This window comes from Artemia sp. Qi Xiang Cuo, chromosome 15 (assembly GCF_049724085.1).
Source record: "Artemia sp. Qi Xiang Cuo chromosome 15, ASM4972408v1, whole genome shotgun sequence".
NCBI lineage: Eukaryota > Metazoa > Arthropoda > Branchiopoda > Anostraca > Artemiidae > Artemia > Artemia sp. Qi Xiang Cuo.
The window spans coordinates 38,441,861-38,650,352 of record NC_142808.1 but is presented as its reverse complement, the minus strand read 5'-3'; the positions used below and the strand labels follow the sequence as shown (position 1 = coordinate 38,650,352).

The window sequence follows — 208,492 nt, the reverse complement described above, 5'->3', positions numbered from 1 at the left end:
ACAAAACTTGAAGCATATTTTTTTGTTTTCGCATTTTCCTGTAAGATTTAAGCGGTGTCACATTGTCATTTTGAATTATAGCGGTTAAAATGTAAAGACAAAATGAGGAACTTAATGCTTGTTTGGTTATGCTATCATCTGCAAATATGGAACTTATTTAACGTTTTACGTAGCGTAAACACGACAGCTAATCGTACAGTTTTAAAATAGGAACTTAACAAATAAAAGTTCAAATAGGGACAAGTCCTTTTACTAGAGATTGAAAAATAGATGCAAAATATTCTGGATATTTCGACGACATACATCAGTGATCATCATCAGCAGACAAACTCAGCAGATATCCAGGATGTTTGTATCTGTTGTGCACTGTCTGATAAATGAACTTGTCCCTATTTGAACTTTTATTTGTTCGTCATAGAAAGGCAGTGTGGTCTTCAAAAAAACACCTACGTCGTAAATAAGAACTGAGAAGAAAACAGACGGATAAAGAAGCGTAACCGAAACGTAAACGTATCTCAGCTCACGGAAAGGGAATAATATTCAGTCCCAGCACTGGGAGTAGTGGTGGAAACTCTCTCTTGGTGCCCCTTAGAGTAGTGGGCACAAATAGTGGTTTACATCAGTTACCATCCAGCCACATGCTATCCTCCCTAATGTCTGACAAGTAATGGTAAGCAAGCAATGGGTGTCAAAATTATACCCGAGGGGTTCAACTCCCCTTGGACCGATGAAGCACAGACAATGTCACGAGAAACGATGCCTTGAGAAGCAATCTGAGGTGGTACCGGTACCGGTCCCACCAGTACTGGTTCGGAGGATGAAATGGCACTTGCCACTAATGGGTGGCGAGTGGTTGGTGACTTCTCCCTCTCTTTTGAGGAACGAGTTTTGTCTGTCCAAGCCATTCCGAAGCTGACGTTTAAGGTCCTCAGAATGGGGGGGGAGAAACAATGGTGTACATCTTCACTCCACCAACGAAGGCTCTTCTAAATAGGGAAGAAAAAAGAGATAGAGAAGCCCTATCTCAAAATACCAAGCCTGATGGGGCATAAACAGACCAGGGGCTATAGGCTGCTATATTGATTTATACTTTTTCTTTAGAGGGAGGGGGTTGTGAAAGCATTGGACCTTTGTGGCTTCAGTCTCATCTCAGTCTTGTGGAGTCCACTTACAGGGAACTAATACTAATAATAATAATACTCATAGAACTAGTTAGTGTAATTACGTTATTTTAATTCTTTTCAATAGAACTATTTATTAACTTACTTTAGTCGTTGTGCAAACACCAGTATGTCGAATGGACTTTTTTCTCTTGTCAGGTCTATCTACAACTTTCGAATTTGGTCACACGAAAAGATTAGTCTCCAAACACTGAATTATAAACAAGGCGTCCACTTAGGGGTCCCATCTAGGGAAGGGCTGCAGGGGGCATGGCTACTAAATATCAAACTTTGTAAAATGTCATTAAAAACAAGGATTATTTACAGAGAACGGTCTGAAAACAGTCCCCCCCCCCACTTGGAAGATTGTTAGCTATAAAATACAAATATAAATCTATATTACTGCTCAACTCCAAACACAAAAGACAACCCAGACATACTTTTTTTTATAAACAAATATATGGACGTGGTAAGATGTGAACCTGCTGGGCTATGAACCTCCTTAAAGAAATTGAAAACAGAACATAAAATAATTGCTAAAAAAATAAAAGAATAAGAAGAATTAGCATGAAATGTAATATAAAACAGGTTTCATTGCAGTCCCGACTCTCCAGGGAAAACCCCTGCCATCCTAGGTAAAACGGTCATGCCGACGTTCGGACATTAGTTCTCGTTTTTACTCAAAGTGTTTAACCCGAAATATGTGACCTGAAACGCCTATCAGACCTATTAAATAAGAGTATTCAAAGAACAACAAAAATATCAATTATACATTAAAGGAGGCCCAAGAGAGACAATCATTTTGATCAAAAGCTTCCGTCAGTCGATTGACTCAAGCATGATTGACCATCTAAGAACCTATTTGACACTTGAGTCAAGCGTTGACGTAGATTCGTAGAAAGTTTGAATGACTCAATCATTTTGACCAAAAGCAGAGTCTTAGATTAGCTTCGGTCGAGATTGAAGGGTTGATTGAAGGGTCTATTGAAGATCGATTGAAGCACACGTCAATGGATTGACAGAAACTTTTAGTCAAAATGATTGACAGCCTAGGGCCTCCTTAAGAACAACAGTAAGGACTACTGCATTTAGAAATATTAATAATAATAATGAAAAAAACACATTTTGCTTAAAATTTTTCAAAACTTGCTAAATAAAACTAAAAAGGATATTTACAGCACAATTTTAGATTTTCAGGCTTGGCGTTCACACTGTCTTAACCATAAAAGAAGGAGTTTGCGATTGTGAGTCCCTCCCTGACTTCGAAAATAAACAAAGATAAACATACTTTTGGACGAATGAAGAAGCTAAAAAAGACGTCAGTATTTTCTATTTAGGTTCCTAGTAATAATCCCGAATAATGCCCAAAAATTACCTTATGAGCCTATATTCTATAAGGAAATTACCTCTTATTGCCTTCCTCTTTGTACCTTTCTTCTTCTCTTTGGTCTTCTTTTACAGTTTAAAATATGGTGCCTCTTCAGTGTGAAATCTCCCCCCCCCCTTCATTATTTATCACTGATAAATTAACTGATGTTTTATTGTTAACATAAAATTAGAATTCGGCTCGCTAGCCCTAGTCTTGTTAAATCTTAGCGACGATCCAGGGGTGAATAGTAGTACCCGTCTTTGCGGAAACTCTGGAGATTTCGGAAAAGTTCCAGGAACAAGAGCTACTGATAAGACTGCCGCCTGGTTACCAGAAGTGCAAACATTTAGTGCAGTTAGTGCAGACATTCACCACTATATTGGTACCGAAACCCAATAGGAATACCACCTACTGCGATTCCCGCTCCTGGAGTTTTCACGAAATTCCCAGAGTTTCCGCAAAGACGGGTACTTATATTCACCACTGGATCGGCGCTAAGATCCGAATCATCATTTCAAATTAGTAATGAAAAAGCAATTACTAAACGTGAATTACTACTGTGTTTATATGTATGTGGTATGACTTCATACTCTTACACATAAAGTACTATCAATTTTTCAGTGTTGTCTCTCAATTGTTTGATATATTCTTTTTTATTATATTAGAAAATTAAGTTAATGTGATTGATTTGAAAAAGCAACATATTTGATGGGAAATGTTTCACGAAAAGCATCAAGACAATTTAAAAGACAAAATCAAGCAAACGGAAAACACAGAAAAAAATTATATTCGAGTTCGCCTATTTTATAAGATAATTCTCTACGCTTCCTCCATTTACTCTTGAAAAAAAGACAAAGCAATGCACTGAACGATCACAGACAAATTTAATACACAACCTAAAAGAGAGACGACAAACGAAAGTACTCATACTATATAAAATAAAAGAAAAAGAAGAAATAGAAAAAATCCAGATAAACTACTAAAATTTAGTTCTTTACGAGTTTAAGGCCTTTCTATTTGAACATAGATTTACTCAACTTGCCTATTGTGCAAGCATTCTACCTTGGATATTAGAAACATAATACCACAAGAGGGTGGGGATCACTTAATCCTTCCCTCCCACCTTTAAAAGAGCAGAAGAGTACAAGGTTGTTTAGCATCTGAAAAGATATCATCCTCGGCCTTTTGAAACATTTTGACGGCACCCCCCCCTTTCCTTCCGGAAGAAATTCAGAAAGCAGCCATAATTGAAAGAGATATAAATCAGCTACTAAAGAGAAGAAATTGACAATCCAACCTAATAAACAATCACATCTAGATAAGGCACTTAAAAATTTTCATTTTACTAGGCACTTAAGATGATAAATCATCCAATTTTTGAAGAATGACCGCTAAAAGTTTTCTGACATTCTGTAATTCTTTATAGTTAGTTTCAATGGCCTCCATAATTTTCGAATTCTCAACAGACAATCTTGTAATTGACTCTTCTAATGCACTTTTTTCTGTCTGACCTTCGGTGTCTATCCAAGTGCCTGACTTCAGTTCCTAAGAAAGGGTAAGTCATATTTTATGTTATTACCATGATTATATACGACATTATATAATATAAAATTGCGTGCAACATTTCATTTAGCTACTCACAGTTACTGTACACAGTTCTGACTCCCTAGGGGAGTGGAGGTAGAAGATTATTCAGAAAAGGCTAAAAGTTGGTTAAGTCCCTGTTAGAGCAACTACTTGTTCATCCCCCCTCGGCTATGGTTCTCTTGACCAATCTCATGAGGTAATCCTCCTTCTGAACATAGTCATGAAATTCTAAGATTAGATTTCATCACAATTAAAGTAATTTTCAATCCAAGGAATCAGCCCTATACTTAAAAAAAGTGAATCACATACACTCAAGATAGTACTTGCGAGTGCTAAACTAATGATATATAAATGGAGAATTTTAACTGAAAATTTCTTTTAAGATAGAGTAAGTGAGTATAATCTACGTAGGAAGTGAGGTTAGTACTTGGTCTGGCTCGGAATGAGGAGTTAAGTAGGGTTGCGTGCTATTCCCATTAATATCGAGTATTCTGGCAGATTCCACATTACATAGCACGATAAATGCTTTGGGAGGATATGTTACCGATTGGGAAGTTAAAAACCTTTTTAGTAAAGGGATTCGAGTTTTTAGGATAAAAATGTTTGCAAAATGGATGACTCTTCAGAAGTTTTGAGGGTTCAGGGTGAAAGAATAGATTCGAAAATTAATGTCAAGAAAAAGTCACAATGACTAGGAATACATGGATGAAGAGATGATGTTAGGTAACAAGGGAATCGATCAAGTTTATAGTTTGACAAACCTAGGTAGTAGTGTAGTACTATTAGAAAATTAGATTTAATGAAGATTTAGTGAAGGCGTAAAAAGGAGAAAAGCCAAGGCGCAAGGTGGTTGAAACAAGTTTGGAATAATAAGTCTTCAATGATGAATGAAAACGTATAATGTAAAAACATTCTATAATAAAAAATAGGTTAAGAAGGCTAAGCCACGTTTTATGGATGAAGTATAGGTTGCTAAGATTGTGCCCTTTGACCGTACATCTGGGACAAAACAAAAAGCAAGTCTTCCAGGAAAGAAGAGAAAAGAGGTCATACGGGGAGAGCTAAAGAAAATCAAAGTTTTGTGGAAAGGAGTACTTGTTAATTATTCAGAACACACTCAAGAATTTGGATCTGTAGATCTGTAAAAACCGGTTTCGTATTTCATAGCCACAAGACTTAGTTAGTTTGACAGAATGCATTGAACTGCTACAATTTGGGCCAGGCTATATATTTGCATACTAGGAAGGAGGGGGGGAAGTAAAGTATTTGGAAGTTAGAAAACAATTCTTACTTTTTATTATGCAGAATAATTGTAGCTATCACAGTTTGCATGCATACCCGCTATACTTTACCCCCCCCCTCCCTAACGTGCAAATGTATAGCCCAAATTATATAAGTTCAATGCATTCTGTCACCCGTCACTTGTCTTCGTGGCTATGAAACTGCTTTTCTCATACATTTAGACAGGGCTTCCACTATCCCCAAATTTTCGGGGATTTCCAATCCCCGATTTCCAAATGGTATAAGATTCTTACATTCACATAATTCGTGGTCAAGTATCTTGACAAAATTAGCCAAGAATTATACTTAAAGTTGTTTAACGGAATGCTCAGTTAGATTCTGGATTTTGAAATTGAACTTCTAAAGAAAAAGAATTGTTTTGAAAACCGAATCATAAGTTTAAATTTGGTTTTCTTTTGCTGTTGTCGGTTTTGGACATACTGTATTAATGTTTAATACTTAATAGTTGACCGCATAATACATTGAAGAAATTGATCTTTTTGCCAGGAATTCTTACCATTTCAATTTTTGTTTCATTCGGTGTGTAAAATTTAAGTTCTTTTGTTTTCATCTGAAAATTGTATTTGCCCTACCACCCTTTATCCTCAAACGTATTCACCCAGCACTCCCCTCACAATTATTATTCTGGTCCCTTCACCCGTGTAATATTTTCAGTGACGTAATATTTTAAACTGCAGTTTTAGGAACCTTTTACGGTCTTGCAAACTTATTAGTTAGGCAAAGGAAAATTTTACGGAAAATATATTCTGCTCAAATTCGGGATAGCCAAGTAAATTTGTTTAAATATCTAAGGCCTACCTTTACAACTTCTAATGCTTTAACAATTAATAACCCTGTATGAAGGCTAATTCTGAAATAAAATATTTTTTAAAAGAAAATGTGGTATAATTTATTTCTTCCGCCCTAAATACGATCTTTTTACCATAAAAAAATCACAACTCCCTACCCCTCCTAATGAGGCAAAATTTAGCTACAGACTATATAAAAGGTCAGGGAATAGAGGATTCAAACGGATGTAATCCCAAAAATATTAGCCATAAAAACAATTACGATAAAGCTTAAAGTAAAAATTTGGGTATTAGGCTCATATTGTTTTCTTGTCAAGTTTTAAATATTTTCAGACTTATTTATCACGAACAGTTGGTTAATAATGCCAAATAATATTAGTGCGAAGTAAAAGAAATAGTATATTTTATAGGATTTGTAGCCTACAGCAGTAGAGTAAGGGGTTATACTTTGCGTGCGCCCCTAGGAATCTCCATGTTATTTGCGGCCTTTACGTTCCTTGGTGCCTTTCCAGAGCATGTACTTATGGATCTGGTTTGGTGGGTATAATCTGGTTTGGTGGGTATATTCTGGTTTGGTGGGTACAGTCTGGTTTGGTGGGTATAGTCTGGTTTGATGGGTATAGTCTGGTTTGGTGGGTATAGTCTGGTTTGGTTTTTCAAAGAGAGTGAGTATGTTATTTGCTTGCGTGTATAGGAATTCCCATGTTATTTTCTTGCATGTATAGGAATTCCCTTGTTATTTGCTTGCACGTATAGGAATTCCCATGTTATTTGCTTGCGTGTATAGGAATTCCCATGTTATTTGCTTGCATGTATAGGAATTCCCATGTTATTTGCTTGCGTGTATAGGAATTTCCATGTTATTTGCTTGCATGTATAGGAATTCCCATGTTATTTGCCTGCGTGTATAGGAATTCCCATGTTATTTGCTTGCATGTATAGGAATTCCCATGTTATTTGCTTGCATGTATAGGAATTCCCATGTTATTTGCTTGCGTGTATAGGAATTCCCATGTTATTTGCTTGCTTGTATAGGAATTCCCTTGTTATTGGCGTGCGTGTTTAGGAATGCCCATGTGATTAGCTTGCATGTATAGGAATTCCCTTGTTATTTGCTTGCATGTATAGGAATTCCCATGTTATTTGCTTGCTTGTATAGGAATTCCCTTGTTATTTGCTTGCATGTATAGGAATTCCGATGTTATTTGCTTGCGTGTATAGGAATTCCCATGTTATTTGCTTTCATGTATAGTAATTCCCTTGTTATTTGCTTGCATGTATAGGAATTCCCATGTTATTTGCTTGCTTGTATAGGAATTCCGTTCTTATTTGCTTCCGTGTATAGGAATTCCCATGTTATTTGCTTGCGTGTATAGGAATTCCCATGTTATTTGCTTGGGTGTATAGGAATTCCCTTGTTATTTGCTTGCATGTATAGGAATTTCCATGTTATTTGCTTGCGTGTATAGGAAGTCCCTTGTTATCTGCTTGCATGTATAGGAATTGCCATGTTATTTGCTTGCGTGTATAGGAATTCCCATGTTATTTGCTTGCATGTATAGGAATTCCCATGTTATTTGCTTGCGTGTATAGGAATTTCCATGTTATTTGCTTGCATGTATAGGAACTCCCATGTTATTTGCTTGCGTGTATAGGAATTCCCACGTTATTTTGCTTGCGTGTATAGGAATTCCCATGTTATTTGCTTGCGTGTATAGGAATTCCCATGTTATTTGATTGCGTGTATAGGAATTTCCACGTTATTTGCTTGCGTGTATAGGAATTCCCATGCTATGTGCGTATATGTATAGGAAGTTCAATGTTATTTTAAGGGCTTATATCCTCTACAATGCTATTCAAAAATTTTTTGTCCCTTTTCTATGCTAATCCAGGAGCTTATTATCCTTCCTCTGCTATTATAAGGGATTTTCCGTTCTTTTTTTCTTTACTTGGTACCCATTAAAAAAAAAAATTTGTGTTAAATAAGTAGTTCTTGTATCTTTTAAAAGAGCTTTACGGGGTTTGAGAGACTCAATTGCCTGATTCCGTGTGGTTTTTCTTTACTTTGTGCCCATTAAAAAAAAAATTTTTGTGTTAAATAATTAGTTCTTGTATATTTTAAAATAGATTTACGGTGTGTGAGACACTATGTTGCCTGATTCCGTTTGGTTTTTCTTTACTTAGTGCTCATTAAAAACGAAATTTTTGTGTTAAATAAGTAGTTCTTGTATCTTTTAAAAGAGCTTTACGGGGTTTGAGAGACTCGGTTGTCTGATTCCGTGTGGTTTTTCTTTACTTGGTGCCCATTAAAAACTAAATTTTTGTGTTAAATAAGTAGTTCTTGTATCTGTTAAAAGAGCTTTAAGGGGTATGAGAGTCTCGGTTGTCTGATTCCGAGTGGTTTTTCTTTAATTGTTGCCCATTAAAAACAAAATTTTAGTAACACATTCTACACTGTGGGCAGTGTAAAAAAACAAATCCACTTGATATCCTTTGAAAACATCATTATATAATTTTTTTTTTTGTACGTATCTTAAAATGACAAAATATGCTTACGGCTCTAACAATTGGGCTCTATTATTGGTCAGAGACACGATGTGGCTTTCCCACTTGTATTCTATTTCCGGTTATCGACTCTACCTAGTCTATTGCATGTATTAAATCAGTATTTTTTACGCAGTGGAACGATAAACACATAAGTCATATCTTAAAAAAAAGTGAAGATGGAGTATTTTAATCAAGTGTGTTCACATAACAAGGTTATTGTAGCATTGAATGCCAACAAGGAGAAGTATTTAAACTATGAAACAAGTACAAGTGGTAGCACTATTGGAAATGTATGCACGCATTGTCATGACAGTAAGGAATTAAATTTCTTTGGAATACCGAAAAAATTCAACTCTTATGTTGGTGGTTATGCGATATTGAGATCTCCAGAGATGATTGTACTCAAAGAGAATGTCAACATAAAAATAATCGTTGATGATAGAGGACAACTCCTTGCTACTGTTGCAGGTAACACATTACCTACTGATATATCCAATCGTCATCTTTCGGGTATTAGCATTCAACGGAAGATCAATAAAAGAAAGACCTACTCTTCTGCTAATAACGTAAACCATATCCTGTCTTCATGTCGAAACGGTTACTTGTGCAAAAATAATGTGATAATAGACAGTGAAATTGCCAGAAAAATAAAAAGGGCATTGGCAGAAAATATCACAATGAACTATAAACATGAATCGATGAAAAAAAAAGCACCAACAAACGTTACTGCTATTGATTAAACAGTCAATGAACCAAATAATATCAAAGACGAAAAGCATATTGAGCCTGTTGATGAGACACCAGTAAAAACTGTGTATGACTCAAAATGGAATAATGATTATTCTACTGATTACCAACTAAGAGAAGACAATAGCTACAATATCAAGAGAGAACATGATGAACTACTTTATGGAACAGATTCAAAATGTCCAAAGTTAATCATTGATATTAATAATGTATCATAATATATTTTTGTATTAATATTCTACATAGCATTATTTCATTAAAAATAGTACATTGTTATGTGTTCATTATTTTTAGAGTAAGCTAAGCTAGCATATCAAATGTTTAGAATCTCTATTAAAACATTGGAGATGTAAGAAAAGGAATTTGCATACATCTATTGTCAGACACATGGGATAACATTGACAAAATCTAGGTAACAGAATGAATAAATTCATTATCAACATCCTTTATCGGATATGTTGGATAAAATTGATAAAATATAAGTGTCGGAGTGAATAAATTTTTTTTATAAACATACATTGTCAGATACATCAAATAAAATTGACAAAATATAAATTTCAGAATAAATAAATGCTTTAACAGCATCCTTTATCGGATATGTCGGATAAAATTGACATAATCTAAGTATCAGAGTGACTATATTCTATATCAACATCCTTTTCTCAGATACATAGGATAAAATTGAAAAATTCTAAGTGTTAGAGTGAATAAATGTTTTTTTTATCAACATCCTTTGGCAGATACATCGGATAAAATTGACAAAATCTAAATTTCAGCATGAATAAATTCATTATCAACATCCTTTTGTCGGATATGTCGGATAAAATTGACAAAATCTAAGTATCAGAGTGAATATTTTTTTTAACAACATCTTTTGCCAGATACATCGAATAAAATTGATAAAATATAAGTGCCAGAGTGAATAATTTTTTTTACCATCAACATCCTTTGTCAGATACATCAAATAAATTGACAAAATCTAAATTTCAGAATAAATAAATGCTTTAACAACATCCTTTATCGGATATGTCGGATAAAATTGACAAAATCTAAGTGTCAGAGTGAATAAATTCTATATCAACATCCTTTTCTCGGATACATAGGATAAAATTGACAAAATCTGAATTTCAGAATGAATAAATTGATTATCAACATCCTTTGTCGGATATGTCGGATAAAATTGACAAAATCTAAATTTCAGAATGAATAAATGCTACAACAATATCCTTAATCGGATATGTCGGATAAAATTGACAAAATCTAAGTATCAAAGTGACTAAATTCTATATCAACATCCTTTTCTCACATATAGGATAAAATTGACAAATTCTAAGTGTCATTGTGAAAACATTTTTTTATCAACATCCTTTTGTCAGATACATCAAATAAAATTGACAAAATCTAAATTTCAGAGTGAATAAATTTATTATCAACATCCTTTATCGGATATGTCGGATAAAATTGACAATATATAAGTGTCAGAGTGAATAAATTTTTTTTTATCAACATCCTTTGTCAGATACATCAAGTAAAATTGACAAAATCTAAATTTCAGAATGAATAAATGCTTTTAACAACATCCTTTATCGGATATGACGGATAAAATTGACATAATCTAAGTATCTGAGTGACTAAATTCTATATCAACATCCTTTTCTCAGATACATAGGATAAAATTGACAAATTCTAAGTGTTAGAGTGAATAAATTTTTTTATCAACATCCTTTGGCAGATACATCGGATAAAATTGACAAAATATGAATTTCAGAATGAATAAATTAATTTTCAAAATCCTTTGTCAGATATGTCGGATAAAATTAACAAAATCAAAATATCAGAATAAATAAATGCTATACCAACATCCTTTATCGGTTATGTTGGATAAAATTGACAAAATCTAAGTATCAGAGTGAATAAAATTTTTTTTATCAGCATCCTTTGACAGATACATTGGATAAAATTGAAAAAATCTAAATATCAGAATGAATAAATTCATTACCAACATCCTTTGTCGGATATGTCGGATAAAATTGACAAAATCTAAATTTCAGAATGAATAAATGCTATAACAATATCCTTTGCCAGATACATCGAATAAAATTGATAAAATATACGTGCGCGCACGTAACCTCGTCTAAATTAACCTTAAAAAATGAAATAAAGCTATGTCGACTTTGCATGTCTCTCTCACTATGTATGCGCCGTCGCGGTGTACACTCCATGTCTTTCTTGTCAATTTTATCAAATATAGCTGACAAATGATGTTGATAATGCATTTAAAGGATGTTGATAAAGCATTTATTTACTCTGATATTTAGATTTTGTAGATTTTATCCCATGTATCCAAGAAAATGATATTGATATGGAATTTAATCACTCTGATACATAGATTTTATCAATTTTATCCGACATATCCGATAAAGGATGTTGATAATGAATTTATTCATTCTGACACTTAAATTTTGTCAATATTATCCGATATAACTGGCAAAAGAATGTTGATAAAATAAAAATATTCACTCTAACACTTAGATTTTGTTAATTTTAATCTATGTATCCGAGACAAGGATGTTGATGTAGAATTTAATCTCACTGGTACTTAGATTTTGTCAATTTTAACCAACGAATCCGATGAAGGATGTTGTTAAAGCATTTATTCATTCTGATATTTAAATTTTGTCAATTCTTATTCGATGCATCTGACAAAGGATGTTGATAAAAAAAAAATTATTCACTTTGTCACTTAGATTCTGTCAATTTTTGTCGATGTATCTGGCAAAGGATGTTGATAAAAAAATTATTCACTCTGATACTTAGATTTTGTCAATATTATCCGACATATTCGACAAAAGATGTTGATAATTAATTTATTCACTCTGATACTTAGATATTGTCAATTTTATCCTATTTATCTGGCAAAGGATGTTGATAAAAAAATTTATTCACTCTAACACTTAGAATTTGTCAATTTTATCCTATGTATCCGAGAAAAGGATGTTGATATAGAATTTAGTCACTCTGATACTTAGATTTTGTCAATTTTATCCGACATATCCGATATAGGATATTGTTATAGCATTTATTCATTCTGAAATTTAGATTTTGTCTGTTTTATCCGACATATGCGACAAAGGATGTTGATTATGAATTTATTCATTCTGAAATTCAGATTTTGTCAATTTTATCCTGTGTATCCGAAAAAAGGATGTTGATAAAAAAAAATTATTCCCCCTGACACTTAGATTCAGTCAATTTTATCCTATGTATCCGAGAAAAGGATGTTGATATAGAATTTAGTCACTCTGATAGTTAGATTTTGTCAATTATATTCAACAAATCCGATGAAGGATTTTGTTAAAACATTTATTCATTCTGATATTTAAATTTTGTCAATTTTTATCCGACATATTCGTTAAAGGATATTGTTATAGCATTTATTCATTCTGAAAATTAGATTTTGTCAATTTTATCCAACATATCCGACAAAGGATGTTGATAATGAATTTATTCACTCTGATACTTAGATTTTGTCAGTTTTATCCTATGTATCTGGCAAAGAATGTTGAAAAAAAAAATTTATTCACTCTAACACTTAGAATTTGTCAATTTTATCCTATGTAACCGAGAAAAGGATGTTGATATAGAATTTAGTCACTTTGATACTTAGATTTTGTCAATTTTATCCGACATATCCCGATAATGAATATTGTTATAGCATTTATTCATTCTGAAATTTAGATTTTGTCAATTTTATCCGACATATCCGACAAAGGATGTTGATAATGAATTTATTCATTCTGAAATTCAGATTTCGTCAATTTTTTCCTATGTGTCCGAGAAAAGGATGTTGATAAAAAAAAATTTATTCCCTATAACACTTAGATTTTGTCAATTTTATCCTATGTATCCGAGAAAAGGTTGTTGATATAGAATTTAGTCACTCTGATACATAGATTTTTTCAATTTTATCTGACATATCCGATAAAGGATGTTGTTAAAGCATTTATTTATCCTAAAATTTATATTTTTTCCAATTTATTTGATGTATCTGACAAAGGATGTTGATAAAAAAAAATTATTCACTCTGGCACTTATATTTTATCAATTTTATTCGATGTATCTGGCAAAGGATGTTGTAAAAAAAAAATATTCACTGTGATACTTAGTTTTTGTCAATTTTATCTGACATATCTGACAAAGGATGTTGATAATGAATTTATTCATTCTGAAATTTAGATTTTGTCAATTTTATCTGTTGTATCTGCCAAAGGATGTTGATAAAAAAAAATAGTCACTCTAACACTTAGAATTTGTCAATTTTATCCTATGTATCCGAGAAAAGGATGCTGATATAGAATTTAGTCACTCTGATACTTAGATTTTGTCAACTTTATCCGACATATCCGATAAGTCTCCGAGAAAAGGATGTTGATAAAAAAAAATGTATTCACTCTGTCACTTACATTTTGTCTATTTTATCCGACATATCCGATAAAGGATGTTGTTAAAGCATTTATTTATATTGAAATTTAGATTTTGTCAATTTTATTTGATGTATCTGACAAAGGATGTTGATAATAAAAAAAATTATTCACTCTGGCACTTATATTTTATCAATTTTATTCGATGTATCTGGCAAAGGATATTGTTATAGCATTTATTCATTCTGAAATTTAGATTTTGTCAATTTTATCCGACATATCCGACAAAGGATGTTGGTAATGAATTCATTCATTTTGAAATTTAGATTTTGTCAATTTTATCCGATGTATCTGCCAAAGGATGTTTATAAAAAAAAAATTTATTCACTCTTACAGTTAGATTTTGTCAATTTTATCCGACACATCCGATAAAGGATGTTGTTAAAGAAGTTACTTATTCTGAAATTTAAATTTTGTCAATTTTATCCAACATATCAGACAAAGGATGTTGATAATGAATTTATTCATTCTGAAATTTAGATTTTATCAATTTTATTCGATGTATCTGCCAAAGGATGTTGATAAAAAAAATTATTCACTCTAACACTTAGAATTTGTCAATTTTATCCTATGTATCTGAAAAAAAGGATGTTGATATAGAATTTAGTCACTCTGATACTTAGATTATGTCAATTTTATCCGTCATATTCGATAAAGGATGTTGTTAAAAGCATTTATTCATTCTGAAATTTAGATTTTGTCAATTTTATTTGATGTATCTGACAAAGGATGTTGATAAAAAAAAATTATTCACTCCGACACTTATATTTCGTCAATTTTATCCGACATATCCAATAAAGGATGTTGATAATGAATTTATTCACTCTGAAATTTAGATTTTGTCAATTTTATTTGATGTATCTGACAAAAGGATGTTGATAAAAAAATGTATTCACACTGACACTTAGAATTTGTAAATTTTATCCTATGTGTCTGAGAAAAGAATGTTGATATAGAATTTAGTCACTTTGATACTTAGATTTTGTCAATTTTATCCGACATATCCGATTAAGGATATTGTTATAGCATTTATTCATTCTGAAATTTAGATTTTGTCAATTTTATTCGATGTATCTGCCAAAGGATGTTGATAAAAAAAATTATTCACTCTAACACTTAGAATTTGTCAATTTTATCCTATGTATCTGAAAAAAAGGATGTTGATATAGAATTTAGTCACTCTGATACTTAGATTATGTCAATTTTATCCGACATATTCGATAAAGGATGTTGTTAAAAGCATTTATTCATTCTGAAATTTAGATTTTGTCAATTTTATTTGATGTATCTGACAAAGGATGTTGATAAAAAAAAATTATTCACTCTGACACTTATATTTCGTCAATTTTATCCGACATATCCAATAAAGGATGTTGATAATGAATTTATTCACTCTGAAATTTAGATTTTGTCAATTTTATTTGATGTATCTGACAAAAGGATGTTGATAAAAAAATGTATTCACACTGACACTTAGAATTTGTAAATTTTATCCTATGTGTCTGAGAAAAGGATGTTGATATAGAATTTAGTCACTTTGATACTTAGATTTTGTCAATTTTACCCGACATATCCGATTAAGGATATTGTTATAGCATTTATTCATTCTAAAATTTAGATTTTGTCAATTTTATCTGACATATCCGACAAAGGATGTTGATAATGAATTTATTCATTCTGAAATTTAGATTTTGTCAATTTTATCCTATGTATCCGAGAAAAGGATGTTGATAAAAAAAATTTATTCCCTCTGACACTTAGATTTTGTCAATTTTATCCGACATTTCCGATATAGGATGCTTTTAAACCATTTATTTATTCTGAAATTTAGATTTTTTCCATTTTATTTTATATATTTCACAAAAGATTATTATAGTAAAAAAAATATTCCCACCTGCACATATATTTTATCAAGTTTATTTGATATATATGGAAAGGAATGGTGTTAAAAAAAAATATTCACTCTGATACATATATTTTGTCAATTTTATCTTACACATTAGACAAAGGATGTTGATAATGAATTTATTCTTTCTGAAATTTAGATTTTGTCAATTTTATCCGATGTATCTGCCAAAGGATGTTGATAAAAAAAAATTATTCACTCTAAGACATAGAATTTGACAATTTTATCCTATGTATCTGAGAAAAGGATGTTGATATAGAATTTAGTCACTCTGATACTTAGATTATGTCAATTTTATCCGATTTATTTGATAAAGAATGTTGTTAAAGCATTTATTTATTATTAAAATTAGATTTTGTCAATTTTATTTGATGTGTCTGACAATGGATTTTTATAAAAAAAATTTCTTCACTCAGACATTTATATTTTATAAATTTTATCTAACATATACGATAAGGGATGTTGATAATGAATTTATTCATTCTGTAACCTAGATTTTTTCAATACTATACCATGTGTCTGACAATAGATGTATGCAAATTCCTTTTCTTACATCTCAAATTTTTTAATAGAGATTCTAAACGTTTGATATGCTAGCCTAGCTTAATATTAAAATAATGAACACATAACAATGTAATATTTTTAATGAAATAATGATATGTAGAATATTAATACAAAAATATATTATGATACATTATTAATATCAATGATTAACTTTGGACATTTTGAATCTGTTCCATAAAGTAGTTCACCATGTTCTCTCTTGATATTGTAGCTATTGTCTTGTCTTAGTTCGTAATCAGTAGAATAATCATTATTCCATTTTGAGTCATAAACAGTTTTTACTGGTGTCTCATCAACAGGCTCAATATGCTTTTCGTCTTTGATATTATTTGGTTCATTGACTGTTTAATCAATAGCAGTAACGTTTGCTGGTGCTTTGTTTTTCATCGATTCATGTTTATATTCCATAGTGATATTTTCAGACAATGCCCTTTTTATTTTTCTGGCAATTTCACTGTCTATTATCACATTATTTTTACACAGGTAACAGTTTCGGCACGTAGACAAGATATGGTTTACGATATTAGTAGAAGAGTAGGCCTTTCTTTTTTTGACCTTTCGTTGAATGCTAATACCCCAAAGCTGACGATTGGATGTATCAGTAGGTAATGTGTTAACTGCAACAGTAGCAAGCAGTTGTCCTATATCATCAACGATTATTTTTATGTTGGCATTCTCTTTTAGTGCGATCATCTCTGGAGATCTCAATCTCGCATAACCACCATCATAAGAGTTGAATTTTTTCGGTATTCCAAAGAAATTTAATTCCTTACTGTTATGACAATGCATGCATACATTTCCAATAGTGCTACCACTTGTACTTGTTTCATAGTTCAAATACATGTCCTTGTCTGCATTCAATACTACAATAACCTTGTAATGTGAACACACTTTATTAAAACGCTCCATCTTCACTTTTTTTTAAGATATGACTTATGTGTTTATCGTTCCACTGCGTAAAAAATACTGATTTAATACATGCAATAGACTAGGTAGTGTCGATAACCGGACATAGAATACCAGTGGGAAAGCCACCTCGTGTCTCTGACCAATCATAGAGCACAATTGTTAGAGCCGTAAGCATATTTTGTCATTTTAAGATACGTACAAAAAAAAAAAAAATTTTATGTAATGATTTCTTCAAATAATATCAAGAGGATTTGTTTTTACACTGCTCACAGTGTAGAATGTGTTAGTAAAATTTTGTTTTTAATGGGCACCAAGTAAATAAAAACCACACGGAATCAGGCAACAGAGTCTCTCAAACCCATTAAATCTATTTTAACAGTTACAAAAACTACTTAAAGTAAACAAACTTAACGTTTCGACTAGACACCAAGTAAAGAAAAACCACACGGAATCAGGAAACCGAGTTTCTCAAGCCTTATATTGCTCCTTTAAAAGATGCACAAACTGCTTATATGAAACAAAACAATCGTCATTAATGAGCACTAAGTAAAGAAAAACCAAACGGAATCAGGCAACAGAGTGTCTCAAACCCCGTAAAGCTCTTTTAAAAGATACAAGAACTACTTATTTAACACAAAAATTGTGTTTTTAATGGGCACCAAGTAAAGAAAAACCACACGGAATCAGGCAATCGAGTCTCTCAAACCCCGTAAAGCTCTTTTAAAAGATATAAGAACTACTTATTTAACACAAAAATTTTGTTTTTAATGGGTACCAAGAAAAGAAAAACCACACGGAAATGCCCTTACAATAGCATAGGAAGGAACATAAGCTCCTGGAATAGCATAGGAAGGGGACATAAACTCTTATAATAGCATGGGAGGGGACATAAGCCCTTAAAATAGCATGGGAATTCCTATACACGCAAGCAAATAACATGGGAATTCCTATACACGCAAGCAAATAACGTGGGAATTCCTATACACGCAATCAAACAACATGGGAATTCCTATACACGCAAGCAAATAACCTGGGTATTCCTATACAAGCCAGGAAAATAACGTTGCAATTCCTATAAACGCACGCAAATAACAATGGATTTCCTATACAAGCAAGCATATAACTAGGGATTTCCTATACATGCAAGCAAATAACATGGGAATTCCTATACACGCAAGCAAATAACTTGGGAATTCCTATACATGCAAGCAAATAACATATCAATTCATATACATGAACGCAAATAAAAAGGGAAATCATATAGACGCAAGCAAATAACGTGGGAATTCCTATACATGCAAGCAAATAACAAGGGAATTCATATACACGCAAGCAAATAACATTGTAATTCCTATACATGCACTCATATCACATGGGAAATCCTATACGTGCAAGCAAATAACATGGGAATTACTATAAACGCAAGCAAATAACTTGGGAATTCCTATACATGCAAGCAAATAACAAGGGAATTCCTATACATGCAAGCAAATAACATAGGAATTCCTATACACGCAAGCAAATAACAAGGGAATTCCTATACACGCAAGCAAATAACATGGGAATTCCTATACACGCAAGCAAATAACATGGGAATTCCTATACATGCAAGCAAATAACATGGGAATTCCTATACACGCAAGCAAATAACATTTGAATTCCTATACATGCAAGCGAATAACAAGAGAATTCCTATACACGCAAGCAAATAACATTGGAATTCCTATACACGCAAGCAAATAACATGGGAATTCCTATACATGCAAGCAAATAACATGGGAATTCCTATACACGCAAGCAAATAACATGGGAATTCCTATACTTGCAAGCAAATAACAAGGGAATTCCTATACATGCAAGAAAATAACAAGGGAATTCCTATACATGCAAGCATATAACATACTCACTCTCTTTGAAAAACCAAACCAGACTATACCCACCAAACCAGACTATACCCATCAAACCAGACTATACCCACCAAACCAGACTATACCCACCAAACCAGAATATACCCACCAAACCAGATTATACCCACCAAACCAGATCCATAAGTACATGCTCTGGAAAGGCACCAAGGAACGTAAAGGCCGCAAATAACATGGAGATTCCTAGGGGCGCACGCAAAGTAGTGTATAACCCCTTACTCTACTTACAGCTATCATGTCCAGGCATTAGATGGGCTGATATAAAAATGAGACTGCAATATGTATTATATTTGGAATATGGATGGTCACAGGGTTGGTGGGAGGGTTGGGGGTTAATCGGTTACTATATAGTAATTATGAGGTAACCAAAAGAAATAAAAGCATAGTAGAAACAAACAATGAAAAACATGTATGTTCGGAGAGGTATTTTCCACACAGAGGTGGGTATTTTCCGAGGGTATTTTTCGCGGGGGATATTTTTCGCGGGGGATATTTTCCGCAGGGGTACTTTCCATGGGGAGTATTTTCAGCAGGGGAGCATTTTCTGCGGGGTATATTTTTTTGAGGAGGGGGGGGGGTCCGTTTTTCCGTGGGAGGATTTTTTCTGAGGGGTGGGGGGGTAAACACCAAAGTCATTAGAAGCAGCATGAAAAACCAATAATGTCTCAATTGCCGTATAAATTCCCTTTTTAATTTAAGTTTAAATTTACTTGTTTAGTTTAGTTCTTGTTTGTTTCAAGTTTTAATATTACCCCGTACTTATAGGTTGAATTTGCCTATTTAATTTACTTAACTAGAAGCCGCAAACAATATTTGTTTTTGTTTTTAAATATTATAATGAATTTCTGAGATGAATGACTTAATACAGAGTTGCTACTGGTATTTACAGTTCACATGTCTTCACTATTTTTCTTTTCTTTTTTTTTTTGAAAGCAATTTTGAAGTTTTTGCCGCAATATCAGCAATAAATGTTTTCAGCTATGGGTTCCAATCCCGGGCTCTGGCTCTAAAACCTATTATGTAAAAGGCTTGATTTACTACGCAGATACAAGCCCTACTTGAGCCTGTAAAAGAAGCTCAAACCAATTTTGGCTCCCAAATTTTCGCGAAGAAATTCTATTTTGTTTTTCCCCCCGAAAAATCCCCGAAACTTGAAGACTTGTCCCCGAAAACTCCCCGAATTTTTAAGACTTGTCCCCGAATTTTAATTTTCGAGAGTGGAAGCCCTGCATTTAGATCACATTCTTAAGTGTCTTCTGAATAATTAACAAGTACATGGAAAGGTTCAAAGAGTCAGATTTTGAGCAGATTGAAGTGAAGAATGAGCATCTTGGGTATCTTGGTCCTACAATAAGTTGTTAGTAGTAGAAGAAGTATCATCAGTTTAGCTATATGCTAGAAAAAACAACTCCAGCACATTCACAGAATATGGCATGTTTATAGAGGCTATAGTCCTCCCCGCCCCGATGAAAAAAAAACCGTCATATATTTACAATTCCTGTAAATAAGAAAATTGTTTGAACTCAGTTTTCTCTCTATTTACTATCCATACGATACGATAGCACACGAAACGATACGAATTTATTATGCCAAATAACATGAAATAAATGGGGGAAGAGTCCAAGCTTCATAACCAGAGGTAGCCTGGTTCAATCCCTCACGCCGCAAGTAAAACAAGAGTAGAAAGGCCTCAATTGATCGTGACAGGGCTCCTTATATGGGCATAGCCTCCCTAGGGGAAATGGATTTCTGAGAAATTGATTGCGTAATCAAAGTGTTTCAATGACCTAAATTTCCAAAGGTGTTGATGTTGTTGTTGTTGTAATTGCACGCTCTCAGCGAATGTTATGAGTTTCCAGGAAACAGTTAGATCACGTGTTTCCTTCTCAGCCAATCAGAGGGCTCGCAAACATATTAGCGGCGGAGGGAATATAAGGAAAGGATTTTTGCTATAGTTTTATTAGTCTGTGAATAGAATTCAAAGGAGTGAGAACAGTTTTGACTTTACTCATTTGGATATATATTTGTGATGTCGATGAGTGGAATGTTTACCCTATTAGAAGTTGATAGTGGAGTTGATGATAATAATACAAGAGCACCTAACATTGCGGTGGAAATCATGAAAGGATCACGTCTTTGTCTGGAATGGGATGCAGTATATGCAAGATATGTGATATCCTTGAGCAAATTTAAAATGGAGGATCAATTATGTTTCCCCGAAAACTCCCCGAATTTTTAAGACTTGTCCCCGAATTTTAATTTTCGAGAGTGGAAGCCCTGCATTTAGATCACATTCTTAAGTGTCTTCTGAATAATTAACAAGTACATGGAAAGGTTCAAAGAGTCAGATTTTGAGCAGATTGAAGTGAAGAATGAGCATCTTGGGTATCTTGGTCCTACAATAAGTTGTTAGTAGTAGAAGAAGTATCATCAGTTTAGCTATATGCTAGAAAAAACAACTCCAGCACATTCACAGAATATGGCACGTTTATAGAGGCTATAGTCCTCCCCGCCCCGATGAAAAAAAAAACCGTCATATATTTACAATTCCTGTAAATAAGAAAATTTTTTGAACCCAGTTTTCTCTCTATTTACTATCCATACGATACGATAGCACACGATACGATACGAATTTATTATGCCAAATAACATGAAATAAATGGGGGAAGAGTCCAAGCTTCATAACCAGAGGTAGCCTGGTTCAATCCCTCACGCCGCAAGTAAAACAAGAGTAGAAAGGCCTCAATTGATCGTGACAGGGCTCCTTATATGGGCATAGCCTCCCTAGGGGAAATGGATTTCTGAGAAATTGATTGCGTAATCAAAGTGTGTCAATGACCTAAATTTCCAAAGGTGTTGATGTTGTTGTTGTTGTAATTGCACGCTCTCAGCGAATGTTATGAGTTTCCAGGAAACAGTTAGATCACGTGTTTCCTTCTCAGCCAATCAGAGGGCTCGCAAACATATTAGCGGCGGAGGGAATATAAGGAAAGGATTTTTGCTATAGTTTTATTAGTCTGTGAATAGAATTCAAGGAGTGAGAACAGTTTGACTTTACTCATTTGGATATATATTTGTGATGGCGATGAGTGGAATGTTTACCCTATTAGAAGTTGATAGTGGAGTTGATGATAATAATACAAGAGCACCTAACATTGCGGTGGAAATCACGAAAGGATCACGTCTTTGTCTGGAATGGGATGCAGTATATGAAAGATATGTGATATCCTTGAGCAAATTTAAAATGGAGGATCAATTATGTTTCGCCGCTAAAGTTGATATAGCCCATGTGAATAGACTTCAATGTGCTTTAAGTGCATTAGTGAAGCATATCAAAGACAATAAACTCTATTGCTAATAAATTGCACTTGCTCTGTATTATTGATGTTGTTCTAATTATTCAATAGAATTGTTTCGAAATCGAAAATGTTCTCTTTCTTTTCTGGTCAGGTCTAACGAATCAGGGTGTCAATGACCTAAATTTCCAAAGGTGTCGATGTTGTTATTGTTGTTGTAAGTACACGCTCTCAGCGAATGTCAAGGTCGATGTTGTTGTTGTTGTTGTAAGTGCACGCTCTCAGCGAATGTTATGAGTTTCCAGAAAGAGAAAACAGCATTTGTTGTTGTTTTGGACATGTACATGCTCGAGGTAAATGTCATGATGTCAGGAAACAGCATTTGTTGTTGCTGTTGTTGACTCGTGTCCCTCACCCCTGCTGTCACCAACAACTTTTTTTAACATCAAATATGGGCATAGCCTCCCTAGGGAGAACACGTGGTTAATGGGGATCAATGACCTAAATTTCAGAAGGTGTTGATGTTGTTGTTGTTGTAAGTGCACGCTCTCAGCGAATGTCAAGGTCGATGTTATTGTTGTTGTAAGTGCACGCTCTCAGCGAATGTTATGAGTTTCCAGAAATAGAAAACAGCATTTGTTGTTGTTTTAGACATGTACATGCTCGAGGTAAATGTTATGATGTCAGGAAACAGCATTTGTTGTTGTTGTTGTTGTTGCTCGAGGCAAATGTTATGAGTTTCCAGGAAACAGTTACATCACGTGTCTCCTTCTCAGCCAATCAGAGGGCTTGCTTACATATTAGCGGCGGAGGGAATATGAGGAAAGGATTTTTGCTATAGTTTATTAGTCTGTGAATAGAATTCACTAAGTTTTTAGTTAGCAGTGTAATAGCATGAGTGAACAAGCTGAGTTAGAAATATCCTTTTATTGCAACTGTTCTATTTGTAAAGGACATTTTCATGATTTTGAACATTCTCATGAACCTACTGCATGTTTAGACAGCATAGAGGCAGAGACAGATGAGAAGAATCTGGAGGAAACAAGAAGAAAAATTATATGTGACATGGAGAGAAATTTATACCAGTTGCAAGTATGTTCACATAAAAGAAGGATTGATATGATGGACAAGGAAGATAAAAAGAATAGACGGAAAAAAGTGGACTGTCTCTATAGTGTAAAAGACAGCAGTAAAAACCTAATGAAAAACGTATATAAAGCAAGATATAACTCTGGATATTATGATGATTATGTTCTAAGAGAAGAGAAAAAGTTGTCCTTTAAGAGACAACATAAGAGGTCATTCTATGAAAAGAATTTTAAACAACGGAAACCGGGGTGGAAGAGTTCTCATATATGATTTAACGTTAAATCTAATTATTAATATGTATAATGAGTTTTATATTGTAATCATACAATAAATTTGTTTGTATTATTTTAATTTTCATATACTAGATATATATAGAGAGTGAGGATACCATCAGAGACTTCTGAATATGAATAGTTCAGTTTAATTAGATCACTCCATAGAGTATTATCAGTCCACAACCAAGTTTTCAATCAAAGATAACAAAAAATAATTCATTCTTTCTAATATTTATTTTCATGAATTATCAATATTCACAATGCTTTTTAAATAAACTATATCTGGTTCAATTATCTGAATATCTATGTCACCATCCTCCACTACCACTATATCTACCAGAGGAGGTGGTATACATTCAATTTCAACCTCCGGTTCATCATTTATTGATATATCAATCAATAGGGAGAGTCTGTATTCAAATAAATCGCCGCGTACTCCTATTGTAGGCAAACTAGGAGCCAACCGCTCGTCGTCCTCTATGCAAAGACGACCTGAAGGCCCCCGCCGTACCAGATCTTTCGATGTATGCGACAGACCATCTTCCGTATAATTTACTTCTAGCACGTCATCAGTACCTTCGACAGTTGTAGTATTACAAAGAAGGACCTCCTCATCAAGTGAGAGATCCCAACCAAGCCATACATCCTAAAAGATTGATAACACTATGATCAAAAACTAGAGTTTCCTGCGGTAAACCCCCAGTCCCCAAAGGTCCCCCAGGCTCCCAAAGGACCACCCAGCCCTCAAGGGCCCTCCGGATCCCCAAACGCCCTCCCCAGGTCTCCAAAGAGCCCCATCCCCATTTTGTTAATACTTTTTTGTGCATTTGAGACACAGAAGGGTCCCCACATTTCAAAGGGCTTTATTATATTTTTTCAGAACAAGTTTTTTTCTTAATGTCCTTCATAAACCAATTTTACAACTTGAAGTAGTTATCTTTTCCCCCACAACTTTACTATAAGGCTTTTTGAAGTACCCAATATCATGCAATACTTTTCAAAGGCATTTCAGAACAAGTTTGTTTCTTAAGGTCCTTCCTAAACCCATTTTACAAGTTGAAGTACTTATCTTTTCCCCACAACTTTACGACTCTTTTGCACACCCAAACATCAAGCAATACTTTCCAAAAGGCTTTATTATATCTTTTCAGTACAAGTTCTTTTCTTAATAACCTTCTTAAACCAATTTTACAAATTCTACATTTTTCCTTAGTAGAAGAAACAGCTATATCATAGTTGTGAATATTTTCTCGGGACATAAGCAGTTCTATTTAAATTTTAAATTTTATCTCTGAAGTTAAGAAAAGTTAGTACTATTCTAAATTTTCTCAATAAAAAAGGAATTAGTTATTAATAAATTCAATTTTTTCTAAATAATGTAAAAATTTTTAATTTCTGATAAAATTTTTATCAAATAGAGGAAAAAATTTTAACTACTGTTCATAATTTTTCACGGAAGATAAAAAAGTTCAAGTTCTCTTCTGAATTTTACCTAAGAACACACTTCAATTGTAATTTCTACAGAGAAAATAAAAATCTTCCACTTAAGCTTTGAGCTCACCAAAGAAATAAAGAAATTTAGATTTCTATTCTAAATTTTTCCGTAGTAGATAAAAAAGGCTAAAGCATACTTGTGAATGTTTTCCCGGAGGATACGAAGCTCTAGTTTAATTTTTAATATTCTCAACAAAGTGAAGAAAATTTCAACTTCTATTCTGAATTTTTTCAATTAAAAAGAAATTAGTTATTGATCATTTCCATTTTTCCAAATAATATAAATATTTTCCAACTTCAAAATGGGCAAACACAAACAAACTCAAACACACACACACACACAAACTTACACACACACACACACACACACACACACACACACACAAACAAACACACACAAACACACAAAAAAAAAAAAAAACTTACTCACACACACAAAAACTTACACGCACACAAAAACTTACACACGCACACAAAAACTTACACACACACAAAAAAAACTTACACAAAAAACTTACACACACACAAAAACTTACACACACAAAAACTTACACACGCAAAAAAAACTTTCACACACACACACACAAATTTACACACACAAAAACTTACACAGACAAAAAAACTTACACACAAAAAAAATTACAAACATACAAAAACTTACACCCAAACACAAAAACTTACACAAACACACACACACAAAAAAACTCACAAACACAAAAAAACTTAAAAACACAAACACAAACATACACACACACACAAAAACTTACATACACAAACGAGAACATACACACACATTTAAAAAATTACACACACACACAAAAACTTACACACACACAAAACTCACGCAGGCACAAAAAAACTAACACACACAAAAACTTACACACACACACACACACACACACACATAAAAACTTACACACACACACAATTACACACACACACACAAACACAAAAACTTACACACACACACACACACACACAAATTTACACACACACACACAATTAGACAAAAATTACGATATTTATACGCAGTTACAACCAAATACAGATAAGTATCTTAAAAGGCGAGGTATTTTTCTTGCGAGAACACAAAAAATCATTAAGTGGTATTAATGAAAATAATGATAATCAACCGAAAACCGTCAACGAGAACACCGATTAACCATCACCAAAGTGTCACAATGCCGTCAGTGTGTCAAAGCCCCTCGGAAAATAGGGGGGTAATGGTCAACTGCGAAGATATTTAGCCTACAGAAAAAAATTGCCCATTTTTCCTTTATTAGCCACGCAATTAGACTAAGAATTATGATATTTATGCACAGTTTCAACTAACTACGGCTAAGTATGTTAAAAGCAAACCATTTTCTTGAGAGAACACAAAAATCAGAACACACACATGCACAAACCTACACACACACAAAAACTTACAAACACACAAAAACTTACACACACACAAAAATTTACACACACACAAAAACTTACACACACACACAAAAACTAACACACACACACAAAAACTTACCCACACACACAAAAACTCACACACACACACACACACACACACACACAAAACTTACACACACAAAAACTTACACACACATAAAAACTTACACACAAAAATAAAATTACACACAACCAAAAATTTAAACACACACACAATTAGACAAAAATTACGATATTTTTGCACAGTTTCAACTAACTACGGCTAAGTATCTTAAAAGGCGAAGTATTTTTCTTGCGAGAACACTAGACATCATTAAGGGGTATTAATGAAAATGATGATAATCAACCGAAAACCGTCAACGAGAACACCGATTAACCATCACCAAAGTGTCAAAATACCGTCAGTATGTCAACACCCCTCGGAAAATAGGGGGTAAAGGTCAACTGCGAAGATATTTAGCCTAAGAAACTAGAATATGACATTACAACCCTTCGCTAATAACTAGTGAAAACCAAGAACTCAAACGCAGATGAACTACTGTTCGCTATTTGTTACATTCCAATTACTGTTGCAACATGATAACTTAATAATAATTTCTAATTTTAACAATTCCTTGTATACATCCTTCAAACATAATAAACTCAGACTTGGAGAGATTTGAGATTGAACACTAAATTAAACAAATGAAAGAATTCACATTTTAGAGTCAAAAAGTGCGCACAGAAAAAAAGCAAATATAATAGTCGTTTAAAATCTCCCCCCCCCCCACCCAAACTCAACAAGTTCTGGGGGAATGTATTTTTAAGGTTTTATTCTATGCGACCGATCATACATTGCCAGGTGTGAGGAGTCGTTCACATTTAATTGAGAATCAAAGCTAAAAATATGTGCCAAGAGCGAGAAGTTTTAGTGTAGGTTCTTACTTCCAACTGAAAACATATTTTTAATTTGATGTTTTACCATTTTTTCAAATCTTACCATAAATATCCGTTTGAATAGACCCTCACTTATCAGTTTAACACGATTCGAGTACCGGTTCGATTCGAACAGCAAACATTCTTTCTAATCTTTAGACTTTTCAAGCATAATAAACTTGATTACGGTATGTAATTTGTAGGACCGGTGGTCTTTTCCTTCAAAAACTTTCTCGTACAGCTAACCGTTGATGTGAAACTATAAAACTAATTCATTTTAAATATTTGCAATTGGAATAAAAAGCAAATTCTGTGTGGACGTACTAGCTACCACAAACACAGAAGGGCTGAATTCACATTCTAGAGACAAAAAGTGCACACAAAAAAAAGCAAATATAATAGCAATTTAAAATCTCCCCCTCCCCAAACTCAAAAATTTCAGGGGGGGGGGCATATCTTCATTGTAGTTTTTATATTTTCTTTAGAAAACGCATCGAAAAGCCATATCAAGAGCTAAATTTGTGAGTTTTTTTTTTCACTGACAATCCCCTTTTTTTGCCAAGCCTTAACCTCACTAATTGAAAGATATGAATAATAATCAAGGAACCTAGTTCATCATATTTTACATATTTTTGGATGGAAAACACACTGAAAAGACATATTATTTGAACTTACATCAAACGTTGGAGGGCATATATTTGAAGAACCTTCCATTATTTTCAATCTTGTTCTATATTTCAGCCTATACTGACTTTTAAACCTTTAAAAACCATGAATTATACTAACCTAAATGTTATTTATTTACGAAATCGTGAAAACTGATTATTTTAGAACAATAATTACCTTTATATATATCACTTAACACTCACTGGAATTACCACTTATCACTCACGGGGAAAGGATTCAAAACAATACTTCTTACATCACATAGTCTAATTGCGTCAAACGAGGCCTCTTCAATGCAGATTAATTAATTGTTACGCCCGATTTTGCTTTGGACATAAGAAAGCGTAGATGGGAGTGAAAATTTTTGTAAAACTATCAAAGATCGATCAACTCTGTGATTTCACAGTTATTGTGTAATCAGAAAGAAAAAAGAAGAATAATCGATAAAAGATATTTTAAAATATGCCCCAAAATCAGAGCTATTACAACTTAAATGACGCGAGGGGAGGGGGGGGGGAATCAGGTTTGAAGACTATCATGGATGTATAATTTTTATATTATCTAGGTACTCATAGAAGGAGTCATCACAGAAACTTTAAAAAGGGTTCATTTGATTGATAATTAAAGTGGCTAGCACCCAATTCACAGGAGGGGGTGTGAAAACTATGGTTTTTAACTTTGATATGCAAGACTAGAAAGAAAAGTTCTTAGGTGTGGGGTTGCCCCCCGCCTCAACCCTCGCTGTTGAAATCCCCCCCCCCAACTCAACTTTTCTAGAAAGAAAAGTTCTTAAGTGTGGGGCTGCCCCCCACCTCGACCCTCGCTCTTGAAATCCCCCCCAACTCAACTTTTCCAGAGGATTTCAAAATCCCCCCCTCCAAACTCAAAAATTTCTAGGAACGCATTTTCATCATATTTAAATATTTACCTACGTACGCATCACTTAAGTTAGATTAGATTAGGTGAGAGACAGGCAAAAAGTTAGGTGTATGGTTAGGTTAGGTTAGATTATGTTAGGTTAGGTTAATTTAGGGAGACAGGCAAAAAGTTAGGTGTATGATTAGGTTAGGTTAGATTAAGTTAGGTTAGGTTAAGTTAGGTTAGGTTAAGTTAGGTTAGGCTAGGTTAGCCTACGTACCTGCGCGTACGTAGGCTAACCTAGCCTAACCTAACTTAACCTAACCTAACTTAATCTAACCTAACCTAATCATACACCTAACTTTTTGCCTGTCTCCCTAAATTAACCTAACCTAACATAATCTAACCTAACCTAACCTAACCATACACCTAACTTTTTGCCTGTCTCTCACCTAATCTAATCTAACCTAAGTGATGCGTACGTGGGTAAATATTTAAATATGATGAAAATACGTTCCTAGAAATTTTTGAGTTTTGAGGGGGGGGATTTTGAAATCCTCTGGAAAAGTTGAGTTGGGGGGAGGGATTTCAAGAGCGAGGGTTGAGGCGGGGGGCAGCCCCACACCTAAGAACTTTTCCTTCTAGAAAAGTTGAGTTGGGGGGGGGATTTCAAGAGCGAGGGTTGAGGCGGGGGGCAACCCCACACCTAAGAACTTTTCTTTCTAGTCTTGCATATCAAAGTTAAAAACCATAGTTTTCACACCCCCTCCTGTGAATTGGGTGCTAGCCACTTTAATTACCAATCAAATGAGCCCTTTTCAAAGTTTCTGTGATGACTCCTTCTGTGAGTACTTAGATAATATAAAAATGATACATCCAGGCTATTCTTACAACCTGATTCCCCCCCCCCTCCCCTCGCGTCATTTAAGTTGTAATAGCTCTGATATTGTATCATATTTCAAAATATCTTTTATCAATGATTCTTCTTATTTCTTTCTGATTACACAAGAACTGTGAAATCACAGAGTTGATCAATCTTTGATAGTTTTACAGAAATTTTCACTCCCATCGACGCTTTCTTATGTCCAAAACAAAATCGGGCGTAACAATTAATTAATCTGCATTGAAGATGCCTCGTTTGACGCAATTAGACTATGTGATGTAAGAAGTATTGTTTTGAATCCTTTCCCCGTGAGTGATAACTGGCAATTCCAGTGAGTGTTAAGTGATATATAGAAAGGTAATTATTGTTCTAAAATCATCAGTTTGCATGATTTTGTAAATAAATAACGGTTAGGTTAGTATATTTCAGGGTTTTGAAAGGTTTAAAAGTCAGTATAGGCTGAAATATAGAACAAGATAGAAAATAATGGAAGGTTCTTCAAATGTATGCCCTCCAAGGTTTGATGTAAGTTCAAATAATATGTCTTTTCAGTGTGTTTTCCATCCAAAAATATGTAAAATATGATGAACTATGTTCCATGATTATAATTCATATCTTTCAATTAGGGAGGTTAAGGCTTGGCAAAAAAAGGGGATTGTCAGTGAAAAAAAAAACACAAATTTAGCTCTTGATATGGCTTTTCGATGCGTTTTCTAAATAAAATAAACAAAATACAATGAAAATATGCCCCCCCCCCCTGAAATTTTTTAGTTTGGGGAGGGGGAGATTTTAAATTGCTATTATATTTGCTTTTTTTTGTGTGCACTTTTTGTCTCTAAAATGTGAATTCAGCCCTTCTGTGTTTGTGGTAGCTAGTACGTCCACACAGAATTTGCTTTTTATTCCAATTGCAAATATTTAAAATGAATTAGTTTTATAGTTTTACATCAACGGTTAGCTGTACAAGAAATTTTTTGAAGGAAAAGACCACCGGTCCTACAAATTACATACCGTAATCAAGTTTATTATGCTTGAAAAGTCTGAAGATTAGAAAGAATGTTTGCTGTTCGAATCGAACCGGTACTCGAATCGTGTTAAACTGATAAGTGAGGGTCTATTCAAACGGATATTTATGGCATGATTTGAAAAAATGGTAAAAAATAAAATTAAAAATATTTTTTCATTTGGAAGTAAGAAGCAACACTAAAACTTCTCGCTATTTGCGAATATGTTTAACTTTTATTCCCAATCCAATTTCAACGACTCCTCACTCCTGAAAAGGTAAGATCGTTCACTTAGAATAAAACCTTGAAAATACGTTCCCCCAGAAATTTTGAGTTTGGGTGGGGGGGGGGAGATTTTAAACGACTATTATATTTGCTTTTTTTCTGTGCGCACTTTTTAACTCTAAAATGTGAATTCTTTCATTTGTTTAATTTAGTGTTCAATCTCAAATCTCTCCAAGGCTGAGTTTATTATGTTTGAAGGATGTATGCGAGGAATTGTTAAAATTAGAAATGATTATCAAGTTATCATGTTGCAACAGTACTTGCAATGTAGTAAATAGCGAACAGTAGTTCATCTGCGTTTGAGTTCTTGGTTTTCACTAGTTATTAGCGAAGGGTTGTAATGTCATATTCTAGTTTCTTAGGCTAAATATCTTCGCAGTTGACCTTTACCCCCTATTTTCCGAGGGGTGTTGGCACACTGACGGCATTATGACACTTTGGTGATGGTTAATCGGTGTTCTCGTTGACAGTTTTCGGTTGATTATCATCATTTTCATTAATAACACTTAATGATTTTTTGTGTTCTCGAAAGAAAAATAACTCGCCTTTTAAGATACTTAGCCGTAGTTACTTGAAACTGTGCATAAATATCGTAATTTTTGTCTATTTGTGTGTGTGTGTGTAAATTTTTTTGTGTGTGTAATTTTTTGTGTGTGTGTAAGTTTTTATGTGTGTGTAAGTTTTTGTGTGTGTAAGTTTTTTGTGTGTGTGTGTGGGTAAGTTTTTGTGTGTGTGTAAGTTTTTGTGTGTGTGGGTAAGTTTTTCTGTGTGTGTAATTTTTTGTGTGTGTGTAAGTTTTTGTGTGTGTGTAAGTTTTTGTGTGTGTTTAAGTTTTTTTGTGTGTGTAAGTATGTGTGTGTGTGTGTGTGTGAGTGTGTGTGTGTAAGTTTTTGTGTGTGTGTGTGTCAGTTTTTGTGTGTGTGTAAGTTTTTTTGTGTGTAAGTGTAAGTTTTTGTGTGTGTGTGTAAGTTTTTGTGTGTGTGTAAGTTTTGGCGTGTGTGTAAGTTTTTGTGTGTGTGTGTAAGTTTTTGTGTGTGTGTAAGTTTTTGTGTGTGTGTGTTTTTTTTTGTGTGTGTTTGTTAGTTTTAGTGTGTGTGTGTGTGTATGTTTTTGTGTGTGTAAGTTTTTGTGTGTGTGTGTGTTAGTTTTTGTGTGTGTGTGTAAGTTTTGGCGTGTGTGTGTAAGTTTTTGGGTTTTTTGTTTAAGTTTTTGTGTGTGTGTGTAAGTTTTTGTGTGTGTGTGTGAGTTTTTTTTGTGTATGCGTGTGTGTGTAAGTTTTTGTGTTTGGGTGTAAGTTTTTGTGTGTGTGTAATTTTTTTTGTGTGTGTAAGTTTTTTTGTCTGTGTAAGTTTTTGTGTGTGTAAATTTTTTTGTGTGTGTGTGCAAGTTTTTTTTTGCGTGTGTAAGTTTTTTTGTGTGTAAGTTTTTGTGTGTGTGTTAGTTTTTTTGTGTAATTTTTTTGTGTGTGTGTGTAAGTTTTTTTGTGAGTGTGTAATTTTTTGTGTGTGTGTAAGTTTTTGTGTGTGTGTGTTAGTTTTTTTTGTGTGTGTGTGTGTGTGTGTGTGTAAGTTTTTGTGTGTGTGTGTGTTTAAGTTTGTGTGTGTGTGCCCATTTTGAAGTTGGAAAATATTTATATTATTTGGAAAAATGGAAATGATCAATAACTAATTTATTTTTCATTGAAAAAATTCAGAATAGAAGTTGGACTTTTCTTCACTTCGTTGAGAAAATTAAAAATTGAAGTAGAACTTTTTATCTTCTGGGAAAATATTCACAAATATGCTATAGCTTTTTCTATCTACTACGGAAAAATTTAGAATAGAACTTTAAATTTCTTTATGTCTTTGGTGAACTTAAAACTGAAGTGGAAGATTTTTATTTTCTCTGGAGAAATTACAATTGGAGTGTGTTCTTTGTTAAAATTCAGAAGAGAACTTGAACTTTTCTATCTTCCGTGAAAAATTAGGAACAGTATTTAAATTTTTTTCATCTCTTTGAGAAAAATTTGATCCGAAGTGAAAAAATTTTTATATTATTTGGAAAAAATAGAATTGATTAATAACTAATTTCTTTTTCATTGAGAAAATTTAGAAGAGAACTTTAACTTTTCTTAACTTCATTGATAAAATTTAAAATTGAAATAGAATTGCTTATCTTCCGAGAAAATATTCGCAACTATGATATAGCTTTTTCTTTTACTAAAGAAACATTTAGAATTTGTAAAATTTGTTTAAGAAGGATATTAAGAAAATAACTTTTATTGAAAAGATATGATAAAGCCTTTTGGATAGTATTGCTTGATGCGTGGATGTGCAAAAAAGTGGTAAAGTAAAGTTGGAAGGAAAAGATAACTAATTCAACATGTAAAATTGGTTTCGTTAAGATCTTAAGAAAAAAACTTGTTCTGAAATGTCATTGAAAAGTACTGTTTGTTATTGGGTAATTCAAAAAGCCTTATAGTAAAGTTGTGGGGAAAAAGATAACTACTTCAAGTTGTAAAATTGGTTTATGAAGGACATTAAGAAAAAAACTTGTTCTGAAAAAATATAATAAAGCCCTTTGAAATGTGGGGACCCTTCTGTGTCTCAAATGCACAAAAAAGTATTTAAAAAATGGGGATGGGGCTCTTTGGGGACCCGGGGAGGGCGTTTGGGGATCTGGAGGGCCCTTGAGGGCTGGGTGGTCCTTTGGGAGCCTGGGGGACCTTTGGGGACTGGGGGTTTACCGCAGGAAACTCTAGTTTTTGATCATAGTGTTATCAATCTTTTAGGATGTATGGCTTGGTTGGGATCTCTCACTTGATGAGGAGGTCCTTCTTTGTAATACTACAACCGTCGAAGGTACTGATGACGTGCTAGAAGTAAATTATACGGAAGATGGTCTGTCGCATACATCGGAAGATCTGGTACGGCGGGGGCCTTCAGGTCGTCTTTGCATAGAGGACGACGAGCGGTTGGCTCCTAGTTTGCCTACAATAGGAGTACGCGGCGATTTATTTGAATACAGACCCACCCCATTGATTGATATATCAATAAATGATGAACCGGAGGTTGAAATTGAATGTATACCACCTCCTCTGGTAGATATAGCAGTAGTGGAGGATGGTGACATAGATATTCAGATAATTGAACCAGATATAGTTTATTTAAAAAGCATTGTGAATATTGATATTTCATGAGAATAAATATTAGAAAGAATGAATTATTTTTTGTTATCTTTGATAGAAAACTTGGTTGTGGACTGATAATACTCTATGGAGTGATCTAATTAAAATGAACTATTCATATTCAGAAGTCTCTGATGGTATCCTCACTCTATATATATCTAGTATATGAAAATTAAAATAATACGAACAAATTTTTTGTATGATTACAACATAAAACTCATTATACATATTAATAATTAGATTTAACGTTAAATCATATATGAGAACTCTTTCACCACGGTTTCCGTTGTTTAAAATTCTTTTCATAGAATGACCTCTTATGTTGTCTCTTAAAGGACCACTTTTTCTCTTTTCTTAGAACATAATCATCATAATAATCCGAGTTATATCTTGCTTTATATACATTTTTCATTGGGTTTTCACTGCTGTCTTTTACACTATAGAGAAAGCCCTCTTTTACCAGTCTCTTCTTTTGATCTTCCTCTTCTATCATATCAACCCTTCTTTTATGTGAACATACTTGCAACCGATATAAATTTCTCTCCATGTCACATATAATTTTTCTTCTCGTTTCTTCCAAATTCTTCTCATCTGTCTCTGCCTCTATGCTGTCTAAACATGCAGTAGGTTCATGAGAATGTTCAAAATCATGAAAATGTCTTTTACAAATAGAACAGTTGCAATAAAAGGATATTTCTAACTCAGCTTGTTCATTCATGCTATTACACTGCTAACTAAAAACTTAGTGAATTCTATTCACAGACTAATAAACTATAGCAAAAATCCTTTCCTCATATTCCCTCCGCCGCTAATATGTAAGCAAGCCCTCTGATTGGCTGAGAAGGAAACACGTGATGTAACTGTTTCCTGGAAACTCATAACATTTGCCTCGAGCAACAACAACAACAACAACAAATGCTGTTTCCTGACATCATAACATTTACCTCGAGCATGTACATGTCCAAAACAACAACAAATGCTGTTTTCTATTTCTGGAAACTCATAACATTCGCTGAGAGCGTGCACTTACAACAACAATAACATCGACCTTGACATTCGCTGAGAGCGTGCAATTACATCAACAACAACATCAACACCTTTGGAAATTTAGGTCATTGATCCCATTAACCACGTGTTCTCCCTAGGGAGGCTATGCCCATATTTGATGTTAAAAAAAGTTGTTGGAGACAGCAAGGGTGAGGGACACGAGTCAACAACAGCAACAACAAATGCTGTTTCCTGACATCATGACATTTACCTCGAGCATGTACATGTCCAAAACAACAACAAATGATTTTTTCTATTTCTGGAAACTCATAACATTCGCTGAGAGCGTGCACTTACAACAACAATAACAACATTGACCTTGACATTCGCTGAGAGCGTGTACTTACAACAACAATAACAACATCGACACCTTTGGAAATTTAGGTCATTGACACCCTGATTCGTTAGCCCTGACCAGAAAAGAAAGAGAACATTTTTGATTCCGAGACAATTTTATTGATTAATTAGAACAACATCAATAACAAAGAGCAATTGCAATTTATTAATAATAGTTTATTGTCTTCGATAAGTTTCACCAATGCACTTAAAGCGTTTTAAAGTCTATTCAGATGGGCAATATTAACTTTTGCGGCGAAACATAATTGATCCTCCATTTTGAATATACTCAAGGATATCACATATCTTGCATATACTGCATCCCTTTCCAGACAAAGCCGTGATCCTTTCATGATTTCCACCGCAATGTTAGATGCTCTCGTACTATTATCATCAACTCCACTATCAACTTCTAAGAGGGTAAACATTCCACTCATCGCCATCACAAATATATATCCAAATGAGTAAAGTCAAACTGTTCTCACTCTTTGAATCCTATTCACAGACTAATAAAACTATAGCAAAAATCCTTTCCTTATATTCCCTCCGCCGCTAATATGTTTGCGAGCCCTCTGATTGGCTGAGAAGGAAACACGTGATCTAACTGTTTCCTGGAAACTCATAACATTCGCTGAGAGCGTGCAATTACAACAACAACAACATCAACACCTTTGGAAATTTAGGTCATTGAAACACTTTGATTACGCAATCAATTTCTCAGAAATCCATTTCCCCTAGGGAGGCTATGCCCATATAAGGAGCCCTGTCACGATCAATTGAGGCCTTTCTACTAACACGTAGTTTGCACATTTTCAAATAATTTTTAGTTTAAAATAATTGCAATTAACATCGCTAATAGTGATTTTTTCCCTTTTGTTTAAAAGGGCTGTTGTTAATCTATTCCTTGCAACAAACAACAACAGTTGGTCGTTAAGTTTTTACGTATTTTTTTCTTTAAATTCTCTCTCACTATTTCTCCTATTTAACTTAAAGTAAATACCTACATCACATACCCACAATGGTCAGCAATGAATCAACTTTTTCCATTGTGAGTACTTGCCTTTTTTTCGATATGATTTATGTAATTACCGTTGATTACGGAAATAAAATAGTAGCATTAGACAGGTCAAAAGTCTTCGTAAAAACTTTTAAAATGCGATTTGTTTACGAAAAAACATCAAGGTTATAAGACAAAATTAGAGCACATACGAAGAATTTCTCTTTTTCTCTTTGTTACGACTTTCTGGTGTCTATGTCTAGGAATATGGTGCTACAAACCTCAAAATATAAGGGAAATTTAAAAGGCTACAATAAAAAGAAACATGAATAAATTTTACAATATAAGGATTGCTTGGTAAGATTACGGTACAACAAACAATACGATATAAGGGAAATTTGATGTGCTTGAAAGCAGGCTTGTTTAGCATATACGCCCTTTGATGCATAATTTCAAAACAGTGTTACACTTGTGCTCCCCGGGCCTTGCACCTTCGTACTTATATGACGCCTCTGCTGCCAGTCCCACACAAAAAGAAAATCATAACTGTTCTCAAGCAGAATAAATTCTGTTTAAGGTTTTTTTTTATAACATACAATGGTTCCAAAATAATAATGTAACATTTTCAAAATAATGCAAAAAGAAGGCAATTTATTTTTCTTCAAAATTACGATAAAAGATAAACCACCTTCTGTTTTTAAAAGTAAATTGAGAAGGTATTTATTGTGAAAAGGATCCCAGTATTTATTTACTTAATTTTACTATTATTGTAACGACTAGTACATTGTTGTAGAATGGTTGATGAGATTTTTGTAGTAGTTTGTATTTTTCGTTATGTATTTTATTAAACTATAGCGTTATTTTAGTTCTGTTTTTTTTTCTTTTTATTACTTGTTAAAAACTGCCAGTAGCCGTCCCGTCACACGTGCTTTTATGCATACTTTTATGGGCCAGCTATAAGTAGTTTAGTTGTTGTGTTTTTTGTTTCTAATAAACTGTGCTTCACTTGACTTTTAAACATGTGGTGTACCTACTGATAACGTAAATTTTCCCATCTATAAGGTTTCTTTTCTTACGCATATGTACGTTTCTTATCTTTGCTGCATTTTTCTGATTGGGTAATTTCCCATTGCTTAAGGTTGATTTACCAATAGGAAACTGGAAACAATAAATGAAGTAAATCGACTGGAACAGGATTTCAAATGTAGTTTAAAAGAATCTAGGCCTTATCATACTCTATAAAACCGTATAAAGATTTTATCCGGAAAAAAGCATTTTGAATCCTCTCGGTCGCCTGTGCATTCCCATGATACTCTTTCCAATTTAATTATATCTTCTGTAACCCCAGCCAAACACTCTGATGAAACTATTATCAAATGAACTGAAATATTTATCAGGTTCTGAAACAGTATTGAACATAAATGCACGAAATTATGAATAGGAAATGCAAAAGGCATCATGTTTGTAAATCAGACGTCAAGTTCCCAATGGACTCCCCTATTATGATGCCTTTTCACTACGCCGTATAAACTTTCATACTAGCACATAGAGTCGTATCCAGCATATTCTTTTAGGGGGGGGGGGACAAAAAACGTTAAAAAACATATCAAAATTTGTTTATATTCATTTTTATTACGTTTTTACGTGTCGGACAAAAATTCTGACCGTTACTTAGGCAGTGCCACTCACCGACTCGAAAATAAAATAGTCAAATCTAAAAAGAAATCTAATCTAATATACATGTAATTTTATTTTACGTCAGTTTATGTCATGTTATGGAAAAGTCAGCATCCGAACAATGGAATTCCCAGACGATCGATTAATAAAGTTGAAAATAAATTAAAAAGCTTTCGAAAGCTTTTCAATACAAGCCAGTCTGCTGTAGGAACAATAAGATCATCATCCTCATATCTTGATACTCAATTTTCATTCCACATCTTCAATATTTGAATATAGTTAGCTTATGATGATTGTGATGAGTTTAATCAATAATCTTTATGGTTTCGTTGATTTTTACGATAATCTAAAGTGACTGGAAATTTCAAGTATAAAAGATTATGTTTAACGTAAGGTAGCTTGACCACTTAGCATAGAAAATTACGTACGTGATGTGGAAGGCGCTTTATGCTGAAGACACACATGGAAAGAGGAAACAGCAGAGGTAGATATGTCTAAGAGAAAATGTTTCGATCTTTGGGTATTGATAAGTTTCCTGAAGGAGGTTCCCTTCAACTTTCTCCATCTGTGTAGAAGCAACCATAAAGAATAGGAATTGGTGCATTTATCAGGCTAAGTACATACCAGGGAACAGGAGGAAAGGAAAAGGTTTCTAATACAAACCCTCTGTGCAAACCCAGCTAAAACTAAGTAGAATACAAAGTAGACAAAATACGTCAAAATACAAAGTAGACAATAAACGTTCAGTAGAGTGCAAATGATGTTCTGGTCTTTAGGAGGCATAGGGGAGTTATCCCTACTTATGTTTGTGTTAGTTTCTTCTCGTTTTAAGTTTGAATTGATTATTTATTGTAATTTCTGCTATTGTAATATCCTCTTATTGTAGTTTATTTTCTTATATATTGAGAGTGATTATGTTCGTGTTACCACTGAACTACTATTTGACTTTATTTCTGCTTGCATTACGTTAATGTAGCTCTTTACGTTTCTTTGAAAAACTTCTTTTATGTGAAACGCTTTTTTGAATTAATAAAATAAAAATCTGACCTATTGAAGAAAACTGCAATGAGACAGAGAAAAGACTGAAACAAGGAATAACCATTGAAAATAAATGAAAAACAAACAAATGAAAAACGATTCAAAAATTAGAAGGAGTGTTAGTTGCTTCTGTTCGTATTAAATTATCACAAATTGGACTCATAAAAATAACCATCTCTGTTTAAAGAGATATCTATACGGATGCATTTTAAATTTCAATCGCCTCGCTAAAAGATTATGGTAAACCATTTACTGTGGAAACTAAAATTGGCTCGTCAAAACGACTTAAATGATCTGCGTATTTAAAAGCATGGAAAGCCACAGGAGAGTTAAAATTGTCCTTTTTACTTTTAGACTTTTAGAGATTTATTTGTTGACAGCTTGTGTTCGTGTAGCCTCTCCCAGCTGTTGACGGTTTCTACCAATGTCAAATTCCCCACAATAATACGGTACTCTATGTAGGTCACTACCAAGAATAGGATCAGTTCTATTTTTCTTATAATATTATCCTAGGAATAATACTTAAGTAAATTTAAGTGATGACGCTGATTAATAAAAAAGATTAAGAAGGTGAAATTTACCATTTAGATTTTTCGACTCTAAAGTCTAAATACAAATTCTTAATAGAGACATTAATATATATATACCTGGTCTTCTTCTTCAAAAAATATATATACTTTCCTTTTCTTGAAATTTAATGTTTTTCAATTACATTTCTTAATGGAAATATTATTTATTCTTAGGTCCAATGGTAGAAATAGTTACTATTCAAAACTTGCTTCTTATTCTTCCTTTTCTACCCTCAATCATTTCTCTTTTTTTGTCTTTTGTAAGGGGATGAAAATCAATTACTCATTAGTAACTTTATCCATCCCCTAAAAGTCAGTTGACCTGTCCAATTGCATTTTAAACATTGAGATCCTTGTGAACATTTTCCCCTTCCTTGTTGCTAAGTTCACTAATAGACCCTAATATTTAATTTTGAAATTATAGGTACTGTTTTTTAACGCATATAATTAGCACGAGTAATTTTCTTCTTACCCCTTTAAACAATCTGTAAATATTTGGAAATATTTCCGGAGAAACATAAAATAAAAGCTTACAAACTTTTTATAAACATATAAAAATAATATTCATAAACACAGAATATCAGACTTTCAGGATAATGAACGATATAGATGCACAAAGGGTTGATCCTTATGAGGATATTCTTTCCACAGGGGAAGGGGGTGCATTTTGGGACCATTATGACTTTTTTGACAATCGACGGGTCTTTTGGACTTTTAAAGAAAAATAGTACAGACACAAATACTCTTATATTTGGCTTATGCATGTTTATCCACTCACCATCATCTTATATGATTAATTTCGTTGATTATGTATTTTTCTCGGGTGTCGTTTTTTTTATTTTTACTCCGCCATTATTTCATAGCTACAAAAACAAGTCACGGATGCTACAATGCACTGAACTTATACAGACTGCATTAGGCTTATATAATTTTGGCTATATATTTGCAAATTAGAAGGGGGGGGGGTAGGTTAGCTTACATTAGGTTAGGTTAAGTTTCCATAATTTTGTTACTAAAGTATTATTTTATCATCATGTATTGTTATTTTTCATTAGGATTAACCATACTTCACTTCTTGGTTATGTTTCCAATAACCGACAAGTACCCAAACTTGTTTTAATGTAATCAGTTTTGACGTGAAACTTATTTTTTAAGTTTCATACCTCCATCCCCTTACATGATAAGGGTCTATCGGCCTACATGAAAGGGCCCCAAAAACAGTCTGCACAGAGAGTCAACAACCATAGGGTCGACTGTGCACAGAAAACACATACAAGTAAACGATAGATAAGAACCTTTGCTTGAGCTGAAATGACTTCCGTTTGTTTCTCCAGAGTATCTCCAATTCGTCCGAATGCATCATTAATTGTGTCCGTAATTTGCGAAATTTCATATTTATTCATAGCATATTTCTCTTCTTCATGTAGGCTTGTAACATCGACCTAAAAGAATGAGCACTAATTTATCACGTTTGTCTCATTCGCAAGGAAATTTTCCAGAATGGTAAATTGAGGGATGAAAAAAAATAATCAATAACAAAAATCCTCAGCTAGTTTTGAAAGAACAATACATTTAGCATCTTAGAGCTACGTTTAGTATGACATTCCTTGAGTTTAGGCAATTTATATAGTTAAAATTTGGAACGATTCCAAAGGGAGGGATTAAATAATAAAAATCCTGAGGAAAATACAATTTCAATGTTAGAAAGTGTAGTCTGCACGGAATGGTTTACAACACAGGAGGCTACTTCCTAATTAATTGGTAATTTAATTCTTTTTCGCATAAGCGTCTTTAAATTAATAGTTGTTAGAGCTAGCGAAAAGTTCTGCTTGTTAAGAAATGGCAGCTTTTTTTTTAATCCACAGTGTTAGTGACAACACAGAGAAGGTGATGAATGTCTATTCTTTTTTTTTACAGTCTTTAAATTATGACAACTTTTCACGCTATTGAAAAGTTTTGCTTTTTTTCACCAGATGTGTCACTATATTTAAGAAAAATTTACAAAAAAAAACAAAGCCAGAGAACAACCCTACCTATGGGCTAACAATATACCTCAAACATTAAATAACTTTGTACTAAAACAAAAATCCAACAAAATTGTAATTAAATTACAAAAGAAATCCCTCAAATGTCCATGGAAAATAATTTGGTCGTGCTCATACACACTTACAGATGGTAAATGACTCCAATAACTAGGCAAGACTTGCATAGCAGACAATTGTGACCAGGGCGTTTCACTCCGTGGCCGCCGAAATACTTTTGTATTTCTTGTATTGTAACTGTGAAGGTCCAAGTCAGTTAAAAACATACCTTTAAGACATTCTGGGGCAAGGTGATTAATAACGTCAAGTATCCACATCGATCGATAAAAAAAAAATATACCTTTGAAAGGAAGAATATTCAGTTTTCAATACACTTTTCTCACTGAATCTCTTTGTCAATATTCGGCTAAAATCCTAATGGCAGTATTCTGTAAAACTCAAGTGAGTTTTAAATGTGATTGAAAAGTTAAAAACCATACAGAACAACAATATAAGAGGTAACGATGGACAAGTAAAAAATACAAAAGCCTAAGGATGATTTTTGGACAAATATACTTTAATTCCCTATAATTTCGACACTACAGGAAATTTAGATGTTATGATATAAAAAAATAACTGCCTGATCTAACATAACGTCTAAATGCCTAGTCGATTGCACTCTCTGGATAACTGAATTTCCAAATTTCGCCTTATCTACCCAAGGGTAAAACATATTAAAACGAGAAAACATTAAAGTTTATTTTGAGCTTGTTGCACCTAGCCCACTTTTCAATCAAACTTGTCATGCTTTTAAAGCATCTGTTATTGCTTGAAAGGCAATGACAGTTTTTGATCAGCAGCAGCAGTTATACTAGAAATGGTAGTATGTCTGGATAGGTATGCAACACAGATCACTTACTATCTCATTAACAAATACACACACTTTTTCAATTGTGACACACAACTACGACAGTTACTTAAAAGTGATTTCTGTCAATTAGTGTCGGTTAGTAAAACAATCACAATGAAAAAGATGGCCACAGGTTTTAATGATCCGTATGATTCATGAGACATCATGAACTAATCAGCAGTGACAGTTAAAGTAGAACTGTAGTATGTTCCGATGGGTATACACCACAGTGAGTACCTTTTAAGTAGTTACATCATCAAATTCGGCATATCAGAGAACCCTACTGTAGAAGGTTTTCCACCTGTCTACGGAAATCTGAAATTTTCTACTTTGTGCCAGAAGAAAGATCACGGCTGCATATTTATTTGTTGTTGTTTTTTCCCAAGGGTAACCGTGTCGAACCAGTGGTCCTAGAATATCGGTAGATGGTTCTTTCGAACGGACATAAGAAATCCATAGTTCTAGTTTTCTCGTTTTTAAAATGATCTAAGTTTTAAAAGTTTTTAGTTTTAAAGTTTAGGTCTTAAAGTTTCTTTTTTAATTTAAAAAGTTTTAGTTTTAAAGTTTAAGTTTTAAGTGTTTTTTTTTTAGTTTCAAACTAATAGTTTAGAAAATATTTTGGTTTTAAGGTTTTAGTTTTAAAGTTTTAGTTTGAAGTTTTAGTCACCAAGATTTTTGGTTTTAAAGTTTAGGTCTTATTTTTTTTTTATTTAAAATTTTTAGTTTTAAAAGTTTTCACAGAGGAAACCAAGTAGTACAGCCCGCCTTTTTCGGAATATTATTTTTCTCTTAGGTTTCTCAATGTTGTTTTGTTTTCGTAGTTACTAGCTGATCGTAGGCAAAACAAGTTTGAGTCTATTTTAGATGTCACGAACCGAGACAACAACTGTTGTTTGCACAGACTTTGCCTTCATTGAGGTGCCCTTGCTTTTCTAATTACCTTAGTTGAAAGTCTAAACCAACCCGAAGAAGCAAAATTTGTTGGCCCAGTTTCAAGTGCCTCATTTAAATGCAACCAATCTTCAAACATACTTATTTTTAGTGAGGTCTATCTGGCCCTGTCTATATACCTTTTAATTTACAACCCTATCAAATACGGGAAATGGGCCAATTTTCGGGCCCTACAAACCGAAAAAGCCATGGAGAGACCAAGTTTTATGCTCCATTTTTGCCTATCTCCAATCTTTTAGTAATTTGATTAGGAATGATCAAGAACATTCAAGTAACTGGACTGATTAAAAGTATTACAACTCCTTGCTTATTAAAAATAAAGAAGTTTGAGTCCATCTTCGAGAGAAAAAATTTCAGTTTTTCTGTATATAAGGGTTCCCTTGACTCAGTAGCTTACTTATGAAAGTTCCAAGCGGCCAAAAAAAATGTTGGTCCTTCTTCGGGCGAACCAATATTTCGGAGACAAAAAGCTTTTATTGCTCGTATCTCTTTCCCGAACATAATATTTGGATTGGAGGGCAAGGGGAATTCACATCTTCGTGTTGGAGGAAGGGGAAGGGGATAGACATTTATTAGATCTTCTGACTATTCTGAAATAAAACGGAAATCTCAAACTTTTCAACAGATGTCTTTCGGGTGTTAAGGGGGCCAACAGGTACCAGAAGAGGGCATGAGAGGGGAGCTGCGTGCCCTCCAATGACTTTCGACTCTTGAATAGGACACTAGAACTTACAACTTCCAGTCGAGTGAGCCCCAGCCAAATTTTTTACTACGATCCCTTCCAAATGAAGATGGTAAAAAATAGCCTAATACACTGAAAGCGTATGGGTCTTTACGTATGCAGCACTATGCCTCTGAGCGCATGAAAACCTGAATTTAAAACCCCAAAATCAAGCTAAAATCAATTGGATCAATTGATTATTATGTTGAACAATGAGACAGGCCTAATCCAGAACATTTGTAAAAAAAAAAAAAAAAAAGACGCTTCGTGTTTACGCTTGTGGGTTGCAATACAAACTGGTACAACATTGCATCTGAATTTCAAATACAAAACAATACAAATTTCAAAAATGAAAGTTTAGGCCAAACATTCTCCTTTCTCTTTCCTTCCCCTTTATGGGGTACATACATGCAATGTTTGTTTGACAATGGGAGTCGACATTGGTCAGTAGATGGCGCTGCATTTATCTTCAGGGAAACTAAGACTTGGTTTCAGGTTCTAGCAGAATGAAGAAAACGATGAAGTTTTGTGGATACAGTTTGTAAACTCTTTGTTTTCATTTAACAAAAGAAGTTCCCTTTTTGGAAGCCCAGTCGTCAGGCATACAACCTTTTTTTTAACAAAAGTGATTGTCTTTTTTGAGCTGGGACCCACTATGTATTTCTCACCGGCTCAAAAGTTTCTCTCGTTAACCGTCTTCGAGATTCACAAAAGCCTTTGCTTTATATAAAGCACTAAAACTTACAATTTACATGATTACGGTTTTCTACTTTTAGTTTGAAAGATCACGCCCAAAAAATAACTCCCTAATGATCATTGCCGTAAAAGCATGTATGGAAACTCTAATAGAAAACGGCAGCATTTTGGATGTTTGCCCATATTGAAATTCTCCAATTTACGACAAATTACTAGCGGATTTAATGCTTCCTAGAAAACTTAGATCATTAATCACTTAAACTTTCAGTACAAAAATGGAAAATCGACTCTCGATTACTATATTGGAGATGAGTTCAGTAGGATAAAAAGCCATAAATTAAAGGGGCCGACTCCTAACTTATTTAACCCATTAAGTATTTTTAAACAGTATTTAGCATTGATTAAACATATTTAAAAGTTATTTATCGATAATTTTTAATCACTGTTTCACTTTTAATTACTATTTAATCACAACTGACTAAAATCATTCACACTTCTTAGAATGCTACTCAAGGTCAAGACGTAATTCTGCTCTCTGAGAGAAATAGTTTTTTGTTGAATGTTAGAACTAAAGTGTGTCACTGAACAATATAGCTCATTCTGGTGTAGAGTACTGTAAAAACAGTGATTTTAGTCAAGAGTATTTAATGACAACTTATCAGAAAGAGATAAAATGGAATCAAATACAAAACTTTAAAAAATTATTCCAATGAAAAAAGACAAAGGTGTTATGAGGTAATCCTGTGACTGACTTCCCACCATTAGTTCGACCAAAAAACTGCAGTCCGTCCGAAAGAAATTTACCTGAATTAAAGGCCTCCCGAAAAAATAGGCAAAAGAGGTAGAAATGGTTTATTGTATTATTTGTCTTTAGCATAATTTTAAACGAAGCAACTTAGATGCTTCATAGTAGCCTAGCCTAATGTGAAGAAGTTCAGGCAATTTATGTCTAAAAAAAACAACTAATCTTGCTATTTTATTACATCCGCTTTTTATGTTATTAACATAATTTCTTGATTAAGCTGCGAAGTAATTGTGTAGCCCTTTCCTACATCAGATAATTTACCAGCTGAGGAAAATCAAACGTTTTCCTTCCATAATTTCTTTCTACATCAGTAACCTAAAAACAACTTCAATCAATATTTATTGATTAACGAACAGCCAGAAAAATTTACAATGAGCTGTAGCCACTCGAGAGAATTTGGTTTGACAGTGGTGACGAGCCTCTGGCATGCCAAGGACCCCCCCCCCCCACTTACTTCCAATAGTTCGATTATAAAATTCATTATATGGATGGTGCTTAAATTAAAAAGCTCCCTGCCCTCAGAAACCTGCTAAGCCACTGTATACAAAAATTTTGAAAGATTTAATCAAATTTCAACAGAAAAAAAGAATTAAACTTGTTTTCTTATTTTTATTTTATTTTCTACTGATGACAGCTATTAAATAGCAGAATCAATGCAGTGACGTTGACTTTGAAAAGAGAGACGCTTCCCACGTATTATTATTACTATTTTTTGAATAATAGAAGTATCCATAGTTGTTGTTTTTTCAATTTGTCCTTGTTATTTTTTTTACGGAAAAAAAAAATCAAATTCTTATCCAAAAATAAAAATTAGCATGTCGATGATTTTATGGAAGATCACAAAGGTTGTTTTTACAAGATGTGCCATAATTTGTAAAGATTGGATATACTATTATTTCAGACAATAGGCAATATCGATAGTATGTAGAAACCACTAATTCAAAAACAATCACGTGATTTTATACAATGAATTGTAAGCGTCTTCGGACAGAAAACAGCATAACTTGACATGTCAGTATAGTTTCAATAATCCCAAGAAACTATTAAGTTTATTTTTCAATTTTTTATGCCTTAAATCTGAAGGCAAGCGCGCATTTCTCATTACAGTCATTATTACAGAAGCAACGCACTAGCAGTGCCTCAGTAAGATGCCCATGTGCCTTCTATGTTTGTTTTTTTTGCGGCTGCTTCGTATGTTAGGCGGGGCGTAGAAACTTGAGAATAGGCTTTTTCGATAAGAAACTGAAAATTTTTAGCGTCTTTTTTATGGGCTTAAAGTGATTGTGCTCCTCTTCCGTGCTCTTTTTGCCCCTTAGCTCCCCCATAGTGGTGAATCAAAATACAGAGGTAGCCGTTTCGTTCAGAATAATCGAAAACTCTAATGAATATCCTTCTGGGTCAAACGTGACCCCCACAGCCCCATAGGCAATGGCCCTAAATTAAGCGAATTGCCTAGTGTTCACTCATAGCTTTTAGTAGAAAAGGCAGGTTAGTCTTGATTACCCGATTAGCTTGGAACTCTTAAGGATCATTCGCTAAGCCGAGATTTACCGCAGTTTCCCAAAGATATACTCGCAAAACGACACGTGTTCCTGAGTATACGAGAGGACGACTTTAAAACATACTATTTGTAATATCTCGGGAATGCCTTGGGGGATTGAGTTGGAAACTTCAAGGGATGCCACGGAGAAAGGGAGGACGTATACCGTGAATTTTGACTTGAAGTAAGGGACTGAGGTAAATCAAAAGATACTATATGCATCTAGGTTATCAAAATAGTATATCTGCGGTATCTTGGGATCAACATGGGAGATGGAGTTGAAACTTTCAGGTATCGTTGGAGGAAGTAAGGGTATGGGGACTTCATGTTCTGTATTGAGAGGAGAGGGGCTAAAATTTTTGTCTCCAATTCATCGAAGACGTTTTTGCACGGAGATGGGGGGCACGTTTATGGAGAGAGGGGGGCACGTATACCGTAAATTATGACTTGGCGTAGGGGACTGAGGTAAATCAAAAGATACTAAATGCATCTAGGTTATCAAAATGGTATATCTGCAGTATCTTGGCATCAACTTGGGAGATGGAGTTGAAACTTGCAGGTATCGTTGGAGAAATGAAGGGTATGGGGACTTCATATTCTGCATTGGTAGGAAATAGGGGGTAAAATTTTTGTCTCCAATTCCTCAAATACGTTTTTGTACGATTAAACAGCAAGGTTAACTATCAAAATACCGTATCTGCAATATCTCGGAGGGAATCAAGTTGAAACGTTCAGGAAGTAGTGAGGAGTGTTGGGTGACAAGTGGACCTTAAATATTGATTTGTTACGACCGAACTCAATGATCCCCTAACATTCTTTGTTCTACTAAAGCCAGTGAAGTGAATCAGAAGACGGTATATGTGCCCATATTACCAAATAGCGTATCAGCAATGCCTTAGCAACGGATTGGGGAATCTATTCGAGACTTTCACGAAATGTAGAGAAGCCAAATAAACTTTGCTAAAAATAGATTACTGGCAATATCTCAAGAACTTAGGGATCGAGTTGTAAATTTGAGAGTTTCAGGGTGGGGCCAAGGAGCCTTCAGAGTTTTGCTTAGAGGAGGTGTAAGAGGGTTAGAAATACCTATCAAAATAGCTTATCTGCAATATCTTAAGAAGGGCCTGGGAGATTAGAGTTCAGGTTTTTTTTTTCCTGCTGATCCGTTTGAAAATTACAGAGTATGATGACAAGGAATGCAAAAGGACAAATTTACTGATATGATTTCGTTAGAAATAGCAAAATCAGAGGCTGGAGGTCATGTACTAATCAATGTATTGGCGTCAGGCGGCTTAATGCTGAAAAGCGTTTGTAGCAGCAGTCATGGTAATATTGGCAAAATACAATACAAGTAAAATCAAAACTAAACTAAAATTCAGATTTTTCAATTAACTAACTATGCTCAATGTTTTAGCCATTTTCCATTGCGTTTATATTTTCTGAAAAGAAATTTTTATTCTTTTTAGTGGCTTAAAATATCAGACATGAGCAGAGGAGAACCAATACTATTTTAAGAGGCATGGTTATTTTGTTTCCCTTTTTAACATATGCCTAGATATTAATGCGATTGATTTATGAAGATATGCCAAGGACTTGTACCAATGAAATTAAATTACGATTGAATTTTACCACTGAACTAATAGAAAATAATCTGTCTTTTACCCTATGGACCGTTCAAAAGAAGTCTTTTAAAAATATTCTGATGCCAAATCTCTGATGTATTCTCTATCTACCGGCAATCTAAAGTATCAGAACTTTCAACACAAAGTAAACAAAAAACGAAGAAAAAGACCGAATGTTCAAATAATAACAAAAACAAATACGTCTTTAAGTGGAGCAGAAATTCTGTTATACAATTTCAAAATTAAATTGATCATGCTAACAGCATGATATATGTTTATTTTGGGAAAAGGATTCCAGTTACTGGTAATAATCCCCAATAAGAAGTGAAATTCGATTAGAAGTATCGAAGTTTTTGGTGAGAAAACATGCCTTCATCTCTCAACTTTAAGAAAAAGCTATACATTACCACTACTATTATACAAAAAAAAAAAAAAAAAAAAAACCTTGCTTGCAACAAAATATACTATGTTTGGAGTAGAGCATTGATTCTACGGCACGGTTGGATTCAGATGGTTCAAGGAAGCCCGCGAGTAATCAAGTGGTCTGAAGTCCTAACATGGCATAGCATTCCCTGATATTACTACAGGTTTTGTCGTACACAATTGTGTTGCTTTTTTTGTCTAAGCCTCCTACCCCAAAGTTTGATTATAACATAGGAAGAGAATACCTTAGTATTGGGTAATTAGAAGCCTATGTGTACCAACTTACAACATCGCTCATTACTTCCATTGAAAAGAGTGAAACGGAAAAAAAAACCTGCATGCACATCAAGCAGGAGCTTTTTTATCGTTTTTTTATCTAATTGGGCTTTTTTTAAAGAAGATAAAAAACTCAGGTCCCACTAAAATCGGGTCATCTTTACCCAGGCCTGTAGGCCTACTCCTCGGGATCTAAAATGGAGATACAGGTTTGCCAATTTTGGGACCCTAACGAGGGGTTACTCTTTCTCAGAAATAATGTACCCCAGGTGGCGCGTGACAATTGTGGTGGAACTGCGTCAAGCGTTTTAGGGAATGTACCAAGCGTGGCAGAACTGTGCTAAACGTGGCGCTCCAAGATGTACACCATATGGCAAGAAGTCAGAATCCCCTCGGACCCAAAGGCATCTATAGTTGGAGTAGCAACTTGCTAATACCACCACCCTGGGAAATCCGAATAAATGGATTTCAGTTCTGACACTCTTTAAAATTGGGTTTTGTGGGATGGGGCAAAATTGTTCCCTGTATTTTTCCTCTTTCAAAACGTTTTTCCTCTGTGTTTCATGTCTGTCTCTTCGGGAGTTACGGAAAAGAGGTATAACATTAACAGGTATTTGTTTGCTGTTTTCCTCGATCTATATTAATAACTTATGTTTTCCAGGCAAAACAGTTTCTTCCAGCAATCCTATCGCTTCTCGTTAAATGTACTATCATGTTATTTACATTACTTCGGGTATTTTCTTTAACACCGAAATTAGCATTAGGCATACCCGATTTTAGATAGGCCTAACTTTAAATTTCTCGGGTAACGAAATTAGCAAGTTACTGCTGTCTTTAGCAGGGCTTCTACTATCCCCGAATTTTTGGGGATTTCCCCGAAAATCTATATGTCTCCCCGAATCCCCGAAATTTCCCCAAAAAACAACCAATCACGGTGTCACCCCTCAAGGTCGTACCCAGGAATTTTTTTGGAGGGGGTTTTACTCAAAGATTTTGTTTTATGGGGGGGGAGGGGTAACACAAAAACCTCAAAAAACTCATACAAAATTTATTTATATCCATTTTTGTTACGTTTTACGAGTAAAAAACATTTCGGGAGGGGTTCAAACCCCCCTAACCATCCCTTTGGGTACGGCTTTGTCACCCCTAGTGACCATCCCTAGCAAACATTACTTTACGTACCAAAATTTTTCCCTACTCTCTTGTTGGTTAATTTCCGTCTCCTGTGTTACTTTGCATAAGAACCAGACCGATACAATTTAAGTATAGACGGTTCATCATATTTTCACAAAACTATCCTTTTCCTGCATTTAGATTAAACCATTTCGAATGCTGTATTCCAAATACTATTAAGATTCATACATTTATGTCATTCGTGGTCAAGACAATCTTGACAAAATTAGACAAGAATTTTACTTAAAGTTGTTGAACGCTCGGTTGGATATTGGGTTTTGAAATTGAACTTCTAAAGAGAGAGAATTGTTTTGAAAGCCGAATCATACGCCTAAGTTTAAATTTTGTTTTCTTTTGCTATTTTTGATTTTGGACATACTGTATTAATGTTTAATACTTAATGATTGAAGACATAATATATTGAAGGAATTGACCTTTTTGCCACGAATTCTTACCATTTAAATTTTTTCTTTCATTCGGTGTGTAAAATTTAAGTTCTTTTCTCTTTTATCTGAGAATTGTATTTGTCAGTAGGCTACTCCCCTCACAATTATTATTCTGGTCCCTTCACCCGTGTAATATTTTCAGTGGGCGTAAGTATTTCAAACTGCTGTTTTAGGATCTTTTTACAGTCTTGCAAAGCTGTTAGTTAGGCGAAAGAAATTGTACACAAAATATGTTCTGCTCAACTTCGGGATAGCCAAGTAAACTTGCTTAAATGTCTAGGCCTACCTTTACAACTTCTAATGCTTGAACAATTTTAGTAACCCTGTATGAAGGCTAATTCTGAGATAAAAACAAAACAATTTAAAGAAATTGTGGTATAATTTATTTTATCGGGAAAACTGTCCCTAAATATCATATTCTTACCATAAAAAATGCACTACCCCCTCCCCCTCCTAATGAGGCAAAATTTAGCTATAGACTATGTACAAGGTCGGGGAATAGGGGATTTAAACAGAAGTGACCCCAAAAATATTATTCATAAGAAAATTTCCATTACAGCTTAAAGTACGAATTTGATTATTAGACTCATATTGTTTTCTTGTCAAGTTTTATATTACTCTCGGACTTATTTACCACGAACTGTTGGTTAATAATGCCAAATAATGTTAGTGTGAAAAAAAAGAATAGGTAACTTTTATATGATTTGCAGCTTATATCTATCATGTCCAGGCATTAGCTGGGTTGATATGAAAATGAGACTTCAATAATTACGATGTTTTAAATTGGGTGGCCGCAGGGTTGGTGGGAGGGGTGGGGGGTTAATTGGTGACTATATAGTAATTATGAGGTAACAAAACAAAGTAAAGCATAGCAGAAACAAACAATGAAAAACATACATGTATCGAGGGGTATTTTCCGCCGGGGGGGGGGGGTATTTTCCGCGGGGGCACTTTCCGCGGAGGGTATTTTCCGTGGGGGTACTTTCTGCGGGGGTATTTTCAGCTGGAAAGATTTTTTTAGGGGTATTTTTGTGAGGGGGAGGAGTACTTTCAGGTTTTTTCCGCGGGGGGACGTTCTGGCGGATGAACACCCATTACATTAGAATCAGCAAGACAAAAATAATGTGTAAATTGTAGTCAAAATTCCATTTTAATTTAAGTCTAAATTTACCTGTTTAATTTAATTTTTGTTTATTTTAAGTTTTAATGTTGCCCTATTCTTATAGGTAGAATTTTGTCTATTTAAGTTACATATCTAGAAACCGCAAACAGCATTTGTTTTTAAATATTATTAAGCCTAGTATTATAGTAGGCTCGATTTACTACGTGAATCCAAGCCCTACTTAAGCCTGAAACCGAAGCTAAAACTAATTTTGGCTTCTGAATTTTTGTGACGAATTCCATTTTGTTTTTTCCACGGAAATTCCCCGATTCTTGAAGACTTGAGAGTGGAAGCCCTGGCCTTTAGGTCCATAGAGAGTGGATCTAGGTACCAAACCACCCCTTTATTTATTTATCTATTTTTTGTTAGTTTGGCAATTTTGTAGTTTATTTCTATTTTTTCGATTGAAATTACAAAAAAAATGTAATTTTAAAAATCTAGGGGAGGGGATAATATCCCTCCCCCACATTTTTTTGGGAGGGGGGATTTTCCCCTCCAATCGGCATACCTAGTGAGAATCATAAAGAAGGGAGAAGATGAGAAATTTTTTATCACTTTTCTTTTTATGACCATATGCCTACTGTTTTCGTCCACTCTCATTTTCCTAAGAAAAATATTACTTTTTTTTATAAATCCAGTGAAGCAATTCCAAGACAAAAGGAAAAAGAATTCTTTCCCCTTCCATCCCCGAAGGAAAAAGAAAGTGTCAGGGTAAGCACATCCGTTAATTTCCAGGATGACTGTCCTTTCTAACCATTACGAAGAACAAGAGATATTAGTTTTGAAGTTAATAAAGCAGATGAACAGACATATCCATCCGTAAATTAATATACACAAGACAATGAAAAGGAACATTAAAACCAGATACAAAAAAGTGTTGTGACATTAAACATGATCTTGTACAAAACGGAATATATGGTGAAGCTGCTTGGTAAATGTCAGATAGTCTGTTGGCTATAATTATTCATGGGATTTGATATAAATTTATTAAGGAGAACTCACAAAAACTTTAAATAAAGAGATAGCTCAACATTGCTGCAACTCTAAAAGGATAAAGAAGGGCATGGTGAAAACCAAAAAAAAAATTATACTAATAATAAATCCAAGATGAACTGACACTCATCTATATATTAATATAAATTAACACCAGACATAGAAATAGAGAGAGAGAGAGAGAGAGAGAGAGAGAGAGAGGGGAGGGGGAGAGGGAGGCAGAGAGGGACAAGCACATGATCACTGAAAGTTAGAGAAGGGTTAATTTGATCATAGATTTTGAGTTCTACTGCCCTTTTTAGGTAGGTAAAACGATCGACAGGCAGCCCCACAGAAATTTCAAAATAACCAACGGCCAGTAATTTCGAAGGCTAAGCGAAGATCTTCAATCTGATTGATCAAAAACTGCAAAGCAAGGCACCAGTGTCTCCCCTAATACCCAGTTTCGCAAATGTGGACATGACGCACTTCTTTTTACGCACGATCATTTGGGGACACTTTGGGCAATGGGGCATATCCTCTGTCTCCACCCCTTTCGATCAACAGTACATATGCTGTTCCTCTGATTATCTCCGGTAAAGAGTGCATACCCTCCTTTTCATGTTCTCTTTGGTCAATGGTGCAAACACTGTCTCCCTCCAACCCTGCTAAACAGAGCGTGCTTTCCGTTTCCAACGTACTTTATTGAGGAGTGCCACTCCATTTCTGAGCCCGCCCCCCTTGATCAACAGTACCAACTGGACGCCTGGTCTCTGACCCTTTTTGGCCTGGGATAACAGTACAACCGCCTTAAACTAAAACGAATTAAAGTTTCCACCAAAGCTGGCACTTGAGCATATTAGAGCTTGTTGATTATAATTTCAAACAAATTATGTAGATATTAATTCCATGTTTGGTTTGACCAAACATGCTTATTGAAAATCAGGTGCTAATATGATAGATGTAGGTGGAAAAATAGCGTTGAGTTAGGAAAAAGCGATAGGTCTCCTATATTATTTTTTCCCCGTGCGTCATCATACCGAACGGATGGTCGTACAATTTCGGTATAAATGGAACCATACCTCCATAAAGTAAATGACATGGGAGCAAAATGTGAGCAAAGAGCGCCCACTAAATTCTTTCGGAAGAGCCCTAGAAGGTTTTGAGAAACATGTCAAAATGTGCACAAGGTCTAATAGCCGGCCCTGGGAGCAGTACATGATTTTAATTTGATTAGTGTTTAACCGTTTCTCCTCTACTAAAGACAGAGTTTCCAAATAAGAAAATATATTCATTGATAAAAAAAATGCCAAATATAAAAACCAAATGAAAGAGAGAGAGCTTCTTTAAAGCATAGTCTCGTTTTCATGCCCTGAATAGGAGAGATAAGGATGATAAGAGCTTTGAAGAGAGGACCATAAAAGCTAGGAAGCAATTTACGAGAAGATCCATAATTTCAGTGCATCCATAAACCATATTAGGAACTTGCTAATTAATACCACCTCAACTTTAAGACACGAAAGGAACCTTCCTTGTAATTCCTAAGTAATTTTCTTAGAAAAGATTCCCAATGGAAAATGATCTAAGGTGGAAAATTGAAATTTTAGCGCCGTCACTTTAAGCCAAAGGCTTTGCTAATGACAAAAAGAAGGTACTTTTGTTCAAGGCAAAACTTCCAGGAAGGATCCTCAACTACCGAGGAAGCAGACAAAGCCATTTACGACATAGGATGATGAACTAGGGACAAGCCTACCCTGAGAAAGTTTATCAGTGGGTTTGAATTTTTTTTTTTTACCAAAGATTCAAACATCTTGATAAAAATTAATAGCTTCTCAAAAACGACTGAATCGATTATCCATCTCAGAATTTTCATTTGACGAAATTTACGCCTTATCGAGCCAAAGTTTTAGTTTTGCCATATAAAACGGTCAAAAATGGTATTTCACTACAGCGCAATCTCTTTCGCCACTTAGAAAGCACGTAGATGAATATATAAGCTTTTAAATAAGTCCTTATGCACAATTCTACGATCATCCACCATATATAATAGCCCCTGAGAGAAAAAAGAAAATATATCAAGTCACCCTATGCTAAAATGATTCAAAATGTCACCCGATGCTCGGGTTCCGAAAGGAACCCGAGGTTCCTTTCGGATAGACCCCGGCACCGCGCCGGCGGATCGACCCAACGCCGCCGACGAGAGGCCCGGTCGAATGCCGCCGGCGTGCCGCAGGCACGCCGCCACCGGCCGAGGCGGCGGCGTTCGGTCGACTTTAAATTATTTTTACGGCAATTCTTTATTGTGTCAACCGCAAAGTCGGAGCTTTTCCTTCTCGTGTGGTTTAGTATTTCGATTTTCCTGATTAGAAATCCCCAAAAGAAAAAATTAATGATATCCAAAAGAGCAGCCAAAAGCGATAAAAAAGCAGCAGTTCAGCTTTAGCCTACATTACATATATTCTATAAAAAAGCCAAAAAAACCTTAAAATGTATTTTTTTTTAAATTGTAATTAAAAACCAGTTTTTAATACAAGAAGGCTTCTTAGGAATCCAAAAGAGCAAAAAAAAAACAATCAATGTCAAAGTCGCCCATGTCAACTGTTTTAAAGGTGACAAAACAGATATAGGCAAAGGGCATTATGAAAAAATTAAGCTTCTAAGTTCAAAGTTTTTACCCAGATAACTGACGAATTTTGTGATACGGTATTCGAAGTTTTATATGCAGTAATGCTCGATGAAAAAAGCTACTAATTTTGATAATTATTTATGTTAAGAATACATAGCTAATAGATACTTCAACTACTCGTATTATGCAAGGGTTCTGAAACGACACAGCCATTACGTTTTTACCAGATTTCTACTTCTCTTGATGAATAACGAAGAAGAACAGTTTCCAGCCAGCGACTTGTGAATTTTTGAATTCATGAATAGGCTCGAATCTGTTGTAAATTGAGGCTGTGATTTGAGAAAGACTGACGAAAACATTAATGTTTGCGGTCAACATTGATCGCACCGGTGGCGCGCCACCAACATCTTACCGGCGGCGCACCGCCGGCGTCTTACCGGCGGCGCGGCGCGGCGTGCTGTTTTTTGCCCCGCCGCCGCCGGTCTTCCCTCATCGGCGCGGCGCCGGGGTCTACTTTCGGATGACACCTGATGCGCCCGATGCTAAGATGACAAAAAATTCTTTTTTGTTCATTTTTAGTTGGAGACTGTGCACCTTTGGTGGAGGCTTTTTAGTCACGGCTATTCCAAAGGTACATTTTATTTTGCTTTACTTCATTTTTTCGAGGAGGGATTAGTCTTTTTGTAAAAATTTTAAAAATTTGCTTCCATGTTTAAAAATTACAAATAACTTGAATGTAAATAATCCATTATGCTTTTTCTACAAACATTGCTTTTGTATTTACAAATTAAAAATAACCCGAAAATAAATAATAAATAGGCCTAGCCTACTGCTTTCGAACCAGCATTATTTTCAAAGTTTTCTGTATTTTTTTCTTTAAAAAAATCTTTTCGATTTTTTGGTTAGCCTACTCGGGTCGAGATTTTTTTTCCTTAAAAGAAAAAAAAATCTTTTCAATTTTTCGGCTAGGCCTACTTCGGGTCGAGAATCGCTATTTACTAGGTAGAAATCTTCAAATTAAGTTAGTTCTAGTTTCCAGTCACAGCAATTTTAACAAACGGAAACGTAGTACATTATTCAAGGTTCTACCCGCTTTTCTAGGAAATTAAAGTCATTCTATTTCAAACGTAGACTACGGAGAGCATGGAAATATTTGGAAATGCAAATATTCAAATCCAGAATATGATGAAAGACAATCGCCTCAAATTTAAACCAGCTGTTAAGAGAGAAAATTGCTTCTCATTCCTTGTTTAACGAAGCATGGAAAGATACAAAAAATAAAAATAAAATGTTTCTGTTTGAGGAAATTTTTTCACAGGCTCAAGTTTTTCTTTCCAACCAGAAACAAATTCTCAAGAGTAGATGTTTGAAGCGTAAAACAGCCAGTAGTATTTATACTTTTTTTTTACATAAAAATCTGTCATTTCACGCATGGGGAGATGCGTTGAACTAAAGGAATGTGTACTTTTATTCACAATGTCTTTACCAGAGGTAAGGGCACAGTACAGGTAGCAAGGAGAGACCGCATACCATTCTCCCTCACGTCAGACAACGGTAGTCAGTACACATCAACTGAATTCCAAAAATGTACAAAGGATTAGGGAACCCAACATCAGACCTCAAGCCCCCACTTCGCACAATCGAACTGGCCTGTGGAAAAAACACTCCAGACGTGCAAGCAAATTATGAAAAAGGCGGGCGAAATGCGAAACGACCCTTATCTAAGACTTCTCGAATACAGAAATAATCCAGTAGATGGATTCGCTACTCTTCACAGTTGTTGATGAGCCGTCAGCTGCGATCCCTCATCCCGTGTGCACCCAAGCAACTGGTCATGGAGGTCGTACCTATATCTAATGTCATCCAGCACCACCAGGCGCGACAGAAGACGTACAATGTCCAGCAAGCAAAGCCTCTGAGACCACTCCATTCGGGCGACACATTACACTATAAAAACATCCTGATGGTATCCAGGAGAGCGCCCGAGTGGTTAGCTAGGCAGATGCCCCCAGACCATACTATCTCTTGCCCAAAACGGGCATAGCAGTAAAAAGAACTAAGGTGCATGTCAGACAACCTCATTATCCACACTGAACCAAAGTACTGAACCCCCCGAGAATGGGGAACTTGCGAACATCCCGATTCCCTATAATCACGACTAACCCATCGCAGTATAATCACGACGAACCTACCGTCCTACAAACGCCACCCAGACCTTGTCCAAATGTAACGCGAGCAGACAGGGCAGTGAAGCCTGTATAATCACTTGCCTCTCAATTACTTGGAGTATCTGTCTTGGCTTTTCTCTGTCTAAAATTACCCAGCGTCTTGATTCAACCTATGCAACCTATTGCAAAATACTTGATAACTTCAATTCCTGTATAATCCCTATAATCACGACTAACCCATCGCAGTATAATCACGACGAACCTACCGTCCTACAAACGCCACCCAGACCTTGTCCAAATGTAACGCGAGCAGAAAGGGCAGTGAACCTTTGATAGTGCTAGGCCGAGGGCGAGCTAGAAGAATATATACCAACAGTGTTTTCTGAAGAGGCGAAAACGTAAGCCTAGCACCGTTTGTCCCTAAAGTGTTATTCTTTAAATTGAAGTTGATTTGCTCTTTTATTTATTTTCTTTTTTTATGTTTCCTCCTGTGTGTGTAGGGGTGAAAAGAGGTGCAAGACGAGTACCACCTCTTTAAAAGTATTGTCCAAAAAGAAAGTGAAGATTGCCAACTGAAGTTTAGGAGAAGGAGGATGTAGTAATATGTGATGATACTTTGCTTGCTTGCTTTTGTTTATTTGCTTGTTTCACTTCTGCTTATGTGCTTTATTTATAGGTGTCTGTGTTTAATAAAGAGCAATCTCAAAAATATAACAATCATTCTCTGTGCGAATAAGATAAAAACTGTGGGGGGGGGGATAGGGGACCTAGAATGGGTTTCATGTGCTTCATTGAAAAATTTGGCATCTATTGGTTATATGGTAGAAAACGACGGAAATTTTTTACAATACTTGATTAAAACAATGTCTGATGACAGGACAAGCAAAAATACTTTTGAAATGCAAAAAAAAAAAAAAAAAAAAAAAAAAAAAAAAAAAAAATACCACTTTGGTCGATGACCAAAAAGCAACGACACTTCTTGTGATGCCACTTTGATAGTGGCAAACAAATGTGTGGCATAAAAAAAAGATAATGCTGGATGGGGAAGGGGGGAGGGGGAGAGTACAGTTCAACTTTATTTAATATATCCATAACAGCCTTATTACTTGAGCACGATTCTTGTGGATTATTGACTTCAGAGGTTATAGTTATATGCTGTCCTGATCCAGGGATTGTTGAATGTGCGGTTCGCAGCTATTTTTAATTCTTAAAATATGTTCCTTCGCCAAAATATACTCTAGCTTACGTCTTTGTTGCAATCTCTGTGGATTCAATCATCCATGGGTGCCATTTTTGCGTTTATCGTGGGGAAAATTGGCGATTATTTACATAACACGAAAATGATGGCAGTTCTTGATATGACCGATTAAAACAATGCCATTTCGCCTGATGAAAAAAAAAAAAGAAACAATAAGGCTTTGTGATGACAATGACAATTTTTCCGATGACAACAAAAACGAAGACAGTTTCAACAATGACAGAAAAGAATATGTGGTTTTGTCCAATAACTGAGAAAAAACCATGAAACTCTTTGCAATTACAAAAAAAAACATTTTGTACTTATGTACTATCTGTAACACACGCGCCATATTATATAGGGAAGATGCTCAAGAAACTAGTCAAGCAGGTTTCTTTCAATAGACAATTGGATTGGAAACCGTGGTTTGTCATTGCGTTTACAATATTCAAACTATTTATCTTAGGTTTAGGGGGGGGGCAAGGTACCTAGGTTGGATTAGGTTAGGTTACATATTTAATATATGCCATGGTTTACAACCCACCCCCTTCCCCTTATGTGCAAATATATAGCCGAAATTTGTTTCTAAACTATTATATTTGCATCCTATTTTGTTTTATTTAATTAGCATTAACCAAACTTCACTTTTCGCGTGTGTTACACATAGTACATAAGTACCACACTATTCATCCGGCGAAAGAAAAAAAAGTAGTGGCACTTTTAGCAATGGTCGAAATATCGGCGACAGGAGAAGCGATGGCAAAATGTCATAGAATTCGCTTATATTCAATAGCTAAGATATATGTATTGGCTTGTATTTCCTTCATATACTTTTTCAATCCAGTAGAAAAGGTTTTTGGCCCAAGTTCTAAAGTCACTTAATTTATTAGTAAATCGTTGACATTTGCCATCTCCTTCATCTTCCTTATATAAGGTAATAACGTTCATCTTTTGTTTCTTGGATTCAGAGACAATAAAATTATTACTCTAATGAAATGTAACCCTAAGGGGAACAGAAAACAGAGTAGTTAAACAAAGTGCATTAAATTTCCTGACATTATATGAATGTGCGAAGGGTCTGAACGAGACCCTTGCGTCTAATTTCCTGACCTTATCTAATATTGACTTATTGTAGCTTCAAGAAAGAGCACAATCAAGGCATAATAAATAGTTTTGAGAAAGATTTTTTACTTTTGTATACACCTTTCAGGACAAATTCCAGATTGTAGGATAAATTGAAATAAAACCTTTTGACAACTAAAACAAATTGACAAAATGTCGCAAAAAAGAAATCGTACTTTCTTTCAAGAGCGAGTTGGACATCAAATCGGCGAGAAAGACAAACAAAGGTGAATTATGTTGAAAATATAAGGAATTTTTATTTAAAATATCAAATAGTGAGAATTGTGGAAAAATTATAAATCAAAATCTCTTTGTTCCTTGTTTTTTCTTAGTATTTAGAATTCACTCACTAGTCGAGCGTCAAATATTTGTGAATGCTATACTTTTTGCTCTTTTGATTATTTTTAAGAGTCAAAATGCTTCTGCTAGCTTTTAATTTTGGCAAATCAAGTACATTCTATTTTTCAAACAGTAACGAACAAAATAAAATTTGAGGAACAAGGAATTAACTCTTTGGCGTCGTAAGCAACAGTTCTAAACATGTAACCAATCCATGGACCAATTCAATCAATAAATCAATTTAGTGTAAATTAACACTTCAATAAACCAGACATCACTTTCTTTGAGTGTTTTTACTGTTTTTCATCGAACATTCTCTGCCTCTGAGAACACTCTCTCGAGTCGGGAAAACATTACAACTGATATAAAGCCACCATGTTTCATCTATCGGTGTGCAGTAAAATATTATTTATCTTTAAACTAGGCTTTAGTATTCATGATTTTTTTTTTACTTTTATTTTGGGAAGTTCTTCATTGCTAAGGGCAAACTCTCAAGCTCAAGGGTAAGCTCAAATCGTATAAAAACAATGAATTTCCGAACTCTCGTATTCGACATGTTTCTGCTAGTTTTTCAGTATTTTTGCAAATAAAGTATATTATATTCTATCCTTCTAATTATCTTGAATATGAAAGGACGTTAGAAGAAAAATTAATTCTTTTGGAATTAATCCTTAAATAACGAATCCAAATTGTAATCCCAAACTTCTCTGCCTATGAGCACAATCTTTCAAATCATGAAAAGAAACAAATGAAACCATTAATGGTCGCAAACTGTAAGTAAACAGCAAATTGTTCTAATAGTAGCATAAACTCTAAAGATTGGAGTTTTCATAACAATACATCAGAGGCAATACTGTAGCGTTGCCTATAGTAAAGGCCATACGGCTCCAATGTTTTATTATTATTATTTTTTTTTCCCCAGAGGCACTTCATATGGAAGGAGTCGTCTTAGAAACTTCAAAGGGTGCTCAATCAACTTGAAATTGAAAGCTCTAGTGCCCTTTGTAATAGTCTAAAGTGATTGGAGGGCAACTAGCCCCCCCCCCACGCCCATCATTTCGCAAAACGTCTCCAATCAAAATTTTGATAAAACAAGTTTGTTCAGCATAGTTGTTTTGCCCATAGAAAATATGTTTTTGAAGAAGACGCTCCCCCAGAACCCTCAGGGCAAGGGTTTTAAGTTATGCCATGGGGCATATAAGGTTTTTAAAGAAGGTGTTGTCGTAGAAACTTCCAAACAGGATCATTTGATTGGAAATTAAAGGGCTAGTGCCCTTTTTAATAGTCGAAAGTGATTGGAGTGCAACTAGCCCCCCCCCCAGACGCCCATCATTTCCACAAACACATCCAATCAAAATTTTGAGATAGCCATTTTGTTCAGCGTAGTTGATTTCCTAGTAGAAAATATATTTTTGAGGAGGACACTCCCCCACAACCCTCAGGGCAAGGGTTTTAAGTTATGCCCTGGGGGCACATTAGGTTTTTTATAGAAGGCGTTGTCGTAGAAACTTCAAAACAGGCTCAATCGATTGGAAATTAAAGGGCTAGTGCCCTTTTTAATAGTCGAAAGTGATTGGAGTGCAACTAGCCCCCCCCCCACGCCCATCATTTCACCAAACACATCCAATAAAAATTTGAGATAGCCATTTTGTTCAGCGTAGTTGATTTCCAGAGAGAAAATATTTTTTTGAGAAGGACACTCCCCCACGACCTTCAGGGCACGGGTTTTAAGTTATGCCCTGGGGGCTTATAAGGTTTTTATACAAGACGCTGTCGTAGAAACTTCAAAAAAGGCTCATTCGATTGGAAATTCAAAGGGATAGTGCCCTTTTTAATAGTCGAAAGTGATTGAAGGGCACCTAGCCCCCCCCCACGCCCATTATTCCCCAACACACAAACAATAAAATTTGTATGATAGCTAGTTTGTTCTGCGTAGTTGATTTTCACATAGAAAACATGTTTTTGAGAATAGCAATCCCCCACAGCCCACAGGGCAAGGGTTGGAAATTAAGCCTAGGGGTCATATAAGGTTTTTCTAGAAGGTGTTGCTGTAGAAACCTCAAAAAAGGTTCATTCGATTGTAAATTCAAAGGGCTAGTGCCCTTTTTAATAGTCGAAAGTGATTGGAGGGAACTAGCCCCCACGCCCATCATTCCCCCAAAGAGCATAGTTGATTTCCAGATAGAAACAGTTTTTGAGGAGAACACTCCCCCACAACCCTTAGGGCAAGGATTTTAAGTTATGCCCTGGGGGCATATAAGGTTTTTGTAGAACGCGTTGTCGTAGACACTTCAAAAAAGGCTCATTCGATTGAAAATTCAAAGGGCTAGTGCCCTTTTTAATAGTCAAAGTGATTGGAGGGCAACTAGCCCCCCCCCCACACCCATCATTCCCCCCCACACATCCAATCAAAATTTTGATATAGCCATTGTGCTCTGCATAGTTGATTTTTAGATAACGAAATATGTTTTTGACCAGGATTCTCCCCAATATCACATACGTCAAGGTTTTCAAGTTGTGCCCTGGGGGCACATAAGATATTTGTAGAATGCATTGTCATAGAAACTTCAAAAAAGACTCTATCGATTGGAAATTCAAAGTGACAGTGCCCTTTTTAATAATCGAACGTGATCGGAGGGCAACAAGCCCCCCCCCACGCCCATCATTCCCCCAAACACATCCAATCAAAATTTTGAGATTGCCATTTTGTTCAGCGTAGTTGATTTTCAGATAGAAAATATGTTTTGGAGGAGGACACTCCCCCACAACTCCCCAGGCAAGGATTTTAAGTTATACCCTGGGGGCAAATAAGGTTTTTATAGAAGGCGATGTCGTAGAAACTTCAAAAAACGCTCATTTGATTGGAAATTCAAAGGGCTAGTGCCCTTTTTAATAGTCAAAAGTGATTTGAGGGCAACTATCCCCCCCTCTCATGCCCACCTTTTCCCCAAACACATCCAACCAAAATTTTGAGACAGCCATTTTATTAAACGCAGTTTTAAGTTCTGGAAATTAGGTTTTTGAGGATGACACTTCCCCCACAGTCCTCAGGGCAAGGGTTGTACTTTAAGGAGTTTCCGAATCCTTTATATTATTTTTTATGGAAGGGATACTCGTATAAACTTTAGAGAGGGCTCATTTGATTGGAACTTGAAATTTCTTGTTCACTTGTTAAGAGTCAAAAGAGATTGGAGGGAAAGTAGCCACCCTCTCCCTACTCCACGCCCTAAATGCATCAGATAAAAATGTTGTTAAAAATAGTTGAAAGGTTAAGTAACAAAACTCTGGCGTCGACAAAACCCCCCAGGGCCCGGGGGCAGGAAGGGATTCTCGTATAAACTTCAGAGAGGGCTCATTTGATGGGAAATTGGAAGTTCTAGTCCAGCTCTTACGAGTCAAAATCGATCGAAGGGCAAATACCGCCCCCACGCCCTTTTTCCCCCACCCTTCCTTTGAACTAATTCTGTTTATACCTGAAGGCCCAATGAGAGCTAGAATGTTTTGGTATTAACACACACCTATTAGACATCTGCTCTCCTCCCTAACAAGGAAAGAAACAGAGAGTGTAAGGCAGTGGCGGAGCCAGGGGAGGAGCAAGTGGGGCGCCCCCTCGTAACGTAGTCTAAAGTAATGTTATTTACTTAATTAACGCAAGATTGCGTTAATTAAACTTGCTCCTAACGCAAGTTTATCGAATCAACCTATTTTGCCCCCCCCCTAAAAAATCCTAGATCCGCCCCTGGTGTAAGGTCACTTTAAATTTTAACTTTTAATTCAATAAACCCCGTTCCAAAGTTTATGCAACAACCTCTTCCACATAAAGTGCCCCTTGGAAAATAAATAAGTATCATTTCATTGAACCCTTACGGTTTTTAGCTCAGGTAACGCTATAGCATTGCTTCTGACCTAAAAAGTTGAGTAGAAATTTCAGCTTCCATTTTTATGAATATCCGAAATTATCTGAGGGTAATATGTTTGGGGAGCATATTCCACAGCTGGGAAATTTCTGCTGTGTGGAATTTAATGCGGAGGAATTATCAGCAGGAAAAGAAAATTGTTCTTTGAGGGGGGAGGAATTTCCCAGGGGTGGGTTTTCCAAATGTGAATTATTCAGGGAGGGGACGACTAAACCCATTCGATAATATTCTAAATTTTACATCCGAAAGTAACGGGAATAAAGAATCAACGGAAATGTCAGAGATAGCACTTCAGGTTCCTTTAGACGATTTTGTTCGTGTCTTTTGAAAATTAAATAAAAAAACAAGTTTTTTAAACTGAAAGTAAGAAGCGACATTAAAACTTAAACCGAACAGAGATTATTATGTACCTGAATGCGGCTGTGTCCTCCTCAACGCCTCGCTAATTATGATAAATTTTTTTATTTTTTTAAAAAATAAAGTTGTGAGACAGAGTCAAACTTTTGCGTAAAGAGCGAGGCGTTGAGGAGGGAACGGCCCCTTTCATATACAAAATAGTTTCTGTTCGTTTTAAGTTTTAATGTCGCTCCTTACTTTCAGTTTAAAAAACTTGTTTTTTTTATTTAATTTCTGATCGTTTTTTAGTTAATGCAGCTTTTATTTTGGCTCGCCGTCATTGAATAAGTAAACAAAATTTGCATAAAAATTTTACTTTTCTTTTGCTAAATGGCTGTCTCTAAATTTGGTTCTGACGTAATTTACAAATTAACTTACGTAACGAACTTCTATAGTCGTATATTTTTCTTCTGGAAAAAAAATACAAAGTTGCAGATTTTTGCAGATATGAGCTTGAAACCTATGTTATAGGGTTTTCTGATACGTTAAATCTGACAGTGATTTTCATTATATTTTTTTCACTTTTAGGGGATGTTTCCCCCCTCTTTAAAAAATCAGGTAAGTTTTCTCATGCTCGTAGCATTTGATGAGTAATAATAAACTTAACAAAATTTATATATTTAGAATCAGCATTATCAGCCCATTCTTTTGATATATTTATTTACATCAAAGTTTCGTTTTTAAAAGTTTCGCTTACTATTGAGCCGTATCGCTTGTTTTTTTTTATTGTTTTTTTTTTATTACGTTTATGTTATTACTTATATTATGGGGTTATCCTCTTAGTTAATAACACGCTCTTTACGTTAACAGTTAAAAAAGATTTTAATTCACACACCCCTGAATCACAAAGGCCGTTTAATTAGAATAGATAGCTTTTTTGAAAGCACTAAAAAAAACTGTAGCCTAAAGAGCGAGGTATTGACTTGGGGGAGAAACCCCTCATATAAGTAATAATTTCTGTTCATTTTAAGTTCTAATGTTGCTTCTTACTTTCAGTTGAAAAAACTTGTTTTTTTTACTTTAATTTCTGATCGTTTTTTAAATAATGCTTGGTAATCCGGCGCCCCCTTCATAGAAATGTCCCTTACCCCAAAGAAACATCCTCCACGGAAAGATTATCCGAAGTAACCCCCTCCTCAAGCCCCCCTCCCCCCCCCACCAAAAAAAATTCTTCCTGAAAATGTCTGTATACTTCCCAATAACCAATACAATATGCAAGCAATGGGCAAAGTTCATAACTTGCAGCCCTTCCCCTGGGAACTGTGGGGGATTAAGTCATCGTAAAAGACATATTTATCAGATTTTCGACTAGGATAAACACAATGGCTGTCTCAAAATTTTAATTGGATGACTTTGAGAAAAAAATGAGAGTGGGAGGGGGCCTAGTTGCCCTCCATTTTTTTTGGTCACTTAAAAAGGGCACTAGAACTTTTAATTTCCGTTCTAATGAGCCCTCTTGCGATATTCTAGGACCACTGGGTCAATACGATTACCCCTGGGAAAAAAAAACAACAAAAATATAAACAAATAAACACGCACCCGTGATCTTTCTTCTGGAAAAAAAAGCAAAGTTCCACATTTTTGTAGATAGGAGCTCGAAACCTCTTCAGTAGAGTTCTCTGATACGCTGAATATGATAATGTGAATTTCAATAAGGTTCTATGACTTTTAGGGGTCTTTCCCCCTTTTTTCTAAAATCAGCCAAATTTTCTCAGGCGCGTAACCTTTGATGAGTAAGATTAAACTTGATAAAACTTATATATTTGAAATCAAAATTAAAATCTGATTCTTTTGATGTATCTATTGGTACCAAAATTCCGGTTTTTAGAGTTTCGGTTACCATTGAGCCGGGTCGCTCCTTACTTACAGTTCGTTACCACGAACTGTTTGAAAGACATTTTCAAAAGATAGATTAATTTCATTTGTTTTACTTTCTCTGTGGCTGCTCAATTATGCATGTGAGGGGGGAGACTTCCTCCCGCCACTATCTCCGCTAAGGTTTCAGTTTTTATCTAAAGCCTTAAAAATGAACGTAATGCGATAAAAATATAACTCAAAATAAAATATATAGAATAAGATATGCACATAACACGCGAAAATTAATCAAAAGTGTATATTATGAATTTAGGGTTGCCCAACTGATGACCCGGGGAGCTCACCATTCTAAGTCATTGAAACAATTTCTGCTATAGCAGGGAGTATAAAACATTTTTGAGTATTTTAACGTATTCCACAACTCAAACTGTTCAACATTCTACAATTCAATGTGTTTGTGTAATCTCCTAAATTGGGAACGGAGGAGATAAGTGAAGTCCCGCCCCGTATTGGATGAGTCTCCAACCTCACCCTCCCCCTCTCCTACTGTCTACGCTAGTTTTCTTCCTTCTGCCAACTACGCCGCCCCCACTCCAAAGACTTTAATAAGGTAAATTTTTGCATGGGAAGAACACATAGTAAATCTATTATAATTATCCAATTATAAGGTTGAAATACATACTCTGTGATAGATGCAAAATTGCTTTGGCACACACAATCCTATTAAGGTCAATTCCAAACAGTCGTGATCCCTTTGTGTCAGCAAGTGAAATGGTCAAAACACCCTTATTGGAGCTATTTTTTCAATCCATTCATTGTTGCCAATTCGCTGTCCACAAGTTATGCAAGCTGTCTATTGTTCATATATAAGGTTTTTATCAAAGCGTTAATCGTATAGACTTTAAAAAAAGCCTCATTCGATTTAAATTGAAAGTTCTAGATCCGTTTTTTAAAGTGAAGAATAATCGGACAGTCAGCAACCCCCCCCCCCTGCAATAAAAAAATTGAAACTTTTTGCAATCAACAACGAACAAAAATTAATTAAAAAAAAAACTATCCGAAAAATAAGTTTTTCAAAGAAAAGTAAAGGCCATTTTAAAATTAAGCTCAGGAGATATGAATACCAGTTAAAATTCAAACTCAAAACGATCATAAATTAATATTAAAGAATAAATTAAACCCAAAACGAACAGAAATTAAATAAACAATCATAGCAAAAAACATAAAAAAAGTAATAATATAAATGAATAAATAGATTTTAAAGCGAGTAATGCTTAGATTGAATATGAAAATCAAGCTTAAAATGAAAAAAAATAGCTTGCTATTAAAGTACAAATGACACTTAAAACGAACAAAAATTAAATAAACAATCAATGCGAACAAACATACAATATATATTAATGTAAATGAATAAATAAATCTTAAAACGAGTGAAACTTAAATTGAATATGCAAATCAAGTTTGAATCGAATAAAAATAACTATTAACAAGAGTTTGGGTATCGCCTCACTGCAGAAGCCTAAAACCTACTGCGTCATTGGCGCTTTACTGAAAACGAATATTATTACAAATGTTTTTTTTGTACTTAATATTGAAAATAAATATTAAAATTACAGTAAAACTTTGAACTGATGAGCTTTCAGCAAATAATATCATTATACATCAAAGATTCAGTTTAATTTACTAGTTCTTTCCAAGATTGGTCAAGACAAATATAGTTTCACTACAAACAAAATTTGGATACTGCCCCCTCCTTTAACTGCAAAAACCTAAAGCCTTCTGCGTCATTGGTGCTTCACTGAAAACGAATTACTCGTATATTACAAATTTATTATTTTCCAGTTCTTACAGCACTGAAAATGAAAATAAAAATTACAGTGAAAATAAATCTTGAACTGATGGATCTTTCAACAAATAATATCATTATATATCTAATATTCAATTTGATTTTGTTTATACTTTCCAAGACTGTTCAAGACTCATAAAGTTTTCAGTAAGACTTATAAAAATTATGTATAAAGTTCATCACAGTTTTAATAAAACCTACTGATTGTATCGTGAGAAAACTCACTGGGCTTTAGGTTTCAAATACCCGTTGTTTCAGGGCAAACGGTTGTTTTCAGGGCAGAGAGGTCAGCTCATTAGCCAATTATGCAGGTAAATTAATATGGCATATCGCATTCAACTTTTCGCTGACTAGGGTTATAATTTAGACCCATTTATGCTTTATTAATAAATATTTCATGTTCATGTTCATGACACAATAACGCTAAGTTGATGTAATGTAGCTTTAATAGTTTGCTAAGCAATCAAAGCCATTAAAAAAAAAGATTGAAAAAGCCAAAACAATACAATTCTCATAAATTGGGGCCAAGCTTTCGCTAGTCTTACTACTGACCATTCTTCTTAGACCACGGAAAAGTTCTCAATAGCCAAGGAAAAAAAAATGTTAATCAACTGATACAATCAAACTAAAATGAAAAAAAAAATTGTACGACTCTAAGCATTGAATGCTATCACTAGCATAGAAACAAACGGTAAAAAAAACATTTATCAAAGAATTGAGGTCCAACATTTATAATTATCATCTTTCCGTAGCTAAAGACTAACTTTATATAAGCTGAGGACAAAACATTTTATGACGACTTTCTGCTGTTTTAATGGAATATTCTAAGTAGCAAAGACCAAAAAAGTTTCTCAAATTCTCCAATCATAATACTGTTCAAACAACTTTTATACTTTACTAAGCATTTAAAGCAAGTTTCAATCTCCTATCAGCAAAAATGTGGAATTTTGTATTTTTTGCCAGAAGAATAATTCACGGATGTGTGTTTATTTGTTTGTTTTTTCCTCAGGGATGATCGTATCGATCCAGTGGTCCTAGAATATAGGGAGATGGTTCATTCGAACGGAAATTAAAAGTTCTAGAATAAAAGCTCCCGCTCATTTTTTTTCTCGAAGTCACCTGATCAAAATTTTAAGAGAGCCATTTTGTTCAGCATAGTCAAAATTTAACAAATATGCCTTTGAGGATGATTTCATCACTCACAGTTCCCGGAAGAAGGGCTGCAAGTTATGAACTTTGCCCATTGTTTACATATAGCATTGGTTATTGGGAAGTATACAGACATTTTCAGTAGGGATTTTTTCAGGTGGGAGAGGGTCGGAGGAGGGGTTGTGGGAGGATCTTTCCATGGAGGAAGGGACATTTCTTTGAAGGGGGCACCAGATTTCCCAGCATTATTTAAAAGACGATCAGAAATTAAATAAAAAAAAACTAGTTTTTTCAACTGAAAGTAAGGAGCAACATTAAAACTTAAAAAGAACAGAAACTATTACGTATATGAGGGTGTTCACCCTATAGTCAATACTTCGATCTTTACGCTAAAGTTTTTTTTTAGTACTTTCAAAAGAGCTATCTATTCTAATTAAACGGCCTTTATGATTCAGGGGTTGTGATTGGAAGAGAATTCGAACTTTACCGTAAAGAGTGAGGTATTGACTAGGTGGTGAACCCCCTTAAATACGTAATTTGTTCTGTTAATTTTAAGTTTTAATGTTGCTCCTTACTTTCAGTTGAAAAAACTTGTTTTTTTAATTAATTTATTACGAGAATCTTTTGTTTCTTTGGATAGTTTCTACTTTTGATTCGGAAGGCTCTGTATAAGCAGGTAAGTAAACAGACCTCATCTTCAAATTGAAGCTAGACTAAAATCTAAGAGTTTCTTAAGATGTGCAACGGTTGGCCGGAAGCAATAACTTATCCAAGATTTTTTCGGGGGGAGGGGATTACAACAAAAAAAATAATAATAACACATCAAAATGTGTTTATATTCGTTTTTGTTACGTTTTTACGAGTCGGACAAACATTTCGAGGAGCGCAAAACCCCCTTACAACCCCCCTGGATATGGCCTTGGCCTTCAGTTTCTTGGAAAAAAGTCTAGTGGTGAAAATGTCCAGGGTTTTTGGATATTTAACTGTATACTTAAGTATTGCATAGTGCTCTTAAGTGCGTTTAATTTAGGATTAAAAAAATGGTTTCTAAAGAAGTATTTAATATTATATGGCAAAAATATTTCCTTTTTTTGGTATTAATCCCTATTTTTAGGGGATCTTCAGCTAATCAGCCTTGCTTTTGAAAGGGTCATATGTAGAAAATTATCAAGTCAGGTATCAATGCATAAACCCAGGCTTTCTCTGTTTACTATCTAGGAATATTCCTGACTGCAGAATACCCCACATTTCAAAACAGCTGCATGCCATATATAGTCTAATCTTGTTAACAAGTTAAGTAATATAGCACAAATAATAATAAATTCAGTCGAGCATGTAGGCAATGATCAAATACAAACTTTCAATATTAGAATCTGAAAACAGCCGTTGTTGATGGAATAAAGCAAATTTACTCAGCTTTAAATTGGCTAGCAAATATAAACTAAACATCATTAGAAGGAAGTACGTAGCTTCCGAATGTTGAATTTAAATGAAATGTTTGTAAGAGGAATAGATATCTTAAAAGAGAAATCCATTTTGTGAATTTACCGAAAATCCTTCGATTAAATAATAAAGTCATAATTTCTTGGAGCAAAATTATTTTCTCTGTTATTCAAAACGAACTTTTTTAGTCCAAAAGTGCCTATTTGTAGACAATACTGTAGCACCAAACTAGTGCATAAACTTGAAAAACAAATCAAGATTTTGATAGAAAAAAAATCTAATGAAAAAAGAAAAAAAATAGCATACAGGCCAATGGTACGCGAAGCACAACTACCGATCTCCGGAATCTCTGCCTTTGGCCGGGAATACTATCGTGGCTGGAGGCAAACATCCCATGATTCCCGAGTTTTCCCCTCAGATTCCTCCAGGAGCTCATTTGCAGATGGGTTGACTCTGGTTGAGCTTGCAGAGTCAAACTGCTGACCCCCGTTAAAGCCAAATAATCAGGAACATAACTCCAACACCTGCCCCGAAGGACATAACAGAAATAAACAGCAGAAGTAAAACTACTTGAAACGGAAGTTATGACATCTATTGTCAACCGAGACAATTCATTGGCATAGATGCATTGACAATACCCTATTATATGTGATTCTATTCATTTATCAACAAACAAAAAAACATTTACAATGTACACGATAAACAAATCCATCATCTTAGCTATTCTTATGGGTCGCCCAATAACCTGACTCCAAGTTAACCTAAAGAGCAGTCCAGTGCACAAAAAAAAAGAAAAAAAAAAATAAAAATGGGAAATCATCCAAAATAACAAGCTACATGACTTATCAGTGTTTTTTTTTTTTTTTTGTTTTTTTTTATTCAGTCCATTTTCACTGCTGAGCCAATCAAATAATAGTAGAGTATGGACGTATGGTAACAACCTATACCATACGTCCTCAAATACCACTATCAAAAATATTACAATTTATAACCACTTGATTGAAAAGCTTAGAATTGAAAGCTTTCACAATAATACAACCAGAACCGTGGCTTCTTATCCTACAGCTACTATAATTCTGGGTATCTAATCTAAGTGATAAAAAGTGTAAAGATAAGGAGCCATGGAAAGAAAATTAGTTCCAAAAATCAGGTGTGCTTTTGTTCATCAAACTCTTATTCAATTCCATAATAAAAATGTGAAAGCTAAGCACGGTAGACTTGATGGATACTAATATGGTTCTTTTACTTCTTTTTTCTGGGATTTACTCGTGATGGGGTAAAAATATTACGTCATGTATTGACCTAATTTTGATTTGGGTTTCTAAATTTTACTTAGTCATTTAAAGCGCTTAGTTCCCCTCTTTTAATCCCTTTCCCGTGATTTTTTGCAGCGTAAGCTACAAGCTTTCTTAATCACTACTCATTGTTGCAGGAATTACGAATTAACACTTCCATTCAGAATCACTTACCACATCCCTTGGAAGCCGCCAGGATAGGATGTAAAAAACACTTCTAAGATGTGTTTCAATCACTATCGCTTTCACAGTGGAACTACTTAGCAAAGAAAAATCTCATAGAATCGGGATGTAATCCTAACATAGCGGAATTTTATGAGAAGCCTTCACCAAATGAGCTTTTGTTTCGAGACAATAAAAAATCACTAAAGAGAAAATAATATTTTTATTTGCATTCAGAAATATTTGCATATTCAAAGGACAAGCTACTTTCATTCTTAAGGTTATAACCTTTAATTAATCCTGTTAATACAAGAGGTTAAATGAGCCATTGCCAAAATGGCTGTTGAAGAGGTGGACGACAGATAAATAAATTAGCTGTCGACAAGCCAAACTCTGTAATAATCTTTTTTTAAATCTTTGTGTTAAATTACTTGATTTTAAGTGTTTCCTTGTCATCAAGATTTAGTGAAACTTGAATTTGGAGGCAGAAGAACATATATAGGCGCCAAATAATATTATTTAAATCAATCACCACACTTCTTTTCTTTATATATGTAAAATATTTATATATGTGACATTTAATCTAATATGTGACATTTCTCCATGGTGGCACGACTTCAATCTCAATGGAAATAAGACAAGGTTCAACCATTTTGCCCACGGAAAGTATTAAATATATTTTTGCAACTTTGTAGCTAAGAAGCATTAACATTTCCAAAAAACACAAAACGATGTAGAAAAAACAAAGCGTGGAAGGTACATCCGAAAATACCTTCAAATAGTGCAGTTAAAAGGTTTAGGACTAACGGTACAGAATTGGTTAGCAAATTTTTAACAGACTTTTATCCTCTATATTTTATATCAAAACATTTTGCTGACTCTCCTTCGCCCTCCCCCTCTCCATCCCTATTAAGTAATATTTTAAGAATAACTAGGGCTAGGCTAGGATTATCTACAGATTATAGGCTAGTAGAAAATGTACCTTATTGTGCCCTTTCTGGCAAAAGTGGTTCTTATACCTTCAGCCCAATGCAAAGCAAAAGTGTGTGTCGGGTGGGAGGGGGGTGGGGGGGGGGGTTAAACAAGGATTTATTTCTTGGGGGGGGGCACAAAAAAAAACTTTAAAAATTAATCAAAAATTTGTTTATATTCATTTTTGTTATGTTTTACGAGTCAGAAAACATTTCGGGGGGAGGGGGGGGATTCAAACCCCAAACCCCCTTCCCTGGATATGGCCTTGCGGTCGGGAAAACTTTATTTAAAAAAAAAAAAAATTACCTCAGGATCAGAATGAAGACGCCGTTGTCGCTGAAGACTTGCCTTTGAACTGCACACAGGGACAGCATTTACCCTAAGCTTATCTTCGTATTTTAAAGATAGTGGTGATCTCTGATAATTTTCTCGAGTGTCAAATTTATGAGGACAAGTCGAAGATTGAAGCATGGTTGGCGCATAAGGAACAGAGGTTGAGCTAATAACAGATGACGAGCCGAGTCTCCTAGTTGAACTGGGGGACCCAACCTTTGTTGGGACAAAGGTCTCACTTTCTACATTTAGAACATCGCTCTTTTTAAAGGTATTTTGGTTGGCTACGATTGAAGGTGTAGGTCCAAATGCGGTGCTTCGGACAGGAATATCACAAAATGAAGTTCTGTTTTTGTGCTTATTACTTTCTATAATAACTTGCGTGTCCTTGCAAATTTCCGACGGTGAAATGGGAGAATTGATATTCATTTCAGTCGGTTCACTACCAACATTTTGACTATCTTGAAATTGGTTTTCAGCAGGGTTGTCAACAGTAGAGCTAAATACAGAATAAAAGCTAGAAATAGAATGGTGCCCCTCACCTTCACTAGAATTCTCGTCATTGATTACAGAAGCAAAAGGAGAAGTTGAGGAAACACCGACATTTACGCTTTTGTCTACAAAACAATCACTGTCTAAGTGAGCAGCCTTTGGTGTGATGGAACCACTCAAATCCTGTATCATAATGTTTTTGTGAAGACTGTTCAACGACAAGAGCGATGGTATTTGGTCCTGTGTTTGCATCTGACTAAAATCTGGACATTGTATTTCACGGAATTTTTCTGAAAGTTTGTTCAATTTTTCTCCATTTTCTAATCCTAAAAAACTTGATTCATAATCACTTGTATCGATTGAGAACGAAGAAATAGTCTCAATTGACGAGCAGCTGTCATCTTTATCTTGTGTTTTAGTTGAATCATAGGGAGACGAGAGAGTATTGTCTACAGGTGAATTCCTATCAACTTTTCTATTCAATTTAAGGGACTCAATTGAAGGCTCGTCCTTAACTCTTTTTGCTACATTTAGGTCACTCTGCGTTTCTTTTTCAAGATTGCTGCGTTCACTTCCAAGCACTTCAGAATCACAGATCGGAGACACGAAACCTTTACGGCCTGATTTTCGAAGTATGACACTGTCATTATCGGAACTAAATTTTGACGTGTTGTTGAAGCAATCTTCATCTTTGCTAGAAGCAATTTCGGAGCGAGAACCATGACGATTTTTAGGCTTTGGAGTTGATGTTGAAGAGAAGCGACGTAAATTACCATTGACATCTTGAAAACGACTGAAAGCAAACGGCGCATCCTAAAAAAGAAAGCAAGGGGAATTAAAAATAAGGTAATGACCCTGTTACCAGCATAGTGCGTTTTGATCTACACTCTTACCAACGTCCTTTGTATACAAAAAACGTAATGATCAAAAGAAAAGTACTAATGAATCGTGGATATATGTCTAGCTAGTTTGGGAGGTTAAGTCCATAGATAATAGAAAAGATTGGTTTTACATGATTTTTAGCCTATTGCTTTACAGGATTTTAGCCTGATTTTTAGCCTCTGTCCCCCCCCCTCACCCAAACTAGGCACCACTGAAAGATTAAAGTCAAAAAAAGAATTAACATTGCTTATTTTCTTACTATAACGTACTGAGCTTATGGCGAAAACAATATCCAGGCTTTTGGCGGTTACTTTTGTGTTTGAATACCCCGAACGCGTTTCAGTGCACTTAGCCAACTTGGATTTCAAACTACTACCAAGTGTTGATTGTCTAAGATCGTTTTGTCTCTATTTGGTTTTAGTGTCTCTTTTTGCCTAATTTCTGGGAGTGTCCTAATGATTTGGACTCTATAAAAAAAAAAAAAAAAAAAAAAACTACTACTGACTTAAAAGATTTGGCTTTTCGATAGCTCATTACAGCAATTATTCCTAAGTAGAATCTACAGTGATGACAGTGGTCGAATATGGCTCTGAAGCAAGGGCGCTCCGAAAAGCGGATGAAGATTTGCTAGATGTTGTCCAGAGAAATGGCCTAGCCTACGGATTGTTCTGGGTACCCGACTTACTAACCGTATTTCAAACAGTAGGCTGTACGAAAAGTGTGGTTCACTCCTGCTTTCTTGGGCTATAATGAGAGAAGGGTTGAGATGGCTAGGGCCCGTTCTGCGGATGAAGGATGACAGATTGCCAAAGATTGTCCTATTCGGCCAACCATCTAGGGCTAAACGGAAAGCAGATCATCCGCAGTTGGGATGGGAGGATGTCATAAAGAAGATTTAAAGGGAATGGGAACTTCCTGGGAGGGTGTAAAGAGGGAGGCTTTGACTAGATTGGGATGGAGGAGCACGCGTAACTGTGTTGGCCTCAGGCGGTTTGGTGCTGCGGTGAGTGTGTGCCGTTTATGTGCCGCTTAGATAGTTTCTAAGCTCTCCACAAGTGTTTGCTATGGAAACAAATCATCAATGTCTGTATTTACACCTATTTTACACTCTATAAATGGTACTATTTTTCAAAAAGAATTATCCATTTTTTTTCATCTCGTGTTTCCATTCTCCTGGGATTTTCATCCCTCCTGGACTCTCCCACTCCATTCAAAGCAACGTCATATTACAATTTTTGTCTCCATTTTTACATATTTGCAGAAGAATCGTTAAATGTAGCCGCAGGTTGATCGATTTCGTGCAAGATACTAAAAAGTAATGCTTAGTAAGTAAGGTTATTTTTACATTATTCCCTTTGGCCAGTCTGTAGGGAGCCAAAGAAGAATGTTTCAGAACAATACCAATTGAGTAAAGGTGGTTGATGACCAAATATTTAATATCTGAACAGATTAATATAAAACATTAATATAAAAAAAAGATTAAGGATAAAGATACTGAAAAGCCTCTGCTGGCGCGTAGGGCGTCGAATCGATGATTCAACTGCTCGAAAAAAAAAAATATGAAATGATGATAAAAAAAAATATAGGAATAGGCGAGAAGGTAAATAGTCACAGGGTGGATAACAACAGTGGTGGCAATCAACTAGACCAGTAGTTCTCCAACTGTGGTACGCGTACCCCTTGAGGGTACGCAGCCGGTCAACAAAAAAATAAAACAACGCTTTAACTCCAGGACTGGCAATTTTATTTATACTTTGGCTATAGTTTACTTAATAGCGGTAACTGAGAAGGTGTACCTATAATGTTTTGTGGGTAAAAAGGGGTATAGTGTTTAAATAAATTTGAGAACCACACTGAACAAGACAATAGAAAAAAAAAATATAGGAATAGGCGAGAAGGTAAATAGTCACAGGGTGGATAACAACAGTGGTGGCAATCAACTAGACCAGTAGTTCTCCAACTGTGGTACGCGTACCCCTTGAGGGTACGCAGCCGGTCAACAAAAAAATAAAACAACCCTTTAACTCCAGGACTGGCAATTTTATTTATACTTTGGCTATAGTTTACTTAATAGCGGTAACTGAGAAGGTGTACCTATAATGTTTTGTGGGTAAAAAGGGGTATAGTGTTTAAATAAATTTGAGAACCACACTGAACAAGACAATAGAAAAAAAAAATATAGGAATAGGCGAGAAGGTAAATAGTCACAGGGTGGATAACAACAGTGGTGGCAATCAACTAGACCAGTAGTTCTCCAACTGTGGTACGCGTACCCCTTGAGGGTACGCAGCCGGTCAACAAAAAAATAAAACAACCCTTTAACTCCAGGACTGGCAATTTTATTTATACTTTGGCTATAGTTTACTTAATAGCGGTAACTGAGAAGGTGTACCTATAATGTTTTGTGGGTAAAAAGGGGTATAGTGTTTAAATAAATTTGAGAACCACACTGAACAAGACAATAGAAAAAAACTTGTCCTAAAGAACAGGTTTTGGCAGCTTTGGACACCTTAGGAAACCTTTCCTGCTGACAAAAGAAGAGGCGAAAGAAGCTCGACAAAACATATACTGTTTGTAGGCTTTAATTAGCATCTATGATGACGACGGTTCTCTGGTAAGATACTCTTTTTGGTTAACCTTCAACTTATTTGATTGCCGGCTCACCTCAAAAGTGGAGTGAAACGGTCTTCATTAAACTTAAGCCTCAAGTAGAGGGGGCGAGTTTACGAGCTAACTCGCCGGCTTGTAAAAAGCCGACGAGTACGCTTGTAGACAAGTACACATAAAACCTCTAGTTCCTGCTTGCTCAGCGGCCAACTAGCTGTCGTGTAGAAACCTTGTGTTGCCGTCTCTGCTCTAATGCTATTAGCAACTAGTGGACAAGCTAATGGGAGTTTATGTAGCTAGTTTACAAGCTAGCTCACTCAAAAGCCGGTAAGCAAAATTACTTATTTTCTTGTGTATTTAAGAATGCATATAAAGATGCGTGGCACCCACTTAAAGTTGTTTCGTATTGGCATATCCTAGGACTGAACCTTCGGAGAACTAGAAAGCTGCTTTATAATCTATTATTCTACTATCTATTTATTATGCTATTTATTTATTATATATATTACTATATGCTATTTATTATATTCTTATTATGCTATTGTTATTATCTATTATGTTTTATTATCTATCATTCTGCTTTATTAATAATCTATAAAATCTACATAGCGTGAAAAGACAGATTGTTTGCATTGAAAAGAATTCCTTTTTTGATGCATCCTTAATTATGAACATGCTTGCTCTTTCTTACTTGGTATTAAATAAAAAAAAAACAAGTTTTTTTTTAACTGAAAGTAAGGAACGACTTTAAAACTTAAAACGAACAGAAATTATCCCGTATATGAAAGGGGCTGTCCCCTCCTCAATACCTCGCTCTTTGCGCTAAAGTTTCTTATTGCTTAAAAAAAAATAGAGTTGTGAGAAAGTCAAACTTTAGCGTAAAGAGCGAGGCGTTGAGGAGGGGACAGCCCCTTTCATATACGGGATAATTTCTGGTCGTTTTAAGTTTTAACGTCGTTCCTTACTTTCAGTTAAAAAAAACTTATTTTTTTGATTTAATTTTTGAACGTTTTTGAATTAATGTAGGTTTTGGTTTTGGCTCACCGTACACGAATAATAAAAAAAAATTGCATATTAATTTTACTTTTATTTGGTTAAATGGCTTTCTCGAAACTTGTATAATTTTATTTACGAACGTTTTTATTAGTAATAAATATACGTAACTTACGAATTAACTTACGTAACGAACTTCTATATTTATAGATTATTAGTACGTATATTTGGGGGATCATCCTTAGTTAATACCTTGCTCTTTAAGCTAAAGTTCGAATTTTGTCCCAATTCTTTAAAAATGACCGCTTAATCAAAAAGGCCGTTAATTAGAATAAATAGCTCTTATGAAAGTACTATAAAATCTTTGGCTTAAAGAGCGAGGTATTGACTAGGGGGTGAACCCAATCATATGCGTAATATTTTCTGTTCGTTTTAAGTTTTGATGTTGCTGCTTACTTTCAGTTGAAAAACTTGTTGTTTTTTTTTAATTTCTGATCTTTTTCTTTAATAATGATGGGAAATCCGGCGCCCCCTTCATAGCAATGTCCCTCCCCCCAGGAAAACTTCCTGCAGGGAAAGATCCTCCCATATAGCTCCCGACCCATCCCCCACCCCACTCCCACCAACCAGAAAAAATCCCCCCTGAAAACGTCTGTATACTTCCCAATAACCAATACTATATGTTAATATTGGGTAAAGTTCATAGCTTTCAGCCCTCTTCCCGGGAACTTCGGGGGATTAAGTCATCCTAAAAGACATATTTATAATATTCTCGACCATGCTGAACAAAATGGCGATCTCAAAATTTTGATCGGGTGACTTCGGGGAAAAAATTAGCGTGGGAGGGGCCCTAGTTGCTCTCCATTTTTATGGTCACTTAAAAAGGACACTAAAACTTTTAATTTACGGTCCAATGAGCCCTCCCACGATATTCTAGGATCACTGGGTCGATACGATCACCCCTGGGAGAAAAAAACAAATAAAAAAAAAAACGCATCCGTGATCTGTCTTCTGGCAAAAATACAAAATTCCACATTTTTGTAGATAGGTGCTTGAAACCTCTACAGTAGGGTTCTCTTATACGCTGAATATGATGGTGTGATTTTCATTAAGGTTCTATAACTTTTAGGGGATCTTTCCTCCTTTTTTCTAAAATCAGCCAAATTTTCTCAGGCGCGTAACTTTTGATAGGTAAGACTTGATGAAACTTTCATATTTGAAATCAGCATTAAAATCTGATTCTTTTGATGTATCTATTGGTATCAAAATTCCGTTTTTTAGAGTTTCGGTTACCATTGAGCCGGGTCGCTCCTTACTTACAGTTCGTTACATCCATCTGTTTGAAACCAAGGCTTTGAAGCTTTAAAAACAGCACATTTAAAGTAGCTATACCAACTTTTAACCAAAACAGGTAGATAGAATGTAAAACTAAGAAATTAGGACCACCACCTCAAACGTTATTCCTTAAATTTATTTCTTTCTGTAAAGAAAAATTATAATTTCTTTTTTTTAATTTTGCCTGCATGTTAACAAAAGCCGTGCGTAATTTACCTTGGATTTGCAAGATTCCAACTCGTTTTCGGAAAAGTAAGACAATTTGATTCATTAAAAACTTTGGCACTTCGCACTTGGGTTTCTAGAAATTTAGCATAGAGAGGTAAAAGATGTTATTCTAGTTTCCTTCCTCAATTTTAGATTTCTACTTAAAAAGAGGGGAAAAAAGGTCCCCTTCTTTATTCTGCTAGCACCAGATTGCCGAAGATTCGGGTTCCATCAGTAATAGTGACAAAGTAAACATTTTCCCATGTTAATTTTTTGGGTTTTGAAAGGCAAAATAAATATGAGTTATATTTTATAGTTATGCATTGAATTATACACGCTACATCTATACAGACTATATTTTTATAATAACTTTCTAGAATTTATACGCTTTAAAGTTTGATAAAAGAGCTCATAAGAATATGTGAGGCTTTGGTGGGGTCGCCAAGAGATAAGGATAAAAAACTTAAAATTCACAAGTACTAAAACAAGTAAAAACTTAATAAATAAAAAAACGGATTTAAATTTTTTTTAAATGAGTAGTCCGAGAAGTTTTTTTTTAAGATATTTGAATTAGTCATTTAAAAATGGAGATGAAAAATCTTATGTAATTGTTAAGTGTATTTTCTGTATAAAATGCTTTAAAGACAGGGTTTATTATTTGGGGCATCTGAGATTTTTTGTGTACTTGGGAGGTTTTTTTTTGGAGGGGGGGGGGGGTCAAGAGAATATATGGTTAATAAAGGTATTTTGCAGTCATTGAAATGTATTTTTATCAGGTTTTTGTCAATTTTTGTTTCACCGTGGAAAGGGTGCACTGTGACGGATGGGCACCCTAAAAATACAGCTGCACAGTTTTTTTTTCCTTATTGTTAGTTAGTTGTAGATTAATCCAAAATTGTTATTATTTAGGTATTAAAAGCTCAAACGTTATGATTAATTGATAAAGTAAAGACTTTTATTATTATTTCTTTTTTAATGTAAAATGTACATAAATGAAGTTGATGGTTCTGTATTCTAAAGATGAAGGTACTATTGAGAGGAGAGGAGGCAGGATTAAAAAAAAAGAAATAAAAAAGGGTTTGACAAGGCCGTACCCAGGATTTGTTTTTTGGAGGGGGTTTTAATCAAACAAAAATTTGGGGAGGGGGTTTACACAAAAAAAAAAAACTGAAAAAACGCATAAAAAATTTGTTAATGTCCATTTTTGTTACATTTTTATGAGTCAGACAAAAATTTTTTTTTTCGGGGGGGGGGGGAGGGGGCGGGGATTCGAACCCCCTACCCCCTGGATACAGCCTTGGGATTTGAGATAGATAAGAATATATTTTATCGGTGGAGAGATAGCCCAGGAACCATAAGTGACAAATCAAAGAAAGATACGATGGCTTGTATGTTTCCCATTGAATATTCTGCCCCTTAAACCGACTGTTATATTAAGACCACTACTAAATTCTTATGCTTAGAATTTATATGCCAAGGAAGTTTACTCGCCATTGCAATTAGAAACAATAGTTTTCTTGCAATTGCATTGCAAGAAAACAATACTTTAAATCTTTTCGTTTTTTAAGACTTTATAGTTTGGCCTGCTATTTGTATGCTGGAAAAAAAATTTCAGCAATTTTTGAACAGCATACACCCTTTTAAAAATCTGGACACAAATAGGATGCTGACCCACCCCTGTACATCGCCTTTTTGACGGCCAAGCATGTGGCTGTATAAGGGGTTTCGTAATGCCAAGCATATTTTGGCTACTCAGAATGTAGTATATTTCGCAGCTTGTAAGTGTTATACCTACATCTTGAGTGATGGAAACTCAAGCTGGTTTTGCAACATATATTTGTTAATATATGAGTGGCAGTGCCACCTAAATTTGGGGTCTAATCCCCCACAAAGAAAACTATACTATCACTACAGCCCTTAGCGTATTTATGATGGGTCGAGAATTCATTAAAATATTGCTGAGGAAGTAAATTTACGATTATAGAAATATAAGCACAGTCAGTCTGATGCTGGTTGACATTAGAATCTCTTTTTCATGTCTTCGACTTTGGTATAGCTTTAAATTGAGCTTTTACAATCATTATTTTTATTTCTATTCGACTTGAAATCGATTCTAGGGCACACCTTTAACCTCAGATGGCACTGGATCAAAATTTCGAAATAGTATTTTGTTCAGAATGGTCTAAAGGTGCAATAAATATGTTTCCGGGGACAAAATAAGCCCAGCCGCCTCTACGACAAGCCTTAAGTTATGCAAACTGTCCACCAAAAATGTGGCAAAAGTAAGGCCAGTAAAGGGGCCAGTCGGGCCCCTTAGCGGGGCCCGACAAAGAGCTAAAAAAAAGGACAAAAGATTTTTTTTTTCTTCGTGGACAGCTTGAAACTTACAGCCGTAAGTTTCTGGACCAAGTAACTTTCTGACCCTAATATACAACGTAAAAAAGTAAAAAATACTGGCTCTCTAAATATGGGACTCAAAAAAGGGCCAAAAACTTGTTTTCCAGTGAACAGCTTGAAACTTCATATTTTTCTTAGATTGGATTGAAACTTCTTAGGATCTTTGTCAAGGCTAAATGGACCACATATTTTTGTGTGGAGAGCTTATGGTGTACGAAGACCCAGGAATTGGCAATAAACCTTGTTATCACTAATCAATTTTAAATCTTGTAGCCGTGATTACCCAGGCCAAGAGGAGCCAAGTATAAAAAAAAATAATTTGAGCGCAGGATACCCATCAAAAATGGGACCAAAAAGCACAAAAAAATTCTTACCAGCTGAAAACTTATATCATGAGGCCCTTGGGAGAAGAGGATCTAAAAAAAATAAAATAAAAAAAAAGCCCAAAAAGGAGCCCAATTTTTTTCCAAGCAGCTTGAAAATTGCACCCTCAAGTTTCTGGGTCAAGAAGACCCTAATTAAAAAAAAATTAGACTCGAGGTATTACCCCCTAGATATGGGTAAAAAACTTTTTTCAAGCCGGGTATATCAAAACGCATTATGTGTTGCCAGTATCGCACTTCGTGTTGTTCACCATGCATCAAAATGACGCACCTGCAATACCACAGGAATGGCTTGGAAAATTAAGCTGAAACCTTTCAGGGAATGCTAGAGATTTTAAGCGGGCGTCAAATTTTTAATTGGAAGAGGGGGAGAGAAGGAACATAAAATTTCTTGCCACTAAACCCAGCTAAAAGATTTTGCAATGTATATAAAAGTTAGAAATTTTTTGTCGATTTTTGTTAATTAAACTTTATGTGGATTGAATTTTGCAAGGTTAAATTTAGCTTGGGTTGAGCTGTTCTCAATCGAGTTTTCCAAGGTAAAAATCTGCGCGTGTTTAATTTTTCATGGATAGGTTTTGCGTAGATTTAGTTCTGCTGGGTTGACTTCTGTCAGGGGTGACTTTCTAAGAGTTGAATTTTGTACGAGTTTAAGATGATTATTTTATGCGCAACCATGGATTTAATTAAAGACATCTGAAAAAAGCTATTAACTTACCTTAAAAAAGCGAGTTCAAAACCATTAAAAATAAAATAAAAACATAATTGCAAGCATACTTGTCAGCCATGAGAGCCACAAGAAAGCAATTAAGATAGAATTAAGCACATTTTAGTACAAAATTATTCGACCGGGACAGAGCCAAATCAATCTGAGTATGGTCAATTCAAGGGATATTAAAGTTTTGTATAAAAATTGATGGCTTTCTTTGGCTATTAGATCTGTGTGAAAGGATTAGGCCCAAAATCCTGAATCAAAAAATGAAAGTATGTCTTTGAATAATTTACAAGAATGCTGAGTTGTTTCAAGACAGAGAGTATTTCACATAATTTCATTGAAGCAAAAGCAAAGTTCACAGCTTGTCATTTTAACTTTGCTATCTAAATCTAGAATAAAGACGAGGTAAAATATTAAATGAGGGGTGTGTAATGAGCTTTATAGGAGGAAAAATGTTCAGCTTTGATCAATGAGTTATATTGATATCTCCTACTTATCTACAATTTGACATCAAAGCGGAGTTTTGACGAGATCTTTATTAATCCACGAACGATGAACTTGTATTTTCATTTCAAAGCATTTTGACTTTTAGTTATTTTCCCATTAGTTATATTTTCTTGTCTTTATTGGCAAAAACCTTGACGGTCTCAATTAACCATTTTTTCCAATTAATTAAAAAAAAGTACAGTAAAAAAAACTAAAAAGAGCATAATTTAGAACTAAAAACGAGCAGAAAATAGTATCTAGAAAATGTTAAAAGAAGAAGGAATTACTATGAATAAAAAAAAGAAACCTAGAACCAACAGAAATTACAATTTTTGATGAAAATATATTAAAAATGAGTAAAATCTTCAACGAGACAGTGTAAAAAAAAATGACAAAAAAATAACTATAAAAGTCCGGCAGGTTTATGAATAAGAATTTGGGAATTACAAAGATTGCTACCAATCACTGGAAGCCATCCACTTATGAAGCCTCTTAAAATCACTTATCCCCTCCTTGCATACTGTTACGAACACTGTTGGAGCATATATTGAGCTCCAAATTTTATTTGAATCGCCAGATTCTGCACAAATATTTCTTATTTTGTTTAGTCCTTTATGAATCCATCAATCCAGCCATATCTTTAAGAATGGTTACTTGAGTTGATGATTTTTCTTGTACTTCTCCACTTGGTGAAAACCTTGTCATACCAGTAAGTAGTAGTATAGCTATAACGATAAGTAGCGGGCAGTCCCCCATATAGCTATAACGATAAGTAGCTGGCAGTCCCCCCATATAGCTATAACGATAAGTAGCGGGCAGTCCCCCCATATAGCTATAACGATAAGTAGCGGGCAGTCCCCCCATATAGCTATAACGATAGAGAGCGGGCAGTCCCGCCATATAGCTATAATGCTTTCCGAGCAGAGAGGTAGCCAATGTAGCTATAATGCTTCCGAGCAGAGAGGTAGCCAATGTAGCTATAATGCTTCCGAGCAGAGAGGTAGCCAATGTAGCTATAATGCTTCCGAGTAGTGTCTCCCCATATAGCTTTAATATCTCCGAGCAGAGTGTCTCCCCATATAGCTTTAATATCTAGGAGCAGAGTGTCTTCCCATATAGCTATTACAGTTTCAAGCGGTCAGTACTCCCGCCATACAAGCAGACAGTAGTTTTTTTTGTATGGATGTTTTATTGCATGAATATATGGATTTTTAACTTAATAGTTTTTTTTATTGATGTCATTTTATTGTACTCGAATGATGATATTTTTCTTTTCCAATGATACGATTTTTTACATTGTAAGTATCTTCCCATTGATTTTTATGAAACTTGTATTTGATGTAGGAATCGTACGTGAGACCCTTGATTTCCTAAGGTAAAAGAACGACACGTTAATCGACTGAACCAACAAGCCATTGAACATATTATGATTTTAGAAATACATCCAATGTATTGTTTCTGGGACACTGCCCAGCTGATGTGAAGTGTCACAATATCGTAACAGGCTTATACCATTAAACTGGAACAAGTTCAAGCACATTCGATTTATCAATTGGATTTTTGATAGGTGTTAAAAGTGACCTGTTTCGGGGCATTTTTATGGCATCATCGTAAGAATATGCATACCACGATGATTTGAGTTGCATAATAGACAAACAATTTCTTCTGATACTTGGGCCCCAAGTCCTACCCCTATCCCTCAAACCTATCCCTCCACCCTCCCTCCAACCCCTCCCCCTCCTCCCTCCCACCCTCCCCCCAACTTTTTTTCTGAGTTTTTTTTAACTTTTTTTTAACTTTTTTTTTACATCTCTAAAAAAAATCAGAAAAATAGTATGACACTTTTAATTTAAATTTCTAAAGCTTATTCTTGTGTACAATGTTAATCAGCACTGATGGTTCACTTTCAGGATTTTTTTCATGAAAAACGAACTATTTTTTTTCTAACAGTTTTTTTTTAACCTTTTTTTTCTGACATAGCATTGCTAAGGATGTCAGATGCATTTTGACAATAAGTAACGCTGTTTCTCAAAAGTAAAAGCTAAGTTCCTCAAAATGTTTTAACATTGCTAAGTATATCAGATGTATTGTAACTCTATCCATCGTTCTTTCTCTCGACTAAATGATAATCTCCTCAAGATGATTTAACCCTGATAAGGATATCAAATGCATTTTGTCCACATCCATCCTTGTTTCTCAAAACTAAAAGCTAAGTTCCTCAAAATGATCTAACGTTCCTTAGGATATCATATGCATTTTGACCCTATGTATCCTTATTTCTCTTGGCTAAATGATATGTTCCTTAAAATGATCTAACATTACATAAGATATCAGATGTATTTCGACCATATACATCCTTGTTTTTCACAACTAATAGCTAAGTTCGTAAAAATAATCTAACATTGCTAAGGATATCAAATGCATTTGACCCTATGCATCCTTTGTTCTCTCAACTAAATGATAAGTTCCTAAAAATAATCTAATATTGCTAAGGATATCAGAAGCATTTTTTCCACATCCATCCTTGTTTATCAAAACTAAAAGCTAAGTTCATCAATATGATCTAATATTGCTAATGATATCACATTTATTTTGACCCTAACACACACACACACACACACACACAAACACACACACACACAAACACACAAAAACACACACAAAAAAAAACTAACAAAAACACACACACACGCAAACACACACACACAAAAACACACACACACAAACACACACACAAACAAATACACAAACACAAAAAAAAAAACAAACAAAAACACACAAACACACAAACACAAAAACACACAAACACACACACAAACACACACACACACAAACACAAACAAACACACACACACACAAACAAACACACACACACACAAACACACAAAGAATCACAAACACAAAAACAAATACAAACAAACACAAAAACCCAAAAAAAAAAAAAAAAACAAGAAAAAAAAAACAAACACAAACACACAAACACACACACACACAAACAAATACACACACACACATAAACACACACACACACACAAACACACACACACAAACACAAAAACACAAACACACCAAGGCACACACAAGCAAACAAACACACACAAACACAAACACACAAACACAAAAACACAAACACACAAACACACATACACAAACACACACATACAAACAAACACAAAAACACACACACATAAACACACACACACAAACACACACAAACATACAAGCACACACACACACACGCACACACAAACACACACGCAAACACAAACACACATACACAAACACACACACAAACACAAAAACTTAAACACTAAACAAAAAAAAAACCCACAAACATACACACAAACAAAAAAACACAAAAACAAACACACATACACACACAAACACAAACACACAAACACACAAACACAAACAAACACACACACACATAAACACACACACAAACAAAAAAAAACAAAAACAAACAAACAAACAAAAACACACACACACACACACACACACACACACAAACACACACACACACACACACAAATACACACAAACAAAGACACACACACACAAACACACAAATACAGACACACAAATAGGTCACTTTTAACACCTATCAAAAATCCAATTGATAAATTGAATGTGCTTGAACTTGTTCCAGTTCAATGGAATGAACTTGTTACGATATTGTGACGCTTGACATCAGTTGGGCAATGTCCCAGAAACAATACATTGGATGTATTTCTAAAATCATAATATGTTCAATGGCTTGTTGGTTCAGTCGATTAACGTGTCGTTGTTCCAGTCACGGGTCTCACGTTCGATTCCTACATCAAACACAAATTTCATAAAAATCAATGGGAAGATACTTAGAATGTAAAAAACAGTATCATTGGAAAAGAAAAATATCATCATTAGAGTACTAATTAGAGTACTAAAAAAAAAACTACTGTCTGCTTGTATGGCGGGAGTACTGACCGCTTGAAACACATTGGCTACCTCTCTGCTCGGAAGCATTATAGCTACATTGGCTACCTCTCTGCTCGGCAGCATTATAGCTACATTGGCTACCTCTCTGCTCGGAAGCATTATAGCTATATGGTGGGACTGCCCGCTCTCTATCGTTATAGCTATATGGGGGGACTACCCGCTACTTATCGTTATAGCTATATGGGGGGCCTGCCCGCTACTTATCGTTATAGCTATATGGGGGGACTGCCCGCTACTTATCGTTATAGCTATACTACTCCAGTAGTCATCCCAGGACGCCTTCTTTCAAATCTACGAGCACTTGGACGATGTCGGCAAAACTACCATCCAATCCTCCACCAAACACTACAAAGCCGGACCTAGGTGCTAGTACACCCACTGTTCCATGCCCACTAAGAATTTCGGCACCGATTAGTCTCATAAATAGCAAATAATCATTCACGACAGGTTCAGAAACATATTCAGGATCATAAGGTACAATTGGTCCCCGTCTAAGTACGGCTTCTTTAATGATGTGCAAGAAAAAGTAGAATTAATTAATGACATTTTCAATGGGACCACCGAGCTGAACAACGCGATCCATTGATTCAAGACATACATTGGAAGGGACTTGGATCGTATAGCTAAATTTTTCCTGAAGTTCTTCGATCTTAAAGCCTCCTTGGTCAATAACAGCAACAACGTGCGACTGCGGAACTTGAAGACGGATGTCAGCCTCACCAGGTTCGAAATTAAAATTATCCTTTCGTTGACGACAACGACTATCACTTGCATGATGGTCAACAATTCCTTTGAATACGTCATTCACAAAAGTAACCATGCTGTCTTTGTCACCATTAACGGAAGGAGTCGTTCTAAACCGGAGCAATTAGAAACAGAGACATCTGCACTGTACTCATTGCTAAGATGATTAACTTTATGGCCTGCTTTACCAATGATTGATCAAGAAGCCTTATTAGGGATAGCAATACGCGCTTCTGTATGTCCAACTCAACGCGATTTATTTGAGTTTTTTTCAGCCCGCTCAGCGTTGGTTCGCTTTAAACCTGAATATTCTGTACGTTGCATGTTTTATCCAATTCAGCTAAGAAGTCAGTAGTAATGATTACAGGCTTCAAACAGAAGCAATTCAGGCCTAAAAAGTTTTTTTTCTTACTTTTTACTGTCTTATTAAAATATTTTACCCGTTTTCTATATATTTCCATTACAGTTGTAAAGAGAAAGGCAGTGGGGTCTAAGAAATTATCGACGAACATAAATTACAATGAACAATAACGGCAAATGTGAAACAAATATATGTAATCACAAATAAGGGTAGTGCGGCTAACCCTTCAACTCCCCAAAAGTCGAGAGTCAATTGTGCTTTACTGAAATCTAAATAGATGGCGCGTCAACGGACATGCTGACGACGTCAGAAAGACTGACTTCGACCCTGTCAAAGCCGGTTGGAAGCGACCTCGCGGCCGACCGAAGAAACGATTGTCTGACAGCCTGTCCGAGTTCCTGACAATGGCAGATATCAGGTTGAGTGATGTGCAAACGCTTGCCATGGACCGAAGTGGATGGAGGAGGCAGACGTCACTCTCTACGCCGAGCAGCGCCCGGCAGGAGACATAAGTCAAGTAAGTCAAGTCGTTTTTCATAGAGCTTCCAGAATGGATCAAAAATTCTGCTTGGCTTACATTAGAGCTAGCTGGATTTCATCATCAGTAAAATCTCATCGTGAATGTGGTATTAGCGAATGTCTATTTGTATCACACCGTTCGCGATAGTAACGGTGAATAAAAAGAGTCTTGTGTCAATAGATACTGAAAATCTAAAAATCTTGATTTTGATTGCAATACATCAACAGAAGGCGAAACCTACAACTTGCACTTCAAACCAATCAGCAAAGCCACTACTTTGTATGAACTTTTTGAATATTCCGGGGTTTTTACCCCTTCGGCTGTATGTATGAAGCTACTCCCAGAGGCAAATTTTTTAGACCTTTCAACAGTTCTGATTAAAATAGTATCTAAAAATTTTGTCCGATGCCATGCTAAAATGTGAGAGAGCCCACAGACATATGACCGTTGAATGGATGGTTGCCTCTGATCTGTTTTGGTACTTAAAAAAGGCATTAGAAGTCAAAATTTGCGATCAAATATACCCTTCATCAACTTTCTACAACCAAGCGTTCCATACCATTTTCCCTGGGGAAAATAGCACATGGAAGATACGTTAGTTTTTACACGGCTATCTGTATTGCGTTGACTGCGATAAAAATCATAGAAAACAGATTTACGGTACAGAAAGCAGCAGGGGCTTTCACTTCACTAATCATCTGTTGCAACCGCAACGCTTTGATTAATTTTCATCTTTATCATCTGTGTTATTCATACCGAAAACTACCTTTTTCTTAATACATAATAACTTTGAACAACATCGATAGCCATTTTTCTAAATCGCCGGTAACTTTAGAGGGCGTAATTCAGAATGCGTTATATGACTAGTTTTTCAGTATGTGATTTATGTTTTGACGCCTCGTGTTGGTTAAACTCTTCCTGCCCATTTTTCCACATTAAATTTGATTAGACGCTTTCTAATATTTCCAAAACGTTTCATTTCTCCTTTCGTCCGGCCTTGAGTTACAAATTCCAAACGCTATACTAAAACAAGGACCACCTAAAGAGGTTTGAAAAATGGGGGAGAAGCTTTAGATCTTATGGTCAGAATGAACCTCCCCCCCCCAAAAAAAAATCGAAGAAAGTGATGTTTTTTGTTAAAAGAGCTTAACATGATATAATTCTAACATAAATGTTTTGACTTGTAGTAAGTGATCACTAGAATTAGTGTTAGTAGTTCATACTTAGTTACATGGTTTTGTAGATTAGCCTCATATACATAATTATACTAAGCAAAAAGTTTGGATTTTTTCTGCATTTGGAACAACGACATGTGAATTTTGGCCGTTTTATGCCGATTCCGAAAGAGGATTTAGATTTTGTTTTTTCATAATATATCACTTTTGCAAAAAAAAATTAAGTGTTATTGAGAATTGGATAATATTAGCTCTGAATGGATGATGGTGAACTATTGGGTGAGGCAGCTTTTAATACGTTGATTTTTAAGTTATTAGCGATACAATTTCTTATACTAATTTTCAAATAGGCTTACTGACTCAGACAAACGTTTTTCAACTATGAAAAAACACCCCGGGCCTTGGCTATTCTACTTTTAGCATTTTCACTGCACCCAACATCTTTACTAATAATACTACGTAGGTAAATGATGCTGTCCACTTTATTAGTTATCCAACTTGTTATCTCTACTACTCTTTTTGTTATACAAAATCACCCTTTCATCTTCACAAGAATATCCTCTCTATTATTCAGAAGAACATGAAGGTTCTTCAAAAAAGCTTTTAGGAGCCTGTCAGCATTCTTGTTGATAAACAATTTTTCCCCAGTTAAGCCGAATTTTCCTTGAATTTTTTAGAAGGCCAATTAGACCAGCTAAAAGTAAGTTTGAAATTTTTCCCATTGTTGTCTTTTTACAATGACATCTTAGCTGTTCAGTTTCTTATTCTCCTGTAGCAACAATATTAAATTCAACAGTATATTTAACAACGTATTATTTAACCAAATCATGTTTAACAATTACAAAATCATATTTGACATAAGAGTATACAATATAATAGTAATCTTACCGTATATAATTGGTAAGTGCCCCTATCACCTTGGCAAACGCTGTGATAGCACAATGGATTACTGTTCTGCTTGGTAATTTGGTAAATAAAGCCAATCTTCCTCTGGAATACTTTATAACTAAAGTCCAGGTGGTTTTTGACTATCACAAGGAACTAGACTCTGTTTTGAGCCACGGCCGGGGGATCGAGTTTAATCTATCATGAAGATTCTTTAGGGGGGGGGGGTTGGATAAGACGATATAATTATTATTTGGCTGAAGGAGGCAAAATAATTTGCCACTGATCTTCACCAAACAGTACATGCGACAGTCTATATTTTTTCTTCTTTTCAATCTCTGTTGTCCGCCAGCTTTTTTTGGCTTGCCAATAACAACATATTTAACAATATGCCTAGCATACTTGTTTAATTTCCTGAAACAAGGAATCAATTTCCCAAAAACCTTAAATTAGGTTGTTTTTTAATTAAGGTATTACGTCGAAAATGCTTCTTGACCAATCAAGTATATAAATTTAAATACAACAGCATTTCTTTGCAATTAGAACACGAAAGAGATTTTGTCACCTTCAGTAGAGTCAACTTACATTTAGGCAATATTAAAGAAGAAAATTTACAACTCAAGACTTTGTATGTGGCCAGTTATTGAACTCGCTCAGACAAATTTAGTGAATGAACCGGAAGTAATTATTTTATTCTGTATAAATATGTTAGCTTTAATGTTAATGCATTTGTATATCTGCTGATGACGATCGCTGTATATGTGGTCGATATATCCAGACTTCTGTGCCTGTTTTCACAATCTAATAAACGGACTTATTCCCTTTTTCAACGTTTATTGTTCATAAATAAAAGAAATTACCAATTTTTAACACAGGAGTGCAAAAATGGAGAATCGGAGGTATGTTTTATCTTGATGTGCGACTGGCTAAAACCTTTTCAATATCGGTATCTGTGCCAAGAGAATCACACAATTTTGTTAGGGAGGGGGTCCGAAGAAGGGCCAAAACCTGTTGTCCCTGACCAGTTAGAAACTCAAAGCCGAAGTTTTTGAGACAAGTAAAACTTAAGTTACTAAAAATTGTTTCGGGGCATAGACCCCGCAAAAAAATGGAGTGGAAAAAAGGATATTTTTCTAATTCTCGGATCTAAGTGGATCCAAAACCACAAAGAAAGTAGAAAAAAGTATTGATTCCCATTAAACGGAGGCCGACAAACAGCCAAAAAGACTTTTTTTCTTAAGCGACTAAAAATTTAAACCAAAAGTCCCTAAGCCTAAAGAACCCTATAGTGCAAACATTTTCTTTTGAGGGGGCACAGGCTACCCAAAATGGCTAATTTTCGCTATCGTCTTGAAAAATATATCCTTAAGTCCTTGGGGACGGGGACCCAAACGTACAGAGAACAATTGAAAAAGGGCCCCCGGAAAATGGGGCGCCAAAAAAGGCAAGAAATCTTTCTTTAGTTGAGGACCAGACCCCTCAAAAATGGGATTCAAAAATGGTCGAAGGAAATTTTGAAGCGAGAACAGCACTAAAGATTCATGAAATGGCAAAAAAAAAAAATGTCTCTGATCAATATGAAACTTGCAGCCGTAATTCTCTGAGTCAAGGGGTACCTAATGTAAAAAATTAACTTTGGGCACGGTGTCCCAAAACTAGATCCTGAAGGGGCCCAAATCTTTTCTCCGATTCACTCAAAACTTTACGCTTAAGTTCTTGGGTAGAGGACCCAATCCACAAAAAAAAGACATATAAAAATATTGGTTCCTCCGAAAAAGAGCCAAAAAATTTTCTTCTCAAAACGACTTGACACTTACACCCGTAACATACTGGGCCAAGGGAACCCTCATGCAAAAAAACATTTAGGCTGGGGGCACAGACTCAAAACAGGGCTCAAAAAGTGTCTTCTTTTTTCCTCTTTTTTGGATTGGATTGACTGACTTTTGATGTTTGAAACTCTCTCCCCTTCGGTAAAGAAGACTTAAAACCGTATGGCCCTGGTCAAGCGGACCCTAATATTCAAAAGAAATTTAGTTTAGAGGCACCGACTCCCTTAAAAATTCGGCCCAATTAAGGGCCAATTTTTTTGTATGGGCTTGAAAGTTTCAAGGTTCACTACCATGGCTTTGGAGACCACACATTTTTGTTTGGAGGGGAAAGGGTGCAAGGGCCAACTGACAACCCTGTTTTCCCCATACAGTTTTAGCTTCCAGCCACCAGTCCCCAGGTCAATAAGGGATACAACTACCACAAATCAGTATCAATAAATAAATGAAACCCAAAACAAACAGAAATTAATATAAATAACAGAGTCAAACTCAAAACGGGCAGAAATTAATATGAATAGGGTTCTAAACCCCAAGCTTTCTAAAAGCCAGAATATAATTTGCACTTTAATGAAAAAAATTCAAATGAATTTACTGAAAAAAATGTGCATTGTCAGTTTAATATACATATGCTGATATTTATTCCTTAAAATCTTCAAACCCCCTATGCTTTCTGAAAGCCAGAATATTATTTGTTATGTACTGAAAAAAATTCTTTTAAATGTTATCACTTTTATAACTTTAAGAAATCAAAAATAATTAAGATTTTAAGGAATTAATATCAGCATATGTATATTAAACTGGCAATGCACATTTTTTTCAGTAAATTCATTTGAATTTTTTTTCAAATGAATTTGAAAAAATAATAAACTAAGCACGCTTGGTTGATTGGTTCAACTCGTTTTTCATTTGGTTTTCCAAAAGTTTTCATTTTTTCTTAAATGCCCCATATCTTCTTTTTTCACTTGTAAAATAGTTCAAAACTGAATATAATGCCATCATTTTTTTTCAAGCCCATAGAAGTATAAATAAAAGCTTCATATACAACAGTTCTTCAATAAACTTTATAAAATTAATCAAAACTGTTTCATGTTCACTTTCCCCTAAAATTTACAGCACGTAAGATATAACCTTTTTAGGGGAGAACCCTTCAGAGGAATAGACTCATCACAAAGAAGGAACAAAAATTATTTCATAATGGTCCATCCACGAAACATTTTCTCCCTAAAAAGTTTAATGGAAAAACCTTAAAATGCACAGAAATCCATAGTTTTGACTAACAACTCCCTTTTTAAAGTAAGACCCCTCCCCAGCCCCCCCCCCCCCGCTACACTCACACACCAATAAATGGCAGCTGAGGTTATTCATATCATAAGGATATATATATATATATATATATATATATATATATATATATATATATATATATATATATATATATATATATATATATATATATATATATATATATATATATATATGTTTATATGTAAGTTAAGCATTTTCGTCAATGGTAATAAAATGCAACGTCTCCCATTTCAACTATTTCTACCAGTGAGAGAAGATAATTTTATATCTTGTGACAAAACTAGAAGCTTTTAAGAATATTGATACGATACGCGGAAAGAATAGAAGCAATCGAAAGAGTGTTCAGAGTTTAAGAATAAAGGCTATAAAACTGTTTGACATTAATGTGTTGGAACATCTTATAAATTACCATAGCTGAGTTATTCTATACCTATTCTTCCTTCTTGTTTCAATTATATTTTTCCTTGAAGTAAATCTAGGAGAGAAGTTTTCTAGGTTTTTTGCTGTTTCATGTGGAGTTCCTCAGGGCTTTGCTTGGACCCCTGTTGTATTTAGTGTATTTCGATAGTAAGCGGTTCTACATTCCTGGTGCGTCTATGACATCTTTCGCTGACAATACAGCACTTGTTGTGGCAGCGAAGACCCTTGAAGAATTGGTCCAGAAATCACACAGAACTCTGCAAGGGCTGAGTGAATTGGTAGATACAAGCTTACTTAGCACTGACACGGGGTAGAGTAATTATATTATATTCAATTTGGCCTTTATATATCTAAATATCTCCAGTGCAACCGGAATAAATGGTTCTGTATTTAAGTGGGATGAGGAGGTGTAATATGTAGGATTCTTTCTTGATCAGAGCCTTAGCTGGAGACGACAAGCTGATGTGGCTGCGTGTAAGGTATCGCGTGGTCTTGGGATTTTAAGACGTTTTAAAATTTTTTTACCTTCTCATATTTTATTTCTTTTATATTACTCTTTGATTGCGTCGTATATAAATTATAGATGTATGATTTGGGCTAGTAATTTTACGTACAATTTGAAACGAGTGCAGATTCAGCAAAATAAAGGAGTGTGGTTAATTGGCAAGTACAGTACAGGAATTTTAAGTACAGAGTCGATTTTTAGGAAACATAGGATTTTAAATTTTGCTCAAATTAGAGATTTTCAAATTGGTAATTTTGTGTTTCAAGTTTAAATGGTTTTGCACCTGATATTTTTAATAATTTTTTTGTTTTAATTCATTTTATCACAGATATCCTACGAGAAATGCTGAAGACCTGGTAAGTGAAACAAGAAGTATGATTCGTTCTAGCCATGTGGCAAAGCACTCGGGTCCGGTGGTCCAGACTCAATTCGGGAAGCGGAAAGTGTGCCGTAATTTAAAAACCAGTTAAAGAAACATCTCCTTGCGGGCAGTTGGTAAGTGTGGGACTGGATTGCGAGAGAGGACAATTAAAGTGTTTTTTTTTTTTTGCTGTTAATGATTTTTTTTTATTGTTCTGTAATTATTATTTATATCTCTATTTTTTTTTCTTTATTTGTGTTTATTTCAGTGATGATTTGGTTACTTGTATAATTTAGAAATTGTGTACTGGTTACGTTTTTCAAGCATATTTGCGCTTCGTTTATAACCAGTCGTTAAGCCGGCATGAATTATATTTAAATGAATCCTAATCCTTGTATTATTAAAATTACAATTTAAATTCTATAGCTTATATATGCCGTTCGCAGACCTAGACAACAGGATCTGGTCTTAGTATTAATATTGTTTAAGTCTATCATGGAATCCCTTACACTATCTAATGTTTTGTGGCTGAATTTAAAACTTTAAAACAACTGGTTTAGATTAGTGAATTGTTTTTATGTTTTTTTTTTCTTCTTTTGTTACTTACCACCTGCTCTATAGATAGTACTTTTTTTTATCTATTGTCCATTCTTTAAACTATATAATTAAACATGGATTATCTTGTTTTTATACTATTTTACTGATTATGAAAAAGTTAGCACCAAATTAGTGCCCGGAACAGAAGCTACTTTTTTAAAATAAAAATTATCGATGTATAGAAATACACCGATAAAACTTTTTGGTAAAAAATGCTTTTATCTTTGGCTCAGAGTAAAGCCAAAGTAAAAAAAACAGAAAGACAAATAAATACAACCAATATTTTCATTTGTGTTTACACTTCTAACTTTATAATTTGGAAGGATAACGCTAGATGGCATTTATTTTTCCTGTTCTCAGAGACAAACTTGAGTTCCCTCTTGTAAAATTGTCATACGCATTTACCACAAAAAAAAGTATACATAAAAAATGAACATTCATCTTGCAAATTTAAGTATTTCCTCCAGATAGCAAAATTCATTTTTATCTCATCATCCTATGTTTGTTTTTATGCCTGTTACCAAGAAAACAGAATCATTAGAAGCAGAAAAAAACACAAAAGGATAAATATTCAGTTCAAAATTCAAGATTCCCTCCGAAAACAGTGAATCCTAAGTCTACCGAAATTGAAGAACAAGGAAATAAGCCAAAAGAGCCAGAAAGAGAAAACAATAATTTTTAGCTTACAAACTCGGGTCGTTCATCCAAAAATGACGAATCCCAACTTTGTCTCATAAAACTATGTCTATTTGAATTCTTTAGCGTACACGAGTTCCGGCGCTCTTCTTTCAGGCAATCTAACATCTTGTTGACAATGATGGAGTGTCTCCTGTTTGATGGCCCTGCAATTAAAAGTGATATAGACTATATCCGATAGTCAAATACATCAGATAAAATTGATCGATGGAACATATTGAGCCAAAAACCGAATTATGTCGGATTTTTAAAAAAGCTAATATTAAAATAATATTTTATTTACTTCATGAAGTAGACAAATTCATCTGCAGTAAAAAAAAAAGAAAAAAAAACAGAAAAAAAAACAGCTAATATAGTGCTAGCAACTATACAATTAGGAATTGTGTGGTTCTAATAATGTTCTTTAAGGTTATATGGAGAACTAAAAGACTTACACATCAATTAGTTTCTTTATTTAGTCAGTTTCTTTATTTATTAAATTAATCAAATTGTTGGATTTTTGATTTGATGGATTGATGATGGGAGGCACCCAATGATTTCTTATTTATGTTTTGTCGTTTTTGTTCTGTTTTTGGTGTTTATTTGTCGTCACCTTTCATAAGTATATTTATATTTAGGCCTAGTGCATGGGCACACATAGGCTGAATTTTAGGGGGGGGGGGGCTTACCTGATCTAATCGGCACTTCCAGTGCTGTATAACTGAAATCTCAAGACAAAATATCATAGGCAGCGGGATAGCGCTGCCTAAGTAAAGAGCCATGTGGGCATAATATATTGTTTTTTTTTTAAGACCAGGGCAGTTCTTATAGAGAAAAATGTTATAGGACCTTCAAAAGAGCTTATGGAGGGCAGCCAGCTACCCCTTCCCCACGTCAATCACTTCCCCAAACACATCCAATCAAAATTTTGAGATAGCCATTTTGATAAGCGTAGTTTAAAGGCCCGGAAATTGGAGAAGGACAACCCCCTCCCCCAACCCTCAGAGCAAGGGTTGTAAGTTATCCCCTGTGGGGATATAAGGTTTTTTACTAGAAAGGGTGGTCGTATAAACCTCAGGGGGGAGGCTTATTTGATTGGTCATCAGAAGTTCTATTGGCCTTTTTAACAGTCAAAAGTGATTGGAGGTCCTCCAGTCCCCCCCACCCCTGTACACCAATCATTTCCACAAACACATTCAATCATAATTTTTGAGATAGTCATTTTGTTCAGTGTATTTGGAAGGTCCATAAATTATGCCTTTGAAAATACCCCCCCCCCATACAGCCCTCAGGTCAACGGTTGTAAGTTACGCCTTGGGGGCATATAAGGTTTTTATAGAAATGGTGGTCGTATAAACTTCAAAGAGAACTCATTGGATTGGTAATCAGAAGTTATAGTGCTCTTTTAAGAGTCAAAGTGATCAGAAGGCAAATACACCCCCCCCCCCCCGAAAACACACACGTGGTATTTTCCCGAAAAACATCTCATAGAAAATTTAAGATGGCCATTTGTTGTCATAAAAACCTCGAAAAGGGTTCAGTTGGTTGGTAATTGAAAGGGCTAGTGCCTTCTTTAATAGTCAAAAGTGATTGGAGGGCAACCATCCCCCCACGCCCACCAATTCCCCAAACACTTCCAGTCAAAATTTTAAGATATTTATTTTGTTTGACGTAGTTTAAAAGTCCAAAAAATATATCTTTGTGGATGAGAACCCCCTCATAGTCCGCAGGGCACGAGTTGTAAGATATGCCCCGACGGCATATAAGCTTTTTATGGAAACGGTGGTCGTATGAACTTCGGAGGGGGCTCATTAGACTGGAAATTAGAAGTTGAAGAGCCATTTTTAAGAGTCAAATTTATCAGAGGGCAGCTAGACCCCCCTCCCACGTTATATTTTCCCCCCGTGCATCTGATAGAAATTTTAAGATAGCCATTTGTTCAAAAATAGTCTAAAGATCTCTTAACACGGCTTTTGGGGTTGACATAACCCCCCAGAGCATGAGGATAAGGGTTTCAAGTTATGCCCCAGGGGGATGTAGGGTTTTTATGAGGAGGTGGTCTTTTGAACTTTAGAGGAGGCTCATTTGATTGGAAATGCATAGTTCTAGTTCCATTTTAAGAGTCAAGCGTGACGGAGAGAAAATACCCCCCCCCCCTCCGCTTTTCCTGATATCCTCTTTTCCCCGAACACATTCGATCGAAATTGTGAGACCGCCATTTTGTAGCCGATAGCCCAAAAAGAATACATCAATCTCTTCAGTAATCAAATATAAGAAATATTTAAGGCGGATTTTGGACTAAATCAGAACGAACTATGAGCACGTAAATTTTCAAAAAAGGTGACAAGGCAATATCTCAAGAACAACTTATTAAGTTAGATTAAGTTATTAAGTTAGATCTTAAAGAGTATGTTGTGGGGGATTTTGAACTAGCAAGGAGGCACTATGTGTATACTTTTAGTACTGCAACTACAGTTACTGTAACTAATGACGCTAATAAACGAAAAAACTGTATACATACAGGTTTTCAAAAAGATATATAAGCAATATTATAGGCAGCACCACTCTATAATAGCTACAAATATCATTGAAACATTTAAAGAAGCTAATTCGATTCAAAATTAAAAGTTCTATGGTCTCAAGCCGATTCATTTCCCAAACACATCTAGTCAAAATTTTGAGACAACTATTTTGTTCGACATAGTAGAACGGTCCAGCAACTATGTCCTTAGAGATATTGGGCATGTCAAACTCCACAATTATGCCAAACTATGGATTCTTATAGAAAAAAATGAAAAGATATAAAATATTTTTTTTTCATGAAAATAACTTTGTCAATAAAAAACAAACAGAAATTCACCTAAAAACACTTTTTAAACAAGACAAGCTTTTCAAAGAAAAGTAAAGAGCTCCATTAAGCCAAAAATTGGCAGAAATGGAGTCAAGTAATCATCCAAGCGTAAAATTACCACAAATCACTATCAACAAATAAATGTAACTCAAAATGAACAGAAATTAGAATAAATAGCCGAGTCAAACCCGAACGAGCAAAAATTAACATTAGTAGGGCTGATAACACCCATACCTTCTCAAGACCAGAGCATAATTTGTGCTTTACTGAAAACAAAATATGTATAAATGTTTTCACTTTTTTTTACTCACTTTTTTTTACCCATTTTTTATTTTAAGGAATAAATATCAGTATAGGTATATTAAACTGACAATCCATGGTCTTTTTTTCAGTAAAGCCTAAGTTATGTTCTGGTCTTGAGAAGGCAAGGGGGTTGTCAGCCCTTCTAATGTCAATTTTTGCTTGTTTTGAGTTTGACTCTGCTATTTATTATAATTTCTGTTCGTTTTGAGTTTCATTTAATTGTTGATAGTGATTTGTGGAAGTTTTACGCTTGTAAGATTATTTGACTTTATTTAAGCCCATTTTTGGCTTAATAGAGTTCTTTACTTTTCTTTGAAAACTTATTCCGTGGAAAGTATTTTAAATCGATACAAATATATGACACCGTCATTCAGCCAGGGGGGGCTGGTGCCCCCCTTGCCCCCCCCCCCTTATGGGTGCCCATAAGGGTAAAATATATTGAAAACCATTATATTGAACACCCATAAAATATATTGAATACCATTTTGAATAAATCGATGATTTATTTTTAGGAAAACACCTAATATTTTTCAGTACAGAACGGGCACAACAACAAATCCGCATGGACTTGCTCAAATTGGCGTTTGAGTAATTTTTTTAAGCCTTATTGTAAGGGTGTTCATAAGTGTTTCACGCTAAAACCAGTAAAAAACATAAAGGGAAGAATTAACAATTTTTTCAAGTGAAAGAACTAAATGTGCCTTTCAGAAACCAAATTTAACCTGTTTTTGGGTTAAATATTATTTTGTAGGTTTTAGAGCCATGATTGACTCACAACAATGTATACTTCCAGGGATGTTCGGAAAGAATAAGGGTTAATACCAAATTATGATAAACAAATCTTTGCCATCGAACAGTGAACAATTTTTTCGAGAGCCAATTTGACCAAGTCCATGCTAAGATACACTTAGGAACAGTATTTACACTCAGGTACATTTTTTTGCACTTTTGAGGTAGTTCTTAAAGACTTTTTGCTAAGCTGTTTTCAAGGGAAGGAAAAGCAGAACAGTGTAAGTTCAATCACTTCTTGATCTTCTTAATCTACATTGCACTGTTGATCCTTCCTTTAGAAAATCTAGCAAACAGCTTTTGGCAATTATCTAAGACGTTGCCAAAACGTCAGATACGAGTTTTAGACGTGAAAGCAACATTAAGTAAACATCATAAATCCAGAGCATTTCCTTCGCCAAATGATTAACGGATTAAGATCAGAATGAGCAATGAACCTTCTTTGGAATTTCCTCCATTTCTAGTTTTAAGATGTTTGTGAACTTAGTCAAATTGGGTTCAGAGCAATTAAAATAATCGTAATAACAACTATTTATTACCCTCTTTCATCAAAAAGCTGAAACTTACAACTAGGTGAAACTTTGTTATTTTGATGTTCAATAAAAGAAAGGGTTGAAGAGAAAAACAAAGAATACTGTCCTACACTTCCGCCTAAAAAGCATACTTTAATCCAATTGGTTTATTTTAATGACGTATTTTAACCAGCCAATCACACTATTCCTTATTTTTGGAGACACAAAACCTAAGTAGCTTTTTTTAAAACCTAACTGATTTTATAAACCAAATTAAGCTGAGAACTCCCATCAAATAAATTTTCTTCAGACGAAGGTTTAACCTGATTGATCACAACATGATAGGCTCTTCTTCCCAAATAAACTTTCTTTTTCTCTGTGCTTCAAGTTTCAACAACAGACGAAGATGTATTATTTTCCCGTAGCTGATGGTAAAAAAGTGTGCTTTAATTTAGTTAGTTTACATCTATTTCGGATTTTCGAAAGCCAGCCGCACTATTCCTTATTTATGAAAGGAAAAACAGCCCCACCTTTTTATAGTTGATTGATGTTAAAACCTCACGTGTGAAATTTTGAGCAAGTAAAATGAATGAAAAGTTAAATTCTGCCTTATTGGTTCTACTGCGTGAAAAATTAAGCCAGTAAAGGAACGAAAGCTGTTTGAGTCACAAAAGTTTTTACATGTACTGAGTCTCTCTATTTCCCAGTGGTATAATGCTTGGATATTTTTTTTTCCAGTAGAGCTATAATATAGTTTTCCAACTTGAAGCTTATAACACCTGACAAAATTCAATAAAGTTTATTTTCTTACATTCTTCCTCAATATTGGAACATAATTTCTAACATCAAATTTTCATTAAAATTATTTAGTCACTTGAATATGAAGAATGTTAATTAGATCTTTAGCATTCCAGCTATCATACTTTAAACTATACGTCCATTTTACTAAAATGTTTTTGTCCAAGGTGTTATATTAACTTGTTCATATCTGTATGAGAATATGGAAGCAGATTCTTCTTCATTAAACTCCAACTTTTCAATTAATTATCGGCTAAATTTTTTCATAGCTCCAAAACTCCTTTAACTTCTTTTTTTCCCCTCAAACAAAAAGACATTATTTGCTTTTTGCCCCGAGCACAATAAATAAAAACTTTCCACAATTTGCCGGCGAAGAGAATAAGGTCCAGCCTTTCCAATAGAAAGGTAATCTACCAGCAACATTATTCGTCCAAACTTTGCGATCCGTATAAAGTAAATAACTATGACCTTAGATGATAAGACATCGTCGAGGGGTCAACCACTTTTCTGGTGTGCGTCAAGAGTGCTAAGCGAATTGAATAATTCCGCCACGCATGGTGCAGTCCCTGCAATGGCTTTGCACAGTTCTGACAAGCCTGGCACACATTTACCACCTTTGCCACGCGCAAATCGGTGTACGTGATTTCTAAACATCAGCGGCCCCTCGGAGATCGTCTAAGATTTAAAGACAGCTTTAAAGTTACAGTTGAATAATAAACGGTGAAAAATTATAAAATCATTTATAATCTGAAACAAAGAAAACACATAACGCCAAAAATTACAGCGAAAGTTTATTTAGAGTAACTGTTTGTGAGTCTGTAACAAACAGTAATATTAGTAAAAAAAAAAAAATGTAAACAGTGCATACAAAACCTGTACCAAAAAAGGAAAAAGTATATGTTTCAACGTAATTCTTTTCCGCAACTATTTTCTTAACTTTATTTTACTTGTCCATTCGATCATCACAACATAATATCTTGTATTTGTTGTTTTACTTTCACCAGTTCAAGCCTCTGACTGAAAATACAAACTATGCTGGGGATACCAAGTAAGGGCGAGGGATCTGAAATTCCTGCCGTCAGGACATCTATCAAAAAAGACTTTCTATTTCAACCGAACAAGGTAGAAAAAGAGGGTAAGTGTCCAAGCCAGGGGCGCAATTTTCGATAAGGCAGGAGGGGGGGATTGCCCCTGTTAGACATTCGTTCCCCCCCCCCGCAGATGAAACATAGTTACTTCAAACATCTTGTAAAAACTAAGATAAGCCTGCATAATTCAAGCATCTACGGAAACGGGTCACTTTTCTTTACTATATCTTTACCTTTATCTAACTATATGGCTCATTTTTCAGTTTTCACTGTCGTTTTCACTTGATTTGGGATAATGGGCTCCAACTTTGCCCCCCCCCCCCCCGGATTTTCAGGAAATAATTTCTGAGACCACATTGACTAATCATGACAAAACGAAAAAACAATAAAGAAGAGAGAAACGGGGATAAAACGAGCCAGTGAAAAACGTAGACTATAATGCGAATATTGTGGTCAAGAACTCCGCTTGACCGTCCTCAGTGCACGATAATAAAATAACATAAATTATGAAAATCCAAGGATAATGTAAAAAATAAAACCTTAAAACAAAATGAACCTAAAATTTGACAATCCTTTAAATGTAACGGTGAAAGGGTAACTGAATAAAAATACAATACTGAATGGCAATTCATTTTTTTAATGTATACAGAGCATTTCTAAAAGCTAAACGCTTCCCAGGTAAGACACCATCACAGATTAAGTTAGGTTGCTAAATATGATATTTATTTATTTTTTTTTTTTTTACTTAAATAAAAACGATCAGAATTAAGTAATTCAGTATAAATGGAGCTTAAATAGGTTCTCTAGTGTCTCTATTTAGAGCTACCTTTCGGTGAATGTGCTCCTTTTTTTGTTTATCTCAACTGCCTCCCTGAAAACTTGCATGAGACCTTTAACGGGGGCAATAATAAAGGTGTTGTCAAATAAAATGAAATTGTGTGGATTGTCATACATACGTTGAGCCAAGGCTGAATCAAAAGTCTGAGGCCTTTGGCGTAGCTCCATAGCTTTGTCTATCCATGACCTATGTTCCAAGAGCCTCTTCTTCAATTGCTGCTGGGTTTTTCCATAATAAAAACAGCCGCAAGAACAGGGAGCCCTATAAAAACCACTGCCCTAAATGAGGCTCGTTTCATCTTTGCCGCTGTTGTTTCTAACCTTCAGTTCAACCTTAGAACTAGAAGATAATCATAAACTGTCTTACGTCTTAATCTTCAATAAATCTCTCAGCCTTCAATATTCGATTTATAGAAAGCCTACATATAATGATAGGTATTTACATTTCTCTTCCAACCACCCTCTTTGCGTAAAAAGAGGAGTAGTTATGTGTTTAGTAGATCGTGTAAGCAAAATATGTTCAAAAGCTCATATAATCCATGAATTGAATTACCTGAAGATAATTCACATTTTGTTTTGCAATGGATATCCCATCAAGTTACTGGAATCCATCACAGAAAAAAGACAAAAAAAAGGCAGAAAAGGATTTATCATCTCCACAGTATCCAACAGATATCATCCCTTTTGTGGGTGATAAGAAAGTCTTTACTGTTTTAGCCTATTTTCCCAAATTAAGTGAAAAACTGCAAAAAATTGAAAAAAAATAACATAACTTAAAAGTTACGTTCAAAAATTCGAATAAAATTCAGAGCTATTCTAACAGCGGCAAAGATAAAACGAGTCCCATTTTGGGCTTGGTGTTTATAGGGTTCCCTGTTCTTGTGGCTGTTTCTATGTTGGAAGAACCCCAGCAATTGAGGGGAGAGGTTGCTGGAATACAGGTGCTCAATAGACAAAGCTATTCAATCCCCACTATTTGATTTTATTTGACAACATTTCCATTATTGCCCCCGTTAAAGTTCTCATGCAAGTTTTCAGAGGCAGTTGAGATAAAAAAAAAGCACATTTACCGAAAGGTGGCTATCAATAGAGACACTGGAAAAACCTATTTAAGCCCAATTTATATGAAACTTATTAATTCTGATCTTTTTTATTTAATTTACAAAATCATATTTTGCAACCTAACCTGATCTGTGATGGTGTCTTACCTGGGAAGCGTTTGGTTTTTAAAAAATGTTCTGTATAAACTAAAAAATTGAATTGCCATTCAGTACTGTATTTTTATTCAGTTACCCTTTCATCATTACACTGAAAGGGTCGTCAAATTTAATTATTGCGTTTGTTTTAAGGTTCAATTTTTTATATTATCCTTGGATTTTTATTTTATTATCGTGCACTGAGGACGGTAAAGCGAAGTTCTTGACCAAAATATTCGCATTATAGTCTACGTTTTTCACTGGCTCGTTTTATCCTCGTTTCATTCTTCTTTATTGTTTTTTCGTTTTGATTTTGAGGAAATTACACCATTGATCCTAGATGAGATATTCGGGTGTATTGGCCCAGTACATACCGGGAGTTGAGGGGGGGGGGGAGTCCTAAATTCTTGCTATAATGATACCTACCAGGACATTTTGTCAGATTTTAATCAAATTTTGATTAAAAAATAAAAGAGCTAGTGCCCTACTTAGGATATTTCAGGGCTAGAACATATTCTCCCTCTTAGGAACGGAGAACACGGTGTCTATTATTGTAATCACGGCAAATACTAGAATGGCTGTCACATTTAAGCAAAATTTGGTCCAAAATGAGAGTTAATCTTCAAACTTCTGCCTTTTCTGGTCCAGGACCGAACTTGGGAGCTGAATGGAGGGGGGCTCCAAAATTGCTGTCTTCTGGATATCTACCCAAAAGAATATGTCGCATCTCAACAAAACTTGATGAGAGGTGACAATTCTTGTCCTTAGTATAATTGGTCTATAAGAATTATCCTTCTTAACACTAACTTTCAAACATTTTCTTGAACTCTGGACTCTCAAAAACTCCACAAATTCCTTCGTTTTGCAAATACTTTTATTTAGGACACTCAAATCATGTGCGTCATGAAAGTCTATGAGAGTTTTATCTTCACACATGATATTATGTTTATGACTATACATGGCTATGGTTCCTCATTCAGGTCAAACATATAGGAAACCAAAATAAAAAAGTTTAAACACATATATCCGTAAAAATAGCCTTCGGCGCATACATTTAATCGCTGCTTCGTATACAACAACTTGTTTCTGGAGTTGTCTAATTGTTCAAAAACGCGAAAAAAGAACTTTCATTATATAATTTAGTATATATAGTCGCAAGTGCTGCTCTGCAAGTGTGGCCCATTTGGTCATATGTTGACGCAATACTCTATTGGGCGAAAAAACATATTTCTTTAAAACTAATCTCTCTAGCGATCAAACACTAAATCGATCAGATTTTTACAAAGAATCGATCACCCCTTTTGTGATATCAATGTGTGTTTTGTTTATAAAATGACCAGTGCACAGAATGTTCAGAGCCACATTAGTGAGTCTTGTAGGTATAATTATACATAATACTTGGCAAAAGAGCCCACTTCACAGAATCTTTCACAGAAACATTTTGGTTTCCTGTATATCGAGACAACATGCATAGCTCGTGGCATAGACAGTAGTAACCATCTATTGAATTCTACGACGCCCCCGTACCAAACAGGTTTTTCTGGTAGAACCTTATACTTCTACGACGCCCCCGTACCAAACAGGTTTTTCTGGTAGAACCTTATACTTTACTGACTCCCCCGTATCAAACAGGTTTTTCTAGTAGTCCTATTCTACAGGTCATTACACCTTTGCCAAGAGGAACGAGCATAACTTGATTGGTGATTAGGATTTGAATAAAAGGAATAGTTTTCTTTACAATTCATATTAGTAAGAGAATTGAATTCAAAGAGAATAGTTTTTATTTGCAAGCCTATTGTTATTGCAAAAGGGTTACCTAATTTACTTCTTAGTGTTAAATGACAGATTTCCAAATACGATCATTTTGAAAAGCAGACAAAAAAAATTGGACACTATAATCAGAATTATTTGATTAACATTTAAAAAGGGTAATGAGATATGTGATCTGTATAATACACGGTAACCCTTCTCAGAATTGATAAGAGGCAAGATCAAAAAAGGGGTAATTAGTGATTGGAAAATTTTTTAATGCTTTTACAATCGGAGATGTTTGTTTAACATTTGCAAAAAAGGGGTAATGGAATTTGCGAATTGGAGGAGATGTCGTGAGTATGTACGGTATAATACACAGGTGATGTTTTGGAGGGTTACCAAATTGGTGATTAAGACAGGCTTTGTCTAATTCTAGCCGGAAACTCAGAATTCATAGGAGGCAAGATAAAAAAAAAGGGGTAATTAGTGATTAGATAGCTTTTTAACGTGAAATATCTTAATAAAATGTTTTTGGAGAAATTATTTAAAAGTTATAGTTTTATTTTTTTAATTTATTTTATAGATATTAGCAAAACGTCTAGCATAAAGAGCGAGGTACTTCGGAGAGGGCAGCTCGTTTCATATTCGGGGTAATTAGCATTCATCTTAGTTTTTAATGATGTTCCTTTTTTGTTATTGCGAAAGGGTTACCAAATTGATGATTAAGACGGGCTTTGTCTAATTCTAGCCGGAAGCTCAAAATTGATAGGAGTCAAGATCAAAAAAGGGGTAATTAGTGATTGGATAACTTTTTAACGTGAAATCTCATAATAAAATATTTTTGGATAAATTATTTAAAAGGTCTTGTTTATTTTTTTTTAATGTATTTTACAGCTATTAGCAAAACGTCTATAATAAAGAGCACGGTATTTCGGAGAGGGCAGCTCACTTCATATACGGGATAATTTGCTTTCATCTTAGTTTTTAATGATGTTCCTTTTTTGTTATTGCGAAAGGGTTACCAAATTAGTGAGTAAGACGGGCTTTGTCTAATTCTAGCCGGAAACTCAGAATTGATAGGAGGCAAGATAAAAAAAGGGTAATTAGTGATTGGATAACTTTTTAACGTGAAATCTCTGAATAAAATATTTTTGGAGAAATTATTTAAAATGTATAGTTTATTTTTTTTAATGTTTTTTATAGCTATTAGCAAAACGTCTATCATAAAGAGCAAGGTATTTCGGAGAGGGCAGCTCACTTCATATAAGGGGTAATTTGCATTCATCTTAGTTTTTAATGATGTTCCTTTTTTGTTATTGCGAAAGGGTTACCAAATTGGTGATTAAGACCGGCTTTGTCTAATTCTAGCCGGAAACTCAGAATTGATAGGAGGCAAGATAAAAAAAAGGGGTAATTAGTGATTAAATAACTTTTTAACGTGAAATCTCTGAATAAAATATTTTTGGAGAAATTATTTAAAAGGTATAGTTTTTTTTTTTTAATGTATTTTATAGCTATTAGCAAAACGTCTAGCATAAAGAGCGAGGTATTTCGGAGAGGGCAGCTCACTTCATATACGGGGTAATTAGCATTCATGTTAGTTTTTAATGATGTTCCTTTTTTGTTATTGGTAAAGGGTTACCAAATTGGAGATAAAGATGGGCTTTGTCTAGATCTAGCCGGAAACTCAAAATTGATAGTAGGCAATATAAAAAAAGGGGTAGTTAGTGATTACATAACTTTTTAACGTGAAATCTCTGAATAAAATATTTTTGGAGAATTTATTTAAAAGGTATAGTTTATTTTTTTTAATGTATTTTATAGCTATTAGCAAAACGTCTACCATAAAGAGCAAGGTATTTCGGAGAGGGCAGCTCGCTTCATATACTGGATAATTTGCTTTCATCTTAGTTTTTAATGATGTTCCTTTTTTGTTATTGCGAAAGGTTTACCAAATTGGTGATTAAGACGGGCTTTGTCTAATTCTAGCCGGAAACTCAGAATTGATAGGAGGCAAGATAAAAAAAAGGGGTAATTAGTGATTGGATAACTTTTTAACGTGAAATCTCTTAATAAAATATTTTTTGAGAAATTATTTAAAAGGTATAGTTTATTTTTTTTTAATGTATTTTATAGCTCTGAGCAAAACATCTAGCATAAAGAGCAAGGTATTTTGGAGAGGGCAGCTCACTTCTTATACGGATTAATTTGCTTTCATCTTAGTTTTTAATGATGCTCCTTTTTTGTTATTGCGAAAGGGTTACCAAATTGGTGATTAAGACGGGCTTTGTCTAATTCTAGCCGGAAACTCAGAATTGATAGGAGGCAAGATAAAAAAGGGGTAATTAGTGATTGGATAACTTTTTAACGTGAAATCTCTTAATAAAATATTTTTGGACAAATTATTTAAAAGGTATAGTTTATTTTTTTTAATGTATTTTATAGCTATTAGCAAAACGTCTAACATAAAGAGCAAGGTACTTCGGAGAGGGCAGCTCGCTTCATATACGGGATAATTTGCTTTCATCTTAGTTTTTAATGATGTTCCTTTTTTGTTATTGTGAAAGGGTTACCAATTTGGTGATTAAGACGGGCTTTGTCTAATTCTAGCCGGAAACTCAGAATTGATAGGAGGCAAGATAAAAAAAAGGGGTAATTATTGATTGGATAACTTTTTAACGTGAAATCTCTGAATAAAATATTTTTGGACAAATTATTTAAAAGGTATAGTTTATTTATTCTAAAGATAATGACGTATACCTTTCCAGAGCATGTACTTGACGATGGAGAAATAGGGTTAAAGTGATTAGCAGTTACGAGCGAGAATTCCCCTCTGGTCACTGAATTGCCTTATGTTCCTAGGTACCTTTCCAGAGCATGTACATGACGATAGAGAAAAAGGCAAGAAAAGAATTTTAATAATGGATAGCTCTACCTCTCCGACGTGTTCTGTATAAAACGCAAGTGGTGCTTGAACAGTGTTGTCAATTTAAGGCTGGGTGTGTTTCTTTGGGCTCTGTGAGTCTCTTTTGGTTGTGTGTCTTTGTGGGGTGTTTGAGTCTTTTTGATGTGTATATATTTATTTGTGCTGTTTGAGTATTTTTTTTCTGTGTGTGTCTCTTTGAGCAGGTTGAATATTTATGGTCTGTTTGTATGTCTCTTTTGGTTGTTTGTGTCGTTTTGGGCTTTGTCTCTCTGTTGGATGTGTGCGTCTCTTTGGGGCGTGTACTTCTCTTTGAGCTGTATGTGTCTCTTTGGGTCGTGTACGTCTCTTTGAGATGTATGTGTCCCTTTGAGCTGTTTATGTCTCCTTTGGACTGTTTGTTTTTCTTTGGGGTGTGTTTGTCTCTTTGGACTGTGTGTCTTTTTGGAGTGTCTGAGTCTTTTTGGTCTGTAGATGTCTCTTTGAGCAGTTTGAGTCTTTTAGGTCTGTGTTTGTCTCTTTGAGTTGTGTTTCTCTTTGGGCTGTCTGTGTCTCTTTGTGCTGTTTGTGTCTCTTGTGGATTTGTGTGTCTCTTTGGGCTGTGTGTGTCTTTTTAGGGTTTGAGTGTATTTTTTCTTTGTTTGTGTATCTATTGTCTGTTTGAGTATGTTTTGTGTGTTTTTGTCTCTTTTGGCTGTGTGTTTCTCTTTGGGCTGTGTGTGTTTATGTGGACTTTGTGAGTCTCTTTGGGCTATATGTCTCGTTGGACTGTTTGAGTCTTTTTGTTCTGTGTGTGTCTCTTTGGGCTGTTTGAGTCTTTTTGAGCTGTGTTTGTCTCTTTGGGTTGGTAGTGTTTCTTTTGGCTTTGTGTGTCTCTTTGGGCTGTTTGAGTCATTTAGGTCTGTGTATCTTTCTTGTGTCTGTCTGTTTCTATTAGGGGCCGTGTGTGTCTCTTTGGGCTATGTGTGTCTCTTTGGGACATTTGAATCTTTTGGTCTGTATGTGTCTGTATGGGCGTTTTTTTTTGTCTATTTGGGCTGTGTGGTGTGTGTGTGGCTCTTTTGGCTGTTTGTGTCGTTTTGGGCTTTGTGTCTCTCTGTTGGATGTGTGCGTCCCTTGTCTCTTTGGGCTGTGTGTCTCTTTGAGCTGTTTGAGTCTTTTTTGGTCTGTTTGTGTGTCTCTGAGCTGTTTGAGTCTTTTTGATCTTTGTTTGTCTCTTTGGGCTGTTTGTGTCTCTTTGGGCTGTGTGTGTTTCTTTGGGCTTTGTGCGTCTCTTTGGGCTGTGTGTCTCGTTGGACTGTTTGAGTCTTTTTGATCTGTTTGTGTCTCTTTGGGCTGTTTGAGTCTTTTTTGGGCTATGTTTGTCTCTTTGGGCTTCTGTTTCTTTGGGCTGTTTGTGTTTCTTTGGGCTATGTGTATCTCTTTGGGCTGTTTGAGTCATTTTTGTCTATGTCTCTTTCTTTTGGCTGTTTCTGTCTCTTAGGGGTCGTGTGTGTCTATTTGGGTTCTGTGTGTCTCTTTGGGGAGTTTGAATCTTTTGGTCTGTATGTATCTGTCTGGGCATTTTTTTTGTTTGTCTCTTTTGGCTGTTTGTGTCTCTTTGGGGTGTTTATTTTTGTTTTGGCTTTTTTTGTGTGTCTTTGGGCTATGTGTCAATACGTCTAAGCAATAAATATCTTTAAGCTTAACCCGTCTTTATTCTTTAGAATAGTTCCATTGTAAGCGAGTAACAAACTCTTTCCTGAAGTCACCTCTTGGATACACAATGCAGAAACTTCATTTAAGAAACTATAAAAAAATTGTAGGTAAGTAACAAATTCTTTCTTGAAGTCACCTCTTGGATACACAATACAGAAATTGCATTAAAGAAATTATGAAAAAATTGTAAGTAAGTAGCAAATTCTTTCTTGAATTCACCAGCTGGATAAACAAAAAGACATTTCTTTCAAGAAATTATGACAAAATTCTAAGTAAGTAACAAACTCTTTATTGTTTTCACGAGTTAGATATACGATGCAGAAATTAAACTCAAGAAATTATGACAAAATTCTCAGTAAGTAACAATTTCTTTCTTGAAGTCAACTCTTGGATACACAATATGGAAATTTCATTCAAGAAATGATGAAAATATTTGTAAGTAAGTAACAAACTCTTTATTGATTTCACCTCTTGGATATACAGTACAGATACTTCATTCAAGAAATTTTGAAAAAATCGCAAGTAAGTAACTTTTTTTTTTCTCTTTATCACAAACAATTTTCACTTAGCTACGCGATGTAGAAATCTAATTCACGAAATTATTAAAAAATTATCAGTAAGTAACAATTTCTTTATTTTCACTTAGCTGCTCGCTGTAGAAATTAATTTCAAGAAATTATGAAAAAATTCTCAGTAAGTAACTATTTCTTTCTTGAAGTCAACTCTTGGATACACAATACGGGACTTTCATTCAAGAAACTGTGAAAAAATTGTAACTAAGTAGCAAATTCTTTCTTGAATTCACTTGTTGAATAAACAAAAAGACATTTCATTCAAGAAATTATGACATAATTCTAAGTAAGTAACAAACTCTTTATTGTTTTCACGAGTTAGATATACGATGTAGAAATTAAATTCAAGAAATTATGAAAAAATTCTCAGTCTAAGTAGCAAATTCTTTCTTGAATTCACCTGTTGGATAAACAAAAAGACATTTCGTTCAAGAAATTATGACAAAATTCTAAGTAAGTAACAAACTCTTTATTGTTTTCACGAGTTAGATATACGATGTAGAAATTAATTTCAAGAAATTCTGAAAAAATTCTCAGTAAGTAACCATTTCTTTCTTGAAGTCAACTCTTGGATACACAGTACGGAAATTTCATTCAAGAAATTATGAAAATATTTGCCAGTAAGTAAGAATCTCTTTATTGATTCCACCTCTTGGATATACAGTACAGATACTTCTTTCAAGAAATTATGAAAAAAATCGCAAGTAAGTAATATTTTTTCTCTTTATCACAAACAATTTTCACTTAGCTACACGATGTAGAAATTTAATTCAAGAAATTATAAAAAAATTCTCAGTAAGTAACAATTTCTTTCTTGAAGTCAACTCTTAGATAAACAATACGGAAATTTCATTCAAGAAATTATGAAAGTATTTGTAAGTAAGTAACAAGCTCTTTATTGATTTCACCTCTTGAATATACAGTACAGATACTTCATTCAAGAAACGTGATTAAACACGTTTTGAAACTACATGCTATTTGCTTGCCTTTCCTTGGCACCTTTCCAAATGAGCGGGGATTCCCCACTGCTTCCTACACATTGCAAAAAAGTGAGCAGTACGAAAACTCCACGTTTTCAACCAGCCTGGTTTTTTTTTTAGACAACACGAGAGACATGCAAAGTCGACATAGCTTTATTTCATTTTTAAGGTTAATTTAGACGAGGTTACGTGCGCGCACGTAACCTCGTCTAAATTAACCTTAAAAATGAAATAAAGCTATGTCGACTTTGCATGTCTCTCGTGTTGTCTAAAAAAAAACAGTCTGGTTGAAAACGTGGAGTTTTCGTACTGCTCACTTTTTTGCAATGTGTAGGAAGCAGTGGGGAATCCCCGCTCATTTGGAAAGGTGCCAAGGAAAGGCAAGCAAATAGCATGTAGTTTCAAAACGTGTTTAATCACGTTTCTTGAATGAAGTATCTGTACTGTATATTCAAGAGGTGAAATCAATAAAGAGCTTGTTACTTACTTACAAATACTTTCATAATTTCTTGAATGAAATTCCTGTAGTGTGTATCTAATAGTTGACTTCAAGAAAGAAATGGTTACTTACTGAGAATTTTTTCATAATTTCTTGAAATTAATTTCTACATCGTTAATCTAACTCGTGAAAACAATAAAGAGTTTGTTACTTACTTAGGATTTTTTCATAATATGTTGAATGAAATGTCTTTTTGTTTATTCAACAATTGAATTCAAGAAAGAATTTTCTACTTAGTTATAATTTTTTAATAATTTCTTGAATGAAATTCACGTATTGTGTATCCAAGAGTTGACTTCAAGAAAGAAATTGTTACTTACTGAGAATTTTTTCATAATTTCTTGAATTAAATTTCTACATCGTGCTGCTAAGTGAAAATAAAGAAATTGTTACTTACTGAGAATTTTTTCATAATTTCTAGAATTAAATTTATACCTAATGTAGCTAAGTGAAAACTGTTTGTTATAAAGAGAAAAAAAAGTTACTTACTTGCAATTTTTTCATAATTTCTTGAATGAAGTATCTGTATTGTATATCCAAGAGCTGAAATCAATAAAGAGTTTGTTATTTACTTACAAATATTTTCATCATTTCTTGAATGAAATTTCCATATTGTGTATCCAAGAGTTGACTTCAAGAAAGAAATTGTTATTTACTGAGAATTTTTTCATAATTTCTTGAATTTAATTTCTACATCATACATCTAACTCGTGAAAACAAAAAAGAGTTTGTTACTTACTTAGAATTTTGTCATAATGTCTTGAATGAAATGTCTTTTTGTTTATCCAGCTGGTGAATTCAAGAAAGAATTTGCTACTTACTTACAATTTTTTCATAATTTCTTTAAGGAAATTTCTGTATTGTGTATCCAAGAGGTGACTTCAAGAAAGAATTTGTTACTTACCTACAATTTTTTCATAGTTTCTTAAATGAAGTTTCTGCATTGTGTATCCAAGAGGTGACTTCAGGAAAGAGTTTGTTACTCGCTTACAATAGAACTATTCTAAAGAATAAAGACGGGTTAAGCTTAAAGATATTTACTGCTTAAACGTATTGACACATAGCCCAAAGAGACACACACAAAGCCCAAAGAAACATACACAGCCCAAAGAGACACAAACAGCCAAAAGATAAAAACAAAAAAAACGCCCAGACAGACACATACAGACTAAAAGATTCAAACTCCCCAAAGAGACACACATAGCCCAAAGAGACACACACGACCCCTAAGAGACACAAACAGCCAAAAGAAAGACACATAGACAAAAAAGACTCAAACAGCCCAAACAGATACACATAGCCAAAAGAAACGCAAACAGCCCACAGAGATAGAAGTCAAAAGAGACAAACATAGCCCAAAAAAGACTCAAACAGCTCAAAGAGACACAAACAGATCAAAAAGACTCAAACAGTCGAACGAGACGCACAGCCAAAAGAGACGCAACAAGCCCAAAGAAACACACACAGCCCAAAGAAACACAAACAGCCCAAAGAGACAAACACAGATCAAAAAGACTCAAACAGCTCAAAGAGACACACAAACACACCAAAAAAGACTCAAACAGCTCAAAGAGACACACAGCCCAAAGAGACAAGAGACGCACACATCCAACAGAGAGACAAAAAGCCCAAAACGACACAAACAGCCAAAAAAGGCACACACAGACCACACAGCCCAAAGAGACAAAAAAAAACGCCCATGCAGACACATACAGACCAAAAGATTCAAATGTCCCAAAGAGACACACATAGCCCAAAGAGACACACACGGCCCCTAAGAGACACAGACATCCAAAAGAAAGACATCCAGACCTAAATGACTCAAACAGACCAAAGAGACACATATAGCCAAATGAAAAACTAACAACCCAAAGAGACAAACACAGCTCAAAAAGACTCAAACAGCCCAAAGATACACAAACAGATCAAAAAGACTCAAACAGTCCAACGAGACACATAGCCAAAAGAGACTCACAAAGTCCAAAAAAACACACACAGCCCAAATAAACAAACACAGCCAAAAGAGACACACACAGACCAAAAATACTCAAATAACCCACAGAGACACCCAAACAGAACAAAAAGACTCAAACAGTCCAAGGAGACACACAGCCCACAGAGACACAAAAAGCCTCAAGAGACACAAACAGCTCAAAGAGACACAGACAGCCCAAAGAGAAACACAACTCAAAGAGACAAACACAGACCTAAAAGACTCAAACAGCTCAAAAAAACATCTACAGATCAAAAAGAATCAGACAGTCCAAAAAGACACACAGTCCAAAGAGACACACACATCCCAAAGAAACACAAACAGTCCCAAGGAGACATAAACATCCCAAAGAGACACATACAGCTCAAAGAGACGTACACGACCCAAAGATACACATACAGCTCAAAGAGACGTACACGACCCAAAGATACAAATAAAGATCAAATATAATGACACTGCCAAAAGAGACGCACACATCCAACAGAGTTACAAAGCCTAAAACGACACACACAACCAAAAGAGACCTACACACAGACCATACATATGCAAATTGCCCAAAGAGACAAACACAGACCAAAAAGACTAAAACAGCCCAAATAAACATAAACAGATCAAAAAGACTAAAACACCCCAAAGAGACACACAGCCCAAAGAGACACAAACAGCCCAAAGAAACACAAACAGCCTTAAATTGACAACACTGTTCAAGCACCACTTGCGTTTTATACAGAACACGTCGGAGAGGTAGAGCTATCCATTATTAAAATTCTTTTCTTGCCTTTTTCTCTATCGTCAAGTACATGCTCTGGAAAGGTACCTAGGAACATAAGGCAATTCAGTGACCAGAGGGGAATTCTCGCTCGTAACTGCTAATCACTTTAACCCTATTTCTCCATCGTCAAGTACATGCTCTGGAAAGGTATACTTCATTATCTTTAGAATAAATAAACTATACCTTTTAAATAATTTCTCCAAAAATATTTTATTCAGAGATTTCACGTTAAAAAGTTAACCAATCACTAATTACCCCTTTTTTATCTTGCCTCCTATCAATTCTGAGTTTCCGGCTAGAATTAGACAAAGCCCGTCTTAATCAATAATTTAGTAACCCTTTCGCAATAACAAAAAATGAACAACATTAAAAACTAAGATGAAATCAAATTATCCCGTATATGAAGCGAGCTGCCCTCTCCGAAATACCTTGCTCTTTATGCTAGACGTTTTGCTAATAGCTATAAAATACATTAAAAAAAATAAACTATACCTTTTAAATAATTTCTCCAAAAATATTTTATTCAGAGATTTCACGTTAAAAAGTTATCTAATCACTAATTACCCCTTTTTTTATCTTGCCTCCTATCAATTCTGAGTTTCCGGCTAGAATTAGACAAAGCCCGTCTTAATCACCAATTTGGTAACCCTTTCGCAATAACAAAAAAGGAACATAATTAAAAACTAAGATGAATGTAAATTACCCCGTATATGAAGTGAGCTGCCCTCTCCGAAATACCTTGCTCTTTATGCTAGATGTTTTGCTAATAGCTATAAAAAACATTAAAAAAAATAAACTATACCTTTTAAATGATTTCTCCAAAAATATTTTATTCAGAGATTTCACGTTAAAAAATTATCCAATCACTATTTGCCCCTTTTTTTTATCTTGCCTCCTATCAAGTATGAGTTTCCGGCTAGAATTAGACAAAGCCCGTCTTAATCCCTAATTTTTTAACCTTTTCACAATAACAGAAAATTAACGTCGTAAAACACTATTATGAATGAAAATTATCCAGTATATGAAGCAAGCTGCCCTCTCCGAAATACCTTGCTCTTTATGGTTGACGTTTTGCTATTAGCTATAAAATACATTAAAAAAATAAACTATACCTTTTAAATAAATTCTCCAAAAATATTTTATTCAGAGATTTCACGTTAAAAAGTTATCCAATCACTAATTACCCCTTTTTTTGATCTTGCTTCCTATCAATTCTGAGTTTCCAGCTAGAATTAGACAAAGCCCGTCTTAATCCCCAATTTGGTAACCCTTTCGCAATAACAAAAAAAGGAACATCATTAAAAACTAAGATGAATGCAAATTACCCCGTATATGAAGTGAGCTGCCCTCTCCGAAATACCTTGCTCTTTATGCTAGACGTTTTGCTAATAGCTATAAAATACATTAAAAAAAAAACTATACCTTTTAAATAATTTCTCCAAAAATATTTTATTCAGAGATTTCACGTTAAAAAGCTATCTAATCACTAATTACCCCTTTTTTTATCTTGCCTCCTATCAATTCTGAGTTTCCGGCTAGAATTAGACAAAGCCCGTCTTAATCACCAATTTGGTAACCCTCTCGCAATAACAAAAAAGGAACATCATTAAAAACTAAGATGAATGCAAATTACCCCGTATATGAAGTGAGCTGCCCTCTCCGAAATACCTTGCTCTTTATGCTAGACGTTTTGCTAATAGCTATAAAAAACAATAAAAAAATAAACTATACCTTTTAAATAATTTCTCAAAAAATATTTTATTCAGAGATTTCACGTTAAAAAGTTATCCAATCACTAATTACCCCTTTTTTTATCTTGCCTCCTATCAATTCTGAGTTTCCGGCTAGAATTAGACAAAGCCCGTCTTAATCACCAATTTAGTAACCCTTTCGCAATAACAAAAAGGGAACATCATTAAAAACTAAGATGAAAGCAAATTATCCCGTATATGAAGCGAGCTGCCCTCTCCGAAATACCTTGCTCTTTATGGTAGACGTTTTGCAAATAGCTATAAAATACATTAAAAAAAATAAACTATACCTTTTAAATAATTTCTCCAAAAATATTTTATTCAGAGATTTCACGTTAAAAAGTTATCTAATCACTAATTACCCCTTTTTTTATCTTGCTTCCTATCAATTCTGAGTTTCCGGCTAGAATTAGACAAAGCCCGTCTTAATCACAAATTTGTTAACCCTTTCGCAATAACAAAAAAGGAACATCATTAAAAACTAAGATGATTGCAAATTACCCCGTATATGAAGTGAGCTGCCCTCTCTGAAATACCTTGCTCTTTATGGTAGACGTTTTGCTAATAGCTGTAAAATACATTCAAAAAAAATAAACTGTATCTTTTAAATAATTTCTCCAAAAATATTTTATTCAGATATTTCACGTTAAAAAAGTTATCAAATCACTAATTACCCCTTTTTTTATCTTGCCTCCTATGAATTCTGAGTTTCCGGCTAGAATTAGACAAAGCCCGTCTTAATCACCAATTTGGTAACCCTCCAAAACATCACCTGTGTATTATACTGTACATAATCACGACATCTCCTCCAATTCGCAAATTCCATTACCCCTTTTTTGCAAATATTAAACAAACATCTCCGATTGTAAAAGCATTAAAAAAAATTCCAATCACTAATTACCCCTTTTTGATCTTGCCTCCTATCAATTCTGAGAAGGGTTACCGTGTATTATACAGATCACATATCTCATTACCCTTTTTAAATGTTAATCAAATAATTCTGATTATAGTGTCCAATTTTTTTGTCTGCTTTTCAAAATGATCGTATTTGGAAATCTGTCATTTAACACTAAGAAGTAAATTAGGTAACCCTTTTGCAATAACAATAGGCTTGCAAATAAAAACTATTCTCTTTGAATTCAATTCTCTTACTAATATGAATTGTAAAGTAAACTATTCCTTTTATTCAATCCTAATCACCAATCAAGTTATACTCGTTCCTCTTGGCAAAGGTGTAATGACCTGTAGAATAGGACTACCAGAAAAACCTGTTTGGTACAGAGGCGTCGTAGAAGTATAAGGTTCTACCAGAAAAACCTGTTTGGTACGGGGGCGTCGTAGAAGTATAAGGTTCAACCAGAAAAACCTGTTTGGTACGGGGGCGTCGTAGAATTCAATAGATGGTTACTACTATAGACGTTACAATGATAGCTTACGCCGATGACATTCTGAACCCCAGCCACACAGTCGCAGGTACAGAGACCACCTTTTCCACACTAAAATCAAATTACAGTCGCATTGGCCTTGAATTTAACCCGCATAAGTCAGATATTCTTCTGTTCAACTGGCGCCAAGAAGAGGTCTCGTCTGTGAGGCTGGGAGAAATGTCGGTAGCCCCTGTCTCGAAAATTATTTCACTTGGTTTACCAATGGGAAAGGATCTCAAAACTACCTGCTCCCTTTTTATTGATCATCTCCTTAAACGCTTGGCTTTTGCTTACAGTAGAGTAGTTTCATCTAAAATCTCTTTCAAGCGTTAAGTTCTAACTCGACTTCATAACGGAGTATCTTTTTCCCCTTTCCTTTACCTAAGCCTAGTTTTGAGAATTTCTCACAAACCAGAGAAAAGAAAGCTTAGATCCGAATTTTTTAAATATGCGAAGTTCTTGTTGCGGCTCCCGCCGTGGATAAGAAATGCACACTTTGTTAAACATTTTAAAATTGCGGACCCGACGGCGGCTATAAATTGAACAAATTAAACAGTACAACGAGAAAGTTTTTATCCACCCTTTTTACCATTTGCTAAGGCAGTGAATCGCTGTCCATTTAATTTTGTTTGTCCGTCTCTTGTCATATTTAGTCTCTTGTTATATGCTTCCTATTCGACTGATCTTGCTGACTGTCGCGTCTCTTCTAACCGCAGATTTTATTGTGCATAATTTTTGTTTGCGATTGGTTTTGATGCTCGTTGTCACAAGTCTTCTAAGCGCAAGCTTTGTTGAGCATTATTTTAGTTTGCCATTTGTTGAGATTCTCGCTGTTGCTTTTCTTCTAACCGCAGATTTCGTTGTGGATCATTTTTATTTGTAATTGATCGTGATTTTCATTGTCACATGTCGCGTTGTCGCAACGCGTTGTTGCGTTATCGTAGTTATAATAAATGATATATAAGCGTGAGTGCTTAATAAATAATCTTAAGTCATTTGCAGTATCTGCTCAAACTATCTAATAATCACATTTTCACAAAGAAATAAATCGCGTGTTCGTATTATCAACTTATGTTTTGTTTGGGGAATAACTGCTGTGTCACATTTTCATTACCAGATATGGGTGGCCTTTACTTAACCATCTGTAATAATTTCCACTCACCTTTTCATACTTCATGATATAAAAGATGAAATTTCTTGGCAATTACATCCAAAGAAAAGGTAGATAAAGCGATCAGTATTTCCAATACCATTTATCTTGATTTCAAGTACGATCAAGAACAATGCTCTTGTCGAAAAACAAACATTTCCAGATCGGAGACTAATCTTTTTCATTTTTTTTTTATTTTCTAAGCAGAGTTTTTCCACTGGGAATTAAAGAAGGAAAATCCACGATAATGATGTGAATTGGTGATTTTATGTAATAGCAACCAATGTAGAGGAATATATTACCGCCGGGATTTGATAAGTAACTTCAGAGTTCAAGTTTCTGATGGTAATGATATCTATGGTAAGAAATAAACTAGAGAGAATTTCGAAAGCCTATTCTTGTGCAAAGGAGCACTTTCAAACATAATTTGTATTGAATTATAACAAAAAGAGAACTTGACTGGTATAAATTTTATAATTTAACTTTGCATGCTAATAAATATACTTACTTTTCAATAGCCCCTAAAATTTTGCCGAAGGAAATTTTCGCAAAATTATTTTTTCTTCTGTTTTGGATAAACTTGCTGACACTGCAAGTTACAGATGAAAACTAAAAGTTTAAGCCTCGTCCTTAAACTTTAAGGGAACGGGCTGAGAAGTAGCCTGAGGCGGCCAGAATATAGGTGGGTAGTGTCTTTTCGGAAAATATTTTCCGTGAGAAGGTTTGTCATTGCATTTTTTGAAAAAAAAAGTGACACAACATACCTCTCATGCACTCAATCGCTTCTAACTTAGGTATTTTTTTAAGAAGAGCGTATGGAACCTTGCCTTCTTTTAAAATTGTTCTCTATTTTGAATCTGTTTTGGGCGTTAAGATTGCAAGAAATACTAGGTTTAAAGCTGTGCAAATAGATATTAGAGTTAGTGACACCCGATTACCCTCAGAATAGCATGACTACAAAATACGATTGGCGTCACCTTTTGAAGCATGGTAGAAGTGATACACTGGAGTTTAATCCAATAACTTACAGAAAAAAAAAACTAGGGGTTTGTTTTTCAACTCTCAATTGCATTTTTAGCTCACATACTGAAAAAAAAATTCATTTCTGGCCTAAAAAATAAAAATAGAACGACAAGAATCAATGCAGCTAAATTAAGGCTTATTTCTATACTGCAAAATAAAAAATAGTGTTCCCATGGATCTTAAGATCTGAGGTTAAGCTCGTAGACCATCTGAAACTCTAGATTAGATCAACCGTGATTTGTCAGGTCAGTCAAGTTTTATGATGAATAGAACGTTACGAAAGTTTTTTAGTAGGATTCGGTTTTAAAATTCATCTTTACCGCCTGTCTGTGGCACCTGGAACAGGAGATCTTAAATTCTTTATTTGGGGGAGGGGGTCAACCACGGAAAAAGTTCTTTTGTAGCCATTGTATAAAATAAAACAACCTATTAATTAAACAATTTGTCTTACTTCGAAGGGGGTCTAAATTCGCCAAAACCTATCCTGGCTACAACACTTGCCCTGTAGTGTATAAACGAAATTTGGGTTATAATCTCGGCATATCAATACCATTTGATTTTGCCAATTTCTTAAAATGTGTTGCTGAGAAATGCAACAAAGTAACACTTCACCTTAATATATTGTTAGTTGGGATCTTTTCATTTTTGGACAATTAGAGCCTTCTGGGCGCCTAGAGCCGAAAAGAAAAAATTATAAAAACAAACAAAAAAACACAGACAACTTGTAACGCCATCAACTGGCAAAATCAATATATAACACGCCAAGTCAAATATATAGAAATTCGTTTGAGATGGGGCAAGAGATTTACGCTATGTAAAGAGACGGGAGGGGAAAATTATTTTTGTGTTATCTTTGTTTATATCTGGCAATAAAAAGTGCTAAAATTTATCTGAAAGTAGCAGTGAAAATGATATCGGTTCGTAGTTTCTCAAATTAAACTTAGGATATATCTACTCTGTTTTCAAGACTTATCTTTCAAACAATTCGTGGTAACGAACTGTAAGCAAGGAGCGACCCGGCTCAATGGTAACCGAAACTCTAGAAAATGGAATTTTGATACCAATAGATACATCAAAAGAATCAAATTTTAATGCTGATTTTAAATATATAAGTTTCATCAAGTTTAGTCCTACCCATCAAAAGTTACGCGCCTGAAAAAATTTGGCTGATTCTAAAAAAAGGGGGAAAGACCCCCTAAACGTTATACAACCTTAATGAAAATCACACCATCATATTCAGCGTATCAGGGAACCCTATTGCAGAGGTTTCAAACTCCTATCTACAAAAATGTGGAATTTTGCATTTTTTGCCAGAAGAAAGATCACGGATGCGTGTTTATTTGTTGTTTTTTTTTTGTCTTTTTTTCCAGGGGTGATCGTATCGACCCAGTAGTCCTAGAATATCGTGGGAGGGCTCATTGGAACGGAAATTGAAACTTCTAGTGCCCTTTTTAAGTGACAAAAAATGGAGGGCAACTAGGCCCCCTCCCACGCTCATTTTTTTCCCAAAGTCACCCGATCGAAATTCCGAGATAGCCATTTTGTTCAGCATGGTCGAAAATATGATAACTATGTCTTTTAAGATGACTTAATCCCCCGAAGTCCCCGGGAGGAGGGCTGAAAGTTATGAACTGTACCCAAGTTTAACATATGGTATTGGTTACTGGGAAGTATACGGACGTTTTCAGGGGGGATTTTTTCCAGTAGTGGGGGGGGGTCGGGTCTAATGTGGGAGGATCTTTCCACGAAGGAAGTTTTCATGGGGGAAGGGACATTGCTATGAAGGGGGTGCCGGATTTCCCAGCATTATTTAAAAAAAAGATCAGGAATTATATAAAAAAAAATAAGTTTTTAACTGAAAGTAAGGAGCAACATCAAAACTTAAAACGCCAGAAAACATTACGTATATGATTGGGTTTACCCTCTAGTCAATACCTCGCTCTTTAAGCCAAAGATTTTTTAGTATTTTCATAAGAGCTATTTATTCTAATTAACGGCATTTGTGATTAAGAGGTCATTTTTAAAGAATTGGAACAAAATTCGAACTTTAGCTTAAAGAGCAAGGTATTGAATAGGGGGCGAACCCCCTAATATACGTATTAAAAATATATGAATATAGAAGTTCGTTATGTAAGTTAATTCGTAAGTTACGTATATTTATTACTAATAAAAACGTTCGTAAATAAAATTAAACAAGTTTCGAGAAAGCCATTTAACCAAATAAAATTAAAATTAATATTCAAATTTTATTTTAATTATTCATGTACGGTGAGCCAATATCAAAACATGCATTAATTCAAAAACACTCAAAAAAAAAAACAAGATTTTTTACCTGAAAGTAAGGAGCGACGTTAAAACTTAAAACGAACAGGAATTATTTCGTATATGAAACGGGATGTCCCCTCCTCAACGCTTCGCTCGTTTCGCTAAAGTTTGTCTTTTCCACAGCTCTATTTGTTTTAAAAAATAAAAAACTTTAGCGTAAAGAGCGAGGCATTGAGGAGGAGACAGCCCCTTTCATATACGGAATAATTTCTGTTCATTTTAAGTTTTAACGTCGTTCCTTACTTTTTTGGCGCTAATCAAAGTCAGCACTGTTAGGAGCCACAATATAATACAAACTTTAAAAAAACGGTATTCCTTGCATAAATTTTGTTTAAAGTGATGCTAGTATATTGATTTTATTCGAATCCATTTTCAAATGTTCTAAAAAAAAAAATTCTAAAAATTTTAAGGTACCATTCCAAAAATTTTCCCTTCTATGCTTCCTAAACAAGTGCCAGAAGATTGAGACAAGATTAGATACTTATTCCAAAAGACCATAAAGACCATACCATAAGCCCAGATAGGCCAGGTTCATATTTCAGAGTCAAACTACAAGAAAGTAAAAACAGTCTACTAAACTGAGAAAAGGGGAAAAACAATCTGGCATAAAAAAGTGAAATGGTCTAAAGTAAAAAATCATACAGATTATGCAAGAGAATACATTAACACAGAATATCACATAACGAGTAATCATCCACGGAATATTAGGTAAAATCATCGTTTGGTATGATAGGTAAAATAGAAAAATAGAGAAAAGTCATAGCTCATCATAAACATAAAAACAAATAAAACTTGTAAAATTTGCTAAGAAAACAAAAAAGTTAATAAAACACAAAGGGAGTAAACAAGGGAAGTAATATAGATAACTGGGAAGGGGGGGGGGGGTCTATTGAGATGGTTTATTAGTTTATATTAGTCATATATGAGACATGCGTTTTTTCACATTTTGAAATTTCCTCAGTTCTAGGGTCCCTCAGGGTAGTTTCCTTGGAATCACTCTTTTCTTGGTGTATATCAACGACATAAGGGACAATTTCATTAAGCCTCTAAAACATTTTCCTGACGGGCAATACAGCCATTCGTTAACGATTTGCCCTGTAAAAGCTTCCCTGTCCTTGCTATCGAATCTCCGGGAGATAGGAAACTGATCTGAAACCTGCTAAGTCAATTTCAGTGCATCCAAGACTAAGTGGCTACTAATCACCCGGTCGGCGATATTCTGTCAACTTCCCGACTTCATCTTCAAGGATGAAACTATAAAAAAGGGTTGATACACTTCGTCTCTAGGTAACTCATTTCTCTCCTTGGGACATATATCTCAATCGATTTCGATCCTCCCGTGCAGGAAAAAAGGGTATTATTATTTATACTAAGAATCAATTAAAATCCAGCTCGATTATCCCCCTGTATCAGCCATGTATTAAACCTATTTCTGAATATGGATGCCCACCTTTTTCAGGGGCTCTTAAAACCCTATTGGCACATCTCCAGAGGATCCAAAATAGTCGTCATGAGAATATTGTAGCACCGATCGGTAGCTTTATAGCTTCTCAGTAATAGAGCTAAAGTGGCGTCAATGAGTGTTTTCTACAAGTACCTTCACCGCCCTCCTACCGATGAGCTACCTCCAGCGTACCGTTATTTGCCAAGCCAATACGAAGACGCAGAAACACACGTTTGACCACCTTCAAGACAAGATACCAACCATCTTAGGTCTTAGCAGTTTGGCGCCATGAAATTAAAATTAAAAAAAGTAAGGCAGTGAATGAGGGACAAGATAGGCGCATACTAAGAAACAGTACGGGGCGGGTAGAACCTAGATAGGGAGTACCTTTTGGGGAAGACATTTCTGTGCGAGGGCTTAGGTTTAGTACTCCATCTTTTCCGGAAGAACAATGTCTCCAACACTCAAGCGTTTCTAGACGTAAGAGATAGTTTTAGATATGTCTGATTCAATGCTATATTTTTCATTTTTGTTTAAATCTATTTTAGAACTCTTCATGAAAACGATTAGTTTTTATGACAGTCGTAATAATTTATAAGAAACAGCGAAGTAAACATATAATCGCAACTGGTCATTTCCCAACGTTCCAAACATAAGGAAATGAGTTCTCCTTAAAACCCTTTAAGTTAATTCTGAAATGTATTAGACATTGAATGAGGAGGCCTCTTCGAAACAAAGCCATGGGGATTTTTTACAGAAGTGTTGGCTATTGATGCTTATTGAACAAGAGAATCCACTGTGAATCCGCAATTCATGAATCAATAAAATTTCCCATTGCAAGATTTTAACAATCAAACAGTTCGTGGTAACGAACTGTAAGTAAGTAGCGACCCGGCTCAATAGTAACCGAAACTCTAAAAACGGAATTCTGATACCAACAAATATATCAACAGAATCGGCTTATTATGCTGATTTTAAATATATAAGTTTCATTAAGTTTAGTCTTACCGATTAAAGGCTACTACCCTAAGAAAATTTGCCTGATTTTCGAAAACAGGGGGGAAATCCCTTAAAAAACAATAGAATCTTAATCAAAATCACACCACCAGATTCACCGTATCAGAAAACCCTACTATAGGGGTTTCAAGCTCCTATCTGCAAAAATGTGGAATTTTGAATTTTTTGCCAGAAGAAAGATCATGGATGCGCTTATTTTATTTTTTATTTTTCAGAGGTGATCGTATTGACCCATTGGTCGTAGAATATTGTGAAAGGGCTGTTTTGAACGGAAATTAAAAGTTCTAGTTCCCTTTTTAAGTGACCAAAAAGATTAGAGGGCAACCTGGCCCCCCCCCCCGCTCCTTTTTTTCCCAAAGCCGTCCTATAAAAATTTTTAGATAGCCATTTTGATCATCATAGTCGAAAGGCCAAATACCTATGCCTTTGGATATAACACGCCCCCCCCTCCCAGAGCCCCAGGTAAAAGGTCTTTAAGAAATAAAAATTACCAATTTTTTACCCATAGTATTTGTTATTGTGAAGTATGTATACATTTTCGGGCGGGGGGTGAATTTTTTGCTAGGAGGTTTTTCCACGGGGGAATTTTTTATGGGGATGGAAGTTTCCAGGGAGTGGACTTGTCAGGGGAAATTATATACTGAGGAAATTGGCAAGAGTTCCTGTATAAGATTATTTCTATATGTCTGTTTTTCTCTTACCCATCTCAATTTTACACGTGGAGCTGTCACGGGTAATTGTACGGGGTAAATTTTCACCGGGATCTAATTTTCTAAAAAATACTTCCATGGGGAGGGGATTTTTCCGTGGCGGTGCGGCCTGATTTCCTGGCATTACTTAGAAACGATGAGAAATTAAATTTTTTTAAAACAAGTTTTTTCAACTGAAAGTAAGGAGCAACATTAAAACTGAAAACGAACAGAAATTATTGCGTGTATGAAGGGGATTGCCCCCTCTTCAACACCGCGCTGCTAACGCTAAAGTTTGAATGTTGTCCCAATTCTGTAAGAACGGCTCCTGAAACACAAGAGTCGTTTAATTAGAACAATAGGAAACTTTTATAAATGTACTAAAAAAATTTGGCGTAAAGAGTGAGATGATGAGGAGGGAGCAATCCCCTTCATACACGTAATAATTTATTTTCGTTTTAAGTTGAAAAAACTTGTTTCTTTTTAATTTAACTGTTATTAGAAGCAACTGGCAAGACTTTCCCAAGCATATTGCTTCATTATTGCAAATCGATCTTATCTATATTACCAGCCAGAGATCTAGTTCACATTGCTCTTCTCTAGCCATTTTTAAACTTAATAATACTTGCATGCCCTTCAACATCTTGACCAAAGTAAGGTTAGATAAATTACATATATCTTTTCCATATTTTTCAATTTGAAATAAAAAACAAATTCGACTGTTTTGGGCCATTTCCACCAACAATGATATATAGCCAGATTAGATTGCTGATTGACAACGACGCTAGGAAGTGTCTTATATTTGTTACTCAAAGTGTGATGCAATGTAGAAAGAGATTGAATTCAATGGGAAAGAAAATTCAAATTCCATCCAAGCATATCTTGCATTTTTATCGCACGAAAACACTCAGGAGACAAACACAAGGAGGTTATAAATTATGAAATATATTAGATAAATAAAAGGGAATTCCTCTTACTTATGCTGTTTGCAAAGAGGATTCAGAAAATAAAAGTTGAATGTGTGAGCCGTTCACCAGAAAGATGGATTAATTCCTTCTTAATAATAAATTAAAGAAAAGTGAAAGAATATGCATTGCTTTTTTAGATAGTATATTGCTGGAATTTTAAGCTAAAGCTTGGTGATGAGGAGAAAAATATGATGTCCTATAATCGAAGTGGGTCACTCCCACTCACGTTGACTACCATTAAAGAGGAACTTGGGTTGCTTGGGTAGGTTCTTTGCGTTGACACGGCAGTACCCCTAAATGAGTTATGCTAAAGGGTGCACTGGCTGCAATTCTTTATTTTAGGCCCAATATAACCACTGATGTTATTACTGTCTTAGTATTACAGTTAAAAGGGAGAAAGGGTAGACATATTTTGTACACATCCTCAGCATTTAACATATATTGCCTTCCTTGGAAAGCTACCACTGGATATCAAATGCCTGAAGAAGACGAGAGCGCCAAAAAAAAACAACCTACGACTCAATGACTGAGATCTAAGGATGGCGAAGACCTTATTATTAACAGAATGGGAAGACGTCGCCACTGCAGCACTGGGTCTGGAAAAGTGGAGAGGCTACGTCACCGCCCTAAGCGCCATCAATGATACTGGAGGTAATAAAGTCTAATGCAAGATCATTCTATAGGCATCAGGTGACAATGTCGTCATTAACCGAGACTCAAAGCCAGCCTTTAAAGTGATTAATTAAAAAACGAATTTCCACAAAATAAGTTTTTCAGAGAAAAGTAAAGAACTCCATTAAACCAAAAACCAGCAAAAATAAAAATCGAATAATCTACCAAGCGTAAAACTACCACAGATCAGTATCGATAAATAAATGAAATCCAAAACGAACAGAAATTACAATAAATAACCGAGTCAAACTCAAAAAGACTAGAAATTAACATAAGTTGGGCTCAAAACCTCTATGCCTTCCCAAGGCCAGAACATAATTTGCACTTTACTCAAAAAATTTTAATGTTTTTACTTTTATAACTTTAATAAATCAAATAATATTAACATTTTGATTACTAAATATCAGTATATGTATATTAAACTGACAATGCACATTCATTTGTATTTTTTCAGTAAAGTCTCAGTCTCAGAGTTTCAGTACAGCCATTTTTTTCAGCAAAGTGGAAGTTATGTTCTGGTCTTGAGAAAGTAGGGGGGTTGTCAAAGACATAATTCCTATGCCTTTCAACTACACTTAGCAAAATGGCTGTCTCAAAATTTTGATTCGACATTTTTGGGAATTGATGGGTTTGGGGGGGGGGCTTGTTACCCTCCAATCACGTTTGACTGATAAAAAGGGCACTAGCCCTTTCAATTTCCAATCAAATGAGCCTTTTTCGAAGTTTCTACTACAACAAATGGCCATCTCAAAATTTCTATCAGATGGATTTCAGGAAAATATGAGGTTTGGAGGGGGCAGTTATCCACCCTCCGATCACTCTGAATCTTGAAAAGGATACTAGAACGTCTGATTACCAACCAAATGAGACCCCTCCGAAGTTTATAGGATCACCTTTCTATATACACCTTATTTTGCCCCCAGGGCATGACTTAAAACCCTTGCCCTGAGGGCTGTGGGGGGTTGCCACCCTCAAAGACATAATTTCCGGACCTTTCAATTAAATTGAACAAAATGCCTATCTTATAATTTTACTGAATGTGTTTGGGGAAATGGTGGTCGCGAGAGAGCGTTTAGTTGTCCTCCAATCACTTTCGACTATAAAATAGGGCACTGGTCCTTTCAATCTCCAATCGAATGAACTGTTTTCCAACTTTCTACGACAACAAATGGCCATCTCAAAATTTCTATCAGGTGCATTTCGGGGAAAACGAGGTGTAAGAGGGGGGTACCCCCCCTCCGATCTGTCTGAATCTTAAAAAGAGCACCAGAACTTCTGATTGTTAATCCAATACGCCCCCTCCAAAGTTTGTACGGTCACCCTTTCTATATACACCGTATATGCCCCAAGGGCATAACTTACAACCCTTCCTCGAGGGCTGTGGGGGGTTGTCATCCTCAAAGACATAATTTCGGGACCTTTCAATTACGTTGAACAAATTGGCTATCTGAAAATTTCTATTGGATGTGCTTGAGGAAACGGTGGGCGTGAGAGGGGGGTTAGTTACCTATAACCTTTCCAATCTTTCGACTCCAATCTTTCTACACTCCAATCCTACACTCCCTATACTCCAATCTTTCGACTATTAAAAAAGAAACTGGCTCTTTTAATTTAGAACCGAATGAGCTGTTTTCGAAGTTTCTTTGACAACAAATGGCCATCTCAAAATTTCTATCAGATGCATTTTGGGGAAATACGAGGTATGGGTGGGGGTATCCACCCCCTGATCACTCTGAATCTTAAAATGGGCAATATAAATTCTGATTACCAATCTAATGAGCCATCTCCAACGTTTATACCATCACCCTTTCTATATGATTATACCTTATATGCCTCCAGGGCATAACTTACAACCCTTGCCCTGAGGGATCTGGGGGGTTGTCATCCTCAAAGACACAATTTTCAGACTTTTCAATTACATTGAACGAAATGGCTATCTCAAAATTTTGACTGGATGTGTTTGGGGAAATGGTGGGCATAAGAGAGGGGTTAGTTGCCCTCCAATCCCTTTCGACTATTGAAAAGTGCACTAGCCCTTTCAATTTCCAATCGAATGAGCTGTTTTCGAAGTTTCTTCGAAAACAAATTGCCATCTCAAAATTTCTGTCAGATGTATTTTGGGAGAATATGAGGTGTGGGTGGGGGGTACCCACCCCCTGATCACTTTGAGTCTTAACAAGGGCATTAGAATTTCTGATTACCAATCCAATGAGACAGCTTTAAAGTTTATACGATCACCCTTTCTATATTTACCTTATAAGTAGGGTAAGAGGTTCCATTTCCGTACCCTGTATAACAATCTCAATGCTGTTTGCTTGGTCTTTGTTCCTTCCATGCTATTCTATGTCCCTTCCATTGTTATTCAATGGGACCTCTACACGTTATTAAACACGTTATAAAACTATGTGCTATTTGCTTATGTCTTGTTGGTACCATTCCAAACGAGTGGGGATTCCCCGCCTGTTCCTAAACATTGCAAAAAAGATAACAGTATGAACGGGGGATTCCCCGCACAAAATTGTTTCAACTCCAAGTTTTTCAACCAGAGTGTTTATTTCAAGCTGACACCTGTTTTTTAGGCAGCCAATCAGAGAACTGCTTACATATGATTTTCCCTTTGCATAACAATTCATCATTGAAATTTCGTTGAAAACAATGGATTCGTCAATTGTCAATGTGAGTACAGCTTATTAAATTTTTTTATTTATTTCCAGATAAAAAGCATTTACCAGTAAATTCAAATTTCAGGGGGACTTAGCCCCCCTCCCCTCCAACCATACAAAACTTTAAAATATAAGGAGTATATTCGATAGAAACGGCAAAGCAAGCTTTTTTCTATTATGTAAAAAAAAAACTCCCTTTTCCATTGCTCTGTTAGGAGCATAATTCTGTAGTTTTAGTTCTTTTTCGTTCATAATGTCCTTTTCCAATCGCGAGTTTAAAATTTACTGTCTTCTTCTACTCTAAATAAAGCCATCTGTGTTTAACATGTTGCCAAAGAGGGGATGATTTCAAAACAAAATTTGGCATGCGTCTTATCGGGATTAAGAAAACAAAAAGATGGAAATGTGCAATTCAAGACTCATTGACAAAAGAGTTTGTTTTTTGACAAAATTAGACAGATATTTTTCAATTGTATTTGATGAAAGCAAATGGATTTCACAGATGATTAAGAGGCTTTTATAAAAATATATGACAGGGAAGAGGGCAATGAATCAATTCTAACACGTTTTTTTTTTACTTGGTATCCGTTAAAAACGAAATTTTTGTGTTAAATAAGTAATTCTTGTATCTTTTAAAAGAGCTTTACGGGGTTTGAGAGAGACTTTGTTCACTGATTCTGTGTGGTTAGAGGGGGTTCTTTGTGCAGAATATTTTTTTCCTCTGTAAAAAAGGGAATTGTTTTTTTCATGCTAAATTTCGCCTTCTTTTTAAAGAAAGAAGATTCCTAAATTTACTGTCACCCAGAAAAGGGAACGAAGGCTAACGGTATTACTCCAATACAACAAGTGAAGAAAGGTGGTTCATTGGTAGCCACTCACATCCATTCCAAAACGACGCTGCCTGCTCAAAACTCACCACTGCCGACTCCTATGCAGCCAGGTAGAAAGCTGAAAAGAGAATGGATAGTTGCACACATGATGGGGAGCCCCACTGGCTCACCTGTACAAGCCAGTGACATTGCCACCACATCTATGCAAGAAACGGACGGCACTCAACAGCAGTCTGAATTTGGAAATGTGAGTATTTTCACCTCTAGCTTCTACCTAATTCTATCCAACTTTTTTTTGTTTGTTTTTTTAAGTATTTTCTTTTCGCCATTTTTCACCACCGTAAAGGGTAGTTTGCTATTTCTAGCTTTTATGAGCTAGGTTTCATAGCCTTTTGTAGGTGTGTGTTGTCTGAAACCTATAGATTGGGATGCTATTTGGGCTTTTCAGAGCTAGGTTTCTTAGTTTCTCATAGGTGTGTGTTGTCTGAAACCTACAATTTGGGGTGGGTAGTTTTCTATTTCTGGCTTTTATGAGCTAGGTTTCATAGACTTTTGTATGTGTGTGTGGGCTGAAACATTTATTTTGGGATGTTATTTGGGCTTTTTAGAGCAAGGTTTCTGCGTCTCTCATAGGTGTGTGTAGTCTCAAACCTACAATTTGGAGTGGGTAGTTTGCTATTTCCGGCTTTTATTAGCTAGGTTTCTTAGACTATTGTAGGTGTTTGTTGTATGAAAACTCTAGTTTGGGATGCTATTTGGGCTTTTCAGAGCTAGGTTTCATAGTCTCTCATAGGTGTGTGTTGTCTGAAACCTACAATTTGGGGTGGGTGGTTTGCTATTTCTGGCTTTTCAGAGCAAGGTTTCTTAGTCTCTCATAGGTGTGCGTTGTATAAAAGCTACAATATGGGGTGGGTAGTTTGCTATTTCAGGCTTTTATGAGCTAGGTTTCTTAGTCTCTCATAGGTGTGTGTTGTCTGAAACCTACAATTTGGGGTGGGTAGTTTACTATTTCTAGCTTTTATGAGCTAGGTTTCATAGCCTTTTGTAGGTGTGAGTTGTCTGAAACCTATAGTTTGGGATGCTATTTGGGCTTTTCAGAGCTAGGTTTCTTAGTCTCTCATAGGTGTGTGTTGTCTGAAACCTACAATTTTGGGTGGGTAGTTTGCTATTTCTAGCTTTTATGAGCTAGGTTTCATAGCCTTTTGTAGGTGTGTGTTGGCTGAAACCTATAGTTTGGGATGCTATTTGGGCTTTTCAGAGCTAGGTTTCTTAGTCTCTCATAGGTGTGGGTTGTCTGAAACCTACAATTTGGGGTGGGTAGTTTTCTATTTCCGGCTTTTATGAGCCAGGTTCCATAGCCTTTTGTAGGTGTGTGTTGTCTGAAACCTATAGTTTGGGATGCTATTTGGGCTTTTCAGAGCGAGGTTTCTTAGTCTCTCATAGGTGAGTGTTGTCTGAAACCTACAATTTGGGATGCTATTTGGGCTTTCCAGAGCTAGGTTTCTTAGTCTCTCATAGGTGTCTGTTGTATAAAAGCTGCAATTTGGTGTGGGTAGTTTGCTATTTCTAGCTTTTATGAGCTAGGTTTCATAGCCTTTTGTAGGTGTGTGTTGTCTGAAACCTTTAGTTTGGGATGCTATTTGGGCTTTTTAGAGCTAGTTTTCTTAGTCTATCATAGGTGTTCGTTGTCTGAAACCTACAATTTGGTGTGGGTCGTTTGCTAGTTAAGGATTTTAAGCTATATGAGTCGTTGACTAGAATATGTGTGTCTTGTCTGAAACCTATAGTTTGAGATGCTATTTGGGCTTTTCAGAGCTAGGGTTCGTAGTCTCTCATAGGTGTGTGTGCGCTATTTTTTTTTTATCATGAACCCTTTAGAGACCAATTTGATCAACTTGGAGAAAGTTCAAATAGAATCGTTAGGTATATTGATATTAGTGCGTAAACTACAAACTGACAAAAAAATATAAATAAATTTTTTTTATTATAGCCTTGACTTTGAAGAAATTTCTTCATCTTAATTGGCTTTAGAAATATCATGCAAAATAAAACTAGTGAAATAATTTAGGTCGTATTATAAATAATAATTTCTTATTTTAATGCAGTAGTTTTTTAGTAAAGACACTCGATGTCCTAAAATGGTCTGATTAAAACTGTTACCTTGAGCATCGATGTTGTTAGAAGAATTTCAAAAGGATCAGTTTGCTTGCTCGTGTATCTGATGAAATAATTTAGGTCGTATGATGTATTTAATTAATTTTTTTCTAATACGGTAGTTTTTCAGTAAGGACATTCGATATCCTAAAAGTGCTTGATTCAAACTTTTACCTCAGGAATAGGATTGTCTTGAGGGGGGAATTTTCCATGGAAGAGGTGGAGGGTATTTTTACGTGAAAAAAACTTCAACCATGCCCAGCCCCCCACGATCAGAAATTAAATTATCAAAAAAAGTTTCTTCATCCTAAAGTAAGGATAAATGTCAATACTTCCAAACAAACAAAAAATAGAGGCTGTTTCCAAAAGATGTAGGAATTAATAAACTTTAGTGATGTCAGTCAAAAGCTATGGGATTAATTAAATTAACTGATTATCGGAAAATGAAGAAACACCTTCCAAAAGTCGACAGGACTGGGATTGTCTTGAGGGGGGAATTTTCCATGGTAGAGGTGGTGGGTATTTTTACATGAAAATAAATTCAACGATGCCCAGCCCCCCACGATTAGAAATTAAACTATAAAAAAAGTTTCTTCAATAGAAAGTAAGGAACAGCATCAAAACAACAAAATGTACCGAAAATCTAAGCTGTTTCCAAAAATTTTAGGATTCATTAGCTTTCGTGTTGCCATTCAAAAGCTATGATCTTGAGGAAATTGCCTGATTATTGAAAAAAATGGAGAAAAACCCTCCAAAAGTCGACAAGAATGGGATTGTCTTGAGGTGGAAATTTTACAGGGAAAAGGGGAAGGATATTTTTACACTAAAACAACTTCAACCGTGCCCAGCTCCCCGCGATCAGAAATTAAACTATAAAAAAGTTTCTTCACCTCTTGAATACACAATACCGAAATTTCATTCAACTTTCATGTAAGAAAATTATCGAAAATACAATTCTCTAGTTCGAATGAGAAACTTAAGTCCAGTTTTGGATACTCATAATGATGAGGACTGATGATTCTAATACAATTTTTTTTTTCATAAAAACATACTATTTTTTTTAAACTTCGAAACTATTCAACTTTATTTTTTTTATTTTATTATTTTTTTTGTATGTATCGTAAAATGACAAAATATGCTTACGGTTCTAACAATTGTACTCTATGATTTCTCAGTGACACGATGCGGCTTTCCCACTGGTACTCTATGGCCGGTTATCGACACTACCTAGTTTATTGCATGCATACATTTCCAATAGTACTACCACTTGTACTTGTTTCATAGTTTAAATACTTCTCCTTGTTGGCATTCAATGCTACAATAACATTGTCTAGTTTTAGTTAAGAATTTAGAGTTTTAGTTTAGAGTTTTAGCTCAGAGATCCAGTTATAGTTTTTGATTATTTTAGTTATATTTAATAGTGTAAATTTTTAGCTTATAGTCGCATCATAGAGTTTTAGTTAGATTTCTATTTTAGTTTAGTTATAGTTATGAGTTTAGAGTTTTTAACTTAGAGTCTTAGCTTATAGTTTTTGTTGAAGTTCTAGTTTAGTTTAGTTTTATTTAAGACTTTAAAGTTTTAGCTTAGAGTCTTAGCTTAGAGTTTTTTTTAGAGTTGAAGTTTAGTTATGATATTTCTAAAGTCAATTAAGATGAAGAAATGTCGGAGTGTAAGTTTTACATCACCAGGCACGTGCGAGGGAAATTTTTTGATGGTGGGGGGCTTAAAAAGGCAAAAATGGTTGAACTACATGAGTTTATAAGACGGCTCGTGAAAATCCCAAGTTTTTTTTCTGATTTTTTGGACAATACCCATATTCCTATTGATGAGTACTGATGGTTCTAATTCAATATTTTTTTCATGAAAACAAACTATTTTTTTAAAAAATTTTTTTTTTGGACTTCGAAATTATTCAAATTTTTGTTAGATTTCTAGTTTAGTTTAGTTTTAGTTAAGAGTTTAAAGTTTTACCTTAGAGTCTTAGCCTAGAGTTTTTTTAGAGTTCTAGTTTAGTTTAGTTTTAGTTAAGAGTTTGATGTTTTACTGTTGAGTTTCAGGTAGAGTTCTAGTTTAGTTTAGTTTTAGTTAAGAGTTTGATGTTTTACCTTAGAGTCTTAGCTTAGAGTTTTAGTTAGAGTTCTAGTTTAGTTTAGTTTTATTTTATAGTCTTAGCTTAGAGTTTTTGTTAGATTTCTAGTTGAGTTTATTTTAAGCTAAGATTTTAGTGTTTTAGCTTCCAGTTTTTGGCAGTGCTCAAGCTTATTGTAGTTTTGTTCAATAGCTTAGAATTTTTAGATCAGGGTATTATACTAGAGGTTTTTATGAATTTCTAGTTTAGTTTAGTTTTAGTTAAGAGTTTATAGTTTTAGCTTAGAGTCTTAGCTTAGAGTTTTTGTTAGAGTTGAAATTTAGTTATGATATTTATAAAGTCAATTAATATGAAGAAATGTCGGAGTGTAGGTTTGACATCACCAAGCACGTGCGAGGGAATTTTTTGTTGGTGGGGGGCTTAAAAGGCAAAAATGGGTGAACTACATGAGTTTATAAGACGGTTCGTGAAAATCCCAAGGTTTTTCTGATTTTTGGACAATACCCATACTCCTATTGATGAGGACTGATGGTTCTAATTCAATATTTTTTTCATGAAAACAAACAATTTTTTTTTTAGTTAGAGTTATAGTTTAGTTTAGTTATAGTTAAGAGTTTAGAGTTTTATCTTAGAGTCTTAGCTTAGAGTTTTTGTTGAAGTTCTAGTTTAGTTTAGTTTTAGTTAAGAGTTTAAAGTTTTAGCTTAGAGTCTTAGCTTAGAGTTTTTGTTAGAGTTGAAGTTTAGTTATGATATTTCTAAAGTCAATTAAGATGAACAAATGTCGGAGTGTCGGTTCGACATCACCAAGCACGTGCGAGGGAAATTTTTGTTGGTGGTGGGCTTAAAAAGGCAAAAAATGGGTGAACTACATGAGTTTATAAGACGGTTCGTGAAAATCCCAAGGTTTTTTCGGATTTTTTGGACAATACCCATACTCCTATTGATGAGGACTGATGGTTCTAATTCAAGATTTTTTTCATGAAAACAAATATTTTTTGAACAAATTATTTTTTTTTTACTTCGAAATTATTCAAGTTTTTTTTAAAGTTCTAGGTTATTTTAGTTTTAGTTAAGAGTTTATAATTTTTAACTTAGAGTCTTAGCTTAGAGTTTTTTTTGAAGTTCGATTTTAATTTAGTTTCAGTTAATAGTTTAGTGTTTTATCTTATAGTCTTATATTTGATTTTTTGCTAGAGTTGAAGTTTAGTTTAGTAATAGTTAAGAGTTTAGAGTTTTAGCTTAGAGCTTAGAGAAATTTAATTCAGGAAATTATGAAAAAAAAAAATTAGACGGTGTTACGTGCGCGCACGTAACCCCGTATAATTTTTTTTTTTTCATAATTTCCTGAATTAAATTTCTCTAAGCTCTAAGCTAAAACTCTAAACTCTTAACTATTACTAAACTAAACTTCAAATCTAGCAAAAACTCTAGGCTAAGACTCTAAGCTAAAACTTTAAACTCTTAACTAAAACTAAACTAAACTAGAACTTCAACAAAAACTCTAAGCTAAGACTCTAAGCTAAAAATTCTAAACTCTTAACTAAAACTAAACTAAACTAGAACTCTAACAAAAAGTTGAATAATTTCGAAGTCCAAAAAAAATAATTTTTTCAAAAAATATTTGTTTTCATGAAAAAAATCTTGAATTAGAACCATCAGTCCTCATCAATAGGAGTATGGATATTGTCCCAAAAATCAGAAAAAACCTTGGGATTTTCACGAACCGTCTTATAAACTCATGTAGTTCATCCATTTTTGCCTTTTTAAGCCCCCCATCAACAAAAAATTTCCCTCGCACGTGCCTGGTGATGTCAAACCTACACTCCGACATTTCTTCATCTTAGTTAGCTTTAGAAATATCATAACTAAACTTCAACTCTAACATAAACTCAAAGCTAAGACTCGAAGCTAAATCTTTAAACTCTTAACTAAAATTAAACTAAACTAGAACTTCAACGAAAACTCTAAGCTAAGACTTTAAGCTAAAAATTCTAAACTCTTAAATAAAACTAAACTAAAACTCTAACAAAAACTCTAATCTAAGACTCTAAGCTAAAACTCTAAACTCTTAACTAAAACTAAACTAAACTAGAACTCTAACTAAAAAAAAAAGTTTGTTTTCATGAAAAAAATATTGAATTAGAACCATCAGTCCTCATCAATAGGAGTATGGGTATTGTCCAAAAAATCAGAAAAAACCTTGGGATTTTCATGAACCGTCTTATAAACTCATGTAGTTCACCCATTTTTTGCCTTTTTAAGCCCACCACCAACAAAAATTTCCCTCGCACGTGCTTGGTGATGTCGAACATACCCTCAAACATTTCTAAATCTTATTTTACTTTATAAATATCGTAATTAAACTTCCCATCTAAATTAAAATAAAAGCTAATACTACAAGCGAAAACTTTAAACTCCTACCTAAAACTAAACTAAACTAGAAATTCAACGAAAAAACTAGGATAATTCTCTAACCTTAGATTCCAAACTTTTAATTAAAACTAAACTAGAACTCTAACTAAAAAAAATAGTTTGTTTTCATGAAAAAAATATTGAATTAGAACCATCAGTCCTCGTCAATAGGAGTATGGGTATTGTCCAAAAAATCAGAAAAAACCTTGGGATTTTCACGAACCGTCTTATAAACCCATGTAGTTCACCCATTTTTTGCCTTTTTAAGCCCCCCACCAACAAAAATTTCCCTCGCACGTGCTTGGTGATGTTAAACAAACACTCCGACATTTCTTCATCTTAATTGACTTTAGAAATATCATAACTAAAGTTCAACTCTAAAAAAAACTATAATTTAAGACTATAAACTAAAAATTTAAGCTATTAACTAAAACTAAACTAAAATAGAAATTAAACAAAACCTCTAAGCAAAGAATCTAATCTAAAAATTAAAAACTGTTGAATAGAACTAAACTAAGCTTGAACTAGAACTAATACTATAAGTTAAGACAGGAATCTAAAAAACTAAAATCTTAACTAAAACTAAACTAAACTAGAACTCTAACTAGAACTCTAAGCTAAAACTCTAAACTCTTAACTAAAACAAAACTAAACTAGATCTCTAACTAAAACTCTAAGCTAAGACTCTAAGGTAAAACACTAAAGTATTAACTAAAACTAAACTAAACTAGAACTCTAACTGAAACTCAAAAGTAAAACATCAAACTCTTAACTAAAAGCTAAACTAAACTATAACTCTAACAAAAACTCTAAGCTAAGACTCTAAGGTAAAACTCTAATCTCTTAACTAAACTAAACTAGAACTCTAACAAAAAGTTGAATAATTTCGAAGTCCAAAAAAAAAATTGTTAGAAAATTAGTTTGTTTTCATGAAAAAAATATTGAATTAGAACCATCAGTCCTCATCAATAGGAGTATGGGTATTGTCCAAAAAATCTGAAAAAACCTTGGGATCTTCACGAATCGTCTTATAAACCCATCTAGTTCACCCATTTTTGCTTTTTTAAGCCCCCAACAACAAAAAATTTCCCTCACACATGCCTGGTGATGTCAAACCTACAGTCCGACATTTCTTCATCTTAATTGACCTTAGAAGTATCATAACTAAACTTTAACTCTAACAAAACTCTAAGCTAAGACTCTAAGCTAAAACTCTAAACTCTTATATAAAACTTCACTAAACTACAACTTTAAATAAAAATCTAAGCTATGACTCTAAGGTAAAAACTATAAACTCTTAACTGAAACTAAACAAAATTAAAACTGTAAGAAAAACTCTAAGCTAAGATTCTAAACTCTTAACTAAAACTAAACAATGTTATTGTAGCATTGAATGCCAACAAGGAGAAGTATTTAAACTATGAAGCAAGTACAAGTGGTAGCACTATTGGAAATGTATGCATGCAATAAACTAGGTAGTGTCGATAACCGGCCATAGAGTACCAGTGGGAAAGCCGCATCGTGTCTCTGAGAAATCAGAGTACAATTGTTAGAACCGTAAGCATATTTTGTCATTTTACGATACATACAAAAAAAATAATAAAATAAAAAAAATAAAGTTGAATAATTTCGAAGTTAAAAAAAAAATAGTATGTTTTTATGAAAAAAAAATATTGTATTAGAATCATCAGTCCTCATCATTATGAGTATCCAAAACTGGACTTAAGTTTCATATTTGAACTAGAAAATTATATTTTCGATAATTTTCTTACATGAAAGTTGAATGAAATTTCGGTATTGTGTATTCAAGAGGTGTAGAAACTTTTTATAATTTAATTTCCGATCGCAGGGAGCTGGGCACGATCGAAGTTGTTTTCATGCAAAGATATTCTTCCCCTCTTCCATGGAAAATTTCCCCCTCGAGACAATCCCATTCTTGTCGACTTTTGGAGGGTGTTTCTTCATTTTTTTCAATAATCAGGCAATTTCCTCAAGTTCATAGCTTTTGACTGGCAACACTAAAGCTAATAAATTCTAAATCTTCTGGAAACAGCTTCTATTTTCTGTTCGTTTTTTAGTTTTGATGTTGTTCCTTACTTTCATTTGAATAAACATTTTTTATAACTTAATTTTTGATCGAGGGGCGGTGGGCACGGTTGAAGTTGTTTTCACGTAAAAATACCCTCCACCTCTTCGATGGAAAATTCCACCCCCCCTCAAAACAATCCCATTCATGTCGACTTTTTGTAGGTGTTTCTTCATTATTCGATAATCAGACAATTTTCTCAAACCCATAGCTTTTGTCTGACATCACTAAAGTTAATGCATCCTACATACTTTGGAAACAACCTCTATTTTCTGTCCGTTTTTAAGTTTTGATGTTGCTCCTTACTTTCAGTTGAAGAAACTTTTTTTTATAATTTAATTTCTGATCGCGGGGGGCTGGGCACGGTTGAAGTTGTTTTCAAGTAAAAATACCCTCCACCTCTTCCATGGAAAATTCCCCCCTCAAGACAATCCCATTCCTGAGGTATAAGTTTCAATCAAGCACTTTTAGGATATTGAATGTACTTACTGAAAAACTACTGTATTAAAAAAAATTAATTAAATTCATCATACGACCTAAATTATTTCATCAGATACGCCAGCACTCATAAATGATCCTTTTGAAATTCTGCTAACAACATCGATGCTCAAGGTAAAAGTTTTAATCAGACACTTTTAGGATATCGAGTGTTCTTACTAAAAAACTACTGCATTAAAAAATAAAAAAAATTAAATTTATCATACGACCTAAATTATTTCACTAGTTTTATTTTGCGAGATATTTCTAAAGCCAATTAAGATGAAGAAATGTCTTCAAAGTCAAGGCTATAGGAAAAAAAAGTTCTGGATATTTTTTTTGTCAGTTTGTATTTTACGCACTAATATCAGTATCACTAACGATTCTATTTGAACTTTCTCCAAGTTGATCAAATTGGTGTCTAAAGGGTTCATGATAAAAAAAAAATAGCGCACACACACCTATGAGAGACTACGAACCCTAGCTCTGAAAAGCCCAAATAGCATCTCAAACTATAGGTTTCAGACAAGACACACCTACAAAAGGCTATGAAACCTAGCTCATAAAAGCCGGAAATAGCAAACTACCCACCCCAAATTGTAGGTTTCAGACAACACACACCTATGAGAGACGAAGAAACCTAGCTCTGAAAAGCCCAAATAGCATCCCAAACTATAGGTATCAGACAACACACACCTACAAAAGGCTATGAAACCTAGCTCATAAAAGCTAGAAATAGCAAACTACCCACACCAAATTGCAGCTTTTATACAACAGACACCTATGAGAGACTAAGAAACCTAGCTCTGGAAAGCACAAATAGCATCCCAAATTGTAGGTTTCAGACAACACGCACCTATGAGAGACTAAGAAACCTCGCTCTGAAAAGCCCAAATAGCATCCCAAACTATAGGTTTCAGACAACACACACCTACAAAAGGCTATGGAACCTGGCTCATAAAAGCCGGAAATAGCAAACTACCCACCCCAAATTGTAGGTTTCAGACAACACACACCTATGAGAGACTAAGAAACCTAGCTCTGAAAAGCCCAAATAGCATCCCAAACTATAGGTTTCAGACAACACACACCTACAAAATGCTATGAAACCTAGCTCATAAAAACTAGAAATAGCAAACTACCCACCCCAAATTGTAGGTTTCAGACAACACACACCTATGACAGACTAAGAAACCTAGCTCTGAAAAGCCCAAATAGCATCCCAAACTATAGGTTTCAGACAACACACACCTACAAAAGGCTATGAAACCTAGCTCATAAAAGCTAGAAATAGCAAACTACCCACCCCAAATTGTAGGTTTCAGACAACACACACCTATGAGAGACTAAGAAACCTAGCGCATAAAAGCCTGAAATAGCAAACTACCCACCCCAAATTGTAGCTTTTATACAACACAAACCTATGAGAGACTAAGAAACCTAGCTCTGAAAAGCCAGAAATAGCAAACAACCCACCCCAAATTGTAGGTTTCAGACAACACACACCTATGAGAGACTAAGAAACCTAGCTCTGAAAAGCCCAAATAGCATCCCAAACTATAGGTTTCAGACAACACACACCTAAAAAAGGCTATGAAACCTAGCTCATAAAAGCCTGAAATAGCAAACTGCCCACCCCAAATTGTAGGTTTCAGACAACACACAGCTATGAGAGACTAAGAAACCTAGCTCTGAAAAGCCCAAATAGCATCCCAAACTATAGGTTTCAGACAACACACACCTACAAAAGGCTATGAAACCTAGCTCATAACAGCTTGAACTAGCAAACGACACACCACAAACTGTATGTTTCAGACAACAGACACCTATGAGAGACTAAGAAACCTAGCTCTGAAAAGCCCAAATAGCATCCCAAACTATAGGTTTCAGACAACACACACCTACAAAAGGCTATGAAACCTAGCTCATAAAAGCTAGAAATAGCAAAGTACCCTTTACGGTGGTGAAAAATGGCGAAAAGAAAATACTTAAAAAAAACAAACAAAAAAAAGTTGGATAGAAATAGGTAGAAGCTAGAGGTGAAAATACTCACATTTCCAAATTCAGACTGCTGTTGAGTGCCGTCCGTTTCTTGCATAGATGTGGTGGTGATGTCAATGGCTTGTACAGGTGAGCCAGTGGGGCTCCCCATCATGTGGGCAACTATCCATTCTCTTTTCAGCTTTCTACCTGGCTGCGTAGGAGCTGGCACTGGTGAGTTTTGAGCAGGCAGCGTCGTTCTGGACAGGATGTGAGTGGCCCCCAATGGATCGCCTATCTTCACTTGTTGTATTGGAGCAACGCCGTTAGTCTTAGCTCTCTTTTCTGGGGGAGAGTAATTGAAGGAATCCTCTTCCTTAAAAAAGAAGGCAAAATTTAGCATGAAAAAAACAATTCCCTTTTTACAGAAGAAAAAATTAGTCTGCACAAAGAATCCCCTCTAACCACACGGAATCAGGGAACAAAGTCTCTCTCAAACCCCGTAAAGCTCTTTTAAAAGATACAAGAATTACTTATTTAACACAAAAATTTTGTTTTTAACGGATACCAAGTAAAGGAAAACCGAGTTAGAATTGATTCATTGCCCTCTTTCCTGTCTTTTTTTTTTATAAAAGCCTCTTAATCATCAGTGAAATCCATTTGCTTTCGTCAAATACAATTGAAAAATATATGTCTAATTTGGTCAAAAAACAAACTCTTTTGTCAATGAGTCTTGAATCGTACATATTCATCTTTTTTTTTTCTTAATCCCGATAAGACGCATGCCAAATGTTGTCTTGAAATCATCCCTTCTTTGGTAACATGTTAAACACAGATGGTTTTATTTAGAGCGGAAGAAGACAGTACATTTTAAACGCACGATTGGAAAAGGATATTTTGAACGAAAAAGAACTAGAACTACAGAATTATGCTCCTAACAGAGCAATGGAAAAGGGAGTTTTTTGTTTTACATAATAGAAAAAAGCTTGCTTTGCCGTTTCTATCGAATATACTCATTATATTTTAAGGTTTGTATGGTTGGAGGGGAGGGGGGCTAAGTCCCCCTGAAATTTGAATTTACTGGTAAATGCTTTTTATCTGGAAATAAATTTAAAAATTTAATAAGCTGTACTCACATTGACAATTGACGAATCCATTGTTTTCAAAGAAATTTCAATGACGAATTGTTATGCAAAGGGAAAATCATATGTAAGCAGTTCTCTGATTGGCTGCCCAAAAAACTGGTGTCAGCTCGAAAAAAACACTCTGGTTGAAAAAATTGGAGTTGAAACAATTTTGTGCGGGGAATCCCCGTTCATACTGTTATTTTTTTTGCAATGTTTAGGAACAGGCGGGGAATCCCCACTCGTTTGGAATGGTACCAACGAGACATAAGCAAATAGCACGTAGTTTTATAACGTGTTTAATCACGTGTAGAGGTCCCATAGAATAACAATGGAAGGAACATAGAATAGCATGGAAGGAACATAGGCCAAGCAAATAACATGGAGATTGCTATACAGGGTACGGAAATGGAACCTCTTACCCTACTCTTATATTCCGAACTTTTCAACTACGTTGAACAAAATGACTATCTCAAAATTTTGATTGGATATGTTTGGGGAAATGGTGGGCGTGGGAGGGGTGTTAGTTGCCCTCCAATCATTTTCTACAACTAAAAAAGGCACTAGCCCTTTCATTTCCCAATCGAATGAGCCCTTTTCGAAGTTTCTACAACAACTCCTTCGATACTAAGTACGCTGGTCTAAAAAAAAATACATTGTGCCCACATCACTCTTTACTTAGGCAGCGCTATTGCGCTGCCAATGATCGATCAGTCACATATTCTGTTCCGTGTACAGAGTCTCATACGGGTTCAAAATACAAACAACTTTTCTTCTTTTTTTTTCTAATTCCTCTTTTCTTGCTTTCAGCTTTCAATAGAAAATTATTTTGTTGTGTCTTGTAGGTCATAGAAAAAACCTTCCTCTTGATGCCACTGTTTATTTTTAAGAATTAAAAAGGGTTATTCTTTACTTTTTTGTATTTTCTTTTTTTCTTTTTTTTTCTTTTTTGTTTTGTCTCCTGTAGGATTTATGTCTCGTAGCTTTATAGTTGTTTACAATTGATATGAACGGTTGAAATTCAAACCTTTTCACAGTGGAAATTTTAGAGGAGAGGGGGAGGGGGTTAATATCTAGGGGGGACTCGTATATGGTTTCCAAATTTTTCAATGAAAATACCAAAAAAAGAAATTTGTCAATGAAAATATCCGTAAAAAGATGTTCTTCAAAATCTAAGGGTCAGAGCCACAACAACCCCGCCTCAATTGAAACCAGTGCTTTTTTCTTGGGAAGGGTTATATTCTTTGAGGTCTGGATATTCTGTTGAGACCAATTCAATTTATTTATATTTTTCTTAGTCATTTTATACCCTCAAAAACATACAAACACACTTTGTCTCATATGAGCATTCCTACAGCCAAACATTTCCTATGGATTAAATTCCATGTATCCCTAGATGGATCCATATAAAAGATTAATTAATAGCATCAAGAAAACAAAATTCAAATTTATATCAGCAAAATGAAAAATTTCCAGGGATAATTAAATGAATATGCTTTTTAATGAACCATTTTGCGTCAAATAAACAAATTTAGAGTATATGCCTCACTTAGTATTTTACGCATATCCTCCAGCTATTCAAAATACTTTGCCGGGTTAACTTTTGGATATGCCAAAATGGGCATCTGAAATTTGGCCAAAACCTGTGAATTCAGAAACAAAAAAAAAAGTTTGTCAATAACTTGAAAGTCACGTTTTTAATATTTGAAGACAAAATATGAATAGAATGTCTATGCTGGCTGTGTAATCCGAGAGTAAATTTTTATTTAATAAAATTTTCTTTCGTCGTAAATATAAAAACTACTTTCGTTACTTCCACGTTTTGGGGAGGAGATTGGTTCAAACAGGGTAGCCTCCTTCCCGTAGGGGCAGTATGGATCAATCATATTTGGAAACCTTAGAGCAAGGGTATTAAACCCACCTTTCCAGACAGCAAGTTTTCCTCTCTCCAGGAATCATTGTTTTTTTTAGAACAAGAGTTTAATTAAGTTTCGAGCATACAATCAGATCTAGATAACGCTAAATTATGATAGGAAAAAAAGAGTGCATTAAGATTGGGATAGCCTGGGTTGACATAGCTGTTTGTTTTTTTTTGTTTTTTTTTTTTACACATAACAAACGTTTCTAGTATAAAGGATGACGGAAAAAAAGTGAGTTTTTAATACTAAATGTCAGTTGCATCTGCTCACTGAAGAACTTTCGCAAAATTTTCAGAATTCTGGTTCCTCATGAAAAAGACCAAAGCGTGCACAGTAAGTAGCTTCCAGATTACCTGATTTTGTAACCGTGTCGACTTTGGGAAAAAGTGACCATGCTGAAGTGAAAGAATCAACTAAAGATGCTTTCAGAAGGGATTGTTTAGACAGACAGATTGATTTAGGATTGCTTAGACTTGTGATAGACAGATTGTGCTGTGAGTTTGAAAGCCACATCACAAATGCTCTTTCACTGTTAGTGCCATTTTCTGCATTAGATCTCTGCTGCACGTTCTCAATACGAGCTGACTAGCTAGTGTGGCAGTGCATTACAAAGAAGTTTGCATTGACACAACCCTGCTTGCTTTGATAACGGATGTTTTGAGAAGATATATCGACTGTTCAGGCAATGGTCAAAAGATCTCTTCGAACTTCACAATTTTGAGAAAGCGATCTTGATAGCATATTCTGAAGCTTTGAAAATCATATAAATCTTCATTACTCTGCCTATCACAACGGCTTATAATGAGATTCTTTTCTGAATTAAGCCTGATTAAAGCCTTTTTAAATCAACAATGGGTGAAGAAAGGCTCAGTGATATGATGTTGGTGTTTAGTGAAAAAAAAAATTGTGTGAAATCATTGGATTTCAAGGCTATGGTTGGTATTTTTGGAAAAATGAGACCTCGTTGGTCCCCAGTTATGCAATAAAACTGAATTACTTTCCAACTTAAGTTCTCTGTATTTACCAAACACTTTTAAATTGCTTCTTACTATTATTAGTTGATTTTGGGAGAGGCCTGTGCTAACCACTGTGAAGGAACGCTGCTCTTAAAAAACTGTGAATCGGCCACTTTGGGGGGCCCAGAGGTTGCTTAGCCCCCCCCCCCCCCTTAGTTCAGAATGAAATGACGCCACTGTATACAACTCTGCGATATTTTTTTTTATAGCGCCTCTAATAGTAAAATGCGAGAATTCATATTTCTCGTGTCATTGGTGCGTCCTTATTTCCCTTTTTTCCTGGGAATAGCCGTATCGAAACAGAATTTTAGAGGGAACCTGAAAATCTCTTTCTAAGAGAGACATCCTTTTTTAAAAGCCGAGTTATCAGACGATAGGTAGACATGTTACACATTGCCAAACTTAGTAGTCCGGGCGCCAAGTGAAGCTATCTTGCTTATTTCCAAAAGTACATGTTGTGTCAGGAACAAATTTTCTGAGTGCATAGGTTTATAGAATCAATATCAGTGATTCTGATTTGCCCGGGTCCAGCTTTCCAGAGGGGCGGCATCATAGAAAAAACATGCTTAGAAATATACAGTTTTTTCGAAGTTTTCGAATGATAAGAATCGAAACCTGGCCAATAACCTTGGGGCTAGACAGCAATCGTGCAGCAAGAAAAGTCTCGTAATTACAGAAGAAAACCAAAAAAAATATAAATTTAGACTTTTCGGATATTTTCCAAAGTAAAGCTTTTGTTAAATACTTCTGACAGATATTAATGTTAGGCCTATATTGATTCCACATTGAATTATAATCCTAAAGATAAGTCTATCTCTTATTTAGCTATTTCAGTTGTACATGAATGGGAAAATTTTTAGGCTGGAATTAGAGAAACTTAGTTTCAGTTTAGTTTTCAGCTCATTCGGGGTGTGGGGTCTAGGCTAGTCAGGAGCGTTGTATTTTTTCCATCTTTGAAAAGACAGAGGAGTATAGCCTAGGCTAGTTTAATATGAGGATAGGCTAATTCAAACTGAATTGCTGCTAATTCAACCGAGACTACAATATTCATTTCTATTGAGCAACATTCTGCTGTCTTTTTGAAGATAGAAAAACACCATGTTCCTTACTGATTTAGGCCCCAACTCCAAGGCCTGTCCCTGAATCTCTTCTTTGGTGAAGCTGCAGATTAGCTACCCCTGATAAAAATATCTTATTATTACTAAAACTTAATTGATAGAAACTAGAGTTAAAAAATAAATATAAAATTTTTTTTTTTTTACTAAAGCTTGATTTATAGAACCTAGATAATGAACAGAATCCTGTCAATGACATTTTTTTCTGGGAGGAATCGTTACAAGTAATGGTTGTAATATTCGGATCCAGTATTAAATTCTGAATCACATGGGTATTTTTGTTTCTTAGTGATCTTGTTATGTCATTATATTCTGAATTAATCAATAAATTGGTGAAGTTTTTTTCAAAAAGTATGGCCTGGGGTATGGCAGTCCTGTGCTGGTCCTGCATGGAAGTTATCCAGTTACTGATTCAGTAGGGAAAAGAATGTCATTAATTAGGTGTTTTTTTTAAAATAAAACATAGACAATTAAAAAACATGAGCAAGCATTAGCAAATCTGACAAACTAGAGCAATTTTAGGTATTGCTTTTATTGCTTTATAGAGTACTATGTATGGTATTATATTGACAGGCATCTGATTACAGACAGTACAACTTCATTTTTTTATAACTCTAAAGGACGAATGACAGTATTTCTGCCTTTTGTGCAACTTCTTTACTGACTGGCTGAAAGGCCCTTAGGATAATAAAAACTCCAATTTTACTATCTTTTGAAAGTAAAACTTCTACCTTTCTTCTAGCCTGGTTGCTGGGATTGCTTTCCAATTCAGAGGAAGGGTAGCATTAACAATGCCATATATCAATACAAATTGCTATACTGTAAGTTTTCTAAGAGAAGCATAATCACATCCAAGGAGATACCATATAAACATACAATGACAAGAATGTCACATTTTCGATTTTCAAAGCTTCCATCTATCATTTGCAAAAATTTCCCATTAGAATCTAGTAACGTTTTCTTTAATTTCTTTTAAAGTTTAAATGATTAGCCAAAAATGGGTCCTTTTGGTCAATTTTGACAACTTTTAGTTTCTCAAAAGGCATGGCGGTCCTGTTCTGGTCCTGCATTGGAAGAAAACAACCCATTATTAGCAAAGTCAAAATGAAAAGTTGACTAACCAGAGCAATTTTTGGTACTGCTATTGCTTTACAGAGTTCTGTGTCTGTGTATGGCCTATTATTGACAAGCATCTGATTACAGGCAGTACAACTACATTTGTACAGCTCTAAAGGGTCAGTGGCAGTATTTCTGCCTTTTCTGCAACTATTTTGCTGAGTGGCTAAAAGGCCCCAAGGATAATAAAACTCTAACTTTACTATCTACTGAAAGTAAAGCTTCTAGCTTTGTTCTAGCCTGTTTGCTGGGATTGCTTCCCTATTCAGAGAAATGGTAGCTTTAACATGTTGTTATTCTAATACACCATTTCAAAGAGTTGGCCTCTCTTAGCATAGTTGAAGAGCCAGAATTGTATCTGTACATAGGAGAAAAGCTGATACCAGTACATCTCATCATGAAAAACATGGAGTCAGTATTAGTACATTCTAAAGGATTGATCTACTGCATTAGTGGTTGTGATACAGTAAGCTTTTTCTATTTGAAAGGGAACAAGACTTTAGTTGTATGACAGAGCGCATGGTAAATATTTATTATATTGTTCAATACAGCATCTCAAATCTGCCAAAACAGTGGTCTGTCATTGTACAAGGCAATATTCTTAAACTATTTGTGCATAATTCACTGGATTTTGGCTGAGTCTTTAGCAAGTCTGAAGGAGGGGTGGTTTCTGTAATCACCACTTTGCTACAATAGAAGGCAAACTTAAGATTTTTAGCTACTTTATGCTGGAAAATTTTGAAATCAGTCACTAAAAAGTGTATTTCCTTACATTTGCCTCCTACAATAACCTATTTTAGCCCAAAAATAATCTTAAAAAGTAACACTATGCCGTGAAGTAGCTACGTTTTCTAGTTTAGCCTCAGTCATTACCCTGAGAGGGTACAAAGGTCATAGGTATAAAGGTAAACTTCACCAATATTTTTTGTTTATTATTAATTACACATATAAAAGTTTGAGCTCCTAGTAAGCTCAGATATCCAGGACCCTGGTAGATTTGTGATCAGCATCTTTAGTGAGTCATGAAATATTATCATCATCTCTCCTATTGTTATGCTTTGTTGGGTGGAATTTTTTTTTATGTTAAAGTCAGTGCTTAGATGAGTCTATTTGCATCCAGTTATTTCCATTCTGGCATGCTTTGGCACTTTGATCGTCATATTGGCTTAGAAAAAAATTAATAAAACATTAGCTTCGCTAATTTTTCATCAGTTAAAGCATGAAGTTAAGAATTTACTCTTGTTACATCACCAAAAGTTAAACTTTTGAAATTTGAATGTCGTGCCAGTGCTGGTGGTCGCGGGTCCTAACAGATTCGTGATCAGCAGGGTCAAAATGACCAGAATCCGTTCGCCCACAAATTATACCTTTTACATCACGGGGGGTCAAGATTTTTGCACTTGGCGCCTGGACTATAGGGTTAAGACTATTTTAGGCTTTTCAAAAGACGTTTTGGGGATATACAAGCTCTAGTTATAGAAATGATTAATCTTAAACGCATAAATTTACCAATGATTGCATCAGATGAGGGTGAATTTGACGTATTGTTGGAGTTTGGATTAAAAAAAAAATAGTCTAAAACAGTTTTTGCATCCTAGGAACCTTCGATTTTTAAGCAAACCAAAAAACTATGAAAATGTCGTATTCTGGGCCCGAAGGATAATAGTCAACCTTTAGGAGAAAAGTAAGCATATTACAATATTTTGGGCAAATAATTAGGACGTAGCCTTGCATGACAAAATGACTAATTTGTCCTCTTTCTACGAATGTCTTTCTAAAACTACAATCGCGAGGGCCTCTCCAATCGAACTGATGAGTTTCCAATATTGGAACAAGACTCTTTCGAATGAAAAATGCGAGTTCTAGTATGATTGTTATAAATTGGAAGCGATTAAGGTGTGACAGCATTCCCTCCATGGCTTTTTAAATTCGAAATGTCGAAGATTTCAAGTTTTCGAGGTTCGAGTTATCAAGAGTCGACTGTATAAAATGAGTTTTCCAAATGAACGTAAAAAAAAGCGACATCAACATTCAAAACGAGCAAAAATTACTGTGTATCTTTGCACCTCCCCCACCCTTTACGCAAAAGTTTACTCTAGCACAAAAGCAATATGAAGAAAAGCTGTTTCATAATACCTCGAAAATGATAAGCCTTATTGATACCCAATTTCTTTACTCAATTAAATTTTCAATTTAGATGGTTTGGAAGCCGATTGGTAATGGTCGCATCTTTAACATCCCTCACTCAGGAAAAGAAAAGGAAAATAGTATTTAAAAAAAAGAGCAAACTGCACCATTCCCCAGAAGCTCTCTAAAAACGCCAGTTTCTACTTCTTGTCGCGTCAACAAACAAGCATCCTCCAAGACGGAAAGACTTTAAAGTTTATGTTAAAAAAAGCTTACAGAATATTTATAACCTACAAAATATTTTCGAGCAACCAATAAATTATATAATTTCATAGTTTGGCGTACAACTCTTCAATAATTTCAACGTCAATCATCAATCATCTCTTTCAGGGATATTCCTACTCCTTTTTAAAACTACACTCGAATATTTAGGATCTCTAAAATTTATTCTTATTTTTTTCTTATTTGAAAAGACCAAAAACACTAGCTTTTTCCTAAATCACTACATCCATAGCTCCATGATTTATACGGGAAGCACTTATTACGATTGTATTTTTACTGAAGGTCAGAATCTCCTGAGAGAACAATAATGTTATCTACTTACTGGAGTGATTCAATTATCAAAATGATAGATAGACCCGGCAGAAATATTATATTTTATATATATATATATATATATATATATATATATATATATATATATATATATATATATATATATATATATATATATATATATATATATATATATATATATATATATATATATATATATATATATATATATATTATATATATATTTTTTTATTTTTTTATATATATAAAATAAATATATATATTTATTTATTTATTTTATATATATATATATATATATATATATATATATATATATATATATATATATATATATATATATATATAGATATGATATTACTTATTAAATTACATTATGTTATTTGTATTTTGCATAAATGCTATACATGTTATTATGCTATTAGTATTATAGATAGAAGGTATTGAAAAAGATAAGCATCTAATTTCAATTGTGAAATTCAAATGAGACCCAAAGAAAAGCCATTAGATCAATACAGCGGGGATTTTCCCAAACGCTTTAATTTAAAGTTTTACGGATACAAACTTCAGTGATTGAAACAGGTGAAAATCTTTCAAAACTTTTACTACAAAGTAACCTTTACATTCAAAACTAAAATATCTTTCTCTTTTCCCTCGTATTTTTTACAGTTCAGCAGCTAGAGCTTTAGTAGCTTTAAGGGATGGAATATTAAAAATTTAATTACGCAGGGAGGAAGTTTCACATCTCAAAAAGTTTATGAAATTTGGCGGAGTGAGATGTCCATCAGAAACATCTTACTACCCATCCCTCCTCTATATAGACAGGTTTAAAAATTATTAAATAAAACAAAAAGAAACTAAATGACATCACTAAGAAACCTGTTATCTAAAAAAATAAGATAAGCAGTAATAGAAAAGCGATCAGAGTGGCGAACTGATAAACTTGCATAGCCGTACTGCTTTCTGTCACTCATCACGGCACACAATACAAAACCTTCTGCAAATAAAGTTCCCATTAAACGATCACAAAGTAAATACGTTCTGGACTCAATTTCCCGATATCAGAACTGCTCCATAAGAATGAGACGATTAGATCTTCTAGAGTAATCAACGTTGATCTCTTTGAAGACGTGTAGGATCAATCAGCAATCTCATTCGTTTGTTCAAGAATAGGGAGATAGGCAGTTCTGAAATCCTAGGGGCTATTGCTTAAAATAACTTAATTATCAGGAAGAACGTCGTGGGTTTAAAATTTTTAAATTTAGATTTTTTTTTTAAAAACGTGTTTAAAAATTTTCGAATATAAACCTTTGGCCGAAGTATTAGTGCTTATGATAGAACAGGGTGACGAAAATAAAATGCTCCCGGTATGGAAGCTGAAGTACAAATACTTAGAGAAAATTAAATTACTAATATATTATAATATCCATTTAAAACAGTAAACACGGAATATTCACAGGATGTGCTGAATTGCCCACCAAAAACTTCGATGCACCAGCTAGCACTTCTCAATATGTTTCCAAGAAATGCTACCAGTTTATCGGGTGCAATTTCATCAATCCTTTGAACTCTCAAAACTCTCCGTATTGCTCAAGGAACAATCCCAAGAAACGCTAAGAGGCGCTTCTATCTGATTAAAAAATTATTCATCGGTGTGATGTTTCAGATAGGCTGATTTGTATATCGGAGCTCACGATGGATACTTTCAGCACCTTTTGTGAACTATTGAATGTTTATTTTCTTGTTCAAAATATCCTGTATTTACTAATTTTAAATTATAATATAGTTGCAATTTACTTTTCTCGAAGCATATGTATTTCTGGATAAACACCGGACGTAATAGATCTTTGCCATCCTGCATATTGTTTTCAACTTACTTCATCGGACTAGTCATTTAAGAAAGTGTTGTTATAGAGTTGATACCCCTAGTGACATATTACAGCCCTCGATGCTACAGAAAGAAAGAAAATACCTCTGTTTTGATAAATAATTTCTGAGACCATACTGGCTAATCATGACAACACGAAAAAAAAAACTTAAAGATATTAAAAGGGTAAAAAAAAGTGCAGATTACAATGCATATATTTCGGTCAAGACCTCCGCTTGACCGTTCTCAGTGCAGAATAATAAAAAAAAAAGTTACCTTTTCACCGTTACTTCCAGAGGGTCACCTTATTTTAGTTTTTGCGTTTGTTCTAAGGTTTCGTTTTTTATATTACCTTTGGATTTTTATCAGTATTTGTTTTAATATTCTGCACTGAGGACGGCCATGCGGAAATCTTGACCAAAATATTTTCATTGTAATCTGCGTTTTTTTCACCGGCTGTTTTTATCCTCGTTTTCTCTTCTTTAAGGTTTTTATCGTTTTGTCTGTTTTGGTAGATCCGTATTGGGGTCTTGTGACTCGTTCCTGTAGAAAGGAAGTGGGATTGCCTTTCGCTAAGGATTTGTGCTTCTGTACTATTATCAGACCTATTTTATCTTAACCACTCTGTATACTGTATTTTACATGCTCATTTTTTCGTATTTTAACGCACTGCTCATTTTAAGAAAGATTTCTTATAAGGTTATTACTCAGAATGTAATTTTCACCGTCGTTGGGAAGCACACATTACCTCTGTGCGTGTAATATCGTTTCGGTAGTGACCTTCGAACTTCTTATTAGAGAGGGGGTCTAAAGCATATTTAATATACACGGCTTTTCCTCAGAAATCAGTGTACTGTTTTCTTGATGGAAACATTAATTTCAACTTTCATTTGAAGTTGGGCTGAAAACAAAAGTGGAAAGAAAGATGGGCGAAGAAGTTTATTCGTTAGATTTTTTTCAACTGTTTTTCAGATATAAAAGTCTGGATTAAAATTTTGAGTTCTGAAATATCTCTTATTTTTGGCGAACACATAAATATTTACGAAGTTTTTTTGTTGTCTTTATCTGTTCTTTTTTTTATAGTCAAACTAATCCTTCGTGAAATCAATCACTTTTCAGCAACAGAAACTTTACAGCTATAACAGTTAAACAGATAATGCCACATCACTTGCAATAAGTGTTCCATTTTTCACCAGATCAAATGGATCATGAGTAATTATATCTCAAATCACTGATACAAGCGTAAAAGCAAGAAGCTTGTAAAGAAGATTAAAATTATGAAATCGTGCCACAGAGCCAAAGAGTTTGACCGAGGATAAAACGCGCTTTACTTTACTAAAATTCTATTCTTCTCGCTTTACATCTAGGATTAAACAAATCAAAACTTAATCGAGGTTTGTTGTGGACACTCACCCAAGAAACCGTATCTCAACCAATGAACCTACCAAACCACTGAAACAAAAACCCAATAGCCCCCTCTCACACCACTACTAGGAGCAGGTATAAAGTTATCCAATTTTCCTTCTTCTACTATTACTCAATGAATAACAGTATATTTATTTTATAGGAAAACGCTATCAACTATTTTCTTTTTTAGGGACAATAATTACGTTGATTTATAATATATAATACTGATGTAATACTCATATAATAACAAGGATATAAAATATAATACAACCATAATATTAACATACTGATTATATAAGACGTCATACGCGGGATCGACTGATATCTTACTCTCTATTTCAATTTTAGTACGCTAAAAATCACGAACTTGTGAATTTAGTGTAGATAGGATTTCATCAGTATCCATAAACTTTATAACTATTAAATAAATAAAAAACAGTTTTTTTTTTAACTGAAAGTAAGGAGTTTTTTAACTGAAACTGAAAGTAAGGAGCAACATTAAAACTTAAAACGAAGAAAAATTATTCCGTATATGAAAGGGGCTGTCCCCTTCTCAACGCCTCGCTCTTTACGCTAAAGTTTTTTATTGTTTTAAAAAATAGAGTTGTGAGAAAGTCTACCTTTAGCGTAAAGAACGAGGCGATGAGGAGTGGACAGCCCCTTTCATATACGGAATAATTTCTGTTGGTTTTAAGTTTTAATGTTGCTCCTTACTTTCAGTTAAAAAAACTTGTTCTTTTAATTTAATTTTTGAACGTTTTTGAATTAATGGAGGTTTTAAGATAAGATAAGATAAGATAAGTTTTATTCTTCATTAAAAACACATACAATATTAGATGTTATAAATCCCTCAAAGGCTCATTGGCCTGTACAAAGAGGGAAGACATATGAATTACATACTCAAGGATAAAAAACAAAAGAAAATTTAAAATGATCACTTACTCACATATGAAGGAGAAGAAAAGAAAATATAAATAAAATAGAAACTATAGAAAAAATTAGAATAAATAAACTAAATTAATGAATTATATTAAATAGACTAAAAAAAAAAAAAAAAAAAAAAAAAAAAAAAAAAAAAAAAAAAATATTACTATAAGCGAATTCCTGTCGTTTGGCATTTTGGCTCATCGTACATGAATAACTAAAGAAAAATTGCAGATTAATTTTGCATTTATTTGGTTAAATGGCTTTCTCGAAAGTTGTTTAATTTTATTTACGAACATTTTTCTTAGTAATAAATATACGTAACTTACGAATTAACTTACGCAACGAACTTCTATATTCATACATTTGTAATACAAATATTAGGGGGTTCGCCCCCCTAGTCAATACCTCGCTCATTACGCTAAAAATCGAATTTCTTCCAATTCTTTAAAAACGACCCCTTAATCACAAAGGCCGTTAATTAGAATAAATAGCTCTTATGAAATTACTAAAAAATCTTTGGCTGAAAGAGCGAAGTTTTGAATGGGGGGCGAACCCAATCATATACTTAATAATTTCTGTTCGTTTTAAGTTTTGATGTTGCTCCTTACATTCAGTTGAAAAACTTTCTATTTTTTTATTTAATTTCTGATCGTTTTTTTTTAAAATAATGTTGAAAATGTCTGTATGCTTCCCAATAACCAATACTAGACCTATATGTAAATATTAGGTAATGTTCATAACTTTCAGCCCTACCCCCAGGGACTTTGGGGGATTAAGTCATCCTAAAATACATATTTATTATATTTTCGACCATGCTGAACAAAATGGCTGTCTCAAAATTTTGATCGGGTGACTTTGGGAAAAAAATGAGCGTGGGAGGGGGCCTAGTTGCCCTCCATTTTTTGGTCACTTAAAAAGGGCACTAGAACTTTTAATTTCCGTTCGAATGACCTCCCATGATATTTTAGGACCATTGGGTGGATACGATCACCCCTGGGACAAAAAAAAACAAACAAACAAACAAAAAACAAATAAACAGGCATCCCTGATCTTTTTTCTGGCAAAAAATACCAAATTCCACATTTTTGCAGATAGGAGCTTGAAACTTCTACAGTAGGTTTTCCTGATACGCTGAATCTGACAGTGTGATTTTCATTTAGGTTCTATAGCTTTAAGGGGGTCTTTCCCCTTTTATTCGAAAATCAGCCAAATTTTCTCAGGCGCGTAACTTTTTATGGGTAGGACTAAACTTAATTAAACTATATTTGAAATCAGTATTAAAATCTTATATTTTCGATGTATGATAAGATAGGATATTTAGATAGGATATTTATTTCAAAAAATTACTATCACAAGCCCCGAAGGGCTGAATTCACATTTCGGGGTCATATAATAAAAAAAGACATAGAAATAGCACAACAACTAAAAAACTGGCTAAACAATGCCAAAAACAACAATATCAGAAAGGCAAAGCCATTCATTAGTCTAAAAAACAAAAAGTGTCAAATGTAAGAAAGTTAAAAAGGCACAAATTAAAACAAAACCCCACAAAAAATTTATATAAAAATAATGTTAAAAATGTTTAAAAGAGAATATATAAAAAGGGGAGGGAATGGAAGAACCAAACGGACACAAGCATTGGTATCACCAGTACAAAAAAAACAAAAAAAAAACTAGTGGTTTATTTGATCAGTAATGAAGGGGACAAAGGTTTTTTTATATTTGGAGGTTAAACAACGGATGGGGGACAAGATAGGGATGGGTTCAGATACAATACGTGGCAGGCGGTGTCTGGATGGGGAGTGTCTTTTGGGGAAAATCTTTTCCGTGCGAGGGTTTATTATTGCATTTTTTGCAAAACGGAGGCACAGCGTTCCTCTCCTGTGCTCAAGAGTTTCCAGCTTAGCCTTTTTTAGAAGGAGTGAATATGGTACCAAAGCTTGTTTAAAAATTATTCTTAGGGCTCTTTTTTTAATAGATTCAATTTTTTCTGATTCATCATGGGAGATGCCAGGATGCCAAACTGAACAAACATATTCAAGATGCGGGCGCACAAAGGAAGTATAGATCCTTAAAGAACAGGATGAGGGGATGTTAAATTTATTCAAGAGCTTAAAGAGAGACATGGATGCATTAGCATTGCGGACAATATCTTTCATGTGGATATCCCACTTTAAATTAGAGGAAATTGTAACCCCGAGTAATTTAAGGGAAGACACAGAAATATCTGGGGGGATAGGGTCAAGGAAGGCGGCAATAGATTTCAAGAAATTTATCGTCATTATATTTGATTTAGTGGAATTTACTTTCATATTTAGGTTCTTAGCTTCATCCGAAATGTGGGATAGAATTTCAAGGGGGTCACTTTTAATATTCCTGTGACAAACTTCGAGGATCGTCAAGTCATCCACGTATTTTCACCTTTGGGGGAAGTCCTTACCAATATCGTTAATCATGACTAGAAATAAAAGTGGTCCCAGTAAGGTTCCTTGAGGAATTCCACAATATATAGGGAGGAGGTTAGAGAAAATATTTTTGTATTTAACAATTTGGAATCAATTTGAAAGAAACGATATAACAATATTTACTAACAGATGATCAAGTTTAAAGTTAACCAGTAGTGAACGAATTAGGGTGGTGTGGTCAACCAGGTCGAAAGCTTTTTGGAAATCAACTAAGACAAGGTTCAGCCAGACATTTGGTTTATCAAGGTTACTTACTGTGGTATGCCTTAAGTGCAAAAGGTAATGGGTGTTGGAAGTTTTCTATAAGTTACCAAACTGCCGGGTGTCAATACGCGGACAAATTTTATTCTTAAGCCAGTCACAGAGGAAACCTTCATAAAGTTTGGAAAAAACAGAAGTGAGCGTAATGGGGCGAATGTTGGTGAAAGTCAGACTGGCGTATCTTTTAGGGACAGGTGTTATAAAACCTTGTTTCCAGCAACATGGGAATTTACCAAATTTTGTGATGTGGTTGAAAATATTTGATAAAGGCTCAGCAATTTTGTCCGAAAAGGCTTTAATTAAGCCAACTGGAATGTCCAAGGGACAAATACTTGATTTTCTTGGCTTAAGAATTTTAATTATAACATCAGAGGGAGAAATAAAGGGGAAGGAAGTATTGGGAGGAATAGTTGGACTTGAGCCAGTGAAAGGGGGAGACTTTGCACGATGGAAGCAAGGTACAAGTTCAGATCGTTGGCAGTCTTACTAGGGGGTTCAGGGCGATAAAAATCAACTTCGGAAAGTCTTTTTCCACATATTTCTTTAATTTTTCTGTACCATTAATTGGTCTTGTTTGAATATAGATCTTTGAATTTATAATTATAATAATGAGAAGCTGCTTTTCTTAATTGTGTCTTTATGAACTTCCTTAGACTATTATCCTCAGTGATACAACCTGATTTGAAAAAATTGATTTTTTTTCTTATAAGTTTTTTAAAAGACTCAGTAACATAAGGCTTATCTGTAGAACGTTTTAAATTTTTTCTCAGGGAAGTGGAATTCATAATTACTCCTCAATAGATTTTGAAGGGACAAAGCCATGTAGTCTACGTCATTTGTTTTATACACAGGGAACCAATTTCAATAGTAATCCAGGAGCCAAAATCGAAAAGTCCTGAGTCGGTGAGAGTTCTATAAATGGTTTTAGTTATAGAAACCAACTTTTAAACTTTAGCCAGTGGAGATAGAAAAAGGCTAAAGTGGTAGCTACCCCTAGAGGGGGCAGAATGGAGACGGGTTTTCAAAACTTCGAAAGATTAGCGCAAATTAAATCAAGAGTAGCATTGCCTTTTGTAGTAGGGACATTAACGACCTGTTTTAAATTAAAAGCATTACATGTAGAATCAAGTCTTATATCATTTGTGTCACCCATCAGGCAAATCCCAGCAGTTTGGTATTTTGGTTGTACAAAGTCAGCACTTGCATATAATTTTTCGGTATAATTTATTTTTTCAGTGGATCTCTGATTAGGGGAGTAATAAAAAGAATACAAGACAATTAAATTAAAAGGACGCGGCAAGACTTTAGGTCGAACACACACCCACATAACTTCATCAAAGGGATTAAGACACGGAATTGGGATTTCACTTGGGTATAAATCATTAAGGATAAAGAACAGAATTCCGCCACCTTTCTTACCCAGAGGGTGGTTTTCTGGTCTGAGTTTAATAAATTGAGAAAAATTTTTAATCTTTAACATGTGCAAATTTTGAGCTTGAACTTCAGTAATAGCGATTACATCTAATCTATATATTTTAGAAAGGGTGTCTAATTCATTGAGTTTTTCAAAGTTAAGGCTTTCAGCGTTGCTAAACAAAAGTTTGGGGAATCGAAAGCAACTTGAGAAGGTACCGCTTTTATACTATTCTTTTTTACATTAACGTTCCAGTCGGGGGCTCGCGCGTAAGCTTGGCCGGAGGCTGATGTTCGTGATAAAGCCAAAGGGACGGGGCGATCAAATATGTCCTTATTATGAGTAAGTATATTCGTTTTAGCAGGTCCTAGTATAGACTACGAAGTGGACAAACAGTAAGGTGGTAGAAAACCTTAAGGAGGGTATTACAATAAGATCGGTCTGTCTGGTTCCCGTTATACCCGAGTCATACTAGTGGAGGAGCCAGGGGGGATAAAGTTCAAGGGAAGGGAGAAAGGTTTCCTGGTGATCTGTGAATAAGTCAAGTTGGGAGTGTTCTTTAAATGGGGGGGGGGGTCGGGGGGCAAAATGATGCTGAGGGAGGGAAGTACGGTGGGGGGTCTCTGAGAGGGGAGGGGTTGGGTTTGTTTCGGCAAATAACGGGTGGAGTCCAGAACCGGCCGGTAACTTCTTGGACGCATGGAGAAGAAAGGAGTCGAAAGGAAGTGGATTTTTGGGAGGAATATGAGTGAGGGGGGGTTTGGGGATGGTCCGAATTGAGTGAAGTGATTTTGAAGTGATGTATCCATTGGTATCAAAATCCCGTTTTTTAGAGTTTCGGTTACTATTGAGCCGGGTCACTCCTTACTTACAGTTCGTTACCACGAACTGTTTAATATCCACCCATTCCTCCTTTTCAAACTGCAGAGAATTTCTCCCGCAATCGTTTTAACTCCTTACAAAAACAAAAAGTGAATTGAATCATCCTCATCATCCCCGCATATTAAGCAAAAATATAGAACTTATTAGAAAACAAAATAAAGCCAGTTTATAAATTCTCGTAGAAACTGTTATATAAAAGAATCCATGGATTTTTGCTTTCACTCTTTTGTTAAGCTTTAAAAAAAAGAAAACTCTAGGAGATAAGAAAAGAATCAGCAATATTTCAGGCGATACCCTCCTGTTTTCCAATTGACTGAATTTTAGAGAGAACGGTTTAACGATCCAAGTTACTCCATCTAAAAGCTAATATTTTTTCTACTCTCCAACAATAAAACTTGACCTCTTATTGGAAACACTCATTCCAAGTTTTCAGTGGGTAAATGCTTCGAGATCTACGTGGAAATGGAAAAAAATCTCATAAAAGTAAGAAAAAGAATAAAAGACTGAAAAAAATATTACCCGAGTCCAGAAGGTACAATGTTAATTAGTCCACAACATGTCCAAAAACAAAACAAAAAAACTTTGGAGGATTCACTTGAGGGAGAAAATGAATTCAAGCTTCGTATATCTGTTATTGCCTCCAAGAACATTTAAGCAAATTATTTACCAGAATGAATCGTAGTCTTCGACACAATTAGTCAAGTCATTTATTCCAATTTAATAAGTGTGATTTAAATGTATTTTTTGAACCTGACTTTGGGAACTATATTTGGGAGCTATACTTGGAAACTGTTTTGGGAATTCTATAAATATTTTATTTGCTTGTGCTTATTGTGGGAGCAGACATCAACGCATAAATCGGCATCCAGAAGACTCCATACGATTAAATCCTATCTATAACAATTGTGTGCCAGGTCCTTGGCAAACCAAAGCCAATAGCTACTCCATCTTCTTGCAAGTTTTCAAAATCCACCCAATAGGCTCGAGGTCGTATCTCACGACTGCCCCTTAATTCTTCCGTTGACCAACTGGTCACCAACACCAATCTGGAAAAGGAGCAGCTCGATGTTGCAGCCATAGAGTCTTCTTTGGAAGTGACCGAGAGAAGTCTTCTCTGTTTGACAATTGTGGCGTAAGGGCACAATGTTACAGCAGTTTCAACATGTGAGATACTTTTTGGAGTGTCCTATCTTCAGAATTTTCCAGACAACGGAGGTGAAAACTTCGGTCATAGAGTCTTCTTTGGAAATGACCGAGAGAAGTCTTCTCTGTTTGACAATTGTGGCGAAAGGGCACAATGTTACAGCAGTTTCAACATTTGATGTTCTTTTTGGAGTGTTCTATCCTCAGAATTTTCCACAGACAACGGAGGTGAAAACTTCCGTACCACGGAGATGAGAGACCTTCAAGGGCAAACTCCCGACTGCTTAGAACAGAATATACCAAACAATGACTTCTTATACGCTAGTTTTTATCTTCATGCTGATCTTCTGCCAGTTCCAAAAATACCGGCGGACCTGTGAAAACATAGTTTGGGATTTTCTGATTCTGCTCTGTAGACCAATGTCACAGCCCCGCGAGAGTCAATCAGTGGGCAAGGTATGTGAAACTATCAACTTTTTCTAATTCTTGTCAGTAGGGTACAAGCTGGTAACCGGACTGTATAGTTAGGTCCATGCCTTAGTTGTCGCAGTGTTGACATTCATAACCAACATCTGAGAGAAATGTGCTGCTTTATTTGCGTTTTTATTCCATTTCCCTTAAATATTTCTTTGCGACATCCTCCCATCCCATTCGGGGACTGACTGCTTTTTGTTTGACCCTATATGGTTGCCCAACAAGGACAGTCGGTCATCCCTCGTCGGCGAAACGTGTCCTAGCCATCACAACCTTTTTCTCAATATAGTTATAGTAAGCGCAATTGAACCATATTTTTTATAGAGCTTATTGTTTGAGATACGGTCAGTCAGTCAGATACCAAAAACAATCTGTGGGCAATTCCTCTGGAAAACACCTAGCAAATCTATGTCGATTTGTTGGAGCACCAATACTTCAGATCCATACTTAACCACTGTCTTCACTGTAGCTTCCAATATTCTATTGTTTGTTCGCAGACTTATTTTCCTATTCTTCTAAACTTTTTTCAACTTTGAAAAAAAAAGCACTCTCGACCTTGGCTATTCTACTTTTAATATCTTCACTGCACATATTTGCTTTACTAATAATACTACCTAGGTAGGTGAATCTATCCAATTGATCGATCTTCTCGTTACCCAACATCACCTCTTCACCTTTACTTATTTCCGGTCTTAACGACTTAATCTTCTTACAATTAGTTTTTCAAACCTATTCTTGCACCCTGAACTCTCAAAACCTCTGTCGAAACTAGAGACTGCCTTTATAGAATTCAAAGTTCATACTACTTACAAAAACAAAGGTCAACATAATTTGTTATTTTTTTTTACATAATAACGCAAACTATGCCCAAGCAGTTTAAAATGGCAAAAATGACACAAAAGTAGTTCAGTTACAAGACATATTTTATATCTGTCATACAAAAATACAGATTAGACCAGTGGTTCCCAACCAATTTTGGGCCACGCCGCACCTAGACATTTATAAAATCCTGATGCCCCCCCCCCTCATGATTTTAAATTTTCTATTCATAATTTTACGTGTATTTACCTGAGGGAAGCTTAAAAAGCTTAAAACTTGACATCCAAATAAGATTCCAAAGAATAGTAAGTAGTAAGTATGACGGCAGTAGACCCTTAAGGTCCAAACCCGCAGTACTGATCTCCGTTCTGTGGCCCTTATGCCAGGAAGTGCAATGGGAGGTTGGGGGCCATCCATCTTGTGCTTTCGCACACCCTTCCTGTTTACCTACCCCATATTTCTCCAGGTACCCATTTAGAGGTGGGTCGACTCTGACTGAGCTTAGAAAGTTACACCAGTGACCCCCGTTCCAAACCAAATAATTGGCCACGCCAGGGATCAAACCCGTTCCCCTTGGACAAAGAATTCTCAACCCAGCGCACGTCCACTTATCCAGGACAGCTTATTAGCCAGGTCAGCTCCAAAGAATAAGTCATCCATGAAATAAAGAAATAAAAAATTAAAAAACATCTAAATAAATTAAGTTTCCAAAAATGTATAACAGAGAACAAGTTTCATATATTTGAATGAAATGTTATTCTGAAAAACTTTGATCGCTTTTATTATTTAACTAGTAATAATGGAAAATAAAAATTGAGTTCGCCTTGAAATTTCTGCTAGTGAGATCCCGATGCGTCATATCTGCGACAGGGATATTTTATATCAGGCTCCAATTTCGTCAGCTTAAGTATCAAGTCTCCTCGTTTAGTGATATCAAACCGATTTCTTTTCTTCGACAAAAAATCATTTACAGCAATAAAGCCACAGTCAGCTAAATATGAAGATGGGAAAGGTAACAACAGTTTTCTTGCTGACTTGGTTGAATGTGGGTATTTATTTTCTGTCTCATCACGATGCCATACTATCACTTCTTTTATATTAAATAAAGTTTAATGGACCCGTCATTTTGCATTTCCCAGAGCTCTTCTTGGTTTTGTATCAAAATATCAGATATATCCACTAACATTGACTGTGTCACCCCCGATGGAAACTCAATTTTATTTAATCTCAAAATCTTTCCTTAAAATAAGAGGCCATTACTTTCCAATGATACATAATGACAAGTACAGCTGCATCAGTCACTTTACAATTTCTTAGCCATTAAAACTGGTCAAAGTTTTATTTTGGATAATTTTCATATATTTGTAGTTTTGCATCCTAAGTTACATTAAAATTTTACATCCATTTGCAGTGGCACCAACATATTAATCTTACGTTAAAATGTAAGGTTAACCAATGACTGTAATCATTTTTACGGCATTTGTTTCAGAATTGATAGCCCATTGAAGTCTTTTCCCCGGAAGCATTTCATCAAGGCAGTTTCAGTCATGTTCACAGTTTATATAATTAGCAATATGATCTTTCCCTATCTCACCCATTATAAAAACCCGGACCGAGGTACGATTGCTCCAGAGAATGTATAAACCGGTATAAACATAAGCGGCATTAGATCTTTTCACGGGTAGAAAAAGAATAATCACCTACGGAACAAGTACTGACAAAACCACTTGGCCGGCTCACCAATAAGTGGACGATAAGTGCAGAAATAAGTGGGAGGAGCTTTTGTTCGCACCGAGAATGAAGAGCCAGAAATCATCCGCTGTAAACTTACTGGATCATTATATAAACTGTGGTCATGTTCCAGTGATCAAATTGGATATATACTGTTTAATTATTCTTTCTTCCAATGATTAAGTCTTTGGAATACACAAAGAAGAAAACTTTCTCGGCTTGAAGAATTAAATATTCATTAAATAGAAACAAATTGTCTCTGATTCACAAAATGCTCATTTGCTAAAGATGATACCAATTCGTCTTTCCGCCAACATCTTAAGTAGCCCAGCAAAACAATCTCACATAACCTGGACTTAAACATTTACTTTCAGTCAGGACCGTATTCAGGCTTTTTGTTCGGGGAGGGGAGGGGGTATTTTTGATCTGGGATACGAGTATAAAAAAATGCATCAAAATTTATCTCTGTGACTTTTTGTTCCTTTTTTAAAAGTCATATCAAAATGTCGGAGGGGGGGGGGTCAAACTCAGGACTCTCTCTCTTGATACAGCCTTTCTTCCAATGACATTTGGGTTTTATTTAGGCCTGGGAATGTCAAAGAGAACAAGGGATGTTAATTTCCTGTAATTCTGGTGCAGAAAAAAGTTTGCAGTAATTTTATGGTATATGAATGAAAATTATTTTCGTAAGCCATTAAACAGCATTTTTTAAACATGATGGACACTGTGAAATTTGAACATGGCTTATATTTCAAAATTAAATTGTTCAGAATAGATCTACAGCCAAAATGACTCACAAGGAAAGTGTTTTTAGGGTAATATTTGTGTACGATTTTGATTTATGAAGTTTCAGTGATTTGTGATTTTTCAAATCTAGAAATAAAAACTATTAGCTTAGATTAAGCTTAACCAAAGATATAGAAATTGTATTTTAAAGACTTCACACAGAAGGATTTGGTGTAAAAGAATGAAACTCATGTAAAAATGTAAATCCCTTACTTTGGAGAAAATCCTTTACTTACGACACCTCTGGCAAAACCTGTTTGCTCAAAAAAAAAAAAAAAAAATGAGAAAAATCCCTACTTTGGTGACTTTGGTTTCACTACTCTTTTTACAACAACATATATCCAGTTGGGAAACGTTTTGTTGTATGTCATAAATCTAAAAAATGTGTCCCCTTTTCACCCTTTTTTGTCCCATATTTCAGAAACATGTTACTTTTGCCCTTTTATTTCATTGTGTCTCGGCAAATGGGAACGTGTCCTTTTGACATAAAAATGTGGCCAGATGGCAACCCAGTCAATGTATGACTAAACAAAAATCAAAACACTGCAGGGTCTGTTTGCTGTCACTAGTAAACAATCAACGAATGTTGCAAAATGTTGCAAAACATCTTGTTGCAAAACCTATGTTTTCTCATAACTAAAAATATTATCAATGTCTAAAAATATTTCATGCTTGCTGCTTAGATGAATGTCAATAAAACCAGAAACGGTTGGTTTTTCATGGAGAAACATAGATTGCTATCGCTAATGAGCAATTTGTCTGAAATTTTCTGCTTATAAGACTACCCTGTTTTTTGTATAGTTAGCCAATGGGTCCACGTCCTGCCCATGAACCACATAAAGAAAGAAAGAGCAAAAATGTGGTTCAAGAAATGAACCACACAAATATTTCCATGCCCCAACGGTGGGACATGTACCTCACGTTGGGAATCACGGGGCTAGACAGAGTATAAGGGAGTCATGTTAACGATTCACGACAAATATGTTTGTTAAGCTAATGTCTCGACAATTTAGATAATTAGGTGATGTGTGTGTCTATTTAGATAGCTCAAGTCTGTCAAGCCTTTGATGGAAATGCTTAATAACACCATGAAAAGCCACTATTTAGTGTCTACATTGGCAAAACAAAATAATTTGAGTTATTTTTTTTCTGAAGAAGATGGTGTAAATTTCCAGTTGATAGTTTTCAATATTCCAACATTACATGTTAAAATACCATCAATTTTTTTTCAATTTCAAGTGAAAAATAACAACATAAAAATAATTTACTGAAAAAACAAAGCTGGAATTCAATTTCAAGCTGAAATTGTGAAAAGTCTGCAATATGTCCAAGAGTGATATGTACAGAGTCTTATTTGGTGGGGGGGGGGGGGGATATCTTTTCGTGCTGTCTTATGAATCTACTTATGTTATATTCTCTATTGGTGTAATGTGTCATAAATGCAAGCAATCATTAATTCGTGGACTTTGTTTAATGGTTTCGAATAAGCTTGGGGAATGAGGTCTTTAAATACCTTACTTGGCTTGTTATCTGTTCTTACTCGGAGTAGAAATAGCGGGACTTCTAACATTTTTTTAAGGATCGAGTCGGCCGAAAATTCAGGAGGGAGGGTACCGACCAGGTGTTTTCTTATAAAACTTGTAACTGTTGACAACTTTCTTTTTTTTCTTATTTTTGTTCTTACCTGAATCTAAATCAGACAGAATAAAACCTGTTTGCATGTTTTTTTTTATTATCTTGCCATATAATTGGGATATCTTTCCATTATTTTGCTCTACCTGATGTAGATTTCCCAGAAAAGACTTGTACATTTTATGTGGTGCCCAAGATTTTAGTTCAAATCTTCGATTGAGAAAAATGTCAAGAAGAGAGAAAATAAAACAATAAATGTTTTGCATCCAAAGTTACAATCAAACACCATGTCTAGCGTAGGGAAGACATAAAATAAAAAATCAGTCAAAATAAAAAAATCAGTCATAAAATCAGTCAAAATTAGCGCTTAAATGCCAGCTCAGCGATCTCAATTCACAAAATTGGGACGGGGGGCAAAAAATTCTTCAAACTCTATGAGGGCAACTTTGTTATTTTTTTTCAATAATTTTCCCTCCCCCCAAATTGACGCCATTGTAACAAATCTTTAGGAAGAATCGCGTGATTTATGTTATGTATCTCCTCTGCGTTGCTTATCGCTCACAGCGTGGATTTCTTTATTCATTTTGTGTATACAGTACTTAAAGTTGTGTAATTTCTCTGCATAAAATTTGTTGGTAAAAATTTAGAAATACAGTAGATTTAGAGTTGGTAAAACGTATTTTATAAATCAACTTTAAGTATAAAACATTAAGAAAATTCTATGGGATGGATTATACGCTTCATCCCCGCGCCTCTTCCCAAATATCTTGGTTTATGACATTTTCTATTTTCAACCAAAACTCAAAATTAAGGACATTTCTCAGTCTTTTATATAATGTTACGTTATAGCATAAACACAGCCACTTCCTCATAGACAGAAAAGGCAGAAGTTCCGATTAGTTCCGAACATTTGCACTTGGCTGAATTTTAGCACTTTACACATTCATTGCACATCGGTAATATTTTTCGAAATTTTACAACTTAATCCACAAATAAAGGTAAGGAAACAAGATGTTTCAAACTAATTATTATATCCTTTTACACGATACGATTATTTTGAAAAATAGAGCATATAAAACTGTAAAATACTGTTTAAGTCGGCTTAAGAGTTATATACCGACTTCAAAATTTGACATCAATATTCATTATTAAAAGACTGTGTATAAAGCAAAATTAGGAATAAAACACCTTATCCTGAAATGAAATTCTGGGTAATTATATTGATTTTAATAATAAAACAAACTATTTACCAGACAGTCCACGATAGCCAAGAGAACCGATATCAGCAGTCTGTTGAGCCTCTTCTTCTCTTTGTATAAAGCTTTTGAGATCTATTCCTTTCAATTTTGACGGTTTCAAAAACCTCGGAGGTAAACGAGAAACTAAACTCGGGGGACCTCCAAACCCAAGATCTAAAAGAACCTCTTCTGGATCTGGTTCCCGTAGTTCCAGCATTATTTCAACACTGCAATAAAAAATACATATAATTATTAATCTTTCGCTTGGTCAAGTGTCAGGCAACTACAGCTCAGTGGATAAAACGTGAATCTTAAGCACAGGAGATAAATCCCCCTGATGAAAAATTTTGTATAACAAATTTCAATCTCTGTAAAGTCAATTTTTATCAAAATTTGTTAGCAATCTCACCCATTCCACAAACAAAAACACTCACAGATATACACACAAACAAACACGCGCAAAAACACGCACACTTTCTAATCACTAAGCTCTTTTCTATTAAGAAGTTTATCAATTGTCAATAGTTTGCATAAAAATTAAACCCCTTTCACAGCAAAATTGAGAGCAATACTTAATTACAAGCGGTAACTATGAATTGCAGAATACCGAACCCTTCAACATAGAGTTGCACTTAACGTGAGTTTTCAAAGGCACATCAGTGAATTGTATAGCATTGAACGTCATAATTCAAAATAATTTAAGCTAGTATGGCAATTTAATCTAAAAACACATGGCAGCAAACACCTTAAAAATGTGCAGTGCTGACGCTTGAATTTTTATGGACGAATAGCGATGTCAAAATCCAACCGATAACGTTAGCTTATTTATTTCCACATTCCAATATGGCAACACTGACGAAAATATCGTGCTGCTATACAAACGTCATAATTTTGCAACAACCAAAAGTAAAATCTTACAAAATCGCTGTTATCATGCGTGACTAGACTTAAAATGTGTCGAGGGGGCAAAAAGTTCTTACTTTGAAGCCTAATGTGCGTTTTAAGCAATATCAATTAAATTGCACTTTTCCATTTCACTAAGTTTTACGAACAACTTCAGATGGCAATCCTAACAATGTCTTGCCTTGCTTGGAAAAAAAAACTCGTCTTCCACATGTTTCTAAGAACTGTCTTATGTTCAATTTCATGTTCGAAAATTCTTCCCAAGAAGAAACGTAGAAGAATATTCATTTTTTTTTAATTATTATTTATTTTTTTGCAGAAAAGAAAATAAATTAAACCTGTGGAAGACCTCAAAAATCAGCTAATTTATAAGCGATTCAGGGCTTATCAGAAGTAATAAACGGGACGCATGTGCGTGGCTGACGATTACAGAAAGTTCTTACATGAAAATTACATTTTAGAAAGTTAACTTTGTAGCCAGTCCTAGGTTTGTCTAAACAGGAAACAACAGGTTAGCCGCATGTCTTGCAATGACATGGGTCCCCTGAAGATTAAAAAGGGAATGAAATGACATTTTGAAAAATTATTGGTTAAAAGATTCAAGGTTTATATGGGTTGGAAACCGGCAATTTTCTTGAATGTTTTACCACTAAAGCGGGTTAAAAAAAAATAAGACACATGTTCAGGTTGTAAAAAGTAGGGACTTAGGGACCTCTTTTTAGGAGTAAAAGGGACCTCTCTAGGGACCATTCTGGACAGAAAAATGGACTCCAAAAACTCAGTTTTCAGACAGCTTTTGAAAGAAAAAGCAGTGACAGAACAACAAATGACACTTGACTAAGGAAACAAAAATGTGAATGATCATTTACAGACATCTCTCCAGGATAAGAGGCTAAGTAATAATTAAGAAACAGACCACCTGAGAGTCATCATATCACGGGAGGAGCTTTTTTCTTCTATTTTTTATGAACGCTTTACTTTCTAATACAAAAAATCAGATACAAAAATATTATGAGAGATAAGGGTACGATAGCTAGAACACATAATCCATTTGTTTCCATTTTTTTTGCAATGCCTTCTGCTGGAACAGAGATGTGATCAGCAACTGTTTCTTTTACTCTAACTGCTGCTGGGCGGTTTCAAGAGTAGCTACCTTTTCTTGTTCAGTACGCATTGAGTCGCATCGATCATGACCTGCACTAGCTGTATCTCGACCATATCCTTCTTTTCAATGCCTTTTTTATCAGCCGGTTATGAGCTTGCTTCATCAATTCGTCTGCGGCCTGTTCCTTGGAACCAAGCGCTTCTTTTTTGTTTTTGATAGATTTTTTGAAAGTCTCTATTGTCTGTCTTTTCAAAGAATTTTCAGCTAGCTACTGCTCTCTCAACCGTTCTCTTGCCTCCAGATCCTGGCGCTCTTTCTCAGTTATTTCTTTCAAGGCGTCTTCCTGCTGTAGGTACAAATCATATTTCTTTCTAGCGAGTTTGGCCAGTTTTGTGAAGTCTTTTATGATAGCAAGATTTTCCAGACGTCCTCCAAATCTGCCCAACCTATCTATCACAAACAGTTTTGCATTCAAAGTTCGCTCATTCATCAAAGCTCTTTCTTCGCTGAGACTTCGCCCAGAAAGGGAGAAACCCTGCTCAATGCTAGCAGATCCATGTGAAATGGTCAAAGCATTTTTTACGACTTGAGACAAGTTTGGATATTTTCCTCCCTGGATGATCTTGTTCCATTTGTCGTCGATCCGGAAGTCTGGATAACTGGATTAGCTTAAAGTCGTCAACTAGTTTGTCCTTTTGCGTCTCGATGGGAAACTCCCTGGCAATATATAATAAACTCTGAGCAGACACTGACTTTGATACATCGGGATATAGAAAAGGTTACGCTTTAAACAGCTGCAAAAGGTCTTCGCAGAGTATTTGCTTAAGGACATATCTTGCAGCCGCAGAAAAATACTTCCGAACACGCTGCATGAACGAACGTTTTGGAAGCTCGTCTATTGATTCGAGACACTTGACAATTTCGTCACTCACAGCTGTCTGTAGCAGTGGCACAAAGTTCTCTTCATCTTCGTATGGCTGAAGCGTTAGTTCATTCCTAAGTTCTTCGTCACTTCGGGTTTTAAAATTCGCCCAACCAATGTCAAGACCAGGGGATTCAGCTCCGAATAAAGTTCATGCACTAGAGGCTTTTCCGTTGAAACTTTTTGGTGAAATGTGTGAAGAGGTTTGAACTATCAACAACAAACTGACACTCTGCTTTCATGGTCGGTTGTCTGATCAGCCAGAAGACCTCTGTGTATGCATTTGATTTCTTAAGACTAGGGTTTTGGTTTTTCTTTGGAGTATAGACAACAAAGTACTCAAACAGAGCTAGTATCTGTTCCCTTAGCCTCGAAGCGGCAGGTCCTATAATTAACCATCTGGTGGGTATGTGTTTCAAAAAGCGAGAATTAGGAATGCCAGTTTTCTTTTGAATCTTCCCGTAGTCTTCTTGTCTAGCCGGCCAGCCACTAAAAAAGTAGTACACTTTGATGATCAGATTGAAACAATTCTTGCGGATTTCCTACAAACCGTTCCGAAAAGCGTTGTTTACCAAATTGATCTTGCAGGTACCAACATCGAGAAGACCTTCACTACCTGTCAATTCAAGATTTTCACTGTCAAAAAGTTGGACAATTTTTTGTTCTCGTTCGGACCGTCACAAATTAACGCTAGTAATTTAGAGCTAGATAAAACACTATCATCGATTGTTCTGACTATTTCTGACTTCAAGTCTTCAGCTGTGGCATGTCCAATAAACACAGTTTTCAGATGCCTTTCTACCACTCGTTTCATCTTTTCGGACCACAATCGGATCGTCATTTGAAGCTCTTTCTTACTTTTGAAGTTCGTGTTTTCGTCAAACTCGACAATATAATAACTATTACGGACTTTATCAATGGTCACCTTCCAGAAATTGTGTCTAGGAGCTTTGATTAATAAATAAGCGAGCATAGTTCACCCGAAGGAGAAGTTTTTGACCACTGTATCTGTGAATATTTTTCCAAATACATCTGCTATTCCGTCTGCAGATTTCCCAGAATAGTCAGACTCAATCATCTTCAGAGCCCCATTTAATTTTTGAAACTGTTATTTCATCCCGCACTAGATAAGCATCTAGGTGCATGGAAAGTTTTGCCGGTTCGCCACTCTCCATGGAAGAGACGAAGCGGATTCAGCGTTAGCTTTATGGTAACATTCTTCCTATGTTCAGCAGTTCTGGCGTGCCCCAGTAAAGTGTAGGAGCCCTTATGGAAGACAAGTGACATATTACAGATAGAACAGTAGAAAGAGAACAGATCTCCCGGAACGACCCTGCACCACTCTTTCATTTGGTGTGCTGTCGCATCTTTCTCTTCCAACCAAGTCTCCTTGAATTTGCACTTTCCCATTCTTGTTCAAACTGAAACTTCAAACCTTAAAAAAAAAGAAGAAAAGAAATTAGTAGAAAAATATGTAGATTATTATCAGAAATGCATTCAAATAAAAAAGGACGCTAGGAAGTAGTGTAATAGTTCAAGAAATGCCTGTAAGCTGAAAATCGTGCAAGAAACCTGGTTTTAACACCACCTCCTTTTTTTTCTTTTTTTTTAACATGATCAAAATTTTTAATAAGGATTATTAGCCTTCATTATCTTGTCCTGTATTTTTATCCTATAATTTCAGTTTTTTCCCTTTCCTTTTTTCCAATTTTTCCCCTTTTTCGCTTTTACCCCTCATCTTCATTTTTCTCCTATTAAAAAATAAATTCAACAAAATTACAAACTTCAACCAACTACAACCACCAAAAAACTTCTCTTTCTCTATTTTCTCCTCCTTTATATCTCTAAAATTAAAAAAATTAAATTAATCCAATATAACATTTTCTTCATCCTAACTATAGACTCCCTTTTTCAAAAAAAAAAATTAATTTCCCTTTTATACCACCTAAAAATGAATTGAGGCAATCAAATACAACAGGTTACTCTCCGGGGCATACTACAACACAAATAAAAACAAAACAAAATACAACGAACGTCCCGCTTGTAGGATGCTCCCCCTCCTTAGGATAATCCTTTGGCGGTGGCTTCAACTACATTCCCAACTTTATATTATCCCTTCAAGCTTCCATAAAAAAAAATTCAATAATAAAAAAAAATGAAAATAAAATAAATACAATTTGAACCATTCTTCCCTTACAAAAACCTCAACAAACAATAAAATATATACTTACACAATACAATACTTATTTAGGAAGAAGGGTTCAAAAATTCTAACAAATTATCCATAAACTTTAAATTTCCAAATAAAATTCACAATTTACTTGATTGCCTTATAAAAAAAAAAAAAAAAAAAAAAAAAAAAAAAAAAAAAAAAAAAAACATTTACCAAACTCTCTATCCACTCCTCATCAATTCTTTCTTTTCATTTTCTATTCTTTCTCAAAAGCTCTACTTTCCCCCTAACTACTCCTTTAAATCTTTCTAACTCAACTCTCTTTTTCTTTTTCCTCATCTTACAAATATGGGTACATGCCCATATCACAGTTTATAACATTCGTTTCTGCCTCTTTTCATCACCTTTTCTTTCAAACACCGCCTCCTTCGTATTTTGTACTTGGAGTCATTCTCTTATTTTTTCTGTCCTCTGTATGTAACAAAGCAACGCCCAGAAAAGAGTTTTCGAAGTAATTAACAAAGCTAACCGAACCCTTTCACCTCCTAGCCCATTGACTCCAGGGGCAAAGGGGGTCACTCCTTTTTGTTACTAGTCTGTCTACTCTGTCAAGACAATAACGCTGTTGCCTATGTAACATCAAGTTTTGTCTTTCTTAGACAAGTAAAATCAGGTTCCAAGAATCTCAATTGAAACAAAACTACTGAAAACCGTATACTCACAGGTGCTCGTAGACTTCATAGTACAGAATTTAAACCAAAGCAAGAAAAGGGATTTTAGGGATCTTAAACAACTTAAGGGACTACTAGGGGCCAACATTCGATTTTAGGGACTTAAGGGGCTCTGTGGCAGCCCTGTGTATACACACATAACGTTAAAGCTTTCAAGACAAGAAACAAAACGAACTCGTCTTTCATTAATTCCCTACCCCCCCCCCCCTCTCCGAAGGAGTAATTTTTAAACCTTTTTAAACATAGAAACTAAAAAGAAATTCCACATGAAAATTGAAAACCTTTAATTTACGGAATATAACATAGCCTATGACTGAAAGAATCAGAAACATTTTGACAATCTATACGATAAAATCCCTGGATCAGAACAAAATCAGGATTCTCCACATAAGCTTACTATTTCATCTGTTTGAGCTGCATTTGCAAAAAAAAAAAAAAAAAAAAAAAAAAAAAACCTTCTAATATACGACCTTCTAATATATCGTAAGTAAATATTTGTCTTTAACCGAAAAAAGGAGACACATTAGCCAAATTGATTCGATGGCGCACGGTCATCGACGAAATCCTTCATTCCCACGTATTGCTATATGGAAAGCATAGGGAATAATGTCAAGGTTGTTATTTAAAATTCAAAAAGTCTAGTCAGATTTTGAGTTGGGAAATAGGAATTGGCCCAGAAACATTTTCCTAAATAGGAGACAGTGAGAAAAATGACAAATTCAGATAATTGCATGAATCCTTTTAATCTCTTCTCTGGGTCGGTGACCGGCCTAGAGCTCGGGGACAGTGCTTGTTGTGAATCTTAGGACCATTGTTGGACGTCAAAAAAGTTAGCAGGGAGATCACAACTGCTACTATGTCATTTTGTAGGAAAGTCACTGAAAAGTTTGTATTATACCACAAGAAACACTTGGAGCTAGAAAAAAATCCTAATGATATTCATATTTTAATACGATGATTTAAATGCAATGAACTTTCAGCTTCGCGCCTTTCATTTCGAATTGACTTTACAATGCCACAAAGTCAACTAGAAGTTGCTTAAATTTTTCCTTCCCTTCCGAAAAAGGAAGAAACTAAAACTTCCTTCCTTTGATAAGGAAGGAAGAAAACTAATTTTTCCGTCCTTAGTTTCTTCCTTTGCGGAATAATCAATTCAAAACAAATTAATAAAAAATATCTTTGATTTTTAAATTTGTTGACTATACATTCAACACACGAAAAAATCCGTAAGTATAAGGCCTAAAATGTCATGTCAAGGAATTGAAAATATTTCCCTTCTTCCTATCTCAAATCAAACAGAAGTCGCCTGAAATCAGCTTAATGTCCCTAAGGAGCGAGGGAAAAATATATAGATCCCAATCTGTCTTCATTAGAACCCAGTAAATCAGACATAAAAGCGTGTAATTTCCATAGGCGTACTGCAGAATGACAAGTTTTATCAATATTCTTTCATCAAGAAGTCTTCCTTCGTCTTCTTTTAAAATTAATTAAAAAACAATTTCCACTAAAATAAGTTTTTCAAAGAAAAGTAAAGAACTCCATTAAACCAAAAATGAGCAAAAATCAAATCAAATAATCTAAAAAACGTGAAACTACCACAAATCAGCATCGATAAATAAATGAAACCAAAAACGAGTAGAAATTACAATAAATAACCGAGTCAAACTCAAAATGAGCCGAAATTAACATGAGTAGGGCTCAAAACCCCTGAGTGTTTTTACCTTTATAACTTTAATAAATCAAATAATATTAACATTTTGATTACTAAATATCAGTATAAATATATTAAACTGACAATGTATATTCATTTGTATTTTTTTCAGTAAAGTGCAAATTATGTTCTGGCCTAGGGAAGGCATAGGCGTTTTGAGCACTACTCATGTTAATTTCTGCTCGTTTTGAGTTTGACTAGGTTATTTATTTTAATTTCTGCTCGTTTTGGGTTATATTTATTTATCGATGCTGATTTGTGGTAGTTTCACGCTTGGTAGATTATTTGATTTGATTTTTGCTCTTTTTTTGTTTAATGGAGTTATTTACTTTTCTTTGAAAAATTCATTTTGTGGAAAACATTTTTTTAATTAATTTCTGTTCTTTTTATATTGACATAGTCTTTTCAGGGAAAAAGAAAATAATTCTTTAAATTTTTTCTTTTTTTAAGATTTTATAGTTTGGCCTTATATTTATATGCTGGAGAAAACTTTTCAGCAATTTTTAACAACATACACCCTTTAAAAAATCTGGACACAAATAATACTGTTTAATTTAGTTTCATACCTCCTCTTGTTGACCTGAAATAGAGAACTTGATACTATTAGCAAAAAAATCTGTTTACTTTCTTTGACAGCTTTGATAAACATACGCTATTTTGATTTAGTTAAATTTTACGAGCAGATGTAGCTCTAAAAATTTAAGTACCATATACACAGTCGTTCATAATATACTTCTAAGTTCCCTTTATTGGAATAAGCAATATCCCAGTGCATTTTGATCTTATCTTAATGAAAAGTTTACTTTTTAAACATAATGGGCAAATGGGAGGGTGGGCATGGGAGGGGGGCTAGTTGCCCTCCAATCACGTTCTACTATTAAAAAGGGCATTAGCCCTTTCTATTTTCAATCAAATGATCCTTTTTCGAAGTCCATAAATCAAGTCATTCGATACGAAGTGCCCTGGTCTAAACGAAAAAAAAAAGAAAAAAATAATAATACATCGTACCCACATCAATCTTTACTATAAAAATGTCAATCTTACCAATCACTTTCGACTATTAAAAAGGGCACTAGCCCTTTCAATTTCTAATCGAATGAGCCCTTTTTGAGTTTCTACGACAACGCTTTCTATAAACACGTTATATGCCCCCAGGGCATAAATTACAACCCTTGCCCTGAGGGCTGTGAGGGGGTTGTCACCCTCAAAGACCTAATTTCCAGAACTTTCAACTACGTTAAACAAAATGGTTATCTCCAAATTTTGATTGGATGTGTTTGGGGAATTGGTGGGCTTGAGAGGGACTTTAGTTGCTCTCCAATCACTTTCAACTATTAAAAAAGGCACTAGCCCTTTCAATTTCCAATCAAATAAGCCCTTTTGAAGTTTCAACGACAAAGCTTTCAACAAAAACCTTATATGCCCCCAGGGCATAAATTACAACCCTTGCCCTGAGGTCTGTGAGGGGGTTGTCACCCTCAAAGACCTAATTTCCAGAACTTGAAACTACGTTAAACAAAATGGTCATCTCCAAATTATGATTCAATGTATTTGCGGAAATGGTGGGTGTGAGAGGAGGGTTAGTTACCCTTCAATCACTTTCCACTAGTAAAAATGGCACTACCCCTTTCAATTTCCAAGCAAATGAGCCCTTTTGAAGTTTCTACGACAAAACTTTCTAAAAAGCCTTATGTGCCCCCAGGGCATAACTTACGACCTTTGCCCTCAGGGTTGTGGGGGGGGCGGCTGTCATCCTCAAAGACCTAATTTCCAGAACTTTCAACTACGTTGAACGAAATGAATATCTCAAAATTTTGATTGGGAAAATGGTGGGCGTGAGAGGGGGGTTAGTTGCTCTTCAATCACTTTCGACTATTATAAGGGCTCTACCCCTTTCAATTTCAAATCGAGTGAGCCCTTTTTGAAGTTTCTACGACAACTCTTTCTATAAAAACAATATAAGTCCCCAGGGCATAACTTACAACCCTTGCCCTGAGGGCTGTGGGGGGGTTGTCATCCAGAAAGACCTAATTTCCAGAACTTTCATCTACGTTGCAAAAAATGGCTATCTAAAAATTTTATTGTATGTGTTTGGCGAAAATGGTCGGCGTGAGAGGGGGGTTAGTTGCCCTCCAATCACTTTCGACTATTAAAAAGGGCACTGGCACTTTGAAATTTCAATCGAATGCACCCTTGTTCAAGTTTCTACGACAAAGTTTTCAATAAAAACCTTATATTCCCCCAGGGCAAAACTTGTGACCCTTACCCTGAGGGCTCTGAGGGGTTGTCATCCTCAAAAACCTAAATTCGAGTACTTTCAACTTCGTTGAACAAAATGGCTGTCTCAAAATTTTAATTGGATGCGTTTGGATAAATGATGGGCATGAGAGGGGGGTTAGTTACCCTCCAATCACTTTCGACTATTAAAAAGGGCACTAGCCATTTCAATTTCCAATCGAATGAGCCCTTTTTGAAGTTTTTATGACAACACTTTCTGTGAAAACCTTAGGCCTATATGCCCCCAGGGAATGACTTACAACCCTTGTCCTGAGGCTGCGGTTGGGTTGTCATCTTAAAAGACCTAATTTCCAGAACTATCAAATACACTGAAAAAAATGGCTATTTAAAAATTCGGATTGGATGTTTTTGGATAAATGGTGGGCGTGAGAGGGGGGTTAGTTGCCCTCCAATCACTTTCGACTATTAAAAGGGCACTAGCCATTTCTATTTTCAATCAAATGAGCCCTTTTCGAAGTTCCTACGACAACGCTTTCTATGAAACCTTATTTGCCCCCATGGCATAACTTATAACCCTTGCCCATAGGGCTGTGGTTGGGTTGTCATCCTAAGTGACTTAATTTGCAAGCTTTCCAACTTTATTGAAAAAAGCGGCTATCTTAAAATTTTTATTGTATGTATTGGGAGGATAGTTGAGTTCGTAAGATGTGCTTGCTGACCTCCAATTACTTTCGACTGTCAAAAATGGCAATAGCCAATCGAGTATCAATTTAAACGAGCCTTTATTGAAGTTTCTATGACCACGCTTTCTATAAAAACCTTACATGCCCCCCGGGCATAACTTACAACCCTTGCCCCGAGGGCTCTGGGGGCAGTGTCTTCTTCAAAAACATAATTTCTATCTGGAAATCAACTACGATGATCAAATTGCCTTTCTCAAAATTTTGATTGGATGTGTTTGGGGAAATAGTGGGCATGGAAGGGGTGTTAGCTGCCTTCCAATCACTTTCGACTATTAAAAAGGGCACGAGCCATTCTAATTTCCAATCGAATGAGCCCTTTTCCAAGTTTCTACGACAACTCCTTCGATACGAAGTGCCGTGGTATGGAAGAAGACAAAATACATTGTGCCAACATCGCTCTTTACTTAGGCAGCGCGATTGCGCTGCCTACGATACTTCTATTAAGCGCTAGAAAGACATGTTTCTATTCAAGCAAGTAGATATTTATTGCGTGTTAAAAATGAAACTTGTATTTGTTAGGCGGCCTGATATACGTGTACAGTACACACAGAACCAAATGTTTTCTACAATTCTTTACAGTGAATTTGCAGCTTAATCTAAGAAATAAGCAGTAACAAGCTATTATGCGTGCAATTCACTGAAGTGCATAAAAAAGGCCACCAACCAAAATTCTAGCTATGTAATTGGACATTACTTCCCAGGAATATTGTTAGTCTCTAATTATATCTATTGAATGTTGGAAATTTGACAAGACACTTTCTTGGATACTGTTAAATTATTTTCATTCTACCCTGCCCTTGTCAGGTTCCTCCTTTTTATATGTATATTTCTTTTCAGAAAGAAATAATATCCTTCTCTATTTCTGTATAGAAAGATGATAAAAGAAAAGATATCTGTATTTTTTACATTTCTACATAGAAATTAAAAATATTTCTATTCATAGAAATATATTTATATTTCTTTATCAGAAATTTCTTTTCTATAGATCGTAAAATTATAATGTCCGATGTATAAAAACAAAATATTTTTTATAAGGTTTGAAATATCCATCATTTTAATACTTTCTGTAAAACTTCATTTAAAAAAAAGACAACAATATTTTTGCTGTTGCTGTTGCCACCTGTTTTCCATTTCAAGTTCCAGTTCGAAATTTCTCTTCTTTTTTTAAAGTCACTTCGGCTATCAAATGTTAATTTAGTTACGACTTGTGTAAGAATATGATAGATAAAATCACACAAAATAGTTAAAAAAGAGATAAAATCAAGGGTCAACCACAGTTTACTTTGTTTGGTTTACAATTTACTCGGTTTGTTACCCTAACTGGAGTTGAACAGTCAAAACTATACAAAATATTAATAAAATAACCATGTAAAAATAAACAAAAAGGGGTATCAAAGAAAGAACCAATATCAGTTAACGTTGTTTAAGAGCTTAGATTGTAACCATATACAAACGTTGAACAATAAAACGAGGGAAAAATAAGTACAGCATATAAGAAATAACAACATCTGAAAATAAATACAGAATATATTAAAAGAAAGGTCCCAACAAAGGTTACTTTACTTAAAAACTCTGTTGGTTGCCATATAACAGTTTATATGTTACCTTGGAACAGTTAAAAATAAAAGAAAAAAGTACAGCGCAAGAAAAATAAAGCTAAACAGAAATGAATGAAAACGAGCGACAAAGAAAGGATCAACCACAATTTAATTTGTTTTAAAGCTCAGATCACGCCAGCATTGCTAAAGTCTTCTTCAAGGTAAATGAAGTTTCATGGTTTTATTTTTTTTAGACATTCTTCAGATTTCAAGACACATTATTAAAAGATACTAAAGTTAACTAGTTTTTCATCTTTACTCACTGAATTCATTTTTGTGAACTTTTTATATCTGTTTGTTTTTTAACTTTTGATTTCATTTTTCTTTATTATAGCTTCGTGATAGTTTCCACCTTATTTTCCAAGAAATCCAAGCAATCGAAATCACCCAAGTGAAAACCAACTTCTAGATGGAAATCCACAATCCAAAAAGTGCTTACAGGGTCAAAAGACTTTTGCTTTGGGGTCAACCTAGCAGCCTACAAGTCGCTAATCGAGTCATTGACTTCACATGAAGTTTTTCAGAATCACCACCTATCGCCCTACTAAGAGACAAATGAGCCAGCTGAATATCCGAACGAGGTTGTAAAATAAAATTATAACCCTTAGTCAGCATAAGGATAGAATATAATAAACAGTTTACAAGCTTTGGATTTTAAAATATGGCTAACCTGTAACGTCCAGTAGGAGATTGAATGGAATGAGTGAATGAAGTCAATCTGTAGAAATGAAATGACTGTAAAAATACTTGAAAGATAAATAGAAAGTTCGGTTGGATTAGTCCCAAAAAAAGGGAATCTCGAAATAAAATAAAAACAGGGGACAAGACACCAAATAAAAACATTTTCAGTCCTCCTGGACCCATCTCAGGTTTATTCACACCTAAAACCCATATTTTTCTCGGATTTTCCTTTTGATTGTTCCAAAATTATGAAGCTATTAATGCAGTGTCACATTTTCGTCAACGTTGCCACGCTGAACCGTTAAAATAAATAAGCGAAACTAGTAAGTTAAATTTGAACATGTAAAGATTCCATTGAATCCATAAAGATTCAACATTAACAATCCGTTGATTTCAAAAGACAACTACACCTTCAAAGGAAAGTTACATCTTCTTGACTTGTTCGTTACTATATGCTTTTAGTTCGTTTTTTAACCCAAGTTTCTTTCTTTTAAATTTGGCGCCCGCTACTACCAAAAACTGCTCAACTGCATACAGAGGCTCTTCCCATTAAAAATTAAATTCCCCATTTTTTGTAGTTTTTAAAATATATATGCTTGTGTAACTTTCCACTTAACCAATTCAAACAATAAAATTTTATTTTCACTGCCCTTGGTAATTTAAGCAACTAACAAAGCATACCAGACTTTATTTATAATTTTGTGAGACCACCAAAGAAAAAAAAAACACTTAGGAATTGGGAACAATAGACTAAAAAATTCAACGGTTCTCTTGCTATGAAAGGATATCACACTTTAGCAATTTTTTAAATATCTTGGCCAATCGATGAGATAAAATATCGTTCATTAATGTACTGAAAAGCAATAGATTTGTGCTATATTTGGTGGGAATAGGATAAAGCGTGAAAAAACAATTTCATTCATATTTAATACTGGATATAGACTCGTGGCATTTCCTACCAAGAAACCTGGTTGTTTTTTTTAATTAGATAATATTTATTTTTATCTAATTATTTATTAAATAATATAATTACTACATAATGTTTTGTAGTATTATAATGCGAAAAAATAATAATAGCATAATTATGAAATCATATACTTATTATAGTAATTATAATAAATATATACACACCCTATTAAAATTATAAATATTAAAAAATAATAATAATATGATTATAAAAGAAATAATATACTATGTCTACTCTATATTATTTATATTACATATTATGATTATATTTAATCATAATATCATTATATAATATAAATAATAAATAAATATAACTTAGATATTGTAAATTTATAATAAATAATAATACAATAAATATAAGATATAATTATATAATATTTTTTATAATTATTTACTGTTTTACTTATTCTTCATTCATCATCAGTGTTATTTCGATCCTGATTAGTTTGAATCCTTGAAGCGAATCTCGATCTCCTCCGCCCACTTCGTTTCCGAATGGACTTATAAGGGGATTAAATGTTCTCTTGGATGTAACATGCTTGTCTCATAATATTTTAGTAAATAAATAAGTAGAAAATCCGTAAATAAGTCCCTCTTTAAGAAAATTTTTCTTTTTTAAATCGTTCAGTGTGGGAACGATTCAGTGTCCCGTGCAAAACATGGATTATTCGTCGGATATGACTACACCAAGTAGGCCTATGTTTGAGAATTCGCTATACATTGCTAACAACCTACTTTTACGACTACTAGCAACTCACTGCAGCACCAAGTCACTGGAGCCCAACACGGCTACGCACACTCCTCCTCCATCACGATCTATTCAAAGCCTCCCTCTTCACACCCTCCAGAGAACTTCTCATTTTCCATAAAGCTTTCCTTACGACATCCTCCTACCCAATTCGGGGGCGACCTGTTTTTCATTCGGCTCTAGACAGTTGCCAGACAAGGATGATCTTGGGCAATCTGTCATCCTTTATCTGCAAATTTTGTCGTACCCATCTCAACCTTTCTCTCATTATAGCCCTAGAAAGCGGGATTGACCCGCATTTTTCTTTCAGCTTACTGTTTGAGATACAATCGGTCACTCGGGTACCCAAAACAATCCGTAGGCAATTTCTCTATATAACATCTAGCAAATCATCCTCCGTTATTCGGAGCACCCACGCTTCTGAACTATACCTGATCACTGTAGCTTCCAATTTTCTAATCTTAGTCCGCAGACATAACTTCCTAATCCTCCAAACTTTCTTCAACTGTGAAAAACAGCCTGGGACTTGGCTATTCTATTTTTAACATCTTCACTGCACAAACCCTCTTTACTAGTAATGTTACCTAGGTAGGTGAAGCTGTCCCCTTGATCAATCTTCTCGTTACCCAACATCACCTTTTCACCTTCACTTATTCTTAGTCTTAGTGACTTAGTTTTCTTGACCTCAATTTTTAAACCTATTCTTCCATCCTTAACTCACAAAATCTCTAAAAGTTTATTCATTTTGCTGAAATTTTTATAACAATCTACAACCCTCAAAATTAAAACCTATATATTTATATGTTTTTTTGTGTTTTTTTTTCTTCTCGTTTCACTTTTTTGGAAAGAAGTGAAAGGATGATAATTATTGATTAAAGTACTGGAACTGAAAACTTCCTCGTAAGTTCACAGTGTCTAATTTACTCCAGGAATTACAAGTATGTGACAAGCAATGTCATCACAATTTAACTTTCAATGTAACTGAATGTTCAACGTAACTTTCAACTACACTGAACAAGATACTTCTGAAGCAGTAAAACTGAATATGGTACTAAATAAATATGAATACTCAGACCTAATATTTTCATTTCTTAAGAAAAGATATGCTATCCCTATTCTATGTCCAAGCACCTATTCGAACATGAGGTGTGAATGACCGCAGCCACCTTTACCTTTACTTTGCCATGCGTATCACATAACATATGTTAGGTTAACGCAAATTACTTGCTAGCAAATCATTATAGCTGTCAATTTTAGATAAAGTAAAGTGAGTTACCTTGACCTTGAAGCATCTGAATTGAAGGAACTATTCCTCGTTAGGTCAAATTGAATGCTTTTTCTTGTTTTCTTTGTTCCTCTGTCAACAGGGATTGCTGGAAAAGTGACATTCTCAATTTTCCTATCTTCCCGAACCAAAAAAGGTTGCTCCTCGTCCTCTGGCCTTTTACGATCAAGAGACAAACTAAAAGATAGAAAATATGACTTCGTCTTGAGAAAAAATAAGCGGCCACATCAAAGGGATTCGAACACTATCAAAGAAGATATATCATCAGGACAAAAATCAACAAAAGAAAATTATTTTATCCAATTGAACATGAGACAAGACTTATCAATAGAACATAATTACAACAAAATTACCCCTAGCCAATAGAAAACCAAAATTAGCATGTCAGCTTAATAAAAAAAAATGCAAAGCAGCACCAAGTAACACAAAGAATTTCAAAGAAAAAAAATCAAACGGGAAAATGAAAGACAAAACGCAAGAGCAAAAAAAGAGGAGGCCATTCCATAGCGACTATAATGCAATCCAAACTAAAGCTAAATCAGTTATTCATAATTACACACAGCCTTAAAGAGTCAATTATTGATTGAAAAATGATTTTTTACATTAGGAAATATATCAGTCAAATTAAGCTTATTTGCAAAACTAAAGATCTGGTAAATAAGTGAAGATTGAAAAGAATTATCTGCTCTTTACCAAACAGTTTATTTTGTAAACTCTCATTTTAGCTAGCAATGATTTTCCGAAACCGTAGCAGGTTAAAGTAACTGTAAAATCAAAACAGTTTTCAGAAACTATAAAATCAAACGTAACATCACAGTACCTGTAAAATAGCTTCTTAGATATTAACTGAAGAAAACTGAATAAAATCCAACTCTTTTTTAATTGTCTGTGACGTCAATTTATCAAATAAAGCAAAAGATACTTTTTTGAAGCAATTAAATAATTTTTTTTTTTTTTATGGAAGTAAAGATGCTGACACCCTTAATCTCCCAGGTGTTTAAAGTAGAACTTCACTAGGGCTTTATTGAAAACATTCTTGAGTTCAACAAATAAAGTCTGTTAAGAAATACAAGTGTTTTATTTATCAGTTGCCTTTCAAAACATTTGGACCCAGAAATATTATAATTGAAAACAAAAACAAAGAGGCAAGCCCTTCCATTCTTGAACCAATTTGAGAGAGGGATTTTTGAGAGGGAATTAGAGAGGGAGATGCCGCTTTGACGGCCAAAAAGGATCACAAAGTCTATTTTTGCACCCTTAATGACTATTTCTCAACAAAAACAAACTAGGTGAAGTAAAAACTCCAATAAAATACAACAAAATTTACAAATAGCACTGAGTTTTACCTTTCTTTATTTAGCGTAGGTAAGTGTTCAACCCATTCTTGAACCGTAATTGGCGACTTTCTGTTGTGAGCTGAAGAGGTATCACAGACTATATCAAGGGTACATTTTTTAGGCTCATCTTCATCAGCAAAGTCTAATAGAGAGGATTCACTCAAAGATCCTGTATCAACAACAGATATAGTTGGCACACTATTATTAGTGCTATCATTTCCATGGAAACCATCACAACTATTTTCTTCTTCCATTGATGTTAGAAATGATGAGTAATAAGCAATTTACGGATATGTTTGATCCTTTGGTTCTGAAAGAATATACTTTGAATAAATGGTGAGATAGATAATCTTGCTTAGATATTCTGAGGATGTAATATAATGAAATGAGCTAACCGAAAAACCTCAATTTAGCCGTTCAGAGGCTAAATTGGCACAGTCCCTATTTTGTAACATTCTTAGAGCATCGGGCTTGAGAAGCTCTTTAACTCTGACGTTGAAAATAAAATACACAAAAATAATGACTAACACAGTAAGGTGATGAAACAGTTTTAGCCGTTCAAGTTTGAATAGCTACGAGCGAGCCAACTTGAAACTATTCGTTTTCAAATGTGTTTAAATGAATTATAAACAGTCAAGTTGGCTCTTTCAAAATTGGCAAATTTCAGCTTATTGTTTCTAGGGTATACGCGTTCCACTTCCAGCATTGCAATGGTTTAAAGATAGTGTTGAACTGAAATCCGGTGATATCAACCGTATTATGGCAGAGCAGGTCTCCTGGGATTTTTCAGCCGCCCTCGTAAAATGGTGGCCAAAGACTGATTTTCTCAATGCCCCCACCAACGACAGGGCTGTTCAGCAAAACGAAAGAAAACGTAGAGCCATAAACAAATGATATGGAAGCAGAAGCCAGAAGAAAGTATAGGGAAAACTAAACAAATTCCGAAACTTTCAAGGGTGTGGGCCTGAACTCCTCCAAATTGCCTACTATTCTGACTTTGATTTTATTATTTCTAGGTTATAGGTATTCCTCAGCCAGTAATGAAGTAAGCCAGTAAGAAGATGGCGTTGAACAAAAAGTTTGTGATATTCACCTATCTTATGATAGAGCAGGTCTCCTTAGATCTTTCAGCTCCCACAAAAACAGTGGCCTGAAATTTCCCGATCTTTATTGCCCCTCTCTTCCCCCCAACAGTAAATCCCTTCAAATCCCTCAAAACAGCGCGATCTGTATGTGCATGTCATGAAACCAATTTGAAAATGCAAATATTCTGAACAGTTTTTCTAGTATACGATTGTCACAATTTAATCAAAACTGGTAACGTGTATTCTTTTTCACTTGTCTTGGAGGTTTGGTTTATAAAATTAAATGGCTTTGTAAGTGCGTGGCTGGATTTACTGTTTATTGAGAATTTGAATTATGTTGGTAGAGGTTATTTATATACAAGTAAATATTCCGGAAGCTACATATAGTTACAAAATTACAGTAGTTATAGGTATGTATATGTTACCGTGAATGTCCGAAATTGGTGAATGTCGATATTCACTGGTGAATGTTCGAAAGACCTTTTTTCTCCTTGGATTTATTTAGCGTTGCCGGTCAAATTTTTCAGTTTTAAGCAAAGTTTGATGGTGATAGGTTAGGTTAGGTTTTTAACACTTATCTGTGACTCATAACCTACTTTAACATAGCCAAACCTAACTTTAACTTTTATCGTTAAAGCTTGCATAGCACTGAAAAAGCTGATTCGCAAAGCTAATTGAATCAAAGGAATTTCGGACATTCACCAGGGAATGTCGACATTAACCAGATTTCCGACATTCACAGTAACACATACACACCCAACGCTAAAGAGGACGCAGAAATACGATAGAAGTGCATTCTTAATGCAAGTTCTTTTTTACTTTTTTTGAGAGGAGTGGGATTATCCTTCAAGCCTTGTCAGGGTGACTCTTATCCCTCCTGTGTGCAGGTATGGTATTCATTATTATTATCCTTCAAGCCTTGTCAGGGTGACTCTTATCCCTCCTGTGTGCAGGTATGGTATGCATTATGATTATCCTTCAAGCCTTGTCAGGGTGACTCTTATCCCTCCTGTGTGCAGGTATGGTATTCATTATGATTATCCTTCAAGCCATGTCAGGGTGACTCTTATCCCTCCTGTGTGCAGGTATGGTATTCTTTATGATTATCCTTCAAGCCTTGTCAGGGTGACTCTTATACCTCCTGTGTGCCGGTATGGTATTCATTATGATTATCATTCAAGCCTTATCCGGGTGACTCTTATCCCTCCTGTGTGCAGGTATGGTATTCATCATGATAATCCTTCAAGCCTTGTCATGGTGACTCTTATCCCTCCTGTGTGCAGGCATGGTATTCATTATAATTATCCTACAAGCCTTGTCAGGGTGACTCTTATCCCTCCTGTGTGCAGGTATGATATCTGTAGTAATAACACTAAATGCGAGACCGTGAACAACTAACATACTTGCCTATCCACCAAAATTACATACCCAAACGTATACATTAAATACCTAACAACTTAAATGGTGGCCGTTGGAGATAGAATAAAAAATTCAGTCTAAATATTATATTTACTTGAGATTGTTAGCTATTTTAGTTGTCAATCATTATAGTTTAGAACAACAACTTAACTTAATCAGTAAAGTCTCATCCAGATTTGCTAAAACGCAATGCATTATTTTTTAAGCATATATTCAGTTTTTCCTATAATCAATTAAAACGAAGACATTTTTTGTTTCAAATATAAGCAAAGATCACCACTAAAACTTAAACCAATCAAAAATTAAGGCGGCTGGGGCAACTGCCGCCACTCTAATCCTACTTACGTTCACTGCCTGCTTGCAATATACTGAAAACAACATATTTTCGATATTATCATTAGGGGCTTGAAAATTCTTCCATTTCTGTGTGTTTATCATCACAACAAATGATAGAACACTTGTTGGTGACAATTGGGGATCTGTTGAATCGTAGCAGGCTTTCAGAAAATGGCAAGCAACAAGCTGACCATGACGAGTGGTGGCAAGGGGGGCGGGGGGATGACAGCCCAGCTTCTGTCCATGACCACGTTTGCTCGTTATAAGTTTTAATGTCAATCTTTCATTCTATCTGAAAAAGTTAATTTTATTTCTATTCGTCCTTTTTAATTGTTTATGTAATTTTTTTCTTCCATAAATGAGAGTGCTACTCTCATTTGAGAGGGCAAATCCATTACTTTCAACACTAAATTGTCATTTTTATATGGCAAGAAACAGGAAATAATCTCACCAGGTTTAGTTTTTAGTTCAAGCTTTGTGATAATGAATCAAGCACTGCAGCATCTTCAACCAGAATATCTGCTGAAGGAAACAGCTCTCAACAAACTAGGCAAGAAAGACTTCGTTTAATTTATTTGTTCTTTAATTAACAGGATGGAGAAGCATTGACAGTAGTACTGACCTTCAGAGTGACAAGGCCAATCTTCTTTATTGACCTTTAAATAAATTCTCAAATGTCTTTGAAATTTACGTCAATCTTTATGAAGAATCATAATTCATAATCTAAATTTAAACATAATATTAGGCTACTTGTTTTTCAAAAATGCGACTGATATCTTCCAAGAATAACTAAATTCCTTTCAATAACATTCAGGAATTTTTCAAGTATTTCTCTGCTCAACATCACAGCTATTTATAATAATTCCTGAAAACATCAGCCAAATCGAAAGGTTTAGAAGTCTATTCGTTATTACATTCAATAAATAAGATGCAAACTGCTTAGGCGAAAACAAAGTTATTGGCAATTTGTCGGTGCTAAAGAACTAATGGAATTTCTTTGTTTAGTTTCTTTCTGTTGTCAAATTTGCATCACCATTTCATTTTTTGTGCTAGCTTGCAGTAATAAATATTGGTGATAATAAAAAACACCCTGATTTTTGTTATAAGTGGAGTATACATGGCTGTCACAAAAGAAAGACAAGTCTCGAATTCTACTCCAACTTTAATTCTTCAATGAATAAATTAGTTAAAAGGATAAAAATTTTGCAACCCCCCCTCTCTTCTTTGTTCAAATTACAGTCCTGCAGACAAAAATCTTTGCCAGAAATTAGATATTAAGGACTATCGAGTGGTATCCAAAAGTTAGAAGTTCAACATTTTATATCACTAAGCCTTACAGTCCAGGCGGTAGCAGAATTCAAAATTCTATAGTCCAGAATTCCAGACTTTTGAATCTTTAAAGCCAACTACCATCTTTACTGAACAAATCCATCGGTCTGCAAGCTACTTGGATGTCTTCTTGACTGTAACTATTTATCCAATAAATCTCAAACAGATCTGGGTACTTCTAAACAGAAGACGAATTATACATCTGAGAATCCATCCACTGTTTCCGTTTGATCCACAATTCTCCTCCCATAAGTTTCAATGTTATGTGAATTTTCATGGAAAGGATGAAGGAGGGAATATGCCTCTGGAAAGCACCATTCTCATGTCCAAATGGCCCGAGGTACTCGGAGAAGAAAAAGCATGTCTATCCCTCAGCTGAAAAGTTGGTGGTGGGTGTTAGGATTGTTGTGGCGGTTGGAATTTTGGCGGGACCAAAGGTACACTCCGGGCCTCCAGTCATACGAAATGAAATTCCTTGAAAGATTTTGATTCAAACAGGTTTATTTTTCTATTAAAAACTTGGTTTTGTATTTTTGCAGTTTTACTCATTCTCATGAGAGTTTTTACTCATTTTTACACCAAGTCCCCGACACTCTTTAGCTTGGGCGCACCTCGTTTCAGATTGAGGCAGGACAGCTCAAGCACGCAACAAATCATTACTTATCTCATTTTTGTACCGAGTCAGGAACTAGCATGTTTTCACATGGCCTTACTGAAATTCGACTCCTTGAACTTCAATTTCTTTTTGAACCAAGTCAGTACTTAGCTTGTTTTTGAATAGAGTCGATCCATAGCTTGGACTTCGTTTTTAAAACTAAGGGCTAAGAGGATCAGACCTAAGTTTGGACCAAGGAGCCTTCCCAGGAAAAATCAAAAATAAAGCCAAAAAAATGCATTTTATCCCTTTTCTCCACCCTATAAAAATTTTATGCTGCTCCCCTTAGGCTTTGACCTGGAATTGTATACATCAATAATGCATTCCCTTTTCTAATCAGAGGGAGCATATCTTGTATCAAGACATGCAGTTTTCTCAATATATTGCAACAATTTTCTCAATATAAATTACACTCTGACAACAGATTACACTTTACTAATTTAGCTTTACTTCGACACTCATTTTCACCATTAATTTGTTCCTTTCAAATATTAAATAAAAAAACAACTTTTTTTTTAACTGAAAGTAAGGAGCAACATCAAAACTTAAAACGAACATAAATTATTACGTATATGAGGGGGGTCGTCACATCCTCAATACCTCGCTCTTCACGCTAAAGTTTTTTAGTACTTTAAAAACAAAGCTATTTATTGTTCTGATTAAAAGACCCTTGGATTTCAGGAGTCATTCTTAAGGGATTGGGAGAAAGAGTCAAATTTTAGCGTAAAGAGCGAGGTATTGAAGAGGGGCAACCCCCCTCGTATATGTAATACTTACTATTAGTTTTTAAGTTTTGACTTTGCTATTTACTTTCAGTTGAAAAAAACTTATGTGTTTGTTTAATTTCTAATCGTTTTTAAATAATGCTTGGAAATCTGGCTTCCCCTGTATGAAAAATTCCTCCCCCCCCCCCCCCATGGAAACTCCTTTCATGGAAAGTTCCTTCCTCGTAAAATCCCCACACCAGAAAAATTACCCACACACAGTTATATTTTTGCTGAAAATTTCTCCAGAAAATTTCTTGCAGATGATTCAAGCCGAAAAATTTTCCTTAGCACACTTTCATATAAAATAAAAAAAAACTTTAACTTCCGATTGGTTTTCGAATCATGCTGGTAACCTCCCCTTCATGAAATTATTTTCCCGCAAATCTCTCCCCGTCCCTAGTACGAAGTTGCTCTTACAGGAAATTCCCCAAGGAGAGTTTCTCTTGTGGACCCCCCTCCCCCTACAGAAAGATCCTCTAGACAATTCCAGCCCAGAAAGCATTTTCCTCAGACAATTCCTCTTAATATCTTGACATGAAAAATTGAGTCAGCAAAGAGAAAATAAGACATAAAAGGAATTTCTTATAGGAATTCTGGCAAATTCCCCAATGTAAAATCTCCCCTGAAACGTTCACCTTCTGAAAAACTCGCTTTCCACGAAAAATCCCCCCGGCAAAAAAAAAACACCCAAAAAATGTTTGTATGCTTCCCCATAACAAATACTATATGTAACCAATGGGCAAATTCCATGACTTAAAGACCTTTCCCCAGGGGCTGTGGGGGATCATATTATTCACAAAGGCATAGGCCTAGTTACTGGACCTTTTAGCTATGGTGAACAAAATGGCCATCTCGAAATTTTGATTTGATGTGTTTTGGGCATTGGTGGGCGTTGGAGGGGGAGGTTGTTGCCCTCCGATCACTTTTGACTAATAAAAAGGGGACTAGCCCTTTCAATTTCCAATAGAATGAGCCTTTTTTGAAGTTTCCATGACAACAAATGGCCATCTCGAAATTTCTATCAGATGCATTTCGGGAAATACGAGGTTTGGGGGGGGGTATCCACCCTTCGATCACTCTCAATCTTGAAAAGGACACTAGAACTTCTGATCACCAATCCAACAAGCCCCCTCCGAAGTTTATAGGATCACCCTTTCTATATAAACCTTATACACCCCCAGGGCATAACTTACAACCCTTCATTTTATGTGGAAAAACATCTTTTTAGATTCAATACCTTTAAAATACCTAAATCACGTATAATTACAGACGAGGTCAATCTAGATATGCACCTACAGAAGGTCTACCCACAACAATCTCTTGGGTCCAATTGTATCTATTTTTCTTCTTTTTCTTAAGCAAGGAGAAATTTTAACAGCAATGAAGGCCTTTTTGCCCCTTTGAACTGGCCTTTGTGGTAGATGCCAACTATACAATATTTAGCAGATTGTCTTTTTCTTTGAGGTGCAAATAGTTGATTCAGTTTGAAAGGGAAATCATATTTAACAACAGCCAACAGTTTTTCAAAAAAAAAACTCATTCTACATTGTCATTCCATTTGTTACTGATTCACTAGAAACTATTTGACACAGGATGTTTTCCCTCTGATTGGAAAAGAGAACACGTCGTAGATGTACAAAAGAAACGTATGTTGAACCTGCTTGATTTTTTTTCTCTTTTTTTTTTGTCAATCAAACAGTTTGTGGTAATGAACTCAAGTATGGAGCAACCCAGCTCAATAGTAACCGAAACTCTAAAAAACGGAATTTTGAAACCAGTGAACTCATCAACAGAATTGCATTTTTATGCTGATTTCAAATATATAAGTTTCATCAAGTTTAGTCTTACCCATCAACAGTTAAGAGCCTGAAAAAATTGCCTTATTTTTGAAAAGAAGTGGAAACAATCCCTAAAAATGACAAAATCTTAATGAAAATCACACCATCAGATTCAGCGTATCAGAAGACCCTACTGTAGAGGTTTCAAGCTCCTATCTACAAAAATGTGGAATTTTTTTTTGCCAAAGAAAGATTATGGATGCATGTTTATTTGTTTGTTTTTTTCCAGGGGTGACAGTATCGATCCAGTGGTCCTAGAATATCGTGAGAGAGCTCATTCGAACGGAAATTAAAAGTTCTAGTGCCCTTTTTTAAGTGACCAAAAAAGTTGGAGGGCAACTTGGCCCCCTCCTATGCTAATTTTTCCCCAAAGTCACCCAATCATAATTTTGAGATAGTTATTTTGGTCAACATAGTCGAAAATCAAGTTACTTTTTCTTTGAGGACGATTTCATCCCCCACAGTCCCCGTGTAAAGGGGTACAAATTATGAACCTTATCCATTATTTACATATAGTATTGGTTTATTGGAAGTATACGGACGTTTTCAGGGTGTATTTTTTTCTGGTGGGGGGAGGGGTCAGAGGAAGGGGTTACGTGGGAGAATCTTTCTATGGGGGGTGTTTTCACGGGAGAAGGGAAATTTCTATGAAGGGGGTGCCAGATTTCCAAGCATTATTTAAAAAACAATCAGAAATTAAATAAAAAAACAAGTTTTTTCAACTGAAAGTAAGAAGCAACATTAAAACTTGAAACAAAGATAAATTATTACGTATATGAGGGGCTTCGCCCCCTAGTCAATACCTCGCTCTTACGCTAAAGTTTTTTTTAGTACTTTCAAAAGAGCTATCTATTCCAATTAAATGGCCTTTGTGATTAAGGGGTTTGTGATTCAAACAAAATTCGAACTTTAGCGTAAAGAGCTAGGAATTGACTCGGGGACAAACCCCCTCATATACGCAATAATTTCTGTTCGTTTTAAGTTTTAATATGACTCTACTTTCAGTTGAAAAAACTTATTTTTTTTATTTAATACCACAAAATGACCAAAGTAATACATTAACCAACAGACTGAATTTAAGTTTGGGAATCTCTTAAGCACAAGACATGATTCTATCATTGCAATTAACGTTACCTTGTAGAAACATAGATGGTAGTTAACAAAATATTACAGTACAAAAAATTATTACCACAAAATTTAGAATTGGACCTCAAAGAGTAGGCAAAATTTCAAAATAAGCATAAAAAAGTGTAAAACAACAGTTTAACATCTTTTTGGAAAGTTGTTGTGCTATATGAATAAGATGTTTCCAAGTTTTTATCTCCCCCTTCTCTCATCATCTGAGGCTTTAAAGAAATTTTGATAACTGATGCAAAATCTAGGCTATCTTTAATTATAATTTTTTTTTTTTGCTTAGAACTATTTTTTCCTCAGGCTGTGGGCTATAGTAAAGCTATACCAGTGATTTGAGTCAGATTTCAAACTAAATTTGAGTTTTCTTCAAACAACGTTGAAGAATTTGAGTTTTCTTCAAATAGTAAGAGTTGGACTTTGAAAAATCTTATGCAAACACAAGCTACCATTCATCTAATCTATTGTCCATACTAATAATGCTACCTAGATAATTAAAGTTCAACAACTAAAAGGTGAAAAAATACTTCTTAAGTGGATCTACAGTCCAAATATAGTTCTAGATAGGTGTTTTCATCTTCAAATTTCTCCCTGCCTTCAGTACCTTTAAGGTTTGAAAGTTTCTATATGGAAGAAAAATCACAATTTTGCAAAGAACCCTGCTCAAATACTCAAAATCAGGACCAATACCCTAAGAAAGACAAAGTTTATACCAAACTTGACAAAAAACATACAGATCACAAAACATAGACAGAAAAAAACAAGACAGACAGAAAACATGCAAAAACATACAGTATGGTAAATACACACAGTCTTTGAAATCTTATAAGTAGGAAGCGGATGGAAGTAGGACCACAAAATTTATATGGGGGCCCTACTGTAAGCTACAAATCCATTCACAAAAGCTTCATTTGGATAGCTTTTAAATACATTGCAAGATAGCAAAAGACCAACTAAACATGGGTTTTATCTTAATTTAGGCTTCCTGTTCATTCCACTAGCTGAAGGCCTATTTGCAATGGGATCTGTCAGCACTAAGGTTTAGTTAATATGAAAATGAAAAATTGGCTAATTTTAGACCAATTTCCAATAAAATTTAGCTAGCATCCAAAGCTATCCAGAGTCGAGCTCAAGTTTATTTGAACATCTTTAAATTTATTTGGGGGTCAGTCAATTAGAAAGCTTAATTAGAAGTCAATTCGGTTAGAGTTCACTGTTTTTATTACCCCTAATCATGAATGTCTTTCCTTTAAATCCCTTCTTATGACCTCATCCAAAGCTTGCTATGGATGTCCAGCTTCTTGGCGCCCCAGATGATTTTGCAAAGACCATAATTTATGGTCATCTATAAATTATAGATGGCCATAAATTATGAAGTGGTTTGTTTTATCCACTTCATCTTTAAAATTTGTCCAATAATCTTAATTTTTCTTTCAATAGAGCCCTAGAAAGTGGGGTAAAAACAAATTTTCTGTAAAGCTTAATGATTGATATAAATCATCCTAACAAGTACCTTAAACTATCCTTAGGTAACTCTACTGGAACAAACTTAGCATAGGTTATTCAACCTTTCAAAGCTTCAATGTTTCAGAGTCATACAAGCATTAGCTAAAACCAAGTTTAAGTATTAGAATAAAATGTCAATTTTTGGACATAAGCATATTCTACTAAGAGTGCAGCCAAAAATGATTTTACTGCAGAATTAGTAAAACAGATATTAGTAAATCAACTCTGTCCCATTCTCAAAGCCATGGCTTGGGACTTAGGCCATGACTTAGGGAGTTCCAGAGCTCCATGACTCTATTTGGGAAGAAGTTGATCTGTAGTCTGGTGTTGGCTTGTTTGCAGAACAGCTTCATGGTGTGTCCTCTAGTTCTTGTTGACTGGTCAGGTTCAAGCATATTTTGTTGCAAGGACTGAGTGTGCAGCACTTTGTACGCCATGATGACATCCCCATGCTTCTGTTGTTAGAAGAGAGTAGGAATCTGTAACTTCCCCATGCAGGATGGGTAGTCCAGGCTTTTACAACCATCTATTGATTTAGTTGCTTACCTTTGGACATTCTCTTGTTGTTTCATATTGCCTTTATTTAATGGGGTTGCCACACACATACCAAATTGAGTGTTTTCTTTTTCAATTCTCAGGGTCTGGAACACTTTGGAGCAACTGACTGAGCATGTTGGTCAAACTTTAATTCTTCACCCACAGGTATACCCAGGTCTCTTTCAGCATGGAAGGAATCAATCTTGTCCCCAACATCCTCTATCCCAAACATGTGATACTCACCCCTCGCATTCTTTCTGCCACAATGAATTGTCCTGCATTTCTTAATGTTGAATTCTAACCTCCAAAGTTTTGCCCAATCTGAGAGTTTCTCTAGGTCAGCTTGTAATAAGGCTATTCACCTGTTTTTGCAGGGCTTGTGATTTCTGAGTCATAAGGATACAGGTTCAATTTATTTCTGGCAGATTGTGCAGCATTGTTGATATAGATGTTAAATAATGTTGGACCGAGGATTGTTCCCTGTGGGACTCAGCTTTCCACTTTAGTACTATCTGAATAAAATGCCCAACTGTTTTCTCCATGCATGCACCTTTATGCTCTGCCTTCTATCTTTCAGGAATTCTATCACCCACTAAACAGTTGGCTTACCCCAATTGCAATTAATTTTGCCTGTAATTAATGATGGCATACCTTGCCAAATGCTTTGACAGATCTACTGGGATTTGACAGATATACTAGGAGAATGAGATCTACTGGGACTCCTCTATCTTGGAGCTCAGTGACAAAATTCTACACATCTAACAGATATGTATCAATGGATCATCCTGATCCAAATCCATACTGACTCTGTGTAATAAGCTTGTTGGAGGTGAGGTGTCTGACAATGGCAGTATTTACTATTCTTTCCAAAATTTTCCCAACAACAGATGTAATGCTAATAGGGTGGTAATTTGTTGGGTCTAATCAGCTGCCACCTTTATGGATAGGGGTGACATTAGCATTCCGCCAGTCCTGGGGCACTATCTTTGTATCCAAGGACTTTTGGAAAAGTACTTGAAGAGGCAAGGCCAATTTTGCATGAGCTTCCTTTAATGTCTGAGAGTGTATTCCCTCAGGCCCTAGAGATTTGTTCTGGTTCAGGTTTTTCAGTTTAGCCTCAACATCATCTTTAATGACAGTAATTGGTAACATTGGTTTATCAACTGTATACTTAGGTTGATTGGGAAATGGATCTCTATGTGGGGTACTGGAGACTTTTTGGAACTGATTGTTCAATGTCTCAGCTATGTCCTTAGGCTGTTAATAGATGCTTCATCAACAGAAAGCTCAGTTACTGAGTGTCTTTCAGTTTTTTGTAGGGAACCATACCTCCAAAATTTCTTGGGATTTGATTTGGAAGCATCTGGAATTGCTTCTTCATACTTTCTTGTAAGTTTTCTTGAAAAATGTTGAGCCTTATCACAGAGTTACTTAAATTTATTATAATTTGCCTGTGTTGGCATATCTTTATATTTATTCCACTGCTTTTTCTTTTTCTAGATTGCCTGTTTAATATCATGGGTGAGAAAAGGAAGAGTTCTTGGTTTATGGATCCATGTCACTGTAGTATGCTTGTCACAAGATGATACAAGGATCTCTTTCACTTTACTCCGTGACTATTTTTGCCATTGAATTTCCTTATATTCCACAAAAAGCAGGTGCCAAGTGTGTAAAGCATTAATCTCTTCTGTTAGAACTTAACTGCTTTTCAGCAGATTAATTGAAAAAAAAACACTTTTGAATGAAGAAGTTTTTTGAAGCAAAGTAAAGGCCACATTAAACTTAAGATCAACAGTAATAAAAATCTATATTCATTAAAACTCAAAATGAATGGAAATTACTACTAAAGAATAAATGAAACCCATAACAAACAGAAATTGAATAAACAACCATAGAAAATAAATATTATCTTATAAATGAATAAATAAATCTTAAAACAAGGAAAATTTAAATTGAATATGCCACTCAAGCATAAAAAAGCAAAACAACTTTTACTATTAAAGATTAAATAAAACCCAAAACAAAGAGAAATTAAGTAAACAATCATAACAAGCAAAAATACAAAAGGTAGGGTAAACCAATGATTCAACAGTACAATTTTGGAACCACTCTTGAAATTTTCCTTCAAAACAGAATAACTCTGCTTAGTTTTGCCTTGAGACCCCATCTCTTGAAGCCATCATTATATTTTGACAATGCAAAACATGGACACTATATTCAATACACTGAGATAAGAAAAGAATGTCCAATTCAATAAGTTTTTTGTTTTCAACACAAAATGAGCTCCTGACAATTTTTTAGCTATGTAATGTTCAAACTGTCATTACTTGGTTATTTTTAGCAAAAAAGTTAAGATCAGCACCAATGCATCAAGATACATCTGATCTTCTCTAAAATGTAGCCACATTCAATTTTACTTGATAAAATCAAATTGAAATGACAGCTAATATTATATTGACAAAACTGTGTTCTGAGTGTCAAAATTCTTGCCTGATGTAGTGGAGAGTAGACCCCGAAGCCGCGCCGAAAAGTCGGAAGCGCGCCGCCGAAAAAAAAAACGGCGGCGCACCGCCGCTCTTGCATCAGCGCGCTGACACCGCCGCTGATTCTATCGGCGGTGGCGTCACTACGCCGCTGCCGTTTTTTTTTTGTTTTTTTTCCCTCTTTTTTGGTTATCAAGGTCAACCTCTAGGCGTCAGGCAGCCTTCCAGCTAATCTGTTTGTTAAAAACAAAAACTGTCCTCTTTGTCTCATCAGAGATATTGGTTCATAGAATGGAGAAGAAAAAATTTTTTTTGAAACAAAAATTTTACCTTCCACTTTAAAATTCTGTTCATTTTTCTTTCTGATTTTTCGGATGAAAAGAGGTAGGCAAAAGAGCATTAGGCAATTCAGGATTGGAAATTGGAATAAATAGTGCCCTTTTTAATAGTCGAAAGTGATTGGAAGGCAGCTAACACCCCTTCCACGCCCACCGTTTCCCCAAACACATCCAATCAAAATTTTAAGATAGCCATTTTGTTCAGAGTAACTGATTTCCAGAGAGAAAATATGTTTTTTGAGGAGGTTATTCCCCAACAACCCTTAGGGCAAGGGTTTTGTAGTTATGCCCTGGAGGTATATAAGAACGATGTTGGCACAATGTATTATTCATTATTTTTTCCTTTAGACCAGGGCACTTCATATCGAAGAAGTTGTCGTAGAAACTTCGAAAAGGGCTCATTCAATTAGAGATTGGATTGGCTTGTGCCCTTTTTAATAGTCGAAAATGATTGGAAGCCAACTAACACCCCTTCCACGCCCACCATTTCCCGAAACACATACAATCAAAATTTGAGATAGCCATTTTGTTTAACGTAATTGAAAGTTCTGGAAATTAGGTCTTAGAGGATGACAACCACCCTCACAGCCCTTAGAATAAGGGTTGTAATTTGTACCCTGGGGGCATATACGGTGTTTATAGAAAGCGTTTTTGAAAGCGTCTTTGGGGGTATGGCCAAAACTTTGAGGTCAATTTTCTCAAAAACGAAAATAGCAACTTACCAAAATGATAGAACTGTCATGTCCACCAGTAAATGAACTATGCTAGGTGGCTTTATTGGATTTTTTAAAGAATGCTAGATGGCAAATAAGTACTGTGTCCCACCTTATACCCTGTCTCTGCATATACCACTTACCCCTAAAAGGCTGACTAAAAAATTTCTTCAGCCAAATTCAAATATAGATATTGGCTTCTATCATGAGATTCATTTCTTTTGAGAATATCTTGTAGTATGTGCTGCAGCCATTTAAACCTTTGCCTCTCAATTATTTGGACTATCTGTGTTGGCTTTTCTCTTTCTACAATCAGCCATGTCTTGATAGAACCTGCTGCAAAATATTGATAACTTCAATTCAAATCACTGGACTTGGTCAAGGCCTTCAGCCTTGACCAAGTCTGTAACAACAGGCCCTGTCCAAATATAGGTGACTCTATTGAAGCTTCACTGAACATGTAAAAAAGATGAGAAACAATTGGTGTTGAAATACAAGGGTCCTTTGACAAAAACGGTTATTGAATTTACATGTACCTTCTCAGCAATGAGAAATTTTGATGATTATTATTTCTAATAATATTTCACATGAAACAAAGTTTTTATTAAATTGTAGTTTTACTGATTTGACACTAGGTGCTAGATGTTTCCAATATCAGAGGAACCGCCACTGGGCCTCACACCCTATTCATATTTTTAAGCATTTGACTTTGATGATCTCAACATCCTAATTCATTTATCACTGAATAACTTCAAAGTAGACCCTCTTTTAGTAAATTCTGTATATGTTTTCTCTCAAATAGATCCCAAGTGGTAAAATACAAAAATGTTCTCTCTGATCCCCTCCCTACTTGGTGTAGAATTCCTTAAGAGACCTTGTTAGGACCACTCTTATATCTAGTATTGATTAATGAAATTGGTAAGAGATTCTCTCAAAGGTGTTAATGTGTAGATTACCTGCTGATCCTTGAAGTATGACACAGAAATATCAAAAGTGGTCCCATCAAAATCCTACCTATGTTTAGGACAAGGCTAAGAACTTAGGCCTATATACAAACGTAATTCCACTAAGTCAATTATAATAACTATAGACTTCTTAAAATTCTTGAAATCCACTTAAATTTTTAAAGATGCTATCCCACCCAAAAATGCTTCAAGGATTCTGGACTTTCTTGACAAAGGATAGTCAAAACTACAATTTTTAAGGTGGATTAAAATGGCAGATTAGTTTCAAAATGGCCAAATGTTGACAACATTTTCACCATGAACAACACCATTTCACAAAGAAATATTTGGTGGACAATTAAAGCTGAGAGGAACTGGGCCATTCTAGATAGCATCTGGAGATGCTATTCTTGTGGCATATATGCAAAAACGCGAAAAAAGGCATATGACCTAGGTCACACAATTACACTCCATTTGGTTATCCAATTTTGTTCTTATACCTGAGACAATTTTTTCAGTTTTTTGCTTCAACTATCTGAACAATGTTTTATATATTTACACATTAAACAAGGTGAGGATAAATAAAGTAAAAAGAATAGGCATATTGAATGCCCAAGGATCTGCCCACAAGCATTCCCCAGTATTTTGACATGTGTCAAATTGGGTTCTCACTAACATCAAAAACAGGCAACTGAATTGTTCTGTCAAATTTGAAGGTGAAAAAAATCCATTTTCTGAAAATCAAAGTTTTGTATCCTTTTCTGATAAAACTTCAAACTTCTGATCAAACAGTAAGATTCCTAAATGTTTTTCCTATATACTGAAACCCTTTTTAAACCAAAAATAAGTTAGACCTTCCAAAGCAGAAAAGTGTTTTTACAAAAAACTATTGGATCATTGGTGCCTTTATCCTACTAATATAAATGAATAAATGAATCTTCAACCAAGTAAAATTTAAATTGAATATGCAAATCAAGCTTAAAACAAACAAAAATTGCTGAGGAGTTGATATTATCCACATTGGCATACTGATGATGAAGAGCTGATATGCTTATAACCTATAAGCTAACTTCACCCCCCCTTTACCCATCAACTTCCAAAAATACTGACACCTATAGGAGGATATTCAAAGAATCTGTTCAAGCCATCAGTCAAAACTTGACACCCTCAACAGTTTTACTCCTGCTGTGTAGTCATCCATTGAAAGTCTCAGTGACCATTGATTGAAGCTTTCAAGAAATAACTGGATGTTGAGCAGAATGGTGTTCTATGAAAGTACCAGTGAGATGACTTTGCAAAGGCTTATGACAAAGTTTGTTAGACTTTGCAAAGGCTTTTGACAAAGTTTGCCATTGTCATTTGAAGGCAAAACTCTTAGCTACTGGGATATATGTGGAGGTTGTTGAATGGGTGATGCAGTTCCTCTCAGGAAGAAAGCAGAGAGTTAAAGTGTTTGGGGATAACAGGCAAGAATTACTCTCAGAAGTTGCAGGAGTTGGTAGTGTTGTGTCCCAGGGAACAATCTTGGGCCCAACGCTTTTAATATTTACATTAATGATGTTCCACAGGCTGTAAGAAATAAGATGAGCCTCTATGCTGATGATTCAAAGCTTATTGGGCCCGCGGAGTTGTCAGCAACTAGAGCTACCATACAGGAAGACCTGGATGCAGTTTCACTTTGGGCCCATCAATGGAAGCTTGAGTTCAACATCCAGAAGTGCAAGGCGGTATATTTTGGGAAAAAGAATGAAAAGTGGCAGTACCATATGAGTGGGGGGGATGGCTCTAGACAATCGATTGGTTCCTCAGCAGCTGAAAGAGATTTGGGAATAGTCGTTGATGAAGAATTAAAATTCAATAAACACACCCAAACAGTAGTTGCCAAAGCATTTCAGACCCTTGGAATAATTAAGCGTACAGTACATAGCAGATCATCTAAAGTCATGACAAAGCTGTATAAGGGTCTTGTGCAACCATTGCTGGAGTTTGGGATGTGTGTTGCCATCCCTCTGAATAAGAGTGACCAACAGAAAATAGAGTCTGTTCAAAGGTGTGCAACCAAAGCTGTTGATGTATGCAAGAACCTCAACTATCCCTCTTGCCTGAACAAACTACAGCTCCCAACACTCATCTACAGATGGCAGAGGGGCAATGTCATTATGGCTTACAAGCTACTGCATGCCGATTCCTCTTCTCAGAGTCCTTTCCAACTTGACAAATCATCCAGGACAAGAGGGCATAGTAAGAAGCTGCTCCAGAAGAGAGCTCACAGCAGACTCTGCAACCACTATTTCTCCAATAGAGTGGTGGCCCCTGGAACAGTCTTTCCAATGCAGCTGTCACTACCCCCTCTGTCAATGCACTCAAGATCGCCATCGATAAGAATTGGTCCACCAACCCATGGAAAACAGAGTGGGACGCCGCCAAACCAGTGACTCCCCATCATCACTGACCAGCAACTCTACAGGATCTTTCCTTATTTTGCTGGACAATGCCATTTAAGGTAAAATTTTAAGGTAATGTTTGATCAGACATATTATTAACTATGGATTGATTCACAGATCAATAAGGATCTTAATTTGCTCCAAAGTGCAAATTAAGGTGATTAAGGTAATAAAATGAAGCTTTTGACAAAAAAATTAATATTTATACACAACATGAGATAACACATGTATCTCTTGACAAATATGATATCATAAACATAATACTAGCCTAAAAATCATATTTTGAAAGCTTCTTTGGCATACAATGTCATATTTGAGTGTTATATTTGGAAATAGAGTTGAATGGCACCACTCTTTTGTTAGTATGGAATTTAGTTCAGAAAAGGCCATGCACAAGATTAAAACTTGTGAATCTAGTAGGCTATTCATTTTTGGTTGTTGCTAGAGCTAGGTTATGGGTTTGACTTGAAAGTGAGGCAGGTAGGCTAGCCCAATGCCTGATAGCAAACTGTTTACCCAACAAATGAGGATTATGGGATCTTTAATTTTATCCCAAATTGTAGTTGTAATTGTATCCCTAATGTATATTAGCCTAGGCTACCATACACTCACAGTATGTAATTTATGTTATAGGCCTATGATTCAAGCCTATGGCTTATTCCATTTCTGATTAAAATAAATAAATAAAATAAAAAATATTAGATTTAATCAGTTTAATTACTGACTAGGCTGCTACCTGGTCTTATCTTTCCCTTTTTATAATAAAATTCGAAAGTATTAGTCATCAATTTTTATTCTAATTCTTCCTAAGAATAATTAAAAAAATTTGGCAGTGCTTTCGCTATGCACAGAATTTCTCGTTTCATTTTTTATATTTCAACAAGGCGCGTGTTAGATTTTTGACGACAGAAAACAAATGTTCTTTATTTTCCTTGTCAACGTAAAAGCTATAAATTCAAATGGTAAATCCAAAATAATTGATGGATTGGTGGCATTTGTTAAAAAAAAATTCTCTTTAAGAGTTTTAAAGTATTAGAATCAATAGATTTACTGAATAAAAACTGACAGTAGACAGTGTATGGGTCGGTACTTAAATACATGTACTTAAGTACAGTTCCAAGTACTGAAATACATACTTAAAGATATTTTTGAAGAGTACTTTAGGTACATGCTTAAATAAATGTTTCGTGTACTTATCAGTACTTCTCATAATGGATGATGAAGGAAATGAAGAAACTATGGAATAGGGGGTAGTGCAAGATTCTTGCTCACTTCCAATTACAGGTAGCTCTGAAAAGCTGCCAAATTATAAAAGAGTATGAACCCTAACCCCAAGAATATTTTGAAAAGAGACAGGTGAAACTGAGTAAAAGCCAAGTTGATGATTTAATAGTCAACTATGTAGTTAAGTCTACTTGCCCTTCAAGCACAGTTGAGAGACCTGCCTTCAGAAAACTTGTTCAAGGATTGGCTCCATACGCAACCGTAATGACACGAAAAGCGGTTTAATTCGTGCGTATGGACTACGTATATCGTTAATACGCCAAAACTAAGCATTATTGGCTATGAAAGTAGGAAATATACATATTTTTGATGAATTTAAATCGATCGGCTATTGTTTTTAGGCCACCAAGCAGCAAAAACGCCACTTTGCTGTGACAAAATCTTTTTCGTTCCTTAAAAGGGCAGTAAATTTACATTAAAATGTGTCTACTCTGATATTCATGGACCACGGATTTGTCTATAATCACCTCAAAGAAATAAAATTAATCAATATGTATTCGCAATCTTACTTCTCGAAAAAAAACACAAGATTCCGTATTTTTGTTTCAGGGGTTTGAAACGTCTGCTGAAAGGTTTGCTGACATGCTGAATATGATGGTTTAATTTTTATCGAGACCATCCACCTCTTTAAGGTGTTTTGGTCCTTTCCAAAAATTAATTTAAAAAAATGGTTTTTTAACTGAAAGTAAGGAGCGACATTAAAACTTAAAACGAACAGAAACTATTCCGTATATGAAAGGGGTTGTTCCCTCCTCAACGCCTCGCTCTTTACGCTAAAGTTTTCTATTGTTTCAAAAAGTAGAATTGTAAAAAAGAGTCAAACTTTAGCGTAAAGAGCGAGACGTTGAGGAGGGGACAGCCCCTTTCATATACGGAATAGTGTCTGTTCGTTTTAAGTTTTAATGTTAGTAGTAATAGTGTACGCACCGCGGGACGAGATTGCAAAAAGCGACCAATCCTTTTATATTATAGACATATAAAGCGATCAAACGCGTTTTGGAGCCATGGGCGAGATTGTGTAATGCAGTCAGACTGGTTTAGACATAGGTTTCTAAGCCAAAACTTTTGATCG

General features: G+C 35.0%; 1 protein-coding gene and 2 pseudogenes across 1 annotated transcript; all 3 read right to left on the bottom strand.

The window, feature by feature from the left end:
• Positions 1-3,344: 3,344 nt before the first annotated feature.
• On the bottom strand, positions 3,345-206,930 carry olf186-M (Ki-ras-induced actin-interacting protein-IP3R-interacting domain olf186-M). Its single transcript, XM_089100932.1, has 8 exons — positions 206,873-206,930; positions 188,621-188,921; positions 187,266-187,451; positions 171,483-171,697; positions 98,726-98,880; positions 74,835-76,166; positions 41,619-41,765; positions 3,345-4,074 (listed from the first exon to the last, which is right to left on the bottom strand). Exons 2-8 carry the CDS (start codon positions 188,863-188,865, stop codon positions 3,883-3,885), a joined length of 2,472 nt encoding a protein of 823 aa, XP_088957058.1. The 5' UTR covers positions 188,866-188,921; positions 206,873-206,930; the 3' UTR covers positions 3,345-3,882.
• On the bottom strand, positions 85,814-91,771 carry LOC148943663 (heterogeneous nuclear ribonucleoprotein K-like; annotated as a pseudogene).
• On the bottom strand, positions 104,462-162,958 carry LOC148943662 (uncharacterized; annotated as a pseudogene).
• Positions 206,931-208,492: the final 1,562 nt, after the last annotated feature.

Excerpts from the sequence above, each read along its gene's own strand:
- olf186-M (XM_089100932.1), bottom strand. The coding sequence starts at position 188,865 with ATGGAAGAAGAAAATAGTTGTGATGGTTTCCATGGAAATGATAGCACT. Across the intron at positions 187,452-188,620 it reads CCTACGCTAAATAAAGAAAG|TTTGTCTCTTGATCGTAAAA; the intron begins GTAAAACTCAGT and ends TCTATCTTTTAG. Across the intron at positions 98,881-171,482 it reads TGGCTATCGTGGACTGTCTG|GGCCATCAAACAGGAGACAC; the intron begins GTAAATAGTTTG and ends TTTTAATTGCAG.